Raw genomic sequence first — 288,358 nt, forward strand, 5'->3', positions numbered from 1 at the left:
GACTGTGGAGGCCAATTCTGGATCCACACGTCCTTCCACAGTGAGGACATAGGTTTCCGGGTGGGAGTTGATCACAGTGAGGGTTTGCCAAGCGTGCCTTCCTCTTAGAACGTTTCTCCCTTTTGTCCTGAGTTCGAACGTCTTCAAAGCCCATGACACCTTTGGTAAAGGCTGTTCTCCAATTGGATTGCTTGCAGGCCAGTGTTTCCCAGTTGTCAGTGTTTATACTACATTTTTAAAGATTTGCCTTGAGACAGTCTTTAAGCTTCTTTTGTTGACCGCCAGCATTACGCTTTCCATTTTTAAGTTTGAAATAGAGATGACACAACCTTGATGGCAGAAAGTGAGGAGGAATTAAAGAACCTTTTAATGAGGGTGAAAGAGGAGAGTGCAAAATATGGTCTGAAGCTCAACATCAAAAAAACGAAGATCATGGCCACTGGGCCCATCACCTCCTGGCAAATAGAAGGGGAAGAAATAGAGGCAGTGAGAGATTTTACTTTCTTGAGCTCCATGATCACTGCAGATGGTGACAGCAGCCACGAAATTAAAATTTGCCTGCTTCTTGGGAGAAAAGCAATGACAAACTTAGACAGCAGCTTAAATAGCAGAGACATCACCTTGCCAACAAAGGTCCGTATAGTAAAAGCTATGGTTTTCCCAGTAGTGATGCATGGAAGTGAGAGCTGGACCATAAAGAAGGCTGATCACCGAAGAAATGATGCCTTTGAATTATGGTGCTGGAGGAGACTCTGGAGAGTCCCATGGACTGCAAGAAGATCAAACCTATCCATTATGAAGGAAATCAGCCCTGAGCGCTCACTGGAAGGACGGATCCTGAAGCTGAGACTCCAATACTTTGGCCACCTCATGAGAAGAGAAGACTCCCTGGAAAAGACCCTGATGTTGAGAAAGATGGAGGGCACAAGGAGAAGGGGACGACAGAGGACGAGATGGTTGGATAGTGTTCTCGAAGCTACGAACATGACTTTGACCAAACTGCAGGAGGCAGTGGAAGACAGGAGTGCCTGGCGTGCTCTGGTCCATGGGGTCACAAAGAGTCGGACACGACTAAACGACTAAACAACAACAGTTGCTTTGGAATAAGAGCCCACTGGTGTCACAGTACGCATGGATCAATAGGCAGGTTGGCAATCTCCACTTTCTGGAATTTATAGCATTGACGATTTGCTGTCCAACTCGTCTGTGTGTGTGTGCTCACGTGCGCTTGCACTGCAGTATTTTCATTTCTACATTCCATTGCACCGTGTGGTGAGATGTGCATTGTGCATTATGTGCTTTCTCTCCATCACAGAGAGGGGAAAGGAGGTTATTATTCAACAAGGCAATAATCGGAACCAATTGAGAGAGCCTCTACTAAGCATACATTATAGATTGCTCTCAAGGCATTCATACTTACTTACTTACTTACTTACTTACTTACTTACTTACTTACTTATTGGCTGTTTTTAGTCCACTATGTGGATTCTGGTTCACGCTGGTAAGAAATGGAAATAAGCTAGAAGCATATGTCTTCTCAGTGGCCACACAGATTCAAAGTCTACCAGTCAGTGGCCAGGACTCAAAGGCTAGAACTCTAGGCTTGCCCAATAGAATCAACACGCTCAAAAGAGTTTGCTAATTAATGAATTAAAAAGAACACCAAATGATACAAACTGCTTTTGAGACTCCCATCAGTTTCAAAGAAACTTTCCCATATGGAATCGGGCAGAGGGCATTGCAATTCAAAAAACATACATGTCACTAAAACTTGGATCTTTGGATCTAAGTTGGGGCAGTGAACCTTTTTTTTAAAAAAAACAACAACCATCAAGGGCCATAGTCCCTCAGGGCTGATCTCACAGACAGACAAGGGAATATAATATGCAAGCAAGGGCAGATAATACCATTTAACAGTTTCATTTGACTCCAGGTACCTTCTCTTCATGAACCTACCTATGTGGTGCTTATTCCACCTTAAACAGTCAAGCCCCAGCAGTGCGTCTGAATCCATTTCCTCACAAAGCAAACAAGAGCAGAGTTGTTTTCTCAGATTCAAGAGGTGGGTGCCATGCAAATTTCCCTCGGGAGGCGGCGTGACCTGCGATTACCTTGGGTCAACCATCAGCAGTTTGTGTCTGAAGCTGGAATCGCTTGTCCCTATACACTGAGGTGGTTGTGTCATCCCTCAGATAATAGTCTCTGAATCCTTGATCATATAAACTTGCTGTTACAGAAACAGAAATAGATTTTCACACACTGAGCCTGAATAGAAGTCGCACATTCTTTCTTTGTGAATACAGTCAGTGAATGTGATATATATATATATATATATATATATATATATATATATATATACACGGAGAAGTTCAAAAGCCCAAGACTATAATTGACTGAAAGAATTCCCAAGCATCCTGTGTCACAGAACCAGAAATGGGCTTTGTTGTTTAAGGCTGTTTCTTGCCCAACCGCACATCTTTCTTCCAGAGAGGTATTTCTCAGAGCGGCACGATATAAGCTACCGTTGATATTAACCTAAAATGCCTGTATATTTTTAGTTCCCATTGAAAAAGTAGGCCGCAGCCTTTCTTTCCCATATTCTAGTCAAGAGAGCCTCGCCGCAAGACTGACCGTTAATTAAAAATGCAGCGAGACAGATACCTGCTGGGGAATTCCAGGCCTTAAAAAGTTCTGTTCAGTGCGGCAAAATAGCTAGATAAATTTAGCTGCCAGATAGCCCTAGCTCCAGTCTCCATGAATAAGCCCTAGCGCAGGCAGGCGCTCCCTTAGACAGCTTAATCTGTACTTTCCATCATGTCCCTGAATGCCCAGATGTTTAGTGTGGTCAATCAAAGGCGTACATTAGCTTGTTACTGGGTATCCTTGGAAAAAAGGAGGGGCTGAGTGATTGTCTTCTACAAGATTGTCCGTCTTCGTTTTAGCCACTTCAGACAGCCGCTGCATTTTTGCCACTTCCCCCTCCCCCCTTTTATTGTAAAGCATTTCAATTACTTTCCAGCAACACAGGAGCAAAGAGGTTTGCAAGTTCAAATCTACCGTGTGGTTGGAAACTGTTCTGAAACATGAATCTTTCGTGCCAGGATTAACTCTCCCTTTTTCCCCGCACCCATGCAGGCACATGCAGAGACAAAGAGCAATTACAACGCTCCAGTACTGCTTTATCAGTGAGGAGACCCAATTAAGGGGCATGGCTAATTTAGGTCCATTAGTTTCAATGGGTCTACTCCAATTAATGCTTAGCTCATTTGCAGCCTACAACGCTATACAATTCATAATCTAGTGAAATTAAAGTTATTGTGGTTATCTGATTAACAATAGCCTATCTGGCAACAGGTTATAAAAGGCGTTATTTATTTATTTGGAAGCATGCAAATGTGTTTTATGTGCTTTTGTTTGTAGCTATTTCCAATTTTAGTTTTTTTAAAAAAAAAACTAGTACAAAATCAAAATATGTGGCCTTTCTCTAAGCACTCACTCATCCTCTAGCAAGCAAATCATGTATTTTTTTTTAAAAAAGAAGAAAATAGTACTAAGTGTGCAGGGGACATGTTTCAAAGTTCCTAAAGGGAAAACTACAGGAAGAATTAAAAACCCAAAGACGAAAATATGTCTAACTGCACATGAACTGAGATTTAAATCTCAGCATCAACCGAGATGCATGTTTAATATCTGGATTTCATTTTAATTTTTTCCCACCTCAGTGCGAGAATTTGAACCCAGCACTAAACCACCTTGTGCCCTGAGCTATTTGTAGCTGTTAACCCACGAGGCGTAACAGCAAGACAAGAGACCAGTGGCTGCAGCACTAAGGACAGCTCCTAGTGAGCAACTAGCTCTGGCATCTTAAAAAGCAGAGACATCACCTTGCCAACAAAGGTCCGTATAGTTAAAGCGATGGTTTTCCCAGTAGTGATGTATGGAAGTGAGAGCTGGACCATAAAGAAGGCTGATCGCCAAAGAATTGATGAGGGAGGCAGTGGAAGACAGGAGTGCCTGGCGTGCTCTGGTCCATGGAGTCACGAAAAGTCGGACACCACTAAACGACTAAACAACAACAACAAATACTTTTTAGATTTGCCTTGAGAGAGTCTTTGAACCTCTTTTGTTGACCACCAGCATTACGCTTTCCATTTTTAAGTTCGGCTAGGTAATCGACCCACGAGCTGCCCATGACTCTCTGCTAGAGACTTCCCTGACTATGGAAATCCCTGTGTTACTATAGATGTACCCTGCGGGGGGCGAGGGGCGGGGGAATGACTCGGGTCCCTCTTTTGTTGCATACCAATTCTGCTAGTGTCACTTTCCATAAAGCGCCACTGAAATCAAAGGAGCTGTGTGCACATGCTACGGATTAGTTCTTCGCCTTAACTGCTCCTACCCATTGTGTGCGCACACAAAGAGGAGAGCGAAACCTGGCTGCTTTCTGTGTTGCTAGCATTTTTGCAGGCTGAAAAGGCTCCGTTAAGACTCTCTTGAACTTCAAAGCACTCATGTAACGGAGCGGTCACACATCCAAGGCTTCAAAGGAGAATCGGCTTGGATTCCATAATCAACACGCCACCGGCCATTGCCTTCAAAGCTGAGTACACTTGGAGAGGCTTTGCGTTTGATGGACAACTTTTTCTGTTAAGTATCTTTATCCCTCTCCTTCCCTACGGGCAGCGCAGGAAAGATACTTTGTCATGCCTTTTGAGAATCTTCTGTTCTGGCTCATTTCTGCTTCAGGCTGCAAAGATCTTAGCACTATTAGGTGGTTGCTTTTATATTATCCATGCTCATCACAAAATATACAAAAGCTTTCTGGCGTCCCATTTATTTATTGTCCACGGCTGCTGACGAAATGCGCTTGCAAACATTAGGGTGCTCTATAGGCGAGGTTTTAAATTCCATTGATATCAGGCCGCAATGTTCAGGACACCACTACAGCTGCTTTCTGCAAAATCATGCTTACTCTTGCATTGCCGTTGCGTGGTGAGTTCCCACCTCCCACCAGAAGAAATAAAGACACAAGACACCATAGTTAGCGTTAATGGGCAAAAATTAGCCACAGCTTTATTGATTGCAGGAAATGAGCGGTATTGGCCTATGCATTGGTCCTATCAACTATCCGGCTTCAGGCTGTATGCCTGAGAGGCCGGGAATGGTTAACACCAGCAGGCGGAGCCCTGCTGATGCACATCAACTAGGCGCTCCCTGGGGTCACCGCTCAGGGGCGTGCCTTGGGTCCTGGCCTCCCTAGGCTTCAGACGGGGCAACGTCCCCAGAGTACTTTACCAGATTACCCTTCGCAACCGGGGGAGGTGATGGCACTCCCCCCATCCATCTACATAACAATACCCCAACCAATACCTCACTGCCAAACTGTGAAAGTTGTGACTATTTGCTAGAAGGTAGGCGAAAAAGCCAAATGGCTGGTGCCAATTTGCCAAGTGGAAAAATTCCTACCAGGCCCCTTAACCGCAACCAACCGAAGTCCATAGCAAGGTCAAAGGAAATCCTTAAAGGGAGAGTGGGTGGGAAATTCCCCCAGCTGATTGGTGCCAAAGAGGGAGCTCCTCTGCTACGCTTGCCTTAAGAGCGGCAAACCACGCCCCCTGAGCCAGCTGATAGGCTGGCCAGGGGATGACGCAGCAGAGGATTCCCCTTGTATACGAGGGGCTGAAAGCCAGCCTCCGCGTGGGCGTTGGGGGCCGGAAGCCCACAACCCCACCTCCTCCCTAAGTGGCTTTGCCTTGCAGTGCTGTAAAACAAGGATGCTGGTATTCACAATGTCCCTACAGTAGCATAATCTCACATCTAGGCAGCGGCCAGAGTCAACATCTGATGTGTATGGGCAGCTGCCAAGGCTGCAGCAGTGGTTATTGGAATAGATCCCTGGTACTACACACACGGGACACGGGTGGTGCTGTGGGTTAAACCACAGAGCCTAGGACTTGCCGATCAGAAGGTCGGCGGTTCGAATCCCCGCGACGGGGTGAGCTCCCATTGCTCGGTCCCTGCTCCTGCCAACCTAGCAGTTCGAAAGCATGTCAAAGTGCAAGTAGATAAATAGGTACCACTCTGGCGGGAAGGTAAATGGTGTTTCTGTGCGCTGCTCTGGTTTGCCAGAAGCGGCTTAGTCATGCTGGCCACATGACCCAGAAGCTGTACTCCGGCTCCCTCGGCCGGTAAAGCGAGATGAGCGCCGCAACCCCAGAGTCGGTCACGACTGGACCTAATGATCAGGGGTCCCTTTACCCTTTACTACACACACAAAAATTCACCACAATAACCCAGAGCTAATTCAGGGCCACGGTGGTCCTTTTAAAACTGGCTGCTTGGTGCTGTTCAGAGGAGTAGTGCCACTGAATCTGGGAGCTGGATGGGTAAGACAGAAGTATTTTTGATGGGCGGTTTGTCCAACTTGGCAAGTGGCTGGTTACACCAGCTGGGAGGGCCATGGGGCAGGAGGGGAGCTTGCCTTATTTTGACACCCTCTCATTCTTAGTGCTATCTAAGACTAGTGTGGCCAGGTCTCCTACTTTACAGAGGATGGCTCTCTGTTTGAAGGTGTCCTCCATTTGAAGAACTGTCTGGCCCAAGTCTCATTTGAGATGGAATAGCAAGGGCTTGAAGTTGCCCATCACATTTAGGACCTGGGCAGCAGACTGAGCAGGCCACCCAGTCACAGTCTTCACTTCTGTTGTGAGATATATTGAACCTCTGCTCTATTTATCTTATAGTCATCATTTCTAAATTTGAATCACTCTATATAAATGAGCAGGCACAAACCAGTATGAGGCTGACACCTAGATTTCTCTCTCTTTTCTTTTCTCATTTTTGTATATAATTTTCATTAAATTTTCTGTTTTACAATTTAAAGTACTCATTTTCACATCCTTAAGATATCGATGACAGAAACAATGGGCATGCGTAAATGAATATTTACACAAACAGGGATCAAACATGAAAATTTGGTTGTGCTTAGACTAACCTTGTGAAGAATACAGAGAATACAAAGATTAGATGGACTATGAAAGAATTTAAGGAAAGGAAGTGATTGAAGAACAGATGTCAAGGTGAATTAGATAACCAAGAGACGTGTGGTGAATGTGGTGGAAGTCTTTTATAATATTTTCACTAGGATTTAAATATTGTAATGTTTGAAGTATGAATTTGGAATAATTGATTATGAAAAGTATTTTTTCTCTTCATTCTTTTTCTTGTTTCTTTCTTTTATCTTTTGTCTTTCTTCTTTTCTAGTTTGCATTCTGGAAAATTGTGTAGATAAAATGTTTTTATGTATGGTTGTGTATTGCTTCTATTTCTTTTTTTCCTATTCATTTTTTTGGGTAACATTTAATAAATCTATTTTAAAAAAAGATATCGATGACTTCCCTTCTTCTCTTTCCATGGTTCATTTTACATATCACAACCCCCTGCATATTTTACAAAAACTATACCATTCAGTATTCCATTATTAAATCCATCAGAACTTATTTACATTGTTGAATTTATCTAATGCTGCCAGGGTACAAGAAGGCAGGCTGGAGGTGGCAGTTAAAAGATGCTATTACATGAAACAAAGAGTAATACATAACAGTCACTTGGGTTGGTACGACAGTGATTCAGAAAAAGAGAAAAGTGTTACATCTTATCTGAAATTTCACACACATGCTGTGAGTTCTCGAAAAGGGAGCTTGATGAAATGAAATCTTTTAAAAAGGAACTTGCAGCAGAGGGAGCCATAGGACAAAAGCAGCCTCTGTGGATTCTACAACACATTTATCTCTATTAATTTCTGCGTGAGCTATTGAACTGCCTAGCCAAAAGCGATGTTAAACATCAGCGACTGGGTGAATATTGGGATTTACTGGGAAATCTTACTGTGTGCTTTGGGGCTGATGAGTATAAATGCCATTTCTTTCTTTTTTTAATACTGACCAGTCTTGTGATTTACTAAGGCAATATCCAGAATTCTGAAGGGAAACGTTCAGTTTTCTAATTAGCTGCCTAATATTATACATCATAAAAGCAGTTGTAAGTTTGGGGGACCCCCCCAAACCCTAGAAATTAATACATGTTAGGGTTTTCATTATTTGGGATATGAAGGGAGAAATGCATGCTGCAGAAGAGTTCCTGAGCTAGCCTAGGCAAAAAGAACTGGTGAAGCTAAGACCATTAAGAAACAAAACAGGGTCATTGAGGACCATTGGCAATGCAAGAAAACTGTAACCATTATACTCATTTGCCTTCAGCAGTAAAGCTCTGCTGGATGAAATACAATTGCCTCTGGTCTATATTTTGGGAATCTTGCAACGTGTTTAAGTTTTTACTGTGCTAACTACATGTCAGAGTTCTGCTCTGGATATTGAATAGAATTTCAATGAGAGCTGGACCAACTCCCATCAGTCCCCCTAAGCCAGTGATGGCCAAACTTGGCCCTCCAGCTGTTTTGCGACTACAATTCCCACCATCCCTGACCATTGGTCCTGTTAGCTAGGGATGATGGGAGTTGTAGTCCAAAAACAGCTGGAGAGCCGAGTTTGGCCATCACTTCCCTAAGCCAACATTGCCAATGGTCAGGGATCATGGCCGTTGGAGGCCTATGGCTTCTCCATCTGTGCCCTAGAGGAAGAAGAGTACACAACTGAATACCAATCGGTGGGCAGCAGGAAAGGGCCCCAGGTCTTCATGCCCTGATTCTGAACTTCTGGCTGGGAACAGGATGTGAAGAGCCTTTGGTCTAAACCAGCAGGACTCTATTGAGTAATTAAGAAATGGAAAGATTTAAAGTAAACCCAGTACAGACACTCCTAAACAGTTGGGCTAGCTGTTCTCGTTGATGTTTGCCTGACACTGATCGTATCTGCTCCAGTTATCTCCCCCATTGGACTACTGCAACGTGCTCTACGTGAGGCTACCTTTAAAGGTGACCCGGAAACTACAACTAACCCAGAATGCGGCAGCTAGACTGGTGACTGGGAGCAGCCACCAAGACATTATGCCGGTCTTGAAAGACCTACATTGGCTCCCAGTACGTTTCCGAGCGCAATTCAAAGTGTTGGTGCTGACCTTTAAAGCCCTAAACGGCCTCAGCCCAGTATACCTGAAGGAGCATCTCCACCCCCATCGTTGTGCCTGGACACTGAGGTCCAGCGCCGAGGGCCTTCTGGCGGTTCCCTCACTGCAAGAAGTGAGGTTACAGGGAACCAGGCAGAGGCCCTTATCGGTAGTGGCGCCTGCCCTGTGGAACACCCTCCCATCAGATGTCAAAGAAATAAACAACTATCTGACGTTCAGAAGACATCTGAAGGCAGCCCTGTTTAGGGAAGTTTTTAATGCCTATGTTTGAATCTATTTTTAATCTTTTGATGGAAGCCTCCCAGAGTGGCTGGGGAAACCCAGCCAGATGGACGGGGTATAAATAAATAAATAAAATAATAATAATAATAATAATAATAATAATAATAATAATAATAATAATAATTAGTTCATGCAGCCTTTTATTCCAATGAAAACAGGGGCTTTGTGCGAGTCTCTCGCTGGAGGCTGGCTCTTTTCAAAAACAACGTGACGGTGATATAATATGGCAGAGCAATTCATTTTCATCTGCTCTTCCTCTCCAGTTTTACCTCTCTGGCTCGTGATATATATTTATGCTGGCACAGCAACGGGGACCCTTGATCTGTACTGGTTTTCTGGACACAGCTGTGGAACCCTCAGGCTGCGGCTGCATCCGACGGAATAAGCTCTTTTCTGCGCGAGGTGCACTGCACAACAAATGTGCCAATCTTTAAGGTGGCACTGGGCTCGGTTGTTAAGGCAGAGCGTAGAGAATGACTGGGTCAGCAAATACAAAACAAAACCTTGCCCTGCATTTGCCTTGTCCGTTTTCCCTGCAGCATGGATATTTCTTAGGTCAAGATGCAAAGGGGTGAGTCTGGGCGTACAGATCGATAGGTAGACTTCACAACTTGTGCCTCGGTCCAGTATATCTGAAGGAGCGTCTCCACCTCCATCGTTCTGCCTGGACACTGAGGTCCAGCTCCGAGGCCCTTCTGGCGGTTCCCTCGCTGCGAGAAGCCAAGTTACAGGGAACCAGGCAGAGGGCCTTCTCGGTAGTGGCACCCGCCCTGTGGAATGCCCTCCCACCAGATGTCAAAGAGAACAACAACTACCAGACTTTTAGAAGACATCTGAAGGCAGCCCTGTTTAGGGAAGTTTTTAATGTTTGATGTATTATAGTATTTTAATATTTTTTTGGGAAGCCGCCCAGAGTGGCTGGGGAAGCCCAGCCAGATGGGCGGGGTATAAATAATAAAATTATTATTATTATTATTATTGAGGTGAAACTAATTCTGTGCAGTTACAAGTGTTATGTGTCAACAACTCTGCCCCTGTAATTGATGAAGCCATCACTTCTGACCCAGGCATAGTGCAGCAGAATGGAAATGCAACTTCATGTAATATCTAAAAAGTGGCAAAACACATATTTCAGGACGTGACTTGGAAATAGTATGCTTTCTGTCATTGACTGGACCTCTGGGATTTCTTATCTACGCTCCATAATTTATTTATTTTTTAAAGGTGAGGGCCTCAACTCACACAGTGTAAATTTGAGGGTTTCCCCCCCCAGATACCTACATACAGGCGCTAGAAATTATATCTTGCTACGTCTAATGAATCAAAAACGTATGTTCCTCTAAAATGGTTAAGTGCTGACTGGCTAACCTCAAAGTACTGTAGGTTTTGTACACCTTGTAGAAATTATAATTTACTTTGCTAGCTGAGGCTTTCAACGCCTTCAAATCATTCCACACTGCAGACTCCAAAATTATGGATGTTTATGCATTTTTCTTCTGATTTGAATCCTTTCAGTTCCTAGGCAATACTTAAAACCTTTACTTTTGTTACTGAGTAGACATAAACAGGGAAAACTAGCAAATGGGCTGAGGGTCGTATACTTCACACAATATTTAAATAAAGATTGTTTATTTACAGTACTCTAGCCCAGTCTGGAAAGAGGAGTCACATGCTATCTGCCAAAGCTACATTTGACCATATACATGTCTGTCTGTCTGTCTGTCTGTCTGTCTGTCTGTCTGTCTGTCTGTCTATCTATCTATCTATCTATCTATCTATCTATCTATCTATCTACAGTGGTACCTCAGGTTAAGTACTTAGTTCATTCCGGAGGTCCGTACTTAACCTGAAACTGTTCTTAACCTGAAGCACCACTTTAGCTAATGAGGCCTCCTGCTGCTGCCGAGCCGCTGGAGCACAATTTCTGTTCTCATCCTGAAGCAAAATTCTTAACCTGAAGCACTATTTCTGGGTTAGCGGAGTCTGTAACCTGAAGTGTATGTAACCTGAAGCGTATGTAACCTGAGGTACCACTGTATCTATCTGAAGTAGGGCAGAATGCAACAGTCACAGTGCACCATTCCAGTGCACAAGAGTTTTGGACACATTTGGTGGGAATGTAAATATAAAGAGATACTTTGGGACAATATCTAAATCAATAAAATAAATGAAGGAATCCACACTTCCAAATTAAAATTAGATCCTCTGGGTCCCCCCCGCCTCTTTCGGACTGGGCAAAATAATAATCCCAAAGATACTGAGAAATGATTTGGTGGCAACTCATATATTAATTGCTATACACTGGGAAAAGGAAATTCCCATCCATGAAGGAATAGGTCTTAGCTGTTTGACACAGGGTGTATATACATAATATCATGTATGATAAAAGGTTATGGGAATGTGCACTAAATGCTCAAAGAGCCATTAAAGTTCATAAAATACTGAATAACAAATCTCAGCATAATAATGCCTGAGCAATATGAGAAATAATTTTCTATGAATCAAAATATCAGATAAACTCTAGAAACTCTTAAACCTAATTTTCTATATCACTTTGGTTTTTTTGCGTTAACTTATGGGAATACATAAATTATTTGTGATACAATCTCCTTTTCTTTCCTGCTTCTTTTGATCAAGTATGTCTCCACTGTCATTTGGCTTTCATGTTCATTTTTGGAACGGTAATAAGTATTTGCTTTATAATGTTTGGGTTTTTCCCCTTTTTTCTTAAGGTCTGGAATATAACAGCAGCAACAACATCACTGGGCTGGGAGGGAATTCTGGGAAAAGGCTGTCCATCACCTTAACAGAGAAACTTAAACACCAAACAGAAAAGCACGCACAACGTCTGCCACATAGCTGTTTATTTTGAGAAGAGTTTCTTTCCATCACTCCAGAACAAAATGTTCCTTTTCAATCCTGAAACCAGCAAGATTGATATAAAGAAAAAAGCAAGACCCCACAAGCCAACATGGAGTCGTCGTCCCCCATCAACAATGATCATGTTGCGACATTCTAGTTTTTTAACTCCATCTTAAACAGTCAGATGCAACCCATTCTTTGCTCATTTACTAGGCAGCGACCCTCAAAGTATTCAGTGGGGTTTATTCCCAAGGAAGCATGCATAGGATCATCAGCTACAGGTACAGATCTCTCTTCCTAACATGGAATGCACCCCATTAAAAGAGGACTGTGCTTTTGTTAACATTTGAAGCTACTCAGATATACAGCAGTTTGAAGCAACACGCTTGATTCTCAAGATGTTGAATTTTCAGCCTAACTTGCAGGGACTGAGCTGGGTTTTCTAATTCTCAGCAGTCACTTGCGCAACACTGCGTTTATTCGACACCAGCAGTGAGGATCCTCTAGCCTAGGGGTCAGCAAACATTTTCAGCAGGGGGCTGGCCCACTGTTCCTCAGACCTTGTGGGGGGCCGGACTATATTCTGAAGGGGGGGGAATGAATGAATTCCTATGCCCCACAAATAACCCAGGGATGCATTTTAAATAAAAAGCACACATTCTACTCATGTAAAAACACCAGGCAGGCCCCACAAATAACCCAGAGATGCATTTTAAATAAAAGGACACATTCTACTCATGTAAAAACACGCTGATTCCCGGACCGTCCGCGAGCCGGATTGAGAAGGCGATTGGGCCGGATCCAGCCCCTGGGCCTACTCATGCTCTACCCTGTGGACCATTTCAGACCTGATACCATTTGACCTGCAAGACCGCTTTGGCCCAAGGTACATCCAGCTAACCCTCCCCTTTATTTACGTAATAAATGGCATCAGGTGTGGTGCAGGATTGAGTCATCTGATGCCACCAATGACATCTGGCAGGGGCTCCAAACTTGGCCCACGGGAGGTGGCAACATTGCTCTACGTTACCTGTTCTTTGGAACAGTGATTATTTCTCACAATGGTTTGGCCCTGAACTCCCAGTCGTTCGATGGGTCAACGCATCTGGTTGTTAACCAGAAGGTTGGTGGGATGAGCCCACCCAGGAATGGCTGTGGGCAGGATCCGTGCATGGCAGGGGCTGGAGCTGGATGAGTCTTGGGTCCCTTCTGACTGTACAATTCTAAGGCTGGCGTGTTGCGTTCAGCTGGGAAGGTTCACAAGTCGTGCAGACCCACCTTAGCACAAGAGGCTGCAAACACGTCCCCCTTCCCCACGGGACACTGGAGACCTCCTGCTAACCTACCAGCGATCTGAAATGGTTGATATTTCTAAAGTATCTGTAGGCTGCCAATCATTAACGAGGATACCGAAGCGCTTTGACAATAATACAGAACCAGTCCAAAAGCCAAACAATTAAAAACAAACCCAGCAAATTTGGTTCAGTATAGGTCTAAGCAGTTTTTTTTAAAAAAATCAAGCAACATCAAAGAATGATTACTTCACTTGATTCGTCTGATTGTGCAAACTGGCTTCAACCAAGGAGTCTGGATAGCTCAGTTGGTTAGAGTGTGGTGCTGGCAATGCAAAGGTTACAGGTTCGGTCCCCATATGAGGCAGCTGCGTATTTCTGCACTGCAGGCAACAGACTAGATGAACCTTTCCAACTCTAGAATTTGATGATTCTAAGGAGTCGTTGGCCATGATCCTAAGTTGTTCCTCCAATCGTGTAAGGGGAGGAGGGGGGGATATTTCTGCCAACTCTCCCTTCCACCTGCAGTCCACTACACCAAATCCTCTAGCATCCCAAGGGTGACCCAAACTCCAGGGGCTGCAGAGAAAGGAAAACCACGTCCTGTGTGCACAAACTCTGTTGCATTCATGGAAAGAAAATGAAGACCCAAGCTATTTTGTTTTCATTTAAAGCACGTTTTACAAGCGGACAATCTGCTGGTGTCTTGTGTCAGTTACTTCCACTTTGTCTCTTTTCGGTATCTCCCAGGCCCTGCAGAACAGCTGTCTGGCCTTACAACCCTTCCAGACAATCCTTTATTCCCTCCTAGAGATGTACGGAAGGGAATCACAGTATGTTTTTGTACGCAAAGGTGTTCTACGCAGCACCCTATTGCTTTGAAGCCAGGCCTGTGTGTTTGAATTGCATTGATAAGTTGCAGGCGTGGCTCTGCTCACGCAACAAAGGGGTTTCAGTTGTAATTTGGGAAGGGAAAAAATTGGAGTGAGTGACGGCCTGAGAACTTTGATACTTGGGAGCCTTTAAATCAACACGCCAGCTACAAGGCAATCGTAATTCAGCTGGTTGTTTTGAACACACGCACAGCGTTTGGTTTCAAGCAACTCCTAAGGTGGAAATTACTGTATTTTTTGCTCTATATGACGCACTTTTTCCCCTCCAAAAATATAGGGGAAATGTGTGTGCGTCCTATGGAGCAAATGCAGGCTCCTTGGCTTCAGCGATAGCAACGGGAAGCCTCCAAAGCGCAGAGGGAGCGCTCCCTCCGTGCTCTCCAGGCTTCGCGTTGCTTTCACTGAAAGCGCCAACTGAAGCTTCAGGCAGCTATCCGCAAGCCTTTGGAGTGTGGCGGGAGTTCACCCCGCGCTTCGAAGGCTTGCGGATAGCAGCCTGAAGCCTGAAGCCTGGGGAGTGCAGCGCCAACTCCCGCTGCATTCCCGGGCTTCAGGCAGCTATCCGCAACCCTTTGGAGCACGCCCCCAGCCCCGCAAGCTCTAGGAGTGGCAGCAAGGCTGCGCGCAACCTTGCCACCGCTCCCGGACCTGTTCTGGGGGCTGGGGTCAGGGAAAGCTCGGGCTCCCCCCGCCCCAGCCCCGCGGCTAAAAACGAAGCCAAGACAGCGAGCGGGATGCCGCTAGCTGTCTTGGCTTCTTTGCTCTTTGGGGCTGGGGGGGAATAATTTCCCCCCTTTATTTCCCCCCCTAAAAACTAGGTACGCCCTATGGTCCGGTGTGCCCTATGGAGCGAAAAATACGGTATTTGCACAAGGGCACCAGTGGTGCAAAACGACATCCCGGATAACTTTGCACTTAACAACGGAGGGAATATTCCTAGCTGGCAGCCCAGTGGGACTTTATGGAGCGTCTGGGGCACTGCCATATCTGCAGCCCTGATGGGGCTGGGTTGGAGGCAGGCAGATTGCGATGCCAGCATGGAGCTGGTCCGCAAGGGCTTGGCTGTGCCCCTGGGAAGACCTGCTGATGCTGTTGACGGGGGTCCTGCTGTGGGCAGAAGAGGGGGCTTGCTAAACTGGCAGCAGCCAGTGAGAGCCAATGGTGGCTGGCTAAGCCAACCCGTTCCATTGCCTGGCAGCCATAAGCAACAAGGAACTCCATGCAAGTGAGTTAGCTTGCTGCAGGAGGAACAGTTCCTCCTCTACTGGTCCACTTGATTTCTGTACATGGGAAGGAAAATTGCTTCATAAATAAAGGTAAAGGTAAAGGGACCCCTGACCATTAGGTCCAGTCATGGTCGACTCTGGGGTTGCGGTGCTCATCTCACCTTATTGGCCGAGGGAGCTGGCGTACAGCTTCCAGGTTATGTGGCCAGCATGACTAAGCTGCTTCTGGTGAACCAGAGCAGCGCACGGAAATGCTGTTTACCTTCCTGCTGGAGTGGTACCTATTTATCTACTTGCACTTTGACGTGCTTTCGAACTGCTAGGTTGGCAGGAGCAGGGACTGAGCAACGGGAGCTCACCCCGTGGCGGGGATTCAAACCGCCGACCTTCTGATCGGCAAGCCCTAGGCTCTGTGGTTTAGACCACAGCGCCACCTGCGTCCCTACATACATAGCTAGCTTGAAAATGCAGGGGTCTGGCAGAGGGGAGGATGCATCACTCCATCTGTCTTCCACTTCCTAGAAGGATCCTTTCCCACTTTAACACTAGCCTGCTATGTGGCTGGCATCCTGTATTTTCATGCTGGCTACAAAATAAACGACTATGCCTTTCTGGCCAGTATGGAGATGCATGATACCAGCCTCTTAGCAGTCTGATATTTTTGGAGTGGTGGTGGTGGTGGTACCAGGGGGCAGCAAGCTAATAAGGCTGAATTACTGCCACAGGCCTAGTTGTTACTGGAGCATAGTCACAGGATGAAGAGCGAAAACAAAGCATGAAAATGCAAGCCATTTGCTCCCTCCAGGCCCACGCAGAGGGGGCCCCAGCCAGATACACTTGCCCCAGGCCTCGGAGATCTAAGCTGGCCAAGGGGCTCTGCTAGGGACCCGCTGCTTTTTTGTTTGAGCTGAGTAACTTTATTTTAGCAGGACTCCCACCCTGGGGCCTCTGACAAGCTACACTCGCCCTGCTTTGTATCAAATACTCAAGTCTATGTACGCATAGCGGCTTAAAATGCAGTGAGGTCGTTCGTCCCTGCTGTCATCTTTGCAAATGTACAGACCAGAGAGGGGTTTGGGGCGCCCATTTCCTGGTTTGGGTCCTAGTTGAGGAAGCTGCCGGCATGTGCGCAACAGCTGCTGGAAGTGGACGCACCTCAGCTTAACCTTGGCTTGTGTTTTAAAATCAGGGGGAAGCTGGTTTGAGGTCCCTGGCGCCAATTCTGTGGGGCCAAGAAGAAGAAGAAGAAGAGTTTGGATTTGATATCCCACTTTATCACTACCCGAAGGAGTCTCAAAGCGGCTAACAATCTCCTTTTCCCTTCCTCCCCCACAACAAACACTCTGTGAGGTGAGAGGGGCTGAGAGACTTCAGAGAAGTGTGACTGGCCCAAGGTCACCCAGCAGCTGCATGAGGAGGAGCAGAGACGCGAACCCGGTTCCCCAGATTACGAGACTAGCGCTCTTAACCACTACACCACACTGGCTCTCTACAAGGTTTATTCACCCCCAAAAAGATATCTGTGGGGTCGAGCATGGAGCTGAGAGTGGCACGTCTTCAGTGGCCGGCTCCAGAGGAGCTGCCAGTCACTGAAGCTACACCCTGTTGGGCTCCACACTTGACCTCCTCCCACCGATGCGATGTCACACGCACGCATGATGCCACAAGCACACTGGGCCCCCTCAATTTTGGGCGCAAGTTGGCGCCTCTGCTTGAGGTGATGTGTACACAGCCTCGCTTTCTTCACTAAACAGTAGCCTGATGTGCATTAAGTCTAAAATCTTCGAAGGCATTCGCAGAGAGGGCATATTACCAAAATGGATTCTTTTACCACAAAAACGTCTTCGGCTTTAAAACGTTTATTGACGGGCCTGAGGTGCTTGTTTGTCCAGGCGGTTGCCTTCTGTTGCTTGCTTTTCATTTTGTTTTATGGAGAACGGGCTTCGGTTAACTTGCTCAGCAGAGCTGCCTCTGAATTGCTTCGAGTGTGGAGTTCCTCTCTATTCCTCTTGCAAACAGTTTCATGAGTTGGCAGTGGACCCTGCAAGATGGAAGGAAAGGGCGGAATAAATGCAGATGTATTAATTGTGAACTAGGCCAGTCATCGGGAGGAACAAACCCCTTTGCTCTTCCCGGGGAACTGGTTGTTCACAATGGCACCCCAGAGAAAGTCAGAGAAAGTCATGGTTGCCTTGTCATATTGGTGGTGAAGAGCTTGTGTTCCCTAGATGAGAGGCAGGGAATAAATGAGCATTGCTATTGTGGATTTTTTCAGAAATATTTAATTATGTTACTTAAAACATGGTATTATTATGGTTGCTTTTATTAGTACAGTCGTACTCAAACACCTTGTGACTCGAACGTTTTGGGTCCTGAACGCCACAAAGCTGCAAGTGAGCGTTCCAGTTTGCAAACATTTTTTGGAAGTCGACTGTCCGACACGGCTTCCGACTGAGTGCAGGAGGCTGCTGCAGCCAATCAAAAACTGTGCCTTGGTTTTTGAACGTTTTCAGAAGTCAAACGGACTTCCGGAAACAATTCCGTTTGAGAACCAAGGTACGACTCGAGTATCGTTCAGTTTGGAATGTGGAATGTTGCGTTATATTTCTTCCACTGATTCCCTTTTGGTTGGGAATTACAAACCACTTACAGAGTTCTGCAGAACTATGAAAGAAAACACAACATTTTGGCCACAGTCCAGCCAAATTTGGGGTCAGTTCACACAAACACACGTCAGGACTCATTAACTGAACATCCACTCGACTAGTCTTTATATTCCTAAAGACATAGGGCCAAACTACGTGTGTTGCTAAACATGCAGTGGGGGGTTGCATGTACCATTTTGAAACTGTAAAAGCAGCTGCTGGGTCCTCTGAATTAGGATAAAGACTGTGAGAAGTGGGATTTAACTTCCTCCTCCCTCACAGAGGTGCCAATGAACTGTAACTCTGCCTTCCCTCCGACACAGGAAGTTGCTATTCAGCACGGAGGTAGGTCTGAAAATTCAAGCATGTCATGACCTCTCATTTTCAAGACTTCCCATTCGGGGTATATGGCTTTGTGCGCACACCAAATATCTGCTGTGGAGACCATTTTTTTGCAGTTCCCATCAATTAAGGAGCGAGTGAAACTGTTGCATCTTTAAAAGCACAGAGCCTTTTTTTTCGGAAAGGGAGATGCTCACATGACTTCAATTGTTGAACAATCCAGGGTCTCTCCGTCGCAGTTCCAGGTGCTGCTGGGAGGAATGCAACAGCAAGCAGGGTGGTCTCTGCAGAAATGGCCAAAGCGATTCTTCTGCATTTTCTTGGCATCGCAGTCACCATCCTCTAAATGTTTCGATGTGAACTGAAACTTCTTGATCCGATAAACCTCCACAAAGCTGAAGTCAAACTGCAGAGAAGGGAGAAGAGGCAATCTGTTGCATTTGTTGACTCAAAACTCAGCAAACCGCTTCTGTTAGTTCAAAGCAAGCCAGAGTTCAGTATAAAGAAAGATGCAGGTCACGGATTTCAAATGGCTTCGGCACATCTAAATTGTGACAATTCTGCTCACCCCTATCGTGCAACCCGGACACTGAGGTCCAGCTCCGAGGGCCTTCTGGCAGTTCCCTCACTGCGAGAAGTGAGGTTACAGGGAACCAGGCAGAGGGCCTTCTCGGTAGTGGCACCCGCACTGTGGAACGCCCTCCCATTAGATGTCAAGGAAATAAACAACTATCTGACATTTAGAAGACATCTGAAGGCAGCCCTGTTTAGGGAAGTTTTTAATGACTGATCTTTTAATGTATTTTTAATCTTTTGTTGGAAGCCGCCCAGAGTGGCTGGGGAAACCCAGCCAGATGGGTGGGGTAGAAATAAATTATTATTATTATTATTATTATTATTATTATTATTATTATTACCCATCAGTGTTCACCTGGGCCACGTTGAACCAGCTGGATGTCACTAACGGTGGGTGGCTAGTCATTTACAAACAAACTTGGATCTGGGTCCTCCTCAAAAATCCCGTAAGGCAGGTCAGAATTATTCCCATTTTACAGGTGGAAAACTGAGACTTGCCCACACTATCCAGGAAAGAGAGTGACCCTCTGCAAAGTAAACGGAATGCACGTTGCAAAATGTATGGCTGTTCCTAGAATGGCGTTTGAGTGGCTCCTATGACAAGCTCAGCAAGAGGCACTGTAAACTTTTATTCCTTGATATTCAATAGATGCACCTTCGCCCCTTCTTAACTATAATGTAGGAAATGAATCAAATTTATTCATAACAAAATATTCATATATCACCATTTATTTTAAAAGAATATCAGGACTGTACGTAAAACCATATAATTAGAAAGAAAACCATATGGAAAAGTTAACATCGGAAATCAGCAAACTGTGGTGGAAAGATGTGTTCTTAATTGTCTGCAGAAGAGTGACGGAATAGAAACATTTTCAGCATGGTGAGATGCTAGGCAGGTTGAGCTAACATTTTTTCAAAGCTTGCTCCTGATCTGCTGTCCTCACTGGGAAACCAAATGTGACCTACCTACTCTGAGAAGGAAGTGAGGGGATATTTCCTCCCATTTAGCATTCCCTTCTCCAAGTTTCTAACCCAGCTTTGGACCTGGCGGTGGGGCAGGAACATATCGCCTCCTTTCCTGCAGTCCTGGAGCTGCCTTTAGAAAGTTAAAAAAGGATGTTGCTGCCACCCACTTCGTGGTGAAAGTTGCGGTTGAGCCACTGGTGGGGATTTTGTGCCCCCACTTCCAGACTGCCCATCTCCGAAATGCAGTCTGCTGCTTTCCCCCGCTAGGAACAAATGGCAGCTGCTCACTTATGGAGAACCAACCAATGAGAACTGTGTATTTGGGGATGCCACTGGGTCAGCTGCTAAACTCGATCCCTAGCCCTGGTGATCTCTGCCACTGAGGATCAGGTCTGTGTCTATCTGTGGAGACTGCGTGCAGGAACTTTGCAGGGCTTAGTTTATTGTTCCATACAATATTTTATATTGTTCCATAGATTGTAAATGCTGTAAGGTAAAGGTAAAGGATCAGAAGGTTGGCAGTTCAAATCACCGCGACGGGGTGAGCTCCCGTTGCTCGGTCCCTGCGCCTGCCAACCTAGCAGTTCAAAAGCATGTGAAAGTGCAAGTAGATAAATAGGTACCGCTCTGGCAGGAAGGTAAACGGCATTTCCATGCGATGCCCTGATTCGCCAGAAGCGGTTTAGTCCTGCTGGCCACATGACCCGGAAGCTGTCTGCAGACAAATGCCAGCTCCCTCGGCCAGTAAAGCAAGATAAGCGCCGCAAACCCAGAGTTGTCTGCAACTGGGCTTAACTGTCAGGGGGCCCTTTACCTTTAAAGGACCCCTGGATGGTTAGGTCCAGTTAAAGGTAACTATGGGGTTGCGGCACTCATTTTGCTTTTCAGACCGAGGGATCTGGCGTTCATCCGCAGAGTTTTCTGAGTCATGTGGCCAGCATGACTAAACTGCTTCTGGTGCAACGGGACACCGTGAGGGAAACCAGAGTGAACGGAAACACCATTTACTTTCCCACCACCTATTTATCTGCTCGCACTGGTGTGCTTTCGAACTGCTAGGTTGGCAGAAGCTGGGACAGAGCAACGGGAGCTCACCGCCATCATGCGGATTCGAACTGCCGACCTTCCAATCGGCAAGCCCAAGAGGCTCAGTGGTTTAGACCACAGTGCCACCCACGTCCCTATAAATGCTGTATTGGTTTGTGAATCATATATGACTTTTGCTGCAATTGGGATGATCAGCTTATATTTTTTAGTTGCTGCTTTGTTAATAGTGTTTTATATATTGTTTTTGTGGTGAATTGTTGATTGCTCTATATGATTTATACAGCGTTTGTGATGTTTGGGAAGATAAACAGTGTTTCCATGTGCTCTGGCTTCCATCACGGTGTCCCATTGCACCGGAAGCGGTTTAGTCATGCTGGTCACATGACCCGGAAAATCTGGCTCCAGACAAACGCCGGAACCCTTGGCCTGAAAGTGAGATGAGCGCCACAGCCCCGTAGTCAAATTCAGTGGACTTAACCATCCAGGAATCCTTTACCTTTACCTGTGATTTTCTGTTATTGTTATCTGTTGTCTGTAAACCGCTTTGGGATTCACTTGAACAAAAAGCAGCGTAAAAATATAATATATCAAATAAAAATCAAATCAACAGACCCATCCCTTCAATTGTACAGCTCGGGGGGGGGCTGGGGGGTGGAGTTCTGTTTCTTGGCGCCTAATGGAACGCTGGGAGCTGAAATCATTATTTATAGAGTGCCATAAGTGGTTGTGGCACTTTGCACTTTGCAGATTTACGCTAAGTAAAACAAGAAAAGGCTCCTGCCCCAAGGAGTATATATCATACATAAAGTACAGGGCATGGGAGAAACAAATAACTGCCTTGTTTGTAAGTAGCTGTCTTCCTTCGATGTTATTAAGCAGTTTTGAATTTGGCCTTTTAAAAAGAGGAAACATAATAGTAATTTTTTTGGGGGGGGGTGGATTCTGAAACTCATTTGTCGGCTGTAGGGGGGTGGAAGAACCCAAGGTAGCTCAATATGCATCAGTGCAAGGAGAAAAGCACTGTCAGAGCTGGGAGGCTGCAGCAAACATGTACTATCCAGACAGGGATCTGAGCCAAGATAGGCGAGCCAAGCAGGTGGGCAGTCAAGCTGGTCAGCAAACTCAAGCGCCTGATCCTGAGAAATGAGCAGCTCGGGCCAGATGCTGGACTTCTGACCTCCATCAAGACTCCAGCGAGCATGGCCAAGAATCCGACAACAAACAAAGGACCACAATGTCCTCACCGCTGCTGTGCAGGGCCAGGTAGGACCTGTGACCCCTTTGGCCGCTTGCTTCTTGCTGGGAAAGGTCGATTTCATACAGCAGTGGAAATCTGGCCAGCTCTCTCCTCTGGCCAGCTTCTGCAATAGTGCAGTCAGTATCAATAAAGCACTTGGCTCTCCCAGTCACTACTTTTGAGATTCCTAACGCATTACAAGAACTTCCACCTGCCAAACTTTCCCCCTTGCTACAGACCAATTAGCGGCGCAGAAATCCAATTCCGGCGAGCAGCTGGCAACTCCACTTTTGCCGGAAAGGGTTTTAACGCCATAGCCAATCCAAATCCTAGTGTTTCTCCTCCCTCTCCCCCACCCCCCAAAAAACAACCCGTAGGCTGCTATCGGAGCTTCTTTCAAATTATGCCCAATCTACATTTGTGTTTTTGCAATGGGAGTGCAGATCAGCATTGAACACCATCCCGCATTTCAATCCGTCGCAGCAGATACACACCTGGTCATCCCGGTTCGTATGCCTGATGAGATACCTTAGGAAATTGAATCGGGAGCATTTGCGAACCAGAATGAGGTCTGCAGAGCCGTCTGCCAAGTGAGCAGCTGGTGCAAGGCCTTTCGGGCTCCGCGGGCAGGCGCAACTGATATTTGCGGTGTTGATGGCCAGAAACTTTCCTCTGATGACCTTCCATTCTCCTTCGTCATCCCCTTAAAAACACAAACAGGTATATTTAGCACAGAGGCAGTGGGATGAGAGCAACAAACATGACGATTTGGATTTCTAAAGGTGTCTCATGGCATCGCCGGTTCTCTTACGTGCGCAAGAATAAACCATGGCACAAATTTATGACGCGTTCTTTCGTTAGCAAGCTATCCAAGTTAAAAACACTGCACATTTTCAAATACCGGTTGTCCGCAAGGCCAACTGGCTGTGCATATTTGTTCTTGGGAATAGGGCTGCAAACTAACTGGCAAGTGAAGTCAGACAGAAGACAGTGTGTTGACTTGTATCTTCAACAAGGTTTGGATGTGCAGGAATCAGAATGCTTTTTATAGCACTTTTATAGCTGTTGGCACCTGATTCGCTCTCGTTACCTAGAGACTGAATTGCTCTAGAAGAAAAGTTACAGGGCCAGAGGCAAGAGAAGGCAGAGCAATAAGTGTTTTTGCATTGTAAAAAAAAAAAAAAAGGAGGGGCAACACTACTTGAAAATAGAAGGTACTGCCAAAGTCAGTTTTATGATGCTAGAACAACAGGGGTTGTGGGTATCCTCTTCTAGTAGGTCTGTGGCTGTACTTTAAAATGGACATGTTGGGTTGCATCCAGACTAAACTGGATGCCTTGGTAATGGACTGGATGAGAGCCAACAAACTGAAGCCCAAACCAGATAAGACAGAGGCACTGTTAGTGGGCGGTTCCCCAGCCTGGATGGATGGGAGATCGCCTGTTCTTGATGGGGTTACACTTCCTCTGAAGGAGCAGGTTCATAGCTTGGGGGTACTCCTGGATCCCTTGCTGTCGCTTGAGGCTCAGGTGGCCTCAGTGGCCCAGAGTGCCTTCCATCAGCTTCGGCTGGTGGCCCAGCTACGCCCCTATCTAGACAGGGATAGCCTAACTACTGTTGCCTATGCTCTGGGAACCTCAAGGTTAGATTACTGCAATGCGCTATACGTAGGGCTGCCTCTGAAGATGGTTCAGAAACTTCAGCTGGTGCAGGATTCAGTGGCCAGGTTGCTCACCGGAGTAAGACGGTTAGAGCATCCTGGTCTGACTGCACTGGCTACCAATTAGTTTCCGGGCCCAATTCAAAGTGCTGGTTTTGACCTATAAAGCCTTAAACGGCTCAGGACCGTGATACCTCAAGGACTGCCTCTTTCCATATGAACCTAACCGGACCCTGAGATCATCTTCTGAGGCCCTCCTTCGTATGTGTCCTCCTTGAGAGGTCCGGAGGGTGGCAACACGAGAACAGGGCCTTCTCTGTAGTGGCTCCCCATCTGTGGAATGCTCTCCCCTGGGAGATTCAGCTGGCGCCTTCATGAAACACCTTTAGGCACCAGGCAAAAACGTTCCTTTTTAACCAGGCCTTTGGTTGATCTGATTGAGATCCTATGCCCTTTTAAAATGTGGTTCTTTTGGGGAGGAGTGTTATTGGGTTATTGTTTTTATTTTGATTATATACATTGTGGTTTTTATGTTGATCTTATCTGTGAACCACCCTGAGACCTCTGGGTATAGGGCAGATTATAAATTCAACAAACAAACAAACAAATAATCAATTCCTGCCCCTCCCCTTTTATGAAGATCACCCGCTCTGAGACCCCACAGCTAATTCTCCCCTGGCCTCCTCGCTGGCCCACGTAGGACCAATTCAGCCAGCTAGCCCTGGGGATTATTTAATTGATTTTTGAATTTTATTGTTATTCATGTTTTTATACTGTATTTTATGCTGCTTTTATAATTAAGTTTTTAAAAGTGTTTTAAATTTGTTGTAAGCCGCCCTGAGCCCTGTTTTTTACCGGGAAGGGCGGGGTATAAATAATAATAAAAATAATCTGCAATTTGGTCCTATAAAAACCAATGGAGCAAGTTAGCCATGACTTCAGCCCTTGATTTCAATAGGAACTATGTTCAAACAACTACAACTGGCGTCCTAGGCATGTCTGCTCAGAAGCAAGTCCAACCCATTCTAAGTTGGACACTTCAGTGGAGCAAACAGGAAGAAAGAAAAACACTCACATATGAAATGCAGATTTCGTTTGCAGGGCCCTGTGGCTTCCATCACAACCCTTATCATTCATACCAAACGATCCATAAATGATGACAAGCAAAAAGGCATCATTTTGAAGAAAGCTTACCTGGTCTGAAACCCACGTGAATCTCTTCTGGGCTTCTGGTTTAATTCAGTTTCTCTAATCATCCAAATTTGCCCTTGCATTTGTTGCTACATCACCCGGTGCATTAAGAGGCCAAATGAACAAATCTGCTAACCATCCGGGTCTGGTCTTCCATATAGTATAAAATTACCTTTAATCTCTCCCCCATTCTTCTTCTGCTCTATCTCCAGCTGTTGTTTACTCTGCTTGCAAATGTGGCACCTGGAGAAGAAGAGTGAGCCTCGTTTTTTTTTCCCTTTGCAGTCTGAACCGGGCATTAACGTTTCATTCGTTTAGCCAGATTGTCTGCAGTATGTCAGGCTGTGTTGTAAGCAACATTTTATATGTCATTTAAATGAGAAGCAAGCTAACCTCTGGAGCAGCCTTTGGGAATTCTATACCAGAGTCATCTTGAGTTCTGAAGCCACGTTTTCCAAATATTTGAGGTTTGTTTTGGAGGCAAACAATGAAATTGATTGCCTCTCTTTGGAATACAGTGGTACCTCGGGTTACAGACGCTTCAGGTTACAGACTCCGCTAACTCAGAAATAGTACCTCGGGTTAAGAACTTTGCTTCAGGATGAGAACAGAAATCGTGTGGCGGCAGCGGGGGGCCTCATTAGCTAAAGTGGTACCTCCGGTTAAGAACAGTTTCAGGTTAAGAACGGACCTCCAGAACAAATTAAGTTCTTAACCCAAGGTACCACTGTAGTTGTCACGTGCTTCAAAATTTCTAGCTGAAGCCCTGCACTGCTATAATGGATGCCTGTCTTTTTTCTTAATGGTTCTTTAAAAAACAAACAAACCCAAAATAATTGGCAGCCAAAGCACTGCAGATTCTGAAGAGTTAAAGAAAGCTGTTGACTCTCGACACTGCTTTTTTCTTGTTGACTTTCACAGTGAACTAACACAGAAAACGATCCATTGTGCTAGAGCAGGGGTCGGCCCATGGGCTGGATGGAGCCCACAAAGACTGTTTTACCAGCCCATGAGCCGTCCCTGGATTGAGTTACCCGCTCAGCGAGTCCCCTGCGTGCTGGGTTAAACCAGCACAGCGCGGTGCAGGGACTCGCTGAGCAGTGCCGGAAATCACTGTTAGGATTTTTATCTCACCAGCTGCTCAGCAAGCAGCACTATGGTTGTTTATATCATGTGAGTGTCTGAGAGCGTGAGACAGGAAGTCTCAGTACTGTTGGGTACTGCTAGTTTGGATTGAATTGGATTTGTTATTCCGCTTTATCACTACCCTAAGGAGTCTCAAAGCGGCTAACAATCTCCTTTCCCTTCCTGCCCCACAACAGACACTCTGTGAGGTGAGTGGGGCTGAGAGACTTCAGAGAAGTGTGACTGGCCCAAGGTCACCCAGCAGCTGCATGTGGAGGAGCGGAGACGCGAACCCGGTTCACCAGATTACGAGTCTACTGCTCTTAACCACTACACCACGCTGGTTCTCTCACGCTGGCTAGAGAAGTTACTTTCACTTCTGTGTGAGATGTTGTTTCCGTACTGCTGCTGAGAGAGAGCAGACATGCTGGTGGGTTCTCCGTATATATGGACTGTAAATAAAGTAGTCTATAACTACTGATTGTCTTTTTCTTCTGCAATGAGATGCCAGAAGACGACCGTGCTCCTCTCAGGAGGGAGGGGTCACTTATCACCGGTCTCTCTGAAGATATACAGCCAGAGAGTGAACACTGGAGAGACGCCCCGGTGTCTTGGGAAGGTGGTTTTTCCAACAATCACATCTGTGTATGCGCAGATACCGGAAATCGCATATGTGCACGTCCAGACGCCAGAAGTCGCTTCTGCGCAGAAGCGATTTCCAGAGCCGCATTGTCCTAGTCTGGCCCATGTACAATCTCCATGGAAGTGATCCGGCCCATGGCTGGTAAACCTGGCCAACCCCTGTGCTAGAGGGGCATTTGGATGACCTTGGGGTGTCCCAACCGTGCCTGAGGTCCGCTAGTGTGAAGCACCCCAGTATTCCTGCTCCTACTGTAGCCTGCAAAAATAAAACACCTCCTAACAGGGGGTTTCGATGAGAAAAGGTGGAGCTGGGGCGGCAAGAGATCTTCTGGATCCTGAGTGAGCTCTGCTACCATCATGTGACAGCAACGATCCCAGGAATCTTTGCTGCAGGAGCAGGCATAGCAAGAAAAAAGACATTTTTTCTTCCCTCCACCTTCTGCTCTGGCTGGTGGGAGCACCAATGTTGTGAATGCAATCATGGGTTGGAGGGAGGTCGCAGCTCAGAGGCAGATGAGGGGGAAAGCTGGGACATCATGGGAGAGCCAGAACAACAACCAGCTCGGGACAACCCAATTATCCAAGAGGCTGGGTTCTATAGCCTCTCTCTGTAAAGAATGAAATAAAAAAGGATGATAAGAAACCTTTCCTTGTCTTTATACAATGGTACCTTGGTTCTCAAACGCCTTGGTTCTCAAACAACTTGGAACCCAAACACTGCAAACCTGGAAGTAAGTGTTCCGGTTTGTGAACTTCTTTCGGAAGTCAAACATGCTCTGTTTCGAGCGCCACACTTCTGTTTTGAATGTTATGCTGAGATCTGTCTCTTTTTGCTATTTATTTTGCGTTTTTGTGACTGCGTGGAACCTAGTTCAGCTACTGACTGATTGACTGCATGACTGAGGTATATTGTTTATTGCTTTCATTTTAGGGATCAATGGTCTCGTTAGATAGTAAAATTCATGTTAAATTGCTGTTTTAGGGGTTGTTTTCAAAAGTCTGGAACGGATTAATCCATTTTGCATTACTTCCTATGGGAAAGCACACCTTGGTTTTGGAACGCTTTGGTTTTGGAACGGACTTCCGGAACGGATGAAGTTTGAGAACCAAGGTACCACTGTACTTTCTTGGGCAACCAGCTGGGAGCCACTGGGAGCATCCTGACAACTTAGTGCTACAAACAACAACACCTGAATGCAATATAGTTTAGCCTACCCACTTCTGCAGTGCTTCTTATCTCTTGGAGACCCCACGGCGTGTGATGCTGGTAGAAGGGATATTGTTCCCTCGTAGTAATGATGAGAGAGAAAGGTCTTGAAACCTGGGGAGGGGGGTAATTAAGAAACGACGATGTCTTATAAATCAACACAAATTATTTCTGTCCGTTCTGCCAATCCCCTTGCAGATCGCTCTGCCATCTTCTTATTGATATTTTTGACATCCCAAGCTTGTTGCTTCCTTCTCCTACCGTTTGGCTCGTATGCAGCTGTATTTAAGCATTAGCCTGGCAATTTTAGGAGGAGATGGCACCGCATACAGAGGTTGGCAGAGGTAGGGTCTGGCGCCTTCTGTCTCCCATGAGGTGGGAGCCCCCGTGCCCATAAGTGGGCTGCTAACAGACGGACGAACCCCTCTGCCTTTCCTTTGCCAGCCCTCAGGAAGCCCGTAAACATTTTTGCAGGCTGGTAACATTCACAGCCTTCTTATAACAAGGCTGGCTCCGTAACGGCTGTCCTTGGAGAAAAATACGGGTTTTATTGGCAACTTGGTTCTCTGCAGGTTCATACGGAAGGACGGAGAACGAAATACGAAAGGTTACCTGAGAGGTCGTATCTGACGGGTCCCATCCAGCGTTTCCCCTCGCTGTCTTTCAATATATCGCCATAAAAACCATACCCCAAGAGGGAGACAAAGTATTTCAGTAACGTGTCGTGGTGATGCACAGAAGAGACATCAAGAGGCTGAGTGTCTCCTGTCGACAAGAGACAATTCAGATGATAAGGGAGGCTGCAGTTGCGTTAGTCTGCAAATCCAGCATTGAGGCAAAAGGTAAAGGACCCCTGGACGGTTAAGTCCAGTCAAATTCGACTATGGGGTTGTGGCGCTCATCTCACTTTCAGGCTGAGGGAGCCGGCGTTTGTCCACAGACAGCTTTCCGGGTCATGTGGCCAGCAGGACTAAACCGCTTCTGGCGCATGGAGCACCGTGACGGAAGCCAGAGTGCATGGAAACGCCCTTTACCTTCCCGCCACTGTGGTACCTATTTATTTACTTGCGCTGATATGCTTTCGAACTGTTATGTTGGCAGGAGGTGGGACAGAGCAAAGGGAGTTTACAGGATTCGAACCGCCGACCTTACAATTGGCAAGCCCAAGAGGCTCAGTGGTATAGACCACAACGCTATCCGCGCCCCCAAATCCAGCACTGAACTGAGAGATGAGGAGAGTATTTGCTGCATGACACTTGGGGTCTGTGAGAGTGGTGGAGAACAACTACTCAGTGGAACAAATTCGGCCATTTGGGGGCAAACCACACTCAGCCTGCCAATCACCTGTTGCCATATAAACATCAGGCATGGGAAAGTTAAAATTATAGCTAACAGCTATGCCGAAAAAGTTTCTACACTGACCGACACATTAAGGCAGGACACTCCACAGAATTCAGGTGCCAGAAGCAGTGTTAACTAATAATTGTTCATTTTAGGAACAATACTTATCTGTGACTGTCTGACAGAGCAATATTACATAACACGTATTCGTGCCATCACGGCACCAGTGAAATGGTCTCTGATGTGTACCCAGTCTGGGAGGGGGGGAAACATAACTGGAAAATACAGAAACAGTGTAAAATTGGTGGACATTCCCCTGGAAACACCACCCAGGGCACAAAATCCATAGGCGGGGACTTACCCACAATGATATGCAAGGCTGAAGTTACTGGATCATTGATGCCAACCGTTGAATAGCAAACGCAGTCCGTTGAACCTGGAAAAGAAATTTCACAACACGGTGAAGACACATAAAGAAAACAGCCATTGCTTTCCCCTACCCCCAAACCCACGATCATCTCTTGTCCCTATGAACTGGCTCACTTGCTTGAATTATCTAGAGCTGTGCAATCTTGAAGCGCCAAGGTTCTGTGCTCTCTACTTGCGCTGTGTGATTTGTAGGAGTGAGTCAGAGGATGAGAGAGAGGAAGGAACTAACTTAGGATGGTAAATAGTTTTCCTTAGCTGCCTATGGTGCTCTGGGCGATCAGGCAGGAAGGTATTTTGAAGCCTTCTCTTCCTTTTAGGCTATGAGTGAGCACTGTAAGCAGGTGGGCAACTCTTTTTGCAGTCCAGTAACCTTTCTGAGGTTTTCTTTACTCATTTCCAGTCCGGTGATTCTAACTTAATGACAGGGATCTTCGAAACCTGTTGTGTGAATCCAAATCTGTACAATGTACTGTGACTTAGGGCAGATTACTTTTGGACGTTCTCCTGCAAAAGCCTTGCTTTTTTTAAAAAGAAAAGTATTAACTAATTAATAAATTTTACATTCACCCGCCATCTTTCCTCCGAGGAGCTCAAGGTGGTCTGCATGATTTTCCTCCTCCCAAATTATCTACACAACCACCTTGCAGGCTTTTTAATTGAACTTTGTGATTTTACAGTTGTAACGCATTTTTTAGTCTTACTGCGTTGGATCTCTTGTACGCTGCTTAGAGACGACTGGGATCAAGTGGTTTACAAATTGTTGAAATAAATAGGTAATCCGGTGAGCTTCGTGGCTGACTGGGGTATCTGAATTCTGGTCTCCTAGATCCTAGGCCAACGCTCTAACCACTACTTCACACTGTCTCTCGATACTTATTTACGTGAGTCTTGCACGGCAGTACACAGATAAAAATGAATGACAGAAATACTGAATGCTTAAAATGTGCTGGAACTGGGAGTGACATTCCAGATAAGTCTTGACCAGCACAGAATAGACTGAAAGTATTACTTCCCAGGATGATGTTTCTTTTAATGCAGCCGGTGGCGCTGTGGGTTAAACCACAGAGCCTAGGACTTGCTGATCAGAAGGTCGGCGGTTCGAATCCCCGTGATGGGGTGAGCTCCCGTTGCTCGGTCCCTGCTCCTGCCCACCTAGCAGTTTGAAAGCACAGCAAAGTGCAAGTAGATAAATAGGTACCGCTCCGGCGGGAAGGTAAACGGTGTTTCTGTGTGCTGCTCTGGTTCACCAGAAGCGGCTTAGTCATGCTGGCCACATGACCTGGAAGCTGTATGCCGGCTCCCTCGGCCAATAAAGCGAGATGAGCGCTGCAACCCCAGAGTCGGTCACAACTGGACCTAATGGTCAGGGGTCTCTTTACCTTTACCTAAGATCACATTCGCTTTTTTAGCAGATGCATAACACTGCTGGCTCGTGTTCAGTTTTGCAGCCAGTCAAGACCCCTGGATCCTTTTCACACGAGCCAGGCCTCCTCCATCTTTTGTTTCTGCTCAGCTTTGTAATGAAGTTCAATACATCTGTGTACGTTGATGTTCACCTTGTTGGTCTGCCCAGCATTCCAGACTTGAATCTGTTTTCTATTGTGTTCGCTATCGGTCTCAGCTTCAAGTCATCCACAAGTCTGCAGCACCGTTTCTACGTCTGCATCCAGGTCATTTATAAACCTGTTAAATAGCACAGGTCCAAGAACTGAGCCCTGGAATTCCTGAAAACAGACGTATATCCCCCCCCCACACACACCCGCTTCTCGGACATATACTAAGGAAAGCTGACTGCTCCATTTAGGTGACTTGTCAACGTTCACTAGCGACTATCTGAACTGTCAGACACTTTGGATTTCCCCCTCTTGGGGCTGTCTGCTTCCACATGCGAATGTCGACATATGCTGAATATCCAAAATGTGACGAAACAGGATGGAATTGCTTAGGGCATGGTAATGGCCCTGGGACAGCCGAATGTAGAATTTTCTTCCTTTCCATCCAGCAGACAGGAGAGACATTTCCTTCCCTCGCCTCTCTCGCTAACCATTTTATGCAGTTTGACAGGACAAAGTCGTGGTGTTTGCTTTCTCCTTGATAACTCAGGCAGGAGGGTCAACGCAATGTTTCGAGAGAGGTGTAGAGGGAGATTGATCTGTTGTTAAAGAGCTGCAGTGGAAATCCTTTTGTCAAGCTGGCGCTGTTTGTCCAGGGCAGAACAAAAGAATTAGGTTTAGTGCGTGCTTAAGCAAAATTTTGATTTGTCAGGCAGGTGGGTGGAATGAAGGCAGCTAAACGGAGGGAAAAGACAGGAACAGTTTGAGCCGCCCTTTACAGAGCAGACCAGTGAATTCATACCAACGAAATCTCTGCAAGTTAATAAACATCAAGGTTATATCAAGCAGACATTTCTGACCCGGGGAGATACATCCACGACATTTTGAGTCCGAAAGCCAAGGTAATATCAAGCAGATATTTCTGACCCGGGGAGATACATTTTGACTCCGAAAGCCCACCCAAAAACCCCTGATTCATTTGGGTTCAATTTTTGATTGCGGCACTTCTCTCCGTCTAATAAAAGCTGGAAATCATAATAGGACGTCCAAGCAACCAAAGTGTGTTTTTAAGGCAGAACATAAGGAAATCAATCCATTGGGGAAAGAGTCATTCTGGAAACGAGACTGAAATTCAGAATGTAACTTAGTGCAAACAGGATAAAATAATGTAAAACTAATAACAGCCTTGTTAGCTTAGAAGCCTTACCTTCTCATCCTGGGTGTATGGGGACTAGAGAAGTTATTCCTTTTCGAGACCCTCCTCACTGGAAAGCCGACTGATATAAGGAAGGAACCCCCCCCCCCAAAAAATGTGGGGAATGGTGGCCGGGAGAGGGCTTTCTCTGCAGCAGGCCCTAAAATTGTGGAAGTCCCTCCTCATAGAGGTACGACTGGCATCTTTGTTCTATAGTGTCTGCTGCATGCCAAAAACACACCTCCGGCCTTTGATGGTTAAGGCATTTTGTTTTGTGGGACAAAACAAAATATGTTTTGCTGAATTTATATTGTTCTGTGTTCTGCGTGCTTTACGTGGGGTGTTTTTTCCTCTCATATAAATGTTTTTATCACTGTATATTCTATTCCTGGTATGCAGGTTAAGACCCCACCTGCCCGCAGACTGTCTTGCCAGAGGGGTGCATGCTCTAGTTGTCTCCTGCTTGGACTACTGCAACGCGCTCTATGTGGGGCTACCTTTGAAGGTGACCCGGAAACTGCAATTAATCCAGAATGCGGCAGCTAGACTGGTGACTGGGGATGGCCGCCGGGACCACATAACACTAGTCCTGAGAGATCTGCATTGGCTCCCAGTACGTTTCCGAGCACAATTCAAAGTGTTGGTGCTGACCTTTAAAGCCCTAAACGGCCTCGGTCCTGTATACCTGAAGGAACGTCTCCTCCCCCATCATCCAGCCTGGACACTGAGGTCCAGCGCCGAGGGCCTTCTGGCAGTTCCCTCGCTGCAAGAAGTGAGGTTACAGGGAACCAGGCAGAGGGCCTTCTTGGTAGTGGTGCCTGCTCTGTGGAACACCCTCCCAGCAGATGTCAAGGCAATAAACAACTATTTTACTTTTAAAAGACAACTGAAGGCGGCTTTGTTTAGGGAAGTTTTTAATGTCTGATGCTGTATTTTTTAAATATTCAGTTGGAAGCCACGCAGAGTGGCTTCCCACTGAATATTATTATTATTATTATTCCTGCAACCCGCCCTGGGTGAAGGGCAGGTGACGAATGCTATTTAAAAAATTAACTAATTAAATAAGATGACCGTGACAGAAACCCTGCTAGTGAAAAACAGGTTTCTGAGTTTTGTCCTGGCATGTGACAAGCCCTGCTTAAACTGACAATTAATTTACGTGCCAAAGGTACATCGGTTTTCTGGTGAACCACTGTTCACCATTGAGCTTTAAAAAAATATGAAAAATGAATAGTAGATTATACACCCTGTGAGTGGCACTATTCAGTTATATATCCCTTCAGTGAGAGGTAGTAGCTGCTGCCACCATCACAATCTCCTTCCACGGAAAGGCCGATGGCAGTAACTCAAATTGCTGCCTAGCAACAAGGAGTGACAACAAGGCCAATTCCCTCAGTTTCCCGGGACCAATGCTCCTCTCCTTTGCCAATAGGTCATAGGGGCTGATGGCAGCTGGACTCCAAAACGTCTGGAGGCCACCAGCTTGGAGAAGGCTGGACTACTGCATTAGTGCACTACATGGGCTGCTCTTGAAGATGGTTTGGGAACTGCAGTTAGTCCAAAACACAGCCGTGAAGCTGAGATCCCTGGGACCGGGCATTGTGATCATAGTACACTTGTGCTTGGTCAACTGTGCTGGCTCCCAGGTCATTTCAAGACTTCAAAAGTTGCTTGGGGCTTTAAGGCCCTTCATGGTTCGTAAGACCTACAACAGAGGTCCTTCACTGGGTGTCTAAGGTATGGCAGAAGAAGAAGAGGAGTTTGGATTTGATATCCCGCCTTTCACTCCCCTTAAGGAGTCTCAAAGTGGCTAACATTCTCCTTTCCCTTCCTGCCCCACAACAGATACTCTGTGAGGTGAGTGGGGCTGAGAGACTTCAGAGAAGTGTGACTGGCCCAAGGTCAGCCACAGCTGCAGGTGGAGGAGCCGGGAAGCGAACCCGGTTCCCCAGATTACGAGACTACCGCTCTTAACCACTACACACACAGGCAGGTGTCTGTGCCACAAGTGAAGACCTTTTAAAAATAAAGGAGCATAATAAATCCTGGCTTCTATGTCATGGGTAGGCAAACTAAGGCCCGGGGGCCGGATCCGGCCCAATCGCCCTCTAAATCCGGTATGCTGACGGTCCGGGAATCAGTGTGTATTTTACATGAGTAGAATGTGTCCTTTTATTTAAATTGCATCTCTGGGTTATTTGTGGGGAATAGGAATTTGTTATTTTTTTTCTTTTCAAAATATGGTCCGGCCCCCCACAAGGTCTTAGGGACAGCGGACCGGCCCCCTGCTGAAAAAGTTTGCTGAGCCCTGCTCTATGTTAAAGTTGCCTTTCTCTCGCTTTGCATTCGCTTTTACATCTGAAGGCAAGCCTGTTTAGGGTAGTTTTTAATGTCTGATGTTTTATCTTGTTTTTAATATTCTGTTGGGAGCTGCCCAGAGTGGCTGGGGAAATCCAGCCAGATGGGCGTGGTATAAATAAATTATTATTATTATTATTATTATTATTATTATTATTATTATTATTACTTCTACTGCCTGTGTTTTAATGCTCTTGTCTTACTTTTTTTAGCACCATTTTAAACTTTTTGTCAGTTGCCCTGGGAACCTGTTGAAAGGCGAAGTATAAATCATGTCCATAACCAAATAAAGAGACTATGGAGGATACTTCCCAATTTAAAAGGAAAGCAATAGACTGAGGGCTCATATGGCAGGTGTGAGGTCCAAAAATGCACCAAGATGTGTTCTTTCTTTAGACTAAATCCTGACGTGTCCATAGCTCTCGAAATAGAATTCGCTAGGAACACACATTCAGGCAAACCTGAAGGGCTTGCCTTTACATATAAATAAAAGGACTAGGGCTTGTTCCAGTGAGAACAGACAGTCCTGGAAAACATATGTCAAGGGTACTAACAGCCCACAAACAACAAACAAGGAGACAATGTTAAATCTTCACAAAAGACAAAACGATCTAAATCTAAAACGTAGCCCAAATGCTATAAATCTGCTAAAGCAATGTAGAATAAATGCAGGACGGTAATCCTGCGGTGTCCTATTGGCTATAAGCTCCCTGAACTATGGAGGGACAGCGATGGGAAGTTGGGATGCTGTTCCTGAACATAGGATTCCAGGCTCTTTTAAATAAGGTCCTTCTGGAGTAAAACTGGCTGGCCCAAGAGAAAGGGAAAGAGTGCTGGTGATAATTGGGTGGCAAAACGAGAACAGGGCCTTCTCTGCAGTGGCTCCCCGTTTGTGGAATGCTCTCCCCAGGAAAGTTCGCCTGGCGCCTTCATTATACACCTCTCGGCGCCAGGCGTACCTTTTTAACTAGGCCTTTGGTCGATCTGATTTACATCTTATGCACTTAAAAAAAAAGATATTATTTTTTTTTGGTGGGGGGCTATTGGGTTGTTATTTTTATTTTTATTATGTATTTTGTGGTTGTTGTTTTTATTTTTATTCTGTGAACTGCCCTGAGACCCCCGTGTATAGGGCGGTATATAAATTTTAATAATAATAATAGAAGGCTCAACTATCTCACATACTCTGTGTCCTTGAAATCTTAATATGCCATAACAGTTAGGGCTGACTGCACATCCAGCCATGCAGAATGACCACACGGAAGAGAAAAAGAGCAGGATGATATCTGCATGCTCCAGTCTCTGACCTCTATGTATCCATCCATTATCTGTGAACAGAGCCATTCACGGGTTTGGCTAAACGCACAGAGGTTGGGGTGATGGAGGTCTGGCAACAGGTTGCGATTCTGTCATTTCTCCTTCACGTGCTCCTTTTTACAGAAAAACAGACAACGTCGAAATACCAGTGAAGGAAGGGGGTTTCCCAAACCCCAAACTGACTGTGCAGACAGTTTTAAACTGCACCAAAATCCCTATTTTTCCTTAGCTAGAATGCATAAACTTGAGCCGTTGAGCAAATGCATAACAAGAACACAGCTCTCTCCTTTATCAGTTTGTGACATCAAGGATGACCCTGACTGTACCAGTAAGAACAGAGAAAACATGTCTGTGCCTTATCTTATGTTCTGACCACAAAGACGCACAGACCCAAGTCTGGGAACAACGCCAGAGTGTGTCCTCGGAAATGGTGACCTCTGGCTCCAAGATAAGAGTAGGAACAGGAATATCCTTTTATGGTCAGGAGTGCAGGAAGGAAATCCCTTTTATGGTTAAGAGTGCCGGAGCAGGAACATCTGTGATGTCAACCTGCGTGTATAGGCTGACGTGGTTGGATTCCTGGGGAAGGAGGGAGAGGGTGTCTGGAGGATATATATACTGCATGAAACTTCTCATTTCTTTGGACTTGCTGTGGACACACCACGCAGGTGCCTTTCTGCTGTTCCGGAGAGCAGAAATAAAGAACTCTTTCTCTGAACCAACCCTCGGTGTCATTTGACTTCCTTCCTCCTGTCCGGGAGCAACGCAGACCCAATCGGTGAACTCCAATAAGGCTACACCAGCAGCCAATTTGCGCCCATGTTGTGATTCTAGGCTAGGTTCCTTGCCGCACAACCTGGGGGCTGATGAAACATGTAATAAATCATAACCGCAATATAATGACGTATGGCGAAAGTGAGCCGTTTTGCAATTCTTACCAGCCGGGATTATGCCAATCCTGATATTGCATTGGACTAATGGTGCTTTGGGGTTATTTTGATCTATGCCAGAATCCTTCTGCGTCTTTCCAATCAAACCATGCATCACTTCATTGAACATGCCGTCCCCACCAACACAAACAACACTGCCGGAAAATACACAAATTAAAATGCACACTCACAGCAAACGAAGGAATCAACAAATATGTCAAACACTCCCGACACAATAGATATGGTTCGCTTTATCAAGGAAGAAAGAAAAACCTCCCCTATCAAGTTCTTCAGGCTGGTTTACTGTGTGTCTTGAATTAATCCGTTCAAAATGTAATTTCAGATCACAGAACCTGTTTTACAGGGGGAGGGGGCAGAGTTGGGGCTAATTGTAAAATAATTCTCCCCTAGTTTCTGCTGTTCCTTTGCGAGTACTCACAGACATCGGTTGAAAACAAAACAGTAAACACAAGGCAGACATCAACATGGAATACTGTTCTTCTTCCAAATTACAGATATTTCACCTAATGAGTTACCATTCATAATCCCTACATAAGCCGCTGCTTCTTATCATTTTACAGCTGGGCTGCTGTTCTGAAGATTTTACCATGGACAGCAAGAGTTTGTGAGCGACTGAATGGTCCTTTCAACACCAGGTGTACAAATGGCTGGGAGATCATTTAAATGACCCAGCTACATTGGCAGGGACTAATCCTGCAGATATTTCCAATCAAATTCCTCACCAGTTGGTACTGCAAGATATAGCGGTACCTTGGTTCTCAAACATCTTGGCTCCCAAACGCCTCGGTTCCCAAACACCAAAAACCCAAAAGTAAGTGTTCTGGTTTGCTAACGTTTTTCAGAAGCTAAACATCCGATGCAGCTGTTGGCCATTGTTTCTGGGGCGCCTGCACCAATCAGAAGCTGCGCCGTGGTTTTTGAACATTTTGGAAGTCAAACGGACTTCTGAAATGAAGTTTGGTGCTTTTGTTTTTGCCATTTATTTTGCGTTTTTGTTTCTGAGGCTTTTTCAGTTAATTTGTTTTTGTGACTATGTGGAACCCAGTTCAGCTACTGGGTTCAGCTATTGATTGTGTGACTGCAGAAATGGATAAAAGCCCCCCATCCAAACAATGACTATCATCAGTGCAGGTAAGAATTAACTTTTTTAAATCATCTACAATACTGTCTTATTTATTTTATAGTACAGTACACTCATTATTGCTTTCATTTTATGGATCAATGGTCTCGTTAGATAGTAAAATTCATGTTAAATTGCTGTTTTAGAGGTTGTTTTTAAAAGTCTGGAACGAATTAATCTGTTTTGCATTCCTTTCTATGGGATAGCACGCCTTGGTTTTGGAACGCTTTGGTTATGGAACAGACTTCTGGAATGGATTAAGTTTGAGAACCAAGGGACCACTGTACCGGCTTTCTGCAATGGGGGAAATCTTCATTTGGGAAAGTTTTCAAGGAATACTGAGCTGCCAGGTCGATCCCCATTCAGGTGATGTTTAAATGCACAGCAGAAACGGGCATTAATTCGTTAGAGGCGGCTGAATTCTCCTACAGTTCAATAGCTGGCTGTGATATGTCGCAGAGACAGACAGAAAGCTCGACATGTCACATTTGGATAACAGGAAAGCCATCATCTCATCTAGCTCTGCATTTGCTGCCTCATCATCTGCTGTGAGATATCTGCCTATATTTGAAAAGACAAATTGAAACACATTTTCCCCCCTACCACAACTGCATTATCGTGAGCAACCGCTGCTCAAAGTTAACACCTCCTATCCAAAGCTCTCTCTTACGTTAGTGGGACCAAAGGGACAAAGACAGCAAGTGGAAATGATGCAGGATTGGTATAGAACGCTGGTAATTTGTCTGCTTGTAACCCCCGGCCGATCTGTCTATAACAACTAGAGCGTCCATATATTCCGAGGCTCGGGAATGATCCAGGACGCCTGTCCCGTCCTACAACCATTTCCATGCCCGGCGTAATTGGAATCTCAATACTATTTGACTCGGCGTTGTAGTAATTAGGGGAGGATTAATGCACGAGGAATTGTGACTTGGTGAGAAGGCCTTGCATTAGCAGGGCACATGGCGGTTTAATTAATCTCCGTCTTAGAGGGCGCGGCAGAAGCAGCGAATTAGCATTCCTATACCAGGTGCCCACGATCCTGAGATCTGTGTGTGTGTTGCAGGATTCAGGGGGAGGGAAAGAGAGCTGGGAATGCAGGCAACGCTTTCCCAGGACAGACAAGCCCTGCTATATGCATGGACCAGTTCTGTTGGATTATAGCCTGTATGCGCAGAAATAGGAGAGCAGAAGGGAAATTACCGCATTTTTCGCTCTATAAGATGCACCAGACCACAAGACGCACCTAGTTTTTGGAGGAGGAAAACAAGGAAAAAAATATTCTGAATCTCAGAAGCTAGAACAGCAAGAGGGAAAGCAGCAATCCCTCTTGCTGTTCTGGCTTCTGTGATAGCTGTGCAGCCTGCATTTGCTCCATAATATGCACACACATTTCCCCTTACTTTTTAGGAGGGAAAAAGTGAGTCTTATAGAGCAAAAAAATACGGTAGCTTGCTTGGGGATATCTCCCCACAGCCCAACCCATCTTCCTCCCAAAGGGCGATTAGAATTGGCTAAACTTTCTGAGAATATACCGGTGAGGATTATAAACACGCACAATGATAAATAAATGTGCTACGCCGTCGATAAGAGGGCATCATTAGGCATTACAAAGCGCTCCTGTAAGATTTATGGGCCGAGAGGAACTTCTGTTTCACTGGGCATGAATTAAGGCATCGCCGTTTCTCACGCGTCTCCTAAATTATCAGAAAGCAAAGGCAACGAGCATTTGAGCAGCACGCTCTGCAGTCTGGAAAACTAGCTGCTAGAGGACCATGAAAATTTGGGTCCCGGGCTTTTGGGACTCGTCTACCCGCATGTTATCTGAAACCAAAGCGTCGCATTGGTTGCCAGATGTGAAATACCACATTTTTTGCTCTATAAGACTCACTTTTTCCCTCCTAAAAAGTAAGGGGAAATGTGTGTGCGTCTTATGGAGTGAATGCAGGCTGCGCAGCTATCCCAGAAGCCAGAACAGCAAGAGGGATTGCTGCTTTCTCTGCGCAGCGATCCCTCTTGCTGTTCTGGCTTCTGGGATTCAGAATATTTTTTTTCTTGTTTTCCTCCTCCAAAAACTAGGTGCGTCTTGTGGTCTGGTGTGTCTTATAGAGCGAAAAATACGGTATGTTGGCATTATTTTCAGCTCTCCTACGCCACTAGAGAAAATGCAAGGTGTGCCAAAGCCCACTCGGCAGTACGATGCCCCGATGGTTTCAAAACATCACAGGGACATCTCCGTCCCCTAAGACTACAATACTAAGCAGGCTCTCTTGGGGGTTCGTTTATGAATCGATAGGGACTGCGGCCTCAGCAGGTGCCTGGGAATAAGGTCAGAAAGAGAGGCCCTAAATCGGGTGGCTGAAGCAAGCTCCTGGCAGCAATCTGCACCCTAAAGGGGATTCCCAAATTAGTGGGCCGTCATTCCAGTTGTCTATTAAGCAGGGCACATGCAGACTGTCTACTTTACCTAAAAAAACAGATTAATGTAAGAGAGAAAGAGAGAACTTACCCATCGTATTTCTCTAGATTAACTTCAAGTAAGTTATCCCTAGCATGATTAGCACGTTCAGTGACTGAGGGGGGAAAGAAAAGGAACAAACAGCTTTAGGACATAATATTAAAAGGAGGATCATATGTGCACATAAATGGCTAAGAAAGGGAGAAAACTACTGGTTTATGACCATTTTGGTTCCTGACACTTATTGTTGCAGCTGCCTGAGGGAGGATTGTGATAAACCATATCATATTTGACCAAGCTGCAGCTCCACCCATTGCTACGTGGGGTGTCATCCAGGACTAGCCCATCTATTTTACGTACTGTAACTCTGCTGCCATTTTTTATTGATTGCAATTTGGTAATCATTCGCTGCAATTGCTGAGAGTGAATTCCTGTTATAATAACCTGCTGTTATTTTGAGAGTTCACCTTGCGGCGCATTATTATATTCTTATGGGTTATTTATTGCTTTATTCAATACAAGTTCATTTAAAATGCAGGGGTTTTTCGTGATCAGGTTGCGTGATCTTTGTTGCATGTTCTGTTGTTTGTTCTGCCTGCAAACCGCCTTGTGTATAGCAACATAGAAAGACGTTATGGAATGCAGATATGGCTCATTTGTGAAACAGAGCAGGGCTGCAGTAATAATAATAATAATAATAATAATAATAATAATAATAATAATAATAATAATAATTTATACTCCACCCTCCCCAGCCAAGGACGGGCTCAGGGCGGCTAACAAGCAATAATAAAAACAAGTTGGATGAATACAACTTAAAAACAAGATTAAAATACAACAATTAAAATACTGAAACATTAAAATATTAAAATGCAGCCTCATCACAGGAGGAGAAAGGAAAAAGAAAGAAGGGGAGGGAATCAAATTGGCTCCAAGCCAAAGGCCAGGTGGAACAACTCTGTCTTACTGGCCCTGCGAAAAGAAATCAGATCCTGCAGGGCCCTGGTCTCATGAGGCAGAGCGTTCCACCAGGCCGGAGCCACAGTTGAAAAGGCCCTGGCTCTGGTTGAAGCTAATCTAATTTCCTTAGGGCCCGGGACCACTAGGGTGTTGCTATTTATGGATCTTGAGGCTCTCCGTGGGGCATACCGGGAGAGGCGGTCCCGTAGGTCCGAGGCCGTGAAGGGCTTTAAAGGTCAAAAGCAGCACCTTAAATCTCACCCTGTACTCCACCGGGAGCCAGTGCAGCTGGAAAAGCACTGGGTGAATATGCTCCCATGGCAGAGACCCCGTGAGGAGCCTCGCTGCAGCATTCTGTACCCGCTGGAGTTTCTGGGACAGCTTCAAGGGCAGCCCCGCGTAGAGCGAATTACAGTAGTCAAGCCTGGAGTAAACTCGCCTCCATGGGCAAACTGCAACCACAACGTACACTGCCACAATTGTGGCATGCCAGCTTCTTCACTTCTTGCTTGTATGATAGCATACCCCGCAACATTCCTCTGATGAAAATAGGGACGTCTTACTCCATAATGATACCGTATTGACCCGAATATAAGCTGCACTCTCAAATAAGCTGCAAAATTCAAGGGCTTCTCAGGGGAGGCTTGGGAGTGGGGGGGTGGGCTGGGCAACTTTGCCCCCACGCTTCCGGGCTGCCTCCTGGGTGGGGGGTGGGGGTCTCACTCTCGTAAGGCCATGAATATAAGCCACACTTTAACTTTTCACAGTTGGGATTTGGGAAAAAATAGTACAGCTCATATTCAGCCCAGTATGGTAATTTTTATATTTATACCCCACACATCTTACTGGGCAGTTTCCAACATGTATATAAAAACATCATAAAACATTTAAAAAAAACCCTTCCCTATACAGGATCGCTTTCAGACGGCTCGGGGCTCGGATAACTCCATACCCTCCAACATTTCTCCAATGAAAATAGGGACTTCCTAAGGAAAAGTGGGACATTCCGGGATCAAATCAGAAACCGAGATGGCTTTTCTAAATCAGAGACGTCCCTGGAAAATGGGGACACTTGGAGGGTCTGTGATAGAGCCTGGCCTGTAGAAATTTCACCAGATTTCTGCCAGCCCCGTGGCCTCAAACGCTGTTTCCTATTCCCAGCTAGCAAATGCTTCCCTTTGGGGCAATGACCCAAGTTTCCTATGGAAAAAAAATGGACCATTATTCCAGCAAAAGAAGGAAGCGCATAATAGCTGGATAAGAAAAGGGGTAAGAAGCTTTTGGTCATCAACCTCCTTGAAAGGAAAACAACAATCTTGTAATCTATATTCAGCATGGATTTGGAAAATATCTATGCCAGTGCCAAATATGAGGTGAACCCTGTACAAACAACATGGCTGCAAAATGCTTGGAGTTTTCACAGCACCTTTCTAGAAATACACACACATAGTAAATTGCCAGAAAGCCTTCCAGCAACATGCACAAAGGCCTGTCCCAATCTCTTAGGAGTCTTTCTCAGCCTAGTGATGGCAATCTGAACTCGAGCAAGGCTGTGTACATTTAGGAAAGAGGGAGAGGCTCAGGTGCCACTGTGCAGTGCTTGTTCTCTTGTTGACAACTGAAAAAGCGCATGCAAATGTTTTCAGGTGGAGTTTTCCTTTTGTGCTATGCATGCTTATTTGTTTATTTGAGGACTGAGAAAGCACTCTGCATCCAGAGAATTAAATGAGCACTGTGGAGCTTCCAGGGAGCTGCAAAACCTTGCAGCTGTTTCTCAACAAACGGGCATTTTGCACTACGATGCACTCGGGGTTGACCTGAGATCCAACCCCAGAGGCTGGATGCGGAAATGCAGCTGGGATGTGGAATCTGCGCCATGGTTTGTGCAATCAGAACCAGTGAAGGCAGTGAAGGTCCTGTGTGAGTGTCTGGAGGCGGTTGGAGGATGGATGGCGGCTAACAGATTGAGGTTGAATCCTGACAAGACAGAAGTACTGTTCTTGGGGGACAGGAGGAGGGCTGGTGATGGATTCCCTGGTCCTGAATGGGGTAACTGTGCCCCTGAAGGACCAGGTGCGCAGCCTGGGAGTCATTTTGGACTCACAGCTGTCCATGGAGGCGCAGGTCAATTCTGTGTCCAGGGCAGCTGTCTACCAGCTCCACCTGGTACGCAGGCTGAGACCCTATCTGCCTGCAGACTGCCTCGCCAGAGTGGTGCATGCTCTGGTTATCTCCCGCTTGGACTACTGCAATGTACTCTACGTGGGGTTACCTTTGAAGGTGACCCGGAAACTACAACTAATCCAGAACGCAGCAGCTAGACTGGTGACTGGGAGCGGCCGCCGAGACCATATAACACCGGTCTTGAAAGACCTACATTGGCTCCCAGTATGTTTCCGAGCACAATTCAAAGTATTGGTGCTGACCTTTAAAGCCCTAAACGGCCTCGGTCCAGTATACCTGAAGGAGCGTCTCCACCCCCATTGTTCTACCCGGACACTGAGGTCCAGCACCGAGGGCCTTCTGGCGGTTCCCTCACTGCGAGAAGCCAAGTTACAGGGAACCAGGCAGAGGGCCTTCTCGGTAGTGGCGCCTTCCCTGTGGAACGCCCTCCCACCAGATGTCAAAGAGAACAACAACTACCAGACTTTTAGAAGACATCTGAAGGCTGCCCTGTTTAGGGAAGCTTTTAAAGTTTGATGTATTACAGTATTTTAATATTTTTTTGGAAGCCGCCCAGAGTGGCTGGGGAAGCCCAGCCAGATGGGCAGGGTATAAATAATAAATTATTATTATTATTATTATTATTATTATTATTATTATTATAACTGGGTTGCGTTGCGGCACAACTTTCCTTGCATAGGTTCAGTGGCAAACCTCTGTTGCGTAACAGCATTGACATGGAATTAAGTTAAAGGAAGTTCTTTCTAAAACATGCATCAGATGAAGGAATGCATTTTATAACAGACCATTTTTACATTACTCACCTATAACATCTGTTGAAATGGAGGCTAGGCTAAACAATGGAGCTACCTTTTGTTCATAGATCTTCTCTCCTTGTTTTTTCCCACCGTACGGATTAATATATACAAGCAAGTGCTTTGGTCTAGAGGCTGCCAAAGTGGAAAAAGGGTATACCAGTTAAAACTAAATAGTTTTTAGGATTATTCGCTCCTAAATTCCTTCATGCGCATCAGCGGGTTGTTTTTACAAAGGAATTTAGAGGGCCAAGTTCATTGGAAATAATGATTCAAATGTAATAAACACTGTCACGACTGAACAGAGTACCAAAAGATTCCCACAAACAATGTCATACCATCTTTTTTTTTTTTTTTTTGCATTTTAAGCCCTATTCCAGCATTCTTTCCCTTTTTCAGTTTTTTAAAAAGATGTTCAAGTGATAGGCAAGAAAATGGATAAGGGTTCATGATTTTTTTGGAGATATGTATAGTTAACTGACGCTGTGGGTTAAACCACAGAGCCTAGGATTTGCTGATCAGAAGGTCGGCGGTCCGAATCCCTGCAATGACGGGGTGAGCTCCCGTTGCTCGGTCCCTGCTCCTGCCAACCTAGCAGTTCAAAAGCACGTCAAAGTGCAAGTAGATAAATAGGTACCGCTCCGGCGGGAAGGTAAACGGCGTTTCCGAGCGCTGCTCTGGTTCGCTAGAAGCGGCTTAGTCATGATGGCCACATGACCTGGAAGCTGTACGCCGGCTCCCTCGGCCAATAAAGCGAGATGAGCGCTGCAACCCCAGAGTCGGCTACGACTGGACCTAATGGTCAGGGGTCCCTTTACCTTTATAGTTAACTGAACTATAATTACTTTGGATAATTTTATCCCATTTTCCTCCAATAAATTCAAAGCAGCCAGGCTACTTCTCCACCCCCCTTTTATTTATTTAATGCTTTATTAACCGTAGTTACATCCATACATCAAAGACATTTCATAGTCTGTAAATCAAACTCATCAAGATAAAATTCCATCCAAGAGGTGCAGGATATATTTTCATAAATTTGACTAACCGTCCTTCCCAACATCTTTTCACTCCAGTAAACCTGTTGCCTAAATTTATCAGCAAAATCATAATAAAATATTAACATGCATCTATGTGTATTATATATCTGTTTTAACCCATTTAACCTTTATTTACAGAGCTTATTCAAAAGCTGCTACCAAATTCAGATTGCAACACTTATTTTTTAAGTAACTCTTTAGAGGTTTCCAATGAACTCCTGTTTTTTCTTATCTTTAATCTACTTCTCCTACACTTATGTCCCAGATGGTACTAGACTTCATGCATCATCCCTGACCATTGGCCATGCTGGCCAAGGTTGCTGGAAGTTGGAATAATGCCAAAGGAGAGGACCAGAGATTCTCCATCCCTAGTCTACAACAGGGCCATGTTAACACTATACATTCTTTCTCTGCCCAAAATTCCCTGCAAAGAAGGATTGATTGTTAAACCGCTCTGGCAATTGGTAGCTCTAGGAGGCAAATGGCGGGTCCTAATGACTCTAGGCACCTGTAACAAACCCCTTGCCCCGTTTTTTCTTTGCTGTACTCAAGGATTTTGATCTCCGTCCAAGGCAGTGGAGGAAACAAGTTGCGCATCGAGAACTTACTCTGCAAATCAAGTAATTCTCTGAGCGCATGCATCCACTGATTACACAGTTGCTCATTAATGCACCAGAAGGTTACGTCTTTGCACCGCCAGCGGTGATTATGTACTCTCTTCACATAGTGCACTGCAAACAAAGAAAAAAGGGTCATGTATACATGAGGCAGAATTCCGTCTGAAGAGTCCTTTAAACGCGGGGTGAAATTAACTCCAGAAAACATAATGGAACTTAGTATTTATACAGAGGTTGGTAGGGTTCAAAGAACTCTGCGTGCATTATCTCATTAAAACGTACAACAATCCAATAAGATAGACTGGCATCGCTATCCCTGAACTGCAGCTGGGAATTTGAGGCAGAAGAAAAAAGAAAAAGACGCCGAATCCAGAAGTGGGCGTGAGCCTAATTTGACTAGCTCCGCCCCCAGTGTCACATGTCCCAAGTAGCCCCACCCCATGTGATCTGGAACCCAGAGCAAGGGCTCCCTCTCTGCAGACATTCACACTGTATACATACAAACTTGGGGGTGGGGCTATTAATTAAGGCCCCATCCACTTATTAGACCAACGCATGAAACATAATTCTGAATGGGACGAGAGAGATCACCAAGTCAGTTATACGGCACAGACGAGATTTGACTTCCTAATCAACGTTCCTGTCTTTCAGTTGATATGTGACAGTAGCTTCAAGGTATGGGCACCAAAAATGGGGAAGGCATTCCAAATCAAACTTTAATTTTATAAAGCCGGCTGAAGGTCTTTCGGAAACAGCCTCCGACTCTCCAGATTTGGGGAAAAGACCCTGGAAAGTCTACTTTCAGGTGTCAGCTATCACTGCAAAGCGTGGAACGCCCCAAACTCAGCCCTCCAGATGTTTTGGGACTACAGTTCCCATCATCCTTGACCACTGGTCCTGTTAGCTAGGGATGATGGGATTTGTAGTCCCAAAACATCTGCAGGGCCGAGTTTGGGGATCCCTGTCCTATGCAAACAAAGTTATATGTAAAGATTCATTTCAAGGTACCCAGAATGTCTCATATTCCAACACTGTAAAAGGAAAATCCTCTATTTATTCAAAAGGTATTAAAAGGAATAAGAAACAAATCGAGAGCTTGCCCTTTCACCTCAGACAGGCAGGGCTTCTAATTTTTTTAAGGTTTATATTTTGAAGTCAAGTAGGTCTTCCTCTTCCTTTGGGGGAAAAAAAGAAGAAGAATCTGTTGTAAGGTAATAATTAATAATTACCATTTTTTAAAGTGCAGATACAAGGCAGAAAACCCTGACCATTTAATGGATTCAGTAGGGGCAAGATTTAGCAGGACTTTAGGTTAAAAACAAGCAAACACTTTGGGCATTTGAGCAATCAATAAACCCTTGGTTAAGTTTATAGCTATGCCATCAATTTAAAAAAACTCTTATATATTATATGTACATAAAATATGGAGCACATGTGAAAACATGCATCCTGTCGCTATTCTAAAGCACTTAATAATGCCGTATAATTTGAAGCTTGTGTGTGGTGAAAATTCACACACACTAAGTCTAGGCATATACCCTAGTGGGACAAAAGACAAATTCAAAGCCATTTATTGCTTGCTTTCCCTTAATATGCTCCCTAAAGGTCCGTTTTCTGCAAGATACGCAGAGGGGTATGGTAGTTAATGATGCTATTGTGTTCTGCAGTGGAAATCAGAGTAGTTTTGCGGCAATTTCTCCACTCAGAATTGAGGGTTGGTGAGGGTGGAATACAGATTATGTTATGCCAAGTGGTAACTTACTCCAAACGATTTCTTGGCGAGAAATCCAAGAAAGCAGATGAGTGGTAAGATTTCTCTCACCGCTTGGAAGAATATTGCAAACATTTAGCAAACAGGTGTTTTAAAAAACGATGCTGCTGTTGTGTTTTACCTGTGAATGCATGCGGCTTTGCCATTTTCTGCCATTTCCCACTATTAGATTGTTTCTTATCGATTTCTGTTTCCTCGACAGCAATAATCTCAGATATGGGCACGGCGCAGCTCTCTGCGAAAAAGAGATAGAGCAGTGTTGTGAGGAAGATCTACACAGTATCAGAGTGCTTCGGCTTCTGCTTCTAGAAGAAAATGCGAAAAATTAAGAGGTACGATTCGACATGCAGGTACGAAGGCCCGACCAAACTGCAGTAACGGAAAGGTGTGCCATTTTATTGGGAGGTAACTACCCTGAATATTCAGGATACGCTCTGAGAACAAAAGACTTTTAGAAAAGATGCTTGACAAGTCATAATGACGGCATTAAAAAGGTAAAGGACCCCTGACAGTTAAGTCCAGTCGCGAACGGCTCTGGGGTTGCGGCGCTCATCTCACTTTATTGGCCGAGGGAGCTGGCGTACAGCTTCTGGGTCACGTGGCCAGTATGACCAAGCCGCTTCTGGCGAAACCAGAGCAGCGCACGGAAACGCCAGAGTGGTACCTATTTATCTACTTGCACTTTGACGTGCTTTCTAACTGCTAGGTTGGCAGGAGCTGGGGCAGAGCAACGAGGAGCTCACCCCGTCACGGGTATTCAAACCGCCGACCTTCCGACTGGTAAGCCCAAGGCTCGGTGGTTTACGCCACAAATATGAGAGGCTACCTACTTTATACTAAGTTAGAGAATACAAGATGATTGTATTCTCTCTAACAAACCTTCATGGGCCCAGAGATCTTCAATGGAGGCCCTTCTCTTGGTCTCTCCACCCTCACAGTCCTCACAACTTGGTGGGGACGGGGTTCAGGGCCTTTTCGGTGGCTGCTTCCAAACTGTAGAACTCCCTACCTAAAGAAATTAGACTGGCTCCTCCTTGTTGTTGTTCTTCTGGCAGGTGCAGACCTTATTCTAACAGGCATTTAGAAACTGACTTTTTAAAGGAAAGGGCTGGTGCTCTGATGTTGTTGTTATCTATATTTTTAATAGATATTTTGTACAGTGGTACCTCGGGTTAAGTACTTAATTCGTTCCGGAGGTCCGTTCTTAACCTGAAACTGTTCTTAACCTGAAGCACCACTTTAGCTAATGGGGCCTGATGCTGCTGCCGCGCCACCAAAGCGTGATTCCGTTCTCATCCTGAAGCAAAGTTCTTAACCCGAGGTAATATTTCTGGGTTAGCGAAGTCTGTAACCTGAAGCGTATGTAACCTGAGGTACCACAGTATATGTGCTGTTTTCATTCTGTGAGTATGTTTTATGGACTATATTTTCAATGTTTTTAGTTTCTTCTATTTTATCTGTAAGCTGATTCCTGGTCTGAGGAAAAGGCGGGTAATAATAATAATAATAATAATAATAATAATAATGTCATGCATCTGACTGTGCAAGTCCTCTAAGGCAGAAAGCAGGTCTTTCCCTTTATACAGATGTTTCCCTTCAAGCCAGATGAGGGAAAACCCTTTGCTTCCAAAATATTGTTACAAAGGTTGGGTGCCATCCCCAATCTGTGCCAAGATTCCAGCCACTCTGTGCTCCTTTGAGTAGCAAGACATGGCAGAGACTGTCACAGCTTTAAGAAATATGATTTATTCACATATTTACACCAGAGTTGGGAGGGAGGGAGCCTAGAACTAGCAACACAGTCAATTCAAGAGGGGATTGTTTCCCACCGCAGCGCAGCACTGGAGCTCAAGCCATCTCTGCCAGCCTGCCAAAGTCTTTTTTTCTCTCCCTTCTTCTTCCCAGCACACATTTCCTGTTATCACTTCTGTAAATCCCATCACCTTGGCAACCTCTGTTTGCCCAGGACCACGGATTCCTTTTTGTCATGTTAACACCTCTATCCCAGGTGAGGCCCTGGCCTCTGAAAGGAAGCTCAGCCTGTATTTCTCCACTGGCTTCCCTCCAAAACTCCAAGTATAGGGTTGCCATATTTCAAAAAGTGAAAATCCCGACACAAAAGTGCGTGGGGTGCCCTGCGTCCAGATTTTCCCAGTCATTTCAGCGATTTCCACCCACAAGCTGTTCACAAAGGCTGAATACCAGCTGTGTCTCGGAAATTCCAGATACATGGCAACCCTATCAAATATTAACTCGATTCTGACGTTCATTCATTTACTGGGTTTAGGGCAGGAGTCAGAAAACTTTTTCAGCAGGGGGCTGGTCCACTGTCCCTCAAACCTTCTGGGGTGCCAGACTATATTTGGGGGGTGGGGGGAAATGAACGGATTCCTATGCCCCACAAATAACCCAGAGATGCATTTTAAATAAAAGGACACATTCTACTCATGTAAAAACACCAGTCAGGCCCCACAAATAACCCAGAGATGCATTTTATATAAAAGGAAACATTCATGTGGCCAGCATGACCAAGCCGCTTCTGGCGAACAAAAGCCGCGCATGGAAACACTGTTTACCTTCCTGCCGGAGTGGTACCTATTTATCTACTTGCACTTTGACGTGCTTTCGAACTGCTAGGTTGGCAGGAGCAGGGACCGAGCAATGGGAGCTCACCCTGTTGCGGGGATTCGAACCGCCGACCTTCTGATCGGCAAGCCCCAGCGGCACAGTGGTTTAACCCACAGCACCACCCGCGTCCCGCAAATGAACCTGGCGCCTAGCTAACTCTGAACACTGTCTGGGGGTGGAGGAAACTGTGGCCCTCCAGATGTGGTTGGACCGTTAACAACCTGGCCATTGGCTATGCAGACAATGGCTGATGGGAGACGGAGTCTAACAACATCTGGAAGACCAGAGATTCCTCACCCCTGTCCAAGGGGTGGGGGGAAACTACAGACACTGATGTTTTTGGCAAGCCTGGTACTATTTTTTTATATATATATAAATATTTATTAAGTTTTCCAATTTTATGCAAACACAAAAAGAAAAAGAAAAAGAAAAATATTAAAAACAAATCAATTTCAATAACAATTTTTCAATAACATGTTTCTTTGACTTCCTCATACCTCCCCTTCTTGTTTTCTAGTTCAAATTGTTAATCCAGCAAATCCTAATCTCTTAACATTCCTTTTAATTAACACCTTATTTTCCAATCAACTTTTTAAATTTTATGACTTAAACAATTTTAATCCCTGTTATCTTTATCATAACAGCTAGAAACCACAAAAGTTCAATCCAGCATCTTTTCAAAGTTCATTAATTTTGTAATATTTCTGTAAATAATCCTTAAATTTCTTCCAATCTTCTTCTGCCGACTCTTCTCCCTGGTCGCGGATTCTGCCGATCATTTCTGCCAGTCCCATACAGTCAATCAACTTCATCTGCCATTCTTCCAGAGTGGGTAGATCTTGAGTCTTCCAGTGCTTTGCTATAAGTATTCTTGCTGCCGTTGTAGCATACATAAAAAAAGTTCTCTCCTTCTTTGGCACCAAATGGCCGACTATGCCCAAGAGAAAAGCCTCTGGTTTTTTCAAGAAGGTATACTTAAATACCTTTTTCATTTCATTATAAATCATTTCCCAGAAAGCCTTAATCTTTGGGCACGTCCACCAAAGGTGAAAGAATGTACCTTCAACCTCCTTACATTTCCAACATTTATTATCGGGCAAATGATATATTTTTGCAAGCTTGACTGGGGTCATGTACCACCTGTATATCATTTTCATAATATTCTCTCTTAAGGCATTACATGCCGTAAATTTCATACCTGTGGTATGAAATTCTCCCTATTACAAAAGGCCTTCATTCTTGACTTGGCCTATTTTTCCCCCTTCACCTTTTTATTCTTGACTGACTGCATAGGGCTGTGTTGTGTTACAGGACTTCCTGTTATGTAAGAGGCCAGTCTCACCAGACAGCTCATCAACTGGTACTTCCCTTATGTATTAATCTTCCTCAGGTAAACAATGCTTATTTTGGCAGGAGATCAAAGCATCCAGCAGTGCACTTTATTATTGCCGAAGACTTTTTTATCTCGTTCCCAAAGCCTCGCATTGTCTCGCTTGCGGGTTCTTTGGTTCTCTTTCAATGTATTTTTTGGTTGCAAAAGGAGAGCTTCCTGTTTCCTGCAATGGCCCGATCAGATGAAGATTCAGGAGTAGCGTTACAAATCTTTAAAAATGTTGAGTTAAATAGCTCCAGAAGTAGGTCAGGTTCTCAAGTTCATTAAAGAAGGCCATATTCAACAATCCTGGCATTTTACCACTTATTGACACACAAAGCTTAAGGTGGATTTGAAAGTATTGATATAAAATGAACAAGTGAAGCAGAGAGTTAGTTGAAGAGGCCATAGAGATATTTAAAAGAGAGAGAGAGAGAGAGAGAGGGACAGAAAACAAACGAAGAAGCCTGTTCTCTGGCTTTTAAGATCTTTTTATCTAACAGAATGCCAGTGGCATGTCAAAATTTCTCTCAATCCAGCCCCAATTTCCATCCCCATCATTAGGCACAGTGAGACGATCACTTCAGGCAGCAGATCTTTGCTGGGCTGGGAAGGGCAGGTGGATAAAAATCAATGATTAAATAAATAAATAAATAAATGATTTAAAAAAGAAATAAAAAATCAGATTTTTTTTATTTAAATCAGATTTTTTTTATTTAAATCGGATTTTTTAAATTTAAGTCGGAACTTTTTGATTTAAATCGGAACTTTTTGATTTAAATTGGATTTTTAAAATAAAATGCTTCTGGATGATTTCCCCCCCCCCCCCAAATATAGTTTTCTATTTAAGTTACATTATAGACCAAAGGCTATTCATCAGGTAATAAGGATTTGTTTTAAGTTTTTCATGTGTGCTAAAATTCAGTCTGGTGTTTTTATTTAAAAAAAATTGTTTAACCACATCTGTTAACGAACATGGATACATATACTATAATGTTATTGTTTTAGTTAAATAAATTGTTTAAATTGTTATTCAGGAAATGATTCTTCTTCTCCTTCCAATAAAGTACAGCAGGTAAGTTGTGCAAATATAAACAGATAACTTATTAAACCTCACAATAATTTCATAATTATCTGTCTGCGTATTTCTAATAGCATAACCAAACCAGTAATTTTTGATATAACTGTAAAAACTACTCTGAAAATTTATTATTCCAAAAACCTTCATCTGGTTGCAAATAATAAGCTGATACCAGCAAAAATGAGGGTTTCTGTAAAAAGAAAAAAAAGGGGGGATTTACCGTATTTTTCCATCTATAAAATGCCCCCATGTATAAGACGTCCTGTATTTTTGGGGACTCCGATTTAAGAAAATGGGGGGAGATGTATCTTTGTATAAGATGCCCCCTATTTTCTGACATTATTTTTTAGGGGGGGAAACCTAGTCTTATACACAGAAAAATACGGTAAATCAAGTCTTACTGACTAGTGATTTAAATCGATTTGATTTAAATCACATCCACCCTGGTTGGAATCATAGAACTGTAGAGTTGGAAGGGACCCCAGCAGTCATCTAGTCCAGCCCGCTACAATGCCCCTACTACTACTACTACTAATACAGTGGTGCCTCGCAAGACAAAATTAATTCGTTCCGCAAGTTTTTTCTTCTTGCGAGTTTTTCGTCTTGCAAAGCACGGTTTCCCATAGGAATGCATTGAAAATCAATTAATGCGTTCCTATGGAGACCGCTTGCCAGGCTGGCGGTGCGGAGAAGGGCTTTTCTCCCCACCGCAAGCCTTCAGGACAGGTATGGGAACAGAGGGGAAGGCGCGCAGCGCTTCTCCTCTGTTCCCGGGGCTTGCGGTGGGAGGAGGGTTTTTCCTCCCCACCGCCAACATTCAGAACAGCATTCTGAATGCTGGCGGTGGGAAGGAAAACCCTCCTCCCACCGCAAGTCTTCAGGACAGCCATCCGAAGGCTGGCGCGGGGAAAAGGTCTCTCCGCCCCACCACCAGCCTTCGGAGCAGCCTTCCGAAGGCTGGCGGTGGGGCGGAGAGACCTCCTCCCGCCGCCAGCCTTCTGAGCAGCCTTTCGAAGGCTGGCGGTGGGGCAGAGAGACCTCCTCCCGCCGCCAGCCTTCGGGGGAGCCTTCCGAAGGCTGGCGGCAGGAGGAGGTCTCTCCGCCCCGCCGCCAGCCTTCGGGGGAGCCTTCCGAAGGCTGGCGGCGGGAGGAGGTCTCTCCGTCCCTCCGCCAGCCTTCCGAGGAGCCTTCCGAAGGCTGGCGGCGGGAGGAGGTCTCTCCGCCCCACCGCCAGCCTTACGGGGAGCCTTCCGAAGGCTGGCGGCGGGAGGAGGTCTCTCCGCCCCACCGCCAGCCTTCGGAGGAGGTCCGAGGACAGTGGGGAAGACGCGCTGCGCTTCCCCGCTGTCCTGGAGATTTCCCTATGGGCTTTCGTCTTGCGAAGGAAGCCCATAGGGAAATTCGTTTTGCGAAGCGCCTCCAAAACGGAAAAACCCTTTCATCTAGCGGGTTTTTCGTCTTGCGAGGCGTTCGTCTTGCGGGGCACCACTGTAATAATAATAATAATAATTTACTATTTATACCCCGCCCATCTGGCTGGCCCGAATATTAAAATACAATCATCTATTAAACATTAAAAGCTTCCCTAATGGATGGATGCAGCAGAATGGCGGGAGGCCAAAGAGACCTCAGCTTTAGTGGGCTGTGGGAGATGGTGAGAGAACCTCCAGCTTCAGGCCAAATCTGGATCTGGCCCCTGGCACTCCTCATAAACCAGTCCCTCTTCCCTGCTCGCTGCCTCCTCAGCAGGTAAAGCAGAATGCTCTCTTCCTGCTTGACAAGCCTGATTGGCACTGTATTTTGCTTCCTCAGCAGTACAGAAGCCAGCAGATCTGGCAAAGCAGAGACAGAACTCTTTGCTTCTCTGGGTGGCTGTTATTTCCGTACAATGCCATTGAGAAATGGAGCATGAAAGTCAAGGGAGCTGAATGGGGGTGTCTCTATGTGGCCCCAATCCACTTTTCTCGGAGGAAATGCAGCCTTGCTAGAGCCAGGTGGGCTAGGGGGAGGCACCCCTGCAGGAGAAATAACCAGTTGTCTTCAAATCGACTTGGGACTCTGGGAGAAGCCATGGATCATATGAGATTATTTATCCTTATACGAGTTACGGAATACCATATTTTTCGCTCCATAAGACGCACCTGACCATAAGACGCACCTAGTTTTTAGAGGAGGAAAACAAGAAAAAAATATTCTGAATAAAACAGTGAATGTATGATATTTGTGGTTCATGCTGCGGCCACAGACATGTGATTTGACGGTGAGTTTGGGGTAGCCCAATGCAAAAATCCTGAGGATCCATGGGCTTTTACCTCCCCCCTCCCAGGAAGCCTCCTTTATCGCTAGCGTCCCTTATCTCCCCTCCGATCCCTTGCCGATCAGCTCCTCAGCGGCTTCGTTTCAATACCCCCTTCCCTCTTTCTAAAAAAAAAAAAAAGCATGATCTGCTTTTTGCCCCTGGGCAATTCGGCTCCAGGGACCACACATTCACTCCATAAGACGCACAGACATTTCCCCTTACTTTTTAGGAGGAAAAAGGGGCGTCTTATGGAGCGAAAAATACGGTATGTGCCTGTCCTGTTATTCAGTGAAGTCAGTTGCATAGCGGCTAATAAATAATAATAATAATAATAATAATAATAATAATAATAATAATAATAATAATAATTTATTTATATCCCGCCCTCCCCAGCCGAAGCCGGGCTCAGAGCGGCTAACAACAATAAAAGTAACACAGTTTACATAAAATCACAATCAATTAACTGAAATACATTCTAAAATCAATTCATTCTAAAATTAATTCAGAATCAAATTAATGGCAACCATTGGGCTAGAGTTCTATGAGGATTACCAAAGGATAAGAATGCTTTGGTTTAAGAACAGGCTTCCGGAACGGATTAAGTTCGTAAACTGAGGTACCACTGTACTAGAATACAAAACTGGAAAATAGTGAAGCAGTAAAACAGGGCAGAGGAGTGTTTAATACCCAAAAACCGATCAAACGTGTTTTTGCTGTGAAAAGGAAGCAGCTGCTCAGACTCCCCCCCCCCCGAAAGGTGTGTCCATAGCTTTGGGGCTGCAGCAGGAAAGGCTCTGCTCTTGGTACAGACGAAGAACACATCGACTTTGGTCTAACTCAGGCTTCCTCAGCCTCGGCCCTCCAGATGTTTTGGGACTACAACTCCCATGATCCCTAGCTAGCAGGGCCAGTGGTCAGGGATGATGGGAATTGTAGCCTCAAAACATCTGGAGGGCCGAGGTTGAGGAAGCCTGGTCCAACTGCAGAAAGAGAGGTTGTTATGAAGCCAGAAGCCCCGAAAAGAGAGCTGTGATAGTAGCAGCCGGTGGGGAGGAGCTGTAAACTGAGGTAGTGCTGGGAGGCCAGGTTATATTTTGTCGTTGTAAACTGCCTTGTGTATCGTAATCTAGAAAGGCTCCACTGACAGCCCTTCCTGCAAGCTGCTCCTGAACTTCTGGGGTGACAGGAAGAGAGACGGTGCAATGGCTGGCATGGCTAAGACTGAGGGTGTGGGACTTTAAATGTGATGCAGGATTATTGCTTTGCGTGCCCTTGCAAAACAAACATACCTGAGTCACCCTGGAAGGATGGCCCAGATCTGTCCACAGTGCAATGCATGAGAGTTAGGGAACAGCCTGATATACACTTACCCAGGAGTTAACTCCATGGGACTTATTTCTGGGTATGTCCAGTTTAACTGCAGTTTAACTGCAGGATCCGCTGCTTGATCTGAGTTCAGAGTTAAGGCCAAGGGTGAAAATAGTAGATCTGATTAGGCCTGCAGGAAGGAACTGAGGAGAAGGCTCCTGTGCTCTCCATATATTGTTGGACTACAAGTCCCATCATCCGTGCCCATCGGCCATGTTGCTGGAGCTGAGGTTAGCTGAGGTCCAGCAATGTCTTGAGGACCACAGGTTCCTCGTTGCTGATCTAGATGCTGGGGCGCTTATAATAATAATAATAATTTATTATTTATACCCCACCCATCTGGCTGGGTTTCCCCAGCTACTCTGGGCGGCTTCCAACAGAACACTAAAATACAATAACCTATTAAACATTAAAAGCTTCCCTAAACAGGGCTGCCTTCAGATACCTTCTGAAAGTTTGGTGGTTATTTTTCTCTTTGACATCTGGTGGGAGGGCGTTCCACAGGGCGGGTGCCACTACCGAGAAGGCCCTATGCCTGATTCCCTGTAACTTGGCTTCTTGCAGTGAGGGAACTGCCAGAAGGCCCTCGGCGCTGGACCTCAGTGTCTGGGCAGAACGATGGAGGTGGAGACGCTCCTTCAGGTATACTGGACCGAGGCCGTTTAGGGCTTTCAAGGTCAGCACCAACACTTTGAATTGTGCTCGGAAACGTACTGAGAACGAATCCCTGGTTTAAACAAGTTTGTACATACGAACATATGCCAGGTCAAAAACTGTATTTATTGTGTGGTCCAAAACTGTATTGTGTGAACAGGCTCTCAACAGACTGCAGTTCTGAGGTGCAGCATGTAGAACGGACATTGAACTAGGCCAGGCCATTTTTTAAAAAGTTGACCTACTGTAATGGGCAAACAGGGACAATTAACTGCTTAAGACTGACAGTCGTAAAAGAACTTTTACTAGCCATTGTCCAAACACCTTGTACGTAGCAGTGCAAATCTCTCTGTGTTCACTCTTAAAAAACAAACTGCTAATACTTTACAAATATTTAAAATACAAACATAGCCAACGGCAAAAAATAAAACGAAGCAAGTGGCTTTCTTAGAAGACTTTGGAGCTGTTGCCAGCCACTGAACTTGTAATAGCAGTTTTCAGAACCAGTGGCGTCGTCAGCACATCTTTCATTCACACAGACTCTCCTCCCCGCATATCTGACTAGCAAATATTAAACAGGAATGTGAAACCTCTCAGGCTGTGATGCTGACAGATGATGCAAACACTAATGAGAAGAGAACAAAGTTTCTTGCACAGACTCCTGAATAATAACAGCTTGGGAGAAGTCATGCCCCAACTTCAAGAGAAGTCTGAACTGGGCGATGGAAGTGGTGCCCTTATGTCAGGGCCATGAGGCAAGGTGAAGCAAGAAGACTGCCTCAGGCGGCAAGATCCACAGGGGCAGCAGATCCCAAAGTAGATCTTTATTCCCCCCCTTGTTCCTGATGTCGATCTTCACTCATCGCTACCCCCCTGGCAGGGAGGGGAGTGCCATTTTGTGGCTCGCCTCAAGTGGCAAAATATCTTGGGCCGGCCCTGCTTGATGCTGATTATCATGGGCCACCAAACAAGACGGCTCAGTGTGAGTTAAGTAGCTCAACCATTTTTCAGAGATATCTGTATTGGCAATACAGTGGTACCTCGGGTTAAGTACTTAATTCGTTCCCGAGGTCCGTACTTAACCTGAAACTGTTCTTAACCTGAAGCACCACTTTAGCTAATGGGGCCTCCTGCTGCCGCCGCGCCGCCAGAGCACGATTTCTGTTCTCATCCTGAAGCAAAGTTCTTAATCTGGAACACTATTTCTGGGTTAGCGGAGTCTGTAACCTGAAGCGTATGTAACCAGAAGTGTATGTAACCCGAGGTACCACTGTACCCCTAAGCAAAGTTATTAAGCGATGCCGGATCTGCCTACCTCCCGGCAAAGCTGGTGCACAGTGTTTCAAACCAGTTCGAACCAAAGCTGTTTCTCAGCGCTCTATGGCAGTAGTCTTCAGACCTGGGAACCTACTTGTGAACCAAGCATAGGGGGATTTCTTAATATTTCCCCCATATATTTGCGCAACGACCAGTCCTGTGTTGCGACAATAGGCCATCTGAAGCCCTTGCCCTGTTCCCAAGCATCCGGCCTTCAAAGTCTTGCCCAGCCTTGGGCCCCCAGATGTTCATGGACTACAACTCCCATCATCCTCGGCCACGCTGGGTAGGAAGGTTGGGAGGTTGTAATCCAACAACGTGGAGGACACAAGGCGATTGCCTTTTGGGTTGTGGTTTTCGGCGGTGGCACCTTGCCGAACGGAAGCCAACCCGGCGCCTAGCAGGACAGAGGCAGGGTATAAATGTAATTTAAAACAACAACAACTTAACAACCATAATCAACAACAACCAGTGTTTAACTGGGAAGGCCCAGAAGTCCCTCTCAAAGTCAACCGAGTTGTTTTTTTACCTAAGGGGGAAAGTGGCAATTCCTTGGCAGTGCTGGTGGGGAGGAAGGGATGGCACTCTGCATGTGGCTCAGAGCCCTAACTCCAAAAACATCACAACCACAACTATTGTTTAACATGAAAAGGGGTGAAAACTGGGAGGACCCAAAAGTTCCTCTGAAAGTCACCGTTGTTGTTGTTTTTTACCTAAGAGAGAAGTGGCAGTTCCTAGCTGGTGGTGGGTTGGGAGCGGCACTCTGCACATGGCTCCGAGCCCTGAATCCGAAAGCGCCACTGCCACCACCACGGCTTGACTTGAAAAGAGGGAAAACCGGCAGTGTCTTGAGCACGGGGAGGGAGAGAGCGGCACTCTGCATATGGCTCAGAACCCTGAAAAACATCCGAGGTTCTTTCTGTTGTTGTTTCCCTAAGGGGGAAAGTGGCAGTTCCTAGCTGGTGGTGGGCTGGCAGCGGCACTCTGCACATGGCTCAGAACCCTAACTCCAAAAACATCAGAACAACCACCATTGTTTAACTTGAAAGGGGGTGAAAACTGGGAGGGCCCAGAAGTTCCTCTGAAAGTCACCCTTGTTGTCGTTTTACCGAAGGGAGAAGTGGCAGCTCCGTAGTGGTGGGGGTGGGGGTGAATGACACTCTGCACATGGCTCGGAGCCCTGATCCCGAAAGCCCTGATCCCTGAACTTGAAAAGGGGAGAGGAAAGCGGCAGCGTCTTGGAGGTGAGGAGGGAGGCGGCGGCGGCGGCACTCTGCACATGGCCCGGAGCCCTGATTCCGAAAGCACCACCACCACGGGAAACGGCAGAGCCTTGAGCACCGGGAGGGAGAGAGCGGCACTCTGCATATGGCTCAGAACCCTGAAAAACATCCGAGGTTCTTTCTGTTGTTGTTTCCCTAAGGGGGAAAGTGGCAGTTCCTAGCTGGTGGTGGGCTGGCAGCGGCACTCTGTACATGGCTCAGAACCCTAACTCCAAAAACATCAGAACAACAACCATTGTTTAACTTGAAAGGGGGTGAAAACTGGGAGGGCCCAGAAGTTCCTCTGAAAGTCACCCTTGTTGTCGTTTTACCGAAGGGAGAAGTGGCAGCTCCGTAGTGGTGGGGGTGGGGGTGAATGACACTCTGCACATGGCTCGGAGCCCTGATCCCGAAAGCCCTGATCCCTGAACTTGAAAAGGGAAGAGGAAAGCGGCAGCGTCTTGGAGGTGAGGAGGGAGGCGGCGGCGGCGGCACTCTGCACATGGCCCGGAGCCCTGATTCCGAAAGCACCACCACCACGGGAGTCTTGAGCACCGGGAGGGAGAGAGCGGCACTCTGCATATGGCTCGGAACCCTGAAAAACACCGAGCTTCCTTTTGTTGTTGTTGCCCTAAGGGGGAAAGTGGCAGTTCCTAGCTGGTGGTGGGCTGGCAGCGGCACTCTGCACATGGCTCGGAGCCCCCTCGCCGCCCCCCCCAAAGCGTCCTCACCTCTCCCCCCGCGCGGCTGCGGCTGCTCCGTCCACTCCAAGGCGCCTCTCTCCGGGTCCAGGGCGACCTCGCAGGCGCGCTGCCCCAGCACCAGCGAGGAGACCAGCCGGGTCCGCCGGCCAGCCGGAGGCGGGGACCTCTCGCCCATGGTGGCTCCGGTCCCCTTCAGCGGGGCTCCGGCAGCTGCCTCCGCCCGAGCGGCATCGCGGCTGACGGAGGGCGGCCCTCGCTCGCTGGCGCGGCCCGGCGAGGATGGCGAGGCTGCCTGGCGCCGCCGCCGCCGCCGCCGCTCAGTCCGCCTGCGCGCGCGCCTCTGCCCAGCCTGGCATTTTAGAATCTGTTATCCTTCAGAATTTTCGCAGGTCCCATCCCACGGAGCATGCGCGTGGGTAGCGGCGGCGAGGGAGGGGGGGTGAGGGGGGGAAGGGATGGAGGGGGGGAAGGTGAGTTCGCGCAAGCCCAGCGGCCGCCGATGAAGCCGCCGCCTCTTGCCCTCAACCGGAGTTGCCCTCACTTCTTCTTCTTCCCTTTGGTTGTTCGACGGCAGGAGGAGGAGGAGGAAGAGGGAGGATGAAGGCGAATCTCGGGGTGGGGGGGTGGGGAATCTTCGCAATGGGCCCGACGTGGAAGGGGACACCCAAGGGTCATCTAGACCAACCCCCTGAAGTGGCAGCGTTCTCAACTGGAGCATCCAGGACAGGTGGCCAGCCAAGCTCTGCTTTAAAAAACGCCAAGGAAGGAGAGTGCGCCAGCAGGTGCAAGGAAAAATTATTAATAATAATAATAATAATAATAATAATAATAATAGACAATATATTTATTATTTATATGTTCAGTCATCTGACTGGGATGTGGGTGGCGCGGTGGGTTAAACCACTGTGCCGCTTGGGTTTGCCGATCAGAAGGTCGGCGGTTCGAATCCCCGCGACGCGGTGAGCTCCCATTGCTCAGTACCAGCTCCTGCCAACCTAGCAGTTCGAAAGCACATCAAAGTGCAAGTAGATAAATAGGTACCGCTCTGGCGGGAAGGTAAATGGCGTTTCCGTGCGCTGCTCTGGTTCGCCAGAAGCGGCTTAGTCATGCTGGCCACATGACCCGGAAGCTGTACACCGGCTCCCTCGGCCAGTAAAGGGAGATGAGCGCCGCAACCCCAGAGTCGGTCACAACTGGACCTAACGGTCAGGGTTCCCTTTAAGGAGAAAAGGAGAGGGCAACTATTTTAGTTTAGTTTAGTTTTTGTTTGTTTGTTTTCCCTAAAACATTTATATGCCTCTTGATTGTAGACCCAAGGATAAATAAATAGATAAACATAATGACAATATATTTATTTTCACCCATCTGACTGGGTTACCCCAGCCACTCTGGGCAGCTTCCAACAAATTAAAACACAGTAAGGAGAAAAGCGGCTTCGTCATGCTGGCCACATGACCTGGAAGCTGTGCGCCGGCTCCCTTGGCCAGTAAAGCGAGATGAGTGCCGCAACCCTAGAGTCATCTGCGACTGGACCTAACGGTCAGGGGTCCCTTTACCTTTACCTTTAAGGAGAAAAGGAGAGGGCAACTATTTTATTTTATTTTATTTTATTGTTTGTTTCTCCCCGAAACATTTATATGCCTCTTGATTGTAGAAAAATGACAACAACCTCCAAGTGGTTTAGCAGAGGAGGGGGAAAAGATAATAAAATCATCATTATCATCATCATACAATCATGATTCAAAACATACAAAAAGTTTCAAGTCAGGATAAGGCTAGAACAGGCATAGCCAACCATTGGCCCTCCAGATGTTTTGGCCTACAACTCCCATGATCCCTATCTAACAAGACCAGTGGTCAGGGATGATGGGAATTGTAGTCCAAAACATCTGGAGGGCCAAAGGTTGCCTATGCCTGGGCTACAACAAGCTGAAACTCATCCAGACATCCAGGGATTGCTGCTGATTATAGGGTGGAAAGAATCAGGAACCCAAATAAATTAACCCATATAAAAGCCTGCCAAATTCAGCTACATCTTATTTCAAGGCTGGGAAAGAGACACCGTGCCTCAGTGTAGGTCGGTGACAAATTCTCTTGTGACACCCCACTTCCCTGTCCATTAAATTTAGAATCCGCCAAAGAGCATTGCTAAATTTGACGCCACCCTGTTTGCCACCCTGATGCAGACTGTCGAGGATCTGACAACACGCAGGATGCAACAAGGAAGTGGAACAGCTCTGAGTAACAGATGAGGCTCAAGATGCCATATTACTTTCAGGAACTAGCTCATTTTCATGTTTTGCAAGATGCATTCTGATTTGGTTCCTCGGTTTACCCATCCCAATACGTTCTTCTCGTCTGGGCCTTTGTGGCAGCCCTTGAGACGTGACGCTTGATACAACCGTCAACCAGTGAGGTGGGCTTGTTCAGCTTTTGCTTTCCTGCTTGGAATCTTACTCCCTGCTGCATAATGGGGTCCGTCAGCTAAGCCAGCCGAGACCTTGTCCCAGCTGGCATGTGGCGTAGCAAATTTGTGTGTGGGTTTGTGGGTTTCTTCAGTTCTTTCATGACTTAACAATGCTGAATTAAATGCACAGGTTTTTAAAAAACAAGGTGATTTTAAATTGGGGGGGGGGGTTGACTATGAAGGAAACCTCATCGCTGCAGAGGCGGCACCATACTTGCCTTGCCCCGGGGTGCTGGCAAACCGCGCTACGTCACTGCAACCATTTAAATTTCCCACTGGGGCATTGTAGGTACTAACACTCCCAGTGCTAATCAGGGCACTGCTGCTGTTTGGCACTGTCAGAGCAACTAGGCTAAGCCCATTAGGGCTTGCTCACATAGGAGGGTGGCTACTGATGTGTCACTCTGTCACTCGCTTCTGGTTTGTAACACCCATCATCTTCCTGCTTGGAAGGAGGCAAGCCTAGTGAAATGACTTGTGCTGAGATGTAGTGGGTATCATCCTCTGAGGACAGAAATCCTTGCATAATCCAGTCATGCCATTCAGACCTTCTGCATCATTACTCATCCCTAGCTAATGCTAATTGAGAGGCGACAAGCCAGAGGAGTGAACTGTGACAATATATATACAGTAGACCCAGGGCAGATCCACACTGTATATTTAAAGCATATTCAATCTACGTTTCAATCATGGGATTTCCTTCCAAAGAATCCTGGGAGCTGCAATTTAGCCCTATAGGGCTACTCTCCCCAGCATCCTCAAAAAAACTCTCTCTCTCTCTCTCTCTCTCTCTCTCTCTCTCATGTGCTTTCCATATGAACCTACCCTGACCCTGAAATCATCTTCTGAGGCCCTTCTTCGTGTGCCTCCTCCACGAGAGGTCTGGAGGGTGGCAGCACGAGAACAGGGCCTTTTTTGCAGTGGTCCCCATTTGTGGAACGCTTTCCGCTGGAAGGTTCATCTGGAGTCTTCATTGGACACCTTTAGGCGCCTGGCAAAAACATTCCTCTTTAACTAGAAATGCCTTTTAAAAATGTGTTGGGGGTGTTATTGTTTTTACTGTATTTTTATTATATATTTTGTCTTTTTATATTGTGATTTTATGTTGTAACAACCCTGAAACTGCGGGTATAGGGCAGTATACTACTACTACTACTACTACTACTAATAATAATAATAATAATAATGTGGTTGAAATGTGCATTGAATGTGCTTTAAATGTAAAGTGTGGATCTGCCCCAAGTCTCCTTTTGCAGATGGGTTCCTTGAGCCCCTTGGGAGCATTTATGCCACTAATTTTTTTCTCGTTCAACTTACTAGTTTGCATTGGGCTCATAGTCTGGGGAAAACTGGGCTAGACGATTGCCAGGATCTTTCTACTCTGAAAGCCCTCTAACTCAATGAATGAGAAAAGAAGACTTAAGATGAAAGGATGTAGGAGACCCACGCCAAGCCCATAGGAGGTATGTAGAGTCAAATTCATTCTGACTTCATATGCCAAAAACCATTCTAAGCTGCTTTTCACTGATCAGCACGCAGGAAAAAAACCGAACAGTCTATAAGTGTATGTGAAATGTCCTTTGATCAATGAGCGGCATTACTCACTGTGAGCGCTCCTCTGAACGGTTTTTAGCCGTCTTTTAAAATAGCATAGCGATTATTGGAAATAGCCTCGTCTGGGTTGGGGAAGAGCCCCCAACAAATCCCTGTCAAGAGGGATTCCAGCCTCTTATTCATGCCATTTTCATTTTAAGTGAAAGGCAATTGAGGGAAAGTTATTGACATAGCAGAGGGCCTGGGAATGGATCCAGGAGATAATTTGCTTTCCTGTGGATGCAAATACCACAGTCGAATATGATCCGCTGAGGTTTCAGCAACAGCCTTTCCCTTTCAAAGCTTGTAAGTGCCTCTAAGAGGCGGAGTGAGATGCTAAAGAGAATCTATACGGAAGTCTCTGTTTACGGCTTTAATGGGATTAAGATCAGGCATTAGCCCTATTAAGGTGTTCCTTCTCACAATGCTTCTCATTGCGGCTGCTTCTTTCTTCTTTGGCGATCACTCGTAGCCAAGTAAGATTGTCTTCCATGAACAGTGAGTCCATAAGTGACTGTGGAGGTCAGTTCTGGATCCACACATCCTTCCACAGTGGGGATATAGGTTTCCGGGCGGGAGTTGATCACGGTGAGGGTTTGCCAAGCGTGCCTTCCTCTTAGCACATTTCTCCTTTTTGTCCTGAGTTCGAGCGTCTTCAAAGCCCACGACACCTTTGGTAAAGGCTGTTCTCCAATTGTAGCACTCGCAGGCCAGTGTTTCCCAGTTGTCAGTGTTAATACTACATTTTCTTAGATTTGCCTTGAGAGAGTCTTTAAACCTCTTTTGTTGACCACCAGCATTACGCTTTCCATTTTTAAGTTCGGAATAGAGTAGTTGCTTTGGAAGACGATCATCAGGCATCCGCACAATATAACCAGTCCAACGAAGTTGATGTTGAAGAATCATCGCTTCGACACTGGTGATCTTTGCTTCTTCCAGTACACTGGCATTTGTTTGCCTATCTTCCTAAGTGATGTGTAAAAATTTTTGGAGACACCGTTGATGGAATCTTTTGAGGAGTTGGAGATGGCGTTTACAAGTGGTCCACGTTTCACAAGCACACAGTAAGGTTGGTAGTACAATAGCTTTGTAAACAAGCATTCTGGTTTTCCTGCAAATGTCCCTCAAACCCTTCAATCAGGAGAAAGCTGCACTCACGGAGCTCAGGCGATGCTGGATTTTGGCATCAATGTCCACCCTTGTGGAAAGATAACTGTCCATTTAGGAGAAGTGATCGACATTTTCCAACGTTACACCATTCAGTTGGATTTGTGGCACTGCAGAGGGGTTGTTTCGTGCTTGTCGGTGCAGCACTTTGGTTTTTAGGATGTTGAGTGATAGGCCAAGCTTTTTGTAAACTTTTAATTGCATGGTGAAGACAGCATGAGGTGCATTGCCATTCCTCCCTCTCCATCACATTCCCTCCTAATGGCCCAGTTCTCTCCACACAATGGGACGCAATAAATGTCTGCAGAGGGGAACTGGCTCTAGCTGTGGAGACTCCTGTGAGTGTTAGAACCCCACACAATCAAGGTTCTAACTTTCTGGGGGGTGGGGGAGCCTTCAAAAGTAGAACCAGCTCCTTGCCTTGTGGACAGATAAAAGCTGGGAAGAAGGAAGTTCACCAGACCTAGGCTGCGTACATGTTATGGACTGAGTTGAATAGGATCCAAAAGGCAGCAGTCTGATTGGTCCTAGAACAATAGGATTCAGAATGCAGCAGTCTGATTGGTCCTAGAACAATAGGATTCAGAATGCAGCAGTCTGATTGGTCCTAGAACAATAGGATTCAGAATACAGCAGTCTGACTGGTTCACAGGAGCCACCCAATCCAGCTCCAGGTGGAAGTGAATCTGCAACCTGATTGGCCTACAGGGGAATCCCGGAATTAGCCAATCACGTGGGGCCCATTGTGTAAATAATGTATATAAGGCAGACATTCTGGGGGAACTTCCATTCCTCCTCACCACTATGTGCTGAATAAAGAGCATTAAATCCACTCTCGACTCTGAGTATATTTCAGTACACAAAAGCCTGCTTGTAGCACATAAATGCAGTTTTTCTCCACCAGGAAGAAGGCATGCTAATCCTCACATGCTGCTTTCCGTCTGTTTATTACATTTATATACTGCCCTTCCACACGCTCCAACATCCAGCTGTTGAAAATCGGGACATGACCCAGCCCCTCAACAGACTTAAAATCCGCCCCACACCAATGCCTCCCTGCCCCTTTGCTCAGATACATCCACCCAGTGGCATAGTGTGGGTTGCCTGCACGTGGGGCTGCACAGAGGAGTGGGAAACTGACGGAGTACATATGCTAACTCAACTGCCTAACGACTTTTGCGTCACCCAGGAGATTGCAGCAGCAGAGATAAGAAAAGTCATTCCGTTGCATGGAGAGGTCATTTCCTGGTTCACATGGAGAAGCCGTTTTCAGTGGAGCCCAGCCTGGAAGCATGCAGCTGTATTGAGGCAGCACCGGGTGTTTTGCACCCCTAACAATTTTGCACCCCCTAATGGGACATTCAGAGATCCAGTCAGAAGCCGGGATGGCTTCTGTCATTCTGGGATGTGCTGGTCAAATTGGGGTGGTTGGGGGGTATGCCCTTCATACAAAGATCACAAAGTGGTCTACAACATAAAATTCTTAATACAAGAATAATAGAACAATACCCCCCCATAGACCGTAGATTGTTTAATCAGCCAAAGGCCTGGTTGAAGAGGAATGCTTTCACCTGGCACCTAAATATATGGCACGTTGGGGACATTCTAGATCATGGGTCAGCAAACTTTTTCAGCAGGGGGCCAGTCCACTGTCCCTCAGACCTTGGGGGGGCCAGAATATATATATTTTTGGGGGGAAAGAAAGAATTCCTATGCCCCATAAATAGAGATGCATTTTAAATAAAAGCACACATTCTACTCATGTAAAAACACGCTGATTCCCGGACTGTCCGTGGGCCGGATTTAGAAGGTGATTGGGCCGGATCCGGCCCCCGGGCCTTAGTTTGCCTACCCATGGTTTAGGGGGGGTCTTCACTCCCCACCCATCAAATTCATAACAATATGTTTAATCGCTTCCAAGGAACCCGGCGCAATTCTGCCTTCGATGCAAAGCGCATATCAACAATAAATACTATATTTCCAAAAACGTGTTAGTCCTATTCTACAATCCTGCTAACTGAAGCAACATGTAAAAGTAACACGTGATAAAACGAGCATCACCGATCACAAAAACTGGAACAGCAATCCAAAGTGAGAATTTGAAGTGCCTGAGGCTGATCCCTTAACGTATCTTTGGCAGGGCCATTTGCTGGAGAGCGTTTTAAATAAAAGGACACATTCTACTCATGTAAAAACACACTGATTTCCAGACCGTCCATGGGCTGGATTTAGAAGGTGATTGGGCTGGATCCGGCCCCCGGACCTTAGCTTGCCTACCCATGTTCTAGATTGATTCTAGATCCTGCTGTCCGCAACGGTGCGAGTGGTTACAAACATCTGACACCCTCCCATTGATTAGGTTATCCATGCATTTTCCTCCCTGCACACGAACCAGATGAATGAAGAAGGAAGCAGTGATTGTGATCTTGGTATATTCCCACCCACAATGCCATTGGACAGGTGTGGCTGCATCTCACCAACACACACACACCATTGCCAAGGACTGTCTCAGTGCCGGATTTACATATAAGCTAAACAAGCTATAGATTAGGGCCCCACTCTCTTGGGGGCCCCCAAAAAATTAATGGAAAGAAACAACAACTGGATCTACATTTCCAAAATGTAAGATAAAATAAAATAAAACAAAGCAACAGTGTTTTGTGTTGTGTAGGCTCCTATGATGTAAGTAATGGGCCCTGCCTGCTAGCCGGCTCCCTAAAATATCACTGGTTTGCTCCTTTCTATATATAGGGTAGGGACGTGGGTGGCACTGTGGGTTAAACCACAAAGCCTAGGACTTGCCGATCAGAAGGTTGGCAGTTTGAATCCCCGCGATGGGGTGAGCTCCCGTTGCTCAGTCCCTGCTCCTGCCAACCTAGCAGTTCGAAAGCACGTCAAAGTGCAAGTAGATAAACAGGTACCGCTCCGGCGGGAAGGTAAACAGTGTTTCCGTGTGCTGCTCTGGTTTGCCAGAAGCGGCTTAGTCATGCTGGCCACATGACCCGGAAGCTGTACGCCGGCTCCCTTGGCCAGTAAAGCAAGATGAGCACCACAACCCCAGAGTCGGTCATGACTGGACCTAACAGTCAGGGGTCCCTTTACCTTTATATATAGGGTGCCTACATTCTGCATGGACCGGTTGCATGGCAACACGTGCAAATGGCTTGAGACACCTGTTAGGTCCATAAATTACCATATAGCATATATTCAACAAAACACCAGCGGCAATTTGTTGTTGACAAAGGACAGCTGGACATATAAAGGGCCCCATTACATTCAGTAGCTTAGGGCCTCATCAAACCTAAATCCGGCCCTGGACTGTCTCCACCTGTTTTCAAATGGGCACACTGTGGAGTAACGCAGAATCCATCTGCAGGGAGCTTTTATTTTCAGAACGAAACCACTTTCTCAAGAAGCGCTTCACAGTGGGCAAAATAAAATAATGACAATGCAATAGATCTAGATTGTGTATGGACTACACAGGGAAATAAAACCATGTACTCAAGTCTTTGTTGAGGGTAGAATCAAATGTGTGTATGCAGCCCTAATCTCTACCAGACGGATGTTTCCACACTTGCTTCTTGCTAAGATTGAAGATATGTAGAAAAGATTTCTTTTGTTTCAGCTTTCGGTAAACTAGATTAGCCACACAGCACATTAAAGACAATCTGGGAAATTACGGGATCTTTAAATTAGTGTAATTCAGGGGACGCACAAGCCTTAATTTTTCAATTGTGGCAAACTTTGAATGTTTTGCCTTTTCCTCTTCCTGGTTGAATGCAGAAGGAGGTGGTGTTTTTGTGTCTCCTATGCCATGCAATCATGGTGGGAACGCGGATGTTAATAATCAGAATTGAATTACAGCTGGGATGGAAGCAGAATGATTTTGAACTTGCGCTGCTTGCATCAGAAATAAAGTTTAGCTGATTAGCCAACGCTCTTCACAGGATTAAAGAGCTAATCAATCAGTGTTAGCAGGGTCAGATTTTCAGTGTAAGTTGTTGTTAATACTAGACGTGGGTAGTTACTGTAGAGAAGCTGTTAATGCTATTATGCTTTACTGGCAGATCCAACACAATCCATTCATTCTATCCTTACTTAACCTGGCTCAGCCCATCTGAAATGTGGAGACTGTTCCCTTTCTCATTGTCTTTTTTTTTTTATAATATTTTTATTTTTTCCATATAAACACAACATACATAAACATACAAAGACAAAAACAGAACAAAAAACATGTATCATTTCATATCCTAATTTCTTATACCTTTCTTCCCCGACTTCCTCATGCCTCCCTTTTCTGTATTCCAAATTCTTATCGATTGTTCAGCAAATCTTCCCTTATTTTAATTTAAATTTAGACTAGTCTTCCTTATTCTCCTTGTCTTAACCATAGCTAATAGTAACCATTTACTTTCCAGTCCAACATCATTCTAACTTTCATTAATTTTGTAATATTTCTTTAAATAGTCTTTAAATTTTTTCCATTCTTCTTGCGCTGCTTCTCTTCCCTGGTTTCGGATTCTGCTCGTCATTTCTGCCAAGCCCATGTAGTCTATCACCTTCATCTGCCATTCTTCCAGTGTGGGTAGCTCTTGCGTCTTCCAGTACTTCGCAATGAGTATTCTAGCTGCTGTTGTAGCATACCCCTTTCTCATTGTCTCGGTTGTATAAAGCTATTGATTGGGGTTTAAAGCAGAGGTGAGAATCCGTGGCCCTCCAAGTTGTTGAGTTCCCTCAGCTCTGACCACTGGTCTGAGGTTGATGGGCGGCGGTGGAGTTTAACAACAGGGAAAGCAGGGGCTAGACGAGGCTTCCTCAACCTCAGCCCTCCAGATGTTTTGAGACTACAATTCCCATCATCCCTGACCACTGGCCCTGCTAGCTAGGGATCATGGGAATTGTAGGCCAAAAACATCTGGAGGGCCGAGGTTGAGGAAGCCTGCTCTTACCTCTGTTCTATCATACCATTGGTTCGTATTAAATGGAAAAATGTGAATTAAATTGTGAAACCCAATTTCTCTTTTTAATCAAGGCACTCAGTTAAACTTTTTGGCCTAGATGCTATTGCACACTATTGCAATCTATCAAACATGTCCCGTTTGGTGACCCAACGCAACAGAAGATAAGTTCTTCCATAACCATCTGATGAGACTGACAGTAGAAAGAGTTCTCGTTCAATGAAGCCAGTCCTTACCTATCAGTTGTCGCCGAGGCCAAACTAATTTAGTCAAAATATAATTCATTTAATTTTGTAACCCACCATTCTCGAATGAGAACACTAGCCAGGTAATTTTCAGAGAGGGGGAGAGGGTAAATGCCTCAAAAAATCCATGCAGATATAGATGATTAAACCTCCAAAATTTAATTTTGTAAAAAAAAGAATGCACATAAATTTCAAGTCTGCTAAACAGTGTCACAGAACTAGAGGCCTGTCCGGACATCCTTTTCATTGTGCATTCATGATTATTTGGCAATCCTCACAGAACTCTAGCCCAATGGTTGCCATTAATCTGATTTGAATAGTTTTTATAATGAAATGATTTTAGAATGTTGTATCATTTTAATGTTGTTAGCCGCCCTGAGCCCGGCTTCGGCTGGGGAGGGCGGGATATAAATAAAATTTATTATTATTATTATTATTATTATTATTATTATTATTATTATTATTTGTGTTCATTTATGGTATTGTGTGTCTGTTTCTATCCTGCCATTTCCTCAGAAGCAGAATTCAAATGAAAAGAAATGCAAATAAAATGCAGAGAACTAGAAACGTACTAAAAGTTATGGTTAAAAAGCAATTCAACTATCTACGCAATTAAAACAATGTGTGTGGGGGGGAATCTATTAAAATGCAGATTTGATGGTATTGGAATATATGTGATCCCGCCTTTAATGCTGTTTGTGCCTGCAAAGGTTTTGGGATAGACCTAGTGCTTTGTTTCTGATGACTCCATGCTCTGTAGTTTCCTGCTGACATCCTGTGTTTCGGCACAAATCATTTCTGAGTTGCTGTTCTTTTGTCCTGATTGGTTGAGCTTTAGTGCAAAGAATATCCTTCCGGACAGTGATGATGCTATAACATTGGGGAAGCATTACAGAACAACAAATACAGTGGTACCTCGGGTTACATACGCTTCAGGTTACATACGCTTCAGGTTACAGACTTCGCTAACCCAGAAATAATGCTTCAGGTTAAGAACTTTGCTTCAGGATGAGAACAGAAATCGTGCTCCGGCGGCGCAGCGGCAGCAGGAGGCCCCATTAGCTAAAGTGGTGCTTCAGGTTAAGAAGAGTTTCAGGTTAAGTACGGACCTCCAGAACGAATTAAGTACTTAACCTGAGGTACTACTGTAAAGCAGAACGACGTGTGGACAACAGTCCAGTATAAATCCACTACGAATGCGGTATTAGTGTGCCGGTGACTTGTTGCAGAATTCACCCACGAAAGACAGCAGTCTGTAGCACCCTAGAAAGATCAGTTTCCAATTCTCATTTAGACTTGAAGTTTTGTGTGACCACCGCTTTTCAAAGTTTGCTGAAACCTCACACCATGGGTAGGCAAACTAAGGCCCAGGGGCCCAATCGCCTTCTAAATCCGGCCCACCAATGGTCCAGGAATCAGCGTGTTTTTACATGAGTAGAATGTGTCCTTTTCTTTAAAATGCATCTCTGGGTTATTTGTGGGGCATAGGAATTCGTTCATCCCCCCCAAAAAAATATAGTTCGGCCCCCCCACAAGGTCTGAGGGACAGTGGACCGGCCCCCTGCTGAAAAAGTTTGCTGACCCCTGCCTCACACAGAAAGGGAATTAAGCTCATTTATATGCTAATCAATAGCACAAATGACTTCAACTAGTGTAGGCTAATTGTTTGTGGAAGGAGGAGCTTGCCAGTGGAAAGGAGAATCTTCAAGAAATATGCGAAATAGCCTCTCCCTGTACTCCGTTCACATCCTTAATTGTTATCAGATATTCTGAGAATTCAAGCAAGTTGTGTTTGAACGGAATAATCTTCACTTTGATCGTTGTCCGGCTGAATATTGAAGTAAAGATGAAGATGACAGCTGGGGATGAAGTTGTCTGAATTGCTGATACAAGGAGGCAAATGAGCTCCGTTGCTTTGCCTAAAAGTGCAGAGCTTAGCTTTTTCCACCCTGCGTCTTTTGACAACTCAGCATATACGTTGGGCCAAGCTGTCTGGCTTTCGCTCTCATTTCCTTATAGCCTCAGATGGATGTCTAAGGATGTCGGGAACAGCATACATAATTAGCCACAGTCAATTAAACGTGGCTCAGAAAGAGGAAAATATTTATCTCTGCAGATTAGGGTTGCCAGCTGACCGGAAAAAAACAAAGCCCTGGCCTGCTCTTCTGCTTTTTAAACTGTAGTCGAAATCACCATGTGGTTTATTGATTTTTTTCCAGAATAGCGATAATCCTGATCACCTACTAATGGCTGCAGATCAAGCTACTGCTAAAATGTAGGAACTAGAGGGGAAATGGCGCAGTAAGTCAGGGAACACTGCCATGGTAGCTGTCTATTCAGTGCAGAATACTGCCATCTTACAAGAACTACGTTAATCACACATACACACCCCAGTAAAAATCTGGGAATATTGACTGGCTTTTACTTGTTGGGGCTGAATGAAAAGACTATGAGGGTCTGGGCATCAGCAGTGCAGGGGAAAAGTGCACAATGACCCGGAAGCTGTACGCCGGCTCCCTCGGCCAATAAAGCGAGATGAGCGCCGCAACCCCAGAGTCGGCCATGACTGGACCTAATGCCTGGAGGCGGTTGGAGGATGGATGGTGGCTAACAGATTGAGGTTGAATCCTACAAGACAGAAGTACTGTTTTGGGGGACAGGGGGGGCGGGTGTGGGGGATTCCCTGGTCCTGAATGGGGTAACTGTGCCCCTGAAGGACCAGGTGCACAGCCTGGGAGTCATTTTAGGACTCACAGCTGTCCATGGAGGCGCAGGTCAAATCTGTGTCCAGGGCAGCTGTCTACCAGATCCACCTGGTACGCAGGCTGAGACCCTATCTGCCTGCAGACTGCCTCGCCAGAGTGGTGCATGCTCTGGTTATCTCCCGCTTGGACTACTGCAACGCGCTCTACGTGGGGCTACCTTTGAAGGTGACCTGGAAACTGCAATTAATCCAGAATGCGGCAGCTAGACTGGTGACTGGGAGTGGCCGCTGGGACCACATAACACTGGTTCTGAGAGATCTGCATTGGCTCCCAGTACGTTTCCGAGCACAATTCAAAGTGTTGGTGTTGACCTTTAAAGCCCTAAACGGCCTCGGTCCTGTGTACCTGAAGGAGCGTCTCCACCCCCATTGTTCAGCCCAGACACTGAGATCCAGCACCGAGGGCCTTCTGGCGGTTCCCTCATTGTGAGGTTACAGGGAACCAGCCAGAGGGCCTTCTCGGTAGTGGCGCCCACCCTGTGGAACACCCTCCCTTCAGATGTGAAGGAAATAAGTAGCTATCCTATTTTTAAAAGACATCTGAAGGCAGCCCTGTTCAGGGAATTTAATGCTGTATTGTTTTTAATACTTGATTGGGAGCCGCCCAGAGTGGCTGGGGAAACTCAGCCAGATGGGCGGGGTATAAATAATAAATTATTATTATTATTATATATTAATGGTCAGAGGCCCCTTTACCTTTACAGAATCACTGCGCGGGAGGCTCTGCTGTTTTTCGGGGGGGGGAATGGCCTGGGTGGAGGCTGGCTGGCTTATTGACATAAGTGGCTGCTGACCGAGCAGCAGGTGCCTGTTAATACCACATTTTTGGTGGGAATATGGGGATTCAGGGCCGGTCCTACCATTAGACACGGTCGCATCCCCACCATCAAAGTAAGATTGACTTATTTACTTATTGCATTTGTATCCCAGCTTTTTATTTATACAGTGGTACCTCAGGTTACATACGCTTCAGGTTACATACGCTTCAGGTTACACACTCCGCTAACCCAGAAATAGTGCTTCAGGTTAAGAACTTTGCTTCAGGATAAGAACAGAAATCGGGCTCCGGTGGCGCGGCGGCAGCAGGAGGCCCCATTAGCTAAAGTGGTGCTCCAGGTTAAGAACAGTTTCAGGTTAAGAACGGATCTCTGGAACGAATTAAGTACTTAACCTGAGGAACCACTGTACCCCGCTCTTCCCGGTTCAGAAAACAGGGCTCAGGGCAGCTAACAACAAATTTAAAACACTTAATTGTAATACAACATAGAAGCAGCATAGAAGCATGAATAACAATAAAATTCAAAGTTCAAAAATCAATTTGGGAGAAACCCATCCAATAAACATTAGATAGACACCAGGGTTCGCTGGCGGAATTAGTCCTTGCTGCAGCATTCTGCACCCGCTGGAGTTTCTGGGACAGCTTCAAGGGCAGCCCCTTTGCAGCAATAATGCAACGATTGTTTAAAATAATTAAAATCTGTAGCTGTGTGGTAGAACATCTGCTTTGGTCCAGTCCCTGGCATTGTCAGGTGGTGCTGGGAGAGAAGCCTGCCTGAAACTGCCTGAGGCAGTACTGACCAATGGTTTGATTCAGTAAAGGGCAGCTGCCAATGTTCCTCATAAAAATGCTCCCCAGAATTCTCTGATGATCACTGCCTTCTACACCTTCCTTCTATGTCACCAAAGGGACATGGAATCCATCTGAAAACATTAGCATAAAGCTGAAGGCACAGCTAATATAAGAGCAAAGGCAGAGCTAATATAAGAGCAAAGTCTTCAACCTGCCAAGCAAGCCCTGATTCACAGCTGAAGTTCCTTATTCAGGTTGCTCACTCAGGTCTCTCCTGAGCTTTTGTGGGAATGCGAAACCAGCAGCTAGTAACCCAATTCAGCCTCGTGCTCCACCCACTGGCTTGGCCACCTTTCCTTTGAAGAAACATTTGCTGGGAGTGTATTATTATTCCATTTCTCTACAAAGGGTATAATCAGGTTACTCAGTCGTTCTTGATAGGAAGGCATAGCATAATTACTGCCTGTCTTCAGAGGAGACATGTCCAGAACAGCATCTCATGCAGAAATACAGGGGATTAGTTCATCTAAGGTCAGCTGGTCCCAGGACTTAATGGTCAAGATGTGGTCATCTAGCATAGTTGTTTTGGAGAGAGCTTTTGTTCATTCTGCTGAGTGGGGCCCTGGAATTTTGCTCCAAAGGCTTACTCTGACAGTGCCACTATAGTTAGTTCTTTTTTTCAACCCTACATATAGCTATTTGGGGGTGTAGGTGTGTGAGCGAGAGCTCAATTCAGACAAAAGTGTGCTTCAGTCATCAGACTTTGGAGTTTCTGTGTCTCAATAGCTTATTGTCGCTGGCAATATTCCCAAAGTGACAAGGACTCTGCAATTCTGGGCCACAAGTGAATCTTAATAATAAGCCATCTGCTAGCAGAAGAGTCCCTGTTGTTCTAGTTAAAAGGTGGTTTGTGCCTCTTGGTAACCCTCGGAAAGAGCAAAAATGTATAAATTGGATTTCTCCCGCCAGAATGACTGCACTTCTTTTGTCATAGCAGTTTTCAGTCTCTTTTCTGTGCCTCAGAACGATTTTTGGAAGCAACACTTTCGCCACCCACAGTGATATGAGAGAGCTCTCTTACCACCGGCTCTTGGAAAACCCCGGCAAGGGATCCCTAAACTTAAAACAACAAGGAAATTGTTATGTAAGTACCATTGGGAAGAAGTTTCAAACTGAATGCTGGAAGGAGAAAAGGCTGCGTACATTGAACCTGTGTAAGACCGACGTCAAGAGAACATCAGGGAATATACCATAAGAAGAGATCAGGAATGTAGATGGTTTCTCTGCAAAATTGTATGAGGGAAGGGCAGCTCTGAGCAGATCCTTCTCTGCTGCTAGCTGCTAGCCAGATAGAAATGTCTTGCTTCCTTTCTTCATCGGGCCTGTATGGACACGTCATGGATTCATCTTGTTTCACCCCACCTATTAATTCCTGGTCGTTGACATTCCTTGTGTTACCCAGCCTCCTTCACACTGTTGCCTTGCCCTTGCCAATTCTGCTTCTAATGGATATTAACATATAAAGGAGAGCAGTGAGGCTTGCCAAAGTGAGCTCCACTTGCAAACCTATTTCTGAATGGCTGCACTTGCAACTAGGAATGAGTGGATATGCCAATTTTGGGCCCCCCCCCTCAGTTTCTCCCTTTCCCAATCTTAAGTTCAGTTCTCTTCATTTGTGCATCAGGGACACGGGTGGCGATGTGGGTTAAACCACAGAGCCTAGGACTTGCCGATCAGAAGGTCGGCGGTTCGAATCCTCGCGACGGGGTGAGCTCCCGTTGCTCGGTCCCAGCTCCTGCCCACCTAGCAGTTCGAAAACACGTCAAAGTGCAAGTAGATAAATAGGTACCACTCCAGCGGGAAGGTAAAAGGTGTTTCCGTGTGCTGCTCTGGTTCGCCAGAAGCGGCTTAGTCATGCTCGCCACATGACCCGGAAGCTGTACGCCGGCTCCCTTGGCCAATAAAGTGAGATGAGCGCCGCAACCCCAGAGTCGGGCATGACTGGACCTAACGGTCAGGGGTCCCTTTACCTTGCAAATTCTGCAGATAACCTGCTTCTGCTCCTCTCTCTTCACTCCTCTTCTGGTCCTGGGAGACAGTGGAGCAGGACGAGGAGCTGTGGAAGTCTTTGACACCAGCTTGGCCTCTCTCCCCCTCCTCCTGCACCTGTTCCCCAATCCTCCAGCTCTCTCCAGTCTTACAGCTCCTCCTGCCTCTGCCTCTCATCCCCTGGCTATTACAGGCTTCTCCACATCACTGATCCCTTCCTCTGAGTCAGTCTCCAGACCCCCTTCTCCACCACCAGCCAGTCCCCAACATCGTTCTGGAGAAATGCTTCCCTAGAAAACCCACGTGCAACCACTCTGAACGAGGCATCCTAAATTGGGAATAGGGACGCGGGTGGCGCTGTGGTCTAAACCACTGAGCCTCTTGGCCTTGCTGATCGGAAGGTCGGCGGTTCAAATCCCCACAACGGGGGGAGCTCCCTTTGCTTTGTCCCAGTTCCTGCCAACCTAGCAGTTCGAATGCACACCAGTGCAAGTAGATAAATAGGCACCACTGCGGCGGGAAGGTAAACAGCATTTCTGTGCACTCTGGTTTCCGTCATGGTATCCCATTGCACCAGAAGCGGTTGAGTCATGCTGACCACATGACCCGGAAAGCTGTCTGTGGACAAATGCCGGCTCCCTCGGCCTGAGCGCCGCAACCCCATAGCCGCCTTTGACTGGACTTCACCTTCCAGGGGTCCTTTACCTTCCCCCCCCCTAAGATGGGTGTGTGTGAGAACCACAAGCATCAGGTATCACAGAGATCAGTATGTTAACTATTGATTTCCCAACCCTTCCCTTGTGAATAGCTCAGATGTCTGATTGGAATTCCGTGTTTCTGTTCCTCCCGAGCTGATTGTTCTCTGGCCCGGAAGAGCAGAGAGGAGCTACGTAAATAAGCTCCTCATCTCCAAGATGGAGATTTCCCACGTACTGCAAAGCAGTCACAGTTGCTATCAGCTCTCCTGCTAGCAGCCCCCAGGGGCACCTCTCATTAGGATCTCATGATGAAGTCATAACAGGGTCCTCTGGGGAAGCCGGTTGCTATTCTTCCTTCAGAGGGCAATAACAGCAGGCTCAAAAGAGGCCAGTTGCTTTTGTCCTGCTGCTAGACCCGGCGCTTGTTCTTACAACAGCACAAATAATTAATCCTCTCCTCTGGGGTTGCCATGGGGAAAGAGGAAGGTTGTTCAGCGGTGCTTGGGGAGAGCAATGACTCTTCCTCACCTGCCTTCCCAACCTCGCTGCTCCTTCTGCTCAAGAAAGCAGAAAGGCACTCCCTCCTATTCAGGCGCCTTCAAATAGATTCGGCATATGGCTGTGCCGCGTTTGCCAAGAGCTCGTTTATTAGCCCTTTCCATTCCACCCAAAGCCACCCAGAGGACCCAACACCAAACGGAACCAACAACAGAAGAGAAGCAATGGATGGAATAACCTTAACTAAGACTGCGAGATTGAAACATTAGGGTGCATTTGTCCTCCCAAACTGCAGCAGTTCGCAGTTCGCCTCGCTCAGACGCAGATAGAAATAATGGACCAGTAGATGCTGGTCCATTAGGGACACGGGTGGCGCTGTGGGTTAAACCACAGAGCCTAGGACTTGCCGATCAGAAGGTCGGCGGTTCAAATCCCCGTGACGGGGTGAGCTCCCGTTGCTCGGTCCCTGCTCCTTCCAACCTAGCAGTTCGAAAGCATGTCAAAGTGCAAGTAGATAAATAGGTACCACTCTGGCGGAAAGGTAAACAGCGTTTCCGTGCGCTGCTCTGGTTCGCCAGAAGCGGCTTAGTCATGCTGCCCACATGACCCAGAAACTATACACTAGCTCCCTCGGCCAATAAAGCGAGATGAGCACCGCAACCCCAGAGTCGGTCACGACTGGACCTAATGGTCAGGGGTCCCTTTACCTTTACGTTTAGATGCTGGTCCATTAGGGCGTATGGGGCACTGCCCCACTGATTTCCTTTTACTTTCAGCCAGCTCCCCCCTGTCTGCTTTATTTCTCACATCCAGTCCAGCTGCCAGTGTAGTCTCAGCGTTGTCCTTGTAGAACTCAGCAGGGAGAAAGATGGGGACAAAACTAGAGTTCCTGGGCTCTGCTTGTCATTGGCTCTAGTTCTACTTCCTCCCCCCCCCCCCCGGACCTCTCCACCCCATTCCTTATGGGCACTAGTCATCACTGCTTTCCATTCCACTGGCAGAGCACATGGTACAGAACAGAAATATTTGTCTGCTGGAGTTAACAGCTGCTTGAAAGTATAGGCACTCTTGTTCCCAAAGGGTAGCTCTGTTGGTTCCATACAGATCTTTGGCCCAGTTGTAATGTTACCACAGGGATGCAGTGCTTTGGAAGTCCTTTGTCTCCTCAGGTAGCATGTGAGGTTCCAGCTAATGTGCAAGGAGCCTATTTATTTATTTACTTGACAATTTATAATTCCCTCTACACACACACACACACACACACACACACACACACACACGGTGTGACTGGAAAGTTCGGTGAATGGTCACAGAAATCGGACAGTGAGAAATATTCGAACATACATACCTTCAAAGTAGGCCCCCTCTGATACAATGCACCATTGACAACGTTCGTAGAACTGCTGGAAACTTCTGGAGAAGTCCTCTTTTCGTACTGCTTTCAGTTCCCTCGTCACAGCAGCTTGGACGTGCGAAATGTTGGGAAATCTGTGCCCTTTCAGTGCAGATTTCAGTTTTGGAAAAAGAAAGAAATCTGGTGGGGCCGGATAGAGAGAATATGGAGGTTGGGACAACTCAGTAACCTCAGTAAAGATTTCATGTGGAATAGGCAATTCTTCTGCCATCATTCGGACAGAAAAGCGCTGATCCCGCATCAATAACTTGTGAACTTTGTCGACATTTGCAGCTGTTCTGCTCGTCGACGGTCTGCCAGACCAAGGGTCATCTTCAATGGTTTGCCGCCCTTTGCAGAAACGCTTAAACCACTCATACACTGTCTTTCAAGTTACAGCTTCATCTCTGTACACAATTGTGAGCATTTTGTGGGTTTCCGATGCCGATTGTATGTTTGAATATTTCTCGCTGTCCGATTTCTGTGACCATTCACCGAACTTTCTGGTCACACCTTGTACATTCAAATATTGCAACATATAAAATAAAATTTATGACACCGATAGAAACATAATTAAAAACTCCACCGAAACACCACTAAATACTTTTCTCTTTGCTACGTGAAGCTTTCAAATAAGATACAGGGGTAGCCCCACATCCAGACCAGGTGACTGATCGGTTTTTCTTTTATCAACAAGGCGTAGAACAATTGCCAAGTACCACTATTTGCCTCAGTCCCTCAGATTTCCTTTGTGTGAAAGTTCAGGGACAGGGATCCACTGCAAAGACAGACACCAAGAATTCATTCAGCTTTCCTGCAACCTCTTTTTCTTCCTTCAGCACACCCCTGACTCCAGCCATCTCTGTAGCAGGTCTCTTGCAGCTTATATATTCAATGTTTGTTTGTTTGTTTTGTTGGTGGTGCTCTGTAGGTTCTTCACAAGTGCCCTCCAAATTCTTCTTTTTCTAAAAGCACCTCCCCATTGTTCGCTTGCATTTCTCTTGCCAAAGTCTGCCTTCCTTTCTTATTTTCCTCATTTGCACAATTTTCCAAAGAAAGCCATCTGGCCTCTAATAGCTTCTTTGACCCTGCTTGTTAACCACACTGGCATTTTCTTGGCCCTGACACTCTTTCCTGATCTGCCGAACGTCTTCCATTGCGGTTTTAGAGAGATTTCTCATTAGTGAGGATATTTCTCCCTTCCCTTTTTCCAGTGGGTTTATTATTTTCAATTTCACATCTGCCTTGATCAGAGTTGTTAACTATAGCCTTCCCAAAGACAAGACAAAACGAAAAAACAAAACAACCTTTCAGTGTACAGTGGTACCTCGGGTTACAAACACCTCAGGTTACAGACACTTCGGGTTACAGACTCCACTAACCCGGAAGTAGTACCTCGGGTTAAGAACTTTACCTCGGGATGAGAACAGAAATCGCACGGCGGCGGCACGGCAGCAATGGGAGGCCCCATTAGCTAAAGTGGTACCTCAGGTTAAGAACGGTTTCAGGTTAAGAACGGACCTCCGGAACGAATTAAGTTCGTAACCAGAGGTACCACTGTAACATGTTATGTTAGAGGCTTTCCAAATACTGGGAGATTAACAGCTTTAAAGGATGACTCCCTTACCAGATGAAATTGGGTTTTTTTGTTAATTGAATTGAATCAGCTGTATGTTCTGGGTTGTTACATTTCCTAAATGAATAAAATAGTTCAAATGCTCAATGTGATCTGGTTTGGGCAGCTTCCATAGTAATAGGAATAGCTTAGGATCCATGTACCTACGGGACCGCCTCTCCTGGTATGCCCCGCGGAGGACCTTAAGGTCCACAAAAGACAACACCTTGGAGGTCCCAAGTCGCAAGGTGGTTTCAACTAGGGTCAGGGCCTTTTCAGTACTGGCCCTGACTTGGTGGAACGCTCTGTCACAAGAGACTAGGGCCCTGTGGGACTTGACATCTTTCCACAGGGCCTGCAAGATGGAGCTGTTCCGCCTGGCCTTTGGTTTACGAACTTAATCCGTTCCAGAAGCCTGTTCTTAAACCAAAGCGTTCTTAAACTGAGGCATGCTTTCCCTACTGAGGCCTCCCGCTGCCAGTGCTCTTCCACCGTTCGGCTTCTGAGGCAAAGTTTGCTAACTGGAACACCTACTTCTGGTTTTGCAGAGTTCGCTTGCCGAATAGTTCGTGAATAGGGCTGTCCGTAGACCCAGGTACCGCTGTATTGTTATTGTTTTAGGACCCTCGTACCTACGGGACCGCCTCTCCTGGTATGTCCCATGGAGGACCTTACGATTTTCAAACAAAAACATCTTGGAGGTCCCAGGCCACAGGGAGGTTAGGCTGGCCTCAACCAGAGCCAGGGCTTTTTCGGCCGTGGCCCCGATCTGGTGGAACGCTCTGTCACAAGAGACGAGGGCCCTGCGGGACTTGACATCTTTTCACAGGGCCTGCAAGATGGAGCTGTTCCACCTGGCCTTTGGTTTGGACTCAGTCTGACCCTTATGTTTCCCTCCCCTTATGGTTTTGATCTATGGGCTACTATTAAAATGAGACTGCATTTTAAATTATATTTTAACCTGTATTTTAAATTGGTTTTTGTTTCATTGTAATTTTACTGGTGTTAGCCACCCTGAGCCTGGCTCTGGCCGGGGAGGGTGGGGTATAAATAAATAAAAAATTATTATTATTATTATTATTATCATGTCACATTCCTATGTTCATCAACACCGTCAAGCATGTTTAAGCAGAGTCCTGCTGCTGCAACTTTTGGTAGGCAGTGTCACCATTTTTCTTGGCTCATTGGACAGGCTGGACAACAGAACAGCTGGTTATTCTGGCCAATCAGTGCCATAGCATGGGAAGGGCCACAGGGGCAGTTGTCCTGAGTGCAAAATTCTTAGAGGCACAAAATTTCAAAAGAAAAAGAAGGAAAGTAGAAATAACTTACACAGAAAATCTCCCAATGTTTGTGTGGACACACTGAGGAGCAGATTTGGGCAGCGGCTGGTTTCTAGGGCACCCTCTGCAAGGGTTTTTGAAGATACCCACTCCTGACCAATTCCCCATCCCACTCTCCGCCGTGCTTGTCCCAAGTGATTTGATACCCAGAAATCAGCGTGGTAGAGTCTTTCATTGACTTTATTCAATACTGGACTGGTGGAAAGGACTCAGGGAGTGCTAATGGTCCATGGGTTAAAGGTAAAGGTAAAGGGACCCCTGACCATTAGGTCCAATCGTGGCCGACTCTGGGGTTGCTGCGCTCATCTCACTTTATTGGCCGAGGGAGCCGGTGGACAGCTTCCGGGTCATGTGGCCAGCATGACTAAGCCGCTTCTGGTGAACCAGAGCAGCGCACGGAAACGCCGTTTACCTTCCCACCGGAGCAGTACCTATTTATCTACTTGCACTTTGACGTGCTTTCGAACTGCTAGGTTGGCAGGAGCTGGGAATGAGCAACGGGAGCTCACCCCGTCGTAGGGATTCGAACCACGAACCTTCTGATCGGCAAGTCCTAGGTTCTGTGGTTTAACCCACAGCGCCACCCGCGTCCATGGCTTAGGAGGCGCAATACTTGACTTGCCCCGGGCGCCGTAAACCCACATAACGCCACTGCTACTCATTGATGTCTAGGAGCCAGGACCTTGTTCGGGACCCCAAGGATATCACAATTGGGCCTTTAATAAGAAATGTTTGTTATATTCTAGTTTCACATTTTGGGATAAGAGTCATTCCTTTAAACTGAAGCAAGAGCGAGTAGCCTTTGGCCTGCCAGATGTTGCTGATTCGCAGCTCCTACCCTGGTCATGACATTTGGAGCTACAAGCCAATGTACGCAGTGTAACAGATGTGGTGTTGCTGAACTCCCATCAGCACCAGCAAGCATGACGAATGCCAGGGAATATGGGAGTTGTAGTTCAGCGGTGTCTAGAAGGCTATAGGTTCCCCATGCTTGCAATATAAGAATGATATTGTATTTTTAATATTCTGTTGGGAGCCGCCCAGAGTGGCTGGGGAAACCCAGCCAGATGGATGGGGTATAAATTAATAATAATAATAATAATAATAATAATAATAATAATAATAATAATATAATATCATGACTAGTAAAAATATATATCTAACTTCTCCCAAGCAATTCATAAAGCGGGGAGCAGGTCTGGTTCATAAGGAGCAAAAGAACAGGAGGGGATTTTTATTTGTATTTCAAACATATCTCACTTTTCCACTGCACTTTGGAGAAGTTTCTCAAAGATGATGGTGAATGACATACTCATTTCCTCCGGCTACTTGTGAAATCTTATTTTAATGATCATACACGCCAGAAATATTTCTACAGTACTTCAGTGTCTCACTAGAAAAGATTAATCCTCTGAGCCTTTTCCATTTAGAATGCTTCTGACTTCTGAGATAGTCTGGTTGCCCTCTCATCTATTTCCCAGGAAGCACGGATTCTCTGGTGGTCCTCTATCTGTATTCTAAGGACACTTCTCGTAATAAGATAGAAAGACCCTGAAGCAATTGTCAAGATCTTTCGAGTGAACTTGAAATTGAATTACTGAAGATTTAGAAACTTACCTGATCTTGCTTTTGCATGATTTTCAGTCTCATTCAGAGAAGCATCTAAGGAAAGTGATATGAGTGTTGCACTCTTTCGTGAAATTGCTCGCCTGCTGGCAGGCTTTCTTGCACAAGCCCCTATCACAATGGATATGAAATTGATTAGCAACACGTAAATCAAAAGAACTTTGTTGATGCATTAGGAGTGTGGGGGGGGAACGACAACCGAAAACCAGGGCCTTTCTTTTAAGATTTAGAGCACACTGGCCTCCAACAGTCAAAGTCAGGAACTTTAGACTCCAAACTTAATGACTATATGGTGGGAGGGGCAGGGGTGTTGCAAGGGGGGTGCAGTCTGCCCTGGGTGTCATGCCTGGGGTGTGTGTGACAAAATCCCCCTGGGTGGATCGGCATGGCAGCACTCGCATCCCTGATGGACATATATTCACGATTGGCGTGATTGTTGCCGTGAAAAACCACACGCTGATTGCGCAAATCTGAACGGCGATCAGCCTGGCACCCCCTGGTGGGTGGCGTTTGCACCCCCCAGCGGGTGACACTCGCGTCCCTGGCTGACATGGTTTTATGTGATCGTTGGTTGGATTTGCGTGATCTGAGGGTGTATCTGTTTCGCGGACAACCCTCCCTAAAAATCGGTCAACAACTTTGGGGTACCCTCCTTAAAAAAAGCTCAACAACTCTCTGGGCAACGTTCCCACAAATTGCTATGTGGGGGAGGGGGTGACAAAAATTTTTTTACATGGAAATGTAAAGAAAAAAAAGGAACATATGTGGTGAGAATGTAAAAAAGTAAAGAACTTCTGGGAAATGATATATAATGAGATGAAAAAGATGTTGAAATATACATTTTTTAAAAAACCAGAAGCATTTTTACTTGGTATTATAGGTCAGGACATTAATAGGCAAGATGTTAAATTGTTTTTATATGCAACAACTGCGGCAAGAATATTGTTAGCCCAGAAATGGAAACAAGAAGAAATTCCGACAAAAGAAGAATGGCAGACGAAATTAATGGACTATGCAGAATTGGACAAAATGACAGGAAGGATTCGAAACCTGGGGACCAGAGATTTACAGAAGATTGGAAAAAATATATGAATTATTTGAAGAGCAACTGTAATCAACAAATTACGCTAGGAGGACTACAAGAAGTTTTGTGAGGAGAAATATACAAAGTGTTACAAAGTAGAAAAAGATAGAGATATTGGTTATGAGTTTGAAATGTAATAGGGAAGATAAGAAATGCATACTGAGAGATTAGATTGGAAAATTTTCAGTCAGGATTGATGGAAGTCAAAAAATTGAATAAGATGTAAAAGTATGTTTAATTACTGTTGAAAATGATATGTTGAAAAAACTAATAAAAAATTATATTAAAAAAAATTTGCACTGGGTACCACCTGACCTTGCTACGCCTCTGGGGAGGGGACAGTGGCATAGTGTGGGGGGCACAGGGGCAGTTGCCCCCGGCACAAAATTCCAAAACCCGATGCTGCCTCAATACAGCTGTGCACTTCCTTTGCTGGGCTCTGTTGAAAATGGGTTCTCCATGTGAACCAGGAAGTGACCCATCCAGACAACGGAACAACTCTTCATTTCTTATCTCTGTAGCTGCAGTCTCCTACATGATGTGGACATCATTAGGCAGTTCAATGCGCATGCGTAGTCTCTTCTTTTCCCTTCCTCCCCCCCCCCCACATGACCCTGGGTGCTGGCAACTTATGCTATGCCACTGGGAGGAAGGCTCTTTTGCAGGTAATGTGTATTGCTTTAAAAATTTTTATACTGGCCCTGCGCAAACCTACATTCCCGTATGTGCTTGAATCAGGGAGGAGAGACACAGCCGCAGCCTCCTTTCTGGGTGCCCACATGCTTCTGCTAAGCCATGCTTTGTCTTAGCGTGACATGCAAACCAGGCAACTTTGTCAACAGAGAAATGATTGAAATGGGGTGTACAAACTCCCATGCTCTTGTAACAACAACGTTAGCAAATGTAACAGAGTCCTGCAAATAATAATGGAAACACATTGCCCTTGTTTTCCGTTGTCTGCCCGGAATTCCAATGTTCTTCTACGTAGCACAATTGTGCGTAGTTCCTGTGATGTGCTTTCCTTCGAAGCAAACTGGCCTGTTGAAGTGCCTCCTGGAGCTTCTCTCGGTTGTGTGAAATGAGCGCAGTGAAACAACATGATGGCGCAACATGAAATACCCATGTCAGCTGGTCTCCTCCTGCCGTTCCAACTTCACAGAATCCTTTCCATATCAATCTACTTGCTGAGGAACACAGGTGCCACCGAACTGCAGCTCATCATTGCAGAAGATTTCTAATGTTTATGTTCATGTTCAAGCGCATGCCCTCCACTCATGTGGGCCCTTCTGGAGACTTATTGGGCCTCATTGCTGCCCCCTGTGAACTATGAGGACAGCCAAACATGCCCTTTACTCTTATGTTAGAAATTGTTGTTGTTGTTTAGTCGTATAGTTGTGTCCAACTCTTCATGACCCCATGGACCAGAGCACGCCAGGCACTCCTGTCTTCCACTGCCTCCCGCAGTTTGATCAAACTCATGTTGGTAGTTTCGAGAACACTGTCCAGCCATCTCGTCCTCTGTCGTCCCCTTCTCCTTGTGCCCTCCATCTTTCCCAACATCAGGGTCTTTTCCAGGGAGTCTTCTCTTCTCATGAGGTGGCCAAAGTATTGGAGCCTCAGCTTCACGATCTGTCCTTCCAGTGAGCACTCAGGGCTGATTTCCTTAAGAATGGATACGTTTGATCTTCTTGCAGTCCATGGGACTCTCAAGAGTCTCCTCCAGCACCATAATTCAAAAGCATCAATTCTTCGGTGATCAGCCTTCTTTATGGTCCAGCTCTCACTTCCATACATCACTACTGGGAAAACCATAGCTTTAACTATACGGACCTTTGTTGGCAAGGTGATGTCTCTGCTTTTTAAGATGCTGTCTAGGTTTGCCATTGCTGTTAGAAATTAGCCATCCCAATTAGTCCAATTGTGACCACGAGGAGATCTCTGGATGCCCGGCTGGTGACTGGGGGAAGCAAAATGTCCCTTAGAGAAGGATCTGTAATATTTTCCTTGAAGCTTGAACTTGTTTCATTCTGGATTGTTTTGATGTTTTAATGTGTTGTCAGCCACTTTGAGGTTTGTTCTTTAAAATATAAAGCAGTATAGAAATGGAATGAACAACAACAACAAGCTTCATTGCAAAAAAGAAAAGAAAAGGCACCTAGACATTCCATTATAGTAACCGTAACCTAGGTTTAAGGTGCCATTTGGCGATTAGATTATATTAGTGCTTTTTTCTGGGGGGGACACAGGGGGACGCATACCCCTAAATGTTTTATGAATATAACGGGAGAAGAAACAAATTTTTTATAAAAAAATAGTTTCTTCTCTAGCACGGTGAACCGTCAGTTCCATTGAATAGCACGGTGATTGGTCAGTTTCGTTGTTACCACTTCCAATGGCGGCTTCCTTTCCTTTCCCGGTGTTTCCTGAGTCTCAGACAGAAGTGAGTGTTTAATGTGTGAAGCAGTGTGGAATGTGGATGTGTGGTGTTTTACTGATGAAAGTCAGGAAGGTGTTAGGGCACACAACCTCATGCCAATGTGGAAGTTGCTGCCAGCTGTGTAATATGAGGTAATGCATGTTCTTTGTACTTTTGTCCATTTACTGTATTTATTTTTCCCAATTTGAACTATAAAATGGTGATTTTCTTGAGTCAAAATGAGAGGACCCCTGAACATTTTATTTTATTTTTAGGAAAAAAGCACTGGATTATATATCCAAGTTTTTAACACTGCTTCGCTCATTGGGTGGATATTTGTCATTCTATCTCTTGCAGAAGCTTGCCCATCATTACTAATCATGTCGTCAATGGATTGTTGATGGTACTTGGAAAGCCCATGAGATGAGCATTTGAAGACCACTGTAAATGAGGAGCCCCTGAAACCCACTCGTCTGCATTTTAAAAAAATGCATTTCAAAAGCCTTCTTTCATTTTCTAGCAGCGGCAAGAGAGCCTGCTCCCCCTTCCTCTCCTGGGTTGAGAACGTGTTGGTTTAATTCGACAATCTACTGAAGTTGTGCCGCTCTATAATACGGCACTTGAACTTTTGATGCATGTGCTTGAGGCTCATAATGATGAGGGGTGTGTAATGAGATAGATGTGGGAAGGAAGATATGGTCATTCCTTTTGATGCCAGCAAAACCTCCGTTGGAGACTCTTTCCTTTCCTATCTTTGGCCGTTTCCCTGCCAATTGTTGCAGAAGGGAACTGTAACAACCCTTCATGTGGATTATTGGACTCTTTGAACAGACAGGTGGAAGAGATACTTATACATGTATGGACCTTATGCATGAACTGACTAGAGAATAAACTGATCTACTGGGTCTTCTGCTTTTCTCGTTGAACTTTATGAGACTTTTGTTGAAACCTACAATTTGATACAAAGGAGGGGACATTTTATCATATGTGGTGGGATTGTAAGGTAATGTAAAAAATTTGGGAAATGATATACAATGAATTGAAGAAAATGTTCCATTTAACATTTGTTAAAAAACCCGAGGCATTTTTGTTGGGGATTGTAGGGAAAGACCTGCCAAAAAAGTTGAAAAACATCTTCATGTATGCGACAACGGCCACGAGAGTTCTGGTAGCACAAGGAAGGAAGACTGAAGAAACCCCAACTAAAGAATCATGGCAAGAAAAATTGATGGACTATGCAGAACTGGCAAAACTGGCAAAAAGTTACAGGACAAGGATAACTGTGACTTTAAGGATGAATGGGAACCCTTTACAAAGTATCTGAAGACGCAACAAAGCGAACTGGACTCCTTGGCAGGTTTTGAATAAACATTCACAAACCCTTTATTGATAATAATCAGCTAAATAGTTTGAGGATCTATACAACTTTGTAACATGCAGAAAACAGCATTCTTAGAGAAACCAAAGACTGGAACTGAGGGAAGTCGGGGGGTGGGTGGGTTTTGTGTGGGAGGGGGGGGAGGGAGGAAAAATGGGGGGGAAACAAGGATGATATGTTTTTGGATAATATGTCTTGTTATAATTTTGAATAATAATAAAAAAAGAAACCTACAATTTGATACAATGAATAGTATACCTTATTTATTCAAAAGTACAGCCGGTTACGTCTTGTGTGTTTATTGAATTGTTTAATGGAACATCAAAAGGCTAACGCTCCCTGGTGCACAATAGTCTGCTATAGGTTACAACTCAAAATGACATGTCACTGCATCGGCTGAACCATTGCAACATTAACGGGGGGGGGGTGAGAAACGAGCTCCTTCTCTTAAAAACAACAGTGCATTAAGCGTAGACATGAGCCGCGCCGTGTGGTTGAGTGACAGCTTTTATTTTAAAAACTACCTGCATTGATTACTCATCTTGGGAGAACAACACTGAGCATTAACAGACATTTGTCCGCAGGGCAATGCTTGTTTACAGACTCTCCATCTGCAGCATGTGTCTCCCCACCTCCACTTCCGATGGAGACAGAGTAAAATGTTGTTCAGGTCGATGAGGCCGAGGCAGGAGCAGAATGGTTTGAACTTCTCTGCCCCTACTCAGAAGCAGCAGCAGGATTAGAACCCGGGGTATTACGCAGCCACCTCCACCGCACCTCAAAACAATGTTCCATGCGCCAGCATACAAAAATCCCCACCCTTTTCAAAGCTGCAATCCTATACACACTTTTTGGGGAACAAGGTCCATTTAACTCAGTGGGGCTTAGTCAGCAGGCAGGCAGAGGAGTGAGTTATCAACGTTGGCAAAATGTCTGGGATTTTGAGTACAGTGGTACCTCGGGTTACATACGCTTCAGGTTACATATGCTTCAGGTTACAGACTCCACCAACCCAGAAATAGTACCTCGGGTTAAGAACTTTGCTTCAGGATGAGAACAGAAATCGTGCTCTGGCGGCGCGGCAGCAGCAGGAGGCCCCATTAGCTAAAGTGGTGCTTCAGGTTAAGAACAGTTTCAGGTTAAGAACGGACCTCCGGAACGAATTAAGTACGTAACCAGAGGTACCACTATATTGTTTTCTAAGAAAAGGTCAACAACTTTGAGTTTCCCCCCAAAAGGTCAACTTTTGTGTCCTGAATTCTACTTCTAGAAATATGGTAAAAAAGGAAAAGGTAAGGGACCCTTGACAGTTAAGTCCAGTCGCAAACGACTTTGGGGTTGCAGTGCTCATCTCATTTTACAGGCCGAGGGAGACAGTGTTTGTCCACAGACAGTTTTTCCAGGTCATGTGGCCAGCATGACTAAGCCGCTTCTGGTGAAACCAGAGCAGCACACGGAAATGCTGTTTACCTTCCTGCCGAAGCGGTATCTATTTATCTACTTGCACTTTTGGGCGTGCTTTCAAACTGCTAGGTTGGCAGGAGCTGGGACCGAGCAACGGGAGCCTAATAATTTGTTAACACGTAGCAAATTATCTAAAATGTATAAGAAGGTTCCTAACAATTGCTGGAAGTGCAAACAGGTAGAGGGATCTGTTTTCATATGTGGTGGACTTGCAAGAAAGTGAGGGTATTTTGGGAAATGAAACATGACGAGATAAAAATGATGTTTAAAATGAGCATATCAAAAAAAAAAGCCGAAGCATTTTTCTTAGGGATTATAGAAATCCCCACAAAAATGTTAAAAGTTATTTATGTATGTAACAACAGACTTTTGTGTCCAGACTTTCGCTTTTTAAAATATGGCAACCCTAAGAATGGATAAGTAAGATAAAGGACTATGCAGAAGTGACAAAATTAACAGCAAAATTAAGAGAATCTGATGATGAGTGTTTTATGTAAGAATGAATGCCTTTTTCAGACTACTTAAAGAAATGTTATGGTATGATGAGCTCATGAGCAGAATTTGAGCTTTGAGCAGTAGAAGTAATTAGTTTATAATATTGTGGTTAAGATTTAATAGATAAAAAATAGGGTGCAGCAGAAGGAGAGAAACAGCTCCATGGGAAAAGGGGTGGGAAGTCGACAAAAATAAGAGAAAAGATGAAATTGTGTTATGATTGTATATGTTAAAAATCTTGAAACTTAATAAAATATAATTGAAAAAAATGAGCGGGTTATCAGGCACCTTTAAAGAATAACACAATGGCTTAACTGGAGAGATGGCAAGATCATCAGGGGGTTGGGGCTGGGTGTTCATCAGTATGCAGATGATACCCAGCTCTACCTCTCTTTAAATCAAAATCAATGAAGGCAGTGAAGGTCCTGTGTGAGTGCCTGGAGGTGGTTGGAGGATGGATGGCGGCTAACAGATTGAGGTTGAATCCTGACAAGATAGAAGTACTGTTTTTGGGAGGATGGGGCGGGCAGGTGTGGAGGACTCCCTGGTCCTGAATGGGGTAACTGTGCCCCTGAAGGACCAGGTGCACAGCCTGGGAGTCATTTTGGACTCACAGATGTCCATGGAGGCGCAGGTCAATTCTGTATCCAGGGCAGCTGTCTACCAGCTCCATCTGGTATGCAGGCTGAGACCCTACCTACCCGTGGACTGTCTCACCAAAATGGTGCATGCTCTGATTATCTCCCACTTGGACTACTGCAATGCGATCTACGTGGGGCTACCTTTGAAGGTGACCTGGAAACTACACTCATCCAGAATGCGGCAGCTAGACTGGTGTCTGGGAGTGGCTGCCAAGACCATATAACACTGGTCCTGAAAGACCTACATTGGCTCCCAGTATGTTTCCGAGCACAATTCAAACTGTTGGTGCTGACCTTTAAAGCCTTAACGGCCTTAGCCCAGTATACCTGAAGGAGCGTCTCCACCCCCATTGTTCAACCTGGACACTGAGGTCCAGCTCTGTGGGCCTCCTGGCTGTTCCCTCACCACGAAACATGAAGTTACAGGGAACCAGGCAGAGGGCCTTCTCGGTTGTGGCGCCTGTCCTGTGGAATGCCCTCCCATCAGATGTCAAGGAGATAAATAACTATATGGCTTTTAGAAGACATCTGAAGGTAGCCCTGTTTAGGAAAGTGTTTAATGTTTCATGTTTTATCATGTTTCCAATATTCTGTTGGGAGTTGCCCAGAGTGGCTGGGGAAACCCAGCCAGATGAGCAGGGTATAAATAATAAATCATCATTATCACCATCATCATCATCATCAACTACTACTATTACAAACAAGGGGCTGGTCTGTGAACATTTGGTGACTGAGTCCTACCACAAGGCAAGAGACATTTGGGAAGCAAGGAGGACCACTAGGTAGTGTAATTCTGTGTTCCCTTGCCAGGGACTATTAAACTGAATAGGACTTGCTTCTGAGTTGGATTGCATATTCAGTTTCAGAGACTGATTGAAACGTCCCTTATAGCTGCTTGCTGGGTTCTAATGAATGCCTATGTTCTTGGGTAGAGTGAATTCCACTCTTCTTTAGAAAAAGAAAAAGAAAGATAAAACATAAGAAGATTTAAATTTCCACTCAGACACATTTTGGCTAAGCAAGGCGGAAACTGAAGCATACGTTTTGTACAAGCTGTGGGGATTACCTCTGTGCCGCTCTCCCCAGTTACACGCCTGTCAGTCAGTCCTAATATATTAGCCCATCTAAACTGCAGGGTGTCAGAAATCTGAATGGTAGACCCCCACAACACACCCCTGCCAGGGTCTACATAAGTTGATATTACGTCTAAAGTGGCAGCCTTCTTACATAAAGGGCACCATAAATCCAAGCACGTTGTGTTTCATCAAAGTACGGTGTACTAAATGAATATTTCATGTATTATTCTTTTACTTTTTACACTGTTTACTGTCAAATGTAGTTCAGGTTTTTGTAGAAAGTGACACCCCTGGATCTAATTTCAATTTATCCGGTTAAGACTCAGTAACGATTTGCTCATGACCTTGTCATTCACTCCCAGTCAAGTCCTAGCTTCTGTTACTGGAGGCAGTTCATATTTCATTAAGCCTCTTGTATAACCTCTGAAAATCTAATATTAAAGGTCAGTAAATATTTTAGTGAGCTTGCAGAGCCAGAACGAGAACTGAACAGTCTGCTTGAAGCACAAAAGAAATAAGCCATTAAATGTAAGCTGAGTCTGGAGAAATGTCTTTGAATTTTTCTTGTCTGTTCACGAATCTCAGCTGCAGGGTTTCATTTTGGGAGGGCTGGGGAAATCCCTGGCAAAACTGGCATGTTGTGGTATCCCAACACCTGGATAAGTTCATTGTGGGTGGTACAACATACACATCATCATTTCCAATGAAAACAGGTGTTATGTATTCAGTGGTCTGTGTTTGCCTGAGCTTGAGTCTGGACGAAGGATTCTGAGCCCCTGTGTTCTGATTTGATACATGATATCCAATCACAGAACATTTCAGGATTTGGGATTCTGCCATTGGTCCTTAAACTCTGACTTATGATTTGCAGCTTGGAAGTTTGGACAGCCAATCACGTTGGGAGTGGGAGTGACCCAGGACTTCAGAAATGTATATAAGCAGTCACTTTGCTCCTGTTGTTCAGTTCTGTTTGTTCAATAAAGCTTCTTGCTGTTATCACTGTGTCTTGCCTCCTGGGAACCCACCTACACTTCAGTAGGGATGCCCTATTCCATAATAATAATAATTTTACTATTTATACCCTGCCCATCTGACTGCGTTACTCCAGTCACCCTGGGTGGCTTCCAACATATATAAAAACATAATTGATACGGAAGGGGGGGCATGTCTTCTTCACCTTCTTCTTCGCTACAATATATCCATTTATTTCCAATTGTCAATGTCAAAAGGGACTAGAATCTATAAAATTCATAGAAAATCAACGTGCCAATTTGCTCAATTTCTCTAGGACTCCATGACACCTCCCCTGTCCTCCATAATCCCTCAAGCGTACTCTCAGGAAGACCCTGATCCTGTCAAATCACTCTGCCAAGCCTTTCCTCTGGGCAATGCCAGGTGGCAGACTATGCACACATGGACCATTGTCTTCTCATCACCGGTACTCAGGAAGTGCTTATCTGCGCATATCTCCAGCTCTGCATATTCCCCCTCCCTCCTCTGTATGTTAATCCGGTGTAACCTAACCTCTCTTTAATGTATTCATGATGTAACTGGGATGTATTTCGCACTGTATTCTGGGACATGGAGGGAAGTTTCAAAAGTTCATGTCACCCCTTTCTCGCTGTTCAATCTCGCCTTGAACCTGTTGCACAATAAACTTGGATCTTCTGCAGCTTGCGCCTGTCTCCGGCTGAGCTCATTTTCCTCCGCAGGGACCCGTGGACTTAGTCCGACGAGCTGGGTGGCAGAGCAGCCTCGCACCCAGATTTTACCGTAACAATAATAAAACATTTAACATTAAAAAACCTTCCCTATAAAGGGCTGCCTTCAGATCTCTTCTACAGGTTGTATAGTTACTTATCTCCTTGGCTTGGGGGTGGGTGGGTCGCATAATTCCTTGCCCTCTAAAATTTCTCTGATGAAAATAGGGATGTCCTATGGAAAAACAGGGATGCGGGTGGCGCTGTGGGTTAAACCACAGAGCCTAGGGCTTGCTGATCAGAAGGTCGGCAGTTTGAATCCCCGTGACGGGGTGAGCTCCCGTTGCTCAGTCCCTGCTCCTGCCCACCTAGCAGTTCAAAAGCACATCAAAGTGCAAGTAGATAAATAGGTACCACTCTGGCGGGAAGGTAAACAGTATTTCCGTGCGCTGCTCTGGTTCACCAATAACGGCTTAGTCATGCTGGCCACATGACCCGGAAGCTGTATGCCGGCTCCCTCGGCCAATAAAGTGAGATGAGCGCCGCAACCCTAGAGTCATCTGTGACTGGACCCAATGGTCAGGGGTCCCTTTACCTTTACCTTTAAGGAAAAACAGGACATTCCAGGATCAAATCAGATATCGGGCTTCTGTAAATCTGGGACTATCCCTGGAAAATAGGGACACTTGGAGGGTCTGGGTATAATGATCAGCAGTGGTCAGTGGGTGATTGTGAGCCATTCACCAGCCTATGTTTTCTACAAATGTCTGGATATGGCATTACTAACAGGAAGTTTAAAAAACAGCAAGTGGCTCACAATTGCAGGGCAGGGGTGACTCAGTTTGCAGACATTGGCACTGCAGCAGCTGTCTGAGGATGCAAGTCCTGATGCCAGGCTTGATCTCTCCGAATATAATGGAGTACGTTTTTGTTAATGAAAATTCAGTGGAATTTTTTGCCCCCCAACAAGTCACTGCTGTATGTTGCAAACCATTTGACAGAGGTTTTGTGCAATCTATTCCCAAGAACAGGAGCAGTAGTAACAATAGCAGCCATGTGGTATTTGGAAATGTCTCAGGAAATGGCAGAACAGACTGATAACTCAGCTCCTCAGACCACAACTCTTCTTTTTCTCAAAACGTTGCAAACACTTAAAGCCAGCAAATCAGTCCCAATCAATGTTTCAAGGCGAACCTGAATGTTATCATCGGAGCAGGAATTCAGTACGTACAACAGTTATTCAGGGACAGAAAAGAGATGAGCAAACCCTGCAAAAAATACAGGTAAGAACCAAGAGCAATGTGTTCACTCTCCTCACCATCTCACTATTAGGAAAACTTGCTTCTGTTCTTTTCCAAACAGAGTCAAAATATCTCTGTGTGTCAGTCTATCTGTCCTGCTTTTCTCTACAACAAAAGAACTCTCTTGACTGCAGCAGAAGAAATCAAAGGAACATAACTGTTCCCTGCCCTTCCCCTCTATTTTCAAGGGTGGTGATCAGAGACAGGACAAAAAAATTAATTTATAAGTTCTGTTGAAACAAACAATTTTTAGATTTCTAGCTTGCAATGTAGGCAAAGCCGCCTTCCTTTCTCTACAGAACACAGTTCTGTAGGCTTCCATGTCCAAACTCATGTCACTCCATTCAGTGTTGGATTTAGGGAAGGAGAAAGGGAAAAAGGGAAAATGCAAATTATAAGCCTCTCTGACTGGTTTCAGTGTTATCATACTACCCTCTCTTGGGTTTTGCCACCAATGGAAAAGAGGCTCTCAATTTGCCCTGGTGGCTTGTGAGTGTGATAGCCAAACAGCACCTGAGAGGCTACTATCTGTTTGGAAAGATTTGTTTTAAATAGATCAGTAGAAACCCAATTAATACATTCCAGCTCATGAAAGACATAAGCGTAATGGAATCAAAGGGAAACCAATAGCATTTTATATGCAAATGAATGTTGGGAGATGGAGAAATAAGGAACAGTGTGTGCAAGTAATAATTACGTGTAAAAACAAAGTAGAATATGAATTTGCAACATAGCTAATTACAATGTACACTTACTTGCACACACGTAGTAAATTCCAACACAGCTGTGAAACAGGAACACCCTTAAGATATTATATCAAAATAGATACAACTGTCATGATGATCTCCGGCGAGCTAGGGACAAAGGTGAGAGTTGTTTCCTGGTTCTGCTGGATCTCTCAGCGGCCTTTGATACAATCGACCATAACATCCTTCTGGACCGTCTAGAGGGGCTGGGAGCTGGGGGCACTGTTATGCAGTGGTTTCGCTCCTTCCTCCTGGGCCGTGTTCAGAAAGTGGTGGTGGGGGATGAGTGTTCAGACCCCTGGGCCCTCACTTGCGGGGTGCCTCAGGGTTCCGTCCTCTCCCCCATGCTTTTTAACATCTATATGAAGCCACTGGGAGAGATCATCAGGGGGTTTGGACTGGGTGTCCATCAATATGCAGATGATACCCAGCTCTACCTCTCTTTCAAATCAGAACCAGTGAAGGCGGTGAAGGTCCTGTGTGAGTGCCTGGAGGCAGTTGGAGGATGGATGGCGGCTAATGGATTGAGGTTGAATCCTGACAAGACAGAAGTACTGTTTTGGGGGGACAGGGGGCGGGCTGGTGTGGAGGACTCCCTGGTCCTGAATAGGGTAACTGTGCCCCTGAAGGACCAGGTGCGCAGCCTAGGAGTCATTTTGGACTCACAGCTGTCCATGGAGGCGCAGGTCAATTCTGTGTCCAGGGCAGCTGTCTACCAACTCCACCTGGTACGCAGGCTGAGACCCTACCTGACCGCGGACTGTCTCGCCAGAGTGGTGTGTGCTCTGGTTATCTCCCGCTTGGACTACTGCAATGCGCTCTACGTGGGGCTACCTTTGAAGGTGACTCGGAAACTACAACTAATCCAGAATGCGGCAGCTAGACTGGTGACTGGGGGCGGCCGCCGAGACCATATAACACCGGTCTTGAAAGACCTACATTGGCTCCCAGTACGTTTCCGAGCACAATTCAAAGTGCTGGTGTTAACCTTTAAAGCCCTAAACGGCCTCGGCCCAGTATACCTGAAGGAGCGTCTCCACCCCCATCGTTCTGCCCGGATGCTGAGGTCCAGCGCCGAGGGCCTTCTGGCGGTTCCCTCATTGCGAGAAGCAAAGCTACAGGGAACCAGGCAGAGGGCCTTCTCGGTAGTGGCGCCTGCCCTGTGGAACGCCCTCCCATCAGATGTCAAAGCGATAAATAACTACCTGACATTCAGAAGACATCTTAAGGCAGCCCTGTTCAGGGAAGTTTTTAATCTGTGATATTTTAGTGTATTTTTTGTTTCTATGGAAGCCGCCCAGAGTGGCTGGGGAAACCCAGCCAGATGGGCGGGGTACAAATAATAAATAATTATTATTATTATTATTATTATTATTATTATTATTATTATTATTATTATATGGTTGTGCATTTCCTGATTTCTGAAGTGTTTTTAAAGAAATGGTTGTTATGAATGCTAGTTAAATTTTGCTCAGGCCTGAACTTTTCTCAGATAGTTGATGAGCTAGCTTCCTTTTCCAGACCCAAATTCCAAAATCTCAAAGAGTAGTTTCAGAGTAGGAAAGGATTTCCTTGTATTATTCTCTACCCCATGCTTTTAAAAAGTAGAACAGCCCTCCCCTTTTGTTGAATTAAATGATAAGAACATGTTCCACAGCTAGCTCTTGGGGGAAACAGGATGTGACTAAGGATATTCCATTAACAATGGGCAAATGCGTGTGCCTGTCTTTTAATTTTAATTACACTGACTTTATGCCAGCTCTGGCAGCAAAATATATTACAGCAAAGCATGCTGAATCTATTTGCTACAAGTGATACCACCTGGCCATATTCAGGTCAGGCATGTATTCAGGTCAGCCTGAAAGCTTGTGGCGAAAGCTAGCAAGGAATTTCAGAGAGGTGAGTGAGCAGGGTGGCAGAGGAGAGGTGGAGTTTATCAGCCTTCCTTGGTGCCAAGCATGGAAACCAAGTTGGCTTCCAAAGGAGGGAAGCCCTTTCAACCACATGCTGCAGAAATGCACAGTGGTACCTCGGGTTACATACACTTCAGGTTACATACGCTTCAGGTTACAGACTCCGCTAACCCAGAAATAGTGCTTTAGGTTAAGAACTTTGCTTCAGGATGAGAACAGAAATCGTGCTCCAGCGGCGCGGCAGCAGCAGGAGGCCCCATTAGCTAAAGTGGTGCTTCAGGTTAAGAACAGTTTCAGGTTAAGAACAGACCTCCGGAACGAATTAAGTACGTAACCAGAGGTACCACTGTATCACTTTCTGCAGACTAGCAACTTTTGTGGCCTTGTTTGCAAAGATGTAATATCATGTTGTAATAATGAAACTTTCTAAGCAATGTGCCAAGGGTCACCTACTCTACAGAGGATCGGGCTGCCTGAAAGCAGCTGGAGCTGAAAACATATTTATTTACACAGCCATTTCACTTTTGAACAACTTCCCCCTGTCCTAACAATGCCATATCCAAGTAGGAGCAATCTGTTTTATAGTCAACCACGCTTAGAATTGCAGCCTGAGCAATAAAAGGGAGTAGACTGACCAATCAAGAGCAGCTTTGCCAAGAAATTAACTGCAAGGCTGTGACTGCCCAGTGCTGGCCAAAAGTTAAGCAGAACCCGTTGTGCCTTAGGTTTCATCACCCAATAATTGGTATGGAGACCAGCCTGCACTTTCTCCTTTCAGAAAGCCGCCTGAGAGCCTTTTAAGCCAGCGATGAGAAGCTCCTGCTCCTCCCCTCCAAAATCTTCCAACGTTTGCAGCTTTCATATTCTTACACGCCACCCCAATCTCCAGAAGCAGTACGAGATTTCAGGGGTTGCAGGCGTACTTACCAGGATCTGTCTTCCCTTCGGGGGCAATGAGGCACAGCAGAGACCGTGGTGCCTTTATGATATATGGCTTTATTTACACTGACATACAACCTGCCCTTAGATGGAGAGAATGCAGAGCGTTCACGTCATATGAGGGTCTGGCTTCCTCTTACGGGCACCACTGGATTGAAAGGACCTCCCAAAGCCATCCTCTGTGTTTCCTGGTTCCAGCCTGCTCACATGGAGTTCTGCCCCTCTGTCTCCTTCTTGCTGCTAACCGACGTCCCTCAGCCTACCTCATTCAAAGTTTATTTATTTATTTCATTTATTACGACATTTACACCCCATTTTTCCTCTGCTCCATTTTTCACACACTTCTTCCTCTGCTCCATTTTTATCCTCTCAACAACCTTGCAAGGTAGGCAGGGGTCGGCAAAGTTTTTTTTTAAAATAAATTTTTATTGATTTTCCAACATGAATTAAAACACATTACAACTAACAAAACATAGACAAACAAACATATAAACACGTATAATTTCATAACCTCTTTTTCTTAAACCTTATTTCAACGACTTCCCCATACCTCCCTTTTCTGCATCCCTGTTTTAAACTTTTTCAGCAACCCCTAATTTCAATTACTTATGATTCACTTTCTTTAATCCTTTTTCTCTTACCCAATCATTTATCGCTGCAATTCTGTTTTACGTTACCCATGACATTTTAGCACTCATTAATTTTACAACAGTTCTTAAGATAAACTTTAAATTTCTTCCAATCTTCTTCCACCGTCTCTTTTCCTTGGTCGCGGATTCTGCCAGTCATCTCAGCTAGTCCCATATAGTCTATCACCTTCGTCTGCCACTCTTCCAGCGTGGGTAGTTCTTGTGTCTTCCAATACTTTGCTAAAAGAACTCTTGCTGCTGTTGTAGCATACATAAAGAACGTCCTATCTTTCCTTGACACCAATTGGCCTACCATGCCCAGGAGGAAGGCCTCTGGTTTCTTATGAAAGGTACACTTAAGGACCTTCTTAATTTCATTGTAGATCATTTCCCAGAAGACCTTGATCCTTGGGCACGTCCACCAAAGGTGGTAGAAAGTACCTTCAGTTTCATTACATTTCCAGCATTTATTATTGGGCAAATGATAGATTTTTGCAAGCTTGACTGGGGTCATGTACCACCTATAAATCATTTTCATAATATTCTCTCTTAAGGCATTACATGCCGTAAACTTTATACCTGTGGTCCATAACTGTTCCCAGTCAGCAAACATGATGTCATGACCAATATCTTGTGCCCATTTAATCATAGCTGATTTAACCGTCTCATCCTGTGTATTCCATTTCAACAGCAAGTTGTACATTCTTGACAAATTCTTAGTATTGGGTTCCAACAATTCTGTTTCTAATTTTGATCTCTCCACCTGAAAGCCAATTTTCCTGTCCTGTTTGAATACTTCATGGGGTCGGCAAAGTTTTTGTGGCTTGGGCCGGCTCATGGTCCCGCAGATGAGTGCAAGAGTGTGTGCGCAGGCATGCGCAAACGCTATTTCCGGCGCTCCTTCCGGCGTGGAGGAGGCGTGTGCAGGAGCTTCCTGCAGCCAATGGGAAGCTGGCCAGAGTCACGGAAGGCAGGCCCCACTCTATTGTTTAGCACAGTACACAGGAGCCAACTGAGTGGATGGCAGGGGTTCATGGGCTTTAGGTTGCCTACCCCTGGAGGTAGGCTTAGGCAGAGAGTGACTGACTCAAGGTCACCCAGTGAGCTTCATGGCTGAGTGGGGATTTGAACCCTGGTCTCCCAGGTCCTAGTCCACCACTCTAACCAGGGTCGACTTAAGCATATCCAGCGCCATGGTGCAAAGATCCCTCCGCCGCCCCCCCATTTCCCAGAGTTGCTGACCCTTTTAAGGGAGGACTGCGCTGCAGGCGACATGCCCAGCTTTGCGGGGCTGGAGGAGGCAGGCAGCGACTGGAGGGCAGCTCCTCCGGTGGGGAAGAGGCGGAGGCTGGACGTGGTGGCTCCCGGCTCAGCTGGCCGCTTTGTGCCATGGTGGCCACGGCAGGCGGAGGCTCCGAGCACGGCGCTGCCTTGGCTTGGCATTGGGGAGGTGGGCAAGGGCAGCGAGCTGATGCCAGGAGGCGCCACATCCAGCCTCTGCCTCTTCCCTGGCGCCCTCCAGGACTTGGCGCCTTGGCGCCCTGCGCCACTAGCCTTTATGGGTAAGATGTCTCTGACTCTAATCACTGGATCTCAAAACTGAAACCCTTTGCCCACTAGCACCCAGCAATGAAAGGGCCCCACTCCCCCTTGCCTGGCAGTCTTGCTCTCTGAGGGTTTCGTTGATGGGCCATCACTTGCATTAGCTCTGCTCAACTGACTTGGCTCTTTGCATAACTAAATCCAGGCGGTTTACATGGATGTGGGCAGCGGGGCAGCAGCTGCCCCCCAATTCAAGTAAATAAATAAAAATACTTAACTAACTGACCAATTTAGTCACAGATAACTCGGTTCTGCTCGCCCCCCCCCCCATGGCTAGACCCATGTGGGTTTCTGTATTTGACAAAGTTTGATCAAACCTTCATTAAGTCTGACTTTTACTAAATCCAGGAATCATGGGGAGTCTGCTCCAACTGCTGCCCAAAATTCATAACAATATACTGTACCGGATTCTCCAAGTGTTCCTGTTTTCCAGGGTCAGTCCTGGATTTACAGATGTCGTCATGGTTTCTGATTTGATCCCAGAATTTTCTGCTTTTCCTTAGGACGTCCCTCATTTCATCAGAGAAATGTTTGAGAGCATGGGAATAATATAATAATAATTTATTATTTGTACCCCGCCCATCTGACTGGGTTGCCTCAGCCACTCTGAGCATCTTTCATCCTATATAAAAACATAGTAAAACATCAAACCTTAAAAAGCTTCCCTATGCAATCAATCAACCTCAAAACAAGAAAGGTCTTTAATAATAATACTTTGGTTGATCTGATTTACATCCTATGCTCTTTCAAAAAGGGTTTTTTTGGGGGGAAGGGCAATTGGGTTGTTGTTTTTATTTTTATTATGTATTTTGTGTTTATATATATATTGATTTTATTCTGTGAACTGCCCTGAGACCCCTGGGTATAGGGCGGTATATACCGGTAAATTCAATAAATAACAACAACAAATGACAATAATAAAAATAATAAAAATTAAAATTAATGAGCCAAATCTTTGGCTGATTAGCACCCTGTACCATTTTAATGTGTTGGTAGGAGTTATTGTTCTGTTCTTGCTTTTATTATGAATTTTGTGCTTTTATCTTGCCTTTTTATGCCGTGAACTGCCCAAGATCTCCAGAGGAAGGGTGGCATACAAAATACAATAAATAACAGAACAATAATTTTTTTAAATGCACGTTTAAGTAGCTCTTGGAAACCAGAGAAAAGAATCAAGGCATGAAGGAAGTGCATATCAGATGCTTGCGGGTGGCGCAAGCCGAACCCCTTTGAAATTTGACTATTTTATAAGTTTTTGAGTCCTAGCGTCTAATTGACGCCGATTTATGGGCGCTCAGCTGTAAAGACGCCAAGCGCCTCCAGGCAAATTATAGCCACTTCAGAGTAGGCGGGGTCAAGCTGTGCGGGGGAGTTCTGCGGGAGCCAATGAACAGCCGAGAAACAGCGAAGGCCATAACACCTGGGCTTCCATTGGCCAAAATTCCAGCTCCTCCTCAGATCTGACTCGAGGATTTTGATTGGGCGAAAACCGAAAAAACCCACACGCCGGGCAGTACGCTCACTCGCGACTGGGCGTAGTCGACAGCTGTTCCCCGGCAGCCAATGGGGAGAGGGGTTGTTGCAGGGTGCCAAGATGGCGGCGCGCTGCTTTCTGTCAGGGAGAAGAGGGGCAGGGATGGAGTGAGGGCCGCGGCGCTCGGCTTTGGGGCGGGGGTGGGGAATAACGGTCGGGGCCCCCGGTCTGGCTCTGGGCGTCCCTGCGCTCGAGGCCGCGGCGGCGGCGGGGGCTCTCGCTTTCCGGGTGAAAAAGGCTATGAGGTGACGGGAAGATGGCGAGCGACGCGGGTAGGAAGCAATTCTGGAAGCGGAGCGCGTCCCGGGTGCCGGGCAGGTGAGCGAGGGCGCGGGTGGAAAAGTTTCTCCCGGGTGGCGGGAGGCTCCCGCTGAGGCGGAAATCTCGAAATGTGACCAGCTTGTCCCTGTTTCCTTGGTTCTCGGTGGGGCTTTGCGCGAAGTAAACATGCCCGCCGGTGTGGCGCTCGCTGTGGGGCGGCACAAATTGGCGAAGGGGGGGTAAACGGTTTGGGGTTGCTGCCAATAGGGACGCCCTCTATTGTGGTACAGAGCACGGGCAGGATTCGTGTTATGGGTGGGGGCAGGAAGCCAGAATTTATGTCGGGGAGGTGGACCAGGAGTCCCAGTGCCGGATTTGTTGTTGTTGTTTAGTCTTTTCCTATTCTTTTTTTTTTTTGGCTTTTCAAAAATATTTATTGGTGCAAATGCATGCCACTCAGAATCTGAGCTTCTGGAAAAACCACTTGTTCTTGCCCGTCTTGTATCTCTCCTCAAATTTCACTTTGGCCTCCCGCCGGGCTTTACGTTTCAGCGCAGGGTCCCTAAAGACATCCTTGTTGACAACGGTCTTGTCAAGGGGAATATCAACGGAGTACCTGGTAGGCATCAAGTGGTTGTAATTGTAGACCTTCACAAAGGACTTGATCTTGGAACGCTTGGCAATCTTCTTCTTGCCCATGCTTGCTGTCACTTTGCGTGGGTAGCGATCGATGCCAGCCACCAGAGCGTGGCTGTAGGGGCGGTCAGAGGTGCCATCATCAATATTCTTAACAATAACAGCTTTGCGTCCGGAGTAATGCCCAGCGAGGACCAGGACAACTTTCCCTGGTTTCATAAACTTGCCCACCTTGGAGCTGCGGCAGCGATGGCACCCACACCGCTTTTCCTATTCTTCGTGACCCCATGGACCAGAGCACGCCAGGTACTCCTGTCTTCCACTGCCTCCCACAGTTTGGTCAAACTCATGCTGGTAGCTTTGAGAACACTGTCATCCTCTGTCGTCCCCTTCTCCTTGTGCCCTCCATCTTTCCCAACATCAGGGTCTTTTCCAGGGAGTCTTCTCTTCTCATAAGGTGGCCAAAGTATTGGAGCCTCAGCTTCAGGATCTGTCCTTCCAGTGAGCACTCAGGGCTGATTTCCTTCAGAATGGATAGGTTTGAATGGATAAGCTCTGCTTGTTGTTGTTTAGTTGTGCCTGACTCTTCTTGACCCCATGGACCAGAGCACGCCAGACCCTCCTGTCTTCCACTGCCTCTCGCAGTTTGGTCAAACTCATGTTAGTAGCTTTGAGAACACTGGTACCACCTGACCTTCCTACGCCACTGCATCCCAGGACCTCCAGACTCACTGCCCAGACTAGCAACCCAGGGAGGTTACTTTGGTGCTACTAATGCAATGGTTTGACTTCACCCCCAGAGGCACACTGTCTCTTGAGACAGATGCATGGCAATGCTATTGCAATGAAAAGGCCTGTGATGAATCAGAAATTTGAAGTATATTAGAATGGATATTGTGAAAAAGGAGGAGAATGAGTGAAGAAATAGAGGTGGCAGGGAGCATATGAAATTAAGTGTGGGGATACATTTTTAAGGTTCAAAGGAGTCTTTTAGTGAGTTCTAATGCAAAGACTAGGAATGTGGAACAAAGACAAATACCTTGCTTTGTTGTTGTTTAGTTCTTCAGTCGTGCCCGACTCTTCTTGAACCCATGGACCAGAGCACGCCAGGCACTCCTGTCTTCCACTGCCTCACGCAGTTTGGTCAAACTCATGCTGGTAGCTTTGAGAAAACTGTCCAACCATCTTGTCCTCTGTCATCCCCTTCTCCTTGTACCCTCAATCTTTTCCAGGGAGTCTTCTCTTCTCATGAGGTGGCCAAAGTATTGGAGCCTCAGCTTCACGATCTGTCCTTCCAGTGAGCACTCAGGGCTGATTTCCTTAAGAATGGATACGTTTGATCTTCTTGCAGTCCATGGGACTCTCAAGAGTCTCCTCCAGCACCATAATTCAAAAGCATCAATTCTTTGGCGATCAGCCTTCTTTATGGTCCAGCTCTCACTTCTATACATCACTACTGGGAAAACCATAGCTTTAACTATACGGACCTTTGTTGGCAAGGTCATGTCTCTGCTTTTTAGGATGCTATCTAGGTTTGTCATTGCTTTACGTATAAGCTAAACAAGCCATAGCTTAGGGCCCCACTCTCTTGCCCCCCCTCCTGAAGCGTCTGTATCCCGAGGTATGACTGTACAATTAAGAAGTATATTAATAGTGAAATAATTTTGGTAGGGAAACGTAATTTCTGACCTTTTTTTTTTTTTTTGCTTAGAGTTACTTATAGCATTCAATGCTTGGGTCTCTCTTCTGACATGGTTCCTAGCTAGAAGAGGTGAAACTATTTACAATGGTTCACCTTTATGCTAGTGAGAAGGAAGCTGTATCTGTTGAGTTTGTGTGTGTCATGTATCTGTTAAGGATATGTGGACTCTGCCATAAACAAATGTGAGAGTTCAACAATGGGAGTATGTTGATAGCAAGAAAATCTGTTGAGGTGCCTGTGCATTTCATTGACAGTAAAGAATGTGATGCCATAATAGGACAACAAATACCCATTGGAGAAATTGAGGCGGTGAGTTTGCTTTGAACAGTATGAATTACAGTACAGTATGTTCAAGGCTGTTGTGTGGGTTTCTCTACCTCTTAAAAGTAGCATAGTTAGTAGAATGTCTACCATTTATGGAATCCCTTTCCTCCCAGGTCTTGGCGCTGGCCATTATCTTATTTCAGCTCAACTTTAAAACACGTTTATTTGCCCAGGCATTTGTAGGGTGCTATTTCTTTCCAGCCTAAGGGATGCTCTGCAGCCTAATGGATATTTTAAGATTGTACATATTGTAGACTGTTTCTCTGTGGTTTTATGAACTGTTTTGTTTTAACTTGTTTAATCTTTGTTGCAACCTGCCTTGGGATTGTTAGATGAAGGGTTGGCTAGAAACATTTCAAATAAACACATGCATTATAGTGTTGCAAACAGCAGATGTTGATGACTACAACAGAAAAGAATGTTGAGATTGCTGGGGTTGGGGAGCACATCTCATTACCTTTTGTGATGGCCTGTTGACAACTGTCTTTAGAAGGTAATAGGCATTATTTGGCTAAAATTGAGAAGACAGAGCTTGTGGATTTCATTAATAATTTGAATAGCTACTGGAACTTTTGTTCCCATAGTAAAGCCCTCTGTACTTAGCTAGAGCAGGGTGAGAATATTTGGCTGAGGTGGTTTCGAATGCTAGTCTAGGTTAAAATGGTGGGGATTTTTGAAAGGTTTATGGGGTGTTAGGAGAGGGAGAGTACCTCTGGTGGGGACATATCATGCTCTTCTGAGGTAGTTTGTCCACCTTTGGTCCCCACCATGCTCAGATCTCACCTGTGACTCCTAGAAGCTGTCAGCATGTGACAGCAGCAGGAACAGCTTTGACTGGTCGGCTAGGCTAAACCAGGTGAAGGTAGCCGATGGGTCTCATACCATTGGTGAGTTAGGAACTTCCTCTGCATGCGAAGCCAGAGTCTGGTGGATTGAGCAGACAAGACCAATAGTGGGTCCAATGGTCAAGAAGGTGGTTTCAGCATGTGCTGTCAAGGGAAGTGAGGAGCAGATGGGGCTCGTCAACCTGGGTAGGTAGCCAACCTAGGAGAAGGAAAACTCTGACCCTAAACCTCCGTTGCCTTGCGGGATATCTTTGGGAGAAGAAAAGGCTAAGACTTAAACCCTACACAAATCCGGAGTGGAGTCCCTAAGACAGTTGGATAGCACCTTGTACTGTACAAGGTGCAACTACTGCAGCTAAACTAGTGCCAAACATATTTCTTCTTTCTATTGGACCACATCAGCAAGACTAAGAGGGCAGTCTTGACGTCTAGGCAACCCAGGATCTCCATACACACTGCCTAGGTTTGCACCTTGGGGAGATCTCTTTAGTGCTGCTAACACAGCGGTTTTACTTTACTTTACCCCTCCACTGTCTCTTGAGACAGATGGATTCCAATGCAATGATAATGACACATGTTGATTATCAGACATGACTGTGGAATAGATTACCATTCTCTGGTTCCCTATAGATTTTACTACCCTGAAATAGAATCTTCATTTCATTCATAAGAATATATTGAAAAGGAAATCTTTTGAACATGCTATTTTACACGACTAATCTTAAATTATATTGGGGATATATACTGAAAATACACTTTGGAACTGGACAGATTTCTTGTACAGTGGTACCTCGGGTTACATACGCTTCAGGTTACAGACTTCGCTAACCGAGAAATAGTCCTTCAGGTTAAGAACTTTGCTTCAGGATGAGAACACAAATCGTGCTCCGGCGGCGCGGCAGCAGCAGGAGGCCCCATTAGCTAAAGTGGTGCTTCAGGTTAAGAACAGTTTCAGGTTAAGTACGGACCTCCAGAACGAATTAAGTACTTAACCCAAGGTACCACTGTATGTGTGAGAGAGACTGTCGCAGTGGGTAGTTCTGGAGGGAATGTTGCATATCCCCATAATTCATAATAGAGTCAAGGAAGATGTTAAAGCATGCATGGAAGAATACCCTCCTAAATCAGGAGGACTGTTCTTCAGGTCCTCTCCTGGGGCCAGTGCTTGGCCTCGTCTTCAGATGAATAACCAATGAGGTTCATCTGAGACATGATTATTTACTAATAAGTACTGCCAGGTAGTGTGATCCTGTCCCTCAGTAATCACATGGGGTCCTGTTTATGTAAGTAATGTTTGAAGGATGCTAATGTTGGGCTAGGAGCATTGTGGATTCCTGACACATGGGATGCATTAGAATGTTTTTCAGCAGTGGGCTGTGTCTATAGCATAGCAAGATGCCCGTTTTCCTCAGCAGATAAAGTCTCACTTGTAACAGCACTTAATAGTCTACAGTTGTTACACCTCTGACTTGGCTTCTCCACCCACATCTCCCAGTCATTGACTTTCTTGCACAACCTCTCCCTGGCAGCATCCACTGAATCAGGTCATGGTATATGAATATGCAAGTGATATATTAAAATTCACTATAGATACTTACATAGTATTTCTACATCTAATCTTGAAGAATGTGGTATGGTGTGTGATATTAGAGAAGGAAATGTGGACAGTACCAGGAAGTTCTACACTACAATATATGCAATACTTGTAAAAACAAACTGTAGACTTATTTGTTTCACAATTAGCCTACTAAGATGCAATTTCTTAGTAATGCAGTATTCAAGATTAGTGAGTTCTTATGACGTCTAAGATTGTATATAATTCCAGCATTTTAAACTTTGATGAAAAGGGGTGTGACGGGGATAAGTCCTTGAAGTATTAATTCTAGTCTACATTAGTAAGTTGCATTCAAGTATTTTGAGTTGGATGCTTTCTATTTCAATACTACTTTAAGCAAGGCACTTAAAACATCACAAAAATGAAACTAAGGCATATTGAAGTTGACTCTTGTTTTTTTAATATATATAATGGCCGTGCATTATTTTTCAGGAGAGTTCTCCTGGAAACATCACAGGTGTGCAAGACGTGCAGTGGCCAAATGTGGCTTTTAACTATTATTAGGCTAGTTGGGTTTGCTTCACTTGGTCCTGGGCCACCTAGTTATTTGATAAAAACCAATCCATTAAATTTTGCAAGTAAAGCATTAGTCGGGTACATTATGAAATATTCCCTATAGTTAAAAGAACTAAGTCCAGGTGAAATGATGATTTGGACTGGAGCGGTAGCAAATTTCAGTTTGGTAGGTCCTCATCCTTGTTACTTACACAGTATTTTAAACAGCGATCAAGCAGCAGTAGGTGAATCTCTACCTATTGTGTGATCATCAGCTCAAAGGTCTATCTAGTGCTTTTCAGTACAGAATAGTTTAACAAGCTTGTTGTTGCTGAAAGCATTTTAATGTGGAGAGGGCTGACATTGTTGTCTTGCTTATCTGATAATGTTAGGGTTTTGCCTGCGATCCGACACCTACTACACCACTTCTGTTGGCCATGCTGACTGGGGCTGATTGGAGATGTAGTCTTAGCAACCTATAAGGGTCTTGGTTTCCCTGTCTCTGATGAGTGTTTGCAGGTGCTTTCAGTATAGCTATGATCCAAATCTTAAAAGGATGTACAGAAGGTGACCATTTTATGCATGTCCAATTGACACTGTTCCCGTTTTGGCAGATGGGGGCAGGGCAAACTTATATGCGCACAAGGGCCAGGAATGGAAACTGCATGAAATGGTTGCCCCCTGTATGTTTATTGTCTTAAGCTGGATGGCCTCATCTGTTTATATAAAATACATTTCTGTTAAAGAGCGCAGCGTATCCCTTCCTACCAATGTATGGTTTAGTTTAACTGGAGTACTGTTTATAAATAGTATAAATTTATAGTATAAGACTTCTTATTGTATAAGAAAAGTCTTGAGTTATTTTTGAAGCCTGCTAAACACACTTATTAGGGAGTCAGCTTCATTAAAATTCCATGTAAATAGGTGTTGGATTATGCTGTAATTGTACTAAACTTTCTTTCTTCCTTTTTAGTATTCAACATGTATACGGAGCTCAGCATCCTCCTTTTGATCCACTGTTGCACGGAACGTAAGTTTTTTTCTTTTTCAAAGCAGATAAAGGACTTAAATCTTCTCGGTATCTAATCTTTTGTTGAAGTCAATGCTTTAGTCATCTTCTCTTTCTGCTTCTGACCATATTGCTCTCTTTGTTCCTGCTTTCCACTGGCTTTTTGAATTTTATTGCTAAACATTTAATTACTTTGGCTTAGCTTGAAAGTCCCTTCACTTTATGGAATAAGCTAATCAGTTTGTAATGCTGTATTCTGTTAAGTAATTTTAATTTAAGCAACTGTGTTTCTTTACTATTGACAACTGTTGCCAAAATTAGGGTAACTTATTTTCATTTTTCAAAGCATTTGACTCTGTTTCAGCTGGCTTTATTAATTGTGTTCATATTACAGATTTGCAAACAATGTTTTAACATTTCTTGGACCAATGCTATATTATATTTGGGAGTGGTAATTATTTTTCCTTATGTCAAACTAATATTTTAAGTTTTGTGCTTTGTCGATGTTTTATCAAGGGCTGCTTATTATTTATTTGTTTAATTTAAGAATATTTTTAATAGAGCTTTTATATCCCAGTTTAGCCTGGGAGGCTGTCCCCCCCCCCCGCCCAAACTGTGCCTGCAAGTTGACAAAGTGGGTCGTGTCAGCACTTTTGAAGTTGTTATTTGACAGCTTAATGATGTCGGGGGACAGACAGGTGAGTTGCCCCATGCAACTGTCAAAATGGCTTATGGAGCCCTCAAGCTGAAAAAGGTTCCCCATCCCTCACTTAAACTAAGAAATGTCTTATATATTGTGCATTCATTAACAATGAGCAGGCATAATGTTTCCCGTTGCTGTATGGACCTCTTAAAGAAGCTCTGGCCATTTGGGAGCACGCTAGCTGCCTTCTCAGTTTCCTTTGCGTGAGGGTCTCTTGTACTACAAGTTCACTGGACATACGTGAAGCAATATAGATACACATCCATCTGTATTTACATTGCAGTCTTAATTCCTACACAGAAGTTTCACTGTGACATTTTGATTGGTGATGGTAATAGGAAATACCGTATTTTTTGCTCTATAAGACTCACTTTTTCCCTCCTAAAAAGTAAGGGGAAATGTGTGTGCGTCTTATGGGGCAAATACAGGCTGCGCAGCTATCCCAGAAGCCAGAACAGCAAGAGGGATTGCTGCTTTCACTGCGCAGCGATCCCTCTTGCTGTTCTGGCTTCTGAGATTAGAATATGTTTTTTCTTGTTTTCCTCCTCCAAAAACTAGGTGCGTTCTTGTGGTCTGGTGCATATTATAGAGCGAAAAATACGGTAGTTTCCCCCCAGTCTTACTTGTAAGAAATACCATGTATGGTCTCAACAGTGGCAGGAGACAAGTTTTTCCTCCTGTAGAGCTAATACAACAAAATAATTTTGTTTCATTGAGAATGCTACTCAGCCCTGGATTGCCTACCAGATTTTTAAATTGGTCCCTTTTGCTTCTCCGATCTTTCGTATTACTACGGCTTTCCTTCTTGCACAGGCAAACTAGCTTAAGCAGATATGAACTGAGAAATAGCAGGAGGTGAATTATTTGAGAGGCTTGCTTTCTGTCGGCTGGAGGAGAACCAATTTATGAGCTGGCAAAAAGATGCAAACTGTAAATGTCAAGTCTGGAGGAACTGAACTAGAGTATGGATTTTATCGCTCCCTGTTCATACTACTATTATTTCTGGAATTGGAGTAGTTTGGCAGTGCAGCTGTAATGTCCTGATCTCTTAACCATTTTTAATACATTGGGATTAGTTCCTTTCCTCCCCCGCCCCGTGGTGTGAATTCTCCCTCTTTCCTCTGCCCAGTTTAACAGGAGTCACTGTCAGGAGTATAGCTGCACTCGCTAAGGTTGATGGTTACCAAGCTTTGAAACCAGTTTGTACACCCTAGTTAGATTAATCATACTTGTTCACATACTGATGGTAAGCCATAGTTGAGACTGGGAAGGTTGGTGAAATCTCCCGAGGAGCTAAGAGAGTGGCAGTATTATTTTGACACAACGTCAGGCAATCTCTTGAGACAACCCTGCGAATATAATACCGTTTATCAACCTTGTTGGGTAGTGACTTGCATGGTCAAGATTTTTACATGTTGCAGTAGGTCTGTGAATGATAAAAAAATTGCAAGTATTATACAGTGGTACCTCAGGTTACATACGCTTCAGGTTACAGACTCCGCTAACCCAGAAATAGTGCTTCAGGTTAAGAACTTTGCTTCAGGTTGAGAACACAAATCGTGCTCCGGCGGTGTGGCGGCAGCAGGAGGCCCCATTAGGTAAAGTGGTGCTTCAGGTTAAGAACAGTTTCAGGTTAAGTACGGACCTCGGGAACAATGAAGTACTTAACCCGAGGTACCACTGTATTGGGTTTGTAAATGACCACTTGTCTAATGATGAGGAAAACAAGCTTTATAAAAGTTATTTTGAATTAGGTAACTTTCTGACAAAGGTATCTCTGGCAGGTTAGCTTAAAAAAATTACAGACCTGTCTGTGGAGCTGAAACACACCATCTGTTTTTTTTTAACCATTTGTGAAATGTGAAACGTGGTTCCTACCTCTTTACTTTAGTACTCTGTAATTAATAAGTTGTCACAAAGGACAATGAAGAATCTGAACAAGCTAGGAATTGTATATTGTTGTATAATCTTGCTCTCTTCCCACCATCATGATGCTACGATTTTACATTGTCTCTCTGATTCAGTGTCTGTAGTATAGGCCTATAAAAGGTGCATGGTAACCTTCTGTGTTAAAAAGGATGCAGGTGGCGCCGTGGGTTAAACCGCAGAGCCTAGGACTTGCCGATCAGAAGGTTGGTGGCTCGAATCCCCAGGACGGGGTGAGCCCCCGTTGCTCGGTCCCTGCTCCTGCCTACCTAGTAGTTCGAAAACACATCAAAGTGCAAGTAGATAAATAGGTATCGCTCCGGCGGGAAGGTAAACAATGTTTCCGTGCGCTGCTCTGGTTTGCCAGAAGCGGCTTAGTCATGCTGGCCACATGACCCGGAAGCTGTACGTCAGCTCCCTCGGCCAATAAAGTGAGATGAGCGCCGTGACCCCAGAGTCGGTCACGACTGGACCTAATGGTCAGGGGTCCCTTTACCTTTACTAACCTTCTGTGTAACAATAGTTTGTGCCTCATGGAAAGTCTTTACTTCACTGGGATATTTTCTTAAACAGATAAACTGTGGTTCTGCCTTCCCATACCCAAAAGTGAGTGTGCCTTCTACTACTTGAAGAAGAAAATGTTTCCTGACAAGCAGCAATAATAATTTATATGTCTATCAAGCATGACAACACAGTGTAAAAGAGAAATTATTCTTTAAACCTACTTGTTTCAGTGCTGCTTAAGATTTGTATTTTAAGGCAATTAAATTAGGCAGGTTCCGTAGGCTTGACAGTGAAGTTTTCTTCAGCTTGATAGAAGCTCGGAAGAACTTGGAGGCTAAAATAATCCAGGACCATTGTGCACACTATATTCTGCATACAACCCTGCATGGAATTGTAGCTAATCACAGCTTCCTCGCAAGTGTGTCTTTATGATGTCTGCCATTCCCACTTTACAGTGCAGTCGTACCTTGGAAGTCGAACGGAATCCGTTCCGGAAGTCTGTTCAACTTCCAAAATGTTTGGAAACCAAAGTGCAGCTTCTGATTGGCTGCAGGAAGCTCCTGCAACCAATTGGAAGCCACGGAAACCCCGTCGGACATTCGGCTTTCAAAAATAGTTCGCAAACCGGAACAGTCACTTCCAGGTTTGTGGCGTTTGGGAGCCAAAACGTTTGAGAACTAAGCTGTTCGAAAACCAAGGTACGACTGTATTGTGTATGCCAAAATTGATGAAGTAGTTCTCACTTATGATTCCTTCCCTTTGTGTAAAACAACAGCTTTGCCCAGTAATTCCTATGAGATGCAAACTGAAATCTGAAATAGTTGCCTTTAAAACATTACTTGCTAGGCATTTTTTTTAAAAAAAGCATTGCTCCTATGCAGTAGATGACATGGCTCAAATGCACTTTGAATTCAAAAGAAAAGAAGAAGGAATAGGTTTACATGTCTGGAGAAAAATAACCCCTCTTTGTACGAAATCATTTTTTTTTTAGCCTTGTGCTACTGTCATGTGCACATTTGGGACATGGTGAGGTTTACTTTGGAGAGAATATGTATGGAAATGGGATGTTGAATAGTCTGAAATAAAATTCAACCAGTAGCTAAACTTTAACAGGATTGCACTTGGTTCTTTGTACTGAGCTAAAGGTGTTTCAAGATAAGCAAGCTAATTCTCTCCTGCAATCTCTGAGGTTCAGACAGTTTCTACGATATTTAAAGGGAATTGCTCACGAGGTCCTTCACCTATCAAAGTAAGCACACACAATGCAAATATGTCATTTAATGTTCAAGACAATGAAACAATATCTTTGAAAGGCTGTATGAAACAATAGGTTTGTGAACGCAGAAGGAAATAAAGAAGTAACAAACACCTTTTGACCTACATACCTTTCTTGGTTTACTTCATAGAATCTGCCCCCCCTTTATTAAACTAGCCAAGCTTTCTCATTTATAAGCCTTAAAACATAAAATTACAAATGGGAAGCTTTCCTGTGTGAGTCCCATTGAAATGGACTTACTCAGCTTAATTAAAATTAATGGGGCTTGCACAGAATTTACGAGAGGATTGTGCTTGATTATAATAAGCAGGAAGTAGCGTAATGGGGAGAGAGAGGAGAACTGGATGGAAAAGAGGGACTGGAGCAACTCTGAGTTTATGTAGATGATCTGGGAAATGGATCAAAATGGATTTCAGTCCTACTCTTGTGTGGCTAGCAGTACTGAGCAGCATTCTGCTCAATCCCTCTTGGATTTGTTGAGCTGTAATGGTAGGTTATTCTGCCCACATTTACTGTCTGTGATTAGTGTAATAGAGAATTTTGGAGGTTTCATTAAATGTTTGTTTTGCAGAAAAATGTTTCGAAGCCCCTCAAGTTTGGGGTGTTTTGTTTTTTTTGGGTGAAAAATTTCTCATAAAAATTGTTCAAGTTAAATGACTTTGGGAAGTGAAGAGTAATTTATTTTGAGTAATTTTTAGGCATGAAAGAATGGGGAGCAGGGAAAGGTCCTGGGTTCAGAATTAGCACGGTGCCAGGCACATTTTGCGCCTAAAGATCCTCCGTTTGCGAGCACCTAAAAATGTCTGGGTGCCATTTTTTTGCGCCTGGCTGATACTGAAAGATTACTGAAATGCATGTGCTTTAAAGCCTCAAAGTATATGTTAAGGATAGACAATATGTTAAGGAGTTTAACAATAAGGAGGAGAATGTTTTGAAAACTGAAGTGGAGTACCAATATTTTTATTGTAAACACCAAATTAAACATCCATTAACAATTTCTGCTAAAAATGTGATATAACAATGTGTCACTTATGTAAATTGCATATTAGTTCATGCTTATCAAAACAATAAAAAGAGTTGCCAACCCCCCCCCCCTTAGTTTTGGCACTCACAACCCAGGTTCCAGGAGCCGTTCGGCTGCTAACTTTTCTATTCCACTTTCTAACACTGGAGAGGGCAGTACCGCAATGTAAAAGAAATGGATAAGTGAAGGGAGAGGCAGGCTGTGCTTGAAAGTAGCACTTAATATGTGAAAGATGGAAAGTATTTTGTGCAAAGTATCTTCTTGAACAGGCAATTATTTATGAACTGGAAAAATACACACAGAGGAGAAGAAGAAGAGTTTGGATTTGATATCCCACTTTATCACTACCCTAAGGAGTCTCAAAGCAGCTAACAATCTCCTTTCCCTTCCTTCCCCACAACAAACACTCTGTGAGGTGAGTGGGGCTGAGAGACTTCAGAGAAGTGTGACTAGCCCAAGGTCACCCAGCAGCTGCATGTGGAGGAGCGGTGGCACGAACCCGGTTCCCCAGATTACGAGGCTACCGCTCTTAACCACTACACCACACAGCGATCCCTTGTCCAAGACCCTTGTCCAAAATATGCCGGGCATTCTTCACAGCATCACTGCTTCTGAGCACCAGCTTGAGACCAGCCTCTTCCATTGCTCTTCAAATTTAAAATCCAGAAATATCCTTTTAGTTGGAGCTAAAATGGGGTTGTATCCAGCAAAATCACCCCCTTAGTGCAAGAACTTCATCTGTCTGCATGCCCCTGGTAGTCCCCCAATCTGCTTTGGGGGGTTGGGGGAACCCCCAGAACAGATTTGAGTGGGTGCAGGTCACATGAGGGAGAGGGAGGGAGAGGAAGTCATGTTGTGCTGATGGAGGGCCTTGCAGTAAGATACAAACCACAGCAACTAGGTATGTCAAATGCTATGGAAAACTGAAAAAGCTGCACATCTAACTAATTTTTGGTTAGATACACATTGTTTGCTGATTAGCAGCTCACTTCTTACCAAGTCTTCTCAGAAATATGTGCCGTTGAATTTGGGCCAGCCTTAGTATAACTTTTTGCTTTAGTTGGAATGAACTAGTTACTTAGTCAGGTAGTATAATAAGCACAAAAGTGCCTGTGCTTGTCTAAAGTGTTGGTTTTTCTATTAAACAGCTTAAAACCTGGAGCCAAGCCACCAACAACTCCAGTGAAACTGAAGAAAATCAGCACGTTTCAAGAATTCGAAAGCAACACGAGCGATGCTTGGGATGTCGGGGATGACGACGACGAACTCCTGGCAATGGCTGCAGAAAGCCTTAACACAGATGTAGTCATGGAAACAGCTAACAGAGTAATTCAGAATCACAGCAAATTACAAGAACAGCACAAATTGCAGGAGGAACAGGTGGAAAAGGAGCAACCACAGCAGCTTTCAGAACTGCCCTCAGCTGCGTGTGGTGACAGCAGACTGGTTAAATCTGTCAGTGAAAGCAACACATCAAGCTCTGCAGGTATATTAAACCTCAAACTCCATTGCCATTCATTGTTTCTCTAGGTTGAAAGCTGTAGTGTATGCCTTGTTCCAGGATTTCTTGAGGGCTTGGAAGCTTTCACTTCCCTCTTAAGCCAGACAGTAATTGAAAGGGTCATGTTATCCATTCAAAAATAAAAATAATGAGAAGTTGGGAAAATGTGCTAGTAGTTCTTGTACTTTAGACTCTAAATCTACCCCACTAATGTCTATGGGACTAATCCAAATAGTGGCATTTAAGGACCATAACTCAGAAGGGCCATTTAATTGAGAAGTCCCCTTTCCAGTCACCACTTGCTTTGCATATGATATTCATTCATAGGGGGTTCTCTATGATTACCTATATGTGTGGGCAAGTTGATGAAGGGAGTAGGAGTTCAGACACCAAGCCATGTAGGGCCAAAGCTCAACACCAGCACTTGGTTTGGAGTTCACAAAGTGACTAGAAATCAGTGGAGCTTTCAAGCACTGATGACACACCCAGTTCTCTTTCATAACCTCATAACTGTAATCTTCTTTCTCAAGGCTGTCTTCAAAGGCAGCCCCACGAACAACACATTGTGACAGTCCTAGTTTTGAGGTTATAGGACCATAGATAAGAAAGTGGGCAAAGTAAGCTTTTCTACTCTGAACAGCGAACAAGGCGCTCTTGACATGAATACTTGGTAGCAGGCTGCATGTCATTCAAAAAATGTCATGCATGACTATATTTATGGAGGCGTTTTTAGTATTTTCATGTAATCCTGAAGAATGAGTCCCGAGTTGTTTTTAAGACACACAAAGCACTGTTTCCTCTTTGTCTTGGAAGCAAAAAATGGGAAACCCTGCTACATCACTGTGGAAGTGTTTAATAGAAGAAAATATTGTAGGAACCATTTAAAACATTAATACTTGAAGCGTGTGTGTTTAATGCCATTCTATATGAATAACCCATCAGTTGTTCTCGGCTGCTTCTTCACAAACGTGAGATTCTTGGTATTGACATGATGACAGGGAGTTCTATTTTTATAGCTGTTTTGAAGCCACAGTGGGTATAACATTTTCTGTCTCTAACCAAACAACTGTTACAAATACTTGTGTCCCAGTATTTTTCTGTTTTAAATTAAAGTTTTACCTTTGCATTATAAAAAATAGATCACTTGATGTCTGTCTGTTTGCTCCTTTATATACTCTACAGATGGTGCTGATGAAGTTATTTCTGTGCCAAGATCTCAGTCCCTTCCACAAGCCTCCACTGTTGCTCTGGTGGGTGGCGTGACAGACCACAGTAGCTCAGGTATCCCTATGCTATCGGAAAGAGAGGCATCACGTTTAGATAAATTCAAGCAACTTCTGGCTGGCCCCAACACAAACCTTGGTGAGTACTGCTTAACCATTGGTCTTCAACTGGTGGATTAGGACAGAGGTCTGGGTTGCGACCTGATCTGAGGTGGGTCACAACAGCAGTGCTGCCACCTTACAAATATAAGGCAAAAAGTAGTGGGTTCTTCAATGCATGTTTTAAGTTGAAGTTGGGTCTTGTGTAGCAAGGTTATCTCTGGCAGTTTGAGCCCTGCTAAAGTGTGATATGTACTTCTCTAGGGATTTAGTTATTTCGTAAGGAACAAAAGTTTTGAGCTTATCTATTTCAGCCTTTCAAGGATTTTAAATTGTGATTCTGTTTTATGGCAGGTCATAATTGGTGTTACAGTGAAATTCCCTTTTTACGTGTTTGGTACTGAGCATTGATTTATTCTCTGGTTTCAACTGCACTATTCATGAATGTCCATTTTTACACCATTTCAGCATACATTGTTTCCCCCAAAGAATCCTGGGAACTGTAGTTTTTAAGGGTGCTGGAAATTTTTAGGATACTCTTTTCCTGCTTACAGAACTACAGTTTACAGAGTACTCTGGAAAATAGGGATTGTTGTTAAACATGTTTAAGTTTGTGGTGTGGACGTACCCCATACCCTTTCAGCCACCTTGAATTGTGTTTGATTTGAAATCAAATATTCTAGTTTTATAAAGTAGCACTTGATTTCATAACCTGATAAGGACTTTGTTCACGTAAATAAAGGTTTATATTGCACCATTTGTATATAAATTGTATAAACTACACAAACTTGTATGCTTTGACTGTTTTGTATAACATCTGCTTCTGTTAGGCAAGGGGAGCAGCAGGGAACTGAAATTGCATTCCTTCCTATTCATTTTATATTTATTCTGGAAAGTGAAAATGTTTAGTTTCTGAGTTGTTGTTTTTCACACACCCCCCCCCAGACTTTGTTCTGTCACCTTCGATCCTTTTGAAAGCCTGGCAGCTTATCTGTTGGCAACAATTTGAAATCCATGTTCACTTTACAACCAAGTTAAGCCCATGACATCAGTTTCATTTCAGCGTTTGATTCAGTTACCCACAGTTTGTAGCAGCCCCTCTCAAATTCCCCAGGTGATGCCTAGTCTTTTCCCCGATTTCCTTCCCCAGCTATTTCTAGATCAAATGAGCATTAGGACAGTATTTGGCAGCACAAGGACCTTGGAGCAGTCTTTCTCAACCTGGTGGGTCCCCAGATGTTGTTGAACTACAACTCCCATCACCCCTAGCTAACAAGGCCAGAGCTCAGGGATGATGGGAGTTGTAGTCCAACAACATTTGGGGACCCACAGGTTGAGAACCGCTGCCTTGGAGGAACTGGGATAAACAGTGCTGCCCAAGCTCTAGGAACGGAAACTCTAGCTATCTGACAGAAGATATTTTAAAAGCCCTGAAGTCAGTTTGCCATAATAGAGAAAATGGTGAAGACTAGATGAGCTCCTGCTCTGATTTGAGATAGCATGATGGATGGCATCAAAAGCTGCAGAGGGGTGCAGGAAAACCAGTAAGATTGCAGTCTCCCATCAATTCCCTAGTGCAAATCATCCACCAGAGTGACTAAGGCTGTTTTCTGGCACGAATCCAGATAATCAGTATCTCTCCTGTGGAAATTGGACTGGAATTTCACCTCCCAGGACACACAGGCTTGGTGGAGGGGCAGAATCTTGTTTCACTTTCCAGATGCTTCTAAGAAGGCAAGAGGTGGATGCAATTCCTTGTACTTTATTCTGAATTCTGAAAGCTCCCCCTCTAAGAGGAGGAAAAGATGGAAATTGCACTACAAAAAAGGAAGAGCTGCTCGCTGCCTTTCTCTATCCAGTGTTTATCTCTCCCTAATGACTAGATCTTTTTAGTGCCTGAGATTTCTGCTCTTCCTTGCTTTTTCTGTGCCTTGCTGGTCAGAGAACCATAAGTTTCAATAGCGTGTGCTTAGATGGTGAGTGTCAGGCTTGGTGGGCTGTCTCTAAAATGCAGCAAATACCATTAAGCCAGCTCTAATATCCCGTCAGCTTTCCTACCTCACTCCTGAATGACAGATACTTTGTAAAACCATTAGGCACCTTATGTACAAGAAGTGTGATCATGGGTTATTGCAACAGTGAAATGCCTTTATACCTCTCAATAATGGGACTCAATTGTTGAGAGATTTGGCCAGGTTACAGACAAATTTGGAGCTTGCTTAATTTTTAGAATTAAATTATTTTTTTCAAGGATGTGGCATTAGGCTTTCCGGGCATTTTGTAATTGCCGGGGACTTGTCTCATCAATTGAGAGAAAGCAAGAGTCTTCAAATCTTGGCTAGCTCTGGTCACCAAACACAAGCTTTTGGTTACTATGAGCTTACCTTTCCTGTTCCATGCAACTGTGTGGAAGTTCAAGTCCTGCTATGTTCAGTTGGGTTACTCCCAGAATGGTATACATAGGATTAATGTCTTGGTTCCTTATGTGCTATATAGTGGTTTGACTTCACCTCTAGAGGTGCACTCCATTGTCTCTCGAGGCAGATGGATGCCAACCAACCAACACCAGTGCAGGAAGTACAGTGGTACCTCTGGTTACGAATGCTTCAGGTTATGAGCTCCGCTAACCCGGAAGTAGCTGCTCCTGGTTGCGAACTTTGCCCCAGGATGCAAATGGAAATCACGTGCCAGAGGCGCGTTCCCCATTAGTGAAAGCGTGCCTCAGGATAAGAACGGTTTCAGCTTAAGAACGGACCTCCGGAACAAATTAAGTTCATAACCAGAGGTGCCACTGTAAAGTCATCTGATGTAGTCATCTGATGTAATCTCTTTTTCAGCTTCAGAAGTTTGGAGCTGGGGGCGGGGAGTGGGGTGTCATTTTGGCAGTTGGTAGCTGAGGAGCATCTTGGTTGGTTGCCTGCTTCCAAAACAGATAGCACCATCCTTCCTCTTTGGTAAGGGGGATGAGTAAAAACGTTAGTGAAAAGCATTGCATTTTTAAAATACTCTGTACAAGCTATAAATGTTTCCAGAGGGGAAAAAAACCTTGTATAGGAAGGAAGTTTTATGAAGTACAATTGCTATGCAGATCAACACTTATTTCTACAGCTCTCATTTGCCCTTTTGACCACCCACATTAAAATTCTCTCTTAATGATCTTCTAAACATTCTGTGCTTCCTTTCACTTAAGCTCTTATGCAGTTATTTTCTGTTTCTTTCACATCTCCACCTCATCTATTTCACTATTAAATTTCCCAACTTTCTGCCCTAGTTAGCTAATCTAGCTTGCTTTTTTGTCTAGATTTCTTTCTGAACAGGTTAACTCCTTCAGCACACTTGTATTTGACTTATCAGTTTCTGTATGCGTTCAACTGACACTTTTGCTTCATTGAAGATTAAGGGCTTTATTTGCTAGGATTTTTTTTTTTTTTAATGAAGCACCTAACAGAGCTATTACTCTTAAAAAAATGCTTGCAGTCGTTTCCATAGTGATATCAAGCCTTTTTTATAAAAGCCATTTTCTGTATGTGCTGTTTGACTTCCCAGATGCTGTTGGGGGAGCTGGAGTTCCATGAATCTATTGTCTTGGAAGAATATTCTAGTTCTTTATAGTTAAATTATGCTAGGATTCTTTTTAATAAGGATGTGAAGCTTATAAATCTAGTTTATCATGTCTATCATTTAATTGTTCATGCAAACCGTTACTTCATGTAGCGATTTGCATTCATCTTGCTGAATTAACTGTTTGATGTCGCAGGATGGATAATGCATGTGCAGGAATTGTGGGTACCCTTAAAATTATGATTCTAGAAATATGATACTTAAAGGGAAGTGATAGAAGAATGAATATTGGTTTTGAACACAATACTGCATTGAGTTATGTGTGTGATTTCAAGGAGACCCACAATCAGGCAGTACCCATTAGTTTGAAGCTGGGTGGCCCTATAATTTATAATAGAGAGAGATGTTCTGCCATGCAACTGTGTGGTATAGTTCTATGAATCAAATTGCTGTTAGGTAATATGGTATTTGTTTCAACATAAATCTGCCACAGACTAAATGAGGATTGTGTTGTAGAAACACATAATTGACATATCTGGTTCGAACATTTTTTAGCTAGATATGCAAGCCCCAATGAATTCAGTTGGTCTTCAGGAATGTGTAGGTTTTGTCCCCTTCCCTGAAAACCTGTTGGAGCCTACCTAGTTAATCTATTAGCTCCGGCTGTTGAAAATTCCTACGGTCTGTTTCCTACAGCTCCCCCAATAAGGAGAGGTTGGAGGAGTTTAAAGTATTGGCTTACTTGTCATCTTTCTCTGCCCTTCCAGGAAAAATAGGGGTTCCTGTGTAAGAGGAGCAGGAATAGGTTCTTGTCTGGGAGAAGGAGTTAAACTATTTGCTTCCACAAGAGGTAGTGATGGCCACCTGCTTGGATTTCTTTAAAAGATGATTAGACAAATTCATGGAGGACCACCCTAATGGCTATGCTGTACCTCCACTATTGAAGCAAGTATGCTTCTGAACACCCTTTGTTTGGAGTTTCAGGTGTGGAGAACGCTGTTGGGGTCAGATCCTGTTATTGTGTTTCTCATAGGCATTTGGTTGGTAACAGTGAGAACAGGATGGTGGACTAGATGGGACTTTGGGTTGATCCAGCAGGGCTCTTATGGCTTGCGTTGAGGCTTGCAGTGCTAGGGCAAAATTGACTGCCATTTCTAATTATCGATTTTAGCAGGGCAACCTAAAATAGCCTAGTGTGGACAGAAAAATGCTCAGTGGGCACTGAATGCTTGGCTGAATGCTTGGCTCAGTGGGCACTGAATGCTTGGCTGATGGAATTTGGGGCAAGGGAAATTGAGTGGAGTATTCCTGGAAGAAGGCATCTGTGGGTGGGTGGCACCCTGAATGGGAACAATTGCACAGCAACATTTACGGGTCCAACTTGATGACTAATAGCCATTGTTATACAAATTCATAGAAGACATGTCTAAATGCCTCTTTGTAGCTATTCAACGTAGTGGCCATCGCTACATTGATTGTGTGAAGCTATTTTCCTGTGTGAATTTGCTTCATCTGTCCGCCACAAATCTCTTCTATCATCAGCTTTATAGAACGACCCTTAGTATTATGGGACAGAGTAAAATGTTTCTCTCCATCTGCTATAGCAGCACCGTGCATTGCTTTTGTTAAAACACTTGGTTAATGACATTTCAGTCTGATGGCTACATCAGGATAGATATTCTTTGTGATACCTTAATGTTCCCTATCCCTACACTCAAAAGTAATTTCTCTTCCACCCCCTTGATGTTGCTTAGAGACCCTGGGCTCATTAAATTTTTTGGGTCTAAAGCAAAAAAAAGGGAGAGGAGAAAAAGCACTGGTCATTGCTGTTGTCTTCCTTTTAAGAGGAAAAACGGAGTGTGGATGAAGTCTGGGTTTTTAGTTAAAACAACTGGAGTACTTCTCTGCCTGGCAGCTGGAAGAAGAGTTACTCCTACCAATGGAATTTTTCTTGCAAAAGAAAATGAGCTGCTATATACCTCACAAGTGCCCTTATTGTCAGAGAACATCCCTGTAAGATTTCTTGACATTTTCCATCATCACTTTCATCATTATATATTTTTCTCCCATTAGTTGTTTTTTTAACAAGAAAATTGGTGCCTCTCAAACTAACATCCTAGCTGTCCTGTTACTTTAATGGCTATCACTTGTTTTTCTAGCTTTTCAGGTTTGCTTCTGTATGGTAAAATAAATCTGCTTGGTTCCAGAAACTCCCCATGGAAAATGGACCTGTAGGACAGCCCACTTCTGCAAAGACCAATTAAATTCCCATCACATAAAAGAGCTAGGGCCCTTCCATTTCAAGGTTGTGATGACATGGCTCAAAGAGCCCTCTGATTTTCAAGCTTTTTTGAAAAGGTTTGTTGTTGTAGGAGAGATGGCAGACTGCCATTGTATCCATGTGCATATTAGTCCCAGAACAAAGGACCAGGGCACTTATTGAGTGGCCAGTCATTTCCAACTGGAAAGTCTCTTGAATTTCTGTCCTTTTTAATAGACATTGTCTGGCAGGGAGAATGAATGCCACCTTTGGAATGGGTGAAGCCTGTATTGGATCTGACTATGCAATGCAAGGTCAATTGGAGAAGATGACATGCTATGGGGGTTTTCATTGCTCATTCAAAAGAGGGGAGTTTGAAACAAATGCTGAACAATTACAGTGGTACCTCAGTTTACGAACTTAATCCGTTCCGGAAGTGCATTCTTAAACCAAAACCATTCTTAAACCGAGGCGCGCTTTCCCTAATGACGCCTCCCACCGCCGGTGCCCTTGCACTGTTCAGATTCCATTCTTAGACAGAGGTAAAGTTCTCAAACCAAGACACTATTTCCGGTTTGGCGAGTTTGTAAACTAAATCGTTCTTAAACTGGACTCTTAAACCGAGGTACCACTGTTATTGGAATCTTAAAATTGCGGGCATGCTACTTCTTACAGGACATGATAATAAGAGTGAGGAAATCCTACTTAAAGTACTTACAGAATGTTCAGAATTGACTTAACAGCACTTAACAGGATGGGGGTGGGTAAGGTTTTACGCTTCTGCTGTTTAATACCATGCTGCTCAGCAAAGTAAATTAAATACTCTGATATATCAGCAGCTAAACTGTTGAACATTTCGTATGTGCCTTAGGAAACTTGAGCATATCATATTAAATGGAACAGATTCTAGACCAAGGGTTCTCAACCATTTGGGTTTTATGGACACATTGGGAATTTTGAGAGTGTTGTGGGTACCATCACAAAACGGGCAGTGGGGTTTGTGGCCTGTTCAAAAGTGGCTGCTGTGGGGGTGTTGCCAGGCTATTTATTCTAAATATGACAGCAAACTCACTCAACCAGTGGTTGAAACACATTTCCCCAGCCTTTTGTGATGCTTGATACATTTCAAAGAAGGCAAACTGGAGAGGATGGGGTTTTACTCCATTTCTTGGGCAGGTTACTTTGGAGTACAATGCAATAAACCTTACCCACCCAGGTCATCCCAATTTAACTTCAAATAATTTGCACTGCATCCAAAATCAATATCCCACTGGCAGGCAGTTTTTGGAGGGGAGGTTGCTGAGCCTCTTATGTGATCTGTGCCATTTGGCTGCCATCTTGGATCCTCCCCATTTGTAATGTAAGCATTGTTCCCTGTCGGATTAGCACATCTGAGGGAATGGGTTGTGTATCTGGCAGTGACCACAACCAGTAGCCATAGGCAGGACCCATGTCCTCTAAACCATTAGGATGTGTGACAAAATGGATTCCTAAGGTAACGGGTGTCAGATTATTTGCTTTGAGCAATATCTTTTCTCATTTCATTTTATAGGATCTTTCTATTTTTTTACCTTATTTTAAAAACCCAGCATTTGAAATACTTGCAGCCAAGCTGTTGCAGGGATAAATGATGTGTTGGATTTGCACCTGCTTATAGTCTTCTGTAGTATTGTGAAAGTAATCTTGCTGCTGCATGATCGAAGTAGTGGTTTGCAGTTGTTTACTAAGAAGCAACCAGCTTTCTCTTTTTAAAATGTCTTGCCTGTGATCATTGTAAACCTGTATAGCCTTTTGCTATTTTAGTCACGGGAAGCTAGAAAAAGAGGGTCCATATGATGCCATACAATATTAACCTTTTCCTAATTAAATCCTGTAGAACATTGGCTGTGAAATCAGCAGTATTGAGAGAGTAGTCTATGTAATTAGACTTTTTGGAAGTGTTTGTTTACAGTTGATTTCAGACAGAACTGTTTTTATATGCACAAAGCAGATGGTAATATTTGACACTATATCCTTATTGGAATATGTTAAAGCCTCGATTTAAACTTTTTAAACACTTATGTGAAATGCAGTCTTTGTCTTTTCCATTTAAAACGAGGGAGAGTAAAGTGCAAAATTTCTAGAATTGGAGCAGTGTTCAACTCTTAAATATGTTAAAGCCCCTAAAGGGAGGGTTGTATATCTGTGGTGGCCCATGTGTTTTACATACTAAAGGAAAGATGGGATAAAAACATTTATGATTAATTCCTGAATATCCACATAGGGCTGGGAATGTCTCCTGAATAGATACAGTCAGTTGGTGTAGAAAATCTCATGCTTTATCAACTGAGCTATCTGAAGTCACAATTCATCGTGGTTTGGTTTAGCGTTACATAAAGCCAGGCCGTTGTGGCCCTAACTTAGTGCTCTACTAACTAGGGCTTAAAACTTAGTTATCCTAGCTTCTTTTGAGAGAAATTTTACAACAGAAAAGCTTAGTAATATCTTAGAGAAGATGCTTCTAATGTCTGGGCGTCTGCTCAATGTCATGTATCCTTCTGCAGAGCGCAGCTTGTGTGGAAATGTTTGAAATGAAACGTAAAAGGAGAATTAAGTATTTGCAGGAAAAATCCTCAACAAAGGCTTTATTCCCCCTTCCCCATTCAAACAGAATGTATGTATATAAACAGATTAGATCAGGTAAACAAACTTATGCGTAAGTATTCTGTAATGACTAGACGAGCAGTTGGAAAACACAGCAATTGTGTTTTGAGCAAAAGTATTTGAACAAATACTTGTTTTTTCCATTATTTAAATTTTCTGATTCTTTGATAGCATGCAAGCAGATCTCTTTGTTTGTCTGCATAGTGAGTGTGCAATGCAGAGAGATAGGAAGATGAGATGAAAAATGCTTGAAGTGAGGTCACTGACTGGTTAAGACCTTTATGATTTCACTGATACCTCGGATTTGCTAAAATGTGCACTGGAAATGCCCTTAGATCTGTTGTAGATGTAAGGGTAACTGTAAGTTGAGTAGGTAATGTGTGTAAGTGGCCACTGCACATTTACCAGGCCTCATGGAGAATGTTATAGTAATCTGTCCATAAAGAGGGACTGTGCACATTTCCTGGTCATGTGTAGTCTTCCAGCAGGAATGCAAGTATCACATTTGTATTTTGTACATTCTCTGGGCATTATGCACAGTTTCCAATAAACAAGTCTGTGTTTATATATATATATATATATATATATATATATATATATACACACACACACACACACACACACACATATATATATATACATATACACACACACACACACATATATATATATATATACACACATATATACATACACACATACACACACACACACACACACACACACCCCAGTGGACTGCTTTTGACCCACTCCTAATCTTTTGTGGCTCACAACATACCACTTAAGCAGGGAGAAGAAGGATTAATCTTTTCCGCAGTCCATCTTCTTTTCAACTGTTCCCCTCTCCCTCCTCAAAAAACCTTCTCTCACCATCCTGATGAAAATTGTCACCCTCTGCTGTTATTAAACTTAGGAAAAACTTAGTAGTAACATGTTCAATCATAATTGGGATTGCTGGGGAGGGAAGAGTGTACTAGCTTGAGGTAGGATTACCTAGCAGGAGAATCAAAGACGGACAAGAGAGGGAGTATAAAGTATTCCTGGTCCCATCTGCTGCCATTTCTGACCCTGCACGTTTGCTGACAGATTCCTTCCAAGAGAATTCAGCTTTTTTATGGGAAAAGGTTGTCCACTCCTAATCTCATTGATGTAGTCTTTTTAAAGGGGGAGGAACTCAACACCCTTCTCTGCATTTATGAAGGGATCAACAGCTAGGCAAACAGGTCTCTTAAATGCACTTGCAGCATCTGGTAATGATACAGCTTGCATTAATTATCTCTTGGCTCAGGAGAGACAAGGCTGTCAAGTAGCCAAACCTCAGGAGAAAATGGGTGATATCCAGTGATGTGTCTGTTACGAAAAAGGAGCAATGCTGCTGAGTGCTCCAGGTGGCTGGAAAGCCAAACAGGATGTTGATGTTTTGGGACTGTACCGTGGGAACCAGGGACAGTCTATTATGTGCACTGAGCACCGGATGTTAGCTCAGAGTGTCACATGACCCTGTACTGGAAGTACATGGGTGGGGTTTATTCTCTCTCTGGCTGCTGATGTGAGAGGGTGCAGACACGTTTCTCTGCACTACTGGAAAGACAGAAATAAAGGCATGTAAATACATTTCTGTCTGTCTCTCTCCCCTCCCTGGGAAAGGAGGGAGGAGGGATGGTTGTGTCCTTCTCACGTTGGGAAGGATCGGCCGATAGAGATCTCGCCTTGTCTTGCCGGGAGTCGCTGACGGGGGAGATCAACATGGAATCAAAGCCGGGCACCTGTAGAGTGCCAAATTCCTCTGATATATGGCTTGATATCAACATCTGGTAGCAGAAGCTGCTGGTTATCTGATCCATGGGAATCAGCATGAGAGGTGAGAGGTTGATGGATCGTGTGCCATCCTCTGCACCAAGGAAAGAAGATAACGTCTGCATTGCAGCCAGAAGCTGAACGGCTGGACACCAAGAGGGGGTGTTTTCCAAGCAACGGAGCCCCAAAAAGGTATGCTGAATATCGGGCTAAAAGTGTGAATGCAGATTGATTTATTCTCTGGTTCACGAGAGAGCTGCGTTTGGAAAAACAGCTCTGAGAGCCTAGCCTTGCATACCAGGCATATTTGCGGTGAGATAACGAAGAAGTATGCACAGTTGCTAAGCAACGAAGGTCAGTCGGCTTAGAAAGTTACTGACACCTGGGGCTGGCTCAGTCAGAGCCGGGAAAGCGAAAGTTGTTTTGACTTTGAGACAGCTTGGAGATTGCCTGCCTGAGAGAGAGGCAGAAAGACAGCTCAAAAAGGAGCTTTTGGATTTTAACTAGCTAGAGTGGAGAGCTGAGACTTGGATTCAAAATGGATGCCAAGGACAGGGGGAGGGAAGAACGGAGTTCTAATTCCCCCACTGATGTTGCTACTGGAGAGAATGCTGTAGCTTTGAACGTTGTCCGATGTTACAATTGCGGACAGGCTGGGCATCTTCAGCGGAGCTGCAAGAAGCCACGCCAGCCGAAAGGAGCGAAGGGCCGCTCAGCAAAGCCTGAGGCAGCAGGCAAAGGTCGTACCAAGTCTTCGGTGAAACCTGCAAAGGCCCTGATGGCGAAAGGAACCACGCCAGATGTTGGACACTCTTTTGTAATCGATACGGGCTGTAATTTTCATATGTCCCCGCACAGAGGACTCTTTTCGACGTTTAAGAAGCAAAGCTTCGCTGTGGAACAAGCCAACGGTCAGAAGCTGGAAGCGACCGGGGTTGGAACTGTGTATCTTAAGAGTCTGAACCTGACTATACACAATGTTTACTTGGTTCCTGAATTGAAGTTCAATCTGCTGAGTGTTTCGCAGATTGCAAAGAAAGGACTGAAACTGTCCTATGATGATAAGAGCTGCAAGATCTTCAAAGATGGAGAGTTATATCTTTCTGCCAGACAGAAAGGTGGACTGTATTTGTTGGACTTTGAGCAAAGTGATTACATGGAATGTAATTCTGAGTCTAACTTGATTTCTCCTGCAGGTGTGACCAAAACGAGCACCAAGAAGGTGGCCAGGGTCGACAGAGCGTTTCAGCGGGTGTATGCTGATGTGATTGGTCCTCTAGAACCATCTAGAGGCAATGCAAGATTTTATCTTGTGTGTGTGGATCATTTCTCTAACTTTGTCTGGGTTTATGTGTTAAAGAAACCACAGGAAGCCTTGGAAAGGTTTCAGGAGTTTTGTGACAAGGTTAAGAGTATGCATGATGCTAACATTGATTGTCTATTCACAGATGAGAAGCAGATTTTTCTTTTACAGGATTTCCAGAGATTCCTGCACATGAAAGGGATAAGACACAAGGTTGCTGTTTCAGCGGAAGCGTGGAACAGGGGTGTCTTTGTACGGCTGAACAAAGAATTGCAAAAGGGGATGAATGCGCAATTGCTTAGTTCACATCTGCCACATGAGTACTGGGCGGAGTCACTCATGTCGTATTGTCATGCATGGGTGAGAAAGGTGTCGAAAGAGTTGGGAAGTTCTCCTTTTGAGAAACTGTTCCAGAGAAAACCTTCTGTTGCCCATTTCAAGGTTTTTGGGTCTCATGTGAGGACAGAAGCTCCAGGTGGAGTAAAGAATGCCAGAGGCATTTTTGTGGGATATGAAAAGGGTCTCTACAGAGTAATTTTGTCTGAATCTGGTCAGGTGATTCTCACAAAATTTCTAGAGAGTGCTCCTGAAAAGGAGAGAGTGATAGTGCACACATTTCCCACAGAGGACGATTCAGATGATGATGATGATTTCACAGAGTACAGTGGTACTGAGAGTGACAGTGATAGCTCAGAGAGCTCAGTTGTCACAGTCATTGAGAGGAAATCTCACACAATGGATAGACCTTCACAGGTGAAGGATGAACCACTGTTTGCTAGTGGAACTGGTTCTCCAAAGAGTCCTGAGACTGGACCAGTGAGCAGAGAGGATCAGCACCTCATACGCAGGTCTGAGAGAGTTACAAAGGGTCAACCACCTAAGAGGTACTCAAAAGAGTTTGCTAACTTAGCTGTTGCATGTGTTGCTGTTGTAAACAACCGAGGACAGGTTGGAGCTGTGTCTAAGTCAGAGACAAAGACACAACAGAGAGTTGCTAGCCAAGGTAATGCAGATGCACTCATTCCTTGGAAGCCAGACAACCAGAGAGGTACACTGGGGAAACCAGTGGCGGGTAGTTCCAAGGGTGGAACTGAAACAACAGGGGAGTGTTATGTGTATAACAACTGTTTGTTTTCTTCTCTGGATCACGCTTTGCTTGCCGCAACACGCATTGATTCTTTTGGGGGAGGTTGTTACGAAAAAGGAGCAATGCTGCTGAGTGCTCCAGGTGGCTGGAAAGCCAAACAGGATGTTGATGTTTTGGGACTGTACCGTGGGAACCAGGGACAGTCTATTATGTGCACTGAGCACCGGATGTTAGCTCAGAGTGTCACATGACCCTGTACTGGAAGTACATGGGTGGGGTTTATTCTCTCTCTGGCTGCTGATGTGAGAGGGTGCAGACACGTTTCTCTGCACTACTGGAAAGACAGAAATAAAGGCATGTAAATACATTTCTGTCTGTCTCTCTCCCCTCCCTGGGAAAGGAGGGAGGAGGGATGGTTGTGTCCTTCTCACGTTGGGAAGGATCGGCCGATAGAGATCTCGCCTTGTCTTGCCGGGAGTCGCTGACGGGGGAGATCAACATGGAATCAAAGCCGGGCACCTGTAGAGTGCCAAATTCCTCTGACAAGGCTTGAGATATCAACAGTGTCTGCCTGCATGCGCAATGAAGATCCACTTGCACAGTGGGACTTATGATTTCTCTTCCCCCATCTGCATGCCTCCAAATTCAATCACCTGGAGCATATTTGGGTTAGCGGGCCACACGAGGGGAACTGCAGGGTGCAAGGAGAAGTTTAATCTTGAGCTCCTTGTCCCTAGATACAAATGAATTTCTTGCAAATCCAGTACCTTTTTCATTCTTGGGCTTGGCAAAATGCAGCATACTAGTTCAGTGTGCTCATTGTCCACTGTTCCTGTCTCTGGCTATTTACCAATCTCGCCCAACTTTTTTTTTAAAAAATGAGTGGGACTGGTGAACTAAAGAAGGAAGAAAAATCCTGAATGCTAATGCAACCTTTTTTTACTGCATCTTTTGGATTCTGGCCATGTGCATCAAGAAGTCACAAGTGGGCAGACTATGACTAGCCTTGCAGGGATGAGGGCAGAGGTTCCTGGTCTCTCAAACAGATGGCTGCATGACACTTCTGAAAGGTGAACCTTTTTCTAATTCAAATACAAGATGGCCTGCTGAGGAATTGGCTTGCTGCCTTATTGTTCAAGTATGTTTTGAGACTTGCTTCTATAGCTTTATTTTCTTGGCTTGTAACTATGGCTCTCTCAGCCCTACGTAGTTGACAGTGTGGATCTGTGAACCTTATTCAGGTTCCTCCGCAATGCTGGCCAGCTAGCCTCTTTTTAAGAACGTTTGAATTACCAGAAACATCCAGCATTTGTAGACAGCATTTATGGCATAGCTTCTGCTGTGTCATAAACTTCAATATTATCTACCTACCAAGACTACTGGTGTTTGGGATAGTCTCAGGAATGTGTTGTGCCTAAGAAGATATAATTGAATTAATCTGCTGCTTGCTAAAATGATGTTTAAAATTGCAAGTAATGCTTAAATGCTTCTTGAAATAGATGGAATAAGGTGTAATCAACCTAATGTGCTGAAATATTTCTATTAATATATCTTGTGCTATAGTAGGACTAGACAACTTGATTTTCGAATTGGGCTTTGAGGGAGAATTTAGAATGTGACATTGAAGATAACTCCCTCTTTTATATTAAATGGCATTATACTAAATTGTATTAAAAATACGTTTCTCTCCAAGTTGCCAGGTGTTACAACAGGGTGTGATCAAAGAGAGCCAGCATTTTGTGTTGGGCTGGGAGTTGGGAGACCAGGGTTCAAATCACCACTCAGCCATGAAGGTCCAATGGGCGAGCTTGGGCCAGTCACTGTCTCTCAGCCTAGCTTACTTCACAGGGTGGTCGTGAGGGTAAAATGGAGAAGGGGGGCAGTGTTTTAGCAGTGGCAGCACAATAAGTACATATGACACCATGGCTTTCTGGCATATTACACCGATCCTGGTCCGACTGCACTGGCTACCAATTAGTTTCCAGGCCCAATTCAAAGTGCTGGTTTTGGAAACTGAAGGTACTTTCTACCACCTTTGGTGGACGTGCCCAAGGATCAAGGCTTTCTGGGAAATGATCTATAATGAAATTAAGAAGGTACTTAAGTGTACTTTTCACAAGAAACCAGAGGCCTTCCTCCTGGGCATGGTAGGCCAATTGGTGTCAAGGAAAGATAGGACGTTCTTTATGTATGCTACAACAGCAGCAAGAGTTCTCTTAGCAAAGTATTGGAAGACACAAGAACTACCCACGCTGGAAGAGTGGCAGACGAAGGTGATTGACTATATGGGACTGGCCGAGATGACTGGCAGAATCCGTGACCAAGGGAAAGAGACGGTGGAAGAAGATTGGAAGAAATTTAAAGTTTATCTTAAGAACTGTTGTAAAATCAATGAGTACTAAATGGGGGTAACGTAAAACAGAATTGCAGCGATAAATGATTGGGTAAGAGAAAAAGGATTAAAGAAATTGAATCATAAGTATCTGAAATTAGGGGTTGCTGAAAAAGTTTAAAACAGGGATGCAGAAAAGGGAGGTATGGGGAAGTCGTTGAAATAAGGTTTAAGAAAAAAAGGTTATGAAATTATACGTGTTTACATGTTTGTTTGTTAATGTGTTATGTTGTGAATTGTTAGTTTTTGTGTGTTAATATATGTTGTAAAACCAATAAAAATTTATTATAAAAAAAACAACAAAGTGCTGGTTTTGACTTATAAAGCCTGAAATGGCTCAGGACTGCAATACCTCAAGGACTGCCTCTTTCCATATGAACCTACTTGGACCCTGAGATCATCTTCTGAGGCCCTTCTTCATGTGCCTCCTCCTCGAGAGGTCCGGAGGATGGCAACATGAGAACGGGCCTTCTCTGCAGTGGCTCCCCGTCTGTGGAATGCTCTCCCCAGGGAAGCTCGCCTGGTGCCTTTGTTACATACCTTTAGGTTTGAGGCAAAAATGTTCCTTTTTAATCAGACCTTTGGTTGATCTGATTGACATCCTATGCCCTTTTAAAAATGTGGCTCTTTTTTGGGTGTGTGTTATTGGGTTGTTGTTTTTATTTTGATTATATCTATTGTGGTTTTTATGTTGATATTTTCTGTGAACCACCCTGAGATCTCCGGGAATAGGCTGGTATATGAATTCAATAAATTCAATAAATAAAATAATAAAATAAATAAAGATGATTGCACTACCCCGAAATTGGAGAGATGCTTTTCATCTGAATCTGCCATGGTTGGCCATTTTATTCTGCCTCTTTATTCTGCCTGTTCCGTGTACTGGATTATATAGGTGGTGTTTTATAACTTTTTTTTTTAAAAAAAAAAGATGTAAGAAAGCTCAAACGACACCACAGCTGGCTCTTCAAGATAATCCATTTCACCTTGCTTCATGATAGGGTGCCTTTTATAAGTGCCACACAAGCTAAGAAATTATCAGTTCCATTCCAGATTGTATAGTCTTCACTGGTCAGTTGTCAGCAAACAGAAGGAGACAGCATGGTTTCAGTAACAACAGTGAAATTCCATATATTTCTGTCTGAGTTGCAACACCTGTATGATCTATGCTTTATGAAGGCAGCTTTATCTTGTAGGTGACTTTAGTGGATGCAATGTGCCATATAATTCCAGTCCAGATTGCATATGTGCCAGTAAATTGCAGTATGTGTGTATTTATTTCCAAAGATAAAGGGATGTGACCAGCCCTGTGGCTTTGAAAGTAGTCCTGAAGTAGGTGTGGGAGAACCTGCCAGTCTTGAAATGTTTTTTAACTACTACTCCGGCTCCCTGACTATTGGCTATGCTGCCTAGGGTTGATGGGAGTTGTAGTTCCACAGTATCTGTAGGACGGCCACATCCTTCCTTATTGCTGCAAAGTTTCCAAAATGCAGTGCAACTGTATTGTGATAAAGGTTTTTTTCCCTCTGCTGGGATGCTGTAAGATCAAACTGTTATTTTTGTTACAGACCTACTGAAGATCCTTATCTTTGTTCTTTAGGATTATGTGACACAAGATCCATGTCTCTCCCCCCCCCCCATTCAGTGATGATGTTTAGAGCCCAAAGTTGTGATCAACTGTTCTTATGCTTCATGCACAGTGCCTTGTATGACATATACCATATTTTTCCGTCTATAAGACTAGGTTTTTCCCCTAAAAATAATGTCAAAAAGTAGGGGGCGTCTTATACACGGGGCCATCTCTCCCCATTTTCTTAAATCTGAGTCCCCCCAAAAAGGGGGCGTCTTATAAACAGAAAAATACGGTAACTTGTTAATGTTGTATAGCTTGATATATAACTTGGTATTTTTCTATTCAAGTGACCTTAATTTGAATGCTTTTTGGTGCCGGTTTCTAACTGAAGTTTGCTCTTTCTTTTTTGCTGGGAGAGTAGAAGAATTACGGAAGTTGAGCTGGTCAGGAATCCCGAAAGCAGTTCGGCCAATTACATGGAAGCTCCTTTCAGTAAGTATTTCAGTATTTTGTGATGATAGTGTTATTTCTCTCACCACATATAATTTTGCTTGAGTCATAGCTAATCAGTAGCGCTCCAAAACAGTGTGACAAAAAGGACGTTGTTCTGTTCTCAATTTCAAGCTTGGTTTGTCATAAGAGAATAGAGTAGTAAATCATGACAAGTGCTGTATTTTTCTTTGTTGCCCTCCCCCCCCCAGCTCCTAAATGCCTTGTAGTGTTAAATAAAAAATTAGTTTCAAACAATAAAGTTAAGTATATTCCAACTATGTGCATATGTGTTTCTTACAGTATTGGTGTAAATTAGAAAATGGTGTTTATTGAGATTGGTGTTAAGTAGAATTGTTTCCTTGCTTAGTGGCAAAATGTTTTGAGGAAGGTGTATATATCTAAGGTATCTTGCACCCAAGTGAACATGAATGCTGCTTCATCAGCGAATATTCATGTTGGCTTTTTAACATTCCAAGTTACACATTCCACAGTTTAGCACTGTTGAATTTTTTAGAGAAGACTTAAAACAGCGTTCTTTTTTACCCCCTTTTTTTTGAGGAAGATCAATCTGTGGGGAATGTGAAGTGTTCACTTCAGAAGAGGTCTGATTTCCAGTGTTTAAAAAGATTCTTTCTTGCTAATGAGTCTCGATAAATTTCTAGGCTTAGTGCTTTCTAATCCAAAATTCAGATGCAGCTCTTAACAGTGAATATTTAATAAGTAGTCTCTTGCAATTAAAATTAAGTACACAGAATGCAGTAGCTGTTTTTTTCCCCTTCCCCTGGTAAAGTATACATTTAAAATGCTGACTCTTCATCCTGAAGTTCAAGCCGAGTTAGGCCATCTATTTACCCTATGATGCTGGCTTGATAGAAGAATGGGAAAAGCTATAAGCCATCTTGGCTGCAAGGTTATTACTTTGATTAGATTGGGATTTTTTTAAAGAAGCAAGGCAGAAATTGTATAACGTTCCACACTCCTTCCTTGTCCCTGCTTCCTTGAATCCATGTTTCCTACCCAAAGTCAATGTCCCTTAGATGGATTTCTTATTGAGCACTTCTCTACCATTTGAAATGATGGTGTTTTGTCCCCTAGTCGCTGAATATTTGACATAGTAGTGATCTTATGTAGTAGAAGCAATGCTTTATTTCATGTATTGAGATGTTTGTAAGCTGCCCTGGGACTGCATGGTGAAGGGAGAGCTTTAAATATAAGTCAGTAAGTGGTTTTTTTAAAGAATCGACAGTAAAAAGAAAATGTGTTAGAATAAGGAAAAAGAACAAAGATTCTCTGAATAGCCATTAAAGGTAAAGGTAAAGGGACCCCTGACCATTAGGTCCAGTTGTGACCGACTCTGGGGCTGCGCGTTCATCTCGATCTATAGGCCGAGGGAGCCGGCGTTTGTCCGTAGACGGCTTCCAGGTCATGTGGCCAGCATGACTAAGCCGCTTATGGCGAAACCAGAGGAGCACATGGAAACGGCGTTTACCTTCCCGCCGGAGCGGTGCCTATTTATCTACTTGCACTTTGACGTGCTTTTGAACTGCTAGGTTGGCAGGAGCAGGGACCGAGCAACGGGAGCTCACCCCGTCGCGGGGATTTGAACCGCCGACCTTCTGATCGGCAAGTCCTAGGCTCCGTGGTTTAACCCACAGCACCACCCGCATCCCTGAATAGCCATTAGTTTGACATAAACATCCCCATTTTATCTGAATGTCTTCTAACTTGTCCACATGCACAGATGAGCCCTTGAAGTATAATTTTAAATAAGGCTGTAAGATCTCCTAAAGCCAGAAGGAGAGGTAAATGATTTGAACTAGTGGCTAATGTGTGCCTTCTTACCTGCAAAAATAAAACATGGCTTGTGAGGGAACAGGATATTGAACTTGTCTAAAAGAGAGGGTGTGTTGATTAATCTTTGAAACTGATTAGCAGCAAATGTCTCCGTTCTAAGGAAAATATTGGTATATTTAGTCATAAATTAAATTGCTTTCTAATGGGACAAATAATGTATTCTGAAGAGTACAGACTCCTGAAAAAGAAATGCAGTCTTGACATCTTAATATCCTAGCTCACTACTTTGCATAAGGTTAAATATTGAATTCTAGAGATTGCATCTGGAGCTGATACAATATCTGGGAAACTTTGTCTTTCTCCAGTTTATTGTTTCAACAGAAATGTTTAGCTGGTGTCAGGCTGGTCCAAGACATTTTGTAGCCTGAAGTAAACAAAAGGATGATGCCACCTATTCAAAATGCAAAAGTTGTTTGGACTAGCTGTTGGATCTGTTGTCAATAATGCCATGGAAATAGTGTTCTGTGCTACACTTGAGGGTAATAGGCTAGCTAGGGATCAGAGATCAAGGGTGTGTTTCACACAGCTATTTTCCAAAACTTCACTGCCACTTCCTGCCCCGAACATCTGGTTCTTGAGGCTGCTGCCTAATGGCTGGCCCTGATTGGTGCTGAAAATGAAATGCCCGTAGAAACATTCCAATAATGGGAACTTTTATTCATATCCTTGGCACCAGTGTAAGGGATAAAATGTTGGATCTCTGTGAGAGAGACATGAGCCCAGAGCCCAGATGAACCATGAAGCTTGCTGGCCGCCTTTGGATGAGTCACTGACCAAGTTCAGACATAGTGATCTTTTTAATTATGACTCCCCCCCCCCCCCTGTACACTTGCTCTTCCCTTTGGTTGTGTGCCATAATGCAAATCTTCCAGGTTTTGTTAAACCACAGCCACCCATTACATTTGGATAACAACACTGATATAATCTCTACTTACAAACCAGAATATGAAATTGATATGAAATCAGTTCCCCGATTCGGTTGTAATTGGAAGTTTAACAAACCCTGAAAGATTCCCCTTACAACAGATGAGATTCCCCTTAAAAGCCTTGTTCGAATAAGCCTTGGTTTATTAGACCAAGTTGGTTACATTTGAAATTCGCCATTGTCGCCAGGCCTGCTACACCTGTGGATTCTTCCTTTTTAGGTCTCGGGTGTGACCTCTTCCTTTTCTCACTCTGACATTATAACGGTGGCTTATGAAAGATAAAATGGGGCCATTAAGTGCTTACCTGGATAATAAGTCTGTCTTTTCTCTTTGACTTTGACTTCAGATGAAAGATTTGAAAAAGTGGTAGCTAACTGCTTCACGTTCATATGCAGGACTTTCCTATGAGTCCATTCCTTGGTTGTGTTTATGCGAAAGACTTAATAGAACACGAAACACGAGGATCCAGTAAATTGAGGAAATGGCTGTCCTTTGATTTAGCTTTTAAGATAAGCAGTTTTTTACATCGATAGCTTCCTTTTCCCAGCCTTTTTATAACTTGTGTGCAATGTTTATAAACTAGTTGAGTTCTCATACTACCAGCATAGTCTGTAACACTTTATACAAATAGCTTTGCAGAAACACTTCCTGCATTGTATACACCAAGCACATAGGCTTGATTACTTAAATCCAGATGAGTTTATTGATTTGCATCAAAGCTTTTTATTACTTGTTGAATTGTTTTATACACTACACTTCCCCTACTTCATAGACTGTAGCTTTGTTCTTTTGAAGGTTGTAAAAGTTCTTCAATAGATCCCTGAATCATTTCATTTAATAGTATTGGTACTTTGCCATGCATACACAAATACTTGCTTAATTTACATTAAGTTTCTTTTATCTTGTCTCCTGGGGTGTGATATATCAATCTTGTCCAAACTTTGTCAGAAATGCTCTGGTGTGCAACATATGGTTTGATTGCTCTGAAGCTTTTCATTTTTCATCAACAGCTATTTCTCACTTTCAATTTGTTTTCAAAATGTTTTAAGCACTCAGTCCGAAATCCAAAATGTTTAATCTACTGAGTAATAGGACTGCAGGGGGAAAATATCCTGTTCTACAAAGACAAATACATTCCCCTTAAAAAATACTGTTGATTCCCATTGGGATGTGATTGGAGAAAGCATTTTCTGGTTGCAAGCCAGAACTGTCAGTCACAATTTTTTAGCTCCTCTCCACCAACTCTCCCATCCCGCTAGCTGGCATTTTCCTTTCATGGGAAGAGATGCATACATTTTAAAGACTGCTCTTTGTGTGCCTCCAAAGTGTTGGGGACAGGCTAAATTTGCTTTGGAGAAGCACCACTTCTTGATTCTGACCAAGTCCGAAGTGGCCCACTTCACTTTGGGCTGTGAAGCAAATATGCACACAATGACCTAGTATAATTCCTCAGTGCGACTAAGAATATGTCGCCATAGCTAGTTTGCTCAAGCTTCCCTACTTACGGTTTGGGTTACACATTCTTTTTGTTAGGCTATATATGGTCTCTGTTGTAGCTTCTTATATGAAGTGGAGAAACTATTTACAGGCATCTTAGACTGGGAACTTTTTGGAGCTATCACCTCTTAGAGTAGGCAATACAGTGGTACCTTGGGTTAAGTACTTAATTCGTTCCGGAGGTCTGTTCTTAACCTGAAACTGTTCTTAACCTGAAGCACCACTTGAGCTTATGGGGCCTCCTGCTGTCGCCGCACCGCCAGAGCACAATTTCTGTTCTCATCCTGAAGCAAAGTTCTTAATCCGAGGTACTATTTCTGGGTTAGCGGAGTCTGTAACCTGACGCGTCTGCAACCCGAGGTACCACTGTATTGGGTTAGATCAGGGTTTCTTAAACTTGGGTCTCCAACTGTTTTTGGACTACAATTCCCATCCCTGACCACTGGCCCAGCTGGCTAGGGATGATGGGAGTTGTAGTCCAACAACAGCTGGGGACCCAAGTTTGGGAAACACCACATAAATGGAAGAGAAATGCAATGCTATATTGAAGTGAATGCTTTCTTTAAAAGAGGAACAAAATGGATGGGGGAAAGTGAATTAAATTCCATTTACAATTGCCCTGGAGAACCTGTGTTTTGCATTGAATGCACAGGCCCACTTTGAATGTAGATTCCCTGGTTCATAAAATATGGATTATGAACCTCCAAAAGAGTTGGGGGTCAAGCGATCTGTTTGTTTTAAGTCAGAGGTCCCCAGTTTGGGTGTAATGAGGAACTTTGGCTTAAAACCAGGATATCTGCACCAAAGCCAGTGCAAGATGAGAGAAGTAGCCATGGTTTGTGAAACTGTTAATTTGCATCGGAAATGGGCCATAGAACAATTTTCAAGGGAGGGAGAGTTTTTAATGAACAATTGGTAAACAATTTTTCTACAATTTAAAATGTGTGTCACTTTCTAGGGTTACCTCCCTGCAAATATAGAACGGAGAGAAGGCACTTTACAAAGGAAACGGAAAGAGTATTTTGCTTTTGTGGAACAATATTATGATTCAAGAAATGAAGAAACTCACCAGGAGACATACAGACAGGTGAAGGAACTGAAAAATGTCTCCAATTAAAGGAAATTTCACATGCATTCCAATGCCTTTTTCAATATTACATCACATTATTTCTGAGAGTGCCCCTGGCTTTTATTGAGCTTCTCATTCACCCTTCCAGGCACACAAAGAGCAATGGGACCAGGCTGTCCAGCTTTTCCTTTCTGTGGCTAACTTCCTTTTTCATTCATTTTCTTTCTCAATTTATAGTTAACCTTGGATACAGATATGGCCTTTGCTTGTTTAGCGCACTGGTTTCCAAATCTTCTGTCTTCATGGAATACTTTGCACATTGACTTTGGGAACCCCTGGGCAGTTGCCAGTGTGAATCTTGTGCATTTAAAATACTGGTGCAGCCTTTCATAGAGGTCAATTTGCACAGAGCGCTCACTGGCTAAAGGCAGCTGGGCTCAGTGGCGTAGCGTGGGGGGTGCAGGGGGGGCCGGCCGCACCGGGCGCAGCATCTGGGGGTTAGGGCAAATCCACGGGTTAGGGGGCGCAAATCCACGGGTTAGGGGGCGCAAATTACTTGCCTTGCCCCGGGTGCTGACAACCCACGCTATGCCACTGGCTGGGCTTCTCCATTGCCACACCTGAACAGAGTCTGCATCTTGAAATGCACCTGACATTCTCCTGCATCTGAACCTTGTTTAGAAAGTGTAGTGAGCAAACTGTCTTTCAGTCTGTTGGCCATTATTGGTCCTCTCCCTGTGAAATCCCTGATAGGCGTCCAAGATATTCTAAGATTCCTAGGAACATAGTTTAAAAACCATGAAAACAATGGAAGGGAAGGGATAATCCAGACCTTCAGGAAGCCTTTCTTGAGGGGCTAATAGAAGGGACACTGGAGAGCTAATGCATCTTGTAAAATATTACAAAATCAATCCTGTTAGCCAGATGTTGCCCTGTAGACTTGATCTACCATTTACTTTGTGGGTATGTCTTTAATATTTGTGTTGTGCTTTGTCTGCATTTTGAAGGAGTTTGTGCAGTACAAAAGGGAAATGTTAACCTACGTACTCCCCATATTCAGAATTACCATTGATTTTTTTTCCTTTATGTGTTAATTCACTGTCTATCAAATGCTCAAATTATTGAGTCCTGTGCAATTCATATGCACTTTAAATACTTTATAAAGGCTTATAGGGAAGGCCTGTAAAGAATAAGGAAAATTGAAAACCTGCATTACTTCACTAGCTTTTTTTTTTTTTAATAAGCAAGTTCAACAATAACATTATAAACTTAGTCATCATTTGAAGGTTTCTGAAAATTAAAAGATTTCTTTTTCAGATTCATATAGATATTCCTCGGATGAGTCCGGAAGCTTTAATTCTTCAACCCAAAGCAACAGAGGCAAGTAATACTGTGAGATAATAAATCTAACTGTCCCAACTGTGTGATTTGCTTGTTTGTGTATTGTCGGAGTACACATTTCACTTTCTCTGGAGATGCCATACTGAAAAGTTCTTCTTGGCACGCAATCTTACACCCATACAAGACAGCCATTTCTGCATTCTTGGGGAAATTCCCTGGGATATATATTTTTTAATGCCCTCAACAAGGGGTGAACATGCTTATTGTCCTTCAGGAGCCCTAATGTTGACAGCTGAAGTTCAGTTGGGGCAAGCAGGGGAAGGCAAATGAGGCAGAAGATGAAAACTGGTGGACTCAAGCCACAGTTCATAGCCTACTGGAAAGAGGGATACACTGTCCTAAGGCTTGCATTACCCACATCTAATCCCCCCCCCAATTTGTGATGCTGCAAACCTTTAGGGGCTTTGACCCTTTTGGTGTGGAAATAATTTGGGGGGCATTTATTAGGATAAGAGTAAAATTATAATTAATCACTCAACCCATGAACTCTCTTATCTGTCTTGGAAGGGCAATAAAGGAAGTAGGGGAGGCATATTTTCCATGAGGCATCCATCAGTTTAGTTGAACTCGCCCATACAGCACCACCAGTTCTGCACAGTGCCACTCAGATTTGGGGTTAGATGAACAGTTCCCGCTCACCTAGCCATGGACTTCAGTAGACTGTGCTATAAAGCAATTGTACTATAGTGCTGAGGCTCAGGGTTAGTTGAGCAAGAAGCTAATCTTCCAGACCCAGATCTTGGCGCTACTGGGGAGATAAGTTTCCCAGTTGTCTTTTTAACTGGCTCTCATTTTTTGCAAGTCACAGTCTGCTTGATCTCAGTTCTTTTGACTTTACAGCAGCAAGAGTTACAAATGTCATCCATAAATAGAAGTGATGCTTCTAATGTTTGGTGGTCTTATTTTATGATCTCCTGTATCATCATGACAATATAGCTTCCGAGATGCACCCCCCTCCAGTGTAATGTCTGTGTTGTTAAGGACATATATGTAGAGCAGAGATATTTTTTGGAACTATGCATAACTCTCCACTGTAGAAAATCAGCTTTCTACAACATGGGAGGAGGTGAAAGCGTAGCCAAGTCCTAAAGGACTCGAGTAGATTCTTGGCCCACTTCCAAATGGCAAACTGCTTTTGAAGCTGATAGGTGTTTCAAAATATGTTTGTTATGGTGTGAGAGGCTGCTTTAAAAGAGAAATAGTCCGAAAGGCTTCTGGGTGTGTGTAGGACCCTGAATGCATCTTAAGAAGCTCTTTGAATTTTGTCTATGAAATGTAGGAAGGAGAATAAACCTTACTTGTTTAAAATGGTACATTTTCAAAAATTTAAATTTTGTATAAACGTGCAATTTTTACACAGTGCTAGTAATCTTTAAATGTTTTCCTTGAATAACCAAGAAACTAAATTAACATTTGCCGATTATATATGCTGATACTCGCTTGCATTTCATTATGCCTACATTTTGTGCCTTCTGACTTCATTGCTTTACAGCTCTCTACATTTCTTCCCCAGATCTTTGAAAGAATTTTGTTTATCTGGGCAATACGTCATCCAGCCAGTGGATATGTTCAGGGCATAAATGATCTGGTTACTCCATTTTTTGTTGTCTTCACATGTGAATATACTGGTAAGAAAAGTTACATGAACATGTATATTATTGTAATCTGAAATTTTAAGAATGTCAGGGTATAGTATCTTTGTAGAGATTTAGGGGTTAAGTTATTTAAAATGTGCTTGTGTATGCAGAATTGCCTGTCAGTTAAATTTTTATTTGAAGTTGATTTTTCTCTCTCTCTCTATGTATATATGTGTGTGTGTGTGTGTGTGTGTGTGTGTGTGTGTATATATATATATATATATGTATGTATATATATATGTATATGTATATATATGTGTGTGTGTGTGTGTGTGTATATATATATATATATATATATATATATATATATATATATATATTGGGGGGAGGTAATATTTGAAAGCCATGCATTTCAAGAATAGTTTTTGTGGATTCTTACAGCCATGGTCATACATACATAATTTTATTTGTATGCCACCCTTCGATAGTTAAAACCATGCTCAAGGTGGCTTAAAACATGAAGAAAAATGCATAATTCCAAACCTAACAAAAGTTGTTGGCATCCATCTTTCTCAAGAGACAGTGGAGTGCCAGGGGTGAAATCAAACGGCTGTGTTAGCAGCACTGGGTGCAAGCCTGGGCAGTGTGTATGGAGGTCCTGGGCTGTCTAGATGACAAGACCCTCCTCTCAGCCTCTCTGATGTGGTCCAAAGGAAAGCAGAGCAATATGTTTGGCTCCACCGCTGTTGCAGGAGTTGCCAGAAGGAGGCAAATACATCATAATACATTATAAAGTAAAGATACCAAAATTAGTATCAATAACAGCAACAACCTCCCCCTCCCCCAAATACTCCAGTCCAAGAGGCTGTTCAGCGGCCTCAGCTTTTGTAGTTGGAGTCAGTCAGGACCCTGCCCTCCCACACCAGGTGGAAAAAGGCCTGCAAGGCAGGGAGCAGGTCTTCCAGGACTTGGCCAAGATGGTCAATGTTCCATCCCCCTTCTCTCCCTCCATCCCTTCCCAGTTGGTTGTGCTTCACACGCCTCATCAATATAATAAACTAGATTGATTTTCTTTTTAATAGAGGGCAGATTACCCTTGAAGAGTTGAACGGCTGTCCACTGATTTGACAGGAAGGATTCTCTTTTGCTGTGCTTCAGTTCATAGGAAGTCCTTTCCCCCTCATACTGAGCAGCTAATGAGAATTGCTGTTGCTTGCTCCCCTAATAATCTATTAAGTAGAGTAGGGGGCTACTCTAGAGAGTGTTTACAGTTTCTGCCTCTTACTCCCTCATTTGACAGATAATGAAAATGTTCCTAATGAGCCTAGAACAGTAGGATCTGTGCTGGTATACTTTAGAGTTGTTAATTGAAATAAGTTTAAATGAGATGTGATTAGAGGATTGATATTCCATGTTAAATAGACCATTTAATTAATATAGTAAATACGTTTGTCTTAAGTACTTTACCATCAGTTTACATTTCAAGTATATTGTCTGCGTTTTTTTCTGAAATTTGCTATCAACAGACCAGGGTCTGTCTAATGGCCATTTGTCGTAATTGGGGACAATGGCACTGAAAAGTGGTTGCTGAACTCCCATCGGCATTAAACTTATTGCTGTGTTTGACTGGTAGAAAAGTGTATATCAGGGCACAAGTGTATATACGGTAACTATAATCCCTGCTCCTAGAACATCTGCCCAGCTGTGGACCACTGGTGCTTTGAGTGCTCTGAGCATTTTTTTGGCAGCTCAAGTGTACGTGTAAAGGGAGGAGACATTAACTCTGACCAGCAACACCTGAGCCAGTTCTGTGGAAGTATAAAAGAGTGGAAGTTTGATTTGTTCTCTGGTATTGGGTGGATGTACATGAAGTCTGCTTTTGAGAGGGAAATTGCTGGGCTACAGATCTATTAAAATGCAGTCCTAGTTGGCAAGCTCAATCTGCACAAGGGTATCTGTATTCTGTTGCCGTCATAAATCTTCAATGTCGAGGTGGTGCTGTTAAGGGAATCCCCAGAATAATGTCAGTTTTAGCAATGCCTTCTCCTGTAGTCATGAGAAAACAGTATGCAAACAGTGGACTGTTGTGAAAAGCCAATCTTTAGCTTGATTTAAAAAATATTTATATAAAAATTGTAAGATCAGCTTATGAGGATCTGCAAGAGCCTCTTTGGGATAAAAGAGATTAACGTTTGAATGACTGAAACATTGCAGTAAGGAGATACATTCAGCCCATTCAGAAGAACAGCAAAATAGAGAGAGAAAGCTCAGCTAAGAATCAAACAGTCTGTTGTCACATTGACTGTGTTCAAACAATAATTCAAACCTTCATGAACTGAACCGTGGACAGACACTGTGGTGTGTGCTTGTCCCTCACCCTTCCTATCATGTACTAGCTTCATCACAAAGATCCTAGCTTGCACTGATCCACAGCTCCCCATTGTGCATACAGGGGAATTTTGGCTTGATGGTGGTTACCAAATCAGGGAAATAAAACACAATCTCATCCTGCTTTGGTCACTGACATTAAACTAGAGTTTCATGGTTTGTATACAGTAGCCTGGCTTGCATGTCACGGCAACTATGGCTTAGTGGGACCGCCCCAATGTACTGGCTCCCAGATAGGAACTCACACTTGCTTGTGGTCCTCCCTGGTCCTTTTAGCACAACATGACAGCTAAGCCAGCTAAGCCAAGGTTTGACTTGGCGTATTGTCTGAACCTAGGATCCGTGGTTAAGGTGTCTTCTCCTATAACCACAAACTGTAACCACAGGACACACCTTGCTACAGATTGCGATTAAGGAGGAGAAACCTGAATCAGGATCCCAGGTTGGGAGAACATGCAAAGGCTTTGCTGCTGCATTGTGCTATGAGAACTGGGGAGGAGGAAAGTAGGTGCGAGTTCCTCTGTTTGTGTAGCCTGGGTAAGCCAAAGTTTGGTTTACTGTGATGCGCAAACAAGACCAATGAGGAACGGAGTTTAAAGCAAGCAAGGATATTCACACGGAAGTCTAGGACCTGGGGAGGGACAAGGGAGGTGTGTGCAGCCACAGTTCTTCATAAACCATATAGTTTCATGAGGTATAACTTATTAAACTTGGCTCATCGTGCAAATGAGACCATAGTCCTGTTCTAATGAACTTTCAGATTCCCTCTCATTTAAATGGCAACTCCAGTGTATGTTTCAGAATAGAGCCCATGAAGCCTCACTTGTTAACAATTACTCTGTTAATAATAATTAGAGTATCCTTGTGACAAGATAAGTAGATTTACATTGGCCCATTGGGATGTAGCAAGGCACTAATGCACAGAATTTGCCATAAGATGCGTTTCAGTGATATAGGCATTTTTTCACATATTCCAATTATGAATTGAAATTGGATGACATTCACGGGAAGAAAAGCTATCATAGTTACGATGTTGATACATTAGATTATTATGAAGCTGACCTTGTAACTATTTGCATTTAATTTGCATTTGATTGCTTTCCATTTCATGTGTCAAGTTGACTGGTCTGCTAAACCCTTATAGAATTTTCCATAATTGTTTGACTTCAAAATTTCTGAAGCTGGGTGTTTAAGGTTTTTGTCTAGTTAAACAACATAAACCATCCTAAACTTAGATTTCATAGGTTTGGAAACTCTATTACATGTGAATTGGACATTGGATGCGAAAGGGTTTTAACATTTTTGAGAGCAAGATCGATGCAGCACAACTCGAAAACTAATTGATGTGATAAATTAGCTTTCAGTGTTGAGAATCCTTGATTGTAGCATGTTATGTGTTCTGTTGTGTCTTGCTACTTTATCTAGGGGTTGTACTGTATTAAATTTAAGGATTCCTGTTAAGGTGATACAACTTTGGTCTGTAAGTCTATGATGATACATGGTACATGATCATGGGTGCAATGAGGGAGGAGAAAAAGGAGCATATCGTTTTTCTACTGAGAAAAGCAATAAACGTCTGTCTAGGTTTGCTGTGTCTTTATATTTAGCTTGAAGCATCCAGAAATCCACTGTTCCATTGGATGATTTTTCAGGGCATCTAAACTTTAATGAGTGTATAAGTCTCATACATAGAGGAGGCAATGCGTCCACATTTTTAAAAATCCAGCACATCTTCTGGCAAGACCCTGCTTCCTGAGGGTAAAGGGAACTGAGCCTTGGCAGTTGTTGCTCCCATCTAGTCCTTTAGAGCCAATCCTTTCCCAGTCAACTCAATGAGTTTTAATCAGCTTGTTTGGTCTTCTGTTGTAAGACTAAACTTTAAATTTCCCCTTAAATTTTGTATTTTGAAATATATAACATAAAACTTGCAACATCAAATAACCCAACTCCCCGCCGCATGCAACCATTCGCCGGCACTTCATTTTGTGTTGCTGTTACTTATTCATTTTGTGTTGTTTTAGTTATTGTTAACATTCTTATGAAATCATGGACCTCTTTGAGTCTCAGAGTCTAAAATCTACATACCTTCCAATATTTGCTGGTACTTTTTCTATTGGTATAATTAACTCTTGTTACTGATAGTAGCTTTTACTGTAGGTGTCCTTATGCTAATAGTCTCAGTGATCAAGTAACAACCAGGATGGCTTCTTAATGGGATGCTTTAAAACCATGTTCATTTTCCCAGGGCAGTAATAGAAAAAGTAGACTCGTATCTCATTCTCTGTTACAACCCTATCTGCTAGCAAAGGGCTTAACCTATTTGCTAATGTTCCATTAGACGCCGAAGCCAATAGAGGACTGATGAGACTTCAGCCTACCACTGTAATAGCTACTTCAAAAGGCTGCACTTGGCTGAGTGCAGGTTATATTTATAGCGTGGTAAGTTGTTGCTATTCAGTATTGTGTCCTTCTGCGTCGCTCTGTTTGCTTAGCCTTGCTGGTGTGCTTGTCCTTTCGGTCTTTCCAGATGTGTAGTGACCATAGTTTCAGTTTATTTAAGCTTCTCAGCCTTATCTGTAGGGATATATTCATGTAGCTACTATGTGACTTGACCTGTTCTGTGGACACAGGTGTAATTTTCTACACCTTCAGGAGCCTCTGGGAATAGAAATTTGCAGTAAGAATTTCCTTTCGTTTTCCACGGTCGTGGTGACATGCTTTCCCCATGGCTGTAGCTTGTTTGACGCTGTCCTTTCATGAACGCATTGCATTCTCAGCACAAACTCATCCTTGGTGATGGCAGAGCTGCATCACGTGAGGAAAGTTTCTAAAACATCTGAACCGGCCCAAAGAGTTGGTGGCAGAAATCCAAGGAGCTAAAATAGCTGGTTTATGTTCTGAAACAATGCACTCCAAGGTGCAGTGTCCAAACTGGGTTTCTGCTGCCAGCGGGAGTCATTTCCAAAGCTGCAGCAACATGTTTTGCTTTCCAATGCCTCTGATCTATAGCATGCAGGAGGCTTGCTGCAGAACATAGCTCTTTTGGGGAGGCAGGTTTTTTTCTGTGGCAGTTCAATCAGCCGCATGAAAATGTTGAGGGATAATTTGAACTGGGAGCACGTCCATTGTCATCCAGAAGAGAAACCTGGACCCAGAGTTTACCGAACTTAGCAGATGCATTGTGTTTAAATGATCTGAATACACAACTATACTCAACTGTTCCATCTGAACTCTGGCTTTATAATTACCTTTGCTGAAATATCACAATGTGGCTTTTGCAAATGCAGTTGCTTCCAAATGCCACTCTTTATCAGTCAGCCTCCTTATGTTTGATGTATTCTTCTCATGCTTTCATTGAAATGGTGTTTGATAGGCCTATTGTGAGCATGATGCATGAGAGGTTATGGAAGGACAGTGCATTGTTGCTAATAAAAAAGATGCTGACAAAAGGGATCTAGCATAGCTGCCGTCTTTAAAGGATGGTTTATTGCACCGGTGTCAAAATGGAGAAGTGAGAGAGCACTTGGAGTAACTCCTTTGTCATCTTTAAAATAGATTTCATGAGCCTTAGTAAGCATCTCCAAGGGAATTGTGGATGTGAATAACAGAAGTTCTTCAAGTGCTCTCACTTCATTTTAGTGCCTAGTTTGTTAGCGCCGTGGGTGAAGCTCCATGGCAGCTGTATGGAAAGAGGAGCCCCATTACAACTTGTCCATGCATATTGGCTTGAAAAGCAAAGTGCAGTGGAAACCTCTACATACAGGCAGAGCTGATGAAAGCTTTAGTTTCTAAAAATATAATTTTTACACATTGTAGGATTCTGACGTTGCTTACTTCTTTCTTTAATGAAGTCAAGGTTTGGGAAGATAATTAGTTAGGTCTTTTTGGTATGGTTATTGTAGTGGTTGTCTACAACTCTAGACATTTGTTTTCCATTCTTGCAGTCAATCAAATGTCATAGTTATTACCTAATATGTGTAATTAGTGCTCTGTGCTAATCATAAGTTAAAATAAGGCTTAGTTTTGGAGTTTCCTGTAGGTTTACTCTCCATATTTCTCAGTAAAGCACAGAGGATTTAAGTTATGGATAGCTTTATATTAGGAAGCATTCCCCCCCCCCCCATGATTATAGTATGGCATCTTTTTTTTTTACCTTGAACTCTTGTACTATATAGCACATTTGAGACCACAACTAAAAATCTTGTGTGGTGATAGGAGAACCATACCTGTGCGCAATTTCTCACTGCTGCTGTTCTTGAAATGGCCAGAGTCCACAAATGTGCTCCCTAGGTTGCCATATTTTCTAGTCAGTGCCAGCTGGGCTTCAGAAGTACTTGAAAGCGGTAGGACACTTTGCATCTTGACAGTATCTCTGAAGTTGTGTGGTGGTAGAGATGAGCCTGTTTTCTTTGGAGCCTGGAATTTAGAGGGCGGCACTTGTCGAAATTGCAGCGCCAAAGATGAAGCAAGACTTCCTCTCCACAAGGTGTGGGCGGAACAGATAGTAACCACAACTTTAAGGTAGTTAGCACCACCACTATAGAGACATATTATCATTGCTTCGGGAACGACTGCAGAATCTGTGCGCCTGAAGTTGATGGTTTACAACTCCCATCAGCTCCAGCCAGTATAGGTAGCTGTCAGGTGGTGAGATGGTTGTTCACGAATAACCAGGCAGGACTCCGACCTATCTTTAGCAGGTTTTTATTTGTGCAAACTATTTACAGTCCAGAACCAGAAAGTTCATGTCCGTCTCAGTCACTTGCAGTTTCTGGTAGTGTCCCCTTCTGGTGTCCCCTTCCAGTCCCCCCCCCCAGCATAAGAACTTAGACACCCCAAATCTCCGCCTCCCCTCCTTACGTTTCACCCCTCTGTGCAAATGGGGCAATGGAATCGGCGTGCCTGTTTCTTGGCCGGCCGGGCTAGGTGAGGCGCTTGGGCTCTCAGTAGCATCTTCAAGCCCTCCCCTTGCTCGGCTTCCCCCTCCCCCCCTGCTCCACTGGAGGTGTGGCTTTCTCCACCTCTCAAGGAGGGGCTGCCCATGAGAAGCATAGCAGGCACTCTGTATCCCCCTGCCTCCCCCCTGTTGTGATGGCAGTCCCCAGACACCAATGCTCAAGGATAATGGGAGCTGAAGTTCAGCAACATCTGGAGGGTGACAGATTCTCCAATCCTTGCCGTAAATATGCATCACACAAATGTACAGGTTTCCTTACACCAGCTATAGGGAATCTTCCTATTGTCTCCCTACTGTTAGCCATGCTGGTGGCCTTGATGGAAGTCAACTACATCCAGAGGACCACAGGCTCCCTATCCTGACATAACATCCGAAATCACCCTAAAAGCCCTAGGTACTTAAATATTATAGGGACGCGGGTGGCACTGTGGTTTAAACCACAGAGCCTAGCCTAGGACTTGCTGATCAGAAGGTCGGCGGTTTGAATCCCCGCGACAGGGTGAGCTCCCGTTGCTCGGTCCCAGCTCCTGCCCACATAGCAGTTTGAAAGCACGTCAAAGTGCAAGTAGATAAATAGGTATCGCTCTGGTGGGAAGGTAAATGGTGTTTCCGTGCGCTGCTCTGGTTCGCCAGAAGCGGCTTAGTCATGCTGGCCACATGACGCAGAAGCTGTACGCCGGCTCCCTCGGCCAATAAAGCGAGATGAGCGCCGCAACCCCAGAGTCGGTCACGACTGAACCTAATGGTCAGGGGTCCCTTTACCTTTGCTTAAATACTATTTTGTAAAAAATACGAACCAACTGTCAGCTTAAGCTGCTATTTTTTCTATATTTCCTGGCTATCGTATTTCCAACTCGGTAGCATAACCACAGTTGTACACAGTATTCTTCGTGTTGGATGTACTGATCGGAGGTTTATTTACTGTTTTGTTTTCAGTACCTTTTCTTCAATTCACAACCATCCATTGTTCCTCTTATTTTCAAAGCCTATCCAGGAGTACATTTTTGAGCAGCACATATATATATATGTTTTTTCCATTCAGGGGCAATGGCTGACTGCTATGTCAGTGTAATATGGGATTGCTAATTAAGTTGGTCTTGAAGAACTCTGAATTGTCCAAAATCATATTAGCAAATTACCTATTTGCCTATATTCTGCTGATTTTACATTCCAGTGCTACTAGAGATGGTTTATATTGTATGTCTGCAGCATCTTAATCAGCGCTAGAAACATCTCATTGATGAAAAATCAGACGTGTCTTTATTCCAGCAATATCATTTTCCTTATTACTGCCAAAATCTCCTCCTCTTCAGAAAATCCAATTAACAAAATTATGATAAATTGGGTTGTTGCTACTCATGTCTCTGGGTTTGTTTACTCCTTTTGCACATTATGTACAATGATGGCATTGCACTGTGTGCTTGGATACTGTTCATTATACACTGTCTATCTCAGTCCATTTACCCGGTCCAAAGATGCTTGCTCCTCTTTTTAAAGAACTATTTTCCAGGCTTCTCCAAGCTTTCACAAGCCATGGCTGAAACAAACTAAACGGCCTCAGCCCAGTATACCCGAAGGAGTGTCTCCACCCCTATTGTTGAGCCCGGACCCTGAGGTCCAGCTCCGAGGGCCTTCTGGCGGTTCCCTCACTGCGAGAAGCGAAGTTACAGAGAAGCAGGCAGAGGGCCTTCTCGGTAGTAGTGCCCGCCCTGTGGAACGCCCTCCCATCAGATGTCAAAGAAATAAACAACTGTCTGACTTTAAGAAGACATCTGAAGGCAGCCCTGTTTAGGGAAGTTTTTAATGACTGATGTTTTAATGTATTTTCAATCTTTTGTTGGAAGCCGCCCAGAGTGGCTGGGGAAACCCAGCCAGATGGGCGGGGTATTATTATTATTATTATTATTATTGGTGTTAAATTTCAATGTACTGTATCTACTAGTGGCAACTGAAGGCCAGAAGATTGTTGCCTCACTGATTGCCACAAACACTGAATTCTGCTTAGCATGAATACTGCCGGGGGGGGGGGGGGTTGTTTTGAAAGACGACATGTAAATCCTTCAAGTAAAGTAAATACTTTGTATTAGTTCCTCTGTAGATTCACTAGCTTAGATCATTGCCTTCTACTGCAAATTATCAGCAAACTTATATAGTTTTAAATTCGTATTTAATTGTGGTAGAGCCAGTAGCCTAAAAACCAAATTTTGCAGCATTGGGAATTTGTACATAAGCTATTGATGCTTCAAAGTAGTATGTTTTGTGTAATTGATTTGTAGACGGTGTCGATACACCATAACATTGATTAGTTATGGTTGAAAGTATTGTGCTGCTGGTTTACTGACAGTGCAATCCTGTGCAGGTTTTCTCAGACGTCCTATTCAGTTGAATGGGACTTATTCCCAAGTAGGTTATTCCCAATTTCAGTAGAAATGGATATTTATTTTCTTTTTACAGTTGCTTAATTTTGAAGGCTGTCAGCCATTTTACTTCAATAAGTAAACTGATTTACATCGATTAAAGTGAAATAAATATACCGTATATACTCGAGTATAAGCCGACTTTTTCAGCACATTTTTTATGCTGAAAAAGCCCCCCTCGGCTTAAACTCGAGTGAGGCGGGAGGCAGTGGCGGAGGGAGGAGCGACCTGAAAGGAGCCCATTCTCGCTGCTGGTCCCGCTGCCACCCGCCTCTTGCAAGGGCAGGAACAGGAGTCACGGTTGGGAGAGGCGCTGTGCTGTGCTCTTGCGAGCGGCAGAGGCGGCGGCGGAGGGATGAGTGGCCTGAAAGGAGCCCTTTTGGGCTGCTTGTTCTTCCTCCTCTGCTGCTGCCACCGCCAGGTTTGCGGTGTGGTGAACCGGCTTATACTCAAGTCAATACGTTTTCCCAGTTTTTTGTGCTAAAATTAGGTGCCTCGGCTTATATTTGGGTCGGCTTATACTCGAGTATATACAGTATGTATTACAAAACCTCAGTTAAGACATTTTTGCGAGATCCTGAAGGGAAAAGAAGAAGCTGTAATGCAAAATTACTATTTTAACACTCACAGGCTGGAGAAATGACAGTCTTTGGTAGTACTTCATCACTTTTGGGATTAGGGTATATTCTGCTTTAAATGGCTTTCAACATAAGCAAGATCATTTCGGGATGACTGGGAAAGATCCATTTTAAATGACACATTGACTTCAGCTGTACACAATATCAATTTGCTGCCATTCTTTCCATTAGAAGGAATGCTAATGGTGGAAGTTGTAATCCAAAACATCTAGAGGGCACCAGGTTGGGAGGGCCTGTTCTAGCCTGATATAACTTATTCTTCTCTCTAACAGCTATCTTAACTCCTAGCCCCTTTACTAGACTCCTCTCTCTACTCTAACCCATCTCTCTCCTCTAACTCCTGTTGGAAGACAAGTTTTTATTTTCAATTCATTTTTTTTACTGAAATAATATTCATTATTTAAAATTGGATGAAATTGTGGCTTTTTGAAACACTTTATGTTTAACTGCTGTGCATTTGAAACTAAAGAGGCCATTTGGTTGGGAGTAGTTCCCTCCAATTGGTACCACTTCATTTCACACATGCAGTAAAAATAGTAATTTTTGTGCTGTTTGACCTACTTACTTAAACAGAGCAGCTTCATGGGATATAATTATTTGAGTGAGGTTTATTCATTCTAAAAGCCATATTGACTGTGGAAGTCTCAGTGCTCTGTTGCACTCTCTAGCTGTCGTTCGATATCTTGTCAACCCCGGCAACTTCTTCTGCATATCTGTTTATGCAACACTTCCCTCTTGATATTTAGGTGCGTTGGAAAGTTTTTAGCAAACCTTTTGGTATAAATCTCATTTTTATTTTTATTTTTTAAATTGAGACTGACGTGATTTCCCTGTCTCATTATCAAATAAAGTTGCTGGAGCAATGTGCCTGAAGACTTGCAATGAGAACGAGATGTTTTACACTTGCAAGATCTTGTTTACAAACCAAAAGTCTGGATTATTATTTGAAAAAGTCAGAGACCTAGTCATAAATGCTTGTTATGCATTGTAGAGAGAAGAAAGCTTTAGGCTGCAAGCAGAGGAACGGAGAACCTCCCAGATCTTGATCCTTGGATTAACAGCCATAATGGTTCAAGAGAGAACTGCAGACCCGCTTAGTCATATTTCGATTCCAGCTGTTCTATAAGTTGAATCTGTACTACTCAGCATCTTGTTTCAGCTATTTTGTTGCGTGCATCTGCTGCAGATGAACATTAAAGTTAAAGGACCCCTGACCATTAGGTCCAGTCGTGACCGACTCTGGAGTTGCGGCGCTCATCTCACTTTATTGGCAGAGGGAGCCGGCGTACAGCTTCCAGGACATGTGGCCAGCATGACTAAGCCGCTTCTGGCGAACCAGAAATGCCGTTTACCTTCCTGCCGGAGCGGTACCTATTTATCTACTTGCACTTTGACCTGCTTTCGAACTGCTAGGTTGGCAGGAGCTGGGACCGAACAACGGGAGCTCACCCCGTCGCGGGGATTCGAACCGCCGACCTTCTGATCGGCAAACCCTAGGCTCTGTGGTTTAACCCACAGCGCCACCCGCGTCCTTTTTCTCTAAACCTTTTCTCTTGGCTCAGTGGCAAAACTGAGAGGTTATCACATGCAAAATAAAGAACGGAACGCTAAAATATTTTTATTACCGAAATCTACCGGTATATCTGACCTTTTTGTAAAATAAGTGAGGTGGCACATATATTAAAAGTGCACCATCATTTAAGAAAGGAATCAGCTCTGACAGATTCAAGATATTAAGTCACAATAATTTGGCACTACAGTCCCATTATTAACTACTCTGAAGTAACCCCCATTGAGTTCAGTTGCACCTACTCCCAGGAAAGTGTGTAGAGGATTGCAATCTAGTTCTCCCAAATCATGCTTGTAATGTTGCACGCTCCTGAGAGTAATTCTTTCTTCTCTGAGCTTGAGCGGGAAGTGTTTTTGTCGTTCGGAAAGCTCTAACTCCTACATCTTCCTTACTCTGTAAATGTTTTGTGATTGGCTCCCCAAATTCCTTACCATGGTTCAAGAGTGTGCTGCCTATTTTGTATCTCCAGGTTCCATCATGAATACACCTGTCAGAATGTGCTCCTGCACATTTGTAGACGGTGTAGGGGTCAAGCATCTATCCATGCAACTTGTTGGTTGAATTATCCCCTCATGAGAATATTTTGTACGTTTCCAGCTATTGCATATAACTGTCTCTTTCTTCATTGTGGAACATTGTATTCACATTATGTCGTTTATTGCAAAGCAGAAAGTCCAGTTCATGTCCCTTTTGCAGGCAAGTAGTTAATCATGCACAAATCATTTTAGCAGATTATCTGGCAACGTTCCTAGCATCATTGACTAATAATTGTTAGCAAATAGTGAGGCAAACGTCGTAGGCCTAGCGATCTGCTCCACTTAAAGTGTACAGTTTTGATGTATCGGCATAGCAAACCATATTTGTGCAGCCATAGAACTTCCTGGTATATGTAACCACAAAATTGTAAACAGTTCTTTCATTTGAATGAAACCAGGCCATTTTGAGAAACAACAAATATGAATTAATTGCAACCATGGAAGGGTTAGCTTTGTAGTTTTTAATTGAACCCACAGTAACTTTCTGTGTTCAGTAGTAATTAGCACAGATTGATTACAAAAGTTTAATAGTTGAGGGTTGTGGCAAAATGTAATTCTTGACTGATTCCCCCCCCCCCAATTTTGTAAACATATTTATAATCCTAGTAACAGTATTAACAGTGACTTGTGGAATAATGAGTTGCTCTGTAATTAGGTTATGCTAATGAAACAGTCTGTTGCATGCTGTGTATTTCCTTATGAAAAATTAAAATACAAATTATGAGTCTTTGATTCATTGTTCATACTAAAGGAGCTTTCTGAATTCACTTTCACTTATCCAAAGGTGCTTTTAATTAGCTAAGTATTGGCAATTTAATATATCTGAATATATCAAGGCAGAGCAGTGGTCAAGGGCATTTAGTAAATGGCATCTAAAAATAAAATTCCTTTCCTAGTCCATTGTTTACTTGCTCTTCCACATCTTGAAGCCTTTTAAGTGATTTAGTATCACTGAAACAGAAGTGGCATTTTATTCAGTATTCGTTGTGAATCCGAAAATGTTTTATAGCTTGTTTATAACATGAGTTGGTGAACTGATTCAATGCAGCACATAAATCAGATGTTCTTACTGTGAGCCATGACACTAGTGGACCCCACTAGTGGGTCTTTCCTTATTTCCAGGGTTCCACCCCAAGACAGCAAGATGCCATTACTGCTCTGTAGCCCTTTTAGGAGAGCGGCTCCCCCTCCCTCTATATATGTCATGCTTGAATTCTATGTACACATCTATTAACATTAAGAAAGAAAGAAAAATAAGGTACATATTCTTGCATTTTTATTTATTTTTGCTTTAAAGGGGGGTAAAGTAAAGGTAAAGGGACCCCTGACCGTTAGGTCCAGTCGTGACCGACTCTGGGGTTGCGGCGCTCATCTCGCTTTATTGACCGAGGGAGCCGGCGTATAGCTTCCGGGTCATGTGGCCAGCACGACTAAGCCACTTCTGGTGAACCAGAGCAGTGCACAGAAACGCCATTTACCTTCCTGCCGGAGCGTTACCTATTTATCTACTTGCACTTTGATGTGCTTTCGAACTGCTAGGTTGGCAGGAGCTGGGACCGAGCAACGGGAGCTCACCCCATCGCGGGGATTCGAACCGCCGACCTTCTGATCGGCAAGTCCTAGGCTCTGTGGTTTAATCCACAGCGCCACCCGCGTCCCATTTAAAGGGGGGAGTAGAGCTCAAAAGCTACCAAGTTTCATTTAGAAGTGGGTCCTACTTCAAAACCTTTGAGAAGTGCAGATATAAATTATTTTTGAAATGTCATTCCTTTTCAGGCTCAAAATAGTCATTAATGGAGAACACGCAGCTACTATGGGAAAAGCTGACATGGTGTTGTGTTGTAAGCTGCTCAGTCTTAACTGGGGGTTGTGTGTAGGATCAGAGAAACTCAAAACAGTGTTGCATCATGCATTGTGAGGTAGCAGTATGCAGTTCTCCTTGAAGGAAGTGCTTATTTAATGGCATCAATAAACTAGTGCGGCCCAGCCACCAGAACAGCATGTCTCTTTCTCAGATTTGAAGCTTGCTATGAAAGCAGTGGGAGATTTTACTGTCTTGGGTTCCATGATCACTGCAGATGGTAACAGCAGTCATGAAATTAAAAGACGCCTGCTTCTTGGGAGAAAAGCAATAACAAACCTAGACAGCATCTTAAAAAGCAGAGACATCACCTTGCCAACAAAGGTCCGTATAGTTAAAGCTGTGGTTTTCCTAGTAGTGATGTATGGAAGTGAGAGCTAGACCATAAAGAAGACTGATTGCCGAAGATTTGATGCTTTTGAATTCTGGTGCTGGAAGAGACTCTTGAGAGTCCCATGGACTGCAAGAAGATAAAACCTATCCATTCTTAAGGAAATCACCCCTGAGTGTTCACTGGAAGGACAAAAAAGCTGAGGCTCCAAGACTTTGGCCACCTCATGAGAAGAGAAGACTCCCTGGGAAAGACCCTGATGTTGGGAAAGATGGAGGGCACAAGGAGAAGGGGACGACAGAGGATGAGATGGTTCGACAGTGTTCTCGAAGCTACCAACATGAGTTTGACCAAACTGTGGGAGGCCGTGGAAGACAGGAGTGCCTGGCGTGCTCTGGTCCATGGGGTCACAAAGAGTATAGGTGGTAGTCTTTTCAATCCAGGCAGCAACCAAACAATTTGATTGTACTTTCTGGTGCTTTTGAACCACCAAAAGACCATCACTGGTCTTGCTCTCAATTTCACCATTCAGTAATGCATCTTGCAAAGTGTAATTAATTCACTTTTCATTGTGTTGCTTTGCTGCTTCCTGTGGAGAAGGCGTCTTGTTAAAGCCCTTCTAAATGAATTACTCTTTTTTTTTTGCTCAGAGGAGATTTTCACAAGAATAGGATAATATTCTGTGAAGGAGTAAACAGCAGCTAACAGCAGTGCTTGCAGCAACCATAGCACTTGGATCAGCATGTCACAGCAGTTTTTCTTTAGGCAGCTATTTTGCTATCTTCCACACTTACACAGACAGCGTGATGAGAATCGCCGCAGGAAGCTGAAGAAAATGAGAGACATTGCTGTGAGACATTATAATTGGGATTTTTTGTACAGTGATATCTTCCTATCCACCTATATATTGACAAAGATGCATGTTGTCCTGCTACTTAGAAAAGAAAAGAAAATCTACATACTGTTTAATTCTTATGCTGCAACGTTTGTGGATTAAACTTGTTGATGGCCCTAAAAGACATCTTAACACTGCTTCTAAAAGGATTACATTATTCATGCAGTTCCATTCTCAGCATTCGCTCTGCTTTATTCAAATGGTCCCTTATTCTGTATTCTTAATGAGTCTGTATGGATTGCTCATCATATTCTACACACTCTCTCTCCCTCTGTGCTCTGCAGATCTGCTAGTGAATTTACAGCTGGCAGCTTTTTCTCTGGTAGCATCCCTGTGCCATCTAGTAGGATATAATACCCAGAAACCAGCAGATGAAGCCTTTCCTCCTCGTTGAGTCTTTGCGGCTGAAGATGAAAGAGTTCCACCTGCTCATTCTTGCCTGATAAGAACCAGTTAAATACACAGGCACAGCCAGCAGAACATTGGCAGTCTTACCTGAAATTGGAGCTAGAAGACAAAATGGGGCAAATAACTAACCACTCTGATTGAGCACACCCCAGAGTTTACTTTCTGATTGCACTGTGGAGACTGGTAGTTCTTAAGATTTTGAAACCAGTTTTTTTAAGGCCAGAGGAGTAACATTTACACACTTTGGACATTCTTTTTGTTTGAATGCTAGATGGATCTGTTAGGATTCTTGATCCGTGTTTGCAGTCATGGGATTGTTGTCTATCACGTGACGGTGTATGTTTTCATTCCACAGAGTGGGAAGTGTCGGAGACAGGATTTTTTTGGTATTACTGTGTTCCGTGAAGTGGGACTATTGTCCTTTGTTCTTTCTCTCTTTGCTGTCTGATGAGAAAGAGGAAGGAGCTAAGTCAGAATGCTCCGAGTGTATTATATGTGAATAAAGTAGATTAGCCAAAATGCTGTGCTACTGAGTTCTGTTACACAAACTGCAAATACTCTGCAGGATCGTAAGTGTGCTGATGGCTTTTTGATGCAAGTCGCTGTGATGTTTGGGCTGAAGAATGCTTTTGAAGCTCCCAAACGATTGACCAGGAGGGAGAGAACATGCCCGTCGGGCATGTGTCTCTACCAGGGTCCTACACGAGTGTAGGACGATCCTAACAGGATCATCAGGCTAAGAGGTATCTGCAAACGCAGCCTCTCGGAATTGTTTCTCTCTTCCCCTTCCGCAGGGATGGGGAACCCTTTTCAACTTGAGAGGTTCATTCCCTACTGGGCAGCTTTCTCAGGGCTGCATACCAATAGTGGCGGTGAGGACCGGAGGCAAAAGTGAGCAGAGCGATTAATGTAGATTTGCCCTTTGCATAGTAGGTTAGTTTCTGTACATACCCACACTCCTTTCTGTCTGCCAACCGGACAAGCAAAATGCATTATTGGGAGCATTCCAGCCAGGCAAAAATGTCTGGTGTGAATCAGGTCATAGAATAGAATCATAGAATTGCAGAATTGGAAGGCACCCCAAGGGTCATCTAGTCCAACCCCCTGCAATCCAGGAATCTCAGCTAAAGCATCCATGACTGTAATGGTTCTAGGGGTTGCTCGTGCGTAAATCGACACCACACCTGGCTGGGTTACCTGGGTGAACCCTTTCTGTTCGGACAGCCACTCACCCGTGGCTGTCTCAATCGCCGGCAGAATCCGTCAGTGGGCGTTTCTTGAACTTCTTTGACGCCTAGTCGCCGCCTACTCTCCCTGCGCGAAAGCCTTCTGCGCAGGGAGGGTGTGGGCAGCGGAGGACCTGTGCTCTCCCCGCTGGTCTCCGGCGAGGAGTCATGGAGCCACCTCGCCGATTCCCCCACCTGCCCCCCTTCTCCACTGGTGCTACGCTGAATTCCTTCCCCAGAAGATGGGCTGCTTCTCTCCCTCCCGGGACGCTCTCCGGAACCCCTCTGGAGCCCTCCCTCTCCCTCTGGCTCCGATGGCAATTCCCTGACAATGACAGATGGCTATCCAACCTTTACTTAAAAACCTCCAAGGAATGAGAGTCTACAACCTCCTGAGGGAGACCGTTCCACTGTCAGAAAGTTTTTTCTGAAGTTTTGTCGGAATCTCCTTTCTTGTAACCTGAAGCCATTGGTTTGAGTCCTACCCTCCAGAGCAGGAGAAAACAAGCGTGTTCCCTCTTCCATGTGATAATCCTTTAAATATATGAAGATGGCTATCATATAGTCTCTCAGTTTCCTCTTTCTCAGGCTAAACATACTCAGCTCCTTCAACTGTTCCTTATAAGCATGGTTTCCAACCCTTGATCATCTTGGTTGCCCTCCTCTCTTTCTTGTAGAGCATTCAGTTTTGGGCATTGGCTAGCCCAGGGGTCAGCAAACTTTTTCAGCAGGGGGCCGGTCCACTGTCCCTCAGACCTTGTGGGGGGGCCGGACTATATTTTGGAAAAAAATAAATGAACGAATTCCTATGCCCCACAAATAACCCAGAGATGCATTTTAAATAAAAGCACACATTCTACTCATGTAAAAACATGCTGATTCCCGGACCGTCTGGGGGCCAGATTGAGAAGGCGATTGGGCCGCATCCGGCCCCCGGGCCTTAGTTTGCATACCCATGCACTAGCCAATACAGATCTTCCTCCTGCCAGGCCTGCTGAACATAAAACAGAACTATGGGTCTGGTTTTGTCCTGACTTGGGGCTCATCTCACTGACTGTGTAGTAGCTGTTCTAAAATGCACCATTACTCTGTGACATAAGAAAAATTACTTTATTATTACCATAGTTTCGCATATGGAAATTGAGGTATGTTGCTATTTGGAAGGAAAACAGATCTTAGGGCCACAGACTCCTGCAGAGTCAGGCACACTTGGTTTTGCTTAGCCTGGATTGAATTGTAAATTTAGTCTAGAGTCTCAAGTACAGCATTGGTCAAAAATGGCTATCAAGATTGGTTTTGATATGTTTTCTTCACCATCACTAGTAAAAGCAAATCTAAGCTAAGCAACAACTGCCGCTTAACAAACATTTAATTATTTTTCTAAGGATGGCGTTGGATATCAGTAGATTGCAGTTGTGGGTGGAATGTAAATTTATATCAATTAATTTTGAAGCAATTACAATTCTGATAAACTTATTCATTGCTGATATCTATTCACACTTGTTTGCTGATCTATTAGGGCTTGGAGCAGAAAACATAACGGGAACTTGTCCTTCAGTGTAGGGTCTCTGTGTATACTGCAGCAAATATATGCCCCCAAGTGCTAGAGGTATGATATTTCTCTTGAGGACACTTCTATATCTCTCTGTGCCCTTGCAATCCTAACTCAACACACGTAATCTTAAGAAGGTGATCTTGGTTGGCCTTGGAAGTTGTGATGTGAAATGGGCTGGAATTAGTTGTGGATAGATTTCATGCATTTTCAGATTTTTATGGTGGTGTGCCATAGTCCTTTAAGTTTCCACAGTGGATTTGATTTGATTTTTTTAAAGCTCCTGTGCATTTCTAATATCAGGGGTGAATGATTGTTCGAAAACACTAGGTTTAGCTGAATAGTGCTTTTAGTGCTTTTAGTCCTTAGTAAAGGTCGTACGGTTTAATGTTTATGGATAAGGTTAGTGATTGCTATATCTTGTATATGTGTGTAAACCTTTTGTTTATTCCGTGCACTTCATTGGTGTATCTTTTTTCCCCTCTTTCTTTTACCAAGCAGAAGAAGAAGTGGAAAATTTTGATGTTTCCAGTCTGCCCGCCGAAGTGCTGCAGAACATTGAAGCTGACAGTTTCTGGTGCATGAGTAAACTGCTTGATGGCATTCAGGTAAATTGATTTCCCCTTCTCCAACCATTGGGATAACTGATTAGCATTGTGGCCAATAACAGCATTAATAGTGTTGAAAAAGAATATACCTGATGAGTAAAATAGGGCAGTAGATGCCACCATATTTAAAAAATGTGAAATGTAAACAGGACATTGGTATTTATGAGGTACATTTTGAAATTGGTTCTCCTTCCCGGTGTGCACCAGTATAACCTTTCTTGAGCTTGATTGAAAACATACTGTTTTTCCACATGTTGGTCGACAGTTTTCTTTTCTTTTTTAAAAAGTAGATTATTCCGATATGATTGCTATTTTATTATGAGTGTTTCTGGTCAGGGATGAGGCCAAACAGTCTTCGTAACTTGCTTCTCATCTGTGCAGTCTAGTAGGTTTTTTTCTGGCAGGAATAAACTCCCTGCAGCTGCTCCTTCTGTTGCCTAGGAGTGGAGGGAACATTTTCACCTGGAGGGTTTTATTCTCTCCTGGGCAGGTTGCCTATGCTTTATATGTCAACACAAGCACACCATACAGTTATTTCAAGATTGGTGTTACACGCGTCTGGTAAGTTGTCATATAACAGCTTAGCCACTGCATTTTGCACGAACTGCAGCTTCTGAAACATCTTCAAGGGCAGCCCCACATAGAGCATATTGCAGTAATCTATACTTGAAGTCAACAGTGCATGGGCACTGCAGTCAAGCTTTCCAAGTCCAGGAGCAGTTGTAAATAGCAAATCAGTGTGATCTGGGATAAGGCTATTGATGGCAACTCGTCATGATGCCTATGCACTATCTCCAGGATCAGACGCAAAGCAGCTCTGAATGCCAACTGTTGGGGAATAACACAGAGGGCTATTTTCCTCATATCCTGCTTGTAGACTTCCCCAGAGTCATTTGATTGGCCAGTGGAGGGAAAAGGATGTTGGACTATAGATAAGTCTTTGGTCACATTCAGCAGGGCAGTTATACAGTTTTGTCCAGGAAGCATGCTGGAAAGAAGAAGAAATCCTGATCTGTATGGCAGTCCACTACACATGGTTGGCTTACCTTGTAGAAAGGATTCTTCCATTGCTTTCACTGATGCTCACAAATATCATCACCAAACCTTTATTGACATCACTTACAAACATTCAGAATAAGTAGGCCAATGCGATCTCGTCGCCATTTCAACAGTACAGTCATTTGCCAAAGGGAAGAAGAGGTGAGCAATCTATTTCACCTCTGTGGGACTCCAGCAAGGGAATACAGGAACTTAGCTACTGTCTTGGTGAGCTCCTGGTCTCTCCCCTGTAATAAGAAGCATATAACCTCTGTCTCAGGTTTCCATATTGGGATACATAGCTGGTCTAAGAATTGTTGGCGGAGATCATCATACATTTTACATTTGAGGACCATGTGAGCTAGAGTTTCCAGCAGGTGGGCATCACATGGGAAGATCCTATCCCCTTCTGCCATACCCGCGAACCTACCCCAAAGGAAGTTGGAAGGATTAGAAGTGAACCTAGCCAGCAAAAAAGCCTTTCTTTCTTGCGGGTTAAACAAAAATTGTAGCTCATGAATATGCACTGGTCCAAAGATGAATGGCCAATAACTTAGAAGTGCTCCAAAAAGCTGCCTTAAAGAGGTAAGTTTCAGTTTCAGCACAGTGCATCACCTACTTCGTAATGAATCAGGGATTCATTTGCGAATGCATTTTGAGACCCTGTGAGGGCAGAGGGAGATTGTGGCTGCTTTACGCTTCACTGCCAGTTTTATTAAGCTATTGACAGGTGTACCTTACTGCCTTTGCTAACTGCAAGTGGTTGCTGACCGCATTAAAACACCCCCTTTGTTTTTGTTGCCATTCCTTTCTGAAGTTTCCTCATCTTGCATAGAATGTGCCTTCCTGTCGAAAGGTTGGTTTGTAAAACATGTCTTGCAGCAACCAGTGAGGATTTAAGATGGGGGAATTAGGCTTGATAAGTGGTTAGCGGAGTGGAAGCTTTAATGTGGCTCAAATATTATTCTGTTCTGAAGCACTGAAAAAAGAACCTGGATCTTACAGACTTACCTGGGAGCAGGGTACAATTATTTTCACCACTTAAGATCAGAGCTTCCAATTTCTTTGTGGCCATTATTCCTTTTCAGAGCACAAAAACTATTTTGCTCCGCTCCAATTGTAAATAGTGTTGCGCAGAATGTTTAAGCTTGTTATACATAACAAGTTATCAAGAAAACAGATGTGTTGTCAAGAATATGTGATACTTTGAAGAAAAGGCAGTTTCTTGCACATTTCTTATTTAAGGACTGCTTCTACAGTATGCCACGTGGTCATATGAAGCTTCAAATTCTTGGGAAAATAATTTTAGGGAAATGGGAAAATCTAGCCCTTTTTGGCCTGAGGACAGTGTTCCAATTTACCAGCTCCTTTAGGCACATCATACCAGTGGTACATGTGGCAACTGCTACTGAGCTCAATTTTGGGGGTAAATATCTCTATGGTGAAGATGAGCACTCTAGAAGCTGTGCAGTGGAATGGAAGAAAAACTTTGGTCAACTGGCTCAGGCCTGAATACACACCTTAAGGGTTGATTCCCAACGCCCTCTGTCCCCGCAAGTAGCCACGCTGGGTGACTGTTGTCTCCCTGTGCTTTGATAAGGCTTGGGATTGCATCAAGCCCAGAAACAGTGGGAAAATGTTTCTGCAGGTGTTTGTCCCATTTCCTGCCATTAACCAACTGAACTGCATTTGAGTGAGAAATAATGAGGAGAGAGAAAAGGACAAATCACAATGCTGAGAAGTTTGGGTTTCGGCAGGGACCAAAAAGAGACTGTACTCAGTGCTAGAGCTCACTTCTCTTTCTTTTCTTAATTTTATTTTTGCCTGGTTTCAAATTTTTCTTACAGATTTTTGCGTATTCTTAAGTCTTTGGAGAACAGTTCACTTTTTTGCTCTCTCTTTGAGAGAAGCCCCCCCCCCCCCCGGTAGCAAATCCCTTGCTTTAGTTTTGGAAGCTGCTTTTCACCATTTTCTCTGAATTCACTATTAGGGCCTTGACTATTTGAAGAACAATTTTGAATAGATGCAATTTTCATAGGTTTTGACTTCGAGTTCATTTTCTGTTTATTCCCTTGTGTGGCACACACCTCACTGTTCAGACTAAAAATGTTTTCCTTTTATTTTTTTTGCATGTGTTTAGTTTCCATTTGTACTATGCTTGATCCTATACACTAGATCCTGGACTCAGCTTTCTCAACTTCCTCCTGAGACCACGGAAGCTAGTTACATGGATCCCTGCTTGGAAATTGTAGCTATAACCCCTCCCCTTCCTTAATCTGTAGGTTAAACTGCTATAAGGCTAGGAATTTAGTAAGCTTTTAACAAGTTTGGACTGGTAGAAGTTTTATGGCTTATTAATATACATGCTGTTTGCCTATTTAATACTGTTTTCCATTTATGAATTGCTTTCTTATATTTTATTCATACATTTTATTATATTTCAGTTTTTGCCAAGTTTGTATATTTTCTTCATTTTTGTTTACTGATGGAAATAAATTTCTCCAATTTATTTTATTTTTGGTCTGGTCTGATCCCTTTCTGATTACCCCCAATAACTCAATGGGGCAAAATTTAAGAACCTGTTTGTAGATACCTACAGCTGGCATATGCTGCAGACATGTTGCACACACTTGCATGCACACACAACATGCTCACACGAGGATGTGCGCTGTTATGGGATGTGAATTGCTCCTTCCTCTGCTGACCTAGCGAGTGACCTGGATACATGTCACTCGCTAGGTCAGCAGAGGAAGGAGCAATTCACATCCCATAACAGCGCACATCCTGGTGTGGGACTGGGATGGAGATCTTGGTGGTCTGTTGCCTGTCTCAGCTCCTCAGTGGAGATGAGAGATCCAGTGAGCTGGGAGAAGAAGCAATCTGTATCCCAATCCCACCCAGATGTGAGCCAGTGAGAGCTTTTGAATTTGCCCCCTTCAATTCCAGGGAGCTTCAAAAGCAGGGAATCAAGGGGCAATCTAGTAGATTAGATTAGGGGACCGAGAGGCTGGTGTGGTCGGCTTAATATGGCCTGCAGGTTTGCTACCCATGGTGGAAAGTTATGCTATGGAATTTATCAACCAGAAAGTTTCCAGATTTAAAAAATACACAAGGCTGGGTTACCAGATGTTGGACTCCTCATATAATCTTAACCAGGATCACCAAAGGTTGGGGTGATGGGAGTTGTAGTCCAACAATACTCGGGGTGCTACAGGTTCTTTATTCCTTTGTAAGGTGTGCATTCTTGGGAATGTCTGATGTTCTTGGGGAGTTTATCATGTCTCTCCCCACAGCCACTGAAAGGAAAAGAAATAATCTAACAACGAACCATGGCCATCTTCGCATGATAATTCCTAATAGACACATAGCTGTCAACTTACAGATTTGAAAATAAGGGACCAGCAGCCTTGAAAATAAGGGACCAGCAGCCAAAATAAGGGACCTGCAGCCTCACCTGGTCCAGGCACTCCAGTCTTCCTGTCCTCCTGCAGTCTGGTCAAACTCATGCTGGTAGCTTCGAGAACACTGTCCAACAAACTTTGTAACCAGAGGTTCAACTGAATAGAATCTGAATCACATGCACCACAAGGCCTATGCAGCCTCAACTTAAGATGGCTCCCAGCCTGGCTTTGCACTGCAAAGTTTGCAGCAGCACGTGCAACAAAATGGCGTCCAGCATTCAAACCCCCCCTCAGCTTGCATTAACTAGCCACACACAAGGCATGCAAGCTCCCCCCCCAGTCATTCTTAGACTTCTTATTGGGTGAGCAACACAACCAAGCAACACAGTTGGAGCCTCCCTCCTCCCTGGCCGGCAGGGAGGGAGAGGAGCTGCTTCCTTTGAAATTTAAGGGACATTTAAGGGACATCCATCAATAAGGGACAGCAGCGGGACATGGCGCTGGAATAAGGGACTGTCCCTTCAAATAAGGGACACTTGACAGCTATGAATAGACACGTTTCTGTTTGTTATTGATACGCACGTTAGAGAAAATGTTTTCCTTAAGCAAGTCGGACAGAGCCTCTGTTGAGATACCTACTGTGTTTTGAATGGTAATTTTACCCACTCTCAGCTGGTCATTCTGCAAGGTTGAAGTCAGCTGCCAGCAAGACATTGATTCAGCTGTTTCTTTTTTGAAGCAACTGTGTTCATATCTCTTTGTCAACATGCTTGCTTTATGATCTTGTCTCCTTAGGATAACTACACCTTTGCTCAGCCTGGTATTCAGAAGAAAGTGAAAATGCTGGAAGAACTGGTTAGCCGAATTGACGGTACGTCTTGAAAACTAAGCGAGACTGGACGTGGCTTGGTTGAAAGTGTTTAGTTAGAAGACTTTGCTAGCTTGCCTGGGCAATACCAGCGCAGTGATCCGTCTCTACCATAATGTGGCCTTTCTCAGGCGAGGTGTCACCCTTAATCAACTTGTGGCATAGTGGCCTTTTGCAAACTTACTGCACTGTATCACTTAAAGGAAAGCCACTAGAGCATGCACCACTCTCATTACTTTTTATTAAGGCAATGTAATCAAAATCCAATGCCAATCTTTTTTGCTGCAGACTAATGGCTACATACAAAAGCCAGCCAGCATTCATTTTACATTAAGCTCAATGATTGTAGTAATTCGGGAGAGTCGCAGTGGTTGTTTATAGTTGTCCTTTGGCACTATGTTTTGTGCCTTTGTGTATCGTTTTGCTATCAGGAATGTCTGAATAATTTCTCTGTGGAATCCAATTAATTACCAACTTTGGAAATAACATCTTTAATATTGGAGATAAATTACAGCGGGTGCGAGGGTAATTTTAGATTATGCTTTCATGTTTTTCGCAGGACTACTTTGAAACATTTTCTACCTTCATCCTTAAAACAATTCCCATCATGAAATGCTGACTGTCATATTGCTGGAGCAGAGTTTAATTAAATGAAATTTGAGAGATAGTGCTTGCCCATTCTAAGCATATTCTCTTGATAGTTCGTTAAATTAACGAGCACAGCGATGCCGAGCAGAACTAAGCATATATTTGTGACACTGCCTGTCAGTTATGAGTGTGTGTGTGTGTGTGTGTGTGTGTCAAAAAATGCTGTTACGCAAGTAACTCAACAGTGGCTAAACTTATTAGGAAGATGATTTCTATTGTTTCATTATGCACAGTGTAAGCTTTGTTGCAGCAGCATTTACTGCAACAATTTACCGTATTTTTCGCTCTATAAGACGCACCAGACCACAAGACGCACCTAGTTTTTGGAGGAGGAAAACAAGAAAAAAAATATTCTGAATCTCAGAAGCCAGAACAGCAAGAGGAATCGGTGCGCAGTGAAAGCAGTGATCCCTCTTGCTGTTCTGGCTTCTGGGATAGCTGCGCAGCCTGCATTCGCCCCATAAGACGCACACACATTTCCCCTTACTTTTTAGGAGGGAAAAAGTGAGTCTTATAGAGCAAAAAGTACGGTATATATTTGTTTGCTTGTATTTGAACAATCTAGATTGTTGATAGTGACATTGGCTGTGCTTAGAGGTGAACATTCACATAACTGATGGTGATGAAATGCATGAGTTGCCATCAAAGAAAGCTATTTAATATGCCTAGTTGCAAATAACTTGCTACTTAGCAGCTGTTGTCTGCGAAAAGCATTGGTGCGATCCTTCCTCACGCAAATGACACCCTTGGTGTAAATGTATTGGATGGGAAACGCCATTTTCCAGCAGTAGATCATGCACTTTTCTTGCAAAAGGTCCCAGACTCAGTCTCTCTGTGGCATCTCCAGATAGGACTCTTGTCTTGTTTCCTTGGAGTGCCTCTTCCAATCAGAGATGACAATACTGAGCTGGATAGTCCAATTATGTGGCAAGGTATGCTACTATCTCTTAAGTTGCAAGAGAGAAGCAGTAGGTTTCCTGGCCCTTCATTTAGCCCTTGTACTCCAACCCAGAGATCTGGTTGGAAGTTTACCCATGCTTGAAATTAAATATGGCTCTAGCCCTGAGTTAAAGGAATGGGTGGAATATTCAGAAGCCTCCTGGTTTCCTGCTCTTGCAGCCGTAGGACAAACTCTGGAAGACAGAGATTTATTTTTATTTTTATTTAGCTTTCTCTGTGTGTATGTGCGTGTTGGTAGGAATCTTGCATTATGTACTTGCCCAAACCATTGGCAAGCTTTTTTGTACATGAGGAACAATCACTGCACGTCTTAACATAACTGGTTAATGAAGATAGCAAGGCTTGAATTAAGAAGAACAGGAGGTTGATACGTGGTGACAAGTATGCTCTGCTAGAACAATCTAAGATGGAAAGAGGGTCTGAGTGGGGTGCGGGAATGTTAAATGGAAAAGTGCTTTAATGAAAAAGTGGAGTGATAAATAATATTTATGTTAATCATCCCTGATGTTTGCTTAAAATATGTGAGGTTGGAAATATTTATGGCTTGGTTATTAGATGTAGCCAGTCAACCGGAAAATATGGCTTTATTCTCAAAGGATAATATCTTTCCTCCACAAGCTACTTAGCTTCCCTGCAACTTTTGCACCTGTCACAAAGTTAAGCTGATGATAACCAGCAGCCAGAAAAGCCCGTTGGCAGAACGGAAAGGTGACTGATCTGTGGTTTTAATAAGTTTATTTATTTAGCAGTCTTTACATCCCACCTAGTGATTGAAATTCTCAAAGCGGTTTGCAATGTATTTGCAGCATGATAAAACAGACAGTGAAGCAACCGTCACTGCAGCATGGCATGGGTGTGTACAAGTCACATTCACACACACACACACACACACACACACACACACCAGTTATCTGATGGTCTGACGAATGCCATTTTGTAGCAGAGTCTCTGTTGACACAGCTAGATGTGAGATCCACAAGGCCAGGACTTTCTCAGTGGCTGGTGCTGCTGTCTCTCAGAAACCCAGCCCTAGTGGCAGACTCAGGGTGTGATGGGGGAATATAGATGCCTCCCTTCCAGTTCTCAGATGCTGCAATCAGTTAAAGGTAAAATCTCAAGCAGTGCCTAATGGGAAGAGAATGCAAAGCAAAATGCAGTAGAATCAGAGCTTGATCCATTAGTCCCCAGTTCTTTCTGTTGACAGAAAAGCAGGGCTGGGGCTTAGCTTGTTTTACAGTGAGGACTGAACATGCTTAGTGGGCATGAAATGCCAGCTGACTAGGTTTTTTTGGGGGGGAGGGAGGCATCGGGGAGGAAACATAGGGTGGATGGGAACTGGCTGGAACCCTATCCAGAAGCACTCCAGTGCGCAACATTTAGTTGCAGTATCCTACTTGTATATCCATGCCTCGATAAGCAAAAGTACAGCATCCATACACAAAAGAAGAGGTATGAGTAGACTTGGAATCACTCAAGACGTTTGCAGAGTATATTAAAAAAAATGGGAAAAACCCTCTGAGCAGACCCATAATAACTCAATGGCATTGAGTATCCAAAAAGGGGGGGAAACCATTGGCAACTGGGTGGAAGGTTGAAGGGAAGTGGAATAGAATGGAATGGCTGGAACAGGACTCACACACATGCACATATATGTTAGAAAGAACGGTCTCATTGTTTGTTCAGTCATTTTCATAGGTTCCTGGTTCATACTGGGAAGCTGCTTTCCCAAAGAATGGAAGTGAGAGGTGCCTCTAGGCACTCCCAAGATTTTCATGTAGCTGAGATTTTAGGTATTCAGCCACCCAACTCTCTCTCTTTCTCAAAAATAAAATAAAAACATTATTCTAAATATGCATACGTTACTTTGAATCAGATCCAATGGTCTCAGGGCTACTGGATTATATAACCCTCCTGAAGACTGAAAGGGGGAATGATTTTTCACCAATCCTCCTGCATCTTTCACCTGCTGAATCTGCTTATTAGGGTTGGGGACCCTCCAAAACAACATCAGAGGTAGTGCAGGGGGAAGCAGAAATTGCCTTTTCCATTTTGCCCTGCAGATGATGAATGGAAGGGAATTCTTTGGATTGAGCCCTTTATTTCTATTAATGTTAATACATGCAGTTTTTTTAAAAAATGTATAAACAGTTTCACATACAAGTTTAAGCGCCTTTTCTTTCCTAACCCCTTTCTCCCTCTGGTGTTTTCTATTAAAATACCTCTCTTTTAAGGACCATGATCTGGCAAGTTCTGAAAGGGTCACTTAACATTGTTGGATGTCTCAGAGTTTCTGCATTCTTGATTTTCAAGTGAGGATAGAATTTTATCCATAACCTTGCTGGAATAAATCCTCGTTCTGGGCATTTGTTTTTTCATTCATATATTGTGAGGACCACATATGTATTATAATAAATGTAGGATCTTCAGGATAACCTGTTCTTCTCATCTTCTAAGGGAATTGTTTTCCAGCTCTGTGGATTAAGCTTTCAATTTCAAAGGATTTGTTATTTTACAATATTTATAAGAAATGTGATTACAGTAATTCAGTAAAGCTGTTTTAAATCGCATGCCAAGCATTACAGGAAAAACAATTTTAATTACTTTTCTAAGGTGTTTTAAAGTTGGATGATTTAGAGGCTCAGTGCTAGAACTAAATTCAGCGTCTTGTATGAAATAGCAAGCCGTTTTCCCAACCTTATGCTGTGTGATATTTCTGCATGTTTTATGGAACTCAGCGGTTCAGTGTCTTACCAGTAGATTTTACTGCCTCATTAAACAATTGTATCGATTGAAAATAACTTTGTCTTTTGGGGAAGTTCAGCACGAACGAAACTTATTTGAGGTTGAACTGGAATGACTTTTTTCTTTTCTTTTTGTCTAGTAGTACCATATTTTAAGTCATAATGGACTTTTGGAGAAAGGCTAAGCTAGGAAACCTTGATTTTCAGTGGTGAGGACCAAGAAGGGCTTTCTGGAGTCTCAGGGGTAAACAAGTAGGGCTGTCTCATGATTGTAGATCTTTGTAAGGAGAGGAAGACAAAGACTATCAATAGGAGGGTTCCCTAGCACAATTCAAAGTGTTGATGTTGACCTTAAAAGCCCTAAACTGCCTTGGTCCAGTATGCTTGAAGGAGTGTCTCCACCTCCATCGTTCAGCCTGCACACTGAGGTCCACCTCCAAGGGTCTTCTGTTGGTTCCCTCACTGCGAGAAGCAAAATTACAGGGTACCAGGCAGAAGAGCTTCTTGGCAGTGGTGCTCTCCCTGTGGAATGCCCTCCCATCAGATGTCAAGGAGATGAAGAACTGCACAACTTTTAGAAGACATCTGAAGGCAGCCCTGTATACCTCGGGTTACAGACGCTTCAGGTTGCGTTTTTTGGGGTTACGGACCTGCCGAAACCCGGAAGTACCGGAATGGGTTACTTCTGGGTTTCGGGGGTCGCGCATGTGCAGAAGTGCCAAATCGCAACCCACACGTGTGCAGATGCGCTGCCGCAGATTGCGAATGTGCATCCAACACGGATCACGTTCACAACCCGAGCTTTAAATGTTTGATGTTTTATTATGTTTTTATATTTTGCTGGAAGCCACCCAGAGTGGCTTAGGAAACCCAGCCAGATGAACAGGGTATTATTATGATTATGATTATGATTATTACATTCGATAGTTGATGATAGGCTGGCGTGGCAGTGCTCACCAGAACTTTGGTCAGCTGCGATGCTGGTGCTTACTGGGGGGTAGAGGGAGAAAGGCAAGGTGACAGCAAGGTCTATGTGTTGCAAACACACTGGCGTAACCAATCTGGTTATCTTGCGAGTGCCAAACTCTGGTTCTCTTGTACCTTGCCAAACTTGCTGCTGCTTTGCCCCTCCCATTATAGCTCCTAGTAGGCAGCAGCAACACAACCAGCTGAAGGTCAGATAAGTCCTGCTACCCCAGTACAACACCCACTACTGCAAATGAGTGTTACAGTACTGGATGCAAGTCAGTACTGTATGGTGTATGCCAGTACTGGCAATGGCCAGTTACAGATGCATCTAATGACCATACAAATGACCCGCCCTTGCAATGTGGGCGCTCCTCCCAAAGTAGCTTCACTGTCCGGATTATCCTGCTAATTGTTAAGGCTGGCTTTCTTAATGGGCAGTTTGTCTCTTCTCCTAGATATCCCCTGATAGTAGGATTGCATGAAGTCTAGGTGTAGCGATAGGAAGGCGAACAGCAGGTATTCAGCTAGACTTCAGCCTTCACCAAAATTGCTTAGTTACAAAATCTGAGGCAGTTAGGAACTTGGCAAAGATGGGAATTTGGAGAAGCATCTGACGTAATGAAAGAAACTTTCTTAGCATATGGAAGCAGGGTGTCATTTTTAGCAAACACTATTTCTTTATATTCTACTTAAGAATGGAGTATGAAATGATTATGCTTCTTGGTACCAACACACAGTGCATTTTGCATAAACATGTTATTTAATAAGCTTGAACACACATAAATCCATGGTATAAAATATGCATATGTAACTTTGTTTTTTAATGGGAGGACCTGTATCAGCACATTTTCAATAGGTTAGTATAAGTTTTTTTTTAAAGTGCTGAGAAGACTGTTAAACAAATTCACCCCTTATTTCTTTTGATACAAGAACTATTATTTCTTGAAGATTTAGCATAATTTTATTATCGCAAACTGCTGTATAAGTATTTTATGAAAAAATACTTTTAAGTCTGAAAGATGGCAATAATTACATCTGCCGAGTCATTCATTATATCTGCATGCTTACTATCAGTGAAATGGAAAATTTAAATTTGGAATTATTGCCAGCCAAATTACCTTTATCGGTGAAATAACATCTGTTCACAATTACTTATAAAAAAGGAGGAATGAATCTTTTCAGCCTGTGCATTTTCGTTTTGTCTCTGAATATATTATAAAATAAATTGCAAATAAAGCTTTGCACTTAGTGGTCCATTTTTCAACATGTTAGGGAGAAATAGAGGCAAGCCCACAGGAAATTCAGTATGCTTAAATTGAGTTGAAATATGTTGCCCCAGTTTGTAGCTTTTCATTATTTTCAAAGGCTTTCCAATAATCCGAAGTAAATATGTAGTGGCTGTGGAATCTACTATTTATGAGTAGCTGCTGCATTTACCTCTGAGTAAATGCTTCAATTAGCTTGAAATAACTTCTAAATCTAAAGTGATGCAGCAAATTTGTCAACCTACAGTATTTGCGCCTGCCTATGACACATTCTTAAGCAAGTTAAATGCTCCGCCGTATCTCACTGCTTTGCATTTCCTACTATATTTGCTAAGGGCAAATGTAGGCTTTTCTCATTCTTCGCTTTGAGCAGCAGTTGTTGATTGGACAATGGCCTTTCTGAGTCCTCTGAGACCAGTGCAGTTCTATCAGTATTGGCAGGTACACATTAAAGACTCGCTGCATACATGTTTGTGCTCTATAGCATGCAGGAGTGTCAACATGGCCTCGCAACCGTGGGTGCCCATAGCCGTGGGTGCCATGCAGTGTGCATAGCTGTGGCACCAAAATTTGTGGGTTCCTGGCCCCTTCATGGGGAGTTGGCACCTATGATAACATGTAAGGGTTGCATGTGGGGAGAAAAGGTAGTGGTTCTTCTCTCTGACCACTGTACAGTTTCTTTGTAGAGAAGGTGCTGTGCATGTTAGAAATTTAAGATAAAATCCCCGGCTTCTGTGCTTCATATAGAATGTGGGGAACCCCTTCTTAGTGTGTGTGTTATTTTTGTCTTGCCTTTCTTCTTAGAAGTGTTGGCACGCCAGGGGTAAGGGGTCTCTTTCTCTGGTAACCCTAGTGATCCGCTTTGATGGGAGGGACTGCAAAGGAAGATCCCTGGCAAAGTGGACTTTGCAGCCATTGCTGATCATCTCATTGGCACTGTCCGCAAAACCCAGCTCCATCAGGGACCAGCTACACTCGGAAGCTCTGATAGGGAATTGATCCTCACGAGACTTGCATCTGGTGCCATGTTTAAGAGGTGTCAAAGGCAAGCCCTGCTCGCCAAGAAACAATCAAGAATGCTCTGCAAGGTTCCCAATGCTTTCTGTGCAGCTGGGACTCGACTAATCTCATATCTGACATCAGGTTTGTAGCAGGTGGGTGTAGCTTGGGGGAAACGGCCTCACAGGCCAAATTAGAAACCGTGCCAAACCTAAATGGGCATGTAGTTTGGGGGTTACCCACTGCCGTCTTAAAAACTTAGGAGAGGATCTACCAGAAATTTTGGTTGTTGGCTTGCTCGTTATATGTATTTATTTATTTATTAATTTATTTACTTGGAATATTTATTTTAAGGAGGATACTCGATGCTACTTTAATTTTAAAACACACACATGCTCACATGAATCATAAGTAACTCTTAACTCCCCATAGCATGTTTTTAGTGGTATGCATGCAGTGAAAAGAAAAAGAAATTCTGCCTTTTAATGAGAGATTTTTTTTTTTTTAAAAAAAGGTAATGTATTCACGGCTTGGTTTTTAAGCTACAATTCCATCCTGTGTTCATGCAGCTGACACATTCTAAAATGACAAGTTGACAATGTCACACAATCACATCTTAACATTTAATACTTAAAAAGAAAAGAAAAGCACTAGGACAAACTTGGGACTAAATCAGTGTGCCAGAAACAAGTAACTATATTGAAACTCTGCACTTGCAGTATGATTTTCATTCAGTTATTTAAATATATGGAAAATATTCATCACAGAACCTGTTAATAGATCCTTTTGAACGTCATCTACAATGCTGGTGTAAAATTTACTTGCTGTTTCTATTTGGGCCTCTTTTGGAGGAAATTGTTTGCTTATATAATGTTGAATTTGGGGGGTTGTTGTTGTTGTTTTTTTTAAAAAAACTGCTTGTGATTAATGCTGCATAGAGCCCTCTTGGTAAACTTATTTCAATTTTTCTCTTTCAGAGCAAGTGCACAGACACTTAGAGCAACACGAGGTGAAATACCTTCAGTTTGCTTTCCGCTGGATGAATAACTTGTTGATGAGAGAAGTTCCCCTGCGGTGCACCATAAGGCTTTGGGACACATACCAGGTGAACTGCTGCTTTGAGTCCTCATTATGGAGCACAGTGCTGTTTGAAGCCGCATGCCTCTCCCGTGTAGACTTGATTTAAGAAACGGAGCTGGCCGATTTCTGTTGAGCTTCCGAGTATTTGACATTCTTGATGTGCAGGAGCCTTAGATATTTGAAGCTAAAGTTGATGAGCAAGTTTGCCTATGGTTATCTGCATTTAGCGGAGGGAATAAGAGTCTCTTTCAAGATCACTGCACACCCATATGATTTTGCCCTCATCATGGTTGAGCAAGTCCTTGGAGATGTCACCTCCGTGTGCTGCAGCTACCAAGACGGCAAACAGATTATGAGAAGAGGGTTTAGAGCAGCACAGAAAATGTCTCTAACAAAATACAGTGATTCGTTCTTTAACAACAAGTCCCTTTTGAGGTCTGGAGCTTTTGGCCTTAACCCCTAATCCTAAACTTAAATGAAACCTAAATTTCTCAAGTACGCTTCCTTGTGTCTCCCTCGTTTACTCTGGCCTTGCCTTCCCCGACTTTTGAAATTTGGATTGCAAACTGGACTGGTTTATATTACTCTGTAAAGTGCCATGTATGTTGATAGCACTACATTTTAAAAAAACAAAAACAGCCTCAGTTCTCAAAATCGATGTATATATTAATTGCTTGGCACTGGCCAGTTGATGACACAAATATATCTCCACAACAGATAGCCTGGACTTAGGGTTGCCATGTATCCTCTTTTTCCAGGACACGTCCTCTTTCTGGGATAAAATTTCTTCCTGGGTGGATTTTTTTAATTTGCCAAAATGTCTTTCTGCATGAGACATAGACATAACTGGTGGTTGAAGACTTGCTTTCCTCTACTCTTCTCCTAACCCCCTCAGCAATATATCACAGCTTCTGTAGTCTACATATAGTAGGGGTATTTAAAATGAGAGTCGTCATAGCGTCCTCTTTTTCTCTCTTCAAAATATGGCAACTCTATATATGCCCCACATATGTTATGAGTACACTATTAAAAATGAGCTCTCTTTCATGGCTGCATATAGGAGAGCTATATATTCCAAAGAAGGCTCACAAAAAATATTTTGTCATTGACATTTCATTTTATTTGAAATGTCTGAACCACCACCCGCACATACTTTTTAACGCAGCTAAGCAATATGCTAAACAACACATATAAAACAATCAAAATACAGTGGTAGCTTGGTTTACAGCCATAATCTGTTCCGGAGGTCCGTTTGTAAACCAAAACAGATTGTAACCCAAGGCACGCTTTCGCCAATGGGGCCTCCAAAAAAAATTTGTTCGTAATAGGAAAAAATAGGTTGTAATCCAAAAAAAGTTTGCAAACTGGGACACGCACTTCCGGGTTTGACATGTTTGTAATCCAAAACATATGCAAACCAGACTGTTTGCAAACCAAGGTACCTCTGTATACAAAAAGGCAGTAAACTATATGCCTAAACAATAAATCTGTATCGGCAATAAAAAAGAATTAAGTACGGAAATGTTAATTATTGGTTTTGTCCTCAAATAAATGTCTTAAGCTTGTCATCTGAAACCTAAAGCGTTTTGGCTCAAACGAGCCTTCTTCGGGGGTCTATCTCGTTTGTTTATTTAGCAGTGGCTCAGAAGTGATCAGTTTTAAAGGCAGGGAGATTCCATAGGAGCTTTGCCCTGGAAGGTCATTAAAACACAAGAAACAAGGGAGATAAACCCATGAAGACAGCTCGTTGGAGCTGAAACGCGTTGGGCTAATATAACAATAAGCAACCATTCTTTCCAGCATCTCTGAGAAACAATTCCCCTTTTTTGTTCACATTTTTGGATGCTTCCATTTCTGTGTGTTTCCCTGTGAAACCTAGCAAACCCCTCCCCCTTTCAGAAAAGAATCTCACGATCTAGGCACCATTACAGTCAAGGCTCCATCCTCTGCATCCATTCGGCTCATGTCTGGGAGTGGGGAAGTAGGATACAAAATAGGACCTCCAGAAATAGCCCAAGTGCATATGCAGATTAATATGGGAGAAGGTGGGCTCAAGGGATAGGAGGGGTATTTTATATGGAACTCTGTAGTTTTCTGTTGATTAACTCTGAATTAATCTTTCACCAAACAGTTCCATTTCTGCCATTCCCCATGCTTTCTTGCGTACCCCAGCATTAGACTGAAGATGCCTACTAATTGGCAAGACCGGTCTGTTCATGAGACGAGTTACATTAGCCTCCTCTTGAGGCTTTCTATTGAAAGTGGGAGCTCCTGATTATTTCCAAAAAGAAGACTGGCGATTATTATTTCAAATACAATATTAATTAAAATAATGCAGTCTCCAGGAAGTAAACTATTCAGATTCTGTACAGATTAAATCTTCATACTTGCAGCAAGTATTTTGCTTTAATGGTGGTGGTCAGTGGTTCACTAGAAAACGAAACAAGGCAGTGGGGAGACGTATTGCATTTCCAAGCATTTGAAGATTTCTGAAAGATGGCATGTAGGACAAATCTGAACTGTTAGTCTTGGTTGTTGCAACCTAATATGTGGTTATTAAATATCCAACTGTCTTGCCCAATTAGCCAAATAGACTCGGGCATTCTCAACTAGCTTATTATTTTAATGTGTCTAAATTTTATTTCATATAATTTGTTAGAGGCATAGTAAGTGTTGATTAGTCTAATATTGGGTTACATGCGTTTTCCCAATTAAGGGAGCTGAACATTGTTTAATGGTTTAAGTCAGTAAGTAGCTGTAAAGGTGAGCACTGGAATAAAAATCTCACTCGTAAACGGAAAGTTAAAACATTCAGCAGCTAATGACATGGAAAATGTAGTATATAAATCTGAGTATAACTATATACAGGTGCACAAGCATGCTTGGTTGTGCTCCTAAATAACCACATTAATCCGGGGGGAAATATCCCAAACAACCCCCCCCCCAATAGAGCTGTCTTTGTATGTCTCCACATTTAAACTTTTAATAAAAGGCAAAGTATGAGCATATATACACAAACTAAGTCTTTGTTAAGGTCTGAAAATGATCCGAGCCTCATTGTCCAATAAGCAATGTCTTGCTACTGCTCCCAAGAGAAGTGGTTTCTTGTCTTCTGCCTTATCCCCGTAGTCTTGCTAACCCTGAGCCCTTGTCCAGAGCAAGAGTGGGAGTGAAACAGGAAATCCCAAGTGGCTGAAGAGAGCAACTAATTTCATGTCTTCTGGGTTGGTGGCTGGAATAACCAGACATGCAATGTTACTTCCTCCTCCTCCCTCTTTGAACTATGGGGTGTTGAGCTTTTTTAATGCAATCAAGCGTGGTCCTTATATGGTGTCACTGAGGCTGAAGCAAGGCGAGAGAGTTGTAGGTAGCAGGTTGAGCAGAAGGCAGGTAACATGAAAAAGAAACTAATACATATCTACTTACCCAGATTTGCTTCCTCAGCAGCAAAGTACCATTTCTCTGCTGTATGCAAGGATCTCTGTGATCACCTCCTGAACAGATAAGTGGTGCTGGATTGCGGTGGAGATTGCATAAGGTCGAGTAAGTTTAGAAGAGGGGCCAAAATGTTGGCAGTAATGTTCCTAAACGGCCATTTTTGTGCATTATTTTAAAAGCAAAAATTGGAGGATTTTTTTTTTGCTGAAAGAAAGGATATTGTGATGGGGGTTTGTTGCCAAAATTAAGTGTGGAATAGAAAGCTTCTAAACACAATATTGCAACGAAAAGATTCCATGTATGTTATTGTTTTTTTTGAGGCAGTGATCCTAAATACTGATGAATCCCATCCTTTTATTCCATAGCCTAGTTCTGTTTGATAGCAACTTACAATTTTGCTTGGCATAAGCCTCTTGGCACAGCAGGAAGAATGTGAAGCTAATTTGATTTTGGGCTTGCATTTCATCAGTGGAATAACAAGTCTGGGGTTTAGAGTTATCCTCTCCCTTCTCAAGTATTCTTGTGATTTTGATTGTATTGTTCAAAGCTTCATTCCATCTTGTCTGTCTGACATTTTCTCCCTAGATGACTCTTGGCAGCTTCAATTTAAAGGAGTGAAAGCACTCGAGATTCTTCCTACCACTGTCTCTTCCCTCTCCCCCTTCTATAATTTATAAAAGCAGAACACCCCTTTCTGTGGCTGAAGTTCATAATCCGGAGGATCATCTTGACTGTTGCATCACATATGCTATCACATCCAAGTTTTTTCTTAGTGCTGCTGTTTCTCAGTCACATTACACTTAGTGCTGTTTCTCATTGTTGACTTTGGAGGGGGGGGTGTTTCCTTGATATAGAATAGCTTCATAGGAATACCTTTATTTTTGTTAATAGGGAAGCGTTAGTTTTGTTACACACTAATCAGGCAGTACTTCCAGTTGCACAGTAGCTTCTAAGCGTGTTCAGCCTAATTCACTTTGTGTCATTTTCCCCATATGGGCTGTAGATAATTGATGATACACAAAAGCTTTTACCTGGGAGCTGTAGGTGTCGACAGCCGCTTCCATGTCTTTCCTATGGTAGATAATTCCTGGTTACCAATCTGGCCTTGTTGATCTGTGCTTTCACTCTTTCGGGTGAGTAATTGTAGTCTAGGGAATGCCAGATGTCAATATTTTTGGTTGTCAGTCTCTGTCCAAGCCTAATGTGGCTTCATCTTAGATCTTTGCTCTGGTCTTGTGGATTTTGTGGTGTGTTTTGGGCAGAAGCACGAAGCATGTAGTCGGTGGGCTTCCTGTATAAGGTGGTGCTCATATAGCTACGTACCTGCAGAGTGGTGTACAGAGAGTGAGCCCTTGGTTGGATTCTTCTATGGTGAGGTTGAACTTCATGAAGTCCTGCTAGAATAGCACAGATGCTTTCTGTCCATGATGTCCATGATTCCAATGTAATGTTTTTATCTCTGATGGAAGAGCTACTCTGGAAGAAGCTGAGAAAGTGGTGTTCTAAGTCAGCCTTGAAGATGTTGGCCTACTGTGGAACCATGCCAGTGCCACTGATCTGAACATGCATTTTTTATTTATTTATATTTGTTTTATTGTTCAAGAATGAAAAGTTACAGTTGTAAAATCGTACAGTTACATATTAACAAATTCAAACTCTGTCTTTATCAAATTAAGTGAAACTATACTATATACCCATGTGGCTTCCTCCCACCTCAGCTCAGCATCCTTTAATCTTTAATATATCTGGTCACTGTTGATTTTACTTTATATTGAATCATCTTTACATACTTAATCTAGGTATAACAACATATTGTCTTTGGAACAGTGTTTTTTCATATAACCCTCAAAACATTGCCATTCCTTCCTCAAATTCTGGTTAGATTGATTCCTTATGGCTGCCGTTAGTTTGGCCAATCCTATAAATTTGCATAATTTGTTTATCCAAGCCTCCTTTGTGGGGATGGTATCTCCTTTACAATTTCTTGCCAACAATAGTCTGGCTGCGGCTGTGGCATATAGAAATAATATTTTATTATCTTGTCGGATGTCTTCCCCTACAACGCTCAGTAAGAATGCCTCTGGTTTCTTTTCAGTTGAGGTTCTAAACATCTTTTTTAATTCTTTGTGTATACAGCCCCCAAAACTCTTGACTTTCTCACAGCCCCACCAGACACTGAACATGCATTTTATTCCCTGAGCTGGGTTAGTACAGAGTTGTAGTGTTTGGAAATTCATTAAGAGTAGCCACTTGTGGGTTGAACGGGACAACTGGTTTTTTTATCATCCTGCGTTTGTTATTAGGCAAGACAGTGCCCAGGATTGCTGTGATATCAACAAATATTTTTTTGTGTGTGTGGGAGTAATATATATCACTGTAGTTTCTGAGTGTTTGGGTGTGTGTACAGAGACACAACTACGGCTCGGGGGAGCACTATCCGTACCTGCTGAAATGCTCAGTAGTCTACAAAAGCTTATGCCGTAATAAATTTGTTAGGCTTTATGGTGTCACGAGGCACTTTCCATAATGTTGATATGTAGCAGGGCAATTCCACTTCAAAGCAGCAAATGACATTCCTGACTCTGAAGAAGTATCTCAGCAAGTACTTTCACACTGTGTGTGAAAAACACCTTAGCGATTCAGGGTACAGTTTCTGAAATGTTATGATTTCCATAGTACAAGCAGGCTTTTTTTTTCCCTCAAGAAAGAGAGAAGGATGTGGGTGCAATTGCCTATAAGATACATCCGAGGGACTAAAATTAGGATAGCACCTAATAAGGTCCCATTTTTTTGCAAACATGTCCCAGATTGTGGTCAGGGCCACCCATCTTTTAAAGTAGCCTGTGACACTGGGGGAGTTCTATTTCTGCCTATCAGTGAAATCCATTTCACCACTCCTATGTTACAGGGTTGCAGAATAGGTGTGCAAGATCTCCTTTATTCTAACCCATGGCATTTTCTGGATTCAGGAGACCACAAAATCAGATTAAAAACATGCTTGCATTCCATACCCATGTATATTGAATCTGGGTTGCTCAAAGCTCTGTACTGCAATAATATGCAAATATAATATTAAAGGAACTCCACCTAGCATATGTCCAGCAACATGCCGAATTGGGGAAAAAATTACTGCAGTGTTATTTCTAAATTGGCAGGGAACATTGTTGGTATTAGTTTTCTTCTTAGGCAATTCAGAGATCTTTAAGAAGTAGAAAATTTAGTTTTGAAGCCTGCTTCCATAGAAACATTAAAAATGCAACTTCTGTCAGATATACATATATGTGCTAATTCAAAATAAAAATAAAATAAAGCTACAATCCAGCTCCACTAAGTGGGAATTGGACCACGTAAATGGGATATTGACTGGACCTTTGTTCCATCAGGTCCGTTTGGAGTTGTATGACCTTCATTTCAGGAAGTTAAGATGAAAAGGCATGATGATGCCACTATTAATTTTAATTCATCTGTGGATGCTGCTGTCAGTCTTTCCCATGGCAACAAATGGTGCCAAAACTGATTTGCGTTAATTTAATCGTGCTGGTATAGGAATCTCTCTTGCAAAGCCCCCACATCCAAATATCCATCAGGGATTGGAGTCAGTATAAGAGTATTTTTGTGCTTTTCCCAATGCAAAAAGCAAGGATGTGACTCTCGTCACTGTGAAATGGGTTTCAGAAGAAGTAATTGTTACAAAGGTTTAACTAGCAAGCGGATGAGAAGTTTTTGGAAAGGACCAGGAATAAAACCCCTGTTATTTAATGTCTATGTAGCAGTGTAAAAATGTAATGGTTAATATTCATTTGACCTTAGTGAGCTCTTCAGAGGTGATTCACTGGTACAAAAGGGGGAAAATGTGTGGCAATTTTTGATCTGATTTATAGAAACATAGTTTTTTGAAAAAGTATAATAACATTAATTAAAATAATAACTAAAATAAAAAAATAAAGTAAAATTATAAAATAAACTAAAATAATAAAATAAATTAAATATTAAAACCTATTCCACACTGCCTAATCAGCTAATCAGCTCTAGGCTTCCTCCATTGAAGAGCAATTGCTAAGAAGGTTTGCCCACAGGCTGTTGTGGTCTTAAATTGTTTCACAGATGGTACACTTAAGAGCTTCTTCTGATTGATATTATTTTTTTAAAAAATAATATTTATTAGAGTTTCAAACAATCACAAAAATGACAAAAAAATAACAAAACAAAAAAGAATAAAAAAAATACAAAATACAAAATACAAAGAAGTAAAACCAATTAAAAACAAGTCAATCCTTCCATGTCTTATCTTTCATTTGCTTGTTTCCCTGACCTCCTCACACCTCCCTTTTTTGTATTCTAGTTCAATAGTTGTTTCAGCAAATCCTTACCATTTTTTCCTTTATCTTAATAGTTTGTCTTAATATATTGTAACTTTACATTCTCACCTGTTAACAATCCATTTTTACATACCCCTTTGTAACATTACTGCTAAAACCACATAACTTCATTCCAACATCCTTCTAACATTCCTTAATTTTACAATATTTCTGTAGATAATCTTTAAATTTCTTCCAATCTTCTTCTACCGACTCTTCTCCCTGGTCTCGGATTCTGCCAGTCATTTCCGCCACTTCCATATAGTCCATCAGCTTCATCTGCCATTCTTCCCGGGTGGGTAAATCTTGTGTCTTCCAATACTTTGCGATGAGTATTCTTGCTGCTGTTGTTGCATACATAAAGAGAGTTCTTTCCTTCTTTGGCACCAATTGGCCGACCATGCCCAGGAGAAAGGCCTCTGGTTTCTTCAGGAAGGTATATTTAAATACCTTTTTCATTTCATTATAGATCATCTCCCAGAAAGCCTTAATCCTTGGGCACGTCCACCAAAGGTGAAAGAATGTACCTTCATTTTCTTTACATTTCCAACATTTATTATCGGGCAAATGATAGATTTTTGCAAGCTTGACTGGTGTCATGTACCACCTGTATATCATTTTCATAATATTCTCTCTTAAGGCATTACATGCCGTAAATTTCATACCTGTGGTCCATAACTGTTCCCAGTCAGCCAACATAATGTTATGTCCGACATCTTGTGCCCATTTTATCATAGCAGATTTCACCGTTTCATCCTGAGTATTCCATTTCAACAGCAAGTTATACATCCTTGATAATATCTTAGTTTTGGGGTCTAACAGTTCTGTTTCCAATTTTGATTTTTCCACCTGGAAGCCAATTTTCTTGTCCAAATTGTAAGCCTCCCTTATTTGAAAATAATGAAGCCAATCTCACACTTTTTCTTTTAGTTTCTCAAAGCTCTGCAATTTCAATTTGTCTCCTTCTTGTTCCAAAATCTCCCAATATTTCGGCCATTTGGCCTCCATATTGAGCTTTTTCTGGGCCTTCGCTTCCATCGGTGATAACCACCTTGGGGTTTTATTTTCAAGTAAGTCTTTGTATCTTGTCCAGACATTAAACAATGCTTTCCTGACAATATGGTTTTTAAATGCTTTATGTGCTTTAACCTTATCATACCACAAATATGCATGCCACCCAAATACATTATTGAAACCTTCTAAGTCTAAAATGTCTGTGTTCTCAAGAAGCAGCCATTCTTTCAACCAGCAAAATGCTGCTCATTCATAGTAAAGTTTAAGGTCTGGCGGGGCGAATCCACCTTTTTCTTTTGCATCAGTTAGTATTTTGAATTTTATTCTAGGCTTCTTGCCCTGCCAGACAAATCTAGAAATATCTCTCTGCCACTTCTTGAAACAGTCCATTTTGTCCAAAATTTGCAATGTTTGAAGCAAAAACAACATTCTTGGCAATACATTCATTTTTATCACAGCAATGCGGCCTAGCAATGAAAGCTTCAAATTTGACCATATTTCTAAATCTTTTTTGACTTCCATCCAACACTTTTCATAGTTGTCTTTAAATAAATTCACATTCTTGGCTGTCATATTAACCCCCAGGTATTTCACTTTCTTAACCAATGTTAGACCTGTCTCCTTCTGAAACCTCTCTCTCTCAATCACTGTTAGATTTTTCTCTAGAACCTTGGTCTTTAACTTGTTCAACTTAAATCCTGCAACCTGACCAAATTCTTGAATCAGTTCCAATACTCTTTTAGTACTAGATTCTGGCTCCTGTAATGTCAATACTAGATCATCTGTAAATGCTTTCAATTCGTACTGTTTAGCTCCGACCTGTATACCCTTAACCAGTTGGTCCCTTCTAATCATATTTAAGAGAACCTCCAGGACCGATATAAAAAGCAATGGGGAAATTGGGCAACCTTGTCGTGTCCCTTTCTCTATCTTAAATTCCTCCGTCACCACATTATTAACAATTAGTTTGGCCTTTTGTTCAAAATATATTGCGCCTATACCATTTTCAAAACCTTGACCAACCCCCATCCCTTGTAGATTCTTTTTCATAAAACTCCAGGAAATGTTGTCAAAAGCTTTCTCCGCGTCCACAAATATCAAAACTGCCTTAGTATTGATGTTCACTTGTAATTTTTCTAGAATATTAATTATATTTCTCGTGTTATCCGACAAGTATCTACCCGGGAGAAAGCCTGCTTGATCTTTATGTATCTCTTCCATTAGTACTTTTTTTAATCTTTTAGCCAAAATATCTGCAAAAATTTTGTAATCCACATTAAGTAGAGATATGGGGCGGTAGTTCTTAAGCTGCGTCTTCTCAGACTCACTTTTCGGTATAAGTGTAATATAAGCTTCCTTCCACGACTCTGGTGCTTTTTTCCCTTCCAAAATTTCATTACAAACTTCCTTTAGTGGTTGTATTATCCAATTTTTTAAGGATCTATAGTATCTTGAAGTTAAGCCATCCGGCCCTGGAGATTTACCCAATTGCATATTTTGAATGGCACCCTCTACCTCCTGTTCAGTTATTTTGTAATTCAGCATTAGCTTATTTTCTTGAGAAATTTTTTGTAGTCCATTTATTTTCAAAAATCGGTCAATGTCAATTTCTTTCTGTGGCCCTTGTGTATATAGTTGTTTGAAATACCTCTGGAAACAATTTCTAATCACCACTGGATTCAGTATATTATTTCCTTCAACTTCCAAATTTATAATGGTGTTAAGCTTTTGTCTTGTTTCCATTTGCCAAGCCAATAATTTCCCACATTTGTTGGCCGACTCAAATGTCTTTTGTCTCATCTGTTTAATTTTCCATTCTGTTTCCTGGTTCATCATTTTCATATACTGTACTTGATATAACTTTATTTCTCTCAAAATCTCTTGCGACTTCGGTTTCGCTCTCAGTTTCTTCTCACCTTCCTTTATTTTCTCCAAAATTTTATCTTTTTTCTCATTTTGAGTTCTCTTCTTTATTGCATTCTGTTGGATCAGAAACCCTCTCATAACCGCTTTACTTGCGTCCCAGATTACTCTTTTTTCAACCATGGTATTCATATTTATCTCGAAATAGTCTCTCAAGGTTTTTTGGGCCTTCTTGGTCACTTCCTCATCCCTAAACAAGGTGTCATTCATTCTCCATCTGAAGGAACCAGTTGGTGTTAGTTTCACTTCTGATTGATATTATTTATTGATTTCTTTCATTTTTATGCTGCCTTTCATCCCTCATGGAACTCAGGGGTTACACCCAGGCACTGACCAGACCAGAAGACAGTGCCAGATATTTGAGATGGTGATATGAAATAAGCAGGGACTCCTCCAGATATGTCGGAACTGAGCCATTTAAGGATGTTAAAATTTGATCCAGCACCTTGAACTGAACCTGAAACATAGCATAGGACCCTTCTCTTTGGGCTGACCAGATGTTTTGAACTACAGTTCCTATCATCCATGACTATTGGCTGTGCTGGCTGAGGCTGTTGGGAATTGTAGTTCGAAACACCATGTTGTGAGAAGACTCCAGTACAGAGTCTATGCAGAAGCTGCAGTAGTGGAGTAATGTTGAATAATCAGGAATCGAGCTTCTGCTTTGTATGAAATCTAAATCTTTCAAATTGAGAACGTTCCACTAGTCCAAAGGCATGAATGAAAGTCGCTCAGTCTGGCAAGTGGTTTCCTTGGCAACCTGCCCATTGCTTCCAAATCACCCCCCTAGCTCTCCCTCTTGTCATTGATGTTTGGTTTCTGGTCAGATATATGGATGAACTGTGGCTGTTGGGTAAGCAAGGAAGTTCATGGCTTGTCTTAAATGTGCAAGATCGATCTTGTCCACATCAGTTTTAGCTGTTTCTAATTAGGACCAGTTTTTAAACATTTTAACCCAGCAGAACTAGTCGTTTTTTTGTGTGCATAGCTATAAATGTAATAGTAATGTTGCCTCTATAAGGCTTGCTGTCCTTGATTTATCATGGTTTTTCTATGGGTAATAGGAGATGCACAGAATAATGCTACATTTTATGTAATCTTGTGTTTCGAACACATGACTCTTCCTCCCCGGTCTTCAACTGGATTGCTTTAGAAACAGTTAGAATTCTAGTTTTTTTTAACCTGCTGGTCAGCGACTCTTGTCTCCCTGCTCTTATTCCAGCTTGTTTTTTAAATAATTATTCTATCTTGCTTTTATAATTTTGCATTTTAGCTATTTTTACACTGCCCTCTATGGCCATAATAAACTGATTGAGGGATTGCATAGCTATAAGCGCTGGAAGTAAATGAGATTTCAGACACCTACAATACTACCCCAGTTTGCTTATCTCAGTTATCTTCAACGTAGAAACCATGAAGGCTCCCATCCCCTAAGAAAGCATAAAAAGTGTTTGATAGTTTAGGAAGTATGATCTCTGGTTGAAATTCAGAGCATCTTATTGTTAATAGAATGGGTTCTAGGATTTTTCCTCTGTACTTTCTCAATTGCAAAATAAAGCCTGCCAGTTTTATCTCTGTTATGATGCTACATCAGTTTATATCCTCTCCAGACCCTTCTCTTTAAACAGTGACACGCTCTATTTTATATTTTATTTATATTTTGTATATCTTCCTCAGCATCAGCACCTGAGAATTTTAATTTTTTAATTTTTTGTCATTCATGCATTCATTCTGCAAAAGCGAGGGAGTGTGAAAGGATGCCTTCAGTTGAGTCTACTTATTGCTATTCCAACTGTGTGACTGTTTCCTTAGCAGGACTATTGAATCCTTGGCATTCATTCCCTCATGCGGATGTGATAACAGAATAAAGAAGCTTTACAGCTGGTTGCAGTCAAGTAGCAAGGCCATTGTAAAAGCTCACAAGAAAATCACTGATGAATGCCATTACCGCCGGTAGCAGGTTTAACAATTGGGAATACCTATATTTTTCCCTGGAGGGATGATCAGTTACTGCAGATGTGTCTTTCTGATATTCTTAAATGGTTTATAAATTGCAGGATGTTTGTTGGAGAGGAATCTGCAAATAACAATTTAATGTGTTTTAAGAAGGGAGGAAATATTATATAAACTAGTCATTTCTCCCCTAACGCTAAATGAAATGTCAAGTTGTCAACCTCTGTTTATTCTAAAAGAAAGGGGGGGGGGCAGAAAATAAAAGAATTGTGGATGCTTGCATTCTTAGCCAACCGTATTATCCGACAATCTCAAGTTTAGGATACAGTGGTACCTCTGGATGTGAACGGGATCCGTTCTGGAGCCCCGTTCTCATTCTGAGTAGAACGTAACACGCGACTGCACGTCTGTGTGTGCGCGGGTTGCGTTTCGCTGCTTCTGCGCATGCGCGTGACGTCATTTTGAGCGTCTGCTCATGCATGAGCGGCGAAACCTGGAAGTAATGCATTCCGTTACTTCCGGGTCGCCACGGAGCGTAACTTGAAAACGCTCAACCTGAAGCATATTCAACTTGAGGTATGACTATATTGCTATATTCCAAAGTAGAAGATGCCTTTGGACTTCATTCCAGGAACATCAGACCTTTTGTGAGTCTAGAAATGTTCTTTTCCAGTTGAAACAATCTTGGTTGGTGAATGAGCTTTGTTGAAGGGCTATCAGAGGCAGTTGCTGTTAGATTTATTTGAGCCTGAAATTAATCGTTTTAATTTCCTCTACCTAGACTAGACTCAAAAAATTATTTCCCCTGAAAGTTTTCTACCTTTCAGAGGGTAGGAATTTTTGATGACAAAAAGTTATTCAGAGTTCGTATTGTCTTAAATATTTAACTTCTATGGCGTGGTACTCTTTTTAAAAAAAACAAAACCATTTGAAAGAATACTGTTAATATTTGATACCTTCAAGATTCATATTGCAGGTCTAAAATGTTACAACTTTAAAAGTTATTAGAAATGATATAAAAATGGTGTTAAGTTTGTAACCCCCTCCAAGGCTAAGAATTAACCCTTTAAACCAGGGTGGTCCAGCGTGTGGCCCTCGTTGCCTTTTTGGCGGCCCTCGGCAACATTTGACACCCCTCCAAGCCCTTGCACTGCTTTCCCAAGGCTGTGAAAGCAAGGCCCTGGGCTTTGGGAAGGAGGCTCTGATATGGTCCTAGAGTCTTCCTGCCTCCTCCTCAAAGCCTAGTTAGCACTTTCCCAGCTAGGACCCTGCCAGAGCCTTGCACCTTCTTCCCAAAGCTCAGTACAGTGGTGCCCCGCAAGACGAATGCCTCGCTAAACGAAAAACCCGCAAGACGAAAGGGTTTTCCGATTTTTTAGCGGCTTCGCAAGACGAATTTCCCTATGGGCTTGCTTCGCAAGACGAAAGCCCACAGGGAAATCTCCGGGGACAGCGGGGAAGCGCAGCGCGCCTTCTCCTCTGTTCCCGGACCTGTCCTAAAGGCTTGCGGTGGGAGCTCCGGGAACAGAGGAGAAGGCGCGCAGCGCTTCTCCTCTGTTCCCGGGGCTTGCGGTGGGAGGAGGGTTTTTCCTCCCCACCGCCAACGTTCAGAACAGCATTCTGAATGTTGGTGGTGGGGAGGAAAGCCCTCCTCCCACCGCAAGCCTTCAGGACAGGTCCGGGAACAGAGGAGAAGGCGCGCTGCGCTTCCCCGCTGTTCTCGGGCCTGTCCTGAAGACCTGCGGTGGGAGGAAGGTTTTCCTCCCCACCGCCAACATTCAGAAGGCTGTTCTGAAGGCTGGCGGTGGGAAGAAAAGCCCTTCTCCCGCCGCCAGCCTTCAGAAGAGTTCCCCCAGGGCTGCCTAGGCTGCGGATAGCAGCCTGCTGCCCCGTGCGAGGGGCGCTCTGCTTCAGAGCGCCCCTCGCGCGGGGCAGACATTCGCAGCTTGGGGAGCCCTGCAGGAACTCCCCGCAGGGCTCTCCAAGCTGCGGATAGCAGCCTGCTGCCCCACACGAGGGGCGCTCTTAAGCAGAGCGCCCCTGGCGCAGGGCAGCAGGCTGCTATCCGCAGCCTAGGCAGCCCTGGGGGAACTCTTCTGAAGGCTGGCGGCGGGAGAAGGGCTTTTCTTCCCACCGCCAGCCTTCAGAAGGCTGTTCTGAAGGCTGGCGGTGGGGAGAAAAGTCCTTCTCCCCCCGCCAGCCTTCAGAAGAGGTCCGGGGACAGACTGTCCCCGGACCTGGTCTGAAGGCGGTCTGCATAGGAACGCATTAATTGATTTTCAATGCATTCCTATGGGAAACCGTGCTTCGCAAGACGAAAAACTCGCAAGAAGAAAAAACTTGCGGAACGAATTAATTTCGTCTTGCGAGGCACCACTGTACTTAGCTTCCAGCTTTGGGAAGGCGGCACGAGGGCTCGGGCGTCAAATTTTAACTTTGCTACCCTCCCCCCACCTGCTGCATGGCATGGCAATGTGCAGCCCACAATATCTGTGTCGAAATACACTTGCAGAGGAGAGCGCAAAGTATGGTCTGAAGCTCAACATAAAAAAAAACACCTAAGATCATGGCCATTGGGCCCATCACCTCCTGGCAAATAGAAGGGGAAGAAATGGAGGCAGTGAGAGATTCTACTTTCTTGGGCTCCATGATCACTGCAGATGGTGACAGCAGTCATGAAATTAAAAGATGCCTGCTTCTTGGGAGAAAAGCAATGACAAACCCAGACAGCATCTTAAAAAGCAGAGACATCACCTTGCCGACAAAGGTCCGTATAGTTAAAGTTATGGTTTTCCCAGTAGTGATGTATGGAAGTGAGAGCTGGACCATAAAGAAGGCTGATCGCCAAAGAATTGATGCTTTTGAATTATGGTGCTGGAGGAGACTCTTGAGAGTCCCATGGACTGCAAGAAGATCAAACCTATCCATTCTGAAGGAAATCAGCCCTGAGTGCTCATTGGAAGGACAGATCCTGAAGCTGAGGCTCCAATACTCCCTGGAAAGACCCTGATGTTGGGAAAGATGGAGGGCACAAGGAGAAGGGGACGACAGAGGATGAGATGGTTGGACAGTGTTCTCGAAGCTACCAGCATGAGTTTGACCAAACTGCGGGAGGCAGTAGAAGACAGGAGTGTCTGGCGTGCTCTGGTCCATGGGGTCACGAAGAGTCGGACATGACTAAACGACTAAACAACAACAACACCAATAAAGCAGTATTCTATAGATAAAAGCAATTTCTTTTTCAACTGTTGGGGCGCATTGTTACCACGAACATGTTCTGCTTTACTTCTTTAACTTTCCCACTGTTCTACGTCCATCCCCTGATTAATTCATGAGATTTTTGTGGGCCAAGTCTGAAATAATGGCTTCGATTTCATCCACAGAAGCGATAAACTTTTTGCAAGGCAATGTAATATTTGCGATGCTAACCTTCTAAATGATTTTTATTGATGATGACAGATGCCTCTGTGGTGATGCGCTCCGAGTCATGCCTAATATGTTCAGAATAAGTCTTCTGGAAGGCTGTACATCTGTCTTAAGATCTTTTGCTAAAATATTTAAATCAAGGTCATTGTTTATATTTGATATTTTTTATTTTTTTTTAAAAAAATAGCTTTTAGCTATTGGCCCGCCGTTTTATACATTTAAAGATGAAACCGGTCATAACTTCAAGGGCTGCAAATGGAAAGTTATAATAGGTAGCAGGTGTTGGGAAAGGCAATTATGCATTAGGTGTTTTGCTCAATTTCCAAAACTGTCCAAGACTATCCGTTTGAAATACTTTGTAGCCTAGTTTTATCTCTGAACCATGATGAATTCTTAAATCTAAAGGGAATATGCATTTTTCCTTTAATGAATTGAATACTTAAGCCCATTTGATTTGATTTAAAAGAGCCTAGGAAAACAGTATTGGAACGCAATGTGGAAAAGGAAAATATCAGGAGCAAATGGCATGTATTACAATTATTTTGAAAGAGCTGTTGGATGTAGCTTGTATAACAGCAGTGTTCACTTTTGGTAAAGATTATTCGAAGGTTCTGATGAACTTTGTGCTGAGTTTCTTCTCTGGCTTTGTTTAGTTCGTCTTGGACCTAGACTGAAAACTGTTTATATTCCCCCCCCCCACCTCCATTTGAGAACATTAGATCCCGCTTGGGTCAGAAGTTCACAATGTCCACAGTGAAGTCCACAAATGGGGCTTGAAGAGTACTAGCACTCTTCTGCTATTATTCTCCAGCAATTGGCGTTCAGTGGCATACTAATAATAGCCCCTAATTGCAATTCGCCCTTTTCAGAGCAGTTTTAATTGAACTATCCACCATGAGCTCCAGATTTTCTTGCTTAGTCACCATCAGTTCAGACCTCACCAATGAACGTGAAGTCGGCGGATTCCATGTTTCTCAGGTCTGACATCTTTCCGCAGGGCCTTCAAGACAGAGCTGTTCCACCAGGCCTTTGGTCAGGGCGCAGCCTGACCCCCTCCTCTGGCAATCTGCACAGAATTTTGCTTAATGGTTGCCATCAATTTGATTTTAATTTGATTTTAATTAATTTTATAATGAATGTTTTTAGAATGTTGGATTATTTTGATTGTTGTTAGCCGCCCTGAGCCCAGCTTCGGCTGGGGAGGGCGGGATATAAATAAAATTTATTATTATTATTATTATTATTATTATTATTATTATTATTATCATCTAGAAATAATCCATAGGAGCAGCCTCTTTTTCTCTGTCTGCTAATTTTATTCAAAGCTTTGATGGAGGGACTTTGTTGAAAGCATTGTGAAAGTTCACGTACATCATGACATACTCAAAGATGTCAAATACTTGTGACAGAGGATTTACCGTATTTTTCGCCCTATAGGACGCACTCCCCCCCCCCAAAAAATGAAGGGGAAATGTGTGTGCGTCCTATGGGGCGAATACAGGCTTTCGCTGAAGCCTGGAGAGCGAGAGGGGTCGGTGCTCTCCAGGCTTCAGGAAGCTCTGCGCAACCCTTGGGAGCCCGGTGCCAAGCCCCATGCCTGGGGGGGGGAAGTAATTTTTTTTTCTTTATCCCCCCCCCAAAAAAACTAGGTGCGTCCTATAGGGCGGTGCGTCCTATGGGGCGAAAAATACGGTAACTTTGCAGAAGCAATGCTGATTCTTCCTCAGCAAAACTTTTTCTTCTATATGCTTAATAATGTGTTACCTGTAATAATAGTTTCCACCAATTTACCTGGAAAAAAATCTAGGCCAACAGGCTTGTAATTACCTGGATTTCTCATGGTATAATGGTATTGTATTGGGGGCATTCAACTTCAGAAGCTCTAATGATCTCAGCTTCATGTTGATGTTAAATAGTTTGGGAAATAAGATTTATCTCTGTGGTATCCCACAAGCTGGGTCTCAAGGGACAAGCCCTTTCTTCCTTTCTGACAGGTAGGAATGGAAGCATCCCAGTGTGATGCTCATATTCTCAGTTTTGGCAGGCAGTGTATAATGTTACTATGCTAAATGGTGACAAAGACAATCAAGAAGTCAAGGAGAATAAACAGGATTAAAACCCCACCGTCTATTCCTCTCAGCAAAAGATGGTTCACTGGCACAATTAAAGCAGTTTTCAACACAAAGACTGACACCAGAAATCTTTACTTGATGCTTACTGCAAAGCTTAATTGATATAGCATGCCTTTTATATAATTAGATAGAGTACTCTGAAATAGTGTTGGTTCCTGGTGAGCAATTCCCCACCTGCAATAAAGATAAAATTATTTGGGATCTGATTTTGGAGTTTGATTTAATAATTCAATCATAAAAATCAGGAACAACTTTACCTCCTGGAGCTAATTAACTTTGGAGTAACTAGAAAAATGACAGAATATCACAATGAATAAACTGCAGTTATTGTCTGGTTATACATAAATTCTCTTTCTCTCTTTCTCAGTCTGAACCAGAGGGATTTTCTCACTTCCATTTATATGTGTGTGCTGCCTTCCTTGTCAGATGGAAGAAGGAGATCTTAGAGGAAAGAGACTTTCAAGTAAGTGAAGTAGCCTTTGTTTTCAGGAAAAGAAATAAGCAAACGTCTTCCTTGAAACTGTTTCAGATGAAACTATTTTATTTATTGAATTTATAGATTGCTTTTCACCGCAAACGTGGTTTACAGCAGGAATAAAAAACATAACAAAAAACACACACACAGAAACAATTCAGATGGTAAAACTAGTAGCACTAGAATAATACACAGTGTACTATGCAGAGCAGACTCAGCCAGCTCCTACAAAAGCTTGCGGAAGAGATGAGTTCTTAGTAGGCAGTGTGGCCATCTGTGCTTCCAAGGAGAGAGAATTGCACAGCTGAAATGCAGTACTGAAACCAGATTGTAATGGATCCACGTAATTGGGTGCCGTCACCACCCTCTCAAACACCCTGCCCAGGAATGGGATATTGGCAATTTGATGGTAGCTCAGGTTCCAGGGAGGACTTCTTAAGAACCACTGCCTCTTTCAAGGCAGCTGGGACTATTTCTTCCAGCAAAGAGACATTCACCACTGCGATGAGGGACAGTAATCGAGGGACTATGCATTTTATATGGTTTGTGTGACTGTGTTGCTGGCAGGCTTGTTTCGTTGTCGGAGTACCGATTCGGCTTATTCCAGGTGAAAAGGCAACGGAAGGAAGAAGCAATGGCCACTTTGCCATCTGATACAAAGCTGGCCCATCTGGCCCACTGGAGTTTTGCAGATAGATAAGAGGGATGTGCCCTCTCTCACATATGTGAGCAGGGGCTGTTGGGTTACCTTCACTGTCATAAATCTTGCCTGCATGCATTGTACATACAGAGGTAATTTGGAGTAGCTCCTGTTCGCATGGAACTTCTGACACATGCTATGTTTCAGCCAGCCGGTCATATGGTCACTTTAATTTCTCTCCCCGCCCCCCTTTTGAAAATTATTTCTGGGACATAGACACCTGAACTTTAGGGGGTTCATCTTTAGATCTAAGCTGATCAATCAAAATGTCCCGAGTTTTCGGCTGCAATAAAATACGCTCTTGTGAACTTACCACTTAGTGAAGCAGTGGCCAACATAAAGCTGCCATTATAACTTAAGCTGAGTCCAGAAAGAGCCGTATATCACACATTAATAAAGGTAAGTCTAGGCATATGTTAGTGTGGTTCAGAAACCACACTTCCTTCAATTTCAGCCATTATACCGTTCTACATAGAATTAATATGTCGAGTCGTTTGTTCTCATTGTATTTTAATGTTGAATAAGTTAAATTTCATGCACAATTATTTTATCTCCTGGCACTGTCAAGCGTTTGCATCTATTTTTCTTCAGTCCTGTGAAAATCTCAAATGTCCCAGCTTTAGCTAAAGAAATGAACAATAAGTCAACGTCAAAGTCATGGGGGTGAATATGAAGGGAGTCATCATTTAGCACTGTGATCAATTAAGCATAGACAATGTAAATTAATGAATTTTACATCTTGCACACAAATCATGAGACAGGTTGTACTGCACTTAGAAATGTTCTACATTTATCTACATTAAATCTACCTTTTCAGAAACTTAAATAGAATTGACACAAATGTTCAGTAGTGAAGGAGCGGAATATTCTGGTTTAAACATCCAGTCTATTTAACCCAGTATAGCTATAACATGCCATTCCCATGACAATCTCCAGCTAAGATGAGATCATGGGATGGGATTGCCTAAGACATTCTGACCCCAGGACAGTAGCTACAATTAGCAGAACCACTTTTCTTACAGCCTACTATGATGCCAAACTTTAGTTTAGGCTCTAATATAATTTACTGGCATGATCACTTTAGAAGATGGCATGGCAGGTACTGTAAGGCATCAGTTGAACTGGCATTAGATATGAAACAACTGCTTAGATTTTAGCTACCCGGGTTGTATGTACGTGTGTTATGTACTGTCATTGTATTTTGGTGAAACTGAGCTTCACTAACTCTGCTGACCTCAGATTTCAAACTGTAAAGGTGTGTGTGTGTGTGTGTGAGAGAGAGAGAGAGAGAGAGAGAGAGAGGTGTTCTTATCAATCTACCTCAAGAAAGAAATGATAGTGATAAGGAGATATCCTAGTTTTTTTCTGATCTGGATGTGGTTGTGGTCCTAGAAGAATCGGGAATGTAGTTCACTTATGGTGTCTTTTTTCAAGAATGTGCCTTTTACCAACTTTTATGCTCTCCGACCTCTAGGAAATGACAATCTGGCTTGTGATTTGTTGTGCATTCAAACAGCTTTTTATATATTACACGCATGTGACGTTACATTTCTGTTGATCCTATTCATTTTATTTTGTAAGTCATCGTGAAACTCTGAATCAGTGTTTACTAGGATATACAACTGAATTTGTTTAAAAACTCGGCAGAATGTTCTAGGCAAACTTTGCTCATGCGTTAACCTTACAATCACTTTATTTGAAGTAAGTTTAACCTGCAACATCTAGAAAATGTTTTTACTGTTACTTCTCCTTTTGTACCTCTATGTTTGCTTTCAGAGAAGATGCAAAAACAGCATTAATGTTTTATTATATTAGCTTCTATTTTATCAACACTTTCAGAGAGTGGAACTTGCTTTCCAGACCAATTAAATGGGCTCACTTAAAAGATTGTCTTATATGTCAGCATTTACGGTATACAAGTCCTATATGGAGCTGCCCAAGCATAAAGTTGAATGGTTATTCTCTAAGCCAGTATATATAAAAACTGGTATAAAGGCTTGCCAAGAACTGATTGGATGTATTTTATCGATTTGTTTAAATGCTGCCATTATTATTCACTTCAGGCAGGTACCTAATTAGATAATCACTGTAACATAGCAACCTAAGAAGCATATCAGCAACATATCACTTCACTTTGTCTCTGAAGAGCTGCAATTATAGCAGTTTCAGGGTCGAAAGGTGGCCTGAAAGAAAACAAAGGATTGAAAAGGACAAAGTCGTATAGGCTAATCTGCACCTAAGGGCTTTGAGGATCATTCCACTAACACCAGCTTATGCAACATTTCATTTTCGAGCCTACTCTGTTCTACGGAGTCTCTGATCCTAACATTTTAATCCCATAAAGCATAAGTTTAGTGTGTAATGCCATCTTTCTGCACTGTTCAGCAGTTTAATAAAATGCAGATTCCAATAGACTCTCTTTGAAACTTGAATATTTCTAATATGATTAGGTCGGGGCTATTAACCTTGTAATGTCATTGGTCAGCTCTTGGTATCTGCCCCAGGAATGCTTTTTGAATTCTTGAAACAGCGAAACGCATAATGAAGTGCATACTAACCAAAGGGTTTTGTCTCCATTAATGATTTTATTTTAATTGAGGCAGTGTGTTTAATATGGGCTAATGTCCCTTATGTGATTGTATTTGCCCAAGGATTTCCTTGTGGCATTTGAAAGAACTGATGCAGGATAAGAAGTCTAGGCACTGACAATAAAAAGTGAATACCAAATCAAAGTCTTGGAAGAAAGTGTGAGGAGACAAAGAATATGGTTTGTCTTGGTCTTAGCTCTAGAGCCGATTTTAAAAAACAAAACAAAACAAGCCCAATTTCTCAGTTACTTTTGTTAGGATGTTTCCAAGAGATGGCAGCATTCAGGCCATTTAGTGCTCAGCTGTTAAACATTTTGCTCAATTGAACACTGATAACTCTTCGCTCAGGGAAAGAAAATCCCATGCACTTGTATTTTGAATCTGTCACTAGAAAGCACATGCACAATTCCATGTTGATTGGTTCTGCTGTGTTTTGAAATGCTAAACAGTTTTGTAGCAATAAACCCTGTCAGGATATGGATCCTAGCAGATCAGAGTCCTAATAACTTGACAGTTCCAACTGTTACCAGTCTTGATCAGTTGCCCTGTTAAATACAAATATGTGATTCGTAGTTTTCAGGCAAATTACTACCTCTTGTTGGATAACTTGTGGGTCAGATTACTTTTTAACAGTAACAGTTAAGGACAAATAAGGAGCATTCTTGAAATCCCTATTTATACAGGCTTTTTCAAGGGGGTTGTAGTCTAGCACAGTCACCTACTTCTAGGGAAGAATGGTGATAGCCTCCTTCTCGCTTTTCCCATGCTGTGTGATGACCATGTGCCTCTTCCATTCAGTAGATACAGAGCAAGGGTTTCTGCCTCCTCTTGCTGAAAGGCTGCTCATCTGCCCAACAGCCTGAATATCTGTTTCAGGGGCACCTCCACCTTTTGAAATCAATACTTTAAATAGAAGTCTCAAAATTCAAGAATGTCATATGAATGCCTAGAAAATCCTGTCTGCAAAAACTCAAGCTAGGAAGCGGTTAAATAAACTCAACCAAAATGACCAATTTCTGGCTACAAAATCCTGTTGTATCTTAAGAGTTCTGTGCTGTTGACTGAATGTAATGAGTTTGGACTTTTGGGATGGGAACTAAGTGCCTCTGTAGAGCCCCATGACACTTGGGTTTGAGTCATGAACCAGAAGGTTGCTCTTGGTTGATGGTAAAGATTGAGTTTGGACTTCTGGGGTGGGAACTAAGTGCCTCTGTAGAGCCCCATGACACTTGGGTTTGAGACATGAACCAGAAGGTTGCTCTTGGTTGATGGTAAAAATTGAAATGAAGCACAGCAGTTCAGAAGTATCCAGTAAGCAGTGTTGGTTCAAAAAACGCAAGCGCACACTCATTGAAATCTCGACTCTGTCTGTTTAAAATGTGTGATGATTAGAAAACAGTATTTCATTTGAAGACATTGATGCTACTTCAGACAAATGAAGATGATAAAACTTGTCTAAACACGATGCTACAAAGCTCAGGGAAGCGAAATAAAACATTACTTTGAACTATTATGTTCCGTATATTTTGAAACATGTAAGTTCTGAATTGTTCAACAAAGGTGGAATATTTATTAGTCATTTTAAGAACTGGATTTTTCCTGATATTGGTATATATCCACTGATAGAAGTCTGTGAGCCGGCAGAGGATGCTGTTAGCAGAAAGCATGAGAAACGGTTTTCACTACTTCCCCCTTCCTCAGTCACTTGTGCATCCTCCCCCGCCCCCCCAAAAAAAATCTGCTCAAGAGTGTTTGGGGACCTTTGGAATAACATTGTAGTCACTTCTCCTTCCTCCTGTGCCTTTGAACTCTCTCGTGCCTCCATTTCTATCATGATATTTGCTAATTTCGTTACAGGGCCGTTTCCCATTCCTAATTTGGTCACATTCCCAAGGTAAAGCTGAGAGGTACTGACTGGCCTGAGATCACCGAGTGAGCTTCATGTCTGGCTGAGGTTTTCAGCCCTGATCTCCCACGTCCTACTGCAACCTTCCTGGCCATATGCTTTTACAAAGTATCTCCACAGCTCCCAGCCAGATTTAGTTGAGGCAGTTGATCCTTTACTGTGTATAAAACACTTCAAACATTCATGAATGCACAACGTTACCCCAGAAACTATGTGATTTTTCCACATTCTTATGTTGTTGTTAGATCTAAGCTTTTTCAAAAGGAATATAGCTTCTTCCTAAAACTATTTTCTCGGTACCGTATTTCTTTTAAGGTCCTGCTTTCCTCATTTGTCCTGTTGGTATTCCCTGCGCCGCTTGCCTATTCTCCAATAAAATAATTGGATCATTCCTTATTAAATCTGTGTGCTTTGCTTGCATTGGGATAGACTGTATCCTGAACATGTTTACATTCATAGTTGAGCACTGGTACATGCTACTTACAAAGGACATTGCATAGCCTTCACTGAAATATGTTAGGTTACGCTCATCTTAGAGCAGGGATAGGGAGCCTATGCCCTTTCCAGAAGTTGCATGACTGTATCTCTCATAATCTGTGACTGTTGGCTTTGCTGATGGAAATTGGAGTCCATTAGCACCTCAGTTCCCCACCTCATCTTATGCCGTCTTCTTGCTCCATATGCATGGGATTTGGATAGTGTGTGTGTGTGTGTGTGTGTGTGTGTGTGTGTGTGTAAATTCATATGTAAATTGCAATTTTGATCAGCATTCCATATAGATTTTCTTAACAAATGTAAAAAGAGAAGAAAGTCTGATCATTTAATGTGTTTATAGAAGCCAGAGCATAAAAACAAATTGAGCCTCACAGCAACTAATAAAACAACCATCCTATTACAGAGAAAGCCAAGATGTTCTAAAATGTGCAAATTTCAGAAGGAGTTTGTAAAACTAAAATAGGAAGGTATTTACTGTACCTCCCTATTTGCTGTGGTAATAGTCATTTGTGCCAGCATACTGAGGGGAAATTAGTACTACTATAAACATGGGTCTAATTTAGAAAATGGCCCCAGTGACCTGAAAATATTTAATTTGGCCAACTTCATGAATTTAAAGTAGTTCATTTAATAAATTGGGAGCAATTGCAGTGATTAAAAAGCATGAATTCAGCAAGGAATTACATATTATTGTACAGTGGGATATATTTTTGCCCACGCTGAATTATTGCAGTATTTCAGCTACAAAATGGAAACTTGCTTTTTACATCAAGGTTTATGTGTGTGCGTGTGATAATTGTATAAAATCTGTGTTATCACTTCCCCCACGGCCATGACCCCATGTTGTAGCCGTAACAGTATATGGTCATTCTCCGCAGCAATAGCAAACTCTTCTGGGTGTCTATAGGCCAAACTACACAGGTATCATTGCCTGCTTGGCTCCACCAGGAACCGAATTTGGCAGCCCCAGGCACAAGAGGAGGAGGAGCAGATGACAGAGTAGAAAGCAGCCACTCAGGAATGGCAATCCTCCCCTTGTGACTCTAAATGTCAGAGAGGAGGAAGCAGATCTGCGAGTCGTCTCCATCATCCCTCCTGCAGAGTGTGCAGCCTGGTCAGGGAGGGAGGAAGGACTTTGACCAGCCAGAAGAAGAAGAGGTGTCAGAACTGGACTCAGGTGGGTAGGAAATAGCCTTGTTGCTGAGGACCAGATGCCACATTTGTAGGTGGGATCAGATGCACTTTCCATGAGAGAGTGGGTGTATGCTTCCACAGTAGGATGACAGAGTTAGGGTCCTGGGTGTGAGCCCACCTTGGCAGGAGGGGCACCTCAACTTCTGGGACCAATCTGATGTCTGCTTTTCTGCATAACACCTGCATCTTCTGCAAGAAGGAAAACCATATCCAAAAGCAGCATGGAAACAGCTTATCAGCCTTCTGAGGCTGCTATCAGCGATGTTGAACGTGTTGCGGTTATCAAAGCATTCATTCAGGTTCATGTTATCATGTTTCTTTTTAGAAGTTCCCATGCCAGCATGCTGTTTGCTGCATATGTGATAAATTTCAGCAAGTGAAGTCACTGTTGTGCGGCTGCTATTTATTTAACTTATTTAATTCAGTATCTTGAAGTGCTTTCACAGGAAAAACCTCAATAATAAAAACAACTACTGTATTTACTCGAGTCGAATGCGCCATCGAATCTAATGTGAATCCTAATTTTTGCAATGTAATTTGGCAAAAAAGGGTGCACACTAGAAATCCCCCAGCACTGCTGAGCACCTCAAACTATCTTGTCTTACAGGAGGGGCGGCCTCCTTTTTTACAGTCCCCACCCACCCACAGGCTCCTTTGCTGCCTGGGCACACTGAGGACTGGCCACGTGGCTGGCATGCTCGGGTTGCCCAGGCTCAGGTGTCCACCCCAAATGCAGCCCAGCAGCCTCCTGGCCTCCTCTCGTCCAGATTCACCAGTTGCGCAACCCTCAGCTCCGACTAGTCTGGCCGGGCAGCAGCTGTGCGCAAGGTGGCAAGGCACATGAACTGAGCAGCGCAGTGATGCAGAGGAGTGGAATGGAGCAGCGTGCCCCCGGCCCAATGACAGCTGGCTGGGAGGGCGCACCTGGCCCTGCGCAGCCGATTTGCACCCGGGGGTACCGTATTTACTCGAATGTAATGCTCCATCACATCTAATGCACACCTTAATGTTCGCAACATACCATATTTTTGTCTCTATAAGACACACCAGACCACAAGACGCACCTAGTTTTTAGAGGAGGAAAACAAGAAAAAAAAATATTCTGAATCTCAGAAGCCAGAACAGCAAGAGGGATCGCTGCGCAGTGAAAGCAGCAATCCCTCTTGCTGTTCTGGCTTCTGGGATAGTTGTGCAGCCTGCATTCGCTCCGTAAGACGCACACACATTTCGCCTTACTTTTTGGGAGGGAAAAAGTAAGTTATAGAGCAAAAAATATGGTAATTTGGCAAAAAATGAGATGTGTATTAGACTCGAGTAAATACGGTAAAAACCATTTCCTTTTTTTGAAAAAAACAGAAAAGCGGCTTCTTAAATAAAAGCCATTTCAAATCCAAGACAGATATAGGCTGGGATAAAAATGTGCACCCTTGTTGAAAAAGGACGGTGCTGAAAAGACACCAGAGGTGGCATGTAATGGGGATGCTGGAATGTATTGGCATACTGTGCACCTACCAGACTATTGTTGCGCAGTCTTCCATCAGCCTCTTCCACTGTGTCAGATGGCCTCTGTTTTTAATGTTCTCATCAACCTTTGTTCTGTGACGAGATCTGTCCAGAATCTGTCAATCCGGTGGATAGAGTGAAGACTGTTTGATATGGATTGATTACGAAGCCAGTCATGGATTGAATGGAACAGCTGCATCACCTGCAAGTACATAGCTGGCGCACTGAGCACACCCAGTAACTGCAAAATAGTTAAGTGTGTGACTTCATTTACATGTAGGTTCCAGTTACCAATACATTTAGCATCAATGTGCTTCTGCTATCTCAATGCTAAATCTATAGATAAACATCTTTAGTCTTTAGCTTATATCAGTCTTTGCATTTCTATAGTTCTGGCTGAACATGGTTTAGTGCTGTATTTTTTCTCTCTTTCAAAAATACATGCAGATAGGTATTGTAGGGTTCTAATGCATTGTTGTTCTGCATTTGCAGTAAGTAGGTCAGATTATACCTTAGTCTTTGGATGTTCTATGTCTCATCTGCTATGCAGTCTTCCCTGAAATTGATCAAGGCTTCTTTCAGTCTCTGCTTTGGCTGTGGAAATGCGGCCGAGTCGTCGCTGCAGATTCTTCTCAAAGCTGCCACTCTGGCTCTGTCTTACCTTCCCTCTTCTCTCATTTGTTTCACAGCCGCAACACCTCCTCTAGGACAAAAATAAAAATAAATAAATTGCAGTCTGCTCCTTCAGGAGAAAAGTGCAGTTGAATCCCTGCAGTCATCACAAATAAAATGAATGATTCACAGATAAGGCAGGCAGGAAGTTAGGAAACTAAGGGTGGAAGGAGGAGTTTATTGCACCCAGAAAGGGTGCCGTAAAGAAATGGGTGTGCAGCTGATTGTATCGAGGAGGTAAAAAGGAGGTATAAAGAAAAAGGAGGGAGTCACTTTCTGATATCATGTCAGGCGGAAGGGAAGGGATCTAGACTTGTATTAGTATACTTGTTACCATTCACCTGAGAGATGATTTCTGCATGCTGTACTACCAGAACAATAACAGAAGCTAAGATATGACTAGGACATGGGTGGCGCTGTGGTCTAAACCACCGAGCCTAGGGCAGGCTTAGCAACCTAAGGCCCAGTCGCCTTCTTAATCCAGCCCGCGGACGATCCGGGAATCAGCATGTTTTTACATGAGTAGAATGTGTCCTTTTATTTAAAATGCATCTCTGGGTTATTTGTGGGCCTAGGAATTCATTCATATTTTTTTTCAAAATATATTCCGGCCCACCACATGGTCTGAGGGACGGTGGACCGGCCCATGGCTGAAAAAGGTTGCTGACCGATCAGAAGGTTGGCGGTTCGAATTCCCGCGATGGGGTGAGCTCCCCGTTGCTCGGTCTCTGCTCCTGCCAACTTAGCAGTTCAAAAGCACGTCAAAGTGCAAGTAGATAAATAGGTACCACTCCGGCGGGAAGGTAAACGGCGTTTCGTACACTGCTGTGGTTCGCCAGAAGCAGCTTAGTCATGCTGGCCACATGACCCGGAAGCTGTCTGCGGGCAAACGCTGGCTCCCTCGGCCAGTAAAGTGAGATGAGCGCTGCAACCCCAGAGTCGTCCGCGACGGGACTTAACAGTCAGGGGTCCCTTTACCCTTACCCTTTAAGATATGACTACACATAGCGAAACTAAAGGTTCTACAAAAACAAGGCTTATACCTTCATGAAAACTAAAGCTATGCACATCATATCCAAAATTTGCTTCTTACATGTCATGTGTTTTTGTGTTTTTATATTGTCAATCGCCCTGTAATTATCAGATTGAAGGAATGGGTTTCTGTGTAGTAAGTTTAAAAACTGACTCAACCCTCCCCCCCCCCATTCCTTCAAGATGAAGGGCAGTATGAAAATATAATTAATAGAAACAAACAAAGTTTTCTTTTCAAGCCGAAATTTAACATTCTGTGGCAACTGAGCATGCGCAAATCTCATTGTCCTCTTGGCAGGGGGATTCCCCACTCCCCAGATTCTGTTATTTATTATTATTATTTTCTGCCAACCTTGGAGTTCCTCCAAGCATACCGAGCAAAAATTTACCCCCATTCCTGTCAGCTCTCACCACCTGGGTTTACCTTTAGAGGAAGTTGTGGTTTTTTGGGGTGGTTACCCGCCCCCCCCCCAAGTTTGCACAAGCTCAGAGTCCAGCATATCACAGCAAGGTTTCACAGCTCTCAGTTGTGGCATAATATAAAAACAAGAAGCAGAAGAAGAAGAAGAGGAGGAAAATGGCTTTGCTGGTTCCTTGTTTTACATGGACATCTAAGGCTGGAGCTAGGTTAAATTAAAGTTCAGCCATTTCAGGGCATTTGATCACATTTAACTGGCTCATCCTTTCAAGCAGTAAAGGTCAGCTTCTGTTTGTGCTGTAACTGTCCAATAATCTGTGAAAACCACTTTTGTGTGCACTTATTGTTCAGTAACCACATAAGGCAAGTTGCCATGTAACAGAGTTCTTGGCATTTTGTGACAAATATATGAGGAGAGAATACTGTGAGGAGAGAATACTTTGTGTTCACAAGTGAGCTGGGCAACAAAATGGGCAATATGGAGTTAACACAGCCAGCTAATAATTCTCTTTCCCAGGTCATTTCCTTATTCCCCACCCTGCCCAAAGAAAGAAGCAATCCAAAAATTCCCCTTAGGATTCCCCCCCCCCTTTTTAACAAAACAACTGTGACATTCTCCTAAGCATTGTGTTAGCATTCCTTCTTGTCGTTGGTAGCCTTTTAGCTACATCAACACCTTAGCCAAGTTCATATATTTGACCATGCCGTAAATAATTTAGCCCTAAGTTTTCATCGGTGGCACCAACAATGTGTGATGCTCTTCCTGGTGAAATAAAAGAGGTCCCATCGGTATTGGCATTCCACCAGCTCTTGAAGACACACCTGTTTAGGCCTGCATCCCCCTGAACTCCAACTTCCTGATTTATTTGTTTCAATAGTTTTCAACTGCCTTGTTTCATTATATATTTTAAGTATGGATGTTTTTAATGCTGTGATTCAACTGGTTTATTGTGTATTTTAATTATCGATTTTATAGTTGATTGTAAACCACTTAGGAGCCATTTTCTCATTTAGGCAGTATATTAATATGTAGAACAGAAGGAACAAACCCATAGTAGCATTACTAAATATAATTTTACTTGCCTATCATAGTCAGCACTTATTTACCATGTGTTTTGAATCTAGCTCTCCACAGTTTTCTGCAGTGTTTGTTTGAAGCCTCTTCACTGGAGCTCACAGGATATCATTGCGTATGTTCTACCATTGATCTCATGGCCCTGTTTCTTCCAGGATCTACTTTTAGTTGCAATAATAAAAATTAGTAAGCATTCCAGATTTCCAGGAATTATTTCAAAAACTCACTTGCGTTCTTGCTGTGTAAAATGGATGAAAAGCCGCTGCAAAGCCAGGAAAAAATTAGAAAAACCAGTTTTCCCATAAGGCCTTTATATAGCTGCAACTTTATATAGCTGCTTTTTGGCTAGGAAACGATTTCTATAAAGTCTGTCTTAACATTAACGCCCCATTCCTGTACCTATTATTCTCTCTAAGGCCTATGAAACTCTTGTATAATCCTTGAGAGATTTGTTAAACTTGAATTGGCTCAAGCTGAAATCTCAAATAAGAATACCGAGAGGCAAGTGTTGTTTGTCCGGACACGTAGTTTATCTTCTACATTTCTGCACTTGATTTGACCGTGATGAAAGCCTCATCATAAAGTAATGCAGTAACAGCATCAGTGTGGCAGAATAGCAGCATGAGTAACCAGCACGACGCAGCAGGCATACAATTGGGCTTGCCAACTCTCTACTGCAACCAGCCTACCTCCGCAGCACGTACAGAAATAAATGAGGTGGTGGTATGTTTGGATTGGCTCCAGCTATTCAAAAGGGGCCGAATTCATGCTCCACTGATGATTCAGGCATGTTACCTTGTCTCTCTCATGTCTTGCTCAATATGTGCCACCGTTTCCCCTGAGCATGGATATTTCTTCGCCAGTAAGTGATGCATCACCGCTGATCGCTAAATGAACTGCGCGGTTAAAAGAATCTAGCACTTTTCTTCTTATTTCATTTTGTTTCTAGAGATTCCCTTCAGAGATGGTGCACTTTGCCAATGATTTTGAGCGCTTCCCCCTTGCTTGAGCCTTAGCAAGTGTGCACACAAACACATTTTTAAATGCACAGAGGCGTCCCTTTGGCAAAAAAAAGGAGAAAGCTTTTAAGGGGGTGGGGGTGGGAAGCAAACTAGAAAATGCTGTATGTAAAATTCCTCCTGGTAGTTAGTTTTTAAAATAATGACTTTCCAGATTTTTTAAGCAGAAAATTACTGGCTATTCAAAACTAAATTGAACAGTTCTGTTCCCAGTTACTTGGAAATCAGCCTGTGTTGGATTCTAATGGCAAGAATAATTGGTTTAGTGTTCAGACTTGGATGTCTGTATACACAAGACACTCTTTAGATCATACTTCTCTGCATTGTTCTGTCTAGCAGCTGCACACCTCACAGTAAGGCAACAGTAGGTTCATTTTCACTAGTGTTAAACCAATCTAGGCTAAGTGCATGAGACAGTTATATGCAATATCGTTTTGTACTTCTTTGGAGCTGGGCATGATGGAAGTAGTTTCCCTGTCTTTTATATATACTGTATATTTTTATTGCTCTCTTGCCAGGCACAGTGGCAGGACCCTAAAACCAGTGCTGCAGAATTCAGTGACAAATTGTGCAAGCTTACAAAGACATACCGTCCATCATTTTTCTGATGAAAATAGGGATGGTCTATTTGATGATAATAATGATGATGATGATGATTATTTATTTATACTCCACCCATCTGTTTGGGCTGCCCCAGCCACTCTGGGTGGCTTCCAACATATATAAGAACATAATAAAACATTAAACATTTTTAAAAAAACTTCCCTATACAGGGCTGCCTTCAGATGTCTTTTAAAGTTTGTATAGTTACTTATCTCCTTGGCTCGGTGTGTGTGTGTGTGTTTGTGTTTGTGTGTCAGTCACATAACTCCATATTCTCCAATATTTCTCCAATAAGGGTTGTCTTAAAGAAAAGTGGGACTTTCCAGGATCAGATCCAAAACTGGGATGGCTTCTGTAAATCAGGGCTCTGAGCAAAGGACTATTGATGGGGCTGGGCGATACCTGGTTTTCAACATTGTGATATATCACCAGCTAAACATCACAATATACTGATATATTGCAAAGTCGGAAATAAGGGTGGATCTACGTAGAGGCATTGGCTGGCTTCATGGTTTTTCCCGAATCATGATTTTTGCATAGCGCGTGCACACACACACACACACACACACACACACCAGGATCTGTGAAATATTGCCAGGTAAAAAATGATGAAATTGCTGTCATGATATGCGCTTCAAACCGGTTTTGGATGATATATTGATATATCGCCCGGCCCTATTGATAGCAGATAGGAAAAAATGAGTTTTGCTTGGAATTTATGGGGAAAGAGCTTGACAGTCTTCACTCTGCTCACTGGAATCTTTCTGAGATTCACTCTTTTCAAAACCCTTTGTAAGTACACTTTTAATCCTATTTGAGCACCTCTCTCTAACTTGAAGGTTATGACCTTTAATATGTAATGAACCTGTAACCTCAAGGGGCGTGTTTAGCTCCCTCCTTTTCTCTACTTTTCCATCTGGCTTTTTATGATAACTGAGAGAGTTCTGTGCCCCAGTTTACACTCTCACTGTTGTTACATTGCGGTTTATATCGAATTTTATTATTGTGATTTCATTGTTCGCATCTTAAGGGTATGGTTGTCACCATGGAGTCTTTTGACCAAAAAGCAGCATAAAGAATAACCTCTCTAAAAACAGCATGCTGAAAAATGGGTTTTCAAAGGTATGGCCAATCAGTGTTTGTACCATGTTACCATTTCATACAGTGTGACGGAGTTCCTAAATGCTTCTGGGAGATAAGACACACACTTTTTTCTTTTAAAAAAAAATTGTATTCTGCTTCCCAAGACACAGCAGTCCTGTCTGGACACCTAATTATATTGAAATCATTTTTAGATGTCTTATGTATTTTAACAGTTTTATCCTGATATGCTTGCTGTCCTGGGCCCCTTTGGGAGGAAGGATGGAATACAAATTGAATTGAATGAATGAATGAATGAATGAACGAACAACCATACACACATCCCAGAATAAAAACTAAATTCAAAGCAGAAGTTTAAAAACACACAGAACATATTCAGGGAGCAAAACCCCCATCTCCCTTCTGTTCCTCTTGTAAGCTTTATAAAGTATAAGCCTTGATCAGCTGATTCCCAGGGCTTTCCTAGATCTGTTTGGTCCACAGAGGGTGGGGGGAGGTAAGCTAATGGGCTGGATCCACTTCTGCACCGCTTGTACAGAGGGAATTCTATGAGGGCTGGTTCAGGTTATAGATAATGTGATTTGTTCATGAGTGCTAGGCACGCTAAATTGCTGCTTTGCGTGGCCAGGACCAAAGTCTCCCGTAAACCTTGGCTAGGGTTGACAGCTGCACTCACAAAAACCTGGAAAGAGGGGGTATAAGTCTCCTGCAAGCCACAGCTGTGTTTGTGTGTGTGTGGCATGTTCCATCACTGCAGGATAGCTCCGTTGGTAAAGCATGAAACTCTTAATCTCAAGCCCTACGTTGGGCAAAAAGATTCCTGCATTGCAGAGAATTGAATGAGATTACTCTTGTGGTCCCTTCCAACTCGTACCATTCTATGATGCTATGATACTATTACTACACATTTGAAGCTTACGTAGGCAGGAGAGAGATTATTTTGGCAGCTCAGGAATTTGAAAGTTTCCAAGTAATTCCTGTCAAACCAGCAGCAGGGATGGGTGAGACTCAGATGGCCTTGGAAATAAGCCAGGCCATTTCCCAAAGACTCCTAAGTGATTCAGGTCATCTCCAAGCCACTATAATGCTCATGCTCCTCTCTAACATGTGCTATATTTCTCTTCTATAACTCATGGTTGGGATACAGTGTGGAGATTTCCACTGCACACTGAAGTATAGGATTGCAGTCTTCTCTTCATTCATCTCTGAAAATTCTAAATGCTTTTATAAACCCAAATCATATCTGTTTTACAAGACGGTCAGATGAAATTGCTGACCTATAACTTTCTATCAGGGCAGCTTAGTTTCAGAACATCTTCCCCCCTAACACTGTGGTGAGTGCATTCATTTTTGTAAGTGCCGCAGAAGAACTACCTGGTGCATTTACCCCAATTTCAATATAAAAAGCCCCTTTAGGAAAAGCAGGGGATAATCTAAATAGTGCTGTGTGAACAATTTAGTTGACCTGCCCGACTTAAATAGCCAAGCAATCGTTTTGTTTAGTTGGTAATTCAAGGCTGTCACTGGAGATGCCTCACTTGAAATAAAATTGTTTTCTTTTCTTGTTTCTTTCTTGGGTAGAAACTGAATAACAATGTCAATTATTGTCTTTATCAGTATGTAGCCCCCAGAGAAAATGAAAATCACAGGAGCCCTGTATACTTAGCTACACAATTCAATCAAAGCTGCTGATAAGAGGGCAAATAGAAACAAAACAAAGAAAAAAGCTTTTGGAGTATGAAATGGATAATATGCAATGAGGTGATGGATGCCTTTCTTTGCAGACAAGCCGATGGAAGAGGAACTATTTCCTTTTCTTTTCTTTTTTGCATCTAGCCCCTTATGGCTGGCTAAATGCTGGTGCATGTAGATTTTGCTATCTTACAACAAAATTGTCAGACTGCTACAGCTGGATTGAAAATAAGCAGAATAATAAATGTGTGTTGCTTTGTCATTAGGTTGTAAACAAATTAGATTTCGAATTCCTTCCAGAAATGGAGTTTTTAACAGATTGTCTATTGTTGTAAGCTCTGGTTGACTCTTGCAGGCTTAACAAAATGGAATGATCTTTCCACAGAATAGCTAATTACTTCATGTCTCTGGGCAGATGGGTAAAAGAGGCCCATGCATTTTTGCAGAAATCCAGTCCCTACTACCCCCAATATAATAATAATAATAATAATAATAATAATAATAATAATAATGATGATGATGATAATAAATTTATTTATTTATAACCCTAACGACTCTGGGCGGCTTCCAGCAGAATATTAAAATACAATGATTCATCCAGTATTAAAAGCTTTCCTAAACAGGGCTGCCTTCAGATGTCTTCTAAAAGTCTGGTAGTTGTTTATTTCTTTGACATCTGATGGGAGGGTGTTCCACAGGGCGGGTGCCACCACTGAGAAGGCCCTCTGCCTGGTTCCCTGTACTTTCACTTCTTGCAGTGAGGGAACCGCCAGAAGGCCCTCGGAGCTTGACTTCAGTGCCCTGGCCAAACAATGGGGGTGGAGACGCTCCTTCAGGTATACTGGGGTGAGGCCATTTAGGGCTTTAAAGGTCAGCACCAACACTTTGAATTGTGCCCGGAAACGTACTGGGAGCCAGTAGGTCTTTCAGGATTGGTGTTATGTGGTCTCGGCGGCCACTCCCTTTTTTTTTTTTAAAAAAAATAATATTTATTACTTTTCCAACAATTTAAACAAAACAAGATAAACAATACAATACAAAACAAAAACACTACATAACATAACATAAAAACACTACATAACACTAACACATTAAACTAACAAAGCAAAATAAAAACAATTTAAAACACATCAAACAATTTCAATATCTTATCTTTCATTCACTTATTTCAACGACCTCCTCACACCTCCCTTTTTGTATTCCACTTCTGTTAATTGTTTCAGCAATTCCTTTCCATCTTCCTCTGTTTTCTATCCTAGCCTCGGTGGCCACTCCCAGTCACCAGTCCAGCTGCCGCATTGGATGACTGTGTTAGGCACAGGGAATATGTTCTTGGCTGCATAAACTTTCTTTTTCTGCCTTCTGCCATGGTCAACACAATCATGACATATATTCTGCCTGTCACCACTAGAACCGTTGAAGCCTTAGAGATGTCATCAGCATGGTTGGTGTACTGATCAGCTGTTCGATGTGATGCCTGCACTCCATTTTCTTTCCAGATCACTGAGACTGCATTCAGCATTTAATGAGCCCTTGATCAGCATGGGGGGGCTTTTTAATTTTGGAGTTTTTGTGGCTTGCTGTGGCAACCTCCTTTGGGTTCCATTGACCTCTTCGAAATATGCTGGATTCCTTTCAGTTACTCTGTCCAGCACTCATTCCACAGTTGTAAGAAATCAATCCTTTAATGTGGTCAAACCATTACACCCCAGCTTCACCCCAAGTTACAATACATAATCTCCTATATCCCTCTGTGCAGTTTTACTGAAGCCTAAACCAAGATTTTGTGTCCCAAAGGATGTCTAATCACGTTTCCATGCTGTTCGTGGGTGCTATGCTATCGCTGTTACATTAAATGACCTGTATGGGTATATTGGATTCTTAATTTCTCAGTAACCGAAATACATACCATATTTTTTGCTCTATAAGACACACCAGACCACAAGACGCACCTAGTTTTTGGAGGAGGAAAACAAGAAAAAAAAAAATTCTGAATCCCAGAAGCCAGAACATTCTTTCACTGCGCAGTGATCCCTCTTGCTGTTCTGGCTTCTGTGATAGCTGTGCAGCCTGCATTCGCGCCATAAGATGCACACAGATTTCCCCTTACTTTTTAGGAGGGAAAAAGTGAGTCTTATAGAGCAAAAAATACGGTATTTCACCCTTACTCGGCACCATGTTTAGTTGAAAGCTAAGTTCAGCTTTATCTCCACTCCTTTTTAAATGTTACTAGTCCTGATCTGTTCAAAACAAAAACAGTTGAATAGAGAGCTGTTGTCAGGCCAGCCATTGTGTTAGAGAAAGAGACAAAGACAGAAATGCCTGAATGGTCTAGCATAAATGTGGGGTCCTTGAAATGGTTATGAATCTTCATTTGGGGCTGTGAAGTTTCATGGTCAAGACCTGGATACCTCCCTAAACCTGCAGGTGTCAGGGCATTTACAACATAAAATCACAATACAGTGGTACCTCAGGTTACAGACGCTTCAGGTTACAGACTCCGCTAACCCAGAAATAGTACCTTGGGTTAAGAACTTTGCTTCAGGATGAGAACAGAAATCGTGCTCTGGCGGCACGGCAGCAGCAGGAGGCCCCATTAGCTAAAGTGGTGCTTCAGGTTAAGAACAGAACGGACCTCCGGAACAAATTAAGTACTTAACCCGAGGTACCACTGTATAAAAAGGCACCACAAGCAGGAATCTTTTGCCCAACATAGGGCTTCAACCCATGACCCATGATCTCATGCTCCATATTCCGCCTTTCCATCTAAAGAGCTCGAGGTGGCATACATATTTCTCTTCCCTATTTTATTCTTACCACGACCTTGTGAGGCAGATGCAGCTGAGACACAGTGTCTTGCCCCAAGGCCACCCAATGAGCCTCATGGCCGAGTGGAGATTTGAACTCTGAGCTCCCAGGTTATGGTCCAGCACTCTAACCACTACTCTGGCTTCCTATAATGGTAGAGAATCTTGTTGGTTTCCTACCCTGTCAGGTAACAAGAAACTAATTAGGACTCGTAATCTGGTGAACCGGGTTCAATTCCCCGCTCCTCCACCTGCAGCTGCTCAGTGACCTTGGGCTAGTCACACTTCTCTGAAGTCTCTCAGCCCCACTCACCTCACAGAGTGTTTGTTGTGGGGGAAAGGAGATTGTTAGCTGCTTTGAGACTCCTTAGGGTAGTGATAAAGCGGAATATCAAATCCAAACACCTCTTCTTCTTCTGTGTAATTTCGTGAACCCAATACTACCATGCTTGCAAAGATATACAAACAAACATTCTTTATTTCAGTCCAAAGACCCACAAAAACAGTTTTGAAAGCAAAATACAGCAGGAATACTGAGAAAACATTCCAAGGCAGTCACTATGTTTTATCCAGAGCATGTTGATTTCTAATTCTTACTACCTCCGAAAGAAATTTTGTCACCGCCAGGGTAATGTCATTTGTCTTGTCTTTGAGAATGTACATTTCCCCCATGTGACTTGACTAGGCTTTTCTGGCAATGCTCTTGCAAGACTTTTGCTAAGAACGGGGAGTGAAGATAAAAAAATATTCTGCAGATGGATTCCTATTAGATAAAATGGAGATCCATCTAAGATTATTTTTCAAAATGCAATGCACAGTGCCCTGAAAATATGCGGCTTTGTATGTGATTTGACGTATAAAAAGGGAGAAGAAGAAAAAAACACCACCCGTCCAATTGTTAGCTTATTTTCTGCATCCTTTCATGAAACTGCTTCCCCTGGAAAATATGAAATTAATCACATGGAAAATATATCTCCCTATGTTATCAAAAGATTAATGGAAGATTGTTCTGTCAAAGTGTCACCTTTTCAGTTTCATCTTGTTGAAAACTGTCATCCCTAGTTGACCAATTTTAAATGCTGGCAGTGGAGTCCAATATAACTATCACTTATTTTCTATTTTTAGAGGCTGGTTCTTCCAGAACTTGACAAGGTTTCTCTCCCCCCCCCCCCCGACTAATAACAGAATTGTCAAAGAAATCAGCTATAAAAGACAACATTTGCTGATTCGTTCAGGGTTGAAGCATGGTATGTTTCTGGATCCACATCTGTGAGATCAGAGATAATTTCGAGGGAGATGAATAAAAGAAGTCATACCACACTGTTCCAGCTTTGAATATTGAAATGTTCTCAGGGTGGTGACATTTTAAAAGGCATTGCAGGTGTGCTACATAAAAACAGGAAAAATAGTTTTTGTGTGAAAGCGAAGTATCGCCATTCAATCTGATGCAATGGCATAGAAAATTTGGTTTTTACGATGTGTTCTGCATGTGTGTGTGTGTGTGTGTGTCACATATCTGCTTTAAGATCTAGCTAGTCTCATTGGTGTGTGGACTGACCTTTTTTGTCTAAACACAGTTTAATCTTTTCTATGAATCATGCTTGTGTTCTGTTTGATCTATTGGTTGAAAGGTCAGGGAATGTGAAAGAAAGGTTAAAAATAAGATAAGAATGTTCCTTTTATAGGCAATTGGCTTGCAAGAAACTCGCAGACTCCATTGAAGGATCTAAAAATATAGGGAGGAAAAATAATCCCTGAATTTTTGGTCTTTCTAGTTGTCACCAAGAAAAGTAAGAAAGTTCAGCATTAAATCAGACTACCACGATTTAATAAGCTGGATCTTGAGTCATTCAGCATATATTGATTGTTTTCTTGTAAGCAGTAAATGGAGAGAGGAATTAGACCTGTTAAACGACCAGGTGGAGTTCGTAAGTGACACTGATTTATGGCGTATCTAGAATGTGTGGCTCCAGATTCGCCCAATTCAACTTATCATTGGCATTTTGAAGTATTTCATGAATATACACTGGATTTCCACTGAATGCTTTTTGCACACACATTTATAGATCTATACTCTTTGTTACTGCTAGTATCCTATAGTGTTAAAGAGCCCAGCAACAACATTTTAATATTAAATTATAGGTGCAACGTGTATAATATTTACCATAGTGCTGAGGTATCTGATGTCCTAAATAATGTGTACATTCCTGTTATTTCCATAAGCTGTGAAGGGCCAGAATTAGCTTTCCATAGCTCATGAGATCACTAGCTGGTTCCTATTCTAGCTGCCGTCGAACTCCAATAGAGCATAAGTGGTGTGTTTTGAGCAACTAACGCAAAATCAAAGCTGTGAAGAAATGCCAAACGGTAACAGTTTTAACAATAGAACGATAGATTTGTTTATCTAAAGGCACGGGAAGACAAAGGTAAATGGAGCCCATACTCTCACTTCCACCACATGTAATAGGAACATTTGTGCATGTTTCATTCTGTTCTATTGAGCTGAAAGGATAATAGGAATGTGGTCTATGGCTGTCAGGGACTGGGCTGAGGAGGAATGGTGAAGACCGCCACCTCCTCCTCTTCAACCTTCCAGGAAGACAGTATAGATTTACAACAGTGGTTTGCAGAAGGTCATGGCTCTGGCAGAAGAGGAGCAAAGCTGGGAGCTAATGGGAGAAGAGAAGCAGAGCCAGAGCGGCTGGCTGACACGTTATCACTAGAAATCAATCTCCCAGAACCAGTGAAAGTAGGAGAGCAGAGAGCTAAGAGGCGAATGGCCTTAAGCAGCCCCCGTAAGGGGGCTGGTGCTGTTGAGGACTGAGAAGGAAGGGGGTGGTGGAGCTTACTCAGATCAACAATCAGAGAGGCAGCATTTCTAAGCCTCTCTCTGTGAATATTGCATAAAAGACTTGGTAAGAGCTTCCTGTCTATCAGTTACTGGGAGCCTGTTGTGGGGAGGGAGGACCGGATTCCCGGAAGCCAGACACTGGCTGCATCATGAAATGTAGACTACATGGTTGAAATTAGGGGTGCATAAACTAGTTTTTCCGACCTGCCTTCTTTTCATAGTGTTCACTTATAAATCCATTGCTGTCTGCTTTCACATTAATTGTGCATTCTTTAATGAGACATGGACATTGTATTTACATATGTGTATTTGAATTTGTTTAGCTTGAAAGCATTTTAAAACACATTTTGATGCATTTTTGAAGCAAGAATGGTGTTGGAAAATTCAGACATGTGTGAAAGCCAATGGTTGTCTTTCCAATCCAAACATTAGTGCAGGATCTCTGGATCAGGTCAGTTCATATTGGAATTTCCAAAGCTCAAACATGCCTGCGGTTTTTCTGGCTCTTGAGTTGCAGCGGTCATAGAATCATAGAATTCTAAAGTTAGAAGGGACCCTGAGGATCATCTAGTCCAACCCCCTGCAATGCAACTGTTCCATCCCGGGATTGAACTTGCAGACTTGGCATTGTCAGCACCATGCTCTAACCAATGAAAAGGACCCATTCATTATCTGTTATTTTCAAGCCTTTTGGATGGGAAATGGTGGCAAAAATAAGCTCTGGGAAATACAAACCCAATTAAAATTGAGATAAAGTATCTTATACCTCTTAATAAGTATCTCGACCTTTGCCCCATCTGCACTATACATTTAAAGCAGTATCATTCACTTTAAACGACTCCAAAGAATCCTGGGAACTGTAATGGTTACTTGAACTCATTACTTGAATATTCCTATTTTGTAGCAGCCAAGCACACTGAAGGGTTACTATGACGGCTTTGTGTTTGCCAAAGTTATACCACTGCTTCTTTCTTGCAGCAATGTGGATTGCAATGTATACAAGCATTTTTAGAAACAGACTGAAGGGGCCAGAGTTCCCTGTCGTAGATGGTTGAAGCCATGACTGATGCAAGATTAAAGGCGTATATTCACTTTGTTCTGCTCCGTAGCTGCCTTAGAAAACACCTTTCCAGTAAATATCATTCACCTGTAGTGGAGAAAATGAGAGATGGGATCTGCAGTGAAGATACTTAGATTAAACCTAGGTATTCATGAAATGAACAAATAACAAGAAAGGCGTATGCACAGGTCTAGATAAGAAAATTCCAGATAAGAAAGATGGATCAAATATTTTTTTAGAGTTGGCTCCTCCCCTCTTTTACCATTCCCACATCTATTAACAGCTGGATGAGTTTCCATCCTTACCAGTTATGGTTAGCTAATGTATTTGGATTTTTGTGCTAAAATGCATCACATGTATCATCACATTGCATCACAAGTTTTATTTTACCTGTCTGCATGCAGATGTTCAGGATCAAGCCGTTTTAGAAACTGTCGCAAGTAGCATTGGAGTTCAGTCGCACAACCCCCTCCCCCCAAATCAGCCTGACATTTACTGAAATACTTGCGCAATAACCTATTCTGCTGTCTTTTTCTTCTTTTCCCAAGGAACTGCTCATCTTTCTGCAGAACTTGCCCACGGTGCACTGGGGAGACGAAGATATCAGTGTCCTCCTCGCAGAAGCCTACAGACTGAAATTTGCATTTGCAGACGCCCCCAATCATTACAAGAGATGAAAGCACCAGAAACCGTATACAGCCAATCTGTCTGCTGTGGCATAGGATCATTTTCATTATTCTGGTTGTGCAGACACGCAATTACTCGCTCCTGATTTCATACGGAGAGTCCCAAAATAGTTCAGCAAAAAAAATGTGGTTGGTGGATTACCAAAGAAATCGGCAAACAGGTCGTCAAGAAGACTGTGATTGACTTAAGTGAACATGGCTACAAAAAAAAATCGAGTCTGCTTTTGTTTTTATTCTCCCTTTTTCTTTTTATAGTTGCTATACGAATGAAGAAAGTGTTTTATGTTCATTGGTATCTAATGACTTATTGTCTTGTCTCCATGAGCCTTGTTCCTAGTTGATTGTGTTCATTATTTTGATGGAAGTATTACTCGTCTCTGGGGTGCTTGTGAGCTAATAGGAATGATCTGTCTTGAACGAAAAACGAGGGCAGATGTGTATCAGGCAGTAAGGTCATCTAAGGGCCATATGGACTTGCTTTTGATTTTGGTTTGTAACACAATTTTTTAAAAACTCCTTTTAATGTTATCTTTGTTTACAGCGTGAAATCTAGGAACACAGATTTTAATGGAAAACAACATCTAGAATTTGAAAAGAATGCCACCTGCTTGGGTGCTATGCCCTGTGGTATGCAGATAGTTTTGTATAAATTATTTCACGTTGAAGCGTCTGAACTGTACTAACTAAAAAAGAAAAGAAAATAGATTTATTCTGCCATAATAATGTATACATAATTTAATGCTTTAAAACTATCAAATATTTTTTCAGCACATAGACTTTTAGCTTCAATGCTTTTTTCCCCCCTAGTAAGATTTTTAGTTCACAGTGAATATATTTTAATACGTTATTGCCTTACCTGGAATTTCTAGCATGGTAGGAATACTTGACGGAAAAGTCATGTATGCATTTTTAGGCCTTCCATCCTTGACATAGACTGGCTTGAGCATGGAAAAGAAGCACAGATGGATAGAGTCACCTGATAACCAAGAACCAAGATTCTGCACCACTTCCAGAATAAACTATGAATTTTGCACTGTGTAAGGGAAGGTGACTGGTGAAGACTTGATTCCAGTCTGCTCTTTTTCTTACCAATCAGGTTGGCTGACTGGTTAACATGCCAGCCAGTGTGTGCGTGTGTGTGTGTGTGTGTGTGTGTGTGTGTGTAGATATATATAAAACAGGAATGTGTCAAGTCACTTTTTCTGGAGGAAGTCACCTGCATACAATTGACATGCACTTAAGGATTTTGCACAAACCGATCGGGAAGCTTATCTCACTTGAAAAGCAACTAACAAAATTCTTCCGTTATTTTTGTGACTCAAGTTCTTAAGTTGTGACTAAGTGGCAGTACATTATAGAAGGCTCCGTCAAAAGTTAACACTCCATTCACTTTTTGTAAGGGCCAGTTTATCCAAGTAGCAGAATAGCAGGGGTAGGTAGTAAAGTTTTTCCCTGTGCTGTATCACTTTAGAATAAAGGTATGGGATTGCATATACACATAAAAATTCATTGAACGTGGAAATCTGGAAGGCTAGTATGAATTTTTTCTCCCTGATACGCTAGATTTCTGTGTGCAAGTAGGTTTGTTGGAGAAGCATTCTAGAATGTGCCTGCTGTCTGAAGTGTGATTGATTCTTGTCGATCAAGTAAGTTTGCATACTATCAATCCCAAATTAATTTATACTGTAAATGGAACAACTTCTTTTCAGGAGTTTTTCAAGTGTGCCTTTAAGTTATTTTTGGTTTGGGGAAATTTTTTTGCCTTTCAGTTTGGCTGCATATGTGCTTGCCATATATATAGATGCCTGAGCAGATAAGAACCATAGGCAAGATTGGCCTAATGTGGAAGATGCTTATTCTAAGAGGCTATGAAGATTTCTTGAGGATTAGTTTCCTTAAGGTATCATTTGCAGATTAAGTTCAAGTGTCTTAATGTTGAGCTGTGCATTTAGATTGCTTGGGGACATTTGACTGTGAAACACATCATTGTTTAATAAGCAAGGTTGTTCTGTTACTTTTGCAGTAGAGAGGTGTGGCCTTTTTCACAGCGATGAAATAGTTGTGATGTTCCAGGACAACAATAAGAATAATTTGGTGGAGTTACATTACCTGGGAGAACTTACTGCACCATTACTTAGGAGTAGCAGCAGTAGATATGCTCCCCTTATCTTCCATGCAGGGATTTGCTATGCATGAGAATCCAGAACTATTGCAGCCTTACTGGGCTTTGCTTTAGCTTATTACATACTAATACTGCAACTAGAGATAAAATTCTGTGACATGGTTTGGCATGTCTACAGGTCTTAAGATGTGTCTTTCCCAAGCATCAGGATAACTTCTCATCCTGTCTTCAGTATAAGATTTCTCTCTTAAGTTTCTCTCTTTTAAGTTTACAGTGTCATTGTGCCTAACAAAGTATCTGCCAAGAACAGAACACGCAAAGGTAGAATACAGAAAAGTCTGTTGATAACAGTGAACGTTTTATTTAATAGCAAAAGGAAGAAGAAATCACCTGCAACATGCATTAATGATGGGGCTTTTTAAATATGTCATTATTTATATAGGAATTTGAATGGTGAGGCAGGGGTGCAGACAAGTTTACTGTGTTAGATGCAAGTATACAATAAAATGTGTATATCTTAAAAACACACATTTCCTCTGTAAAGATCCATTGAGTTACCATCTCAACTTCCAAGCTCCCTTTGGATCTCTAAGTGTTTCTCATTTAAGAATTGAATGCTATCATGCCGCAAAAAGGATTTACATTTGTAAGAGACAAATCTTGAGCACATTGGTAGATGAGGGTAGAGACTTCTCTAAATGCATAACTTTTCATTCTTATTTTATATAAAAAGGGGGTATTATACAGACAACTAATTTCATGCATACTTTTCCCTATATACTATTCTATATATTCCCTATATACCTTTTTCTTAAAGGAGAATTATGCTTGGCTTTTGATAATTTTGTATCTCAGGTAAGTGCCATCCCAACCAAATGTTATGTGGAAGAAAGGCTTCCCTCATTTTTATACTCCTTTATTACAAGTATAAAAGTAAAAAAAACAAAAACACAAATAGGTATCTAATAGATATTTTTATGTTGATATTTTTCAACATAGAAAGAAATCAGGACACCTCATTAATTTAGCCTGATTTGTAATTTAATAGTCATAAACGCAATATTAGCTAACAGCTGTAACGAAAGAACCGTACAGCACAGATAACCAATTTATTTCTATAGTATATGCTTAGAAATGTAAATAGTAAGCAATATATTGAACTATGTAAATACAATACAAGAAAGAATATAACTATCTTGCATTCATCTGTACATCTTAAATATAACAAACTAGTTGCACTAGTCTTTAATTTCTTATGGAAAAACTCATAGATTTGTATTTAACTTGAGAACTCTACAATAAAATGTAAGTACCCAAGACTCACTCACTCTCTTTCTGTAATATATATTTCTGAATGAATATAGCATCCGGTTTAAAATGAATAATCCAACTCTTTGTATCACAATAACAAGGTGTAACTGAAGAATGGGTAAGACTCAAAAGGTGTCAGATGACACCTGCAATACTACGTCCAATTCTGGGCACCACAATTTAAGAAGGATGTTGACCAAGCTGGAACATGTGCAGAGGAGGGCAACCAAGATGATCAAGGGTTGGAAACCATGCCTTATGAGGAACAGTTGAAGGGGCTGGTTACGTTTAGCCTGGGAAAGAGGAGACTGAGAGAATATATGATAGCCATCTTCATATATCTAAAGGATTATCACATGGAAGAAGGAACAAGCTTGTTTTCTCCTGCTCTGGAAGGTAGGACTCGAACCAATGGTTTCAAGATACAAGAAAGGAGATTCCGACTAAACAGACGGAAAATCTTTCTGACAGCAAGAGTTGTTCAACAGTGGAACAGTCTTTCCCAAGAGGTTGTGGACTCTCCTTCCCTGTGTCACGGTCTGGTCTACGGGCGTTCGAAGTCCCGGCTGAGGACGTCGGGACCGGGGGCAAGATGGCAGGGTGGGAGCAGGAACGAGAGTCCAGAAGCCAGGGGTCTGAGGGTCAGGAAGCAGGAAGTCACGAGGTCAAGTGTCCGAGGGTTGAGAAGCAAGCACTCAAGAAGCCGAGGTCCGAGGATCAGGAAGCAAGAAGCCAAACGCAGCAAGGCAGGAAATGTGTTGCTGTGGCAAAGAGCTGAAGGGAAATGCTGACCTTATATCCCTTCCCGGCTCTTGCCACCAGGTGCAGTGAGTTACCAAGCAGCCTCACCTGTGTGGCTGCGCCTTGCCTCTCCAGAACAAACTTAGGAAGGCCCCGGTCCTGCAAAGCCCTACTGGTCACAGGGCCTGGCTCCTGCATGCACTCCTGACACCCTGGAGGTTTTTAAGCAGAGGCTGGATGACCATCTCCCATGGATACTTCAGTTGAGATTCCTGCATCGCAGAAGGTTGCACTAGATGACCCTTGGGGTCCCTTTTAACTCAAAATTTCTATGATTCTATGAAGTTATTGGTGTTAAAGAAGCCACGTAATAAAGACCAAAGAAGAATTTGCACGCTGACAAATATTTAAGTATAGCTAGAAGCACACAAGGGGTGGAACCCAACCAAGTCATCGTGCTGACAGAAAGACTTCTGCCTGCACAATGAAACTTTAAGAACTATTCTGCTATAGCTCTAGGGAGAAATGGTATGGAGTTGAATGCAGCAAGCAGGAGAAACAATGTTTGGGTTAGCCAAACTAAGTTGCTTGGTACTAATATCACTGAGGACAGCCTTCAAGAATTACTTTGCGCTCTCTGTGGGTGAACATGACCACTTCCTCTGGTTTTAGTTTGTAAACTAAGCTATCTCTTAAGTTTCCTCTAGATTGCAGAAATCTCTTGAGCAACATTCCTCTTCATGCCTTTGGCTGATCAATATTCTACAGCCTTTTCGTTGTGTCTGTGGGAAGGGGGGTGTTATTGTTTTGCTGCTTTTTATTATTTACTTGTTTTTCTCCTGTATTTTATTCCGTGAACCGGCCTGAGATCTATTGATGAAGGGTGGTATCTAATTCTAATAAATAAAATAAAATAAAACATACATTTCAGCTCAGAAGTAAGCCCCATTCATAGAATTATAGAATTGGAAGGGCCCACGAGGGCCATCTAGTCTGACCCTCTGCAATGCAGGAATATTTTGCCTAATGTGGGGCTTTGAACCATGACCATGAGATTAAGGGTCTCCTGCTCTACTAACTGAGCTATCCCACAGGATTGCAGCCTCAAATTCTTCCTCCCCCAAAGAGAAAAACCGAAATCCCTAGCGATAATACCCTAGCTACTTGCTGTGGCAGGGAATAGGAGAGGAGTGTGGCACTAAGATGCCACGTGTCTGGATTGTACAAGGGCTTCTCTTTATTGGTAAACTATATCATGGTGTCGGAATAATGCCTGGGGTCACACACAGGGGTGAGACAAATCTCTCTGGTGTCTTCCTGATGAAGTGCAGCCCGGAATATCCATAAATCCTTAGCCCCGACACGCTCCCAGCGACACACATCAGAAGACTATGTGCACACTCTTATCAGCTGTTCAGCAGAGTACAGTGGTACCTCGGGTTAAGTACTTAATTCGTTCCGGAGGTCCGTTCTTAACCTGAAACTGTTCTTAACCTGAAGCACCACTTTAGCTAATGGGGCCTCCTGCTGCTGCCGCACTGCCGGAGCACGATTTCTGTCCTCATCCTGAAGCAAAGTTCTTAACCTGAGGTGCTATTTCTGGGTTAGCCGAGTCTGTAACCTGAAGCGTATGTAAACCGAGGTACCACTGTATAGCAGAAACGAAGTGGAGCAACAGTGTGTGTGCATTCTAAGTACCATATTTTTCGCCCCATAGGACGCACCGGCCCATAGGACGCACCTAGTTTTTTGGGGGGGAAATCAAGGAAAATTTTTTTATTCCCCCCCCCCAGGTTTGCGCAGCCATCCCCAAACTAGAAGAGGGAGACGGAGCGCTCCGTCTCCCTCTTCTGCCTTCAGGGACAGCCTCTCTAGCCTCCGTGGGGCAGCGGCTTGCCCCGCTGTCCCCCGAGTTTGTGAGGCTGGCAGGGGGGAGAAGCAAGCTTGCTTATTCCCCCCCCCCCCAGCCTCCAGACCAGGTCTGGGAATAGCGGGGTGGCGGCGCTGCGCCTCCCTGCTGTCCCCCGAGCTTTTGGGCTGCAGGCTGCTGCCCGCAAGCCTTGCGAGCCTGCGGGACCTCCCACCGGGCTTGCAAGACTTGCAGATAGCTTCCTGAAGCCTGGAGAGCAAGAGGGGTCGGTGCGCACCGACCCCTCTCGCTCTCCAGGCTTCAGCGAAAGCCTGCATTCGCCCCATGGGACGCACACACATTTCCCCTTCATTTTTGGAGGGTAAAAAGTGCGTCGTATAGGGCGAAAAATACGGTATTTATTAAGCAATAGGGTGGCGCTGTGGATTAAACCACAGAGCCTAGGACTTGCCTATCCGAAGGTTGGCGGTTTGAATCCCCGCGACGGGGTGAGCTCCCGTTCCTCGGTCCCTGCTCCTGCCAACCTAGCAGTTTGAAAGCACGTCAAAGTGCAAGTAGATGAATAGGTACCGCTCTGGCGGGAAGGTAAACGGCATTTCCGTGCGCTGCTCTGGTTTGCCAGAAGCGGCTTAGTCATGCTGGCCACATGACCCGGAAGCTGTACGCCGGCTCCCTTGGCCAATAAAGCGAGATGAGCGCCACAACCCAAGAGTCGTCTGCAACTAGACCTAATGGTCAGGGGTCCCTTTACCTTTACCTTATATGCAGCACAAAGCAATCATGGTGTCTCTCCCCCTTCTTCTGCAAGAGACAGAGAGACAAAGTACAACAGAACAATCACAAACGGAAGAGAGATAAGACAGGCTTCTGTTCTCACACTTTCCAAGCCTGGAAAGTAAACACAGACGTGTGATATAACAATCACATATCCAGCAACAGAGGAGTGAAATGCTAACATCCTCCCCCTTTTTCAGGTAACCATTGCTGGATATGCTAACGCAGCCGTTACACTATTAAACATACAGTTGTCATACGCATAACAGACTCCTATAGTACCTGTCCCATCTCGGGGACCATTTTCAACTGGTCTGGCCTTGCGCCTTACCATCTTGCCCTTCATGGCCGTTAGCCATGGCTCAGCATCCTTTGAGGACACACTCTGTACCTCTTGGAAGTTTCTAGGTTCAAAAAACCTGTGCTAAGCTGACAGCCAAGAGGCAAAGGCTCAATAAAATACATTTGAGGATGTATGTTCAACTATGGACATGGGAATAGATTGTGTTGTCTGTATTTCAAAGCCTATGTTAAAACGCACAGGCAAGAAACTGGAAGAGAAATAGGTGTGCCAGCAAAATGTGTCCATGGAAAATTAGCCTCCTCTCTTCTGGATCATGAGCTGAACGTGTAAGCCTCACTACCTAATTTTGTTCACTCATTTGAAATTCCTGGTGTATGCCTAGAGTAAGGAAAGGTTTTCATCACAGAGAATCCAGAGCTGGATTTTGTGCCTCCTCTCTAAAAGTCTATTTTATGGAAAGCATAATAAGTTAATCCAGCTTTGGCTGGAGCCCTACTGAGAGGAATCAAAAGAGATATATAGGTTTATCAAACGCTAAGGAGAAAATAATAACATTAATCATTTATTTGTGTCTCCTCATGCATATGTTGATTTATTATTTCACTCTATAAACCTTGTTTGTTAGCAATTGGTGTATAGATAGCAAAAGTCTCCGTGTCTAAGATAATGACAGTAGTCTTTCAATTTCAAATTATCTCATACCCATTAACCAGCAGGGTCACATCAAGGAGATCCAAACGAAACACAGATTTATTGAGGAGGATTATTGGTGGGGGAGGCGGCGACGACTTTTTCATTTTCAATGACGATTAAAGAAATCTCTGAAGAATCTACTCTTACTATATTTGTTTCATCTAGGTGTTTATTTGTATTTGCAATTTATATTTGCTGGAAGTGGGGATCATTCTATTGGGACACAACAAAGGGAGGGGGTTAGATTTAAAGCAAGACAACGCAACGCAACATAAATAATAAAGTAGTCTTTGGGCAATCTAGCAATCAACTTAATTTTGTGTAAAAAAAGAGGGTACTACTATCAATTGAGTCTTTGTGGTCTTTCTGTTGCAGGGGTCACCAGCCTCACACCTTGCATGCACAAGCATCCATAAGGCTCTTTCTAGGTTCCCACAGAATGTGACCCCCACCCCCCAAAATAAGCTGGAGAGAAGCAATCTGTTGTTGCCAATATAGTGTTGAGGTATCTGCTTGGTTTCGGTGTGTGTGGTGCCCATTGTTGTAATATGAGTCCTCAGCAGCTGCGATCAAGCAGTACGATGTTTACATCACATGATGTGTCTGGTGGGTCTGAGCGTGGGACAGGAAGTTCCAAGCTATTCTCAGAGTTGTGTTCTCAGTGTAACATGAAACCTTCCTGTTGTTCCTGTACGGGAGGAGTTAGCCGGTTGCTCAGAGGTTTCTGAGAGAGAAGTCATGCTTTTGTACAGTGTACAGTCAAGGAATAAAAGTAGAATGAAATAGCCTATTTTTCAGACTGTTTTCTTTCTCCTGCTGCTATGCAAGGGGGAAGGGAGTGTGCACCTCTCCGGAGGGAGGTGTCGTTTATCCAAGATTTCCCTGGTCTGTCCGGATGCCAGCCAGGGTAGGTCACCGGCACCAGGCCCCGAGTGCCTGGGAAGAGGAGCCAGCCTTTCCCGAGGGGGCCAGTTTCCAACACCCATGACGGTTTCATCAGCTGGCGAATGTGTCCACAGGAGTAAAAAGTTTGGTGACTCTGTTTCTATTGTTGCCTCGTGCCTAAATCTTCCACAACAGTTGGGAATGGGAGTAGCTGGGGAAATTAGCCACCATGCCCCTCCATCTTTCTTTAGTTATAGTAGAGCAGGCCTCTCGATTTACCGGTCGATCATGGGATGTCCCTGGTCGATCCTTGATGATCGCGGGATCCTGATTCCTCCCCCAAAACAAAACAAAACAGCTCAACAACTTCGGCTCATCCTCTCCCAAAAAAGCTCAACAACTTTGATGAAGTCACTTGGAAGTTGGACAGCCCTGTAGTAGAGGAATGCTGAAGAAGCAGAGCTGACGGTTTTCTATGTACAAAATACAGCGGGTACGTTTTTTTATTTTGAGGAACTATCCAAAACTAACCACATAAACACCTAGTGTGATTAGCAAATTCACTAATCCTGGATTAGTAAATTTGAACTGCAGCTCATCTGTCTTTCCCTCTAAATCCGTGATTCCCAACGTGGGGCACCCCCCCCCAACAGCCGGGCAATTTGATTTTTAAGGGGGGCAATTTGAGAATGAGTCAGACCAAGTTAATGTAGGTTTTAGGTTTCCTCCACGTGAATAGGAGTTCACTTTTTGAACAATAAGAATTATATGTCATGGGCAAAAAGGATTTTAGAGATGCTTAGGTGGGGCATGGCCAAAAAAAGGTTGGGAACCACTGCAATGAATTTGGTATATAATATTGTCATACTTTCACCATACGTAGAGCCAATTCACTCGCAACGTCGTTTCCATCGCTGGGTTCATTTTTCAATACTTGATGTCAGCTGGGTATGGGAACAGACTGTATGAAAAAAACATAGAAATTGATGCACCGCCTAAAATTTCTACTTGGGGTCTTAAATCTTTGAGAGCACATTCAAGTCATCAGAGCTTCCCTTGACGCTGTCCTTCAAATCATCAACCCTAATGGTGCTTTTAGGCAGTCCAATTTTCATTCTCAATAAGCGGAAGTTATGGAAACTGCCCCTTGCCCTGTATTTTTTGGGCCACATTGTGCCCACAAAATATCTCAACAATGCTCGCGTCCATTTGTAGTCCATCAAATTGAGTCCATCAGTGGTGCTGAATGAAAATGGACCAGCTCAATTATAGCTTCATTGTCTCCTAGAGGAGCTTGATGTTGTTCCTATGCTCCCATTTGTCAACACATATCCCAAACTGCACATTGGGTTGAATCCAACACTAGTCATACTCAGGGCAGATTCAGTGAAATGAATAGGCATGACAAAATGAATAGCCATTCATTTCATTGCATAGAACTTAGCTGGATAAAATTGATTGTGTTTCAGGCATCAGTTTAACTTTTCTGCTGCAATGCTGAAATTTTAATCAATGTTAATCCCACCCCGTTTTTTTTCTGTAGGCAATGTTTCTCCTTGGCTCTCAGTTAAAGCATCTCTTTTGCCCTCTGCTCGTTTATTTGCAAAGCTTTCTAGTTCAAAAGGCAGAGCGCAAGACCGTATTAGCAAGTGGCTTCGCTGGACTTCGTAATAATCCCAGCTGGCACCTCTCCATTTTTCTGAAGCTTTGGTCATTGCATTATTATTTCCTAGGCAGCTGTATTGGAGCCAGGCACACATTTAGTGCCACTTGTCGTGGTGTGATCAAAACGTGAGAAGGGTTGCCAAGGCAAGAGGGAAGTTATCCCTTGCGTGGTCCATAGGGTCACCCTTAGGATTCTGGTAATGAGCTCCGCTTACAATAGAACAGTCTTTTGCTACTTGGCAAAGTTCAGCTCCCTAGACAGCAATCCTGAGTTCCTAATTGTCAAGCTCAGGAAAATGTGCCAAAGCACCATGTGTGCCTGCTACACGGAATAATTACAATAGCTTCATTTGAACTAGAAAACTCTGCAACTTCTGTTTCTTTTTTTTCTAGCTTTGAGACTTCACGTTAGGAGGTTTCACTAGGCAGGAAAGTGGTCTCTGCTCATCTTCGAATCCATTTGTGTTCACGGAGACATTTAAAGAACTTTTTAAAAGCCAAATGATGGTTAATGCATTGGCTCTCAATCAAAATAAATCTGTAGGGTTCCTCAAAGATTGATCTGAGTAGCAGTTGTAGATAACTACATTATGTATTCTCCTGGGAAGATGGCACGGTGTGTCTAATTTGAGATGCTTCTTTTTAAGATATTCTTTTGTTTTTGGTTCAGTGGAAAGACTGCTGTATTTGATGAAGAAAATCTAGAGGAAGGCATTGCTAATGTTCTTTGGTAACAAGGGAAAGTGGGATTTGCATTACACGATGAAAGTGCTCTGATATTTTTTTGGAACATTGCAGACTTCTCTTCTGCCTCCCCACCCCTCCAAATTTTTTGTGCATTAGATCATGGGTTACATAGGCAGCAGCTGGGAATTTGTCCTTAATAAAGCAGAAGATATTGGGTGAAGCTCACACCAGCTGTGACACCCAAAAGGTCTTGTTGGGAGATCAAACTAGATCTTGCAGCTGAATGGTGGCGGCAGCAATTTAAACCACCCAAGGAAGGATAAAAAGTCCCACACAGTCTGTGTATGTTAGCATATTTAAAGGAAAGCCTTTCCAGGGACCTTCTGAAATGAGCTTGGTTAACGCTTGGAAACTGAAAGAGGAGGCATATTATTTTTTTCAAAGCGCCCAAAGCCTTTTGTAACTCCCACAATATTATAACCTTGAGGCCATTCTGGTTTGTGATGGTGCTCAGCATCATTGGACGCATGACTGAGCTCCACCTTAGTGAAAGCAGGAGCAAAGAGCCATAAATAAAATGAGAAGCATTGCTGTGGGTTTTTTTCTTTAAATTTCAGCAGAAATTGTCAGTTAATCCTGATAGTGTTTCAGCATGCAATAACTGTGTAAGCCTGGTTCAGAGGTAACCAGTGCTTTTTTTCTGGGGGGACGCATATCCCTAAATATTTTGTGAATCTAAGTTTGGCCTCATTGTGGGACAGTATTTCAAAAATTACACATCACTTGGGAAGACATGCGAACTAATACGAGTGTACTGGAAGAAGCAAAGATCACCAGTGTCAAAGCAATGATTCTTCAACATCAACTTCGTTGGACTGGTCATGTTGTATGGATGCCTGATGATCATCTTCCAAAGCAACTACTCTATTCCGAACTTAAAATTGGAAAGCGTAATGCTGGTGGTCAACAAAAGAGGCTTAAAGACTGTCTCAAGGCAAATCTTAAAAAATGTAGTACAGTGGTACCTCGGGTTACATACGCTTCAGGTTACATACGCTTCAGGTTAAAGACTCCGCTAACCCAGAAACAGTACCTTGGGTTAAGAACTTTGCTTCAGGATGAGAACAGAAATTGTGCTCCAGTGGCGTGGCAGCACTGGGAGGCCCCATTAACTAAAGTGGTGCTTCAAGTTAAGAACAGTTTCAGGTTAAGAACGGACCTCCGGAACGATTAAGTACTTAACCTGAGGTACCACTGTATAATCACTGACAACTGGGAAACACTGGCCTGGGAGTGCTCCAGTTGGAGAACAGGCTTTACCAAACGTGTCATGGGCTTTGAAGGCACTTGAACTCAGGATGCAAGGGAGAAATGTGCTAAGAGGAAGGCACGCTTGGCAAATCCACACCGTGATCAACTCCCACCCGGAAACCAACGTCCCCACTGTGGAAGGACATGTGGATCCAGAATTGGCCTCCACAGTCACTTACAGACTCATTGTTAAAACCGTGTTTATGGAGGACAATCTTACTCGGCTACGAGTGATCACCAAAGAAGAAGACAATATGAGTAGGAAAATGAGAGTACCCCTAAACATTTTTAAAGAAAAAAAACCTCTGGCTGTAACATTAAACTCCGGGTTCTTTTCCTCAGACCCGGCTGAATATTTCATTCCTATTATATTAGCATTCTCACTCATAGTGTCTTCCTGTTTAAAATAACAGTTTTAAGGAAGTCTGCTTGGCACTCATTTAATGAGCAACCAAAGACGACATCAATCCATCAATCTGACTGTCGTTTTCCACAGAGGTTTGACCATGGTGGCTCACTACAAATCAAAATAGAGTGCTAAACAATTTGTTCTTAAAGACAGTAACATCAGCAGCAAGGTATCAAACACTTCATTAAACAATTAACGATAATAGAATGCTTCTCAATGGGACCATACATGGGGAAGGAATGAAGATCGGCCCACATACCTGATCATACATGCACCACAGCTGCTATTCTAAAAATATACATGCAAAATAAATTATATATGGTATTAAAGCTTTTATTTGGTTTTGGCAAAGCACACTTCTTTCAGTTATAATCTCTGCCAGTTAACACACCTTGTTAGTAGAGACTGCATATATTGAATTCTTGGGCATTGTTCCCCAAAACAGTTAATGTGTGCTAATGTCAGAAAGGCTGTTGCAACTTTCTCTCCATATTTATTGCAGTTTCCTTATGCTCCTCGGGTTTCTTTAATCCAGCAACATAAATCACAATTTTCTCAACACTTCTTTTCTATGGAACGACAGACTAATTCCATATTTTCTACTGTATGTGTTATTTGTACTTTGAATAACTCATGGAAATCAGTGGGACTTAAGCTAGTCATGACAGAAGGTTGCATCCCATTAGCTAGCAAATAAATAAATAAATAAATAAATAAATAAATAAATAAATAAATAGTACCCCGTCCATCTGGATGGGTTTCCCCAGCCACTCTGGGTGGCTCACAACAGAATATTAAAAATATGATAAAACATCAAACATTTAAAATTTCCCTAAACAGGGCTGTCTTCAGATGTCTTCTAAAAGTCAGATAGTTGTTTATTTCCTTGACACCTGATGGGAAGGTATTCCACAGGGTGGGCGCCACCACCAAGAAGGCCCTCTGCCTGGTTCCCTGTAACCTCACTTCTCACAGTGAGGGACCCGCCAGAAGGCCCTTGGTGCTGGACCTCAGTGTCCGGGCTGAATGATGGGGGTGGAGATGCTCCTTCAGGTATACTGGGCTGAGGCCGTTTAGGGCTTTCAAGGTCACCACCAACACTTTGGACTGTGCTCGGAAACATACGACAGGACTTCATCCCCATCTCCTCTCTCTGTGTGCCCCCATCCCTCCCCACACCCCAGTCTCTGCAGAGTTGAGAGGAAACCCAGAACAATGGGGAGGTCATGGAGAGAGGGAGGAACTCCTGTTGCGAGCGCACGCACTGAAATCCGTCTGTGCAGCCTACCCCCCCCAAAGAATGAGACTAGAGACCGAAGTATGAGTTCAAATTGGCCACAACTTTATTTAACTTCAGGATGTGGGAAACTTGGCATAGGCCTTGGCATGTAACCCTCTCAGCCCGTCCGGGACTGAGGATGTGCAGGGCAATGAGGTGTACTCAGAGGGGACTATAAAGCACAAACTTACACAGTGTGCCCTCCCACCTTATGTCACCCGGGAGTTTGACCTACATGCCGCCGCTCCAGGGCCAGGGACTCCCGCAATCAACCCTGTTATGTACTGAAGTTCTCACCCTGGGCCAGCAGGGGGATACTGTAGATAGTTTTCACTCAGGTGCACATATGCAAATAAGGAATTGAAAGTGACGTTCAGTGATTGGATAGTTACGGAAAGTGGTTACTGTTGTGTTCTAGTGGAGCTCTATATAAGCAGGTTGGCTAAACCCTTCAGTTCAGTTCTGTCCTGGCCTGTGAATAAACAAGAGCTGTTTGAAGAATCGCTGTGTCGTCTGATATGTTCGCCCACAACTTAACAAACCCTTTAATGGGCCCTGCAAACGCCGCTGTGTGGGGGGTGCGTGACGATGTCACCCCCCATCTTGAAGATAGACTAAAGGATACCTTGCCAAGGCCTAAAAACCGCCAAAGTTGTGACGAAATGCTACGGGGAAGGCAAAACCTGCCAAAGCAGGGAAAATTCACTTCTGGTTCTGAATACAGCAACCATCTTACGACCATAGCAGCGCCCACTGACCTGGAACGCAAAACATTAGGCTGCAAAAAAATATCACTAATTTGGGAGGGATGGGTGGGTGAAGCTGGAAGAGGAGGAAACAAAGTGAGGTTTGGCCGAAGGGGTTGGCCTCTTTCCCCTGCCCTCGCCCCGCCCCCCGCCGGTTGTCCATTGTCCTCCCAGGCCGGGGGCGGGACGATAGCCACCCTGACCCAGGTGGGAGGTGCCAGACCAGGTAAGCCTTCTCGGTGTCGCAAGCCCCGCCCACCCGTTGGGAAGAGAGGACGGCAATTGTGGGAGGACTCGGTTGAAAGCAACCTTAACTGGAATCCAGTGGGCCTACTCTAAGCATATCTACATCTGGATCCAGTCCATGTCAAAATAAGCACATACATCCCATCCACATGTAATTATCACCTCTCTTGTGCCCCCCCCCTCCCCAGTTCTTCCAAATCGATTTCTGATTCACGGCTTCCTTCCATCTTGCTGCTCCTTTTCTCCTTTCAGGTCTCTCTCTCAGAATCCCAGCCCTTGTTCAGTATTCACGATAGTAAATCATTTTATAAATATATCTGAAGGTCATTTTAAATGGCATGCTCCTTCTAGATTCTGGGCAATTTAATTCCAACTTGTTAAGAATTTCAGGTTTCTGCACCCCCCCACGCCTTCCAGTGGTAAATCTGCCAGAGATTTGATTTCTGATCAGCCATGGGTAGTTTGCTTGCCAAAGCATCATTTTGTAGAGCCAGTGTGGTGTAGTGGTTAAGAGCAGTGGACTCGTAATCTGGGGAACCGGGTTCACGTCTCCGCTCCTCCACATGCAGCTGCTGGGTGACCTTGGGCTAGTCACACTTCTCTGAAGTCTCTCAGCCCCACTCACCTCACAGAGTGTTTGTTGTGGGGGAGGAAGGGAAAGGAGAATGTTAGCTGCTTTGAGACTCTTTCGGGTAGTGATAAAGCAGGATATCAAATCCAATTCTTCTATTCCTTGAATGAAAAAAATCTAACCAAAACAATGGCATCTCTTTTTTTGAGTACCATCGCCAACTACTACAGTCATACCTCAGGTTAAATATGCTTCAGGTTGAGCGTTTTCAGGTTACGCTCCACGGTGACCCGGAAATAATGGAATGCGTTACTTCCGTGTTTCACCACTCGCGCATGCGCAGACGCTAAAAATGACATCACATGCATGTGCGGAAGCAGCAAATTGCGACCCACGCATGTACAGACGTGCAGACACGGGTTGCATTTGCTTCAGGATGCGAACGGGGCTACGGAATGGATCCCGTTCGCATCCAGAGGCACCACTGTGATGGCAAAAGTAAATTAAAAATACTGTAATTTAGGTGAGAATCAACAAATTCCATCAATCTTCCATAGTTAAGAGGGGAGAGGGCTCTTGGGTTCAAACCCCACTTGCGGGTTTCCTACAAGTATCTGGTTGGACACTGTGCCGGTGGGCCTCATCCTGCAAGACTCTTATGTTCTTATGACCACAGGTTTGCCATTCCTACTATAGGAAATCAAAATTAGCCTCTCTATCCAATTTAGGCGCTGGAACAAAATCGAAAGTTCACCTGTTGTGTTGGCATTTCAATGGGGAGTAGCTAAAAAGGGGAAAGAATAGTTAAAACAAATCTGAATTCAGTATTACACACGAGTTGCTTATTCACAATGATCCATCAAAGCATCTCAGGCTTCACTTCCACAAAGATTTCAACTTTTGTGCTTCTCACTCTAATTGTGTTCAGAGCCTTGTTTTTGATGTTCTGCCTCAAACGATTTTCCTTTCCATTGGGAAATGAATAGTTTAAAATGTATTTAAATAAATGGCTCCTTGGGTTATACTGTATTGGAATATTAATTTTTAATTTAAACCACCATATTATCTTGAAATGGTGTTTTTTCTTTGCTTTTCGTGTTAGCCTCAGGGTGTTTTAAATCTGTCTATCCAACAATCTGTTCATAACAAGTTGTTAACTTCAGAATTAATCTGAAAAGCTTTTCTTCAAATGCTGTTTGAATATCCATATAACTCTCTGCTGATGTGCACAAACTCCTATTGTATAGCTGGAAAACCATCTAGAGCTTTTGAACCGGTGACAACTGCTGTCGCCCCCACCCAGTCAGCCTGTACCAATATCTCAAGCTATGTACACTCCATACATTTAAACCGCAAAGCTTCCCCCCCAAAAACCTGGGAACTGTAGTTTGTTCCTCACAATTCCGAACACACTTAATGAACTACAGTTCCCAGGATTTGCCAAGTGCCTGTGACCTGCCCCTCATCCCTCCCATCCTGTTCCGGATTCTGGATTTGGAACTTCCTGTGTGTTTTGTTTAAACCACAGTATCATTTTGCAGGGATGCGGGTGGCGCTGTGGGTTAAACCACAGAGCCTAGGACTTGCCTATCAGAAGGTTGGCGGTTTGAATCCCCGCAACGGGGTGAGCTCCCGTTGCTCGGTCCCTGCTCCTGCCAACCTAGCAGTTTGAAAGCACGTCAAAGTGCAAGTAGATAAATAGGTACTACTCCGGTGGGAAGGTAAACGGCGTTTCCATGCGCTGCTCTGGTTCTCCAGAAGCAGCTTATTCATGCTGGCCACATGACCCAGAAGCTGTACGCCGGCTCCCGCGGCCAATAAAGTGAGATGAGCGCTGCAACCCCAGAGTCTGCCACGACTGGGCCTAACGGTCAGGGGTCCCTTTACCTTTATCCTTTAGCATCTAATTTGGGAAACTTGGGTTTAATCTTGTTGTATTAACCAGAATATGAACTCAGGATCTGAACCTCCTTTGATGCTGTGTTTAATATCCTTGCAGTTTCTTCTAATGAACAACTACAGGCCTGTATTGAAATGCCAAGAGGATGCTCTCACAAAGCTAAGCTACAATTCTGGGGGGAAACCATGACAAATGAGCTTTACATTTGTGAAGTAGGTGGTGTTTTAAAAGGAGGCAGCATTCTGAAAGATGTATCACACCCTCGTGGTGTTGCTTTTAATAAAATTCAGCATGAGCCCCCCACTGGTACCAGCAACTTTGCTAGCCATCACTGTTCTAATGGTTGGAGTGAATTTATACCGTTTGCCCTGGAGGGGACTGACACTTCAGTCGAGAGAGCTGTTTGTGGCAGGGACAGCCCATTTTAAAGATGGCACCCTGTCGTGTTAGTGCCATTTTAAATAATGCTCAAAACGGTTTTGCTAATTTTGGGTTTTGCTGCGCTCAACTTGTTCCCACTTTGGCGAACAGCTGTCTTTATTTCCGTCAGCTTTTCTGTTTGCCAACTCCTCCATTTCCCGCTTGCTTTATTTCCACAGAACAAAGCAAATTCAGCTTTGTGAGCAGAGAACAGAGCTTGTTAATGGAGCCTGATGGGGTGAGGATTTTGAGACTCTTTAGAGGGGAGAAGCCTACGGCCTTGGTTTTTGCTATCAAGGATATCGCTCCTCTGTGTCATCTTCTCTCTCTCTTTCTGTCTCGCTCCTTTTTTAGTGGCAATATGAGAGAGATGACCTCTAATGAAGGCACTGGGGGGTTCCTAGACAGAAGCTGCTGAAGCAGCAAAATGCGGCTATTCCGTTTTTCCTGGACTGAAGATTTTCCATCTTGATTTCCATACTGAAGAATTTGGCTATCTTTGGGGCTCTTGAATGGCCTGGGTCCTGATTCTATAACTAGAGTGGCATCTAAAATTAATTTCCAGTTCAGCTAATATAAATGCTTCTCTATGTTCCTGGTGCTCCCTTCTTTACAAGATAATGGCTGACTTTTATGGTTTGGAAGAGAAAAGGCTGCTGCCATTTTAATCTTTGGAGTAAATTATGACCATTGACACTGGCTACAAATTGTTGTTGTTGTTTAGTCATTTAGTCATGTCCAACTCTTCGTGACCCCATGGACCAGAGCACGCCAGGCACTTCTGTCTTCCACTGCCTCCCGCAGTTTGGTCAAACTCATACTGGTAGCTTCGAGAACACTTTCCAACCATCTTGTCCTCTGTCGTCCCCGTCTTCCTTATGCCCTCCATCCTTCCCAACATCAGGGTCTATTCCAGGGAGTCTTCTCTTCTCACGAGGTGGCCAAAGTATTGGAGCCTCAGCTTCACGATCTGTCCTTCCAGTGAGCAGTCAGGTTTGATTTCCTTAAGAATGGATAGGTTTGATCTTCTTGCAGTCCATGGGACTCTCAAGTGTCTCCTCCAGCACCATAATTCAAAAGCATCAATTCTTTGGCGATCAACCTTCTTTATGGTCCAGCTCTCACTTCCATACATCACTACAGGGAAAACCATGGCTTTAACTATACGGACCTTTGTTGGCAAGGTGATGTCTCTGCTTTTTAAGATGCTGTCTAGGTTTGCCATCGCCTTTCTCCCAAGGAGCAGTCGTCTTTTAATTTTGTGACTGCTGTCATCATCTGCAGTGATCATGGAGCCCAAGAAAGTAAAATCTCTCACTGCCTCCATTTCTTCCCCTTCTATTTGCCAGGAGGTGATGGGCCCAGTGGCCATGATCTTCAAATAGCAACTGTCAATTTGGGTTACACTGACGCTACTCTTTTCCCTCATGGAACCTATGAGGCTGGAATAGTTAACTCACCCTTCAGTTCACAAATATATATTTTCCCTTGCTTCTTCTCCTCCCCAGGAGAGAGAGAACACAGCAGGTCACCAAAGGATGTATGAATGGATAAATGCACTGGTGGGCAACATGCCCGTTTATACACAATGAAATATTTCTTGACAAGACTCAGGAAGATATCGCCTTCAGTCTGCTTTATACTTTCCTTTCAAATTGAAGATAGAATAAGTTGGCATCATCATGTTGTTTCACATGCTGGGTGCTTTTAATGACAAAATTGGTTGGACATCCCATCAGCGTACTTAAGACATTGGATATCCCAGTTTAGGTTACAAGAGGATTGGAACAGATGATCTGTTTAGTTCTTTGCAACTTTGGTTTGGATATACAACCCATATCAGGTTTGTGATTTCTATCATAACACTGGTCTTCAAAGACCTACATTGGCTCCCAGTACAGTGGTACCTCGGGTTACAGACGCTTCAGGTTACAGACGCTTCAGGTTACAGACTCCGCTAACCCAGAAATAGTACCTCGGGTTAAGAACTTTGCTTCAGGATGAGAACAGAAATTGCGTGGCGGCAGTGGGAGGCCCCATTAGCTAAAGTGGTACCTCAGGTTAAGAACAGTTTCAGGTTAAGAACAGACCTCCAGAATGAATTAACTTCTTAACCTGAGGTACCTCTGTACGTTTCTGAGCACAATCCAAAGTGTTGGTGCTGACCTTTAAAGCCTATAGTGTGCTTTCAAAGCCATGTTGTGCTTTCAAACTGCTAGGTTGGCAGGAGCTGAGACAGAGCAACGGGAGCTCACTCCATCATGGGGATTCAAACCGCCGACCTTCTGATCGGCAAGCCCAAGAGGCTCAGTGGTTTAGACCACAGCGCCACCCACGTCCCCTTACCCTTCCTACAATCAGGGTCCTAAAACACACAGGAACTCTCCTAAACAGTGAAGGTTTCCTGCTGCAGAAGTTTATCATTCGACTATCATGGGGGACTACAAAGAAGGGGAAGTGGAAGTGGAGGGGCTTGCATCTGAGGCACCAGCTTGTGAGGGCGATTATGGGGGGCCAACGTCACATATGTGGCGTCAGGATGTGGGGAAGAACCGGGGGAGGAGTCAAACACAGTGGCATGGCTGAAGAGGGCTCTGGTTGATTTCGCACTCCCATCAGAGATCTTTGGATCAGGATTTAGAAAGGACAAACCACAATATCCAGCCCATTCAATTCTTCCTCCAAACTTTAACAGATGTTCTGCTTCTTGTTTTATTGTTTTTGGTGTCTATACAGTTTCTGTGGTTGCAGAGGCTAAACAGAGGCTGCTTCCTCCCCTAGGATTTTATTTCAATGATCAAAACCAGGAACACAATGTTATTACCACCATCAACGAATTAAAAAAAGAAAGGAAGATTTTTAAGCTTCCCACATTACCATTTCTAAAACTGCAACTTCTTGAGATCTGCTCAAGATTCATCGCACAGCTTTCCTCCGCTTTGTCCTCAATTCCCCTCACCTCCCCTCGTCACCTTTTCTTTTCTCCCATTTTGTTCAAGATCTGACTGAAGTTGTTCTGTTGGTGAATAAAAGCAATTTCTCTCTTGATCCACCTCCAACTTTCATTCTATTTGCTCCCACCATTATCCCTGTACAAACGTGTTTTAAAATCCTTTTGCGAAGTGCGTACCTCCTTTGATTTGCAAAACCACTGCTGAGATACATTTTTGCGAGAGTTCTTCCCCCAGCGTTAGAACGCCTTGGAAACTATTATCATACATTTCAGCTTCCCAGATCTTGGTAAGATCTGGAATCAAAAGGAGCCATCTTTGAAGGTCCCATAAGTTTATCTGCACAAACTAAAGCGACACCCGAGGGGAAATACTATTGTTAAGTATTTAAAATGAAACTGAGCAATGAGCTTAAAGCAAAATAGATCCTTACTGAAGAACCTGACAGTCTAATAGACCGGATGCAAAATGAAGAAGGGACATGATGCAATGGTAAGTGCATCTGTTTGGCATGTAGAAGGCTCAATCACCAGCATCTTCAGCTAGGACTAAAAATGACACCAGGCTGAAACCCTGGTTGAGTTTCTGCTATTTTGTGTAAACTGAAATCTTGGCCTGCCAGGAGGTCAACTTTGCCCAATGGGGTATGGGCAATCTATCCAGAAGATAATTGTATATTGAGGAGTTAGTGATTTGACATGGTTACCCTTCATGCCTCCTCTTCCTCCCCCCCTCCCTATGTCTTGTTAAGTTCTGTGATGGCTGAGAGCAGCCTTTCATATCCTAATCTGTTGGAAGGAAGTGATAGTGCTGGGCGCCTTTTTCGATGCTGGACATCGTTTGGAGAAAGTGAGGCATTGGGAGGGGATGGCTTATGAATGCACGTAGCCGATTGGGCAAGCCACTCAAACTAGCTAGGGATAAATCAGATGGCTTTGAGCACAGTTTTCTTTGAATTTCGTGCATGGACTGATCCGCTGCAGGGCCATGCAAACTGAAGCTGCCTGGGGAGTCACTTCGCCACTTCTTGGGGGCTTCCAAGTGGCAGATTGAAGTGCTTGCTTGGTATGTATATATTGCTTGCTGATTAGAATAAAATCTTTAACCTTCTCGCTCACTTGTGTTTGGTATTGCTTCTGAATCTCATTTTAAAAGAACCGCCTTGCATTTGGCAAGACAAATGGAGAGAGAGAGAGAGAGAGAGAGAGAGAGAGAGAGATGTCAATAACCAGTAGAGAAGGTAGGAAGAAAACAGAGCACATAAAACGCAATATAATACATTAAGTATACTATGAAATGAAGAATTAAAAACAATGTAAAATCTTTTTTAAATCAGAAATATAAAATAATTAAAATGATAAAAAACAACATAAAGTGTTAATAATTTTAAAAATCAAGACAGGATCCTGCGCTGACAAGCTATTGCTGTCACACAAAAACTAGCTATCCTGGCAGTAATCTCCGGAAACTGGTGAGCCAAAAGATAGTCACCATAAAACACTTCAATTTTTCCTGGTATTCTTTGTAAAACTGGATTAATAAAATGGCGGCGGATATCACAATAGAAGGAACAGTACAATAAGAGATGCCCCACAGTTTCTATTATCTCTGCTTCACAAGGGCATAGGCATTCAAACTATGGTACCATTTAAAAAACCCACATCCATCTGCCAATCAGCTGCCATCATTTCAGTGGATGGTGATGTCAGCTGATGGGGGATGAGCTTGATGCTGGAAACTGGCATGCGTAGCCAAGGCACAGTGTGGGCTGTTTGCTAAAGGGCTTTCAAACAGTCCCACAGTGCTTTGTGAAACTTAAAAAACTGGAGGTTCAAAGAACATCATGGGCCCTTATGCGACTGCATTTTGAAGTCCCGACAGTCAGGACAACGCAGTCCATCTCTGGACGTCAGTTTGAAAGCACACTATGTGGCCCCTGGAACCAAAAGGATTGGGATGTGGCCCCTTGAACTAAAAAGCTCCCCCACTCCTGCAGTAGAGCGGGTGAGGCTTGGCCGCAAGCTGACATGCTCCCTCGTTGTGGGAACAAAGCGAAGGCTTAAAGAGACGACCCATATATTTTGCTTAAATGAAGAAGCAATATATATTTGCACAGGATTTCAACTTTCAGTACCCATCCACCTGCATTCTCTTGAAGCACGATGTTTATTTTCATTGGTAGTTGCTTGTTATTTGTATAAGGACTGCCTTGTTCTCTGGGTGTCTCACCTGCATAAAATGGTAACGTATAATACAATAAAACAATACCGTAAAACAACACACAGTCTGAACTTTTCCAGGAGGGAGAAGGATAAAACCAGTCGAGTAAAACATTCATAATACGCAAGCAGTGGTTTGGGTTTTCTAAGAAATAATAAATAAATAAAATCACAGACCTTTTCAGAAAGGTTTCACCTGGTGTCTGAATGTCTGCGGAAGGTTTCCCTTTCTCCCAGTCTGCATCTGAATTGGATGAGCAATTGTGTGCATATGAAATTGTTTGTCATGCTTTTTACTGTCGATGTTTTTCCTCACAGCAAAACCACTCTGAGATACCTTATGGGAAGAGATTCATAAAGGGACTCAAATATTCTTTGCAGCTCCTAGTTTCCTCCTGGCAAATATCAGTGTCAGAAAGTTAGGGAACATTTCAGAACAAAGGGGAAAGCTGAGGTGATGGTTACTTCCCAGGGCAAATGAGCAAAAAAATCACCTCACCACCTCTTCTGCCAGATCAAAAGCCCTTCCATAAGTAGAACACTTTCTACCCAAAGTGTGAATTGGTCCATAATTCTTATTTTCATCCCTCACCACTTTTTAAAGGTTGTGATAGCGATGTTCATTTTTCCAGTATGGTTCTGTAAGTTGAATTTCTGCCACGGCAAGTCGTACCTCTTACAACCACCTCTAGAGAAGAAAATCAACAATCATGAGCATAATAATCTTCTCTCCCCAACCAATCCTTGTAGAAGAATAATTGCATCGCCTTGGCAGGACCTTTGGGGTTGGGTCTTGTCAGTAGCAATTGGGACTGAAACTCTATCATTTTGCCTTGGGTGAGCAATATGATGATGATGAAGAAGGTATTCTCATTCCACGTACGAGCTTAATGATTTTGTTTACTCTTTAGCAGGCTCATTTCCAAACAATGACTGATCTCTTCCTTTTCGGAAATTATGGTTCAGTAATGATTTTTGAAGCCCAGCAGGAGAGAATACCTTTCCGTGGGATTGCTAATATTGATGGGCCTTTTGAGTTCAATGTTTATGAGGAGAAAATTCAGAGGAAAGTTGTCGGTTAATAGCTCTTATCAAAATGGAGCGAGCGGAACAGAATTTTGAAAGGGAGCCGGGAGGAAGGGTTTTTATCCCACTCTGAAACCTTATTTATAGAAACTAACATCCAAAGAAAATTATCTTAGTACAGAAGTGGGGGAATGAGCAGCTTATAGACACAGACTTTCTTTGGATAAAGATGATGATATTTGGGAGGAGTTTACACAGAATATGTAAAGTAACATACAAAAATGCATTAAACCAGGAAAATTTGCTTTGAAAAATATGTGTTATTAAGCAAAATTGCACACTGGCATGTATATTAGAGTACGTGGAAATGTGGAAAACTGAACTTCTGACTAGAACAATGAGAAACAAACAAAAATTGACCATTTCCCCCATTCCTAGGGGAGGAGCGTGTAAGAGAGAAAAGTGTGAAAAATAAGGCATGCCTTCATCTGTTTTAACACCCAAAGGAGCCCTGTTTCTCTGTGAAACCTGTGTGAGCCCACCTCCTGGAGAGAACAATTTTAAATCTTTATTTACACGATTGCCTAGAAAAAAAAGAAGAAAAAGATTCACAGAACCCTGTCTGTTCCAAGAGTTTGTTGACTCATTGGGCACGTGTCTGCCTTCTGAACTGCTATCTGAATGGGTAAACACATCAAAGATTGAACTGAATTCAGGTGGTGGTATCTTAGCATAACGTATTGTACAGGCAGACGCTAAATCATTGCCCTTAGCCCGCTGTAAACATTGCTGAACATAGTATACAAATGCTGCTCATTTCTGTGTGGCTACTGGAGAGGAATGGCATGTGTCAACATTTCCCCTCTTTTTCCCCAATAAAAAGCAGTGCTCTGCAGAAATACCCGATGCTTCTTCACTTTTTTCTGCCTCTTTTGGAACACGGAAAGCTGTTTCTTTCACGGAATCAGCCCATTGCTAGCTCAAGATGGCCTACGCAGTGTCGTAGGAAAGGGGGCGCAATGGGGGCGGGCCGCCCTGGGTGCCCTCGCTGAGGGGGGTGACATTCAGTGGGCTGCCCGCCCATGACTCACAGGCCTACCCTGAGCCATCGGGGTAAGAGGGGGAGCTGCGCCACTTTGCTGGTGGCATCCCCCCCTTCGCCCTTCATTTTGACAGCTTGGGGGAGGCTTGGGAGTCATGGGCAGGTGGCGCACTGAATGTTCACCATGGGTGGCTCGCTCCGCCTCTGTGAGTGGCTCGCCCCACCCCTGGCTGCAGGGCACATGCACAGCTCCGGGCATCCGAGCAGCTATCCCACACCTGGGAAGGCACCCTCTGCGCCATGCCCCCTCAGGAGAGCACCCACACTGGGCACCATAGGCATATGCTCCACTGCTGAGCCTACACAGACTGGCAGCAGCTGTCCAGGGGTTTTTGCAAGAGTGCTTCTCAACCCTACCTGAAAACCAAACCCGAGATCTTATGCATTCAAGGCAGGTGCTCTGCCAATGAGCTCAAGCTTTTCCTCATTTCGTATTTTTTCCCCAATCATGGTTTTCCCAGTAGCGATATATGGAAGTGAGAGCTGGACCATAAAGAAGGCTGATCGCTGAATAATTGATGCTTTTGAATTATGGTGCTGGAGGAGACTCTTGAGAGTCCCATGGACTGCAAGAAGATCAAACCTCTCCATTCTGAAGGAAATCAGCCCTGAGTGCTCACTGGAAGGACAGATCCTGAAGCTGAGGCTCCAATACTTTGGCCACCTCATGAGAAGAGAAGACTCCCTGGAATAGACCCTGATGTTGGGAAAGATGGAGGGCACAAGGAGAAGAGGACGGCAGAGGACGAGATGGTTGGAAAGTGTTCTCGAAGCTACCAGCATGAGTTTGACCAAACTGTGGGAGGCAATGAAAGACAGGAGTGCCTGGTGTGCTCTGGTCCATGGGGTCACGAAGAGTCGGACACGACTAAATGACTAAACAACAAATATTTTATTAAGTTTCAACATTCTCAACATATACAGTCATAACACAATTTTGTCTTTCGCTTCTTTTTGTTGACTTCCCACTCCTTTCCCCATGTAGTTGTTTTTTCTTCCCTTCTGCTGCATAATCTAATCACTTCAGTTGCTCATAGCTCAAGTCCTGCTTTCGAGTTCACCATACTGTAATATTTCTTCAAATAGTCCAAAAAAGGCATCCATTCTTCCATAAAACACTCATCATTAGACTCTCTTAATTTTGCTATTAATTTATCTTACTTATCCATTCTTCTTTGGTTGGAACTTCTTCTTTCTTCCATTTCTACTCTTATAAAATCCTGGCTGCTGTTATTACGTATATAAACTGAAAACCTTTATTGTGGAATTTTTGCCCCGACAATCCCAATCAGAAACGCTTGGGGCCTTTTTGATATAAAGTTGTACCTTGGAAGTCGAACGGAATCCATTCCGGAAGTCCATTCAACTTCCAAAACATTCAGAAACTCAAACGTGGCTTCTGATTGGCTACAGGAAGCTCCGGCAGCCAATCAGAAGCCGTGAAAGCCCCATCGGACGTTCAGCTTCCAAAAATAGTTCACAAACCAGAACAGTCACTTCTGGGTTTGCAGCGTTCGGGAGCCAAAACGTTCGAGAACTAAGCTGTTCGAAAACCAAGGTATGACTGTACTCATTTTAAACATATTTTTTATATCGTCATGTATCATTTCCACAAATAACCTCGCTTTCTTACAAGTCCACCGCACATGGGGAAAAAATATCCATATACCTGTTTACACTTCAAGCAATTAATGTATTAGGAACCTGAGCTTCATAATTTTGGTAGGTGTGGGGTGGAGCTTACCTTATTGCTGTGAGGTGGCAGCCAGTGGCATGTGATATTTTCTTTCCATCAAATATTTCCCCAGCAGTTTTAAGTGCCACTGGCTTCCTGGGCTTCCCGATATGAAACGGCCCCATTGGAGGGTAGTTGCGCCATGAAATCTTCCCCTCAGCTTTATCTGAAGACCTGGACGTGGACAGAGGCAGACTTTGGTAACCTTTTCCAATATGGCGCCTGTGACGTTAACATATATGAGAGAGTGCTGGAGGGGAAATAGTTAACCAGGTTGCCTAGTCAGGACCCAGGGGGGTGGAGTCAGTGGGACTATAAAACCAGTTCTGGGAGGTGTTCGGGCGGAGTTCGTTGGGAGTTGTTGGTGGGTAGTTGGCTGGATTTAGTGGGTTGGCTGGTTGGGAAAGGCAGTTGGTAATAGAGAGACAGTTAGGGCAGTGGGTTCTTGAGTGTGGGGAGGTAGAAGAGATAGAGGAAAATAAGACTAAGAAAGTAAAGAGCAACAATGTTTGGAATGCTGTAAAAGTTTTGTTTGTGTCTGAAATAAAATACCCTCTTCTTTATTAATTGAGAAGCTGACTAAGACTGAAGTAATTTTACCAGGGAGGACCTGGTTGGTGGCAGCGGATTAGAGGTGTACGGGTCAATAGTCTGTGAGACGACCGGGGACTCCGTACGAACACCACAGCGCCCTGTGCGAGGCCAACATTTGGCACCCCCAAATGGATCTTCTCAGTTATGGATCTTCTCAGATTGAAGCCCATCCTTTCCCTCAAAGAGTTCTAGGCACCGTTGTTTGCCCTTCGCAGAGCTGCAGTTCCTAGAAACCCCTGGCAAGCTGGAGTGACCAAAATTATTTGAAGGAAAGAATGTGTTTTAAAGAAATGGCATGTACACAAGCCCTAGTCGAGGAAGTAAAACCTGTTTCATTGTTGTTGTGCTGTTTTCAGAAAGGCCCTGTATACAAACCTGCTTCATCAGATACATCTCCAGGTACTAAACCTCGAGGTGGATAGTCGTCTCCTTTTTTAAATAGTGTTTCTTGAATGTGGTAGTGAGGAATTGGAGGGAAGGAGGCAAGTTCCAAGCTGGCTAGTAAAAGACAGTAGCTTAAGGGCTGATCCTTCTTTCCCCCTTATTCAAAGTTAGTTTCTTCTTCAGTGTGATTCAGAAGAGGCTCTTTTTACTTGAGAATTCTGACAACAGCTTTCCCCAAACGGATAATGCCTTTCCTCTCAAAGGGAAAAAAAAGAAAAAAAGAAGTTATTATTAGGCAATAATGTCCTGCGTTTTCCTTACCCTCTGCTCCTGAGGAATAATAAAGCAACAGAACTGGTGGATGCAAATACAGTTTTCAGTCATGTAAATATGCTTCGTATATTTGGATGAACTAGACACCCCATGACGTATTGTGCATTTTGTTTGGAGATCTGCATTGCCAGGCTTCTTTTCCCCCTTCTGTTTTAATTTTAAAAGCCATTCATACGACTTTGACTTCCCCGAAAGAACCTAGAGTCCTGGAAACTCGTTTGGTAAGGGTAATGGGACTTGTAGCTCTGTGATGGGTCTCCTAACAGCTTTCAGCACCCTTAACAAAAAGCAAGGAGTGGGTGTGACCTAACAGTTTCATACTACAATCGTACTTTGGAAGTCGGATGGAATCCATTCCGGAAGTCCGTTTGACTTCCAAAATGTTCAGAAACCAAAGCGCGGCTTCTGATTGGCTGTAGGAAGCTCCTGCAGCCAATTGGAAACCGCGGAAGCCCCGTCGGACGTTCGGGTTCCAAAGAACGTTCGCAAACTGGAACACTCACTTCTGGGTTTGCGGCGTTCGGGAGCCAAAACGTTCTACTCGCAAGGCGTTTGGGATCCAAGGTATGACTGTTCACCTTGTCATCATCATCATTTTATTATTTATACCTCACCCATCCAGCTGCGTTGCCCCAGCCACTCTGGGCAGCTTCCAACACATATAAAAACATAATATAACATCCAGCATTAAAACCTTCCCAGTATAGGCCTGCCCTCATGTGAATGGGCTCTCTCTACTTCCTGGAGTTAGTTACAGCAGAATGCTATGCATGTTTTCTCAAAAAGTCCTGTTGATATCAATGGTGCTTACTTCCCAGTAACTTTGTAGGACTGCGGACTTAGGTGAATTCTGAAGCCGTCGCATTCAACCCCTAAACACAATATCCAAGCGTTTCAGCAATACACAGCCCTGGCTGTTATCTCTTTGCAGGCATAATAGAATTTTTCTGCTCTTCATTCTCACTGTGAGGCTTTTTTTATGCACCGATACCCTCAGGCTCTCTCAGCAATACACAAGAGAGCTACTTTCCCCTCTAATTTATTTCTATGAGTCTTGACAGCTTTCATTTACACAAGTAGATGGTGTTTTAAACATTACCTGTGCTGCTCCTCTCATACCATCCGGACCTCTGGAGTAAGTTTCCGTAATTCCATTCCATTGACTGGCAGCAAAGGCATTGCAAACTTCAGGCACCATATGTTGCCTTATATCAAAACCTTGTTTATTGCAGAGACATCCAGAGAGACCAGCTGCAGACAACTAACCTTATAAGCCAAATTGGTTTATTCCAACCAGTCGGTCAGTTTCTGCAAGTACTTCCCCCTCTGGAAGTGCTGCTTTGATTCTGAAAAGAAAGTCACTCAACTTTTAGGGTGGCGGATATTATTTATGGCTCTTATACACACTGCTTTTCTTAATTTTTTTTATTAGTTTTTTAACATATCATTTTCAACAATTGTTAAACATACTTTTATATCGTATACAATTTTTTTGACTTCCATCAATCACATCTGAAAATTTTCCAATCTTTTCACATAATTTACATTTCTTACTTTCACTATTACATTTAAATCTCCTAACTAATGTCTCTCTTCTATCTCTTCTTTGCAATATTTCATATATTTCTCCTTACAAAACTTCTTGTACAAAACTACAAGTCCTACTACTGTAATTTGTTGATTACAGTTGCTCTTCAAATAGTTTGTATATTTCAATCTTCTGTAAATCTCTGGTCCTGCAGGTTTCAAATCCTTCTTATCATTTTATCCAATTCTGCGTAATCCATTAATTTTATCTGTGGGACCAGAGATTTACAGAAGATTGGAAGAAATATACGAACTATTTGAAGAGCAACTGTAATCAACAAATTACACTAGTAGGACTACAAGAAGTTTTGTAAGGAGAAATATACGAAGTGTTACAAAGTAGAAAAAGATAGAGATATTGGTTATAAGGTTCAAATGTAATAGGGAAAATAAGAAATGCATACTAAGAGATTAGATTGGAAAATTTTCAGACAGGACTGAGGGAAGTCAAAAAAATTGAATAAGATGTAAAAATATGTTTAATTACTGCTGAAAATGGTATGTTAAAAAACTAATTTTATATATATATATATATATATATATATATATATATATATATATAATTATATATATAAAATTATATATATAATTATATACCGTATTTTTCGCTCTATAAGACGCACCAGTCCATAAGCCGCACCTAGTTTTTGGAGGAGGAAAACAAGAAAAAAAATATTCTGAATCTCAGAAGCCAGTATAGCAAGAGAGATTGCTGCACAGCGATCCCTCTTACTGTTCTGGCTTCTGGGATAGCTGCGCAGCCTGCATTCGCTCCATAAGACGCACACACATTTCCCCTTACTTTTTACGAGGGAAAAAGTGAGTCTTATAGAGCAAAAAATATGGTATATATATGGGCCCCATTACCTTCAGTAGCTTAGGGCCTCATCAAACCTAAATCCAGCTCTTTTTGGGAGCCAAAACGTTTGGGAACTAAGCTGTTTGAGAACCAAGGTACGACTTTATTTCTGGATGGGTGAGCTGTACGCCATATGTTAAGATCTCTGAAAGAAAAATGGTATATATTACTGACAGAAACCAACAATTGGGATGCTCATGGGGGATGAGCTCATTTGGGGATGTGCTTGCTTCCTGCTGGCCTGTCTCAGGGCAAGATGGTTCTTCAGCTGCCCCTGTGATTGGATGAGGGAGAGGTCGCCATTGGATAGTGGTAGCTTGTCAGGTCTTTTTCTTTCTTCCCCACTTTTCTCAGGGCAAAATGAGAAGGAGAGGTCTGATTTTTTTTGTTGGCTAATGGGAACTGGGGGGAAATCTGTGTGTGGTGTTTTCTTTTTTTAATTTTTTTTTATTAGTAATTTCAGCATCACATTTCATCAAAAAAAGTATCATCCTTAATCCCCCCCTGTTTTTCCCCTCCCCCTCCCCAAAAACATAACCCACCCTCCCCTCCACCCCAGACTTCCCTCAGCTCCTCTCTGTGGTTTATCAACATATGTTATTTTCTGCATGTTACAAAACTGTACAGATCCTTAATTAATCTATCTGAATGTTATCAATCAAAAGTTTGTGAATGTTTATTCAAAGCCTGCCAAGAAGTCCAGTTCATTTTGTTGTTTCTTTAAATACTTTGTAAAGGGTTCCCATTCATCTTTAAAATCACAGTTATCCTTCTCATGTAGTTTATGTGTCAATTTTGCCAATTCTGCGTAGTCCATCAATTTCTCTTGCCATAGTTCTTTAGTCGGGATTTCCTCGTTCTTCCATCCTTGTGCTATTAAGACTCTTGCTGCCGTTGTCGTATACATAAAGATATTTTTCAATTTCCTTGGCAGGTCTTTTCCTACAATCCCTAACAAAAATGCTTCAGGTTTTTAAACAAATGTTAATTGGAACATTTTCTTCAGTTTGTTATATATCATTTCCCAAAACTTTTTGATTCCATTATAGTCCCACCACATATGATAAAAGGTCCCTTCTTTTTCTTTGCACTGTGTGTGGTGTTTTCAGTCAGTCTCGTTGTTGGGAAATTTGATCTTCACAAATTCCAATATGAAGCAGAGTTGAGAAGCCACTGACTTTTGTACTTCCTATACATTCCACTGCAGTTCTCTACTTTATAAACATTAACCCAAACACACATTCCAGAATACCCCTCCTTTTTAACAGTGTGAGTTTTGAAACAAAGTATGTTTAGAAATGCATATTTTTTGGGGGGGGGATGTTAAAATATATATTTCAATTAGTTGTTGTTTTTTAATCACAAATTAACATGGAGTCAGGACTGCATGGACTTAGGTATGAGCTCATCTGAAAATGACATGGGCTTGAAAGAGATTGATTTGTTCACCCCTGGTTGCCGCTTGTAAAGAAATTCTCCACATCTTATTGAGTAGAAAGAACATTTTGCAATATTGCTGTAGACCTGCAGGCCCCATTGCAGGTAGTTGTCATAAAGGCCAGTCCATCAGCCCACTCTTGGATATACAGTGGTACCTCAGGTTACATACGCTTCAGGTTATATACGCTTCAGGTTGCAGACTCCGCTAACCCAGAAATAGTTCCTTGGGTTAAGAACTTTGCTTCAGGATGAGAACAGAAATTGTGTGGCAGTGGCGGTGCCGCGGCAGTGGGAGACCCCATTAGCTAAAGTGGTGCGTCGGGTTAAGAACAGTTTCAGGTTAAGAACAGACCTCTGGAATGAATTAAGTACGTAACCAGAGATACCACTGTACAGTATACAGATTCCCTCCCCATTTTCTCACTTTTAAAGAACTGTTTATATTTTACCACTGTAGCACTAATATAGAACAAAAGTAAGTTTGTGTGTGTGTGTGTGTGTGTGTGTGTGTGCAATCTCTCTCTCTCTCTTTGGAAACAAGGAAAAGCAAAGTCTCCCTCTGGTCATAAAGCCCAATTGTAGTGTTAACCTTCATTTTTATTTATTTATTTAAAATGATCTATCTCGCCATTTCTGGCCCGAATGGGACCCCAGGTAGCTCACAGCGCAACCAAAGAACATTGACAACCATAAAAACCAATAAAAAACCAATAACATAAATAAAAATACAATATAGAGTAGAAAGAACTGTGGAGCCAGCTTAGCCCTCATTTCCTTTCTCCCCAAGCCCTGGAAAAGAAAAAAAGATTTCGCTTCTTTCTCAAAAGATTTCCCCTTCTTTTTCTGCAGTGTGCATTCCTTTGGGTGGAGAAGTTCTTTTGGCAGAACCATCCCTCTCTCCTGACTTTATTGCCATATATAAAACATTTGCATACCACCACTCATTAAAAGTCCATAGCATATAAAAATATAACAACAGTCCAGTAAGCTTGGTAGCAATGAGCAGCAAATACCTGAGGGAGCAAGTGTGATTTTTGCAAGCACTCAAAACTCGTTGATGTTGTTTTTCAGGAGGGAGGTGATTCAACAAAGGGGAGCCTTTGACAGAAGAGACCCTCCCCTTGGGCTGCAGGAATGGGGAACCTGTGGGCCTTCAAATGTTAGACATATCCCACCAACCATGTTGGTTGGAGTTGAATGGGAGTTTGGAGTCCATTCATATTTTGACAGCAGAGACATCACCTTGCCAACAAAGGTCCGTATAGTTAAAGCTATGGTTTTCCCAGTAGTGATGTATGGAAGTGGGAGCTGGACCATAAAGAAGGCTGATCGCCGATGAATTGATGCTTTTGAATTATGGTGCTGGAGGAGATTCTTGAGAGTCCCATGGACTGCAAGAAGATCAAACCTCTCCATTCTTAAGGAAATCAGCCCCGAGTGCTCACTGGAAGGACAGATCCTGAAGCTGAGACTCTAATACTTTGGCCACCTCATGAGAAGAGAAAACTCCCTGGAAAAGACCCTGATGTTAGGAAAGATTGAGGGCACAAGGAGAAGGGGACGACAGAGGACGAGGTGGCTGGACAGTGTTCTCGAAGCTACCAGCATGAGTTTGACCAAACTGCGGGAGGCAGTGGAAGACAGGAGTGCCTGGCGTGCTCTGGTCCATGGGGTCATGAAGAGTCGGACACGAGTAAACGACTAAACAACAACAACATATTTTGACTGCCCTTCCCTGAGACATTCTTGGTCCTCACTGAATGGAGGCTGGGATACTCTTATGCTATTGAAGTTCTGTTTTGTTTATTTTTTTAATCAATCTTTACTTTATTATTGGTTTTTAGTAACATTGGCTTTTTATACAGGCAATTATTATTGTTGTAAAGGTAAAAAAAAGGGTAAAGGACCCCTGTATGGTTCAGTCCAGTCAAAGGCAACTATGGGGTTGCAGTGCTCATCTCGCTTTCAGGCCGAGGGAGCCGGTGTTTGTCCACAGACAGCTATCCGCGTCATGTGGCCAGCATGACTAAACTGCTTCTGGAGCAACAGGACACCGTGACAGAAACCAGAGCACACAGAAACACAGTTTACCTTCCCATCGTAGTGGTACCTACTACGACTTGGATGATGGACTCAAGGGCATCCTGATCAAATTTGCAGATGACACCAAACTGGGAGGGGTGGCTAACACCCCAGAGGACAGGATCACACTTCAAAACGACCTTGACAGATTAGAGAACTGGGCCAAAACAAACAAGATGAATTTTAACAGGGAGAAATGTAAAGTATTGCACTTGGGCAAAAAAAATGAGAGGCACAAATACAAGATGGGTGACACCTGGCTTGAGAGCACTACATGTGAAAAAGATCTAGGAGTCTTGGTTGACCACAAACTTGACATGAGCCAACAGTGTGACGCGGCAGCTAAAAAAGCCAATGCAATTCTGGGCTGCATCAATAGGAGTATAGCATCTAGATCAAGGGAAGTAATAGTGCCACTGTATTCTGCTCTGGTCAGACCTCACCTGGAGTACTGTGTCCAGTTCTGGGCACCACAGTTCAAGAAGGACATTGACAAACTGGAACGTGTCCAGAGGAGGGCAACCAAAATGGTCAAAGGCCTGGAAACGATGCCTTATGAGGAACGGCTAAGGGAGCTGGGCATGTTTAGCCTGGAGAAGAGGAGGTTAAGGGGTGATATGATAGCCATGTTCAAATATATAAAAGGATGTCACATAGAGGAGGGAGAAAGGTTGTTTTCTGCTGCTCCAGAGAAGCGGACACGGAGCAATGGATCCAAACTACAAGAAAGAAGATTCCACCTAAACATTAGGAAGAACTTCCTGACAGTAAGAGCTGTTCGACAGTGGAATTTGCTGCCAAGGAGTGTGGTGGAGTCTCCTTCTTTGGAGGTCTTTAAGCAGAGGCTTGACAACCATATGTCAGGAGTGCTCTGATGGTGTTTCCTGCTTGGCAGGGGGTTGGACTCGATGGCCCTTGTGGTCTCTTCCAACTCTATGATTCTATGATTCTATGATTCTATGATTCTACCTATTTATCTACTTGCACTGGCGTGCTTTCGAACTGCTAGGTTGGCAGGAGCTGAGAAAGAGCAACGGGAGCTCACCCTGTCGCATGGATTTGAACCGCCAACCTTCCGATTAGCAAGCCCAAGAGGCTCAGTGCTTTAGACCACAGCGCCACCTGCATCCCTTATTATTGTTGTAAGTTGCTTTGGATGGGTTGTGTGGAGATGGCAGTATTGAGTCTGTGGCTCATGGGCTTCTGGCTTGCACTCTTTATAAAGATTTGAGGAGTTAGGTTATGACCCTTCTATTATTGTCGCTCAACCATTGCTGCTGTGTCCTTTCTTTTAGCAGATCAAGATGACCAGGTCTCAGCAAAAACTGCAAGGTTTTTAGCATGGGCAATTAGAATAAGATCTATTATTTGATTATTGATGTAAATCCCCAAAGTACAGTGGTACCTCGGGTTACGTATTTAATTCGTTCCGGAGGTCCCTTCTTAAACCTGAAACTGTTCTTAAACTGAGGTACCACTTTAGCTAATGGGGCCTCCCCCTGCCGCCAAGCCGCCAGAGCACAATTTCTGTTCTCGTCCTGAAGCAAAGTTCTTAACCTGAAGCACTATTTATGGGTTAGCGGAGTCTGTAACCTGAAGCGTATGTAACCTGAAGCGTATGTAACCTGAAGGGTATGTAACCCGAGGTACCACTGTAGTTAAGTTTCTAGCTCTATCTTCAGTACATTTTACTTTATTTTATTGCTATGGTGACTGGCTGATGCAAATTAAGATTCTTCTAATTCTGATTCTGCTTTGGATGGGCTTTGCTGTGAAAGCAGTACAGTGGTACCTCAGGTTAAGTACTTAATTCATTGTGGAGGGCCATTCTTAACCTGAAACTGTTCTTAACCTGAAGCACCAGTTTAGCTAATGGGGCCTCCCCCTGCCGCCACGCCGCCGGAGCACAATTTCTGTTCTCATCCTGAAGCAAAGTTCTTTTTTTTTTATAATAAATTTTTATTGGTTTTACAGTATATATTAACAGACAAGAACTGACAATTCACAACATAACACGTTAACAAACAAACATATAAACACGTATAATTTCATCACCTTTTTTTCTTAAACCTTATTTCAACGACTTCCCCATACCTCCCTTTTCTGCATCCCTGTTTTAAACTTTTTCAGCAACCCCTAATTTCAGATACTTATGATTCAATTTCTTTAATCCTTTTTCTCTAACCCAATCGTTTATTGTTGCAATTCTGTTTTACATTACCCATGACATTTTAGCACTCATTAATTTTACAACAGTTCTTAAGGTAAACTTTAAATTTCTTCCAATCTTCTTCCACCGTCTCTTTCCCTTGGTCACGGATTCTGCCAGTCATCTCGGCCAGTCCCATATAGTCAATCACCTTCGTCTGCCACTCTTCCAGCGTGGGTAGTTCTTGTGTCTTCCAATACTTTGCTAAAAGAACTCTTGCTGCTGTTGTAGCATACATAAAAAACGTCCTATCTTTCCTTGACACCAATTGGCCTACCATGCCCAAGAGGAAGGCCTCTGGTTTCTTGTGAAAAGTACACTTAAGTACCTTCTTAATTTAAGAATTAAGTACCTTCTTAAGTTCTTAACCTGAAGCACTATTTCTGGGTTAGCTGAGTCTGTAACCTGAAGCGTATGTAACCTGAAGCGTATGTAACCCGAGGTACCACTGTATAGCAATATTTTAACAAAAATAAAGGAACTGGAGAGTTGTAGGTGGGAACTACTACAGAAGACAGTTCAACTATGTGTTCAGTAGTGAGCATTTTCTGGGATGGAGAGTTCCTTTGGACAGCTTTGATGAGGCTTTAAAATACAAGGGAAATACAACGTTGATTGTCACTACGTGTTGGTTCCTGACAAGTTCCTGATTGCTGTTAGTCTTTCTCCTCTCCATCAGCAGTGGGCTTAATATGAAAAAGAATTCGTTGAAAATGGAAAGTTTGCTATGAAGCCCGCTATTAAAATAATTGCACATCTTTTAGTGGTCTGAAGCAGACGTTGCTTGCACTGTACATTATATCCACTTTGTTTCCATAGTAATGGGGAGGGCAGGAAAACCCGCAAATAAGTTGCTAAGTAATCATGGGGGCATTTCATTTTTTTAAGTGCTTCACTTGCACTCTCTCAGAACGAGGTGAGGTGGCATGAATAAATGAGTGGTTTAAGTTATAACACCAATCCACATCACAGAATTACATCTCATAATAAAGGTATTTTCCAGAAAGAACAACTGCCTTTATGTCAAAGAGCTTTTGGGCGGCTCATGCCCTGTGTACAAATTGAAATGGAGGTTTCTGAGGCAGGACAAACATTTTGTTTGGCTCCAAGCTTTTGGCTTATGAATAGAAGCCCCCGTACACACACACACACACACAAATTATACTCAATGATGTTTGGGAATTTCAAGAAACCAAAACCATCAGTGCTGTGTCGAAAGGCTCAGCCCACCATCTTCATTCAAAATGGCATCTGATGTTATCTAAATGTGGACAAAAACCTGCTCTTTGATCTTAGAAATCACCATGCAAAATTTGGTTATGGTATCTAAAGTGGTGCTGCAATGCACAGTGAACAAGAGACTTTCCAAAATATACCAGAAATATGTGTTTGTCTGCACACACATGTCTGTATGTATGCATAGTGTATATGAGAATTCTGCTTGTAAGTTTCCTGAGCAAGGTCTGTACAAAGCTTTACTGAATATTAATGTTGCACTCTGATGCAACTGTTATTTAGTATATTGCATGTGCGCCACTTAGCGCTTCTACCATATTAAGCGATATATCAATTGCGTGGATAAGCAAAACAAGGCAAAACTGAAGTGTTGGCTTTCCATTTGTTTGGATAGTTCTTAGCTTCTAACTAAGCCCTGTTACTTCATGGCCGGAAGGGGTCTGGCCCACTCAAAATCACTCAGTGCTTTAAGGTTTGGTCTTTTATTTGCTTCCTGATAAACAGATACATAAAAAGCCCAGCAAAGCAAAAGCTGTAAACCAGGTATAGGCAAACTCGGCCCTCCAGATGTTTTGGGACTACAATTCCCATCATCCTTGACCACTGGTCCTGTTAGCTAGGGATGATGGGAGTTGTAGTCCCAAAACATGTGGAGGGCCAAGTTTGCCTATGCTTGCTGTAAACCCACGAGGAGGCTGATTAAACATCAGTGTGCAGGGAAGCCCTTTGAGAGTACTTTGTTGCTACCAGTTCTTCTTTCTTTCCCCCATGGGACCACCATTTTATAGGCATACATGCTCCAGGTGGCTTATATTTCATACACCAGACCCTCCAAGTGTCCCTATTTTCCAGGGTCGTCCCTGATTTAGAGAAGCCATCCCGGTTTCTGATTTGATCCAGGAATGTCCCACTTTTCCTAAGGAAGCCCCTATTTTCACTGGATAAATGTTTGAGGTATGGAGTTATTTGACTCCCGAGCTGTCTGAAGGCAATCTTGTATAGGGAAGTTTTTAAGAAACGTTTTATTATGTTTTTATATGTGTTGGAAGCTGCCCAGAGTGGCTGGGGCAACCCGGTAAGATGTGTGGGGTATAAACAGTAAAATTCACATTATGGAATGGGACATCCCTATTCTCTCTCTCTCTCTCTTTTTAAATATACCCTCTGATATTTCTCCAAATATCTTAAGGGCAGGTTCAATCAGCTGCCCTCCCTTATTGTAATAAAACTTCATCAATGCCTCAATGCTTTTCTGTGTCTTTCCTTTCAGTGTCTCCTTATGACACTTCCAAGAGAGGTTTTTATTCAGGAATACACCCAGATACCTAAATGAGCGCGTTCATTCTATAGCCAGCTGATCCAAGCACCATCTATGCCTAGGACTGTGTCTGCCAGCAATCTCAATTTTGGTACCAGCAAAGTTTATAGATAGGCTTTCCTGTTTACACTATGTGCTGAGAGAAGGCAACGTAAGAAAGAGTGAAAATATTAAATGCCCAGGGATCCAAATCAGAAACTTGATTGGCTTAAGAGAGCCAGTATTATCTCCTGAGCAACAAAACATTGTTAACGTATTTTGTGTGACAGGCTGTAGCCATCCTATCCGAGCAAGCTGGATTTTAATTCAAATTGAAATACGTATTGGGAGTGCCTTTCCGATCTGTTTAATGCACTGCTTTTCTTCAACATTGCCGAAGGAAGAGGAGCCCGACGAGGTGGGATGCAGATTCTGAAGTGGACAAAGAGTGGCAATTCATATATGACAAACCAGATTTGAGGGAAGTTTTAGAGGCTGTTTATCCATTGCTGCCAGTCAGATCAAATTTATTTCCTTGCCACTTCAGTGACGGATATTACCGTTCACACAGTTGGATAAGTGACCTTGTCAGCATTATTGGGGGAATATATTTTTATGCTGAAATTATTCACAAACTCTCTGGCGCTTTTAAAGGACTGCGGGTACCTTTCGTTAGAATTTTAAAATTGTCACCTGTTCTTCTCTTCACGAGAAGACATGCCTTTTCGAATATATAGGGCAAAAGAGTTGTATACTCCTCAATCTTGCAACGTCTATAAAAGCTATGCTGTTCATATTATTGAAGGGATTATTAGGTTATATGCAATGAAGCTGTTCCATTTGCAGAAGGACTTCCGCTTGTACACAACAGGGCCCTGTCTCTCCTTCTCTTCTCACTACATCCCCCCCCCACTTGTAAATCTGTTTTGGGGTTTTTCTCAAACTCTTGAGCATGTGGGAAGTTCTTTCAGTAACAATCTATCCATATCTCTCTTTGTCTCTCTAGAAGTAGTGCCGGATTTACGTATAAGCTAAACAAGCTATAGCTTAGGGCCCCCTCTCTTGGGGGCCCCCAAAAAATTAAAGGGAAAAAAACCCTGGATGTTCATTTCCATAATATAAGATAAAAAACAAATAAAATAAAACCTACATACAGCAACAGTGTTTTGTGTTGTGTAGGCTCCTATGATGTAAGTAATGGGCCCCGCCTTCTAGCCTGCTCCCTAAAATATCACTGGTTTGCTCATTTCGATATATAGGGTGCCTACATTCTGCATGTGCAAATGGCTTTAGATACCTATTAGGTCCATAAATATAGTATATATTCAACACAAAAAAACAGCGACAATTTGTTGTTGACAAAGGACAGCTGGGCATATAAAGGGCCCCATTACCTTCAGTAGTTTAGGGCCTCATCAAACCTAAATCCAGTCCTGTCTAGAAGTTATAAGCAGATTTATCCATACTGTATAAGCAATCATTATTAGAGTACTATTTGCATAGACATGGAACTTTAAAGGAAGCAACAGCAAACGGGATTTACAATGTATGTTCTTTTTAGTTGATTGATTTCATTTTAAGCGATACATACTAGAACTACCAAATGCCTTTCAGGCCACAGTTTTCAAGAAAACTGTTCTTCCTGTTACCAGTTTGCAATCAGCAGTTGATCTGCAACCTTCTTCAATCTCTCATGTCTCTTATAACCAGTGCTTTTTTCCGGGGGCACGCAGGGGTACGCATACCCCTAAACATTTTGTGAATCTAATGGGAGAAGAAACTGATTTTTTAAAAAATATTTAGTTTCTTCTCTAGCACAGTGAATCATCAGTTCCGTTGCTACCTCTGATGGCGGCCTCATTTCCTTTCCCAGTGTTTCCTGAATCTCAGTCAGAAGCGAACTTTTAATATGTGAAGCAGTGTGGAATGTGGATGAGGTAATGCATGTTCTTTGTACTTTTGTCCATTTACTGTATTTGTTTTCCCCAATTTGAGCTATAAAATGGTGATTTTCTTTAGTCAAAATGAGAGTACCCCTAAACATTTTTTAGAAAAAACAAAACACTGCTTATAACCATTTTGCAGCAATTATGAGTCCAGTGAGATCTTACATAGTGATTTCATTGTATTTCTTTCTTTACAATTGGAATCTCTATCTTTTGGTTTTACATGGCTGCCCAATCAGACAGCACATCTCTTCCATGATGCTTCTTTTGTACCAACTTTCCTCATTCTGGGGCCTCCAGATGTTTGGGGCTACTGTTAAGTTGTGGGTGAACATATCAGACGACACAGCGATTTTTCAAACAGCTCTTGTTTATTCACAGGCCAGAACAGAACTGAACTGAAGGCTTCAGCCAGCCTGCTTATATAGAGCTCCACTACAACGCAACAGTAACAACTTTCTGTAACTATCCAATCACTGAACGTCACTTTCAATTCCTTATTTGCATATGTGGACCTGAGTGAAAACTATCTACAGTATCCCCCTGCTGGCTCAGGGTGAGAACTTCAGTACATAACAGCTACAAATCCCATCGACCTCAGACAGCGCAGCTGTGGTGGCTGAGACTGATGGAAGTGGTAGTCCACAACATCTGGAGGGCTTCAGCTTGGGGAAGACTGTTTTGCATGAATATTTCAAACATAATGGGACAAACGGAGACGGCTGCTAGTGGCAAGGGAATAATACCACCTCAAAATCTGTGAACCACAATGGCGTGTTTCACTTCCTATCATGGTAGGGCTGACACATATATGAAATCTTCCAGCCACCGTCTCTCCTCTGGATATTGGCCTTCGAACAAATTTTAGTTGGGGGTAAACTGCAGTTTTTAAAAAGCAAAATAGGAAAGCAGTCCGTTACCAATGATTCTAGTTGATTTGGCAAATTAATGTTTTAGATCACCATGCAGCAGTAGACATAATTAAATGTCAGAGGGAGAGAGGGAGAGGACTAAATGCATGAATAAAATATCTTTTATTTTATCATTACATTTTTATAATAAAATTTACTTGTCATCTTAATGTAATAATGTAGCTAACAAGATAATTTATTTCTGAATATAATTGAGATGTACAGAATGAGGAAGAAAGGCCCTCTGAGATGTCAGATTCACTCTGTTGGAGAGAAGCTCATCTTTGGAAGCTGGTGAAAAATTAAAAACAAACTTGCAGAAAAAAGTTGAAGTTGGTGTGGAGAAAAGAGGGATGGGTAAGTTGAACAGACCAGTGCAGTAGAAATGCAACATCATAGGTTGCGTCTCAACTAATGATCTCTGAAGACCATTCCCCCCCCCCTTTTTGGACCTTTACCATCTGATTTGTTTATTCTTCCCTGCCTTGATTCTCATTGCCTTTTGTAGACAGGGCAGCTGTCTGCAAGTTCAATCTGGTACGCAGGCTGAGACCCTACCTGCCCGCAGACTGTCTCGCCAGAGTGGTGCATGCTCTGGTTGTCTCCCACTTGGACTACTGCAATGCGCTCTACGTGGGGCTACCTTTGAAGGTGACCTGGAAACTGCATCTAATCCAAAATGCAGTTAGACTGGTGACTGGGAGCAAATGCCGAGACCATGTAACACCGGTCCTGAAAGACCTACGTCGGCTCACAGTACATTTCCGAGCACAATTCAAAGTGTTGGTGCTGACCTTGAAAGCCCTAAATGACCTCGGCCCTGTATACCTGAAGGAGCGTCTCCACCCACATCGTTCAGCCCAGACACTGCGGTCCAGCTCTGAGGGCTTTCTGGCGGTTCCCTCACTGTGAGAAGTGAAGCTACAGGGAACCAGGCAGAGAGTTGTCTCGGTAGTGGCGCCCACCCTGTGGAAAGATCTCCCATCAGATGTCAAGGAGATAAAGAACTACACAACCTTTAAGACATCCGAAGGCAGCCCTGTTTAGGGAAATGTTTAGGGAAGTTTTTAATGTTTGATGTTTTATCCCTTTATTATTACTGTATTATTATTAATAATAATATTCTGTTGAGAGCTGCCCAGATTGGCTGGGGAAACCTAGCCAGATGGGCAGGGTGTAAATAATAAGTTGTTGTTGTTGTTATGCCTCTTTTTAGAGTGTATGACTCCTTTTTAACACAATATGGCTGCCATCTCACATCTCTGCAGATGCAATTCTAAATGTCGCACCATGGATATAGGAGGATATTTGGAGGATATATGATGGTACTGCCATGTATTGCAGCTGAGCAACCATTCCTAGAATTATAGAACTGCAAAGTTGGAAGGGACCACCAGGGTCACCTAGTCCAGGAATCTTTTGCCCAATGCAGGGCTCCAACCTACGACCCTAAGGTTAAGAGTCTCATGCTCCACCCACTGAGCTAACCAAATGGGCATTCGGCTCCCATTTAAAACCTCCTCCCGCCATTGTAGCAATCAGGGACACTGACTGGTGGTGATGACTGGTGGCATCAGTGGTAATAGCAGGCAGGAGCTCAGTAATGATAATGGGGCCTGCCAGGGTATCTGGACCTTGGGAATTGCCCTAGTGTGCTGAGCACTGATGGTGCGATTGGATCAGGTTGCTGCTGCAGCAGCAGCAGCTGGGAGATGCTCCAAAACTTCTACTGGTCCGGGCAGGCAATACTAGGCCTTGGTATGCAGCAATTTCCTAGGTGCTACTACATGTTGCCACACTGCTCCACAAATATAATAGGTTTCCAGGTCTTGGTGCACAAGGTCTAGCTTCTATTTTGCAGCTGATCCTTTGATTTTAAGATGGAGGAGGTGGGCTTGTTTTGCAGAGTGGGGAAGAGGGTTCTGTGCTTCTGTTTGCTCCCTCTGTAGGTTAAAAAGTTGGCTGGATGTTTTCGTTCAGGAAAGACACAGCATTAAGAAGTGTGTGTGTGTGTGTGTGTGTGTGTGTGTGTGTGCACCTAGAGGGAACTTAAATGTCAGGCTCATAACCGTAAAGGAATTGGCAAGCCCCCAACACGATATTTTCAATAAACATGATTTGCCTTTTTAGAGATGGGGGGAAGACTCCTCCTTTGTACAAACTACAAAGAATTATGTGAAATGCACTAGAAATGTCTGTTGCCGGAGGTTTGCATGGCAGAAGATGAATGTCTCTGTCCATTTTATTTTTTTAACCTGATTTGGCAGGGGATTGTTGTGCTAGGAGGACCGGAGCTGCAAGTTCGGTCTAAATCAAAATAAGTAGCTATCTGTTGTGGTACCTGGAGCCACATTATGACATGGCAGGTGGCTATGCAGCATATCACCCATAATTCCCCCTCGTGACACTCCTGCGACATAAATTAGAGCAGGAAGTGCAGGGGCTGCGCATCAATTATCTTTAATGCTGCGCTCACTCTCATGCGCAATTGGTGCACTATGGTGTATTATTTAGGCTGCGCGGCGGAGTACCTGTAAATTGTGTTTTGTTTGTTCCTTGCAGCTGCCAGATGGTGTGGAACTCTATACAACATCTCTTAGTGTTGCTGAATTTTAAGCAGGCAAATAGAATGTTATACAATGTTTTCCCTGTCGCTCTCGTTCTTCACCATGTGCTCGCCCTGTTTGATGCTCGCATGAATTAGCAACTGGTACTACTCCCCACCATTTTGGAATCTTAAATGCCTCACAATCGCCTTGTACTTGCTTGCGTTGATGACAACAATGGCTAGCCTGTGTGGAGCGCTTTTCAAAATGCTGCAATTTGTTCTCTTGGCTGTATCTCGTATGTGTGTGTAAATCCGACGGGCACAATCCGGCCAAAATTAAGCACTTTTAGGTCCCATTGATTTAATTAAGCCCTTGTTTAATTCTTCCCTTGAAATGACTTAACAGGACTTTACCTGGGTTGGATCGTGCAGCCTGCTCCAAATTGAACTGTCATTGAAATTCTACTCAAGAGTAGAACTCCGTTGTATAGTTAGCAGAGTAAAAACTTAAACACGTTGCAGGATTCCCAAAAAACAGATCAGAGGCAATTGTATTTCATCCAGCAGAGCTTTACTGCTACCGAGGGCAAATGAGCATAATGGTCACAAATCCAATACATTCAGCATTGGCACTGTCCATAAGAAATCCAGTTGCAGCAGACTTAACTTACACTTACAAGAACTTACAATAAGTCTAAACCTTAACACTAAGCATACTATGTACAGAACACCACACAAGAGGGAACAGGGATAAGAGAAAATGAGTGAAACCCAGGCTCCTTCTGGCCTCTTATTATAGTCAACATGACCTTGAAGAAGAGATAACAGAACCAGTTTAAGCCAGCTGTACTTAGCGTCTCTGAAGGAATAACCCAAACATCACGAACCTTCTGCTTGTTTCTTTCACACACAGAAGCTTCCAGAACCCTCTTGAATTAATTAGAATATGAAAGATCTCTACATATCAGATAAATACTTTCTGCACTAAGAAATGCAAACTGACTCTTCTGTTTCTGTTTATCTTCATGGATACATTGTGGAATCTTACTCAACCTGTCTGTCACTAGAAAATCTCCTAACGTTATTTAACACAAAAAACACACTTAATTCTGGATTTTGCTTCACTTAATATACACATTTTGCTTGTGATCCTTTAGAAAATGAGTCGCTAACATGATGCAAATAGACTATAACTTTATCATCCTTGACTCCTGGCCATGCAGACTGGGGCTGATGAGATTTTTGGGACTACAAATAAGCCACCTTTGCCCCAGAAGTAGGCATATGTTGAAAAATAATATCCACAGGTCTTGTAAAGGATGCTCAGTGCACTGTCCTAATGCATAAAGGTAAAGGGACCCCTGACCGTTAGGTCCAGTCATGGACGACTCTGGGGTTGCGGTGCTCATCTTGCTTTACTGGCCGAGGGAGCCCGCATACAGCTTCTGGGTCATGTGGCCAGCATGACTAAGCCGCTTCTGGCGAACCAGAGCAGTGCATGGAAACGCCGTTTATCTTCCCGCCGGAGCGGTACCTATTTATCTACTTGCACTTTGATGTGCTATCAAACTGCTAGGTTGGCAGGAGCAGGGACCGAGCAATGGGAGCTCACCCCGTCGCGGGGATTTGAACCACCGACCTTCTGATCGGCAAATCCTAGGCTCTGTGGTTTAACCCACAGCGCCACCCGCGCATATACCTCCATCCAATTCTATGTGCACAATCTCTTGAGTCACAAAAAAGGTTTCTATTTTAATACCAAAACTGCATGTTACACACATCTGAAAGGACACCATGGTCCACAATAGGGTCTGTTTTTATTTTAACATTTCACCCAACCCATAGAAAATATTTTCTTGATGTCGGCAGCACAAGAGAATTGTAGAAAATCTTGTATTTAGCATTGCAAAAAATGTATAAGCTACTAAATGTACTATGCTATAGGTAGGGCCAAGATTTTGAAGACTTTAGACACATTGGGTAGGTATGCAAAGAATTAAGACTATTATGGATATTCATGGGTATAAATGGCCAAGGAATTCTGTGGTTCTGAAACTGAGAGAGCTGAAGAGTTTAATCTCAATGAAATGTTGAAAAAAGGTGTGTGTGCTGAGGGGGAAGATTGCTAATATGCTTGTATCAACCAGCCTGGATTTTAGTGACGAAAAAACTGGTAAGATAAAAGAATTTCCCAAGAAAATAGGAAAGAAACATTTGGCTGGGAATATTAATGGATATTTTTTTTATTTTTAGTTCATTTGTGGGGTTTTTTTTTTTAAACAGTGGGATATACTGAAAGCAGCAATATAAAGGTCAAATAGACAAGGTGCAAGAGGTTGGGTAATAATTCAGATAGGAATTTAATTTAATTTAGTGAGGAATGGGGAGAGGACAATGCATTTTGTATGCTATTTTCAAAGCTATATGATTTATATGCAGCCCTTAGGCATTTTTACACTCCTGGCTGGAGAGCAGAATTGCAAAATTTGGAGAAGTGTGAATTTTGGAAGAGGATAGATGTGCTTTGCTTTACATATTGTTTTGGGAAGTGTGGTTTAGTTAAGTTTAAATGTGAACTGGATGGAATCCCCCATCCTTATGTAAAATAATATATAATAACTACCAAGTAATGAAGAATAGTGGTATCCTGTTAATGGTTTTCATTTTCTTTTTTTTTAGTCTCTTCTAACTGTGACCAATTTGCCTGCAAACATCTTAAAAATAGGCCAATTCACCTCAAAGCTGTTATTTTTCTGGCCTATTTCCTTGCAAAATCTTGAGTTCTCTCCGCAGTGTCACTTTTTCTTCCAAGTTCCTCACTTGATAAACAAATTAGCTTGGTGATTTAAGCATTCTCACCCCTGCCATTTTATTTTTTATGAGGGCTAGCTTGATAAATGTTCATATACTAGGATGAAGGGTTATAGCAGTTTCTGCCACTGTCACTGCAAGAAAGCTGTGAGGCAAAAAGTCTGTGAGGCTAGGCACACTTAATTGAAAATTAGCCTTGAGCTGCTTATTGTAAATCTCCTTTAGTAAGACAAGTGGGTGTAGTTCACACACTTCTCTAAAAGAGTATTCCAAAGGTTTTTTCAGTTGCAAATCCTGCAATTTTTTTCAGACAGGGAACATTCTCTGCCCCACCTGAAGATGTCATCCAGGATTATCTACGAGGATGGTGAAATCCTGTGCTATGGACACCCCTAGACTTGGGAGTCTTCTGCTGCATTTCAAAGGACGTTGGGATTGTCTCCCTTTGGAAATGGGGCTGAATGAAGAATGATCCGACATAAAAACATGAACTCCAAAAGAGAAGATTCACCTGCAGACGGAACAGCAGGTGCTTCAAAGTTCTGAAGAAAGATGGGGGGGGGGCAAGTTTGGCCCAGGGTCAAGGTGGGTGGGTTGTCATGGTAACAATGACCTGCCCTCCTTTGTGACATCTCTTGCTTCCCCTTTAAAAGTCACCAACTACAGGTGTCCATTGTGGGTTAGTGAGGAGACCAGGATAGAGAGGTGTGTGTGTGTGGTGGGTAGAAGGAAAGGTGGTTGGAGAGGTACAGTTAGGCGTAGGTAGTATAGACAGGAAGGAGGGACGTTTTCTGGACACCATGTTCAACTTCAGATTGTAAGTAGGATTTCTTCCCCTTCTCTATGTCTCCTGGGGTGGGATCCTGGAATCCCCTGCACAGCCTCAGCCCCCTGAAATTGTCTTGACCAGTCACTCCCCTCCCGAAGAGCTCAGCTCCTCCACACTCTTTCCCTGCCTTTCTATTTCCTCTCCTCTCCCATTTCATCAACTACATTCACTGTTTACATTCATAGGCCAGCTATCCTCCCAGGAGCTCAAGATGGCATACATGGTTCTCCCCACCACCAGTTTTTACCCTCACATCAACCCTGCAAAGTAAGCTAGGCTGAGGGAAAAAAGACTGCCTGAAGGTATTCATGAAGCTTCATGAAGATTCAAACCCTGGTCTTCCAAGTCCCCCTAGTCCAGCACTCTAACTACTACATGTCTTCCCGCCTCCATCTTCCATCTCTCCAACTGTCAAGCCCTTTCCGTGGGTCTCTCTTGTCTGTAAGCAAGACTCCACCACCTTCCTCTCTTCGCCGCCCAGTGTTGTTCTGCTCATCTTCTTGGACCCCTTGATGCTTGGAGGTCCCACCTAGCGGTCTCCTCCCTCTTTGGGCAGGGCTGTCCTTCAAAGACTAGGCAGAGGCACCCTTTAAATGCTGGCAATGCTTCTCTTTCCTTTGGGGTGGAGTGTTGCAATCCCTCATGGGATATAGCATAGCAGGAAAAGGAGAGCAAAGGCCTGTTTGGTCCAGTGGCCAACCAGATGTCTCCCGGAAGCCCACAAGGATTGTCCCCTAACAGGTGGCTTCAGTGGTAGATTGCCTCCAAACTGGGAAGTTCTACATACTGTAACTATTTCAGATCGTAACCATAAATACTCCCCTCTTCCTCAGTGAAGAGGTGTGACCCCCTCTTTCCAACCTTGCAAAGCGGTTGTCCTTTGCACATCTTTTGGCTGCCAATTTCACAAACCAGTTAAGTGTTATGTGAAGAAGTGCCCATTGATGGGGCAAAAACCTCTCCCCTCTCCCCTTTCCCCATTCATTTATTTTCTTTCATAAAATTTATATACAATATATATATATGCGGTTTACAAGGTAAAACAATGTAGGTGTTGTATGTTGACAAGGCCTTGCTCCTGTCAGAAGTCACGCTGCAGCATCCTGCACTAACTGCAGCTTCCAGGTCAAGCAGAAGGGAAGCCCCACGTACAGTGCATGGCAGTAATCCAGTCTTGAAGCAATCAGGGCATGAACTAGGGTAGCCAGGCTCTCTTGGTCCTGGAATGGCAGGAGCTGGTACCTCCTTTCTCTCCAAGCCCTGAATGCTCTTGGCTGCCTCTTTGCAGCTGTTATGAAGTCCTACAGTTCCTTCAACTGCAGAAAGAGGGAAGGAATTGGTAGGGATGTGCTGGCAATTCTCTATTAGGCTAAACGTATTTCTGTTCTGCATCATCTCTTCTAGGTTTAAGAGACTAAAAAATTTCATTCAACCAGAAAAGAACAATGAGGTGGCCCCGCTGCCGGACAATGAACACCCTGTGGCCAGTGGCGGAGGAAGCCAGAAAATCAAAGTCGACGGGCGCCCAGAGGAGGGGCGATCTGCCCACTGTGGCGGGTCAGAAAGAACAAAAAGACGCCTCAGAAAGACCAGAAAGCTGGCCCCGTTGCAGCACAAGAAGAAGCTTAGGCCTCCAGGTGAGGAAGTTCCCCCCGCGCCATTTTTGGAAGGGCAGGAATAGGCTAGGGTGGTAGCTCAGGGAGAGATGAAATAATAATAATAGAAAAAGCAAAAAAGACCTTAAAGGAATTTTTTGAACTGAATTTAAATAAGAGCACCAATTTAAAGATAGTCTGGGATGCTAGTAAAGCTGTCTTAAGAGGTTTCTTTATTCAACAAAACGTAATTCAAAGAAAACAAAAGGAAAAAAACAACAGCAAGAAATCGTAGAGGAGATTAGAAAAAGCGAGCTGGAATTATACAAAAAACCAAATAGTGTAGAATTAAAAAGAAATATTAAGATCCTACAATCTCAATATTTAATGCTAATAAATGCAGAAATGGAATGGAAACTAAGATTATTAAAACAAAAAACCTTTGAACATGCTAATAAACCAGAAAGGTTATTAGCATGGCAATTAAACAAGAGAGAGGCAGAAAGGCTTATAAATAGAGTTAAGTGCGAAGGCAAAATAATAAACAACCCTAAAGAAACAGAGAAACGATTTGTCGAATTCTTTAGAGAACTCTATAAGGAAGGAAATGAAACATCAGAAGAAGTTAAGGAATATTTAGAGCAGAACGGTCTTCCGAAACTTACTAAAGAACAAAAAGAACTGTTGAATGCCCCTATTACATTGTACAAAATTCAAAGAGCAATTAAGGAAGCAAAGATAGGAAAGTCACCAGGGCCAGATGGCCTACTGGCAATATATTATAAAAATTTTGAGGACATACTGTCTGACCAATTAAGAAGTATCATGAACAACATCTTAAAAGATGGAACCATGCCGGACTCATGGAAAGACAGCCTTATTGCATTAACTCCAAAACAGGGAACGGACAATCTACTTATTAACAACTATAGGCCTATCGCACTCCTAAATAGCGATTATAAATTATATGCAAATATTTTAGCCGAAAGATCAAAAAAAGTCTTCCAGATGATTATATACAATGACCAAGCTGGCTTTTTGCCCGGGAGGCACATTTATAGCAACACTAGAAACATTATAAACTTATTAGAGTATTTAGACTTAAGAATAGAAAAGAAGGCAGTCTTAATGGCCATAGATGCTGAAAAAGCTTTCGATAGGGTCTCCTGGAAATTTATGAAAGGTCTATTACACCATATGGATTTTCGTATACAGTGACGCGGGTGGCGCTGTGGGTAAAAGCCTCAGTGCCTAGGACTTGCCGATCGAAAGGTCGGCAGTTTGAATCCCCGTGGCGGGGTGCACTCCCGTTGCTCGGTCACAGCGCCTGCCAACCTAGCAGTTCGAAAGCACCCCTGGGTGCAAGTAGATAAATAGGGACCGCTTACTGGCGGGAAGGTAAACGGCGTTTCCGTGTGCTGCGCTGGCTCGCCAGATGCAGCTTTGTCACGCTAGCCACGTGACCCGGAAGTGTCTCCGGACAGCGCTGGCCCCCAGCCTCTTAAGTGAGATGGGCGCACAACCCTAGAGTCGGACACGACTGGCCCGTACGGGCAGGAGTACCTTTACCTTTTTATATAAAAGGGATTGAAGCAATATATTCAAAACAAAAAGCTAAAATCATAATAAATGGAAATTTATCACAGGAGTGTGAAATCAGTAAAGGGGTCAGACAAGGTTGCCCTCTATCCCCCTTAATTTTCATACTAACATTGGAAGTTTTATGTAAATGAATTAGGGAGGAAAAAGAAATGAAAGGGATTATGCTGGGAAATAGAAGTTACAAAATGAGGGCATTTGCGGACGATCTAATTATAGCTACGGAGCAACCAAAACAGAGTTTAACAAAGGCGTTGGAAATAATATATGCCTACAGTAAAGTTGCGGGGTTCAAACTGAATTTAAACAAGACAAAACTATTAGTTAAAAATTTGTCGCCAGATGAAAAAGCAGAATTAGAAAAAATAATACAAATTAAAATCTACCCCAAAATCAAGTATTTAGGATTATGGATAACACCAAAGAAAATTAACTTGTATGAAGATAATTATATTAATTGTTGGAAAGATATCAAAAGACAGTTGGAGACATGGACAAGCCTAAACTTATCATTCCTGGGCCGTATTTCGGTAATTAAAATGATAGTCTTACCGAAGCTACTTTTTTTTATTCCAAACGATTCCAATTATAGGAAAGACCAGCAGTACTGACAAGTGGCAAAAAGAAATTTCTAAATTTTTGTGGAAGGGTAAAATACCAAGATTAAAGCATAAGATATTAATAGATACTGTAGAAAGAGGTGGCTTCGGGTTACCGGATTTGAAGCTATATTATGAAGCTCCATGTCTTCTCTGGTTGAAAGATTGGTGTTTATTAAAAAATTGGGATATTTTAGATCTAGAAGGTCATGACACAAGTTTTGGATGGCATGGGTATCTTAATTATGGGAAAATAAAGGCGCACCGGAGTTTTTAAAATCATATAATAAGAAATGCTATATATAAGGTGTGGGAAAAATACAAAAGATATTTGGAACAGAAAACCCCAAGATGGAACTCTCCATTAGAAGCAATCGCTGTTAAAAACAACAACAACATCAAAGAGAACTGGATAACGTATAACACAATATTAAGGGAGGAGGAGGGTCAACTATGATTGATAAGTTATGAGAAAATAAAAGATCACTTTTCTAGTTGGCTAGATTACTTCCAGGTGAATGAAATGTTCAGACAGGATAAGCAGATAGGTTTTGAAAAGGAGCCTTCAAGATTTGAAAGAGAATTACTGAATAGTAAAACTAAAATAATTGCAAAAATGTATAGACTTCTTTTAGGCTACGAAGTAATGGATGAGGAGGTTAAGGCTTCAGTGATAAAGTGGGCCCAAGATGTGGGCTGTCCAATTATGCTAAAAGATTGGGAAAACTTATGGAAGGTAAATTTGAAATTTACAGCCAGCTATAATATAAGAGAGAACATGATGAAAATGGCTCATAGGTGGTACCTCACTGCTTCCAGATTATCAAGAATGTATAAAAATTTGGCGAATGCTTGTTGGAGATGTGGAGGAAATAACGGTGACATGATCCACATGTGGTGGACGTGTGGAAAGATTAAGATTTTTGGGGGGAAAATATACGATGAATTAAAAAAGATGACGGGGATAACTTTTACTAAAAAACCGGAGGCATTTCTATTAAGTATTTTAGATAAAGAGATCCCAAAAAATCTAAGAGAGGTATTTTTGTATGCAACCACAGCGGCTCATATACTTGTGGCCAAGGGATGGCAAGATCACGAAGCTCCAAAAATAACAGATTGGCAAATTAAATTACAGGAATTGGTGGAGACGGCTCAACTGACTAGTAAACTCAGAGGAAACTCAAAGCAAAAATTTGCGGAAAAATGGAATGGTTATAGAAGATATGTTCAAAAATACAATAATACTTTTGACTCCATGCTAGCATACGAGTGATAAAGGAACTAAAAGGAGGCGGACTACAATTAAGGATTTATTATGTTTTCAGAATGTATTAGAAAAATTATATAGAAAGGTTTATTGTTTTGTGTACATTCAAATGTAAGATAAAACATATGCAAAGGGACTTGACAGGAAGTCAAAGCTGAAGAAAAGATTTTGGAAGATAAAAGGGGGGAAATTATTTACTTTCATTATTATCATTTTCTGTGCGGGTGTGAGTGTGTGGGTGCCTGCACATATGTGTGTTTTTGTATGGAATGTTTGGGAGGAAATAAGACGGCAAATAACAAATAACAAACTAAATATCGATGTATGTAATTTTTATTTCTTAATTATATTTTGTGGTTGTATGGCTGTATTGTTTTCTGTAACATAAAACCATTCAATAAAAATTATTTTGAAAAAAAGAGAGAGGAGAGGAAGCATTTCTAGCGGAAGCTGGAGGCGGAGGCAGCTGGTAGGACAGGGCAGGGGGACAGTGGTCAGCTAGAGGGCCACATTCCCTCGTGAGCCACATTCGGGGGGCTGCAGGCCAAGACTGGCCCCCAAGGCCTGGGGTTTGCCACCGCTGTAGGAGGAGTGTAGAAGCAGGGAAACCAAGGAGAAGATTATTAGAATAATCTTTGAAGCTGCAAAGGAACGAACTAACCTGTCCCCATGTCCTTCTCTTGTTGCAGTTGTGCCCAAACTCTTCGAAACTCTTCCGAAGCCTGAGGTTAGTACTGGGGGGAACGTAAGAGTAGGGACTGGATCCCCCAGACCCTCTGCCTGCTGACTGTGGTCTTTGCCCCCAGTTCTGCAGTCTCTGAATCCTTCCACCCCCACCCTCCAAGAGGCAACTAATGCAGCTAATGTGGCATGTGTCAGGATGATGCCAGAGGCATGTCCTGCCCTCTTCCCTGGTGCTGCCCTTCCACCTCTGCCCAGGAGGCTGCAGGGCCCATGGAGGTCCTCTGGGGCAAGGGATTGGGCCCAAGCCTGAGGGAGGTCAGTCTTGTGGGCTCCCTTGCACCAGCTAATGGTGGGTTTTGTAGTGTCAGAAAAGGCATCTGATGCAGCTTTCTCTTTCCTCTGCAGAAAGCAACAGCCGAACATCAGCTGCCAGAACCCAAAGAAGGTAAATGAATCTGCACACCTTGGGGACTTTTCACTTAGTCCTTCTTGCTGTATTTGCAGGCCTTTTTCACTTTGCCTCAGTAGGCAGGGCCCTGACTGACTCCAGCTACAAAAGCTGAGGTGGTTGAACCCTTGGGTTTGGGTATAGTTTAGAGGGCTTTCTTGAGAGAGGCTGTGAATTCAGCCTCTCTTTTTCATTCTCTTCCAGAAGATCTGCTTATTGAGGACATCGAATGGGCTTAAGGTGGACTTCCGGCAGAGCCGCGGCTGTCGGAAAGACGTGCGAGATCGCCCTCTGGGGAATCTGGAGCAATGCGGGGGTTTTAGAAGCTCTGTGAAGGCTACGCGGACCTCAGAACCCCAAGAGGATTATCTCGGTGGACGTAGCACCCGGCAGTGCCCAGTTGTGCTCTCCTGCTCCCCAGGTTTTGTCAATAAATCCGGAGACGGGATCGAGCTGCGGACTTACTAAAATTGAGTTTACAACGATTCGGAGCGCTGAGGGCGTAAAAAGGGAGTCCGTCCTGGCAGCTGGGAGAAGATGGCGTATGGTGGAAAGTTGCAGGAAGGAGCGAGGAGAGAAAGTATCTGCTGAGTGTTGACAAAAAGACCTCAGTTACTTTGTTTAAAGTGACGAGGCTAAGATTTTATGAAGGACCAACAGGTGGCAAGTGAAGTAAGAGGAATCTACTTTTCTTCTCTGGCCAGATTCTATCCTGCCAGCGGCTTAAACTTAAATTCGTCACACTCCACCATTTTTGGATTGGGAAAGCCCTAAACTGAGGCTTGGATTAACAAACTGCTTTGTAACTTTGGAAAGTTTAATATACCTGGCCAAAGCTTTTCACTTGATATACTGATATACAGTACTGTTGGATTTTGCCACCAGATTAATTACAGTTTAAGGGAAGGAGGCTTTGAAATCGGGACTTTTAACCCCCCCTCCCCCTTTCTTCTTCTCCTGGAGGAAAGTGTTATATTTCACCGTGTGTTATATGTGGCTTTTTACTTCTTCTAATATCTTGGATTAAGCCGACAAGTGGCAGAAGACAAAGAAGAACCCCAGTTGGATTACAAATATCTTTATATTTCCCATTAAATCTTTCCTTATTAGGTAAAATATTGGTAATAAAGTTGAACATATTACCAAGGATGATGTTTTTATTTCAAAGTATCCCAATACTAGGAGGAGAGAAATGTTTTAATAATAGGAAAAGAGATTTGGCCAAATTCATGTGGTCAGGGGAAAAACGAAGAATAAACCATAAAATAATGATAGATAAGAAGGAAAGAGGAGGATTTGGTCTCCCTGACATGGAGTTATACCATGATGCAGTGGGTCTGACCTGGCTAAAAGAATGGATTAAATTAGATGATTCAGATGTATTGGATTTAGAGGGAGTAGATCCGAGATTTGGATGGCATGCCTATCTAACAGATTAGAAAGTCAAAGTACATAAAGGGTTCCTAGGGCATATAGTCAGAAAGTCTATATATAAAATATGGGAGAAATATAAAAGACTCCTAGAACCGATAAGTCCTTGGTGGGCATCGCTGGCAGAAATTGTCACAGGGAAAAAATTAAATATGAAAGAAAATTGGGCTACTTATAAAACTGTATTAAAGGAAGAAAATGGAGAATTGGAATTAAAGGATTATACAGAAATTAATTAATTAATTACACAGAAATTATTAGTGATTGGTTCCAATATATTCAAATTAAGTATAGATTAGCGGAAGACAAAAAGATAGGATTTGAAAAAGAAATATCAAAATTTGATAAATACTTCATACAAGAAAAATAAAAAAAAAATCTAAATTATTTAATCTGATCTTAGAGAGGGAAACAAAGGATGAACTGGTTAAAGCATCCATGATTAAATGGGCGCAAGATATTGGGAAAAATATTATGCTCGAACAATGTGAAAAATTGTGGAAAGAAGATATGAAATTCACTATGTGTTATATATTGAAAGAAAATTACCTTAAAATACAACATAGATGGTATTTAACACCTGAAAGAATAGCAAAAATGAATTAAAATTGTAGCGATGTCTGCTGGCAATGCAACACTGAAAAAGGTACTACGATGCATATATGGTGGAATTGTTTAAACATAATTTTTTGGGGGGGAAACAATATACAATGAAATGAAAAAAATGTTCAGATATTCATTTAGGAAAACATCAGAAGGTTTTCTATTGGGAATAGTAACAGGAAGTCTAAAGGAAGAAGACAAGATATTATATTTATATGCAACAGTAGCTGCAAGGTTATTGATTGCGAAAAATTGGAAAAGTGGTATTATACCGACAAAAACAGAGTGGCTTGCCAAATTATTGGAGTATTACAATATATTCAAAACAATGGGAGAAATTGGAAGGATCTCAAAAGAGAAGATAGACAAGGACTGGAAGGCGTTTAAAGGACACTTGCAAAATTATATTGAAAAATCAGAACTCCTATTAGAATAAACAAGTTCCGTTATAAATACTGAAATACTAAATAAGATGGATAACAATGTGTAACAGAAAAAGAAGCATAAAATTGGTTTAAAAGTGTGTGAAAGAAAGGAATAGAAAGAAGGTAATCTTATTAGATGATTTTCATGGAGTCACCTCATTGGAAAATGATTGTACAGTGGTACCTCGGGTTACATACGCTTCAGGTTACATATGCTTCAGGTTACAGACTCCGCTAACCCAGAAATAGTGCTTCAGGTTAAGAACTTTGCTTCAGGATAAGAACAGAAATCGGGCTCCGGTGGCACGGTGGCAGCAGGAGGCCCCATTAGCTAAAGTGGTGCTTCAGGTTAAGAACAGTTTCAGGTTAAGAACAGACCTCAGGAACGAATTAAGTACTTAACCCGAGGTACCACTGTACAGATTCAGGAGGGAAATCAAGAGGTGGCCGAGTAAGATTGTCTTCCATAAACACGGTTTTAACAATGAGTCCATAAGTGACTGTGGAGGCCAATTCTGAGAAAACAGAAGTTTTATGCAGCTCGAAAGGAGCAATGAAGTGTCGAAGGCCTTAATCAGGCCAATAAATGCCATATACAGGGCTTGGTTTTGCTCTCTGCATTTTTCTTGAAGCTGTTGAGCAATGAAAACCATATCCACTGTCCCCTAGAAGGTTGAAAACCATTTTGGGATCCATGAAGTGTATCCTTGGATATAGTAAGGAGATGGTTTGCTAAGATCCTTGCAAGAATTTTGCCAGGCCACAGCTATTGAAGAGATTCCATGATGATTTCCGCAGTCCGTTCTATCACCTTTTTAAAAAAAGATCGATGATTTGGCATCCCTAAAGTCTCCTGGGATCTCCTCTCTCTCCCAGGTTTTTCCAATGAGCTTGTGAAGTTGTTGTGTAAGTTCAATTCTGCCCACTTTGAAGACTTCTGCAGGTATCCCATCAGGTCCGCTGGCTTTATTGTTTTTCATTTGGTTAATAGCTGTACACAACTCTCCCAGATTTGGAGATATTGCAAGCTCATCTCTAATTTGTTTTTGTGGAGTTTGTGAGAGGACCTCAGCAGCTACGGGGGAGTTGTGGTCAAGGAGATGCTGGTAATGTTATCGGGTGGCAGAGCCCTGGGGAGATCAGTTGCAGACCTATGCCTAATGAATATTTTAATGCTTATAAAGCATGCTTTAGGAAAAATATACTACTAGGACTTAACTTATATCTTCTAGAATGTTGTGGGTTAGATGTTTGTTTCTGTCTTAACAGCATCCTCAAATAACAACATGATTGCAAGGATACATAAAATGCTACACTGGGTCGTCAATATGGGGTGTAAATTATTTCACATGTTGGTACAGATAACAAAAGACTTGCTGAAGTGCAAAATTTTTGTTTCTACAAGAATTATTGCTTCGAACTGAATTCTACTCAGGGTCATTAATTTGCACAAGCTAAGCTTGCCTCTTTGAAGATAATTTTTGCAATAACATTTAAAAGCAATAAATATTCTATGAGCAGCTGAAAAGAAAAATAAATGGGGGGTCATTTACTCATGCAAATATGAGTGCATAATATTGGACTCCTTTAGAAATGTTTTCAAGGAAATACTAATATATTCTACATATATTTGCAATATATAAGGTCACTGGCGGTATAATTACATAGGTCACTGGAAACATAGGATGTGTGGGTTCATGACATCAAGAACCAAACACAGCAGAAGTTCTGCTTGCTGTTGGCCCCATGCCTGGGGGCCTGTCCGACCTGGGATGTTTCCAGGCCAAGCCAAAGTGTGGTGGATCCTTAGCCAAGAGATGATATTTGCAGATGGCACAGCCATGACAGATCACTCAGAGGGAGCTCTACAGAGTCTCATCAATCATTTTGCCCAAGCTTACATGGAGTTCCTGAGACAGACAGATGCCAACAAATGAAGAAACTGCACTAAAATTACAAATGTGAGAAGGAATAACTTGTAGAAAACCTTCTGCTTGCTGTTAAGGGCCAAACCACAACAGAGAAACCAAGCTGGCTTGATAGCAAGAAAAAAAATCTTCCCATTTTTTGCAGATATTAATATTGCGCAGTTTGAAGCGACTGGAAGCGTAGAAACTGATGCCTTTTGGAAATGAAGCATTGTCCAGGCCCATAAAAAAATATTATTCAGACTTTTACTGGCAGAACTCTTTTAAAAACAGAACATAAGCATCAAAGATACATCCAAAAATATCCATACAATATCTTGTGCTATCCAGCACAGGCTCAGCATCTTAGAAAAAATGAAATAATCCAGAAAGACCTAGAAGCAAATCTCTCTCTCTCTCTTCACAGCCTGCTGTCCAGCCTCTACTGGCCTTAGGCTGTTTACTCTCTTTTCAGAAGGGCTTTATTTACATCCTCGCTCCATGGAATTTGTGAGACAAAGGACTCAAAGGCAACTCCCTTCAAAATGGAGATTTGCAACCCAATACCTTCATCACATGATCTAAGGTTACAACACTCACATATTGGCTACCAGAGAATAACAATCAGTTAGTTAATTATCAACTCAGCACAAGCTCAGAGTGCTCCCCTTGGCTTTAATACAGCCCCATGGAAAATTAAACCTTGTCATCAACACACATTTAGGCATTCTCATTTCAGTGTCAATTAAACCATTTTACTTAATACCCATAAAGGGAAGCTCTGAGTTTGTGCTGGACCTGACCAGTGCTAGCCACCCCTGTTGTTCAGTGTTCGCTAGGTGGCACCTGCCAGACCCTGGAAACACCAAACCAAGCAGCCCCTGAGCTAGTTGACAATAGATGGTTGTTAGTGAGTGCTCTCCATGTCTCAGGGTGCTTACTATGCTAATAAACATCAAAGTGGTGTGAAATCGGTAAAAAAAGTGCATCAGAAAGCCAGTCAGGATGTACCCCCCAAAATCCTACCCAGCTCCCAGTGGCAGCTGGCAAAGCCAACATTGGTGGGATGCTGGAAAGATTACAAAGGAGCGAGAGAGCTCCTTCATTGCTGTCAAGCAAACTCTACCCCCAACTAAAGGTTGGGGCATGGAATTGCTTCCATTTTTTGCTTCAGAAGTCCACACCAGGCATAGGCAACCTCGGCCCTCCAGATGTTTTGGGACTACAATTCCCATCATCCCTGACCACTGGTCTTGTTAGCTAAGGATCATGGGAGTTGTAGTCCAAAAACATCTGGAGGGCCGAGGTTGCCTATGCCTGGTCCACAGCAATGGCCTGCCTTTTTAGAAATGGGCATGGATACTACAGTGCTACAGCAAAAAGTGCAACCCACGCTTTTGCTGAAAATATGTTTCTCCTCCGACAAGCTCCATGTTCAGCTGCTCCATGTAACAAATCTATACCACTTCAGGCTACAAGTGAGGACTGACTCTATGAATATTTTCTGACGTTTTAAAAAAACACCTCTTTATCCACACACAAAACTTACATGTCACTGAAAAGCTGAGGCTAGAATTAGGTAATTCCGTAATGTGTTAATTTTGTATGAGCAAAGGTTAAAATGGAGAATTATTCAAAATGTTGATCGCCTGTGATAGAACTCAGTAAGATAAATCAAGTGCAGCTGCTGATAAGTGTGTTTCAGCTCTTAATGTATAGTTTGAAATAGGACATTAATGAAGGGAAAAGAATCTGTTTTGCATGCAGTCTCAGTGAAGAAAGTCTTTATTCATTCTTATCACCTTCAGGAATAAATGCCGCGACTTTGGTCAGGCTCCCATGGAACAAATTTCTTCTTTTCCGGTAACAATTAATTTCAATGTGAACTCTGAGAGCTCATGTTTAGTAGCCATTCCAGATAACAAAAGAAAATGACCAAAGATCCACTATCATAAAAAGAGATTTGTTATCATACATATGAAATATCTGTCAATGGGACAAGCTGAAAGCATATCAATTTAACTCTAGCCCTATAAAAAGGTTTACAACTATATTTTTAAGGCAGATAACTGTCACTGCCACATGATAGATTGGTTGTGTGAAGTGGCTATTGAAATACATTACTTAAGGAACTTGGGGTTTCTACACATCTTTCTGGATTTTGTTTTGTTAAAAAATCATCGCCACCAGTTTATTTGTAAGCCACTTTCTCGTGTTTGCTCAAAGCGCCATACAAATCCAATAAAAAGATCCAATAAAATTAAGTTTCAAGATAATTCACTAACAATTGCAAGACGTGCCGAGATATTTTTAAATAAATGAATAGTTGTACAAGAATGGAAAGGTTAATCAAATGATGTCATACTAATAAATGTATGCTAAGATTAAGCAATCTGCAGATAATGCATATCAACAGTAGAGATATTTCAAGAACCAAAATAATAGGAAAAACAGTAGACTTTACCCCCAACTAAATGGTGGTCTCAGCGAGATCTCCTAAGCAAGGCCACTACCTTCAAAGCCAGGTAAACTGGACCAGGCAGAGAAGCAGAGAGCCAGAACTCACAGTAAAGATTGGGAAGCTGTGGCACTCTAGATATTATGGGCTTTCAACTCCCATCATCCGCTGTCAGCATGGCCAATGGGTGGAGATGATGAGAGTTTCACTCCAGCAACATCTTGAGAGTCACAGCATCCTTATGCCCACCTTAGTCAGACAAGTTCCAGGCAGGGATGTTATTAACAGTGGTACCCAGGAGGCCCAAACTTCAGCTTTTCTGTGCTGGGAACCTGATCAGCTGCCCCTTTCTCCCGTTTAAAAAAAACTTTGTTTAGAGGGCAGCCGCTGGGCATACTGCAAAGTGCAGTGCCACCGAAAACTCAGCCATCTTCATTTACCCAGAGTCATGCTATATATTCATGCCCATTTATGCCATGGTGAGCTGTGTCTTGAACCCAGATTTTCTGTCCATTGAGATGTTCTGTCCTCTAACTTCTATTCAGAAGAAAGGTGGCCACAGAATTAGGGCGTGCACATTTATAAAAATTGCATTGGTGAGCATCATTTAAAGTATAGACGATTTTAGCTATAATGGTGACCCAGAGATACCCATTAGTGAAGAAACGGTCATTTCTGCCTTTCAAGTGAGTAATTTGGCCTTGCAGAGTGCTATGATAAATGAAGCCTAAAAGATAGGCAGAGCAATGCTGATGGCTACTCATTATAGACTGGGGTTCAGGCTAATAGACTAGCTATTACTACAGGCTAAAACCCGAAGAGCTGTTTTAGGTATGTCCAAGGTTTTTGGCATGCGCAATAGAATCTTTAATTCACACCCACTCAGGGTATGGGAGTCTGTTGTTCAATCAAAGCTGCTTTTGAGATTTTCTTTGTTCTAGTTTTGAAAACAATTTGCCACAAAGCATGAGGGAAGTGGTAATTCCAGAGTAGGGGTTTGAGGTTTCCATCTGGGGTACTGCTAAGCAGAACCCAGCATGAACAGGGCTGGGTTACCACATTTTGAAGTCTACGAAGTACAGTGGTATCTCGGGTTAAGTACTTAATTCGTTCCGGAGGTCCGTTCTTAACCTGAAACTGTTCTTAGCCTGAAGCACCACTTTAGTTAATGGGGCCTCCTGCTGCCGCCGCACTGCCGGAGCACAATTTCTGTTCTCTTCCTGAAGCAAAGTTCTTAACCTGAAGCACTATTTGTGGGTTAGCGGCGTCTGTAACATGAAGCGTATGTAACCTGAGGTACCACTGTACAGTAATGCACGGTCTCTAGTGAGTATCCATCACTTCACCCATTAAGGTACCAGAAGATGGAGAAACTTCTGTCCAGATGTTGACAAATGAAGCATTGACACTGAATCCTTCAACTGGGGATGGCAATTAGTGTTTTTGTTAAACCATCTGTAGAATAACACAGGCTTGATTCTCACAACTCTATGATAAACCCCACAAAGCTTTTACAGCTGTTTTAGAAACCTCAACATGAGAACCAGCAGAGGTATTGCCAGCTACAGAGCTCCTTTACAATCAGAAGACAATAGAGAATTTGGGGAGTGAGGTTATTTGATGTATAAAAGAAGATTTAGCTTAAACTTCTTTTTCTTCCCTAATCACCAGTAGTAGTTGGAAGGAAACATACTTGGTGCTGTGTTTCTATAATGAAAGTAGGGATTCATTCTCTGTCTACTTTCAGTTGTAACAGCTTTAACTGAGCAATGTTATTTTTTTAAATCCCCAAGCAGAATTTTGTCTGAATCAAGTTGCCATATGACTAATCATGTGAAAGAACTAGTAGCCATATCAGCTGAAGGACTGACGGACTGTTTTGCTCCAGGGATTATTTCCACCAGCAACTGTTCCACCTGGCTGTATCAGAGAGAAAGGTTGTTGCAGATATTAATATTGCTCAGTTTGAAGCGACTGGAAGCATAAGAACTTACTCCTTTTGGAAATGAATAATTGTCCAGGCCCATAAAAGCATTATTCAAACTTTTACTGGCAGAACTCTTTGAAACAAAACATAAGCATCACAGACGCAACCAAAATATCCATCCAGCATAGGCTCAGCATCATCTTAGAAACAAGACTCAAAAAATCTAAACTGTGTCACTACTACCCCATTCCAACCTGCATTCCAGCCATCTTCGGCCTTAGGCTATGCAGCCCATTGTTGTCTCTCTAGCTTTCAGAGAGATTAACAGCTGCCACCCTTTCAAGATGGTGAATTTGCAACTCAATACCTTCATCACCGGGGATGTGGATGGTGCTGTGGTCTAAACCACTGAGGCTAGGGCTTGCAGATCGGAGGGTCGGCGGTTCGAATCCCAGCGACGGGGTGAGCTCCCGTTGCTCGGTCCCAGCTTCTGCCAACCTAGCAGTTTGAAAGCACGTCAAAGTACAAGAAGATAAATAGGTATCACTCCAGCGGGAAGGTAAATGGTGTTTCCGTGTGCTGCTCTGGTTTGCCAGAAGCGGCTTAGTCATGTTGGCCACATGGCCCGCAAAAACTGTCTGCAGACAAACGCCGGCTCCCTTGATGTTAAATGTTCGCCACTGCGGCCATTCTACAGGATGGCTCATATCAAAGTCTGGTGGCGACCAACTATGACTGGTAGCCATCCTCAGATCTGTGCGATTGTGGGTGGTTGCGAAGATGTGGCAGGCGCAGTCTCGTTTCTGGGACTATTTGCTGAGTCCAACATGGCGGTGAGGTCGCGCTTACTGCGAGGCGGCAGACGGCGGTGCTGCGTTGTGATCTTGGGTCTCTGGCAGCCGGTGGGAGCTCATCTATCCCATCCTCGTCGCCAACGTTAAATGTTCAGAAAAGGTCAGAAGCCCAAGGCAGTATAAGTTCCTCAGCTAAGTTTATTCAACATTTGTCAGTGACAACAGCTCACTCATAGGAACACAAGAACCAAACTGACAGAACAACACAATAATAATCCCAGGCATGAACTGACCGTTGACAGTTGACAGTTAAAAGAGCATGTGTTTACTTCCATTAGAACGTTCGTCTACCAACGCTTTTGCGATTGGTTAGAACACGCCTTGTAACATAAAATGTGTTAAACCCAATACATAACACTCAACCTGAAAAGCGAGATGAGCACTGCAACTCCAGAGTCGTTCGCAACTGGACTTAACTGTCAGGGGTCCTTTACCTTTTTACCTTCATCACATGCTCAAAGGTTTGCTTTCAGCACAGAGAAGAACCAACAGGTAATCTTTCTTTCTTCCTTCCTTCCTTCCTTCCTTCCTTCCTTCCTTCCTTCCTTCTTTTCTTTCCCGCCCATCTGGCTGGGTTTCCCCAGCCACTCTGGGCGGCTTCCAACAAAATATTAAAAATACAATAAAACATCAGACATTAAAACTTCCCTAAACAGGGCTGCCTTCAGGTGTCTTCTAAAAGTCAGATAGTTGTTTATTTCCTTGACATCTGATGGGAGGATTATTTTAAAATTTCTACCTTCCTTCAACTAGTTCAACTTTGGACACTCGCAAGGGCTATACAAGTTTTATTACTTTAGGGAAGAATGGCTGTCAGACTACTTAAAGAAATATTTTCTTCTTTGGCGATCACTCGTAGCCGAGTAAGATTGTCTTCCATAAACACTAGTTACAGCTCAGAGAGCGCTCTTCTTGCTTTCAATATAGCCTCATGGAAAATCCCCATGTTAAATCTTTTCAGCAGTACACATTTAGGCATTCTCATTTCACTTCAATTAAACCATTATACTTAACAAAGGTGAGACAGTAGCCTATCTAGAACCTACTGCCACTGTCTCATGGAGTGGCCAGCATACCTTATTTTGACTATTTCCCTTTTCCCTTCCTGTCATTTCTGCCCTTTTCATATTGCCTAATTAAATGACTATGTAAGTTTAGTCATTCTTTTAAACTGTGAAGTGCGTTGGTAGAAAAGCACAGGGAATAAATAAGGGCTGGAACTACTGGAATCACGAGAAGCCTGCCTTACACTTGGGAAGTTAATTAACAGAGTTGTGGGAAATTACTGCTAGAAACCCAGAAGGATGTAGATGCAGCTAGCTTTAATTTGTGTGATAATATTAAAACATAAGTTAGATCTAATGAAACTGTTGCAGTTGTGAAACATATCCATTGTTTGCCGTGGTATCATACGACTCACATTTCCTCAGTGCAAGGAGATATGTTAGAGCAGGGGTCAGCAAACTTTTTCAGCAGGGGGCCAGTCCACTGTCCCTCAGACCTTTGGGGGGGGCTGGACTATTTTTTTTTTGGGGGGGGGAATGAACGAATTCCTATGCCCCACAAATAACCCAGAGGTGCATTTTAAATAAAAGCACACATTCTACTCATGTAAAAACACCAGGCAAGCCCCACAAATAACCCAGAGATGCATTTTAAATAAAAGCACACATTCTACTCATGTAAAAACACACTGGTTCCCGGACCATCCGCGGGCCGGATTTAGAAGGCGATTGGGCCGGATCCGACCCCTGGGCCTTAGTTTGCCTATCCATGGACCAGAACTTTCAAGTTATTGTTATAAAAAAAACACCTGCTCCTTTTCCCTTATGGGGTATTCCATAACCCATATAGAGTCCTTAAGTGGGTTACCTATTGGTAGGAGAAATAACAGAGGCCAGCCAGGGTTAACTGAAAAGCAAAGCGTCTAGTAAGCTGATTTTTGTTCAAGAAACTGTTGCAACAGGGTCTCAACTCACCACACGCAGGAGGGAGGAGAACCCTGAACAATGGTGCTCAAGCCCTTATATAGACTTTTGAAATTGCCCACCCTGTAGCCCAAGACCACCACCCCCTTAAACATTATACATACATCACAGAAGGAGGTGGTCTACAACAAAAGGCGGTCTACAGCAGAAATCCTGTTTGCCAGGATACCTGATAATGGTCACTGATTGCATTACCTGGGCAGCCTGACCATGCTTTTGTGATGGTTAATATTTTAGTTCCTGAATCCAGGTCACAGGCCCACCATATTCATACACAAATACACCCTTAAGACAGGATTTGTATTGTTTAAGAAAGCCAGGGAGTGGGAGGAGGGGGAGTCAATGCTCAGTACAGTGCTACCTCGGGTTGCATACGCTTCAGGTTACATATGCTTCAGGTTACAGACTCCGCTAACCCAGAAATAGTGCTTCAGGTTAAGAACTTTGCTTCAGGATGAGATCAGAAATCGTGCTCCGGCGGTGCGGCAGCAGTAGGAGCCCCCATTAGCTAAAGTGGTGCTTCAGGTTAAGAACAGTTTCAGGTTAAGTACGGACCTCCGGAACGAATTAAGTACTTAACCCGAGGTACCACTGTATGAACAAAGTTGTATGTGATGATATGATTTGATATGAATGTGACAAAGGAAAAATATGAAAATTTAATAAAAAATATATTTAAAAATTAAATAAAAAAAGACAGGATTTGACAATGGGGAGGTTTGCTTCCCTTACTGCAGAGGAATATTTGAGGTCATTGGGAGAGTCAAAATGGCTTCAGGATTGCTCTCCCGTACTATTTCAGACACATGGTTCACATATTTAGATATGTGTGCATTTATGAATATTTATTCTATATTTGAGACCTTAAAATTCTTATAACACTGTAAACCCCTGAATTTTTGACTCCCCTAACTTCAGTTCCCGGGGAAAGCGCAGGCTGAGCTCCCTCCTTCTCATCTGCAACAATGTAGGAGAAATCAGCCTTGTGCACAGATACGAATACGCTTTGCCGATGCTCAACTCTGACTCCACATCACTGGCTAGAGGTAGAGAAGTATGCCAAGCCATGGGGTGCTGCAGTGCACATTATGGAGAGGGGAAACTCGACGCTGTGCTGCCCTCAGATCAGGCAAGGTATCAGACTGAAGCTCTCCAGGTATGTGAGAATCCTGGCTTACTTCTAGCTAGGCAGAGTTTGAATCGCAGCTGTAGATAAAGGCGCTTGGAACTGACTGTCTCACAGGAGCTATCACTAGAGTGAGGTCTTTGGAAAGTGAAGCCTTTGGAAAGCGTTCCAGCAGAAAGCGATGTGAGTCACACAGCTACTCTTTAACATTTCTCCGATGGAAACAGGGACGTCCCATTCCATAACGATTTTTTTTTTTTACTATTTATACCCCACACATCTGACTGGGTTGCCCCAGCCATTCTGGACAGCTTCCAACATAATAAATCGTGTCCTCCCTAAAAGAGGGCACGTGTTGTGGTGAGACCTGGAGGCTGATACCCTGTGTTGTGGGTGGGTTTGATTGGTTAGCCACAACACCCGATTGGTAGTGTAATAAATGAAAAATCTGCCCTTATTCCATTATGGGGGACACAAGAGCCCTTATAGAGTCCTTTGTAGGTTCTCCATCGGTTGGAGGAAAAAACAGAGGCCAACCAGAGAATATTGAGAAGCAAAGCAACTTGTAAGCCTGATCTTTATTGAACTGTTGCAACAGGGTGCCCCCTTCACACACAGGAAAAGGAGGAGGACCCAGAAACAAGGTGTGTCCGCCCTTATATTGTTGTTGTTGCTTAGTCGTTTAGTCGTGTCCGACTCTTTGTGACCCCGTGGACCAGAACATGCCAGGCACTCCTGTCCTCCACTGCCTCCCGCAGTTTGGTCAAACTCATGCTGGTAGCTTCGATAACACTATCCAACCATCTCATCCTCTGTCGTCCCCTTCCCCTTGTGCCCTCAATCTTTCCCAATATCAGGGTCTTTTCCAGGGAGTCTTCTCTTCTCATGAGGTGGCCAAAATATTGGAGCCTCAGCTTCACGATCTGTCCTTCAGATCTTCTTGCAGTCCATGGGACTCTCCTCCAGCACCATAATTCAAAAGTATCAATTCTTCGGCGATCAGCCTTCTTTATGGTCCAGCTTTCACTTCCATACATCACTACTGGGAAAACCATAGCTTTTACTATACAGACCTTTGTTGGCAAGGTGATGTCTCTACTTTTTAAGATGCTGTCTCCGCCCTTATATAGACATTTTAAATTGCCCACCTTGGAGTCCCAGCCCACCCCCAGAAACATCATACCTACATCACAGAAGGGGTGTAGCTCAAGACCACCACCCCAGATACATCACACCTACATCACAGAAAGGGCGGACTAAGGCAGAAATCTGAGTGTGTTGTTTACCTCCTGTCTGGCAAGTTACTGTTAATGTTTACTGCATTGATACCCTGGGGAGCCTGGCCAGTCTTTTGTAATGATAAGTACTTAGTTCCTGAGCCAAGTCACAGGCTCACCCTATTCATA

The 288,358-nt window shown here is 43.2% G+C and overlaps 3 protein-coding genes and 1 long non-coding RNA gene across 4 annotated transcripts; 2 read left to right on the forward strand and 2 right to left on the reverse strand.

Annotated features, from left to right (window-relative positions):
- Positions 1 to 17,482: 17,482 nt before the first annotated feature.
- Positions 17,483 to 61,455, reverse strand: CERK (ceramide kinase). Its single transcript, XM_083575218.1, has 13 exons — positions 61,077 to 61,455; positions 48,486 to 48,599; positions 46,585 to 46,707; positions 44,949 to 45,074; positions 41,053 to 41,116; positions 37,412 to 37,557; positions 29,983 to 30,057; positions 28,893 to 29,045; positions 28,289 to 28,394; positions 25,479 to 25,549; positions 22,950 to 23,158; positions 18,824 to 19,032; positions 17,483 to 17,680 (listed from the first exon to the last, which is right to left on the reverse strand). Exons 1-13 carry the CDS (start codon positions 61,222 to 61,224, stop codon positions 17,596 to 17,598), a joined length of 1,629 nt encoding a protein of 542 aa, XP_083431344.1. The 5' UTR covers positions 61,225 to 61,455; the 3' UTR covers positions 17,483 to 17,595.
- Positions 61,456 to 103,957: 42,502 nt separating this feature from the next.
- Positions 103,958 to 223,444, forward strand: TBC1D22A (TBC1 domain family member 22A). The gene is made up of 13 exons (XM_083575229.1): positions 103,958 to 104,271; positions 110,805 to 110,861; positions 117,422 to 117,759; positions 118,957 to 119,136; positions 136,134 to 136,204; positions 141,440 to 141,568; positions 142,868 to 142,930; positions 144,465 to 144,579; positions 163,809 to 163,915; positions 169,150 to 169,225; positions 177,782 to 177,909; positions 196,496 to 196,591; positions 219,868 to 223,444. The coding sequence occupies exons 1-13, from the start codon at positions 104,210 to 104,212 to the stop codon at positions 219,994 to 219,996; spliced, it is 1,551 nt and encodes a 516-aa protein (XP_083431355.1). The 5' UTR covers positions 103,958 to 104,209; the 3' UTR covers positions 219,997 to 223,444.
- On the reverse strand, positions 104,635 to 105,109 carry LOC310744239 (large ribosomal subunit protein eL27-like). Its single transcript, XM_083575392.1, has one exon. The coding sequence runs from the start codon at positions 105,067 to 105,069 to the stop codon at positions 104,671 to 104,673; it is 399 nt and encodes a 132-aa protein (XP_083431518.1). The 5' UTR covers positions 105,070 to 105,109; the 3' UTR covers positions 104,635 to 104,670.
- Positions 223,445 to 261,374: 37,930 nt separating the features above from the next.
- On the forward strand, positions 261,375 to 263,053 carry LOC310744256. The gene is made up of 2 exons (XR_014539456.1): positions 261,375 to 261,495; positions 262,076 to 263,053. It is a non-coding gene; the product is annotated as an uncharacterized lncRNA (long non-coding RNA).
- Positions 263,054 to 288,358: the final 25,305 nt, after the last annotated feature.

The sequence above is a fragment of the Podarcis filfolensis genome, assembly GCF_964270895.1.
Source record: "Podarcis filfolensis genome assembly, chromosome: 10".
In the NCBI taxonomy this organism is placed as follows: domain Eukaryota; kingdom Metazoa; phylum Chordata; class Lepidosauria; order Squamata; family Lacertidae; genus Podarcis; species Podarcis filfolensis.

Coding starts and splice junctions, on each gene's coding strand:
- LOC310744239 (XM_083575392.1), bottom strand. CDS start 105,069: ATGAAACCAGGGAAAGTTGTCCTGGTCCTCGCTGGGCATTACTCCGGA.
- CERK (XM_083575218.1), bottom strand. CDS start 61,224: ATGGGCGAGAGGTCCCCGCCTCCGGCTGGCCGGCGGACCCGGCTGGTC. Junction 45,075..46,584: donor AGAATTACTTGATTTGCAGA/GTAAGTTCTCGA, acceptor CCACTTTGGCAG/CCTCTAGACCAAAGCACTTG. Junction 29,046..29,982: donor AGCCTTGCATATCATTGTGG/GTAAGTCCCCGC, acceptor TCTTGTCGACAG/GAGACACTCAGCCTCTTGAT.
- TBC1D22A (XM_083575229.1), top strand. CDS start 104,210: ATGGCGAGCGACGCGGGTAGGAAGCAATTCTGGAAGCGGAGCGCGTCC. Junction 104,272..110,804: donor GCGTCCCGGGTGCCGGGCAG/GTGAGCGAGGGC, acceptor CTTCCTTTTTAG/TATTCAACATGTATACGGAG. Junction 144,580..163,808: donor CTTCACATGTGAATATACTG/GTAAGAAAAGTT, acceptor TTTACCAAGCAG/AAGAAGAAGTGGAAAATTTT.